This window comes from Lagenorhynchus albirostris, chromosome 9 (genome assembly GCF_949774975.1).
Source record: "Lagenorhynchus albirostris chromosome 9, mLagAlb1.1, whole genome shotgun sequence".
Taxonomy (NCBI): Eukaryota; Metazoa; Chordata; class Mammalia; order Artiodactyla; family Delphinidae; genus Lagenorhynchus; species Lagenorhynchus albirostris.
In genome coordinates, this window is record NC_083103.1 from 105,109,138 (window position 1) to 105,397,495 (window position 288,358).

Consider the following 288,358-nt stretch of genomic DNA (forward strand, 5'->3'; position numbering starts at 1 on the left):
TGGTGGCCAGGATGGTGGGCACCACCAACGTGGTGGTTCTTGGTGGCCTCTCTGGAGGTGACCCTTGGGATGAAAAACCAGCAGTGTTGCCTTGTGAAGCTGTGGCCATCTTGTTAACTCACGATCTCGGACCTTCGGTTTGCTTTCCCTCCTTCCCTGTTTCTCTTCCTTTTCCTCTCATTCTTGTTTCCTAGTGTTTTGCCTGTCACCTCCCCTGTTGAGGGTTATCACTGAGCTTTGCCCCACGATCCATTTCCCAGGAAACCCAGGCCAAGACAAACAACTCACACTTACTGAGTTCTCAGTGAGTCAGACACTGTTCTTAGTGTTGTGTGGGTATCAACTCCTTTCTTCTCCATGTTAGCATGACCAAGTGGGCACTATTTTCATCTCCATTGTGCAGATGAAGAAAGTGAAACAGAGGGTTTCGCTGACTTGCCCGAGGTCCCCCTGCTAGTCAAGCTAAGAACCAAGATTTAGGTCAGACATTCCGGCTCCTGAATTTATTGTCTTGCCTCTTGACGAACGGCCACTGTCAGAGCATCAGCTAAGACGTTCATGTTTCAAATATCACATGAGCTGGTACCTTTAGAAAGTCTCCTCTGATGGATACAGAAGAGGTATTGTTTATTTCTGAAAGGAAACTCCCTTTAACACCCTCTGCATTGAAAGACTTCTGTTTATTGAGTGTCTGTGATCGTTGCAGCCTGGGTTCGGAAAATGAATCTAGCCATAGATTTATTTGTTTATTTTTGTTCTTGTAGTTTGATTTTTGGTTGTCAATGCTGTCCGTTGACAGATACTCCCAGCTAGCAGCGCCTTCCTCTCTCCTCCTCTGTGTTTGCCCCACCGACCAGGTGTTGATAAGCACTGCCTTCCACTGATGCTCTAACTCAAAACCACAGAGAGGAGCTTCTGGTGGGCTGTGTGGCCTCGAGTGAGATGTTGGGGGAAAGGTGAACGGAGGGCCTGCCAGAAACTCGCGGCTTCTTACCGTGTGTCTGTTAACCTTCGCGTCCTGTTCCCACAGGGGTCTGTGGACACATTTGAAGTCCGTGAATAGCCTGAAATGTACGAAAATTTATGAGTAGATCAGCATCTGCATTTTTTTTTTTTCTGGGAAGGAGTAAAGGGAGGATGTACACATTTCATCAGGTTCTCAGAACCATTGCTATTATGGAAAAAAAAAAACCCTAAATTTTAAGCCTGGGTATTACTCCTTTCCGTGCAGCCTCACGTGAATCATTTCACAGTTGGGGTCTCAGTTTCCTCGTGTGGAAATGGAACACTAGTACTTCATAATGTCCACATTTGCTGCAGTGGTCCCAGGAGATAAACACTGTCTGTAGAGGAACCTGATCTCCACGGGACCTGATCAGCATGGGGTGGGTGGTCATTCCTCCCTATGGATCCAAGATTGTAGGGGGTGGAAGGGGTGAGACTCTGACAGTAACCAAGTATGCATGTGTTAGGTTTGGCCCATCTGGAAGTTGACCTTCAGAAAGGACCTGAGTGTGAGTATACGTGGGAGGTGATGCCAGGATGCAGGTGGAGAAGTGCTTGCGTGAACGGGAGGGGACAGATCAGAGGCTGTTTCCGCGAGCAGCTCGGACTCAGTCCCAAAGTGACTGTCCCAACATGCCCCTGAGTTGTCAGCCCCAAGGGCCAAGCGTGCTCCTGAGGCCAGAGGAAGCTCTCGCGCAGAGGCACAGGTGCTGCATGAGTGGCCACCCACGTGGACTATCGTGTAAGGGCCAGGAGCAAGCCTCGTGGGCATTGGAGGGGTGGCCACAGCAAATTGTGGGGTAGAAGACAGTCACTTGCATTATTCGTATTGTATCCCAAGCATAGCTTCCTGCTAGAATCACCTGGAAGACTGAAAAAAAACAATCAGTTTCCAGGACCTGTATTTGGGAAATTTTAATTCACTATGTCTAGGGCAAAGTCCGATAATGGACGTTTTCCAAAGGATCTGTAGATAATTGTAATGATCAGTCAGTTTGGGAGACATGGCACTTAAAAAACCCATTTAATGTAGATATAATTTGCTCCATTTTGAAGGTAAGGAAACTGAGTCCTGATATGCTAAGTATTTTATGCAATATTTCTTGTAGATTATGGTGGAAGCAGAGTTCCAGTCAGCACCCATCTCTTTACCTTGGTGTCACGCTGCCTCTTCCAGAACCTCTTTCTCTTTTAGATGCCGCATCTCTTGAACTTCAAGGGAAAGGGTGGGACACGTGTCTGATGAAGTGGAGAATCCTAGCCTTGCTCCCGCCAAACGCATCTGTGTTACCTACCAACAGAGCAAAGCCTCTGAGTGGTCTCCAGATATGCTCCTTTCTTATCATTTCCTCTGCCCTGGCCAGCTTCCTGACAGGCCATGCCTGGATTATTGAAAGTCCCCCTGCCTCACCTCCCTGCCTTCAGCCACCCCTTCCTCCAGCTCTGTGACCCCTGCCAACACAGCCTTTCTTTCCTGGAAACCTGCAGGGACTCCCCATTCCTTCTCTATCAAATGGGGTCAAACACTCCTGATGGGATGCAGAGCCCTCCACAACCCAGTTCCCATCCTGCATCTCCAGGCTTCATCTTGTGTCTCAAGGATGATTTATCAGTCAGCATCCTGGTAGGAAAACAGAAACCTCTCCAGGTATTTGAATAGGGACAGTTTAAAATAGGGACTTGATTAGCTGGGTTTTGGAGGACTGAAAAAAGCAAAAAGGGGACACTGGGGTATTACAGAGGCTAGAACTACAGGAAGCAGCTACGATCCTAAAGCTGGAAGGTCAAAGGGAAGAGATTGGGATTGTTACAACCTGGAAGCTCCGAGGAGCTCTGTGGAAATGTGGCTCGGACCTTGGAGGAGGGGGAGCTACCCCACAGCTGTTGGAACCTCAGGAGCTCAGAGGGGGTCCTTCAGAGGCGGTCCCCACACCCCTGGGGGCTGAGCAGGGCTTACTCAGCTTCGGCGGTAGCTCAGGAGTTTGGAGAAAGTCCCTCGTGCTCCTGGGTTTACCTCTCTGATGAGGGGGGCTTGTATCTCTGAGGGATATAACAGGTCCAGGAGTCAGAGGGTCCTAGAGATTGGAATGGTTGTTGCTGTCAGGGTGACGAGCCATTGCTACAAGCCCACAGGAAGGGAGGAGTCCCATGCATGCCCCTGCCTTCCGGCCTCACCCCCGTGTCCCCTGTGGGTGCGGCCTAAGAGGGAGCCAGCTGACAGAGGAGAGGGGTAACGGGCAGCTCCCCAGCCCTGGCCCCACGTAGCTGAGTAAGGATGGTGCTTCCGCGCTGAGAGATGGCAGCTTGGGCCGGGATGCTCGTCACCGGATACGCTTGGCCCCTGTGCCTCTCAGTCGGGGCTCATGCTATCCTACCTTGTTGCAATTTTCTTTCCACCCACAGATTGGTCCACATCAACACTCAATGTCTCCTCTCTGTGCAGCCTTCCAGGCTGTTCCCAAGCCAGAAAAAAGCCTTTCCTTACTTGTCTTCCTCCAGCGTTCGTTCTTCTGTAAAGCAAGGATCACGTTGTGTTACCATTGCTTCCTTCAAATCTGTGTCTTCTGCTCAAAGGTGAACTCTTCAAGTGAACGATGTTGCTTTATTACTCTGTCTTCAAGAGTTCAGTGAGTGTGTGTCACATTGCCAAAGGCCAGGTGTATGAATGAAGAAATGGCAGAAGCGGCAAATTCCCGGCTTTCAGAATACAAAGTGCGAACGAGCAGACAGATCTAGGGGAGGTGGGTGGGCCTTGCCCTTTCTCCCTGTCAACAATCTTAACTGTTGCAAAACATGGAAACAAGAAAATAAAACAAGCATTGCTTCTAGGATTGTTTTAGAATTTAGAAATCCCATTGGATTTCTAGCTCCCATGTCCCTTTGGTCCAAAGAAAACAGAATCTGACAGATGTTTGGTTCCATTCAGCATAGCTCACTTCTGTTCCCTTCTCTTTTACCTCTTTTCTCTTATTTCTGCAAGACCTTGATTGTTTCCCCCTAGCAAATAATTCCTGCTGAGGTGTTAATAATTGGTTTGAGGTTCTGGGGTAATTTTTGTTTTAATGTGAATTCCCAAAGACTGACAGTTCTTCTAGAATCTATATTGCTAGTGGCAGAATTTTAGATCTTTACAACAGGCTGTGAGTGAAGGTATTTTTGGAAGCCTTTGTATTCATCCTTGTGTTCCTAAAAACTCATTCAAATTCAGATCCAGCAAGTGCTCATCCAGCATTAGGTTATTCTCAGTATTCTATTAAGCACTTTTGCATTTGATGTATCACCAAATTGGATCTTCACAGCAACTCAGAGGTATTTATACCTAAGGAAACTGGGGATCAGAGAGATCAAATGAGTTGCCTGTGATCACACAGCACATAAGTGACAGGGCTGGAATTTAAATGCAGGTCCGTTTGACTCCATGCTCATGGCCCCTTTTCCATTAAGTCTGCTTATAAGTGGTCTCAGCTCCAAAATAGACCCTAATGCAGAAGGAAAAGCCAGGACCCTGTAGAGCAGGACCTTCTTCCTCCAGAGGGCAAGGATATATGGGTCCATAGTGCTTCAAAACGTCAGCCCCAGGTGATGCATGAATCTCCTTCTCCCAAGGAGAAATTGACTGCAAGGCTGTGGTCCAGTAGCAACATCCCTTTGGATGGCCTTTCTGCTGGGTCACTTGACTTCCCTGACCGTGGGCTTTCTCTGCTGTGGAATTAGAGACTTGTGTGATACGATCTCCAAGGTTCCCTTCAGGTTGAAGAGAGAATAAATACCCCTGTTTTGGAATGCGGGGCTCTTTTACCTTCAAGGTCAAGGCCTCCATTGAGTCTTTAAGGACTCTCAGAAGATGATGAAGAGTCAGAAGTGTTGGGAACCTCAAATCTCTGGTTTAAAAATCAGCTGTTGTGGGGTAGGAGCCCCAACTGCCAGTTTATGACCTGTGGGGGAGATGAATCAGCAGGTCTTGGGCCCCAGCATGAACAAGTGTCCCCAACATAAACTTCAGGGGTCTAGGCCGACCACTCATGACAAATCCATGCCGATTAACCCAGTGCTTGCTTGCGCAGTATTTGGAATGGGTCTTAAGCTGCCTTGGGTAAATGCTAAATAATTCATGACGCTCTGGTCCTGCTATTGTGGCCTCCAACGGCTCTCGACTCTGCCCTTTTCTGCCGCCCCCCGAGCTCCTGTGAATTACAGTTTGGGGAGGAAGACATGTGAGGATGCCAGTCCCCAGGGATCGGAGACACACACAGTCATGGTTTCTATGGTACCCTCGAGACCCCACGCTGCTGAGCCTCTCACATCTCTGATCCCAACATTTAGAGCTGCCTTGTAGTTCACCCGAGGACATGTTCCAGGGAAATCATAGAATATTTCTTAGTGTTATTACATTTTCTCCTGCACCTTTCATCCCAGAGGATACAAAAATGCTTTGCTAACAGAATATCCAGGGAGATTTTACCCATTTCTAAAATCAAGCTGCCCTTTCTTACTTTTTCCTCTCACCACACCCCTTCTATTTGCCTTCCCTCCCTCCATTTCCACCTGAATTTTTATGACCCTTCATTGCCTAACACAGATGTCTTACTCTGGTTGTGTTAATTTCCTATGGTGGCTGAGAAAAATTACTGCAAACGCGGTTGCTTATAACAATACACGTTTCTCCTCTTACGATTCGGAGTCAGATATCCGGAATGCCTTTCACTGGGCCGAAACCAAGGTGTTGGCAGGCGGTGCTTCCCCCGAGGCTCCGGAGGAGACTTTTTCCTGCCTTCTCCCACTCTTAGGCTTGCGTTCCTCACATTCCTGGCTCACGGCCTCTTCCACCATCTTCAAGGGCAGCAGCATAGCATCTCTGGTTGTCTCTCCAGTCCATCTTCTCATTGCTTTCTCTTCTACACTGAAACCTCCCTCTGCCTTTCTCTTATAAGGACACTTCTGAAGACATTTAGGGTCTACTGGCATAACCCAAGATAATCTCGTCATACCTGCAAAGTCACATTTGCCAATAAAGTAACAGGTTCCAGGAATCAGAGTTTCAGTATCTTTGGGGCCATCATCCAGCCTATCGCACCTGGCAATGAAGGCTCTTTTCACCTGACCAATGTCACCATATGATTTCCCACCACTCCCACCATACACCTTAGGCAACTGGACTGCTCAGCTCTGTTCAGAAAGTTTTGCATATTTCTGCTTTGGTGTCTTTACTCATGATTTTCTCTTTCTTTGGACCAGAAATGCTTCCTTTCCCCCATGGTTACCTGCCCTCCCCCTTCACCCGAGCTGGAGCAAATCCCTCTGAAGTGTGTGCCATTCCTCAGCTCGCTTACTTAAGGTTGGGCAGGGTGCTTTCTGGCTTTCCTGCTAGGCTGTGTGCTCCCTGCCTGCGAGGACTCTCCATCCCTCACAAGACCCTCTGCCTGCCTTTCACATGGTGGGGGCCTTGAGTAAATGCCACATAGATTATTCCCACAGGAATAAAAGGACGGGGAAAATTTGCAGGTTGATTCTACAAGCCACAATTTTGTCATGCATCAAATGTTTATTGTTCACTGAAAAATATTTATTAGGTTTTTCTCTGATTCCAGTCCAAATGACAGTGATGAACAGGTATGCCTTAGCAGTTAAGGAACTTAAGACTTTGAGACTTTGGACACTGAACAAACAAGTATGATTCCTGCAAAGTGAAAGAGAGGATCTGGGTGCTGTAGGAGCACCCACCAGGGGCCTATCTGACCTCACCGTGAGAGTCTGTGGAATTCATTCAGCAATTAGAGCTTCTATTAAAAGGACAATTGTAACATTATTATTCATAACAAAGATCCACCTTTCATTTGCATAGTGCCTTTTATGAGGCGTGACCATAATGTAATAGAATGCTTTTTTAGTTTTTAAACAAACATAACAAATTATATTACAGGGAATCTCAGCGTTGGAAAGGATCTTAAAGGCCATGCTGTTCAACTCTCTTTCCGCTGCAGCTGTTCCGTGTGCAACATGCCTGGTGTGTATTTGAACATTCTGTAAGGAGTGTTGTTTTTCAGAAAAGTCACCTTGGATATACGTGTACATTAGAGAGTACAGAAGAAGGCAGGTGCCATATACATCTATCAATATATAAAATTTGTATATGTATCTATATTGTATATATAGATACATATGGGTATGTGTGTATATATGTGTAAATATGTATACACACAGAAGCACACACACATGCATATATATATGCACTTTTTAAGTCTGAACAAAACTCTAAGTTTTTATTTGAAGACTTGCTGTGAAAGGCAATTCACCATGTTTCCTGGCCTTGTATGTGTATAAAGACTTATAAAGACAGTTTCTGGTGAGGGGTTAAGTCTAGGTGGGGGAAGGAGAGAGAAGCTGCTCCAGTTCCGAGGTCTAGAGTTCAGTGAAACCTCAGTGCTGAAGGGAGCATTCGGTTAACAGATTAACCTAATAGCAATATATTAATACATTATGGGTACAAATGATTTGTAGATGCAAAAGAAATTGGCTTATGCTAATGTACACACACATATGTATGTATGTATGTATATATACATGTTTGTAGCAACTGTGCTGCAATTCTGCAATTCTGAGAGAGGACTTCCAAAAATATTTTGGAAAATAGCATTATTGTTGGAACCCGCTGGGATATACCTATACTCTCTCAAAGTGACTAATTTGACCAGGAGCACATACATGCATATAAAAGTCTGGAGGTGTTTTAAAATTATTTCCTCTATAATTATCTCAAAACAGTTTCCAAGGGATAACATCTACACAACAGCTCTTCCCCTTTCCTAAAATGGAGGTCTAGGCTCAAGCAGGAGGTGGCTTAGTGGAAAGACCATGAGCCTCAGGGTCACCAGACAGACATGAGGTCAGATCATGGCTCTCCCACTTAACTGTGTGGCCTTAATTAAGTTACTTGCTATCTCTTGAGTCAGTTTCATCTATAAAGTGAGGCTACTAACACTTTCTTCACTGGACAATTGCCAAGAGTAAATCTGCTTAGCACCTAGTGGAAGCTCAAGTTACAGTCTACCCTTTTATGAAGGGGCTGGGACTGGTCTTATATCCAGTTTTTATGGTAAATAAAATAAGAATGTAAGATGCTTTTCCTAAGGTTCTATAATTTTCTGAATACAAAGGCCAGGTTAATTGTTTCTATGATTCTTTTTTTGTCCAAAAAGGTGTGCATGGGTTTTCCTTTTTTTTTTTTTTTGGAAATAAATACAAACATATGCTTCTGTGCACATGAACCTATACCCTCTTCTGACACTTTGTCTGACTTTTCAGCTACGGGGATTGGCCTCCTCACAGACTCAGGACAGGGTGCCCTGGGACCTTGTTTTTTGAAATCAGAATCTGTATCAGATAGCTTCATGGAGTAGCATATTTTAATACAAGGCTGCATCTTACGGTTTTCGGATGCTCTGATGACACAGGAAAGCTCACTTGAAGTCTAATCTCCTGCTTGACTCCTACCCCTGCAGTAGGTCGTTTGCTTGCAGGACTGTGCCCCGTTTGCCTCCAGCATGCAGTGCACTGAGCCCGCATCACCCTTTGCTCTCATTAAGTGAATCCACCCTAACCCTGGGGGTGAAAGGGTGGCTCGATCATAGGCAGGGAGCCAGGGTCACTGTGTCAGTGACTAGGGATTTATTTTGACGGTTAGATCTTACACAGCTGGGAAGGAACTGGCAAAGCGAAGGTCAGAAAGGGAGTGGGAGGGAGAGAAAATGAGCCAGCAACCAACCGGACCACCTGAGACTATGTCCAGCCTTGGGAACACAGGGGAGGCATTGCTCTCTGCAGCTGTCCCCTTTGTGGGTCCTCAGCAGGTGCTGAGCACGAGTCTGCGGCCGCTCGGCAGGGTCGGTAGATGAGAGGATAGACGATTGGTACGGGTTCACTCCTGCCTTCCATATCCTGTGCAAATTCTTGTTTTGACTGATTCCAACTTGCAAATATACAGACAAGAGATTCTGGGGTCAGTTGTTTCAGTTTCACCAAGTTGACACAGCATCATCCATCAGTCACTTACTGAGGGAGACAAAGAAAAGCAGGTTCATTGCATGTGCACTTGCCTCCTCTCACCTGTACTCACCTCCAAGTCCCCGGCCCTTCTTGTGATAGGAAATTGGTATAAATAATAATTACTTAGTATTATTATTATTTTTATTGTGGTAAAATGTACACACAACTCTCATGGGTGATTCAACATGTTTTGAAAGATATCTATATGTATGTACATATATATATACACATATATATACCTATGTAATCAATGCCCCAGTGAAACCTTGTAAGCTTGGAAACCAGTTCTCGTGAGCTCTCCAAATTTGTTCTTTTTCAGATTGTAAAGGCTATTCTAGCCCTTTGGTTTTTTTATATACATTTTAGAGTAAAACTCTTAATGCCTGTGAAATGTCTGGTTGGAATTTTTATTGGGATTGCATTTACTCAATAGAAAATTTGGGGACAGTTGACACTAATAATATTGACTCTTCAAATCCATGAATGGCATTTATCTCTTTATTAATTTATATTTTCTTTAATCTCAGCAATATTTTATAGTTTTCAATGTGGATCTTCAGCACATCTTTTGTTAATTTTATTCTTAAGGGCTGTATGTCTCGTGATGTTATGGTAAATGGTATTTTAAAATTTCATTATCCAAATGTTGCATACTGGCTATTGTAACCTTGTATCCTGTGACCTTACTTTATTCACTTCTAAATTTTAATAGATTTTTTTTTTGGTAGCTTCCTTAGGATTTTCTACATAAACTCTCATAATACCTATTGTATAAACAGAATTTCTTTCCTTTCAATTTTTATGCTTTTTGTTTACTATTCATGCCTTCTTATCTCTGGCTAGAACCTCTAGTACAATTATGAATAGAGAAACATTCTCACTCTTTTCCTCAAATAAAGGGGAAAGGGTTCAATATTTCACCATTAAGTGTATTGTTAATCATAGGCTTATTTTGTAGATGTCATCAGATTAAGAAGTCCCCTTCTATTCCTACTTTGCTCAGTTTTAACCATGAATGGGAGTTGAGTTTTGTCAAATGATTTTTAAATTTAAATGGTTATCTATTGATATAATATATAACTTTCTCCCTTGCTTTGTTAATATGGTGAATTATATTGATGGGTTTTTTTTAACATCTTTATTGGAATATAATTGCTTTACAATGGTGTGTTAGTTTCTGCTTTATAACAAAGTGAATCAGCTATACGTATACATATATCCCCATATCTCCTCCCTCTTGCGTCTCCCTCCTACCCTCCCCATCCCACCCCTCCAGGTGGTCACAAAGCACCGAGCTGATCTCCCTGTGCTATGGGGTTGCTTCCCACTAGCTATCTATTTTACATTTGGTAGTGTATATAATGTCCATGCCACTCTCTCACTTCGTCCCAGCGTACCTTTCCCTTTCCCTGTGTCCTCAAGTCCATTCTCTATGTCTGCGTCTTTATTCCTGTCCTGCCCCTGGGTACTTCACAACCTTTTTTTTTTTTTTCCTGTAGATTCCATATATATGTGTTAGCATACAGTATTTGTTTTTCTCTTTCTGACTTACTTTATATGACATACTCTAGGTCCATCCACCTCTCTACAAATAACTCAATTTTGTTTCTTTTTATAGCTGACTAATATTCCATTGTATATATGTGCCACATCTTCTTTATCCATTCATCTCTTGATGGACATTTAGATTGTTTCCATGTCCTGGCTATCGTAAACTGAGCTGCAATGAACATTGTGCTACATGAGTCTTTTTGAATTATGGTTTTCTCAGGGTATATGCCCAGTGGTGGGATTGCTGGGTCGTATGGTAGTTCTATTTTTAGTTTTTTAAGGAACCTCCATACTGTTCTTCATAGTGGCTGTATCAGTTTCATTCCCACCAACAGTGCAAGAGGGTTCCCTTTTCTCCACACCCTCTCTAGCATTTATTGTTTGTAGATTTTTTGATGATGGCCATTCTGACTGGTGTGAGGTGATACCTCATTGTGGTTTTGATTTGCTTCTCTAATGATTAGTGATGTTGAGCATCCTTTCATGTGTTTGTTGGCAGTCTGTATATCTTCTTTGGAGAAATGTCTATTTAGGTCTTCTACCCATTTTTGGATTGGGTTGTTTGTTTTTTTGATATTGAGCTGCATGAGCTGCTTGTAAATTTTGGAGATTAATCCTTTGTCAGTTGCTTCATTTGCAAATATTTTCTCCCATTCTGAGGGTTGTCTTTTCGTCTTGTTTATGGTTTCCTTTGCTGTGCAAAAGCTTCTAAGTTTCATTAGGTCCCATTTGTTTTTTTTTTGTTTGTTTTTACTTCCATTTCTCTGGGAGATGGGTCAAAAAGGATCTTGCTATGATTTATGTCATAGAGTGTTCTGCCTATGCTTTCCTCTAAGAATTTTATAGTGTCTGGCTTACATTTAGGTCTTTAATTCATTTTGAGTATATTTTTGTGTATGGTATTAGGGAGTGTTCTAATTTCATTCTTTTCCATGGAGCTGTCCAGTTTTTCCAGCACCATTTATTGAAGAGGCTGTCTTTTCTGCATTGTATATTCTTGCCTCCTTTGTCAAAGAAAAGGTGACCTTATGTGCGTGGGTTTATCTCTGGGCTTTCTATCTTGTTCCATTGATCTGTATTTCTGTTTTTGTGCCAGTACAAAACTGTCCTGATTACTGTAGCTTTGTAGTATAGTCTGAAGTCCAGGAGCCTAATTCCTCCAGCTCCATTTTTCTTTCTCAAGATTGCTTTGGCTATTCGAGGTCTTTTGAGTTTCCATACAAATTGTGAAATTTTTTGTTCTAGTTCTGTGAAAAATGCCATAGGTAGTTTGATAGGGATTGCATTGAATCTGTAGATTGCTTGGGTAGTAGAGTCATTTTCACAGTGTTGATTCTTCCAATCCAAAAACATGGTGTATCTGTCCATCTGTTTGTACCATCTTTAATTTCTTTCATCAGTGTCTTATAGTTTTCAGCATACAGGTCTTTTGTCTCCTTAGGTAGGTTTATTCCTAGGTATTTTATTCTTTTTGTTGCAGTGGTAAGCGGGAGTGTTTCCTTAATTTCTCTTTTAGAGTTTTTCTCATTAGTGTATAGGAATGCCAGAGATTTCTGTGCATTAATTTTGTATCCTGCTACTTTACCAAATTCATTGATTAGCTCTAGTAGTTTTCTGGTAGCATCTTTAGGATTCTCTATGTATAGTATCATCTCATCTGTAAACAGTGACACCTTTACTTCTTTTCCGATTTGGATTCCTTTTCTTTCTTTTTCTTCTCTGATTGCTGTGGCTAAAACTTCCAAAACTATGTTGAATAAGAGTGGTGAGAGTGGGCAACCTTGTCTTGTTCCTGATCGTAGAGGAAATGGTTTCAGTTTTTCACCATTGAGAATGATGATGGCTGTGGGTTTGTCATATATGGCCTTTATTGTATTGAGGTAAGTTCCCTCTATGCCTACTTTCTGGAGGGTTTTAATTATAAATCGGTGTTGAATTTTGTTGAAAGCTTTTTCTGCATCTCTTGAGATGATCATATGGTTTTTCTCCTTCAGTTTGTTAATATGGTGTATCACATTGATTGATTTGTGTATATTGAAGAATCCTTGCATTCCTGGGATACACTTGATCATGGTGTATGATCCTTTTAATGAGCTGTTGGATTCCGTTTGCTAGTATTTTGTTGAGGATTTTTGCATCTATGTTCATCAGTGAGATTGGCCTGTAGTTTTCTTTCTTTGTGACATCTTTGTCTGGTTTTGGTATCAGGGTGATGGTGGCCGCATAGAATGAGTTTGGGAGTGTTCATCCCTCTGGTATATTTTGGAAGAGTTTGAGAAGGATAGGTGTTAGCTCTTCTCTAAATGTTTGATAGAATTCGCCTGTGAAGCCATCTGGTCCTGGGCTTTTGTTTGTTGGAAGATTTTTAATCACAGTTTGAATTTCAGTGCTTGTGATTGGTCTGTTCATATATTCTATTTTTTCCTGGTTCAGTCTCCGAAGTTTGTGCTTTTGTGAGAATTTGTCCATTTCTTCCAGGTTGTCCATTTTATTGGCATAGAATTGCTTGTAGTAATCTCTCATGATCCTTTGTATTTCTGCATTGTGAGTTGTTACTTCTTTTTCATTTCTAATTCTGTTGATTTGAGTCTTCCCCCTTTTTTTCTTGATGAGTCTGGCTAATGATTATCAATTTTGTTTATCTTCTCAAAGAACCAGCTTTTAGTTTTATTGATCTTTGCTATCGTTTCCTTCATTTCTTTTTTATTTATTTCTGATTTGATCTTTATGATTTCTTTCCTTCTGCTAACTATGGGGTTTTTTTGTTCTTCTTTCTCTAATTGCTTTAGGTGTAGGGTTAGGTTGTTTATTTGAGATGTCTCTTGTTTCTTGAGGTAGGATTATATTGCTATAAACTTCCTTCTTAGAACTGCTTTTGCTGCATCCCATAGGTTTTGGGTCGTCGTGTTTTCATTGTCATTTGTTTCTAGGTATTTTTTGATTTCCGCTTTGATTTATTCAGTGATCTCTTGGTTATTTAGTAGTGTATTTGTTAGCCTCTACTATGATTGTGTTACTGTCGATTTCCCCTTTTATGGCTGTTAGCTTTTGCCTTATGTATTGAGGTGCTCCTATGTTGGGTGCATAAATGTTTACAACTGTTATATCTTCTTCTTGGAATGATCCCTTGATCATTATGTAGTGTCCTTCTTTTTCTCTTGTAATAGTCTTTATTTTAAAGGCTACTTTGTCTGATATGAGAACTGCTACTCCAGCTTTCTTTTGATTTCCATTTGCATGGAATATCTTTTTCCATCCCCTCACTTTCAGTCTGTATGTGTCTCTGAGTCTGAAGTGGGTCTCTTATAGACAGCATATATACGGGTCTTGTTTTTGTATCCATTCAGCCAGTCTATGTATTTTGGTTGGAGCATTTAATCCCCTTACATTTAAGGTAATTATCAACATGTATGTTCCTATTAACATTTTCTTAATTGTTTGGGGTTTGTTATTGTAGGTCTTTTCCTTCTCTTGTTTATCCTGCCTAGAGAAGTTGTTTTAGCATTTGTTGTAAATCTGGTTTGGTGGTGCTGAATTCTCTTAGCTTTTGGTTGTTTGTAAATGTTTTAATTTCTCTGTCCAATCTGAATGAGATCCTTGCTGGGTAGAGTAATCTTGGTTGTAGGTTTTTTCCTTTCACCACTTTAAATATGTCCTGCCACTCCCTTCTGGCTTACAGAGTTTCTGCTGAAAGATCAGCTGTTAACCTTATGGGGATTCCCTTGTGTGTTATTTGTTGTTTTTCCCTTGCTGCTTTTAATATGTTTTCTTTGTATTTAATTTTTGACAGTTTGATTAATATGTGTCTTGGCGTATTTCTCCTTGGATTTTTCCTGTATGGGACTCTCTGTGCTTCCTGGACTTGATTAACTATTTCCTTTCCCATATTAGGGAAGTTTTCAACTATAATCTCTTCAAATATTTTCTCAGTCCCTTTCTTTTTCTCTTATTCTTCTGGGAACCCTAGAATTCGAATGTTGGTGAGTTTAATGTTGTCCCAGAGGTCTCTAAGACTGTCCTCAATTCTTTTCATTCTTTTTTCTTTATTCTGCTCTGCAGTAGTTATTTCCACTGTTTTATCTTCCAGGTCACTTATCCATTCTTCTGCCTCAGTTATTCTGCTATTGATTCCTTCTAGAGAATTTTAAATTTCATTTATTGTGTTGTTCATCCTTGTTTGTTTGCTCTCTAGTTCCTCTAGGTCCTTGTTAAACATTTCTTGTATTTTCTCCATTCTATTTCCAAGATTTTGGATCATCTTTTCTATCATTACTCTGAATTCTTTTTCAGGTAGACTGCCTATTTCCTCTTCATTTGTTTGGTCTGGTGGGTTGGTTTTTTTTTTTTTTGCGGTATGCGGGCCTCTTACCGCTCTGGCCTCTCCCGTTGCGGAGCACAGGCTCCGGATGCGCAGGCCCAGTGGCCATGGCCCACGGGCCCAGCCGCTCTGCGGCACGTGGGATCCTCCCGGACCAGGGCACGAACCCACATCCCCTGCATCGGCAGGCGGACTCCCAACCACTGCGCCACCAGGGAAGCCTGGTCTGGTGGGTTTTTAACCTGCTCCTTCATGTGCTGTGTGTTTCTCTGTCTTCTCATTTTGCTTAACTTACTGTGTTTGGGATCTCCTTTTCACAGGATGCGGGTTCATAGTTCCCATTGTTTTTTATGTCTGCCCCTTTGGGTAAGACTGGTTCAGGGGGTTGTGTAGTTTTCCTGGTGGAGAGGACTGGTGCCTGTGTTCTCGTGGATGAGGCTGGATCTTGCCTTTCTGGTGTGCAGGACCGCGTCCGGTGGTGTGTTTTGGGGTGTCTGTGACCTTATTATGATTTTAGGCAGCCTCTCTGCTAATGTGTGGAGTTGTGTTCCTGCCTTGCTAGTTGTTTGGCGTGGTGTGTCCAGCACTGTAGCTTGCTGGTTGTTGAGTGGAGCTGGGTCTTATCCTTGAGATGGAGATCTCTGGGAGAGCTTTCACCGTTTGATATTATGTGGAGTCTGGAGGTCCCTGGTGGACCAATGTCCTGAGCTCAGATCCTCCACCTCAGAGGCACAGGCCTGACACCAGGCCGGAGCACCAAGACCCTGTCTACCACATGGCTAGAAGAAAAGGCAGAAAAAAAGAAAGAAAGAAAGAGAGGGAGGGAGGGAGGGAGGGAGGGAAAGAAAGAAAATAAAATAGTTGTTAAAATAAAAAATATTAAAAATAAAAAAATTCAAATGTAATAAACAGAAAAGAAAGAAAGAAGAGAGCAACAAAACCAAAAAACAAATCCCCCAATGATAACAAGCACTAAAAACTATACTAAAAGAAACAAAAAATGGACAGGCAGAACCCTAGGACAAATGGTAAAAGCAAATCTGTACAGACAAAATTGCACAAAGAAGTATACACATAAACACTCACAAAAAGAGAAAAAGGACAAATATATATATATATATATATATATATATATATATATAAAAGGAAGCTAGCAACCAAATCAACAAACAAATCTACCAGTGATAATAAACTGTAAACACTAAACTAAGGTAAACATAAAACCAGAAACAAATTAGACCCAGAAAGCAATCCCAAGTCTACAGTTGCTTCCACCGTCCACTGCCTCGATTTTGGGATGATTCATTGTCTATTCAGGTATTCCACAGGTGCAGGTACATCAAGTTGATTGTGGAGATTTAATCTTCTGCTCCTGAGGCTGCTGGGAGAGATTTCCCTTCCTCTTCTTTGTTCATAGAGCTCCTGGGGTTTAGCTTTGGATTTGGACCTGCCTCTGTGTGTAGGTCGCCTGAGGGCACCTGTTCCCCACCCAGACACGATGGGGTTAGAGGAGCAGCTGATTCGGGGACTCTGGCTCACTCAGGCTGGGGGGAGGGAAGGGTATGGAATGCAGGGCAAGCCTGCGGCGGCAGAGGCCAATGTGACATTGCACCAGCCTGAGGCGCACCGTGCGTTCCCCTGGGGAAGTTGTCCCTGTACCCTGGGACCCTGGCAGTGGCGGGCTGCACAGGCTTCCGGGAGGGGAGGTGTGGAAAGTGACCTGCGCTGCACACAGGCTTCTTGGTGGCGGCAGCAGCAGGCTTAGTGTCTCATGCCCGTCTCTGGGGTCTGCGCTGATAGCCGCGGCTTGCACCCGTCTCTGGAGCTCGCTTAGGCAGTGCTCTGAATCCCCTCTATTCGCGTACCCGAAACAATGGTCTCTTGCCTCTTAGGCAGGTCCAGACTTTTTCCTGGACTCCCTCCTGGCTAGCTGTGGCGCACTAGCCCCCTTCAGGCTGTGTTCACGCAGCCAACCCCAGTCCTCACCCTGGGATCTGACCTCCGAAGCCCGAGCCTCAGCTCCCAGCCCCCACCTGCCCCGGCGGTTGAGCAGACAAGCCTCTCGGGCTGGTGAGTGCCAGTCGGCACCGATCCTCTGTGCGGGAATCTCTCTGCTTTGCCCTCTGCACCCCTGTTGCTGCGCTCTCCTCCATGGCTCTGAAGCTTCCCTCCCGCCACCCCCGTCTCTGCCAGTGAAGGGGCTTCCTAGTGTTTGGAAACTTTCCCTCCTTCAGAGCTCCCTCCCAGAGGTGCAGGTCCTGTCCCTATTATTTTGTCTGTGTTTTTCCTTTTTTCTTTTGCCCTACCCAGGTACGTGGGGAGTTTCTTGCCTTTTGGGAGGTCTGAGGTCTTCTGCCAGCGTTCAGTAGGTGTTCTGGAGGGAGCTGTTCCATATGTAGATGTATTTCTGATGTATTTGTGGGGAGGAAGGTGATCTCCACATGTTGCTCCTCTGCTATCTTGAAGGTCTCCTCTATTGATTGGTTTTTGAATGTTAAAACTACCTTGCTTTCCAGGTGTAATGGTACATATGACCTGGTATATATGACTCTGTGTGGACATAATTTGAAATCCTTATATATTGGTGGGTTTGATTTGCTAATATTTTGTGAAGGATTTTTGTGTCTTTGTTCAGGGGGGATATTTGATCACAATTTTTCTTACTTAAAGTGTCTTAAGGTTTTGAAATGAGGATTTTGATGACTTCATGAACCAAATGTAACATGGTCCTTCTTTTTTTCATTTTCTGAGGGAGGTTGTGAATGACTTCGTTATTTCTTAAGTATGTCATATAGTTACTGGTAAACCATCTGGACTGTAACTTTTCTTTTTGGTTATGAATTTCACATTAAAAAAGCTAGATATGGGCTACTTTTATTTTCTATATTTTTGTGTCAGTTTTACAAAATTGTGTTTTCAAGGAATTTGTTCAGTTCATCTAAGTTGTTAAATTTATTGGCATAAAGTTGTTATAATGTTCCTTATTATGCTGTTTATAAGTCTGTGGGATCTGCAGTGATAGTCCCCTTTCTATTTCTGAAAATGATAATTAAACTAGTCTTTATTTTTCTTGATCATTCTTGCTCAGATTTTCTCAATTTTATCAATCTTTCAAAGATTATCTTGTGTTCTGTGTTTCTTCTATTTATTTTGGGTTTAACATTCTCTTTTTTTTCTAGCTTCTTATAATGGAAACTTAGATCACTTACTTTAAATATTTATTTTACTTTTAATATAAGCCTTTAAAGTAATAAATTTCTCTCCTAGCGCCATTTTAGAGGCATCACATAAATTTGGACATGTTGTATTTTTATTATCATTCAATTCAAGGTATTTTCTAATATCTCTTATGAGTCGTACTTTGATTCATGGATTGTTTAGAAGCATGCTGCTTAATTTCCAAATATTCAAGTATTTCTACATGTTTTTATTATTTTCTTATTTGATCCTTTGTTGTCGGAGGACATATGTGCAAGATTTCAACCTTCTGAAATGTATTGAAATTTATTTTATGGTCCAATATGTAGTCTATATTGACATATATGTGTACATATGTTATATCATGTACACATGAAATATGTGTATTCCATAGTTTTATGGTTATATTATTCTAAAAATCTTAATTAGATCAAGGCAGTTTTTAGTGTTGTACAAATCTTTGTGTTTCCTTATTGATTTTTTTCTCTAGTTTTTCTAACAATTTCTGATTGAGGGATTTTTAAATCTCTAACTCTATGTATTTTCCTGTTTCTCCCTTTATTTATGTCATTTCCTGCTTCATGTATTTTGATGCTCTGTTTTTACAAGCACTGACAGGTTGTTCTAGCTTCCAGAAGAATTGATCTCTTTTATCACTGTGATATTTCTCTCTTTGTCTCTGGTAATTCCTTGTCAAGATATCTGGTTTTTCTGTTAGCAGTATAGCTATGCAAGCCTCTTTTGGTTACTGTTTATGTGACTTATCTTGTCCCATTCTTTTTCTTTCAATGTATCGGGGATTTTATATTTATAGTAACATCTCTTGTAGATAGCATATGATTGAGTCTTGCTTTTTTGCCCAGTCTGAAAATCTCTTCCCTTAATTGGAGTTGTAATCCACTTGCTTTTTAGTGTAATTAATGAAGATTTTGGATTTAATCTACCATTTTGCTATTTATTTTCCACTTGTTTCATCTTTCTATTTTGTTTATTAGTATCTCCTTTCCTGCCTTCTTTTGAATTCCAGATATTTTAGAATTCAATTTCATTTATTCTGTTGGCTTTTTAGCCATGCCTCTTTGTATTTTTTCAGAGTTGTTCTAGAAATTAACTTCTCAGTGTACTTACAGTTAATATTGCATCTCATCACATGTCGTTAAGAGTACAATTCCATTTACCCTCATCTTTTGTGCTACTGTTTTCACGTATTTTACTTTTAAATGTATTAAAACCAGAAAATAATTGTTTTATTTTTGCTTTAAAAAGTCAGCTGTTTTTTAAAGTAATTAAGAGAAGAAAAAATAATGTTGTTTATATTGGTCTAGTTATTTATCTATTCCTGGGCTCTTCATTCCTTCTTGTATATCAGAAGTTCCATTCTTCAGTGTGGAAGAACTTTTAGTGCAACTGCAGTGAAGGTCTGCTGAACATGAATTCTTTCAGTTTCCAGTTACCTAAATATATGTTTATTTCACCTTCACTTTTATTTTAAAGATTAGTTTTGCTAAATATAAAATTTTAGGTAATTTTGGGATTTTGTTTTGTTTTCTTTTTCCATTAAGCACTTTACAGAATTTGCTCTTTTGTCTTCTAGCTTTCAGTGTTTCTGATGAGAAATCAGGCATCATTTGTATCATTGTTCTACTGTCTGTAATGTATTTTCCACTGGCTTTTTAAAGATTTTCTATTTCTATTTGGATTTCAGTAATTTAAATATGATGTACATACATTTTTGCGTTTGTTTTTAAATTCTTCATGAGTTCACTGGCCTTGGACTTGAACTTCAGAATTCTTGGTTTATATGGGAAGGTTTGGGTTATTATTTCTTTAATATTTTTCTTCTCCATGTTTTTTTCTTCTTCTGGAGATGAACTATGTGTATAACACTTGTGACTGTTTCGCAGAACAAGGATTCTAAATTATTTTATTTAAAAAAGTTTTTTTCTCTCTCTTCTTCAGTTTGGATAATAAATATGGGTCTATCACATAAGCTCACTGACCCTTTCTTCTGAAGTCTCTGTTCTGTACTTAAGCTCATTCAATACATTTCACTTCAGATATTGTAATTTCAGCGTTAGAATCTCCATTTAATCCTTTTAATCTCTCCTTAAACTTTTATATATTTACTTGGTTATAGTTATACTATTTTTGAACATATTTATTAATAGCCACTTTAAAGTCCTTGTCTACAAATTCCAAATCTGGGTCACCTTAGGGTCTGTTTCTATTGACTACTTTTTTCCTTCGATTATAGGTCACATTTTCCTGCTTCCTTGCATATCTAATAATTTCTTATTGTATGCTGGACTCGGTGGGTAATGCATCATAAGGAGACTGGGTTATGTTGTCCTTTTAAAAAGGAAGTTGAATTTTATTCTAGTAAGCAGTTAAGTTACTGGTGGGTCCTTTTGGCCCTGTTAGGATTGTTCTTCTTCTTTATTAAGGTGGACCCAATTCAGATTGTCTTTAGTCCTAGGGTGCGGCTCTTACTTTAGAACCTGGTCCTTACTCTTAAGGGATGCCCTTTCTGAGGTCTCAGCGGAATGCCTAAGGTTCTCAGTGAGATATCTTTACTGTCTCCTAGAATTCTGTGACTTCTGGTATCTCCACTCATCTCCATCTCCCAGAGCACCCATTCTCTGCTAGGCCTTGTGGACACTCACCCCTTCTGAAGTCACCCTTCTGTGTAGCTCCCTTCTCTCCTTTATCCTGTCCTGTAAATTTGAGGAGCGTCGCTCATCCTGAACACTGATCTCTGTTTCCAGAGAGCTCTGCTCGAGCTCCACTTCGCTGTGCCATTTTATGAAAAGTATTCCTGGTCAGAAAGCATATGCAAATGGGAAGTTCACCTTGTATGTTTTCCTTCTCTCTAGGATTATGGTTCTGTGCTTCCTGCTGTCCAATGCCTGTAAAGAGTTTCCTTGTACATTTACTCGGTTTTATAGTTGTGTACAGTGGGAAGCTAAAACTGAAAGTCTCACAGTTGCTTCAGGTCATTTTGGATACTTATATAGTTTTTCTTTCTTTTTCTCCTTTTTTTTCTCCCCATCTCTTTCTTTATCTCCACTCTTCCTTCTTCCCTTCATCTCTTCCTCCCTCTCTCCTTCCTTCCTTGCCTCCCTCCCTCCCTCCCTTCTTTCCTTCCTTTTCTGCCATCAAGACTATAACACCAGCCACTTTCAGAATTTGCCCACTTTTCCCCTGTTCGAAATACATCCAGTACAATACCTCCCCTGAATGTTGGTAACATTCATTATCTTCCTGGATCCCTCTACAGGTGAGGGGTTGGTGACTATTCTGAATGGCAGCTTCTTGGTCAGCAGAGAGTATACAACGGAGCTGGGTAGCAAGTTTCTTTGAAGCCATTTGTTTGAAGAGCTAAAGTTTCTATGTTGCCCACTGACTGCATCACGAGGGACAGATAAAGTGGACTAATGAAATATTGAATGTTGGAAGAGAAGTCACCATCTAGTGTGTTCCTGAACATTTTAATATTTTTAAAACTTTAAAATCTCACTTCTAAAGACAAAGAAGTTAGGGTTGTTACTTTGATTTTCAGCAACTACAAGGGAATCTGATTAAATAATTAGGGTAGAAAATTCCATTCTCTTTTGAATAGCAGTCAGGTGGCCAGTGAACTACAGTAGTTCTCACGGATCCTTTATGTATATATTTTTACCCATTCTCTGCTAGAATTGGGTTATTTATATTTCAACAGCCTCCAGGTTATTCTAAAGTTTTTGGTCATTAGTCTGTTATAGGTGCTGAGTCTCTTGCTCTGCATAGGTCACCAATGGACAAATGCAACAATTGCAGTAGTATTTGCTTATTAGAGAAGAAGATTTTACATTCAGAGGCCTGGGGTGTTACAAACCCAATTCCAAAACTAGATCGTACTTTTGGTTCAGCTACAAAAAATCTCATGAGAAAAAAATATTGAGCACTTCATCTATTTCTCTATTACATTTTATCACATTTCATCTTGTATTATGTTTTAATGTAATAGATCTTACTTACTTATCTGTTTGTTTTTCATCTGTTTTCCACACTAGCATGGTCAGGTCCATTAGAACAGAGTCCTTGTGGGTTTTATCCGTTGCTCTCTTTTCAGAGTCTCGAATAGCTAACAGTGGGTTCTCAGTAAATATATATATATTTTTTGCATGTATATATCTCATCTCTTCTTTCTGGACTACAGATCCTTGAGGATATGTAGTGTCTTACCCATCTCAAACATTTGTTTGCCTGTGGAACAATTAATAATGGCTGAATGATTTGATAAATGAATGAAACCTCTGAAGAGTTCAGTTAATGCCACCAAATATTAAAGTTGAAAGAGGGGTTGAATACTCAGCAGCGAGAAAGAGGCAAGATCCAGAGCTTGGAAGGCAAGGAGGCACGCTTGATTTTTGTGAAGAGCCCTTCCTGCCTATGGGTAGCAGCTACAAACTCTCATTTGGTACTTTCTGTAGAGACACTGACTCCAGACAGAGTGTTGTTGAATTATGGAGGTCAGGGACTGGAGGTAGGATTCTGCAGTCTTTTCCTGGCTGCTTAGCTGTCTGTGCACAGAATGACCTTGGAGAATCATAGCCTCTTCGTGCTGCTTTGTCCCTATGGAGATGAGAGAGCGAAGAGAAGAGCCTTCTTCCCCCTTCCCACATAAGTGTTTGTTTTTAGCCTCATGAATTTGCCAGAGTGCTTAGATACCAAGGTGACAGACGTCGGAGAAAATGTGACAGCAAAGTAACTTGTTAGGAAGACATGTAGAAATGAAGTGCTTTCCTAAAGGGGGGTGGAGCATGGGGTCTGGAATCATTTAGTGAAAAGTTTGGAGATCTTTCTATGAATTTGGTAAGTAGGCAGTTCAGTCCTGATTCAGACAGGAGCTTGGCTAGCGTTAAGGGAATGAGGTAGTTCTAATGAGCAGTGATCTGCGTCACCCCATAGGGGTCTTAGGTCGGGCATGAACGGCAGGAGCTGAAGCCAGAGAGAATTAGAACTGAATGTGCCACTTGTCTCCACTAACACGTTTGGCCTGCTGTGGCGATTGCTATTCCGACACCGAGAAGCTGCCTGTAAAGGTCCCATATATTCCAGGGCCCCACAAATCATGACTCTCTTTTCCAGCTCAAGCCTTCTATGGTTCCATGTTTGTTATAGTCGGAAGTAATACTGTGGACGAGCAGGGAGACATAGCCTTTTATTTACCTGTTTTTTTTTTCTTTGTTACCTGTATGTAGGGGGCGGATGGGGACTGTCACGTAGAGATAATAATGAGGATGGGAAAGGGCTTGGGGAAGAGACTGGGAAGAGTAATACCCGTCTTTATTTTGCTGGCATCTTCATTTGCAGCCACATCACAAGAGAGAAGGCCTGAGAGCCCTCAGAGTTGCCATAACAACTAATAAACTGTAATTGGTCAAAGGAGGGGGTAGAGTCAAGAGTACAAAGAAACAAAAACAAGAAAGAAAGAGAGAGAAAGAGAGAGGAAGGAAGGAAGGAAGGAAGACATCTAAGAAAAGGAAGTAAGCTTTCAGTGTACAATGATGTGGATATAAAAGTGTGTTTTAGAATGTAGCGGTGAAGGACATAGGATAATGAATTAAAATATGGAAGGGGAGATGAAGAAAATGACAACCATGTGTGTAAGGGTATATGTTTAAAACAAATTGAAAAGTGAGAGAAAATTCTAAAAGAGAGTTGATTTGAGATAGCAAACCAGAAGGATATCACACACACACACACACACACACACACACACACACACACACACACACTCTCTCTCTCTCTCTCTCTCTCTCTCTCTCTCTCTCTCTCTCTCCAGGAGAGGAGTTTGAACCATCACGCAAGGCCAGAACGACTTAGGTGATTTTTGTGTCACAATTGCCAAGAGTGCCTTTCCTGATTGAACTGATGCATTGCATGTGGGGTTGCCTTGTGTCCCCATGGGTCAGTGCCTTTTCATTACTTCCTCTCCACCTCACAGACCGCAGTCTATTCCACAGCTACTGCCCTTCCAGCTTCCTGGAGAACGGTGCCCGCGAGAAGTGACAGAGGCGTGATAGCTGGATGGGAGGCAGCGGACATGCCCGACAGCTTCCTTCAAAGCCTGGGCTGCTAAGTCTCAAGAGATCAGTGGATTTATTCATTCAATAGACACTTTTTGAGTCCCAAATCCCAACTATAAGTTGGGTGTGAGGTGCTGGAGAGTGGGACAAATATGGTTTGTGACCACAGTGAAGTTGAAGTTGTGTCTATAACGGAGAGTGAAATTTAGCGAGTTGGGCAGGGAAGGGACCTCATTGTGTCTAAAGTCTATTCATAAGCTCTGTTGGGAATCAGAGGAGCCTCACGGTGGTGGCTACCCTGGAGCAGGAGGAGGGAAGAGAAGCTGAGGAGGGAGAGTAGTGAGCATGTTCCCCGGTAGAAAAATGTTTCAAGTGTTTGCCATTCAGAAGATTAACATTCCCAGCGATCAAAGACCTCTGCTTCTTCCACCTTGGATGTGTAACACATGGATTCCTTTTGCTGCTGATCTGAGCTCACCTTATCCCTCGTGAGCAGGGAGGATCATGGTTCCCTTAGCGGACTTGACAGCCGTGTCTTAGAGAAGAATGAAGCTGATGAAGTGTGGCTGTTTCTGTTTTCAGTTAGAAACATTAGCAAACTCAACTACAAAAGGCCACCTCGCAGAACAAAAAACTCGTAACTGCAAAGTACAATAGAAATCTCCTGGCTGCAAACAGAAGTGTCTTTGGCTGCCAAGACAGAGGGACCTTGCAGAAGATAGAGCATGAAAGGGATTCTGCACAAAACAAAAGTCAGAACACAATGGTATATATTTCAGGCCCATGAAAGGATGTGTGGCAGCAATACTAAAGAGACATGATTTTCCTACAGAATGAGGGCAGGGGGAGAGCAGAAACCCAGTCCGCCAATGCAACTAACGGTGCAGAGAAACAGATTGGGTCCTGTAAAGGGAGAAAGGAAAAAAGGCTTATTTTTTATGAATTAATCTCTAGTTGGTTTTCATAAGTTGTTCAGAAACCAGCAAGCATATGAATAATACATACTGTACACAGCCCCCGAAACACAGAGCTATATCCAGTGGAGATTGTGAAAATGAAGGCGTTTGGAGAAATATAATTGAGTAAAGGGAACAGAGAGAAGGCATCTGAAGGTGCAGTTGTGAGCAGCAACGGGGAGCAGATACCCTGGGGAGGGGGGAATGTCTGTTTCTTACTTCCCCAGTTAGGTTGCAGATTCTTGGAGAGCTGGGAGAACCTTTTCATCTCTTACAAATGTGTTTTTCCCCAGGTTATATAACACAATACTTTGCACATAGCAGATGCTCAAAATATTAAGAGCTAAATTAATTCATTGTTGATGCGGTGATGAATTTGGCTGATTACAAGGCTGGTAATCATTGTATCATTGGGATGGAAACAGAAAGAAGAAATTTATATCCTTGGGACCAACGTTAATACAGGTGAGGCGCTCTTTAGTTGCCTACATGGATAAATAAACCCGGGGACGGTGTGCCTTGGTGATGTTTTATATGGTGGTACGATTTATTGATTGGCCAGTCAGTTCCAGAGCGGCGTACTTACCTTATCTAAAGCCTGCAATAGTGAGCTGAAGTTTGAGGTCTTGATCGGTGCTTCTGCAGAGCAATAGCCCCACAAGAAGCTCTGCGGAAAAAGGATGCCGCGGCCAATTAGGGTTAGGAAGTGCTGCTGTCTATATTCCCCTCATTATCATGTAAAAGGCTCAGAGAAATCGTACAGTAAATTGTCCCGTTGAACCTTGTTTAATCCAATGCTTTCCAGACTAAGTTGACCATGGAAGGTTTTCTTTTTCTTTATTTCCTTCACTTAAAAAAAAAAATACTCATTAGCATCTTTCAGAGCTTGTTTTCCATGAAGTGAACTTTGAGGAATTCTGGTTTGGGTGAGCATTAAGAAACAGGGCATTTACCAAGTGTCTTCCCTGTTCTGTGAATGGAGGTGAGGCTGGAAAGGGTAACCTACACAGGGATCCTTCTCCTAGGGGGCTTGGGATGTAGTAGGGGAGACAAACCATCAACCATGCACACCATGCCTATATAGTTCTTTGACGGGAACCATAGGCTGTGCTCCTTGTAAAGCCGACCGTGGATGTCATCTCATCATCCAGCAGGATCTTCTTACTCCTTCCTTCCCTGAGCCCCCAACATTCCATCCACTGTGCCTCCTTTGCCTGGGTCATGGTCTCCATCCCCAACCCAGCATCCTGGACCCCCAACCAAAGCCACTATGATGTGTGCTGCAGTGACCAGCTGCTATGAGGCATTGCCACTCAGCAGTCTCAAAACAGCTGTTGCAGTCACTCATGGACTTTTCTGATTGGCCCACACCACCGCTGCTCAGAAGAGTGGTACCAAGCATCCTTCACTCTTCAGAGGATGTGAGGGGCTGCTCCAGGTGACTCTGGCTGCTGAAACTCTCTGTAAACAGGTCATGTGGACCCTATTGTGCAGCTGTTTCCATAGCAACACCTCACAGGGCATGAGACCCACACTTCCAAGTCTCTACCAGCAACCTGGGTTCTGTTACACTGACCTTCTGTCATTGTCCTAATGTCACCGCGTTCCTCTCGAGCCCCAGTGACAGAGGGCTGAGCCCAGGGACCCCCTGGAGGACCCCTGTGATGATGAATTTTCAGCCAGTGATGTTATCTGATCCCCATCTTGCACTTTTCCACAGTCCTCAGCCATGTAGTCTTGAGGGACTCTCAGTCCTTCCTCCCGTGTGGAACAAGGCTGACCTTTCCGTGAAGGTGGCAGCTTCTGCTCCTCCCTTGGAGGTGCCTGGTGAGGAAAGGGGGCTGCTGCTTCTACTAAAGTTAGCTATTTGCATTTCTGGCCCAATCCTTCACCATCTGCCCCCTCTGCATCCATATACACCTGCTCTATCTTATCCTTTTGGTCCCATCATAAGACTGTAGCTGAGTTTCAAGGCTAGTCCTAGATTTACCAGCTTTGCCACTAACTAGGGGGACTCCGGGCAGATTAACCTTCTCGAGCCTCCAGTTCTTCATCTGGAAAGTGAGGATGACATCGTTTGCTGTAGATTATCTCATAATTTAACGAACTACTGCAGTACAGAGATCCCAGTGTACGGCAGGCACTTAACTATGACTACTTTCCTCACTTACAATGTTCCTCCCAATCAATGCTGTCCGGTAGAGTGTTCTTTGATGATGGGCATGTTTTATACCTGTGTTGTCCGGTGTGGAAGCTATGGGCTGCATGGGTAGCAGTTGAAATGTTGCCAGCGCAACTGAGGAACTGAAATTTTAATTTTACTTAGTTTTATTAATTTAAATAGCCCCAGAAGGCTAGCAGTTACCATATTGAACGACAGAGCTCTCTATAAATTAACTAACCAGCAGTTTTTAATACCCAGGGTGTCCAGAAGATGAACCAGAATTCAGCCTGGGGATCAGAGACCAAAGCTCTTGGCTATACACCCTCACTATATTTCCCCGAGGGATTCGATACCATTATGAACACAGAGAGCGTCTAGAAATATGGCCAAGATAGGGGCAGCTGCCATGCGTCTCTGCCCTGAGGCCTGGGGGGAATTCACACGCCCATTTGCCTGGACCTGCTCCTCAGAGAAGGAGGCTGGGTCTTGGTGGGATTGCAAATATGCCTGAGTCTGAAGAAGATGTTATACATAGTGGAGAGGCTTTGAAAATCTTGCCACAGAAATGTAGGAGGCCCATCAGATTTCATTCTACTCGATTCCATACAATTATATCCATCACTGGTCCAGAGATGAAATAATGATATTTGCCAAAGAGATTTTAGAACCTTGCCAGTTAACTCACTGCACCATCTAACCTAATGTGAAGTCACTTCTCCCTTAGACCCACGCGAAACGTATAAATGTCAAGGTCTTGGAAACCTTAAAACCATCCGAGATAGAGGGTTAGAGAATTTGGTGGTGGGGAATGTAAATTTGGTGAAGAATTAGAATAACATGCAATATTTATTTTTGTAGTACAATTTACATATCTAAAATCATTTCGCTAAGAAGAAACATAAAATGTATTATGTATAACTTGATTTGCTCATAAAATTATCATTTAGGTAAAATTAGAGATGTGAAGAACTGGAAAAACAAAATGGAAAAAGTAGGAGAGAACAGATTTTTTTACTGATTCATTTTCTTTGTATATTTATTTAACAAAAAGCATCCTCGGTGGGGGGGTGGAAAGTTCCTTCTGATATATATTCCTTTCTTTCCCTCCCTCCCTCCCTCCCTCCCTTCCTTCCTTCCTCCCTCCCTTTTTTTCCCTCTTGGGTCGTCACATCTTCATCTAAAACACTCCTTTTTCAGTTTCAGCCTATTTTCTTGTTACAGTTACAGCGGTGGAAAAGAGTTGCCCATCGTCTCCCTTAAACCATCCTCCCAAGTCACAGTTACTTAGAGACGTCTCAGGTGTCTCCCTGTTACAGTTGAGCATCCCTATTTTTTCCCATCCTTCCCCTCCTCCCACCCTTCTGCTCTCAAGCCCAGAGCCCCAAGGGGAGCAGGTGTTGCCCAGCTGTCTGTTTCCGTGTGGCTTCCGTGTGGATCCATGGGTCTCTCCCATCTGGTCTGTGGGTAGGCTGGTGCTGGCTGGTAGAGGAGGGAGAATGAGAACCCTAATCACAACAACTCCTCTCTCTGAACTGTTCATCATGGGCCAGGTTCTCTCCTAAGCACACTGCATTCTTTACTCCCTTCAATCCTCCCCCAACTCTGAAAGTACAAAGCTGTGGTGATTCCATTTCAGAGATGGAGAAGGCACGGCTTAAGGAAGGTTAGGTAGCTTGCTTGAGGTCATGCAGCTGGTAAGCTAGTGAGCCAACCTGTAAGCCTGGATTCAAACCCAGTTTGTGTGACTCCCACCTATGGCCTATTACCCACTACCCAGCAGTGCCTTAAAACAAGAATCCTATTTACAGAGGCCTTGATGGTTAAAAAAATTTCTACACACACTAGCTTATGTGATTTTCACTGCAACAACTTTCCTGGGGGAGATACAGGGGAAGCTAGAATCCCCATTGTAGAGATATACAGATAGGGTCAGAGAGGTTAGATGCCCTGCCCAAGATCACACAGTAAATGGTGCTGGCATTCAAACAGCATGTTTCCTACCAGAATTTCTCTTCTCTCTGCACAACAGTTGGCCTGAACGGAAGGACATGTCTTTGGAACTAATGTACGCACATACACAGACTTTTCATACCTGATGCCAGTGAATCAAGTGTTGGGTAGAGGGGTTCGAAGGCTGGCATAGCCCAGGGGGTTTCTACCGCTGTCCTGATACTGAGTTTACAACAAGGATTGAGAGACAAAGGAGGGAAGGCTTCTGGCCTTTCATGCTGTTTTTGTTTATTTGTTTCTTCTTTCAAAATTCTTTTTATGAGGCTGCCATAAAAACACTCATTAGGCAGTGTTGATTTTCATTAGTGTTGATTCTCCAAGAGCTTAATCAATCTTCTGTGACCAATGACCTCCTTCCCATGGGAGAAGAAAGCTGTTTAACAAATTAGCTTTACAGATTGTAGGTAAGGCATACAGATGTGAGGTAGCCTGTGTTGCCAAAACAGGACGTGGATTAGTGGTTTAATTTGCACAAAACCAATAGGGTTCACATGTGTCCTTGCTGTTCCCAAAATGCATCACTGGAAAGCAGCCCTCCCCCTCTCCCCTCCCCGCTCCAGCCCTTCTTGCTCTCCTTCCTGGAGCTCACTTTTGCCTTCTGTGAAATCTCTGCTTTGAATGCACCCGGAGGCAACAGCACATGTGTGGTCAGTGGGGAGGAAACGCAAGCCCCAGACGCACAGAGGAAAGCAGGCAGAGGGAAATCGCAGGGTTGCCTGCGTCGACTTGGAGGCTGGAGGCTTCACTAGGGACCGTGATTGTTCAAGGTCGACAGGCAGAATCTTCCCTCTTGAACGGAACCCCCATCTGGGAGTCCCTCGGCTGAACTTCCACTGGTACAGAGACTAGTGCTGTGGGTGAACTAGGTATCGTGTCCTTTCCAGGTGGCCTTTGCAAAGGCAGGTGTCTCCTGGACGGGTGGCCCCAGTCGTCACTGGGAGAAGCCCTGGAGCCTTGGATAGAAGGGGTCATGGGCCTTGGGCTAAAGGCGGGGCAAAGACACCCTTTCCCCACACTGCAGCTCTGCTCACGCTGGGTCTGGTGGTGCTGACCTCCACTCAAGTCTCCAGTTCCTGCCGTCGGTGCTGGTCCAGCTGCTGCTCGTCTGGACAGGAACCTCCTCCGAGGACCCCAGAGGAGCTGGGGTCGGAGCAGCACACACACCAGCTTGTGCTTATGCTTCCAGGGTCCCCGCAGGTGCCCCCTTGTTTTATCTTCCTGGGATTCCTGTGGGGGTTGAGGAGGGCCAGTGTTACTGTACTCCTGTGATGGAGAAGGCATGGCCCAGAGACGAGGCTCCACCCCACAGACCAGGATCTTCCAGGACCTTCTCGCTGTTTTTTTTGATTTTTTTTTGGTATGTGGGATCTTAGTTACCCAACCAAGGATCGAACCCGCGCCCCCTGCATTGGAAGCACAGGGTCTTAACCACTGGACCGCAAGAGAAGTCCCTTTTTTTTTTTTTTTAAAGCAGGACCGTCTCTTCTGAGGGGAGAAGGGAAGCGGGGCAGCTCTTCCTCTTCTGAGTCCAGCTGGTGGGGTGAGAAGTTCCCTTCGTTCCATTGGCAAGCGTCCCTGCCCACCTTCCGGTTTCCCTGTCCGCCCCCTTGGGCTCAGGTGCTGAGCTGGCCGCCCTCCTGGAGCAGGAGAGTGAGAACTCTCTGTGCTTCGTTTATATGTCTCTCAGAATATGACAAACTCTTATTCGGGTTGTCACCTGAGGCCTGCAGGTGCAGGGAGGCCGGGACAGGTTGGGGCGCTAGGGTTGCTCGCAGCCCCCGTCCAGCCCTCTCCCGGCCCGGCCGTGTGCCCAGATGGCCCGGCTTATACAGCAGGGAGACACCTCCCTCAGCCCACCTGCCTCCTGTTCCTGCAGCCTGTAGTGCAGTCACATGTCCAAAATCTGGCCACCGTTGTCAGCCCTGCAGCCACATGCCCAGCCTGACTGAGGATCCTGCAGGACAGGCTACAGGGTCGGGGTGGGGAATTTGCCGTGGATCCCCAGAGAACTAGCTCTGGTGGTGCAGGAAGGAGTTTGTAAGACCGCAGACTTTCCTTCTGCCTGCATCCCTTTCGCTCTTCTTTAAATTGGTCAAATATATGTTGAATACCTACTGCACACGCAGCAGCCCTGTAACAGGGGGGAGGGCCAGGCAGAGATGAGTGAACAAGACTTAACTCCCTGCCCTCAGGGACCTTTCCTGTTCGCAAGTGGAGTGCCCTTTGCCTGCGGGGTTTTTTTTTTTTAAACATCTTTATTGGAATATAATTGTTTTACAATGGTGTGTTAGTTTCTGCTGAATAACAAAGTGAATCAGCTATACATATACGTATATCCCCATATCACCCCCCCCCCCCGCCCCGTCTTGTGTCTCCCTCCCACCCTTCATTGCAGCTCTGTTTACAATAGCCAGGACATGGAAGCAACCTAAATGTCCATTGCCTGTGGTTTTTGTGGAGATGTGATTATTTCCTGACTTCTGTAAGAGTATCCTGAAACAGTGGCCCTTTGGGGCTGAGCCCCCATTGTTTACTCTAGGCAAACCAGCTGTTTAGTTAGCACCCAGCACTGTGCCCTTTGCTTAGTTGGTCCTCAATCAGCCGTTGATAAATGATACATCAATGGACCTTTTGGACACATCTTTTTCCTCCTCTTGGGAGGAGGGTCTCTATTGATTAGTTGCTACAATTTCTTGAGCACCTACTGTGCGTGAGACAGTCTGCTGAATGAATTAGATGCAGCAGTTCTAACCTTCACGACAGTGCTGCAAGGCGTGTGTTTTTATCTCAGTTTATGGATGAGAAAAGGGAAATGCAAAGAAGTGAACTCATCGGTCCAGGATTACATAACCAGGGAAGTGCAATCCAGGCTGCAAAACCACGTTTTCAATCTTCAGAGCCCTGGTCTTCCCCCTGCTCTTTATGACCAGGTGGAACAATCCGACCATTAGGCCAGAGTTTCTACCCATTGGTTGTTACATGGGAAAAGTCAAAAAGAAAAGGTAAAGTCGTAGCCCGAGTGCCCTCTGGCCCGTGACACCTCCATGTTTTGGGGGCGCTTCTGAGGAAGAGTCGGGGCTCCTGGGCCTGGCCAGGCCTCCTGTATTCCTCTGTGGCCCTGGGTAGGACTTCTGCCAAGGCCTCACGTTACCCTCTAGGGGATCACGGGTGCAGGACAGTGTGGAAATAGACGCGCAAGCTCTCTCCTTGAAACTGGGCACAGTCTTCAGTGGAAACTCAGATTCCGACGTTTCCTGGTGATCTTGGAACTCTTCCCCAAGAGCAGTGACTTTCAGCCACAGCCGTCCCTTGGGCTGGAAGTGAGGCAGTGACCTCAAGGTGAAAGTCTCTGTATCCCATTACCAATCCAATTACCCCGGCACTCACAGGTTAGATGGGAACTGCCAGACTGGAACCCAACAATGGATCATTTAGTTCTGTGTCTTGTCTCTGACAGTAGTCAGGCCCGAGAGTTTCACTCAGACACTTCTTATTGTCAGCCTGCAGACGCACCAGCTTGCTCTCCTTTAAATGAAGGAACGGAGCTGGTCGTGGAGATGGTGGGCAGCACAGAAACCCACTGTATGACTGTAGCTCCCACCCAGTCCCAGCCCTGATACCCATATTCGTTAAGTCGTTGAACAAATGTTTATTGAGCAGCTACTGTATGCTGGGCTGTGCTAGGCACTGGGCACACAATGGTGGACAAAGTCTCTGCTCTCACGGGCTGGCATTGGGTTGGGAGAATCTAGGCAATAATGATTAAACAGATGGACATATGTTATGACAATTGTTAGAAGTACTACGGAAGAAACACAGCATGATAAAGAGGATGCACAGTGGTGGGGAGTTGGTTCTCTGGCTTGCGGGTGGCCAGGGAAGGCGTTTCTGATAAGGTAACATTTCAAAGGCTTGAAGGCATTGTAAGGGCATGAAAAGGCTGTCTGAAGGCAGACACGGGAGATAGCTGTCCTTGGCCTTGTATATTGGGGGTTGGGGGAGGTCTTCAGGCTAGAAGCAAAAAGCTAAGCGCAACAGAAATATATTTGGGTGCTTGAGGAATAGGAGAATAGCAAGGTGGCCGGTGTAGCCGGAAGGAAGGAGTGAAGAGAGCAGAGATGCTTTCAGGGAGGTTGTATGGCCCAGATCACAGAAGCTTCAGGGACCACAATGTGGACTTTGGCTTTCATTCCGCGTAACATGGAAGACATTCGTAGGGTTTGAGTAGTAAAGATCACATCGCACCTAAGCATTCATTAAACATATCTGCAGGTAAATATTTGTTGAATGAATACATGAAATCCTTGTTGGGTGATTGAAAGAGCAAATATCACTGAATCACACAAGTAACTACACAGAGATGAAGAGTTCCTAGAATAACATCCTGTGTCCATATTTGCTCAGAAGAGAGGGATGTCTTCCCCCTGAAAAAGCAATTAGCTGTCAGGCTACTTTGCTTTTTGTCCTCCAAACGGAGGGTGGATCTTGGTACTAGGAGCAGAAAAGTAAAAGGATACAGGGCAAGCGATAGAAAGCATGCAATCCCGTATTCTTTGGGGGAAGGCAGTGATTCTCCTGCCTGGACAGGCAAGGACAGCACCCCTCTGAATGAGGCCGTTTTTCTGGAGACGCAGAGTGGGCACTTCTCACAGGGCTTGGTTTGAGGCAAGGTCCCTGCCCAGGTACCTCTCTGCCTTCTGTTTCAGGGCCTGGAATTCCACATCACAGGTCCATCCTCCTCTTGAGCTTTGAAAACAACTTTACTCTTTAGCAGTCTTCTCTGCAACAGGATGGGGGTAAACCCCTTATACTGTCTCCTCTCTTAGTACCAAGTCTCCTGTTCAAACGCCACCTTTTTGAAGATGCCTTTTTTACTCCTCTCCCCGACTCCCTTTCTTGCAGGACTCATAGCTTCTCACTTCCCTTGCTCACGGTTTTGCCGGCGCCCTGGGCCCCATCTCCACTTGTTTTCCTTTCAGACCCGGCTTCCTTGATTCCAGGAACATTGACCTTCATCTCCGCCCTCCGCACCCAGCACGGTGTCTGCACACAGTGCTCACGGCATCTTGCATTCTTTTCCTTCTTTCCTTTTCATCTTTCCTCCCTTCCTTCCCCCCTGTTTTCTTGCTTTTGTTTTTAATTAAGTAGGGTGACAGTCGTTAAGAGAGCACACATGCAGTTCGACAAGTCTTTGGGCATATCCCGTGTGTGCCGGATTTCTACTGAGTCATGAGCCAACCAGGTCATTGGATTTTTTTTTTTTAAAGCTTTTGCTTTTATCATCAAGGCAGCACGAGATCACTATGAAAAGTTAGAAAATATAGGTAAGCCTTCTTACCTATAAAAATCAGCTCTATGCTACCACCCCAAGAAAATACCTGTTAATATTTTAATGGTCATCCTCCTGAACTCTTCTAAAACGCGGGCCTTTGAGAGGCCCCACTTGCTGGGATACATGCAAAAACCAGGGAAGGGGTGGAGGTGGGGTTAAGGGCCCCGTGCTGGGTAGGGACTGAGGTGGTGAGATGACATCGGAGAGGCTGCCGACTGCTTGGCCCTGATCCCACCCTCGGCATTTCTTGCCCTTGTCAGACCGAAGAGCCCAGGCCGACCATCGATCTCGCGGGCTCGAGCTGTCAGAGCCACCAGCAGCGTGACATTCTAATGTCAGACAGTCTGGCGCTTCGGAGTTTGAGCGTCACCTCCTTTCCCAGACTCTCCGGGGCCTTCTTTCCTGCCCTGGGAGGTCCCAGGCATCCTGCTACGCACCTGACAGCCCTCAGTCCTAGAATCCACAGGTATCTGCCTTTACTGAGGACTTCACAGCCTTGACTCAATAACCCACCTGAACGTTACTACTTAATGGACTGAACCTATGAAAAACAAACCCATGCTGATCGATAGAGAAATAATTTTGCAAATTGTGGGCATATGTCTTTAGAGATCTGTGTGCACTGCCATTTGCTAAAATGCTGAAAAGGTAAATCAATTTTCTTTATTAAAACACAACTGCTTCATCTATTGCTAGTTTAGGCAGAGGCCAGGGAGGCAGGGTGTGGGGAGGGAAGGGGAGGAGTCTTTGAACTGCTTTCTTGCCCTTCATTCAGGGGTCACTTGTTAGTCTAAAGGGGTCAAGTGTTGGGGAGGAGAGGAGAGCTTTCAGGTTGGCAAATGCTTTAACGTTAGGAGAAAAAGCAGTCCCGGGCTAGTGTGATGTGTAGGAAAGATCCGCTTGAGACTGTAGAAAAGGGGTGCAAAGGATAAAGAAAAAAACAAGACATCTCTTATCCTCATAATTGCAGAGTGTGTCAGCCAGGATAAGTTAGATTAAAGCCATGGTAACAGACTCAGAACCTCAGTGGCTGGAGATAGCCAGGTTTTATTTCTTGTTTACAAAGCCTCTGTAGAGGCTCTGTTTGCCCTTGGGGACCAGGCTGAGGGAAGAGCCGTCACCTCACACTTGGTGGCTCACCCTGACCGAGATAAAGAGAGGAGCAATGGACCACACGTGGTGGGGACTCTGTCCCTGCTGCTCTCATGTCTTTGGCCGGGAAATGGGGAGGGGAAGTGGCATCCTGTCAGGTGTCCTGATGGAGGAGAGGCAGGGCTCTCGGGGGCAGTTCTGGTGACCACCACACACGGCAACCTGGAGCCTCTCCTTTAGGGCATCTCAATGAAGTGGTCAGCAACAGAGAACGGAAGCTCAGAAGGTAGGGGAACGGTACAGAGTGTGGCTGTGAGATAACGTCTGTGGAAGCATCTTCTCTTGGGCCTGGCACAGGTGACCTTGTTTTTTTCTGCATTTTAACGTGCCCAGCACTGGGCTAAGTTGTTCAAATACACTCTCTCATTCAGTCCTCACGCCAGCTCTCTCATTATCATCATCTTGAAGATCTGGAGGCTCTTTTCCTTCCACAAGAAAGATCATCATGGCTTTTGATCCGTCGTGGATCATCAGGTCCCTCCCAGCTCCCATCACCCATCACATCATGAAAAGTTTAAAGGACCAGACACTGCTGGTGGCCTTGGTAGAGTCACTTGCCTTTTCTGGGCCTTGGTTTCCTTATGAGCTAAAAACTGAGACAGATTGGCCCAAACCAGACTCTAAGATCCTCTCCCAGTCTCTTGTTCCATGGGATTTTAATGGCTTACACAATTTTAGTGGTTTTGCACCTGGGTTAACTGGACAGTGAAGAAATGTGATTTCTGGTATCAGTGTGTACAGAATGTTCCCTTTAAATCACACCTGAGGAAACTACAACCAACTACAAAGCAGTTTTTTAAAAAATTTATTTTATTGAAGTATAGTTGATTTACAATTTGTGTTAATTTCTGCTGTACACCAAAGTGATTCAGCTATACATACATATACATTATTTTTCATATTCTTTTCCATTATGGTTTATCACAGGATATTGACTATTGTTCCCTGTGCTATACAGTAGGACCTTGTTGTTTATCCATTGTATATATAATAGTTTGCATCTGCTAATCCCAAGCTCCCAATCCAACACTCCCCTGTCCCCCTCCCCCTTGGCAACCACAGGTCTGTTCTCTATGTCTGTGAGTCTGTTTCTGTTTCGTAGATAAGTTCATTTATGTCATATTTTAGATTCCACATATAAGTGATACCATATGGTATTTGTCTTTCTCTTTCTGACTTATTTCACTTAGTATGATCATCTCTAGGTCCATCCATGTAGCTGCAAATGGCATTATTTCATCCTTTTTTTATGGCTGAGTAGCATTCCATTGTATATATGTACCACATCTTCTTTATCCATTCCTCTGTTGATGGACATTTAGGTTGCTTCCATGTCTTGGCTCTTGTGAATACTGCTGCTATGAACATTGGGGTGCATGTATCTTTTCAAATTATAGTTTCCTCTGGATATATGCCCAGGAGTGGGATTGCTGGATCATACGGCAACTCTATTTTTAGTTCTTTGAGGAAACTCCATACAGTTCTCCATAATGGCTGTACCAATTTACATTCCCGCCAACAGTGTAGGAGGGCTCCCTTTCAAAGAAGCCAAGTTTTGAATCCACAATGTCATAACATTGTTCAGCCAAAGGCTTTCCAATGTTAACAAACTATTATTAATGTTGAACTGCAAGAAGCATGTTGTGTCTCCCATGCAAGAAAATGTGCTCAGGAGTCATCTGAGGAGGGAGGCTTCGGGAGCAGAGTGTCAGGATGTGTCTTATGCAGCCTCACTGCCAGGGGCTATATGTGGACGTTTACACTCCCCATCCCACGACAGATCTCAGAACCACCCAGAAGTAGGGCCCTGACGACCCCTCTGCTTCTAACCGCTTTGCTTAAAACAGACACTGACTCAAAAATCAAGGGCCCTTGGCCAGACCCGGGGAGGCTGGGGTCGTAGGCAGTGTCCTGTCTGGATTGGGTATGACAGAGGGACGGAGCCGAGAGTGTGGTGGACTGAGGGGCACCAAGCGGTCTGATGCACTGTGGTGGGACGGGGACAGGGAACGTGTGCAACTCCCCCGGGACGAAGCCCCAGCCCTCCTGGGGGTGCCTGAGACAAGTGGGGACACAGGCTCACCATTCTGGGTACTCAGTGTAGAAACTGTTCTCAGCCCTTTGCCAGCTTATTTCCTTTAGTCCTCTTACCATCAACACTTTGCAGAGGAGAAAACTGAGGAACAGAGCATTTAAGGAACTTGTCTAAACACGCACAGGCCCGAGTGATGGAGCCAGACTCTGCAGCGAGGCTGTGACTTCATACGCTCAATGGTTCTCTGCAGTCTCAGTGGGGCTGGGTCATTTAAAAGTCACAGGAGATCTAGACACCAGATAGAAACCACCAGGAAGGGACTGCCCAACCCCCAGGCCCCAGGAGCCCTGTGGCAGCTACGTCTCCAGCTTCTGTGATTGCGGGGCTCACTCCCTGAGGTCCTGGCAGGCAGGAACTGTCTCCATGGTTTCTATTTCCTAGCACTTCACAGCATCCATACACAGGAGGTGCTCACTAACTATTCGCTGAAGGAATAAACATGGTTAGACTGGGCTCTGTACTTTATAAAAGAATTGAAAAATCTGGGGATAGGTCACTGGGTAATTTAAAGATGGTTAGTGGAAACCCAAATATTTGAAGGGTTGGGAAGAAAACGTAATCTGATTTTTTTTTTTTTTTACCCAGAGAAAAGAAGACTGGGAGGTATAAGGATGGTTTCTCCCCTGAGAGGTTTTTATACAGTGTTTTGGACCATTTATCAAAGTTTTTTGAGCACTCACTATGTGTTGGGTGCTGTCCTTTGCCCTGGGACAGCAGTGGCCACAAGACAAAGAGCTGCCCTGCCTAGAACTTGGTCCCTAGCGCTCTTGCCCTGTACAGGGGTGGATGGAGGCTGCACAGACCCGGGATTTTCCTGCCTTCGCCCTAGAAAGTAATGAACAGTGGAAGACTCACAGGTCCTCAAGATTTTTCAACAGAGGAGAATTCTTGCTGTAGGAACTTCGTTCAGACAGAAAAGAAATCATCTCATGTCTGCATCAGAGGGAAATAGCTGATGGAGTCAAGTTAGCTATTCTAAAATTCTGTGCTAATATTTCAGCAATTTTCATGGAATCCCAGGGTTCTGTGGGGCTGCAGGAGCCAGGCGGAGGGGAGGGGGAGCTTAGCAAGGGTTCAAGGCTTCCTGCTGCTCTCTGATTGGAATGGCTGTTTGGTTCTGTGTATTCAGGGGTCACAGGTGAGACCTGCACATCTGACTCTGTTGCTTATTGCCTGTGTGTCGTTGGACACCTTTAAACTCTCTGTTTCTCAGTTTTCTCTTGTAAAAAATAAGAGGATCGTGCTCCTTCAAACAGATAAACACAAATGGCTCCAAAAGTCCCTGTTTAGGATTTGGCCTGGTTTGTTCTTCCCCCTCACAAGCACTTGTGGGAGCCGTGAGGGGAAGGGAACGCCCTCACCCCCCAGGTGCAGGGAGGCTGTAATGAGAAATCAGCTGCTGCATTGACTTCTGAAAACAAAACACTCCCTTATGCCGATGTGCAGAGAACAGCCTCTAGCTGAGCTGAAGGGGGGATGTCGGACTCCCTGGGCAAAGACCTAGAAGCACAAGACACACAGGCGTACAGAAGGGGGGCAGTCGGGGTTTCCTTGCAGACAGTGGATGGAGCAAAGGGGAAGTGAGTAGGGGAGACACTGTCCACACAGACGGCTGCTCAGGGATGGATGAGGGAGCGCACAGATACGGGCCCACCGGCCTCTTTAGTCTCTGTGTCCTGGGCTGATGATTAGACAGAGAAAGGAGATGGAAACCCTAGGCTCCGAGGCTGAGAAGCTGGGCTCAGATCCTAGTTACACCACTTAATGGCCATGATGTCAGGGGCATCTTAACTTCCCTGTTTATAAACTGGGAAGGCCACGTGGGTCTTAGCTGATAGGATCAGTAACGTGTCTATCACAGGCTCAGCACATTTTAGTTGAAATCATTTCAAAGCCCAACAAACCAACCTGTTGTAGAGAAAGTCACTGTGGGAGGGCCGAGTTCCTGCCTTCGGGACTGTCCTCTCTCGGAGGACGACAAAGGACAGATGTGCAAACCCGGCGCGCAGAGAAGGTCGTGCAGGTGTGTGGGGAAGGCGGGCAGAAGACATCCTGGAAGAGCTGGCGTGGGTGAGGGAACTTTCTTGGATGTGCAGAAGAGGCATGTGTGAGTGATTAAGGTGAGGCGGCAGAAAGGAGAGGCCCAAGTTAGTGGAGTCCAGTGCCTGGTACAGGCCTCACTGATCACTGTCTGTCCACCTGTCAGCCACGGCAGGAGGGTGGCTGGATCTAGAGGATGGGGCCAAGTTCTGCAGGGCTTTCTGGAGATGGAGAAGTGGTGGAGGGTTCTGGGGGAGCTGGTGGTTCCAGCTGACAAGGTGATGGAGTTGTGACTAAAAAAATAGAGAGGAAGATGGAAACCCACCATCAATCCACTTTCTCAGGCAGTGGAGACAGATAAACTCTTCCTCGATGTCAGAGATTACTTTTCCCCCCTTCACCTCTTCAGGTTCATTGAAGGTGACACCAGGTTACCGTTTTTCTTCCCGCCTGGCCCCCTTGACCCTGGACTTCCTGAGTGTTCCTACAGGGGCTTCCTCTAGCTCATTTTTGCATCCATGTTCAGGGATGTGGGGTGTTATGGTGAAGAACAGCTTGTGCTGGTTAGAATATGAAGATGCCAAAGCGGGGTGGTCTCTCCAGGGCCCCGCTCAGCCCTTAACCCTGATGCACTCACCCCAAAATGCCACCCCGATGTCCACACAAATCACTAGTCTATCTTTCTTATCCCCTCCCTTGTACTTTCCTTCTTTTCATTTTCTCTGTAAGTACTGATATTTCAACTTCTACTGTAGCAAAGAGTTTACATTTTTAATATTTCCTTTATGTGTCATGTGAATGTGAGTTTTTATCTGCAATGTAGTGATGAGTAACCTAGGAGTCAGAGCATTTAGTGAGGATTAGAGTCAGGCTGCAAGTAACACCAAACCTCAAATAATAGCCTTTATACAAAAAACATTTAAAATGAAGTTTGGGAGTAGGCAGCCCAGGGGTGGTATTGTTAGGGATCCAGGCTTCTCCATTCCTGCGTGTGGACCTTTTCCAAATGGGTCCATGATGGCAGCTAGAAATAGCGCCAGCCATTGTGCATATATTCCAGGCAGCAGAGAAAGGACAAAATCTCACACACCTGCCCCTTTGGTCTCATTAGCTAGAACTTGGTCACCTGGCTACACTTAGCTTCCAGGGGACTAGACAATATTGTCTTTATTCCAAGTGGCCATGTATAAACTAAAAGCAGGAGTTTTATTATTTAGTGATGAAGTAGATAACAGATATTGTGGGGTGGGTGGCTATCAGCGTCATGCACATGTGATGCCCATGTGTCTTGCCCAGGGTCCTAGACCAGCAAGGGAAAGTACTTAAACCTTGGTCTTTGATTTAAGGTCCAGTGCTCTTTTCAGTACATGGGGGTAGCCCAAGGGGGACCCAGCAGGCCCTGGCAGGACCCTAACCAAAAGGTGAGCTATACTTTCTGCTCTGAAGTATTGTCCGGTCTTTGAGATATCTAACTTATGAAATATACAATAAATGTTAAATAGTGTGTATCAAGAGGATATGTATGCATTTACATACTGTAACTGCAACCAGAGAACAAGAGAAAGGACCGTTTCCCCATGGGCTGGGGCTGCCAACCATGGTTCCAGGTCTGAGCTTTGGAGGCCTGCTTTGAGGACTGGCTTGTTCTGTATGTAGAGGGAACACGGGGGCTCTTTGATGGGGAGCTTGTCGGGGAGGTGGCCTTCTTATCTTTGGAGGACAGGGTGCTCCTGATAGAAGAATTGCCGCTCAACTGATGTCTGAGCTAAAATGTAAAATAAAATAAGCCTATCCTTCTGCACACGTATACTCTGAAAACTCTTTACTGCGATAACAATATCGATCCACACCTCCCCGCTATAGTAATAGTAATGGCTAACGTTCACTGAGGGCTTATGTGTTCTGAGTCCTCAATGCTCACTTGTTCTTCTCACAGTCTTCAGGAGTAGGAATTATTTTGCTTTTATTTTATAGTCAAGTAACTGAAGCACAGAGTGTTTTAGTAACTTGCCCAAGTGAGAGCTAATGTTCAGATTTAGGCACTGATTCCGGCATCTTCGTTCTGCACGTGAGGGTCTACGACTTTTCCTGCAGCAGCCCTGTCTTTGGGAGCAGAAGTAAAGCTGAAGACTGAGAAATGTCCTTGCTGTAAGAGAGGGTGTTCCAGGGAACACAGGGTCACGTTTACAGGGCTGAGGGCAAAGCCCATGTCCCGAGAGCCTGATCGTGGGAGCTCCTTTGCTGCTGGGTTGTTTTTTATTATTAAGGGTGAAATTATTGTGCCCAGGCCTTCTGGACATGATAAATCTTCCAGTTCTAAAAACAGAAATGAGAAGGGTGAAGCCCAGAGATTTGGGTAAGTCTTTGGGTTTCCTTGGCCGTAGTCCCCGCACCTGGGTGCTGTCTGCAGTTTCCAGTTTAGTTCTACAAACCTCTGTGGCACTGTGCAGCGTTCAGGCCCTTCCTCATCCTGTCTTCCCGGTTATGAAACTAAAACACAGACCGAGGCTCAGCTCAGGGTGGCAGCAACAACTCCCCCTTCACGGTTCCAGGTATCACTTCCTATCTCTTCGATCAGTAATGGTTGAGGCCTGCAGCTCCCAGTGAAGCCTACACACCCACCTTCATGAACCCCGTGCAGACAGTCTGCACCCATTCACCAAGCATTTGTTAAGCTCCTACTATGTTCCACATGTTGCATTGTGCCTGGAGACACAAAGGTGAATAAGATACTGGCCTCAGCTCCAACAGAGTAGAGATTCTTTTTTTCGGGGGGGGGCGGGGTAGGAGTTTATTAATTAATTAATTTATTTTTGCTGTGTTGGGTCTTCATTTCTGTGTGAGGGCTTTCTCTAGTTGTGGTGAGCGGGGGCCACTCTTCATCGCGGTGCCCGGGCCTCTCACTATCGCGGCCTCTCTTGTTGCGGAGCACAGGCTCCAGACGCGCAGGCTCAGTAGTTGTGGCTCACTGGATTAGTTGCTCCGCAGCACGTGGAATCCTCCCAGACCAGGGCTCGAACCCATGTCCCCTGCATTAGCAGGCAGATTCTCAACCACTGCACCACCAGGGGAGCCCCAGAGTAGAGATTCTTAACTTGAGTCCCAGGAATGGTTTTGGGGGGATCGGTAGACACCCTAAAACTGTGTGCAACATTTTGTGTATCTGCTAAGGTGCTCACATTCTTCCCTAGGGAGGCATTTCATAGTCTTCATCAAATTCTGTAAGTTTATAATCCAGAAGAGAGTGTGAATCATTGACTAGGTAGTCAAGACAGACTTCTAAACAAATATTCAGAACATAGTATCATAGCTCTATGTAGAGACATGAGTGAATTGCCATAGAATTTGGTGGCAGAACAACTCACACTTTCACCTGGGGATGGAGGTGGATCGGGCTCCCTCAGCAGGTGCTGTCCTCTGGGGCTCAGGGAATAAGTGGGCACTGGGTTCGTGGGGAGGCATGGGGAGGGCCCTACATGGTGTGAACTCGGGCCCAGTAGATCTGAACTGTCCTGTGCGAAGAGAATACACATCTGGATTTCGATGTTGGGCATACAGGCTGGGAGGGCTTGTGAAGTGGGGATGGAGGAGGAATGTTGATTTTTGAAAGTCAATGCCTTGGGTTTTCTGCTTGGGTAGGGAGGGTGGCAGCTGGGAGCAGGCAGAGGAGAGAGCCCCTGATATGTCCCTGATCTGAGTAGCAGGAATCTGACCTCTGCAGACAGGCGGCCTGAATCTCGGAGAAGGTCAACTTCCCATCTCAGCTTCCCGTTCCTGCAAACCGGGCTTGATTTTTGATAAATAAATCATGCCATCTTCCCTTCACATCCTGCCCTAAAGAAAAACATTCACGTTACCTCCACTTCACAACTGGCCACTGTGGGCCCCTGACAATCAATTACCCACCGGAGATGAAATTATTGTTTAATGGCTCCTGGAATGGGCTCCCACTCTGACATTCATCACAATCAATAATGCATCAGCAGGGACAAAAGAAATTACCTGCCTCCTGCTAAGTGAAAGAGTCCATTTCTATGCAGCACAGCCCCTTCACGCCTCCTGAGCAGCCCAGCATAGGTGGGTTTCCACATCACAGAGCTGCTCCCTTGGGGAGGTGAGCAAGTATGTTCTTGGGTGGGAGTATGTCCATCGCTACCCACTCGGGCTGGGCAGAGTCGGTCAGGGCTTGTGGGTGGGCCAGAGATGGGATGGCGAGCGAGTGGTGATGGCTCATCAGATTCACAGGGAACCAGTCGCCACTCTCCCTTCCCATCCTTTTCAGTGGACATTGCGTCTCCATGATTTTCTGTAGAGGTGGACAGGAAATAATTTCCTTATAGATATTTTGTAGGCCACTGGGTTTGGCTTCTGGTGAACCCTGGCCCTGCCACTTCCTGCAGGATGACCGTAGATGAATTTTTCACCTCTTAGATCTGAGTTATTTTACCCATATAATGTACTTAATAACACTGACTGTACACACTTGTGAGGATTAAATGGAAGATCATATATAATGTGCCCAACAGGCAATCCTTTCCCTTCCCACTCGTATTTGGGAAAATATTCTGTAGATGGTGTGATTCATCCTGGTGTTGCCAGTGGGTGAAGTTAATTTGTAAACAAGGACAGATTAAGAGAGAAATCATATTTAGATTTCAAGTCCCCAAATCTTAGAGAACTTCCATGTTATTTCATCAGCAAATAGACTGGAGACACCAATTCTATCATTAGATCAGCTCAGAGTCATTTTAACCAAACCAGAGCCCAAGATACAAAGATTTCCCTCTTTCCTTCCCTCCCTCCCTCATTGATCCACCCATTTACTTGTTCACCTATTTTTATTGGGTGCCAACTGTGGACCAGGTGTTATATTAGGCCCTGGGGATACACAGATACAGATTCACTGCGTTTCCCTCTGAACCCTCGCGCAAAGAACTTGCAGTAGAGTGTAGATAAAGAGTCCCAAGTAGTTAACCACAGAGTGTACAGTGGGTACCAAGTCTCCTTGGGTAGGCATAGAAGGCTTCCATGAGGAGGCAACGCCTGAGCTCACTCTCACCAGCGAGGCAGGCGTTTGCTGTTGCACAGGTAGGGGGGACCCGAGGGAGAGGGCGTGTGTCTTACTGCTACTTGGTCATGATTTCCCCCATCAGTTCCTTACTGTTTTTCCCAGTCTCAAGATTTCATGCTGTGCTTATGGGTAGATTAATCCAAGGGGAGCCAAGGGCTTTGTCTGACATCATTGAGAGGTTAGAGATAGAACCAGAACTGGGATTCCCTTGTCCTGATTCTCAGCCCAGGCTCTTTAACCTTTGCTGTGCCTATGAAGAGCCTTGTGTGGAAGGAGCAAGTTCATTCAACACACATCAGCCTTCATCAAGGTCCACAGCCTGCTAAGCCATGGTGAGGAAGAAGGTGACATAAAGATGGAAATGATCTCAGAGTGAGACATGCAGATAACTAATAGCAGTGCCATTTAGCAGGTGTTGAGAAGGGGTAAAGCGAGGTACCAGGGATGCACAGAGGAAGAACAATGCACTTTGCTGGTGAGGAAATGGTGTCCTAGACAAGTTGGCATTCAAGGAGTTTGTAACCACCTAGAGGGGTGGGATAGGGAGGGTGGGAGGGAGACGTAAGAGGGAGGAGATATGGGGATGTATGTATATGTATAGCTGATTCACTTTGTTATAAGGCAGAAACTAACACACCATTGTAAAGCAATTATCCTCCATAAAGATGTTATGGACTGCACATAGCTCAGCTCACTGTTGCCTTGAAGTAGCCAGGAATTCTAAGATCCCGTGATTCAGTGTTGCTCTGTTTGTTAGCCAGCTGCCCACCTTCTTGACATGTGGGCTTCCTGACTGATTAAAACTGGAATCTGCTCCTTCAGCTGCACACTGAGTCCTTCTCTGTGTTTCCTTCTGAGCCCGAGTCCGGATGCTTGGCAATAGTGAAGCAACAAGGCGTGCGTGAGACCAGCACTCTCTGTCTGTGGAGGAGTGTTTTATTTTGATTACAAAATGCAGTTCCTTACAACAGCAGCCCATATTGGTCATTACGTGCTGAGAGCCATCAACTCTGTGCTCTGAAGGGTGCAACTTTATTGTCAAGAGCACTTGATTGCTTGCCTCTGCTTTTATAACCTTGGCTTGCACCTTAGGCTCCATCCTGCAGATTAGTGGAGAACCCAAGAATGAGACCTTGGCAAATCCAAAAACTGGGATGAACTTCCCCCCGCAGATTCCTATTCCCTGCGGAGCTGGGCATTGGGATGACTTACCTAAGCGGCTGCAGACACCTGGGCTGGCGAGTGAGGACTGTGAACCCTGGGGCTTCCCAACGGAGAAGTCAGTGCCTGGAGAGGTGGCCGCATATGCCCAAGCAGAGACTCATGCTGTTCATCGTATTTGATGTTTCCCTGACTTCGTTTTTGATTTATTTTCCCATTGGCTAAACATCCTGAAATTCTACCACTGGGCAGCCATTGCTCTGGGTTCATGAGGTCTCACTCTTATTATTCACTTTCTTTTCTCCTCTTTCTCTGTCCCTCCCTCCCTCCCTTGTTCTTTCTTTTTTTTTTTTTTTTGCAGTATGCGGGCCTCTCACTGTTGTGGCCTCTCCCGCTGCGGAGCACAGGCTCCAGACACGCAGGCTCAGCGGCCATGGCTCACGGGCCCAGCCGCTCCGCGGCATGTGGGATCTTCCCGGCCTGGGGCACGAACCCGTGTCCCCTGCATCGGCAGACGGACTCTCAACCACTGCGCCACCACGGAAGCCCTCTTGCTCTTTCTTAACACAAATGTAGGGGATTATTTTAGTCCAAGTCTTACAAAACTGAAATCACTTAAGGACATTTCTCTGCAACTTGTTTTTCTCTGAACTATATATCACAGAAATCCCCCCAGGTCAATCGATACAGATTGAACAAGACCACAATCTTTTTATTAGTTGAAGAAGATTTTATGGTGTGAGTGTTCTTGGGGTGTTAACCGTTTCCTGTATTGAGTGAGTTTCCACTTGTAGTCACTACGGACTCTGGTGCAGTGATCATCCTGTACGCATACTCTGACACTCTACTTTTGTTTCTAGGGGTAGGAGCTCTTACGTGTGATTTAGGGGGCAAAGTAGGTGTATGTTTTGAATTTTAATAGATCTTGCCAGGTCATTGTAGCCGTTCATGTTCTCGCCAGCCATGTTTGAGAGGGCCTTACCTCCAGGATTCTTACCAGGTGAAAATCTCTTTTAAAATGCAAATTCTTCTGGAAAAGTGTCTAACCAGCAGTAGAAAATAACAATGTCCACAATGTGTATAATTGTTTTGCAGTTTACAGAGTGCGTTTATCACATGTATTATCTCATTCACCCCTACAGAAGTCCTTTTGGGTGGTTTCCGTATAGAAGCAGAAACTTAGACTCAGAAAGCAGAGCGATTTGCCCAAGGCCAGGCTCAGAGAGACGTCAGATCCAGAACCGATGATCGATGACGCATTCCCTTACACCAGCCCCGTCTTTATATTTAAGTGTCAGTTATTTGGTCCCCAGATGCAGTGAACACAGTGCCTGTCAGTGCTCATGGCCGGGCCCTGCTACTAAAGACCTGGCTGGCATTGGGCAAGTTTGCTTCACTTCCTGTGACACCAATTCCTTGTCAGTAACATTGTAGCCAAAATTCCGCCTCTGTACCCTGGTACCAAATTGAATCTTGGAGACAGTTTTGGGTGAAGTAGAAAAGAATAACCTTATTGCCTTGCCAGGCAGAGGGGGCCACAGCTAATGCCCTCAAAACTGTGTGTCCTGCCCTGGAGTGGGTAGTGAGGAGTTTTACAGTAATCATTCAAAGAGGGCGTGATCAGCTGGTGGACATTCTTCTGGCTGGTTGGTGGGGAGGTAAGCGGGAGTCGGCATCATAAACTTTCTGGTTCCAACTGATCTGGGGTCTACGTGCTCGTGGGTGGCAGACAGTTAACTTCTCCCACCTGTTGCGAGTTTCAGTATGTGCAAAACAGCTCAAAGATATTGTGATGTGCATCCCCTGAGGGGGCGCCAGGACCCGCCTCATGGCTGCACTGTGGTTTCTCCTCTGCTCCTCCCTTGTCTCTGCAGCCCCTCCATTCCCTGATTAGCAACTGTTAGAAACTGCCCTTTGGAACTTAGGGAAGATCAAGGCGGCTGAGTGAAGCCTATTTCCTACAAATAAGAAACAACGGACACAGAAAGGCTTTTGTGCCCAGGAGCCCCACAGGGTCCTGCTGGGTTTCAACGTGAGAGGCTGAGCTGGGTGCTCTCCAGTATCCTTCCAGCTCTAACAACAGTGGCTCAGAGGAGGGGGATGATGCTAACAGGGATGTAGAAGCCTAAGGAAAAGGGAATTCTCACGGGGGTGGGGAACACAGTGGGGAAAAGGAGGAAGGGCTTCTTTAAAATCATAGAACACTGTACGAACCACACATTTTGTGTATTGAGGATTGAAGCCATACAGTTCGAATTATGTCCAGCATAACACCCGGCCTGCTGCCCCTGACACTGGTTGTCCGCCACTGGGATGATCGATGGGCAGTGTTGGCAGCAAGAGCGGGTAAGGCCAGGCAGGAACTGGGGAAACTGGGATTCTTCTTTCTGCACCTTGAGGCAAATACCCAAATGATCTTGGAGCATGTGTTCCTGAAGTATTGGGTTGGCTAAAAAGTTCGTATGGAAAAACACAGACGAACTTTTTGGCCAATTCAATACTTACAAATTCTGGAGTTTAAAGACTTATTGTGTGCCAGGCAGACTGTTAGTAGCTTAATGTCCTTTGAGCTATCTTCCCTGGAGGATGGTCGTATTCTGTACGAGGGCTTTTCTGGCAGATTCTTTAGGTCAGATAGGCTTGATGCGCTCAACTTACCACTGAGACGACTTTGGAAGCCTCATGTTGAGGTTGGTCTGCTGCACCCTTGGGTCTTTTTTTATACAATCCGTTGTCAATCCGGTCTTACCTGTCCTATCGATTAATTTTTTTCTGATTATACAAATAATGCATAATCATTATAAAGGTATTAGTAAGCATTAACATGAGTGTAAATAGCCTTCTAGTCCTTAAAAAAGTTTTTAAAAACACAGTGAGGTCCGGCTGTGTGTGTGTGTGTGTGTGTGTGTGTGTGTGTGTGTGTCTATAATTTTGATCCACTCCATGTTAGGACATCAGCATTTTCTCTGCCCCTCACCTGGACGAGTTGTCCACTCCAGCCTCGTCCAGCAGGGCAGGTGGAGAACTGGGAGAGAGTTTTTCACAGATGCACGTTACTCTTCAAAGCAATGGCTTCACCCATTGTAGAAATGAGTTCCTTAGGAACTTAGTCTCTCAGCGATCAAATGAGCTGTTCCTCCCTGCTTGAGGGAAAGCTGGGAAGAGAGCTGAGAGAAGGCAGTGGGGTTTCCTCTCCCTGAGCTGGGGCTGCAGCCTGGGTAGGAGACCCCAAGAATTCCCTCCCCCAACACGTGTTTCCCTTACCAGCTTCAAGAGAAAATAGAGACCGTTGGGTAGAGATGCCTTGACTTGGTGTATTTCCCTATGAAAGACGTCAGGATCTGGGATGACTGGGTTAAAGATACATGTTTTAGCATTTCTGCAGATTTGTTCAGTTTACCTTTAAAACTAACTGTATGTGAAAATACTTTGAAACTGAAAAGTGACATCTAAATAACACTAGGATCATTATTGCTGTTAAATTGAATTTTGTTGTTTGGGGACCCGGTTTTCAGTCTGTATTGAAATATTCAGGCACATGTGAATGTAGATTAGTTTCATCTGTTTTTTCATCCATAAAGTGAGTATGATAATAATGCCTACTTTGTGTTGTTTTTTTTTTTCTTGAGGATTGGATGAAATAATGTGGACAAAAGTGCTTTGTAAACTGTAAAGTACTAATCAGATGTTAATAATAATAATATTTATTATTAAATTAGCCATCCTTCCTACCTTTCCAGTATCTGAAGCATTTTAAGCAAGTCTTCAGTCCATTTCTACTGAGGAATATTGGATATGCCCCGGGGAGAGAAAGCTTGAGGCTGGTCACCTGGTCCACAGTGAGTCCTCGTACTGATGCTGGATGGACAGAGTGGACGTGATGATTCCCCAGCCTGACACTTCATGACTCCATGGCTGTGATTCTTGGGATAAGTGCCTACAGCTTCCTGAGCCAGATAAAACATATAACCCGGAATCTATATGGCATGTGTGTACATAAGGACCAAATAGCATAATGCTTGGCATATCATCGTGGCTTACTAATAATTACTCTTAGTTGAAGGTTACCCTTAGCTCCATGATGAAAGGACAGTTATCACATATTTTGGCTGAGCAAGGAGAGCAGGTTCAGACTGGCCAGTCGGCGGACCTGAGGCTGCTAAAGATCGTTAAAAAACCTCTAAAAAACCCTGATACTAAGTTCTTTTTTTTTTAAACACTAATGGATATTATTACCTTTATCCATCATGATTCAATGGAGCAATTGCTGATTCTGGGAATTATATTAGGAGAATCTGAGCTTTTTAAAAGTTCAAAGTAGCAGGCAAAGCATCATCGGAAACTGCATAGTTTGGGGGAAAACTCAGTCAGGGAACAGGTGTTTGACTCTGGTTTTGTCTTAGCCTCACGTGGGGTGGAGCGGAGTCTCGCCTCTTGACTTGCATGAACCTGGCTCTGAACTTGGAACTCCCCTCACAGCGCGCCCCCTCCTGGTTTGTTATCGTACTGGGTCTGACTCAGAGTTGGGCGGGGTGGGGTTGGGCGGTGGCTGCTGCCCCAGGACTGCAGGGGGCTCCCAGGCGGAGGATTCTGTTAAGTTCAGGGGAGGGGAGTTTCATCCAAGGTCAAGTTTCTCAGGGACAGAATGTGGAGCTCTGCGAATTGAAGCAGCGTTTCTGAGCATCGAGGGCCAGTGAAGCTGGGGTGTAGGGGTGGAGCAGGTCAAACCCGCAAAATGAGGAGAGAGAAAAGGAGGCAGATGGGAATCACGCGGCGCCCGTGTTTAGCTGTAATCTAACATGACTTTCCCCTCTGTCGGCAAAGGGGGCACGTGATGTTAACATTCATTATCGTGTCATATTCGATTGACTGCCAGGATTTATTATACTTTCTGCTGTTACACCCGGAATACTGACGAAACCTATTCTCTCGCCCAAGGAAGGCCTCTGCTTTCTAATCTTCACGGAATAACAGGGAGGTTGAAGGCCATCAATACCAGAGTAATGAATGTCAGAGTGAGGCCAGACCGGCGGCACCTTAATTCCAGAAGCGGCAGGAAAAGGAGGGAAGAGGGGCATAGAGGGACGTGAGCCTGCCTCTGGAACATGAAGCACAGAGCTGGGCTGGCGGCTCACTGTCCGGGGCCAGCCGAGGGGTGGCTCCCCGTGGGTGTGTCGGTGTAGACAACTAGCGCGTGGCTTCGTACAGTCGTCCAGGAAGAGCTGCGGACCACAGTGCAGGGAGCAGAGAAGCCATTCCCACCATCAAGACCATCCAGCATTTTGCCTAAGTTACTTAATTACCCCCAGAACTGTTTACTGAGGATCCCCTAGGGACCAGGCACTGTACTAAGCTTCTAGGGATCCAGGAACAGACAGATGACCTAACAGCTACTGGACAAGGTTGTAAGTTTGGTCATGGAGTGTCACTGGTTCACTCGAATATTTATTAAAGCTATTTGTTTAAGACACTGAGCTAGATGCTAGAAATATGAAGATAAATAAAACAGGATCTGTGTGGTCTGGGACTTCGTGGAGAGTGCTAGGGGAGTCCAGGGCAGGGAGACCTAGCACCTGGGTCTGTGCTAGACCCTGTCTGAGCGGGGAGGAGAGGCACAGCGCTGGCCAGAGGGCAGCTGGTAGCCGGTAGCCAAGCAGATGCGGGGCAGCAAGGGTTCCTGGAGAGGGACCGTTGTGTGAAAAGGCTCAGAGCCAGGAAGGGAGCATCTGGTTGAGGAACTTCCGCAAGCACGGGGTGCGCTGGAGCGCAGGGGGCTGTGAGGGGAGGTGGCAGGGAAGCCACCAGCCCTACCCCGCTAAGTGCCATCAGAGGAGGCTTATGTCCTCGGAGAGGTCACTCTTCCAGGCTGCATTTGCCTCCCAGCAGTGCATTTCCCTGTTTAGGGCTCCTTTTCCCATTTCTCCCTCACCTCCTCTCCATCTCGTCATCTGTCTACCTCACTTCTCCCTTCTCCACCCTATTCCCTCCCCACCTTATCCTAACTTACATCTCCAGCAGCATTTTTGTCTCAGTTAGGTATTAGGTGACAATGGCTGATGAGCCCAAGGGACTTACTTTTCAATGGAGATTCCTAAACTTTGGACAACTTCTCCTTCAGACCCCTGAGGCCTGGGTGGGATGTGTATGGGGGGCTGGGCAGAGGCAGTCAGTTTTCCCTGCACCTCTCAAATGATGCTACCTGTTCCTAAAACTCATCGGCTTAGGGTAGGGGAGGATGGAGAAAGTGATTTCGGGGTGTCCTGAGTTCAGGTAAAGGTGTGATTTCTTTAGTCAGACTGTTAAAGGCCAGGGCTATGTCCAGGCCTGAATCCTGAAGGATGGAACTCAAGCATGGGTTCTGTTTTTTTTATTTGGATAGAGAAAATTCCAGAGAGGTTTTGTTTCTCACATTTATCTTAGCCCTGAAGTACATCACGAGGAGTCTAAAATATCCTTGATTGGGGGGGGGCGGGCAGAGACTCAATGTTTTAAATTCTGAAGGAAGAGCTCTCGTGTGGAAAGCTGGGGTTTTATTTATGTTAGAATGATTCTGACTTGCTGGAGCCCTCGGGTGGGTCAACTGAGGTAACGTTATCTTACCAGTTTTCTGTAAACCAAAGGATACATTTGCATCTTTGTTTACACAGATTAAAATAATCATTTACATACACATTTGCATAATGTAAGAACTCTGTGTACATAAGATTAAATCAATTAGTAGGTCTGATAGGTACTTTGTATCTAAAAGCACCGACAGCATGATCTGGCGGAAAAAGCTCGGGTTCTGAAGCCTCTGAGGCAGAATCAGGTCCAAATCCTTCATCTACCACTTACTGGCCACGTGGCTTCTCTTTGAGTCTCAGTTTCTTCGTGTATAAACATAGGTAAAATGATCTCAACCTCACCTACCTATTGTTTAAGGCCCGGATAATTGAGTCATGGGTACAGCAAGTCCCCAGCGCAGTGCCTGGTACAAGGAGGGTGTGGGATGTAAGTCTGTTCTTTTGACAACTCAGGATTGTGGCCCAAACTGAGAAGCTCCTGAGGAGCAGTCTGGCAGGTGCCTCTCTCTGTTTTCTCTAAAGAAAGAGGGGGTGAGCCACTGGACGGTTTTGAGATGAAAACAAGGATGAGCTGAGCTGGGCGCACGGCCGACTGTCCCAGTGTTTAGGGACCGTCATGTTTCCCGGGTCTCACTGCTCTTCTTAGCCAGCGTGATTCCACGCTCAGAGATGAGTCCGCACGTGTTCGGAACGCCATTCCTCGGCCCCCTGTCCCTCCTTTATGCTCACCCGGAGAAGTCCAGCCCTCTGCTTACTCGTGTGTGGACCGTGATGGGGGCAGGGGCAGGTGGCTGGAGGAGAAGACCCCTCACTACGTCGTGTTAGCTGGAGTCAGTCGCTGAGAAGCTGCCAAGCTGGAGCTTGAGGTGGGTGGGCAGGGCTGACCCCTCTGAAGGATGCAGCTGGGGAGGGAGGGGTCGGCAAGGAAGACTTGCAGAATGTGAGAGGGTCTGCCACCTGTGACAGAGTAAGGAGAGCCCGCGATCGTGCTGCAATTCTGAGAAAGTCTCGGCCAACGCAGTGACGAGCCGTGGGGCAAAGGCAGCCGGTGGAGCCATCCTATCGGGGAGCCCCTCCCTCAGCCACGGGCTGGGCGCTGCCAGGAAGAGCATGGCTTTGGCTCAGATGTCCTGTCCGGTCCTGAAGGCGCTGCCCTGGGGAGCCTGTCGGGTAGCTGCCCTCCTCCAGCCACTGCAGGGTCTCTCTTGAAACGCAGTCTGAGTGACACACCTCCCTGGCTGCTGCACAGACCGCTGCGGATGTTCCTTTAAATGAAGGCCAAAAGCATCAAATGGGTCTTTAGCGCCACCGGCCAGCACTACCACATGGCCTTTGTCAATTCACTCCCCCCGACGGAGCACTTCACATCTTCACTGCTCGCCTCAAAGTTCTGAAGGTCTCCTGCTCTCAGAAAAAGTCTGACCTTTATTTCCCTGAGGGACCGTCAGGGATAACCCAGCACTGCGAGCCTATCACGATTTCTGCGCCTGTACCCACACGCTCTGCCTTCTCGCCCATTAGAGGCTGTGCCCTCCAGTCTACAGCCCACCCCTCCACCTGTGTGCCACGTCCCGTCCACTTGGATGCTAAGGACCCTCAGTCCTCACCTCTTACCCCTCAGCAGAGAGCTGTCCATTTAGCATCTCACCCCCGCACTCCTCTGAGTGACACTCCTGGAGTTGCTTGTCTGTGTCCTTCATTTCCATTTTTCGCTTCCAAATTTTTCGGGATCTCAATCCAATGAAGATTCTGTTCTCTCCACACGCCAGTGAGGTGGTTCTGTCCAGGGTGTCTCACTTTCCATCTGTCTCACTTCTCACCCACATCTTCCGGTTTTCCCTCTCCGCCTTCCTGGAAAGCCGTCTTCACCTGGTTTCAGAGATGCTGTGCTCTTGCTTTCCTCGTCCTCACGGTCACCCCTTAGTGTCCATTCCTCGCTTCTCCTAACCTCTACTGTCTCTTAAACCGGAAAGCTGCAGGACTCAGTTTTCACGCCTCTGTCCGGTCTAAACGTACTCCCTAAGCCATCTCGTCTCCTTCATGGCTTTGAACAACAGCTGTTCACGGGCATCTTCCATCTCCGGCCCTGTCCTCCTTGCTTACCTCCAGACTGGTGTGTCCAACCATCTCCACTTGGATATCAAATAGATATTTGAGAGTCAACAAGTACAAAACAGAATTCTTGGTTCCTGCCCCTCCTCCAGCCCTCCTCCTCTCTTCTTTATCCAGGAATTCAGACCAAAATCCTTGCTGTCATCCTCGAGCCCTCTTTCACACCCCACATCGAAGCTATCAACAAACTATCCATGCTGGACCTTTGAAACACATCCTGGATGCGGTTACTTTTCAGTTACTCCAGCTCCAGCCTCTCCTCCCAGCCCTTAGCGCCTCTCACTGTACAGCTAGGATGACCACCAACTAACCGCCTGCTGCCACTCACTGCCCTGGGCTCTGGTCTCCACATAGCTAGCGGTCAGACCATTCCCCAGCTAACAAGCTTCCCGGGGCTTCTGTCCCACTAAGCCCTCAAGCTTCAAACTGCCCTTAAACCTAGTGGCTTAAAGCAGTGTTATGGACTGAATGTGTCTCCCAAAATTCACATGTTGAAACCCTACCCCCCAATGTAATGCATTAGGAGGCAGGGCCTTTGGGAGGTAATTAGGATTAGATGATGTCATGAGGGTGGAGCCTCATGATGGGATTAGTGCCCTTATAAGAGTCACCAGAGGACTTCACTGGTGGCACAGTGGTTAAGAATCCGCCTGCCAGTGAAGGGGACACAGGATCGATCCCTGGTCCGGGAAGATTCCACGTGCCACGGAGCAACTAATCCCATGTGCCACAACTACTGAGCCTGCGCTCTAGAGCCTGCGAGCCACAGCTACTGAAGCCCATGCGCCTAGAGCCCGTGCTCCACAACAAGAGAAGCCACCGCAGTGAGAAGCTCACACACTGCAATGAAGAGTAGCCCCCGCTGGCCACAACTAGAGAAAGCCCGCGTGCAGCAATGAAGACTCAATGCAGCCAAAAATAAATAAATAAAATAAATAAATTTAAAAAAAAAGAAAGAGTCACCAGAGAGCTTGCTTCCTCTCTCTGCCCTCCACCGTGGGAAGGTCCCAGGGGAAGACGCCAGCCTGCGCTCCAAAAGAGGCTCTCGCCAGAGCCAGGGCATGCGTTCACTCTATCTTGGACTGCCAGCCTCCAGAACCGTGAGAAATACATTTCTGTTGTTTATAAGCCACCCAGTTGAGCGGATAAGACAAGCAGCAACTACTTTTATTATGTCTCACGATTCTGTGGGTCAGGAATCCAGGCAGGCCTGAGTCAGGTCATGCTTCCCTTCTACATGGCGTCAACTGGGGCCACTCAGTAGGATTCAGCTTGTGGCTGGGCTGGTGGAGAGAGTCCAAGAGGACTTTTCTCTCATGCCCGGCACTTGGCAGGAGGGTTGAAAGGCTGAGCTCCACTGGACCCAGTTGGGCCCCGCTTCCTCACCATGTAGCCCAGGGCTTCTCCACAGTATCTCTCCAGCAGCACCTCTACATGGTAGCTAAGGGCTCCCAGAGACCAGAATAGGAGATGGAAATTCTCCTATGCCCAGGTCCAGAGCGGGCCCAGCATCACTCGTCTATGGGGCAGAGCCGTCACTGGCCAGCCCAGATCCATGGGGAGGAGAAGCACACCTCTCCTCTCAATGGGAGTGGGAGCAAAGCATTTATGGCCACTTTGAAACCAGCACACTAGACGTACAGTTATACAGAGCACAATGCCCTACATGATCTGTCTCTGGCTACCATTCCCACTTCATTTTCTCTGCTCATTTTATCACAGTCATTCCAGCGTCCTTTCTGTTCCTGGAATATTTTTCTGATTCAACATTTGCACGTACTGGGATCCCCCAAACATTCATGCCCGTCTCTCGTTCTCCATTCAGGCATCTGCTCAAAGGCTACAACTCAGAGCGACGTTCTCTCGGCTGGCCCAGCCTCTCTCTTCCTGTGACCCACACAGTTACCCTTCATCCCCTGGACCTCTGTTCCTTGTGGTTTGCTTACTCTTTGTTTTTCTCCTGGAATGGGATATTTCCTGTTTGGCTACCACTGAAGCTCCAGCCCCTAGAAGAGTGAAGTACACTTAGAAGGCCCTCAGAAAACGTCTGTTAAGTGTTGGAGAAACCAAGTAACTCCTGTGTCTTCAAGAAGCTTAGCAGTGATGTGGGGAGACCAGGTAGCAACACAGTTGTCCTCCCAAGCGCCTCGTTAGAAATCACTGGACTTGACTTGCATTTATTTCCTATAATTGTGTGTGGGAATCGAAGGAAAGGAAAGTCCCAAATGTAGTGATAGAAGAGAGATTCCCGACCTTCCTTGCAATCACTGAAGCTGGCAGCCTCTGGCGTTTTCTGTTTGGTTCCGGTACATCAGTGTAATCGAAGCCTGTGTGTGATGGGCGGGTGGTCCTGCGTTTGCAGATGCTCTTGTCTTGCAGTGGTGGTGTGTGGGCGGGGGTGGAATGTTCACTCAGAGTGAACACTTCTTCCTGAGACTTCTAGGATGAAAATGAGTGTAAGGCACCGTGGCTTTGCCAGTCGGTTGTTTTCTTCGTCCTTAGATTCCCAGCACAGAGCCGAGTGCCAGGCACATAATAGGCACTCAGTAAATATTAGTAAAAGAATGAATTCTATCGGGGATTATGTAAGTGGCTCCTGTTGGATTCGAATGTGACTTGGTGCTACTGACTAGAACCCTGGCCAACTCTGCGTAGCACTTACAGGGCCGAGGCTGGTGGCAAAAGTGTAACGGGGTGCTGTGGACCAGTCTCCTGGCCTGGCCTACCTGTGCCTCTGTAAGACTCAAGACCGCCGTGGCAGAAAGCGACAGAGACCCACCATGAGCTACCTAAGCAAAGTGGCCTCCACGATGGAGGAACCCTGGGGTATCTTGTGGAATCCATGGAGTCTGAGTACCAAGGCAGGGCTGGGAAGGCCAAGGTGGCAGCTGGGTCTCAGAAGGGAACAGAGCTGGTGCTTGAAATGCTGGCAGGACACTCCTTATCCTGCGCTCAGTTTTTCCTGCTGTGTGTTGGCAACTTTCTTTCACACTGGGTACCAGGTTTCCACTTACGGCAAAAAAAACATGCCCGCCTACGGTTTTGGTGAAAAAACCACCGCCTATGGTTTTGGTGAAAAGAGGGAAGGTCATAGGAGTCGATCATAGACTGAACCTCAGTAAATGAGTAGGAGGGACCTGTTGGTCCAGCTGTTGTAGGTGTTGTACCCTGAGAAAATCAACTGTGGTCAGAAGGTGGAGTCAGGTAAGAACACAATAGGTCACGTGACCTGTAAGACTTGAGGGGATAAGAAGATGGCTCTCAAAGAAGGGCCGAACCCTGCTGAGCGGACAGTCATGTCGCTGCCACATCCACCTCTGGGCGATGCTGATCCATGTATCACCACTCTGAGGGATGGATGTAGCTGTGTTTTTTTCCACGTGGTCACGTCTTCCATCTACAGGTGATTGTGCCTTGGCCCCGAGGGCAACCCGTCCATATGCTCCATAAGTTATGCACTAGCCCGAATGGAGACACTGGGCCTGAGTAGAGTATTTTCTAAGAAATGTGGAGTTGGGAAACGTGGAGATTGAAGGAGTTAGCACAGGAGCAGAAGTCGAAAGGCTGTATTGGGAGATGACGCAGCATAGATTTGGACTCAACAGCCAAAGCCACACGGTGCTCCAAGTTACCAGGGGGAAAAGCCAGTTGTAAGCAAAGGAAGATGCTCAGAGGCATAAGTCTGGAGCTGAGGCACAGGCAGAAACTGATGGCCGTGACAGAGGTGGAAGTGGGGTGGGGAGAGATGTGACCCCCCCCCAGAGAAGGACTCATAGCTGATTCTTAGTGATTGCTGGACTCCTGTTACCATTCTAGTTTCAGTCTCAGGCTACCTGTAAGGTTGGCATAAACTGTTTTATATAAGGGAGCTCGAGAAGGTCTCTGTTCCTTGACCGAGAGAAGTTTGAAGGAAAACTTTGTCCTTATGGTTTCCTGTCCCCCTGTCCTCGGTTGTGTGCTCTGCCCCCCTGCTCAGGCCAGTTCTGGAGGACAGATTGGTAAATTAAAGGACTGGGTATTCATGGTGAAAGTAAGGAAGTGGAAGAGGATTCTCCCAGGTAAAAGATGAGGAAACTGGGGTCATATAGTTAGACATCTGGCTGGAGGTTAGACAGTGGGTGACAGATTCCAAACCAGGTCCAACACCTTTCATTCCATCACAGTGACCTCACCTTCCTTTACTTCCACCAAAGCTGACATGGTCCCAGGACTATCCAGTAGAATAACATTTACAAGAAAAACTCTACGGAGAAAGTGAATTTTACTTTGGCACCGCTAAACAGCATCCTGTGTTACGTTTAAGTTCACCTGTTATGTCTCTCTCTCTCTCTCCCTCTCTCACACACACACAGCCGAAGAAGAGAAAAAAGCACACAGTTCTACATTAAATCATTGCTGTCCTCTGAAAAAATGTTTTTATGAAGATAAATACTTTTCCACTGTGATTGATTGACTAACTGTAATTAATACTACTGGGAATGTGATTTTTTTTTAATTACCTTAACTAAATTTTAACATTTAATTTAACTTGAGCAATCATTGCTTCATTAATACCTGTAGTGGTTTGAATGGTGGTCCCCCCCAAAGGATATGTCCACATTCTAACCCTTAGAACATGTGAGTGTGAACTTACTGGGAAAAAGGTGTTTTGCAATTAATGTAATTAATTTGAGGATTTTGAGATGAGATAGCTGGGAGGAACCTAAATCCGAAGGCAAGTTTCTTTATGGGAGACAGAAAAGGACACACAGACACAGAGAGGAGGAGGTCATGTGAACACAGAGGCAGAACTTGCAGTGATGTGACCACAAGCCAAGGAACACCTGGCACCTCCTGGAAGAGGCTGGGAAGGGTTCTCCCTGAGAGCCCTCTTGGGGAGCTTGGTCCTGTTGCATCTGAATTTTGGACTTCTGAGCTTCAGAGCTGTGAGAGAATAAATTTCTGTTTTTTAAGCCATTTTGTGCTAATTTGTTACTGCAGCCACAGCGTACTAAAACCATATGCTTCCTTTTTCTTTTAAGAAAATTTTTACTTTCTTTTGCTTCTATTTCCTCAAGCTAATTCATAACACTTGCTTTGTGATCTGGTCATGGTTTTATGAGCATTTATTGAGTATTTACTACATTCAGGCACAACATCAAGAGTTTTAGAGGAATATCCTCCTTCTTTCTTTTTTTTGGCCGAGCCACGCAGCATCTTAGTTCCCTGACCAGGGGTCGAACCTGTGCCCCCTGCAGTGGAAGCACAGAGTCCTAACCACTGAATCATCAGGGAATTCCTCAGAATATCCTCTTTTCACTTTACTATAAACATATGAGCTTATAACATTATTCTCCTTTTATGTGCAGGAAACCTTAGTTGGAGAAGTTAAATTATTTATTAATGAAAAAAACTGGAAAATGAAAAGATCAGATTTGAACCCAGGCCATCAGAGTCAAGAGCCCACAGGTTGTACCCTGTAGGGTTCAGTTTTGAATCTAAAGTCCTGCTCTAGCTGCTTTAAGGCTTTAAAGACTAGACATTTCAGAAAATCAAAGTCTGCCTCTTTGGCTGGTCAACTGCCTGGACAAATCTATATGGTGTTATCTCTTACCTGTCCTTGCATCCAGGTGCCTCTCTTGCTAAAAAAGAGCTACCTTCCTCCATGCACCTTTTCTCTGCCACTCAGCTCATTTTCAGCTCACGTCTTTATCTCGTGCCTTCCTTCCAGTCTGAAGTGAGATGAGAGGTAAACAGTTCCAATGTGACACGCCCTGATGTCTCTTTCCAGTGAAATTAAGGTTATCCTATAGGGACCAGTTTTCTAATCTCTCTACAATGTCCCTCCTCTCAACAGACATTCAATTATTATTACTTTTTTGCATATGATCCTAGAAATCATCCTTTAAACTCTTCAGTGAAAGACTACTGATTGTATCAGAGGGTCAGGGCTAAGCTCGTTCTTTCTCTCTGAAACATGTAAACATTAAATCTACTGAACATTTAAAATGGAAATCCATAAAAGAGGGGATATATGTATACGTATAGCTGATTCACTTTGCCGCACAGTATAAACTAACACAATACTGTAGAGCAACTGTACTCCAATACAAATTTTTTTAAAAATGGAATTTGAGTAAAGGGAAACATTTTTCGAGCACACTTACACAGTAGTTTTCATCCTTCAAACTTGGCTGGTTAGGAGGAATCCTTAACTGATTGTTTTCTTGGCATAAGCCAATATTTCTCTGAGTTGATAGGAAACTGAACAGAGCAATGAAATGTTACCAGCCCTTGCCCTTCCCCGGAACTCTACAAGGTTTGTTCATATGCATGTGCTCTCTAGGGGGCCCCTGACTGTCCTTGTCACCAACAGTCCCATTTCTGCCAACGCCCTCACAAGTGATATGAAGGATATTTCAAGACAACCTAACAATCTCCTGAAACACTGAGGAAGCAGGAGAGAAAAGTATGCATCATGGGTACCATTAGCTTTAAATTAAAACACTACTCCCTCTCCCATCACACACACACACACACACACACACACACACAGACACACACACACACACACACGTGTGCGCATACACATATACACACACCCAGCCACCAGAATTTTTTAAAAAAGTACATGCCTAGTCAGGATTATTTATGTAAACGCTTTAAAGAATGGGCCTAAAGATATTTTTCTCCTTAGCAGCCTTTTGAGCAGTTTCTATCTTTTTCATCTGTTTTCATCTAAGCTGTACTTCAATGCCTTTTAACTTTATAGTTTTATGTGTCACCACTGATGCTAGTCGCCAGATAAATACAGCAGGGAGCTGGCGTAGATCTTCTTTATGGGGGATATATATACAAAGTGGCTTTCACATTTGTACACGTGCTCCATATTTTTGGAACCTGAAGCTGTCAGGAGAAATAATAAACCAACTTTGTAAAGTAATATATTCCCAATAGTTCAAGGCGTTGAAGAAATCTTAACAACCCTCTTCATTATGATGTATTGACAGCATTCATTCAGCAGCAAACATTTATTTTGTGGCTCCCAAGTTCTAGGCACTCTGCTAGGCACTGTGGATGCCTCCATGACTAAAATATGGGCCGTGCTTGAGACTTTTAAAGTCTTGAAAGGCAGGCCTGGGTATACGTGAACTGAAACAAAACAATGCGATAATTTAGAGTGTCTTGGGAGCGCAGAGGAGAGAGCAAGCGACATTTTCCAGGAGGTCAGCAGAAGCGTCAGAGCACGACCAAATTCAGTGGCTTCCTGGGACCAAAGAGTTAATGGAGGCATATTCAGTGCAGAAAATAGCATTTACTCTACTTGAAAAAATAGGACAGTAAGTGGGTGACAAATTGCTGCTGTGTTTATTTTTTCCTTAAGAAATGGAAATATTACAGCCACCGTGAACCCTTTTTCCTGCTCGCCGAGGTCTGCCCTGAGCTCATGTGGGAGAAGAAAATAATGAGAAGTAGAGAGGATAACTGCCTTCAAATATTTAAGGTGCTGTCTGGTGGAGAAAGAGTAACACTTACTCAGAGTTACTCCAGAGGGTCATGGCTGGGGCCCCAAGACAACAGTTAGTAGGAGGGAGATTTTAGCTTCCTGTGAAAAAGAGCTGCCTCGTGGAACTTGGTTGCCTAGTGGGGCAGTGAGTTCCCCATCACCAGTAGGATGCAAGCAGAGGTAGAGGATCATGTCTGGAGGAATAAGGAGTCTCAGCTTTCTTCTACTCCAGAGGGTTCTTCACTGGGTACATTCATTTGTGTTGAATTAGGGAGCAGAGGAGGTTTGGGGGAAACAGTGGGGTTTAGGACAAGATCTCTAAGCAGAATAATTCTGCCTGTGATCCAGTCAAACTTCTTCACATCTCTGGAGGGAAAGAGGCCTGGATATTATCATTCCAATTCCTTAGAGGAGGAAGCATCCAAAACTCAGCGAGGATAGCATCTACCTTCCATTAAGGGAGGTGTGGGAGGCTTATTTCATTATGAGATGGTGGGGCTTACAGATGCTCAGAAGAAAGGAAAGCGGACGGGCAACGTGGTGTTTATTTATAAAGACAGATTTTACATACAGTGCCTGCAGAGGATTTAGTGCCGCGCTGCGAGTGAATAAATCCCTCCAGTGTCAGAGACATAAGACGTTGTCAAGCTGCCTCTGAGACAATGTGATCATAAAGTCTTAGAACCGAAATACCTCCAGTCACCTTGGTAAGAAAATAATCCTCTCTCAAGTGATGCTTTGAAATTTAATGGAGTCACTCCCTATCCAGTAAGTGAACTGCAGAGGTGTGCCGTGGCCGACACGTGCCCTGGGAACGGGGCTGCTGAGCAGAGCAAGGATGCTTCTTTCCCTCGCACTCCGAGGCCTCCCCAGGTGGACCCCAATCTGCTTTTATAGTCCCGTTTCCCATAACTGTCCTCCCCGAAGCATATGCCTCATCTAAGTGGTCTCCTCCACCTGCCCAGCAAGGCCATGGTGAAGAGTTCCAGCCAGCGGAACAGCCAGGGCTGGGCAGGGAGCACCCCATCTCTTGAACGTGGGTTTGGATGAGCAGGAGGGATAAAATGAAGGCCAGGCTGCGTTTATTTGGATAGCCAGAGTTGGAGCCGATGGTCATAAATGCATCTGGCTAGGTGACCAGGGGGTAGGAGCCTTGTAGGAATGTCCCATCCCCACAGCCCGCTCCCGGCCATGTCACAGTTGAGTCCATGTGGGTATGGAGAATGGGACAGGGGGACCGTGGTGCAGTCTGAGGTCAGGAAAGGAGTCTCGGAGGCAAGAGATGGGGTATCAGCCAGCCTGGGGTCCACAGCAGTCATGCAACTTACCCCAGAGAGAGGAGTTTCCGTGAAAGAGCCTTGCAACCAAATGCCATTTCAACGTGGGATCGACCTAGAGAGAACTCAGTCTCATTAAGACAGCATTCTGTGCGGAAGTGAAGGGCGCATCTGTTCCTGCCGCGGCTGTGGGCCTGGATCTTGACGCCAATCATCAGGAAGGATCTGACCTCACGGACCTGGCAGTTCTATATAACAATAGCCAGAGAGATTCTTTAACGAGGAGCCTTGTGAAGGTGACAAAAGGATTTAAGTGTGACAGAACTCACAACATGTAATGAGAACTACCTACAGTTCATTTTACACTGCAGTAGAGAGCAAGGGAAGAGCAGAGCTTCAGCTTCTGTTCACTAAGGGATTGATGATAATCCTTACGGTGGTTTAACTCATTTGGTTTTGATATAATCTGGATCCCTCTTGACTATTTCCCATATTGACCTTAACTGACAATATCTATGCTAGTGTAAATATTCCTCGCTAAAGGAGTTTGCCAATGCGCTTGTTCCAAAGGGCAGTTTTTAAGGCCTGAGTCATTATCAGCTGAGTTCTATGGAAAGCTAAACTTCCCCCAGTATGTTCCTCAAATAGCTGGTTGTGCTGACATGTCTCTGAGGTCCTCTAACCTGAGCACCCTTTGGCCGCTACCTGAGATGGATGAGGCTGGGTCGATAGACAAGAACCAGACCAGAAAGAGCCTCTGCCAGACCATGTTGAAGACCTAGCCTTGAGCTTTATACTGTGGGCCGTGGGAGTCATGGAAGGCTATTAAGCAGGGCAGTAGATGACTCTGGAAGCAGAACATTGAGAGTGGATGCAGAGGAATGAAATCCTGGTAACCTATGGGCGTGTTATCTGATGTATTTCTCTTGAGTCTGGACCCATTTTGTAGATGCTCCAATAGGCAGAGCAGGATGCTGGTAGTGAAATGCCAATTGCTCCCACAGTACATGGACATAAGGAAAAGATTTTCAAGTACTTGAATTTGGAAGTTCAGAGTAGAAATGAATGAGGAAAAGATTTTGAGGATAGAGGGGTACTTGGTGATGGGAATGGAATTAACATTATCTTTGGAAGGTTGGATTAGAAGGAACCATTACACAGAGAATCAAATTGTTCTCCATTTGCCTGGGAACTTATGTTTTTGACTTGAATCCCGTGCAATTCTTTGGCCTTCTGAAGCTTGTGAGACTTCACATTTCTAGGAAGAGTCTGTCTGTGGCTGGCCCAGCGGTGGAGCCATGGAGGAAATGACTTGAATACCAAACTTGTTCTCCTGTTGTGTGAAGGCCCGATGACCGTAGGAGAGATAAACATGGTGGTTGGTAGAATGACACTGGAGAGCCCTTCAAGGCCATTAGTCCTTCCTGTCTGTCAGCCTAGGGTGAGGAAGATAGGATGGGTGACTGAAGTTACAAAGTGAAGACAGAAACACATTTCTGTCAAAACTGGAAATCAAACGGAGGCCCTCAGACAAAGGTGATTGGGTGGGGTAGCTAGGAAGGTGGACTCTTTCTTGGATGAACAAGCAGAGTCCCTTAGAAGAAAGAGAGACATTTCATGAGTGTGCCAATGACTATGACACTGACATTGTTACCTCATATAGGTGGTGTCAGTGATAAACCAAACCAACCAGGGTCAAATAGAGTTTGGCAATGATCAGTGGAGATTTACAGACTTCTCAATCCTCTTTTGGCACGAACAGGTCCTTCACAGGTATTTGGAAACTTTGGTATCTTCTTGGTAAATGATCACTAGATTTCTGGCACTGAAATCCAAAGGATGAATTGGATCTAATGAGGCGAAGAGTGGGGAGGTGATAATGAATTAATTCTCAAACATCCCTGTAAAGAAAATGCTGTGTCCAAAAGCCTGAGAGCAAGAAACGTGGTATTGCTTCCAGCATGTCGAGCTTATGACGTGGTCAAGGAATCACAAGAAATAGGTTCATGAAAATCCTTGTAGGTCCTATTAAAGAATTTAGGCAACGAAGGTCTTTAATAAATTTTAAAGTGGAGAATAAAGTGACAGACTTGGAGTCCAGGCAGCCGAGGTGATGGAATGTTTGAGATGGGGGGACCTGTGAAGAGATCCTGGGGTGAAGCCTTTAGAGGTGATGAATATCTGAACTCAAGCCTCAGCTGCAGGCATGGAGGAGATGAGAAGGATCCAGAAAATAGAAAGTACGATTGGTCTGACTTGGGGATTGTATTAGTTAGGGTTCTCCAGAGAAACAGAACCCATAGGATACATATGGAGATAATGAGGAGAAGATTTATGATGGACATTAGGTCACATGATTATGGAGGCCACGAAGTTCTGTGATCTGCTGTCTGCAGGCTGGAGCCCCAGTAAAGCCAGTGGGGTAATTCAGCCTGAGTTTGAAGGCCTGATAATCTAGGGCCAATGGTGTGAACCCTGGTCTGCGTCTGAAAGCCCTGTTCCCCAGTGTCTGAGGGCAGGAGAAGATGGATGTCTCAGCTCAAGTGAATTAGCCCTTCCTCTGCATTTTCTGTTCTATTCAGGCCATCAGCGGGTTGGATGATGCAGCCCACATGGGTGAGGATGATCTTCTTTACTCGGTCTACTGATTCAAATGCTTATCTCTTCCAAAGACACCCTCACAGAAATAGTGTGTACCAGCTTTCTGGGCATCTTTTACTCCAATCAAGTTGACACATAAAATTTACCATCACCGTGATGAACTAATATGAAAAGTTAGAGAGAGGAGATAAAGGTGATGGCCAGTTTTCTAATTTGGATGGTGGGCCCCTCAAATAGTAGATGACAATCAATGACAATCAATCAAATTAGGCAGAGGAGAAGGTTTTGGGGAAAGAGGGTCACCGATTTTTAGATATGCTGAGTATGACGTATTGCGAGACAAGCTAGAAAAAATATCCATCTGCAGCTCTGGTAAGAAGTCCAGACTGGAAACTTGGGTTTAGGAGACATTAACTTATGGGTGGTGATTAAGATAATGAAAGAGGATGTGCTGGCTTGGGGAAAGCCTTAAGCACGTATGGGACAGAACACATTGGGCCTCTGGTAATCAGGTGATCTGGGCCTCGGAGATTCATTCCCTCCCTGTTTTGACAGCACAGCAAGACACCAGTGAGACAGGCCTGAGATAGCTCGGTGGACAGGCTGAACTCCAGAGCCTTTTCCTCTTTCCAGTAACGTCATTTCTTTGAAAAGGAAGTTTCCACTTACACTGTTGACTCAATGTTCTCTGCCCCCTTCTCAACTCTCCCATAAATGTGGAATGTAATACAAACGTGTACAACATGATAGGGTCTCTTAGACCACGGTGTACCCAACCATGTGTAACCTAAACAGAGGACCGAGGCTGCCTGTGCTCTGCTGCTGCTTTCTCATAGGCTTTTCCTCAATAGGTCTTTTTTATGTTTTCAATGCATGGTACTGGTGGTGGTGGTGGTGGTGTGTGTGTCTGTGCCCCCTTTGCATGGCATCTGTCCTTACCTGACTTGGGGGAAGTGGACTTGGGTCAATGAAATGACCTCAAAACCAAGGTTCTGGCTAATACACCCAGGACTCACTGGGAATTAGCTGGAGAGATCAGGAGCATGTAATTTATTCCATTCAGAAGTCAGTATAGGACTTTATGCAAGAGAGTGTGATGGTTTTCAATTTTCTTTTGGAGGATTGGCATGAAATTCCATAATAAAAATAAAACCCAAACCCTTGAAGACTGTCTTTGAAAGGAGAAGGTCATAGTAGGAAGGGTTCCTGGAACTCAGGACTCTGATTTTTCTTCTAGAAACTCCTTTTGTAAGTTTCTTTCTGACATCCATCATCTTAGCCAGTTCAGCATGATGGGGACATTTTCACTCTAAGACCCTTCCCTTCACACCCCTTCCTTACAACCCTGCAGCAAGGCCCAATGCTCTCATTCATTGTTTCAAACATTGATAAACAATAATTCAAATGAGACTTTACTAAAATTAGGGAGATTTTTAAATGACAAATATAGCAAGTTGTTATTGAGTGTTTACTTTATGCAGGGGTATCTGGAGTGCAATAGCTTATTTGCTCTTCACAACAACCCCATGAGGTAAATCCTGTGATTATTCCCATTGTAACGATAATGAAGGAGGCAGAGGGAGACTAAATAACATTTCCAAGAGGACTCAGCTAATTAGTGGTGGAGTCAGGATGTGAAAGGAAGCAGTTTGCCTCCAGGCTCTGGCTCTTAACTACTCTGATGTGTTGTCTCCAAGAAGTAAACAGAAAATAACACACATCTCAGGAATCTTGCCATGGATGGCTTGTCCTCGACTGACGGGTTCAGAGAGTCCTCTTCATAAATAGTCAAGGGCAGGTAGGAAGTAAGTCCTTCCTTTTGCCCTAAACTAGTCCCTTGTTCTAGATATCAGCTCAGCACCCATTGCCCAGGGGTACATACCTCCGTCTCTACCACTAGAAGCCCAGGCCCTAGAGATTGAAGACCAGAGAGGGACATAAAAGGAGTCCTTTCCTCCCTAGAGCCTGCTTTCTATAGTCTGGAGTTCAGCCTGAGGCATCTGCTGTGTCTGGGAGATTGTCAACAGCAATTATTTCCCTTTTTGGTACTGGCCCTCCCTCCACAAAAGAGCAGGTCTCTCAGCTCTGTATTTCCATCAACAGAGCAAACCCCCAGTGCAAATGGGAATTGCCCACTTGTTCCACCATTGTGTAGGTTGCTATCTGGGGTGGTTGGGAATTTCTTGATCCCTCTAGGTAGAACCCCTGTCTCTCTCCCTCTCTCTCTCTCTCTTTCTCTTTGTCTCCCTCCCCCTCTCTGACCCCGACTGTAACCTGCTTCTGATTCAATCATGGTGCCTACTGTATTCTCCTCTGGGCTAGTCTGTAGGCACCTGAGGGACAGTGATTTGCCCTCTGCTTCTGTAGCATCTCTTGTTTTACCAGGTGGGTTCATACAAAATATGTGTTCCATGGATGAATGAGTGAACGCGTCGCCTTAATGCAGTGCAGTCCTGTTTTGAAACATCCGGCCTCCTGCCCTGAGGCCCCTCTCTCAGAAGGTCTCCCGAACGTTTTAATCTGTTGAATATTCTAGAAAACAGATCACACAATTCAGTGGTAACTTAATATATTCCTGTAGACTCTGCTATTGATCAACTTAGTGATCTAGCCACACTGGACTTCATTGTCATTTTATAGTGCTTTGCTAATCTGTCATTTTTATTCTCAGCCTGTTTCCCTACCCCCTGATCTGTAATAATTTTTACCAACTTCCGTGTAGCAGTTTTTATCTCTCGTAATCAACGTTAATTTCATTCTAAGATCACATTCGGAGATGTGTTTGCTTGGTTCAGGTTTGGAGCTCAAGAGGTAGTTTGTGGAATCTGTGTTTTCACAGGAAATTTGTTAAGATAATTATCTGCCAGGCTAGGAGGACAATTTGCATCTCGTGGTTGCGCAGCTCCTATACTACTAGGTTTCTGCTTCAAGGTGACGGGGTCACTCTTGGAGAGAGGTTGCCACAGCCTGGGTGAAGGGAGCGTGTGGGGTAGGAGGGAACGGAATCCAACTGGCAGGTGGCATTGGCCCCGTTGCCTTGGATCTGTGTACAGCTGGTGCCGGGGGGGCTTGGCGTTGGGAGACCGAAACGCCGCTCCAAACTCTCAGAAGCATTTGATACTCTGCGTGGAGTGACAGTTCTAGGATCAAAGCCATCAACAAGAAGGGGCCAATGGGAAAAAAGGTGGGGATGCTGATGAACAGATATCAAAGCCAATATTCAGGAGAATTGCAGGCGTCTCAGAACACAAGTTAGAAATTAATGGCAAACTTTTGCCCCATATTCCAAATACTTTATGAATTCAAGACATCCAGTTTGTCATGAAACCGAAAAGGGTTTTGGTGGAATTATGTTTATTAAGATGAATAATAGGAATGACTTATTCATCATTTAAAAAGTCAGGGTGTTGCTCTACCATTGCAGAAGAGGAGCTCAATAAGAAATCACGTCTGGTCTTCCTGGAATCGGCATTCTGAAAATTCAGAATGAGCCTTTCTTTGCTTGGCTTGTTTTTTTTTTGTCAGGAGAACGTTATCAATTGAGTAATTATGTAGAGGTTCCCATGGGCTAAATGCCGAAACTGGACATGACTCTTTAAAAAGGGAACATAAATAACATCATGGCTTATTCACAAAGGAGTCCCTCTGGTTCATAAATAGATCCAGGAGATGACGGAGCTAGAGGCGAAACTCACCTCCTGAGGATGGGAATGTACGTCCGTCTCTTTTCTCCATGCTCACACATTAGTCTGTTTCTTTCTCCCATTCTCTGTCTGAACAGCTAAATGAAAGCTGCTCTAGCATCCTGCCTCTTTCTCCCTCCTTCCTTTTCCCATTTTCTCCTCCTCCCTCTCTCCCCTCGTCTTCCTCTCTCTCTCTTCTCTCCCGTTCAACATTCTCTCCAAACTTTCCTCTCAGATTCCCCCCAGAGTATATGCTAATTTAAAAAATTACATTATTTTCTTCAGGCTTTTTTTTGGGGGGGTGGGCTCACACACTTCGATGCTCATACCTAGAGCGGGAGGTGCCCACTAGTAGCATCTTTTAACTGCATTTTTGCTGTGAAGGTCCTATTAGGGTGTATTTTGTCTTCTCATTTTCATTTTTTAATTTGATCTTCAGAAGCACCTTGGAAAGAGGTAGGGAAATGTTTTCCCTAGTTTGGTGGATGAGGAAACCCAAACAAGACATGTCCCCTGTGCAGGCGGCCTTGTCTGGAAAGCGGCGACCTCAGAAGCAGAGCCGGGTTTCATTCACGGCCTCTTGCCTTTGTGCCCATCCAGCTCCCGGGGCATCACCGCCCGTGTCTCTTGCTGTCTCCACATCACTCTGGCCATTCTGTGATTTAATCTCCAAACAGAAGCTCAAGTGGCCTTTTAAAATTCACATCTGATCTTGCCGCATCATGGCATAAATGGCTTCACTTTGCTGGTGGGATGAAGCCCTATCTATTTCATGTGCCCACAGGCCTGTAGTTCCACCCCGTGGCTCCACCGTGGCGGTGCCTCCACGGTTCCCACCCCAAGCATGATGCTGTCCTTTCAGCCCCTGGTCTTGCTCTGCTCCCTCCCATCACAGCTGCTCTGTTCCCTTTGAATGGAGTGATCTCTCCTCATTTCCTGACTCCAGGCATTGGCTCAAGTATTGATTCCATGAACAATCTTCCCTGACCACCTGCCCCACAGTGGTACCTGGTCAGGTCCTTCTCTCCCTTCTTCTCAGGTACAGTAGAAATTTCACACTCACGTGTATGAAATGTTGCATATACTTTACAAATATTTGATTCATGGGTATCTCCTCCAATAGCCTTTAGGCTCCATGAGGCCAGAGGCTGTCTTTATTTGCTCACTATTGTATCTTACTGGATGCTCAAAGTATATTTTTGGAACCATGTCAGTGATGATAGAACTGAACTGTGTAGGGGCTAAGGACATATGATTCCCCTACGTGACCTGTCATGGGACGGTGTGACTTTGGGGCCTGGCCAACTTAACCACTTCTTTAGGGACTGGGTCAAACACAATGGCTCAGTATGGAAACTGAAGGCAGTTCAAGAGAACCTTGAAAACTAAGAGGAACCATTAACAAAGGTAGTGGAAGATGGGTCTCCAAGAGTAGTGTGAGATGCTGAGTCATCGATGAAGATTTTCCTGATCAACTCAGGTCCAGATGGACGTTACCTACCCTTTTTCCCCTCCCACCTTTTGCAGTCCTGATCATTACATGCCTGCATCTCCAACGCCACTCAGCTCTCTCAGGGCAGGGTCGTGTTGTATTTCTGTTTGCCCGTCCACCTTCCCACATGGTTTCTAACATGGAGGAATTTAACTAATATTTGCAGAATGAATGAATTGCACTTATTATTAAGCAAAGCCAACCCACACCTCTATATAATCAGGAAGAACCCACTGAGCTAGTGTTCCGTGAAGGGTAACAGTGGGTCTCAAGCCAAGGGAGGGTCCTTTGCAGTGTCTTTGGTTCTCTCTCCCAGGCCTACATCTGCTTCACTGAGGGGTGATAAGAAGTTTCATCTCGTTGTTGTCATGCCAGATTCATTTCCTCTCTTCCACGGGACACTTGGGGTTTGGTGGAAAAGTGGTGACTTTGGTGCCACACGTACCTGATTTTGTCACTCGTCAGGTCTGTGGCCTTCCACAACTCACCTGGGCTTCGGCTATCCCACCTTGGAGAAGAGAGAATAATTTCTTCTTCTCAAGGTTGTCATATGGCTTCTGAGACAGGGACAAATTTCACCAGTGTGTGAGTGTCCGCAGCCCCCCAGCCCCCCAGCCCCGGCCACCAAAGAACACGTCATCTTTGTCCACAGCTGCATGACTCTCCTTTCTCTTCCTCCTAATGAGAATTCAGTCTCTGACAGCAAGTTCTGCGGGGTTTTTTGATGCAGAATCAAGTGAAAGAACAAAGAGAGATGTGATTAGAGACATGGGTGGTAACAAGAAAGGAACAAAAGACCAGGACCTGTGGCTGGAGTTCGGGTGTTTTCGGGGAGAACGTGGGGTGTCAGAGAGGCTCCCCGATTCCAGGGCAGCTGTGGGGCAGTAGAGAGCTGGAGCTGACAGTCGAGGTGTTTTGTTTGTCTGTTTTTAGGCAATATCGCTCCGTCTTACGAACTGGATTCTCTTTACGTCGTTTAAGAGGGTTGAAATTGCAATCCCTTTAAACACTCATATTTATAACTTTCAGACTGTGATCCTTTGAATAAACCACTCTTCCAAGATTGGACCCCATGGAGGCCCGGACCTTAGTGGACATTTTCTTAGATGACACGATACATGCGAGGCCCTCCAAGGACAGCCTGGAACATAGTAGGCACTTAATAAATGACTCCCATTCTCCCCACATCCTCTGGCCGTACTGACACAGTTCTGGGTCAGGTGGACAGGGTAATGAGGCAGATGAAGACAGTTATTGAGGTAGGTCACCCCGAAGCCCCCTTTGCTTCAATTATTTGAGTGTTTCTAGGGGAACTGTGTTTGGGGCTTGAATTATTTAGATAATTGATCTGAGTCTCTGGTACACTCGCCCTTGAGTCAGAAAGCACTGCACGGCTTGTTGCAAAGTTGGCTTCTGGGGTTTACTTCTCTTTCCTAGGCTGTTTATTGAAACAACTGATGTTCTCCAGCCAGCTGCCAATTATGGGTGTGAGCCTGGGTCCGAATGGCTAGACGTGAGTTGACGTAGAGGTCAGCCTCAGGGCCGCAGCGACATGGTGATGCTCCAGCTGCCAGAGCTGGGCCGACCTTTCCAGTTGACGTTGGCAGGTTCAGGGCTCTGTGGAGAAGACGGCTGTTCTGAATGGCAGTTAAGACAAAAAAAGGAAAGAAGAAAAAAATTAAAACACAAATAAATAAAACACAAGTAGAGAAAGAAGATTTTGACATCAAAGGAAATAAATGCTGTGAAAGACGGCGGAGAGAAGTTTCTGATGGTTCAGATCTCATCGGTGGCTGGCCGCCCCCGCCTCTCAACTCTCTTGTCTGTGTTTTGGGAAAAACGGAGGGAAACATTCTCTCTGATTTTTGCCAAGTGAAAGATGCTTCATATGGTAATCAGCCCCTTCTGAGGAGGAGAACAACGTTGGTGGAAGTATAGCTCCAACAGCAATGATTATCCAGTCCCTAATTGTCTCTGGTGTTGGCCCAGACCAAAAAAGATGAAGGAGAGAGGGGCGACCCCCAAAAGAGGCAATTTTAATCGTGTACCACGGGGCGTTCTGGACTTCTCAAACCGAGGGGAGCAGAGCTGGTGCTGGGGAGCTGGACGGATCCTGGATTTTTACCTTGATGCTCACTGAAACTGACTTTGGGTCATTACTTCTGTTTTTAATTTCCAGACCTTGACTCCCCCTGAAGGATGTGGGCATTTGCTTAGGAACTTGTGTTAAATCCTAGTCTGCCTGTCTCCTCCCAGGCCCGGTGAAGGTGGCGTTAAACGGTGGGAGGGGCAGCCCTGGAACGGGAGCCCTGCCGCCCCATCTCGCCGCGGCTCAGGCGGCCTGCCCACGGCCTGCTGCTGTCCCTCTCATGACTGGTTTAGGGTTTTCTCCAGGCTCATGAAGATAAGCCTTTACTCTCCGAGGCGCGTGGAGGGAAGTCCCTTCAAAAGCAAGCCTCGCGCAGGAGCCCTTCAGTGGCCTCTTGCCATCCGCACCTGCCCATTCAGCCCTGTCCATGGAGGGGACACGTCATGGCGAAAGCAACACGTGCTTCCGAGCCATTGACCTGCTCTCTTACCTGCCAGCTGTGCCACCTTGGGAAAGGGGAGACAGTTCCTGTCCATTCAGTGGGACTGTTAAGCGGAATGCATACCTTTGGGGAGGGTAATTAGACCCAGAAATACAGCAAGGGAAAGAGAGAGTGAGGGTGAGTGTGCCTAACGCACTGCCAGGCATACAGTAGGCATCATTACCAGGGAGGAGTGTCCAGCTTCCGCGGACACTGAGAGCCGGCTCCCTCCGGCACACCCATCTGGGTACTGGGGTCACAGGAGGAAAAGCGTGCATCCCATAGGGAACTGCTGGGGAATCTCGGATTATTTTCAGTCTCTTACACATGGAAACCACAGGCTACACTCCTCTTCGGTCAGGCGGTGGCCAGGCCTGGAGATCGGTATGCAGCCCGAGAAGCAGGCAGGCATCTTTGACGTGTTAATGATATTCTCCCACCACAGAGCTGCTTCCTCTGGGCTGGTTTACATCTCTGGTGATTAAGGAAACAAACACACGGGCTTATACTAAACGTTGTACGTGAGGGCTGCTGCTGCAGAGTATTCAGAAAGCCCCATGGGTGAGAGACAGAAGGTCTAAGGGGAAAATCTGACATTATCATTCGTTGAAGGTCTGCAGAAGTTTGAGGCCTGCAGAAGTGGGACCCCATTATAATACTCTATATTGCAACCTTTCTCAAAAAAACATTCCCAGCCTTAATTGAGAAGTGATTAATGTATAAATTGCAAGCATATCTAGCATAACTTAATGGAAGGAGATATTTGGGGGTGGGAAAGGGGGTAGGGTCTTTAAATGTGTCTCATAAATCAGTGCTTCTGAAACTGCATTGTATAGGGATCACTTGGGACTTTTGTTAAAATGCAGATTCTGATGCAGTTGGTCTGGGGTAGGGCCTGAGAGTCTGCGTTTCTAAAGCTCCCGGGTACTGCTGGTCCGCAAACCACACTCTGAGTAACAAGGCACAACATTTCCCTGGAGATCTCTGCCCCCGATGCTGAGCGCGTAGAGGCAGGAGGGGCCTGATTCATTCAACTTCCTTCTTGGACCACGTTTTACATTTCACTGGTTCTGCTTCAGCTTGGAATCCCACTTGATCCATCAGGGGCGTCCTCCCCAGCGTCCTGGAGACACATCTAGAAAGACTAACAAACGCCGAATCTGGGGGCTTCTATCCAGAGCTCAGTGGGTGAGAGATGGCACAGCTCCCCGGGATCTCCCCAGCAAGAATTCCGTGTCCAGGCTGCTGCTCTTCCCATGTTTGGACAATAATGATTAAAGGCCCACACGTTTCCAGCTAAGTGTTGGAGACTGGCTGGCAGACTTGAAAATACCAGCTTTTCCAAAGGTTGATAAGCACCTGGGAAATGTTGTTCATGCTGAGCAGGGCTACGCAAATTACCCGGCATCTGGAACCAATTGCTGGGCAGGTACCTGGGCTGCAGAGGAGCAGGTGAGAAAAGGCTGCCAGCAGACAAAGGAAGAGCCTCCTGACTGCAGGCAGAGGGGACGCAGCTGCAGCCCTGGGACGCTGCGTGGCCTCCGTCTTCAGTGGTGAGAGCAGCATCTCCCTGGTGGAGCTGAGAGGAGCAGAGGAGTCAGTCCTGCCCGCTGGCAACCCAGAGAGGAGGGTTTTGCAGAGAGTGTGGAAAAATGTAGATTCTCATCACTATAGATTAGAGTGCATGGATCATGCTGAGCTCCAAGTACCAGACACAAGTGATAGCACAAGTCGCGATGGCTAAGCTAACATCCTTCAAGGGCTTCTATGCGCCAGGGCTGTCCCCTTGTGCCTACATGCGCTACTCTGTGAATCCTCAGAATGGCTCTTTGAAGTAGGTAGGTTCTTTGTTATTCCCATTTTATTGATGAAAAAACTGAGGCCTAGAGTGGTGAAGGGAGTCGCCCAGGAACATGCCCCTGGTGGGTGGAGCTGAGGAAACTCAGAGTATCCAGTGAACATAACAGATGGTGGAGAAACAGGGGAGGGGCCCCCAACAGTCTCTTCCCCTCAGCACGTCCTCCTGCTGGCAATGCCAATTTCCCTCCCACCCTGCCTTAGGGCTCTCAGGTATCCACTCCCGACCCTCGCCCACCCCTGCCATCCTAGGTCCACATAGGACACGTCCTGCCCTCAGTTCTTCTTCCTTGGCGATGCCCAGGGTCCCCTGATCGCTACTGGAAACCTGCACATCCTACTGTCCTTGCCTCTTTGCTGCGTCCTCTGAAATGACCACGATAACAACTAGCACAGCTAATGGTGCGGGTCCCCTGCTGGGAGCGGGCTGGCTAAGGTTACCCTGACTGTGTGTCCTCGTCCCCTGCAAGGGGGCACTCGCAGAATATGATGCTAGTAGAACTCTAGTCCTGAGTTAAGGATACACATGGCTACTCCCACCCTGGGTCAACGGGTAGAGATGACGCGCGTAACCCAGCAACAGCAAAGATTCCTTCTCTCAGAACTTAGCACTACTAGCCTAGCCTCTTACTTGCCTTTTTTTTTTTAAATCTTGGAATATAATTGCTTCACAAGACCGTGTTAGTTTCTGTTGCACAACAAAGCGAATCAGCCACATGCATACACATGTCCCCATATCCCCTCCCTCTTGAGCCTCCCTCCCACCCTCCGTATCCCACCCTCTCCTGAGGCTCCCCACCTCTTAGAATTTCTCTGCAATATTTTAGCCCTTCCCATTTCTAAGTATTTCCTTTGATTTCTTCTCCTCTGCCTGGAGGGGAACTGCTCCCCGTGTGGTAGGCTAAAAAAATGGCATCGCAAAGATATATTCGCCTCCTAATTCCTGGAGCCTGTGAATATCACCTTATATGGTAAAGAGTGAATCTCACCTTATAGGGCAAAAAATGGAATTAAGTTAAATATTTTGAAAGGAGGATTACTCTGGATTATCAAGTTAGGCCCTAAATCCAATCATAAATGACCTTATAAGACTGTGACAGGGAAAGTTTTGAGACAGATACACAGAGAAGGCAAAAATAGACATCAGTCAGGATTCTCCTGAGAAACATAACTGATAGAAGATGATAGATAGACAGATAGACAGATAGATGATAGACAGACAGATAGATGATAGGTTTATTATGATTATGGAGGCTTAGAAGTCCCATACAATCTGCTCTCCATAAGCTGGAGACCCAGAGGAGCTGGTGGCGTAGTTCCCATCCAAATCTGAAGACCTGAAAACCAGGAGAGTCTCAGGGCAGGAGAAGGTTGATGTCCAGCTCGGTAGTCAGGCAGAGAGAGCCAGTCTCCCCTTCCTCTGCCTTTTTGGCCCGTTTAAGCCGTCAAGGAATTGGAAGATGCCCTCCCACACTGCGGGGAGGGGTGGTCTGCTTTACTCAATCAATCGATTCAACGCAGACACACCCGCTAATAGTGTTTAGGCAAATACCTGGGCACTCTGTGACCCAGTCAAGGTGACACATAAAATTAGCCATCACGACATAGGAGCAATGCAGCCACAAGGTAAGGAAAGCCAAATGCCCCCAGAGGCTGGAAGAGGCAAGGGTCAGGTTTGCCCTCAGCGCCTTGTCAGAGGGAGGGTAGCCCTGCTGACACCTTGATTTTGGTTCCCCAGATTCGTGAGAGAATACACTTGTATTGTTTTAAGCCACCCTCATTGTATAAAATCATTTTTCCCACACGCTGCCTCTCCCCAGAAGCTGCTGCATCTCTCCCACTCTCACTACTGTTTAATCCTCCACAACCCTCCGTCTCTGCACCTCCTGTGCTCCTCCTTGCTGCCTGGCACGGGCTTCCCGGCCCTCAACGTAAGGACAGCAGCGTCCTCTTGGTCGCCAGCCTGCATGCCTTCCTCCTCCTCCGGTCATCTCCGCTTCTGTCCATCCTTTCTGTGAGGCTGCTCCTTCCTTCGGGCTTCCCTTCCTCTGCCTGCCTTCGAAACATGGGTTCCCCTCTGGGTTCCGTCCTTAACCCACCTCTCCTCTCAATCCGACGCCCCACTCCCAAGGTTTGAGCTACAAGGCCCATGGTCATTTGGGAGGGCTCTAACCACGTCCTATTCCAAACCTCGATCACTTCTCCCCTTCTGCTCTCGACTCCCACAAACCAAGCTAGACTTTCCCTCTTCTGGCTTTGTTAAAAAGGAGCAATCACACATGGCCGCTAAACCAAAGTGTATTCAGTTGATCAGAAGAGGCCATTGACACAGCAGGATCTGTATACACAGCTTTAATTGCAACCCTGTTGTCCGCTCTCTGTGCTTTCCAAACATTCTTTGTCCTGCGCTGTGATGGCACGACCAGAGGGGGGACCAGAAATAGCTTCCCTGTAGCTGGGGGTCATGCAGGCCTCCACCCTTTCGCTAGGTAATTCCATCAGTGTTTCAAGCTCATTCACTCGTTCCCGAGAAACAGGAGGATGTCATTGGGCATGAGCCCAGCTCGCTGGCCACTGGCTCGTCGGACCATGCGACCCATTCAGTCCTGCAGTTGCCGTCAAACAAGAAAGGCTCAGCAAGGGGACTTTGAGAGCCATGAGTAAGGGGGTCAGTCAGCCGCTGTCCAGCTCAGCTGCAGAGGTGGCCCAAGACCCTGGGGAGAACAGTGATGTGTGACAGGCTAGGCTGGTGACCTTAAAGGTGGGAGTCAGAATCACTTCCCTGATTATAGTTACTTAGGTGGAGTTATTTTCTGCAGTTAAACGGGCTTCTCTGACCATGAGGGGCTACCAGCTCTGCGTGAGTGACTCCCAAGTCCTTTCCTCTACCCGGGGCCGCTCCCCTAAGCTTGTCTTGCCCTCATCTGCCTGGATGTTGTTACTGACCCGTGGCCCCACATACACCTCATGCTCCAGGTTCCAGACTGAGTTCATTGTCGTTCTCCTCCTGTATTTTAAATTTCGCCCCTAATTTACTTACATTTGTTAATATCCCTATCCCCTAGTGGCTACGCGGGACAGCGGGAATCACTCTGGATTCCTCCGTGCCTTCCCACCCCTTAGCCTCCCTTTCGGTATTTTGCCTCAGCTGGCCTTCTAAATCTTCCTTGACTCTTCCCCCTCTCCTTTATCCTACACCTTTTTTGATTATATGGGCTTGGACAAGCTCTTGGCCTCCCTGTACTCTGTTTTCTCTTCTGTAAAACAGAAGTATCAGTAGTGCCTTCCTAATAGAGTTATTGCAAAAATTAACTACGTAATACTTTGAATTTGAATGATGTCCGGCACATAACAAGCACTTGGTTCAGATCTTCATCATCTTCTCTCTGTAAAACTGTGATACTGACTACTGGGCTTTCTTCCTTATTTTGTCTTGCTCAAAGCTACTCTTTCCAGAACTACCGGCATGATTGGGGGTCTAACCCACAGACCTAAGCACATTACTCGTCTTTTAAAACTCTTCAGTGGTTCCCCATCACCTACAGGAGAAGACAAGAATTTCTTAAGAAGGTAGATGAGCGCCTCCATGTACGGTCTAGCTTTCAGCCCTCGGCATCTTCTGACTCGCATTTCACTTTCTGTCTTTACTAATCTGTGTGCACGTCACCGAGTCACTGAAGGTGGGAGAGCAGGTGCTTCTGACCTTCCTTTTCTCGGAGGTGTCCCACCGCCACTTAAACCCACACCTTTGGCCACATGGCTTCCCCTGGTCAATTTAAGACTTAGTTCACGTGTACCCCTGTACCTTTACAGACGTGGCTAGGTGCCCCTAACTCCAGGCGCCTCCGTACACACCTGGATGATAAAACCCCACAGACTGTACATGCGATTCTGCGTTTACCTCCCTACAGCCTTTTCCTCTTGTATTCACGACACGAGCCTCCACAGCACAGTGAGTGTCCAAAGATACTTGCTGTGCCAGACTGTTTCCTAGGCTGAGGTGTTCTCCAGATGGGTCCGCGGAAGCCCCTGCTTTGCACTTTGAGCTGGGGAAGCGAGAGGAGGGGGCTGCACGGTTCCAAGGCTGTCTGTCTGGCAGGATGCAGCGTGGACGGTGGCTCCTGGAGCTGGGCAGGGGGGCGCCGCAGTGCAATGAGCTAATCGTTAGGAAGCAGTTGCTCTGACACGATTAACACGAAACAGTGAGGCCAGTTAAGGCCACAGGGGCCAGGTGCTGAAATGCAGAAGGCTGGTACCCCTGGCCGACACAGGTCTAGAGGGTGAGACAGCTGTAGGGCGGCCATGGGGCACAGCTGGAAGGGACGAGCACGGTTCCTGAGTGACCCCGACTACAGGTAGATGGTGGGGTTTGCAGGGGTTTTCATCACATTGCCTCGCTTCCTGTCCCGGGAAGGCGTACGATAGCAGTCTCCCAGCCCAGGAAGGCACGTGAACTTGAGCAGAGCAGGGGGGCAATGCTGCTCAGTTGCTAGGTGAGGTGCGGCGGGCTGAGTTCAGTCGTGCCAGGACGGATAATCAGCCAGAACCAGAGAGAGGTGACCCAGGCAGGCTCTGAGGCAACTGGGCACAGCGTGGCAGGGAGAGCGGTCAGGATAGCCTGGGGTAGTGGTGGTGAGGATGCCGGGGCCATCTTTGGGCGCTGTCTCCCCGAGGGAGTGGCAGCTGGAAGCCGTCTGGAGTGACAGGGTCATCAGGCAGCTGGGCCCGGGTGCGGGGTCCTCGGTTGAAGAAGGCGGCTAATTCCGAGGTTCACCAGGTGTTGGGGCACTGCTGACCGGCCACAGTTTCTGGTTCTTAGATGCAGTGTCCGTCCTCTCAGTGACAGGGTGCAGCATCGTTTTAAAAGTAGCTTTCAGGGAAGACGAGACACACTTCCACATGGAACGAGCACGTGGATTGTGAGAGGGGTCCTGATTTCAGAAATATTCAAGTCTTCCACCGAGAGGAACGCGGCTTTCATTAGCTCTGTGATTGGCGCCTCAGGAAGTGGGGCAAGATGGGTCCCACGGTGGGCACGGGAGGCAAAGGCAGGCAGCCCCAGGACGTTCTGCGTGTGCGGGCTCAGGGGTCCTCCAGTTCCCGTGGGGAACAGCGAGGAAGGCAAGCAGCCCCCCCGCCTTCGAGACCTCCTCCATCCTGCTTTGCTCACTTCTGAAGGCTGCCAGGCCCCAGAATGGTGCTGCTCTCTCTCTTCCCTCCAAGCAGGGCTGGGTTGGGATTCTCCTTGTGCTCTGATGCTTCCAAGATCCCCTGGGAGATGCCGTCGTCCTCATCGCCTGTCCAAGGGCTGTGCGTCCTTCTCTGTCAGGGACGGGCATCCCTGTCACCATGGGCTGCTGTATACGATTGGCTTTCATGAGGAGCCCCAGAGCAGCTGTCTGTTCCTCTTTTGGGGTGTTTTTATGCTGGTTCTTCATCTTTTCCTGGGTTCGCTGTCCCAGATGATGGATATTCCATAAGAGCCCTCCTCACCTCCTGTACACTGTCAGGGAAGCAATTTATCACTGCATTTAAAAAAATCCTCATTAAGACAAATTAAGGCAGCCAAGCTGGCAACAGAGGGTTTTTTGAAGAAAATAGCATTCATGAAATATTTATTAAAACAGCCATTGTAATAAATATTTGAAAACCAGTGATGAACTTTAAGTCATATCAGTGTCAAGCATACGTTATATGCCGTCTGTTCCGCTAATTGAGTGTCAGGGTCAGACGCTCCGTCTCCCGGCAGGTCAGCTGGAGCCATGCGTCCACGCGCTCTGGTGGCTTCCCCAAAGTCTCTGCCAAAGAAGCCTCCAGAACCGAGATCGTCTGGAAACAGAGCAGCTCCTGGGATCCATGGGCGTCTAATGGCTCCCTGTCCAGCCGTAGACAGGAGCTTGGAGCGGCAGCGATGTGGCGACATCAGAATGGGCAGGAGGGGACTTACGGGATCCCCCAAGACAGAGGACTGTGTCTGCCAGCATTTACGATATGTTTGGAGATGGGATTAGTAGCCTCACAGAGATATTTAATTCTAGGAAATACTAGAGATCGCATGGAGCCAGCGCTGAAGCCAGCCAGGTGTGATCTTCGCTGCACCAACCACATCTGTTTTTGTTTCCGTTTGGTTTGCTTTCTTTTCTTGTAAATGTGATGCGTCCGTTTGTGATCCCAGCCCGTCTCAGCACCTGTGAATCCCGCCTCTACCCACATGATACCCGGGACCCTCGTGGAGACCAGGGCACGAGCCCTGCCTGTATGCCCCTCTGTGTCTGCGCTCAGCCTCCCCAGCCACTGTCCCCGCCATGTTCTCTTGTCTTGTCCTGCTTGGCTCTTTATTTGTCTTTTTCATTAATGCAAAGAAATTGTGAAGAGGAAAACGCAAACAATCCATGAGCCCCTCACCAGGAACGAACCTTGCCATATGACCCTGCTCTGTGGGCGTTATCCGTGTTGCTATCGGCTCTCTCCATTCTGACCTCTGTCCCATGGGCTCTCCCCGCTGCAGGGACATTGACCCTTCTTGGGTTCCTCGTGCTCTTTGAGCACCTTCCAGCAGTGGGACTGTTCCCTTGCCTGGAATGCTTTTCCCTGCATCTTAGCAATCAGCTTTGTCTCCTTGTTTCTCAGTCCTCTGCTCAAGTGCCACCTCCTAGGGTTACAGCTCTGTGATGGGCTTTCAGAGCTCCCCGTACCTGCTCTCGTAGAGCTCATCACAGCTGTCATTTTATGTTTGTTTGTGGGACTGTTCCACCAATGCCTGTGTTTCCAACAACTGTAAGATCCATGAGCAGAAGGATCTTGTTTTACCCCCCTTGGAACTCTAGCACCTTGTGCAGAAGCTGACACATAGTGGGTGCAAATATTTGTCGAGTGCATCAATTAAGAGGGAATGACTAGGTGGATGACCCACAGCTATCTTCTCTCTAGACACTTTGCATAAACGCCTACATTTTGACATAGTATGAACCACTATACACGATTATTATTTATCTATTTTATTTTATTATTTATTTATTTGTGTGTTATTTATTTAACACACAAAACCAAACAATAGGCATATTCTTGTGTTATTGTTCCCATTAAGAGAGGACTCAGAGGCTCAGAGAGGTTAGATAATTTGTTCAGGGTCACACAGCTAGTGAAGGATAGGTCCCAGGCTCGTTGACTTCTGATTTCATGCTCTTTCCTTTATGCCTTGCAGCTTCCTCTAAAGTTTAGCCCACCTGTGAAATATTCCAGTGCAAAAGCACATATAGTGAATATACGCGTGTAGTGCAAAAGCCACAGTGAATATACGCATATAGCGCAAAAGCCATAGTGAATATATGCACGTAAAGATTTGTTTTCTTGACGCTATCATTTCCTCCAGTCAGCTCCCTTGCTCACTTCTTATGACCACCCCCCCAAGACATCTTGCATCTGGCTTAAGGTATATTCCTTGAATCCTGTCCCTGACAGTTCCAAAGCCTGCAAAGATGCTGTCACAAAGTACCAGCAAATGTAATAATAATAAAGCTGTTCAGACCTGATGAGGGGGCAAAGCCAATTATTATTTTTCAATACAGTATAAGCTGAATGATTTGCCAATGGGGCAAGATAATTATCCCATGAGCTTTCCTGAAAGAACAGAATAAATGCTCATTCTGTAAACTACAATCTCATGCAAAGCAAAGGAGGAAAATAAATCTTAATGTCAGGATAATAACAGATACAGTAAAATCAATATTGATTATTTGGAGGAAAAGGCAGTAAAAATGTTAAGTTCTAAGGCTAAAATTATACTTTAAAAAGCTGGAGTTTAAGCACAGAGTAAGGCTCAGGAATGCATGGAAAGCATTTTCTGAGCACCAGTACAAATGCTTTATTTCTGGTGTCAACATGCTCTGTTTATGGGAAGATGCTGCTGCATGTCTGAGGCCCTCAGAAGCAGAACGCGGGGCGTCATCCCAGCGGCTTCTATTAATTGCGATCTCGAGGGTTCTGTAAATCTCTTACCTTTGTTTTGGGCCCTGTCGTACTTCTCCAGGGCTATGGGGGAACAATGGAGAAACATGTATCCTTCACATTGATATAAATGCAAAGAAAAATCGAAGAGCAGAAACAGCCAGGAAAAAAGTCAACTCAGCTGCTCCTCACGTGACATCAGGCGGACCACCCGCTCGGCTTTCCTCTTCTGGGAAGTGGAGGTCTCTCTGCATCAGGATGAAGAACCGGTTCTCCATGGAGGCGCACAGAGGCGCAGAGAGAGGAAATTGAAGACCAAGTGGAAGGAAAATGCCGGATAAGTTAGTTTATTTTGAAAGGGAAAGTGGCCTGAAGCAGACTAAGCATATCCAGCTCAGCACGAGACAACACCCCCAATTCAGTGACCCTGAGCCGTGTCTCCTGGGATGTGCCGTCTGTGTTTCCAGCACAACAAAACGGGAAGGAGAAAGAAAGGCTCGCAGAGCGGACCGGCAGGGCAAGGATGAAAGGGGGAGGGGGAGGTGGTCCAGCAGTGGGAGAGACACCGCAGACAGCAGCATGCTGGTACCCGCCAGCCCCAGCCCTGCTTTCAGCTGGCCTCATCACCTGTCGCTCAGCCTTCCGGGACACCAGTGCCCTCTTCTCTCAAGCAGGGAAGGAAGGGCAAGGGGATGGCCGAGGCCTCCTCAACCCCATGGCCCTGGAGGCTGTAATGCCCTGGACCACGACCTGCCCGTCACCTGGGCTCTGTGCCTCGGAGATGCTCCCTGTCAACTCAATTTCCATCAAGATGATGTATGCATATGGCAATAAATCAAACAGAATAGAAGGCTGATGGTGCAGATAAGTCCTCCCTGCCCCCTCCCCCCATTCCCAATCCCACTGAGGTCCTTTCAGAGCAGCGACTGTCAGCCTTGACTACATACTCCAATCATCTGGGGGCTGAAAACATCTCAGCGCTCCAGCCTCATCCTACAGGAATGACAGCAGAGCCTGGGGTGGGACCAGACATCATTGTTCTTTGCAGCTTCCCCCAGTGATTGTCATGCGGCCCCGAGGCTGAGACCAGATTCTAATCTAGGGCCTAACGATGACTAGGAAGTACGTCTAAAACTCAATGTCTTGATTTATCAATTTTAATCAATATTCATTTACTTCTTATACGAATGGCAAGAATTTAGATTACGAATGCTCTCCTCATACACACACACACATCTCTCAGTATTTGAAACTTTTCTTGTTGTTTTAAAAATTACCCTTGACAAGCCTGATACATCATTTACATTCGGGTCTGTGGCACAAAGAAGGCTTCTGGTTTTCGTCCACAGGTTTCCTTTAAGAGCTGAAAACTAATCAAGAGCATTTACATTATTGTGACCATGAAGAATATTATTCAATCTCTGGCCAAGGGAAGGGCTGGGATTGCATTTCCTGCTCTCTGGGGGTCCCCTCTAGGAGATTGTTCCTAGATTTGGAGTCAAATAGAGTCTTTGCTCAGACCCTATCATTTGCTTAAAATCGTGCCTCATTTTACACTGCTTCTTATTTAGAACATGAATTTCTTATGCAGTATTTTCTCATGAGGAATTAATGACCTTGTCTAGTACCATTGCCTTTGTCACACCCTCAATTATTTTTCAAACTCTCAGTGACACCTGCCCTCCTGAGTCCCCGTGTTCCCTGCTCACCTCCATCCATCCCTCCATCCCCCCAACTCAGTCTCTATGGGTGATTTTTTGGCTTCACACACAGCTGCTGTCGTGAAACATCCTTTGCTGCTCTCTTAAATGAAGTCCTCTGTTTCTCGGATCACACATTTTTTCTCTTCTGGGGTTATGGAGTACATTCCCAAATAATTTCCCCAAAAAGGGTGGTTTAGAAGTAAAATTTTTTAGTCCTTACATTTTTAAAAGTGACATTATTCTTACAGTTGATTGATTGTCTAGGTGAGCATTAAGTTCTGGATTAAAATTATATTTCCTCTGAATGTTGAAAGCATCACTATACTAGTTTCCTCCATCCAGGTGGCTAATTGGGAATCAGATGAAATGCACGCCTGATTCTCGTAACTTGGTAGGTAACTCTTCTTTGATACTCTGGAAGCTTTTAGAATCTTCTATTTAGAATCTGGTTGGAGTAGTTTTTTGGCTAGTATTTTGTTACTTTGAAGCTTTTAGAGTCTCCTCTTTATCACTGATAATATGTCTAGATGTAGGTCTTTTTGTTTTAATCTAAAACACTCATGTCCTTCGGCTCTGGAAATTCTCATCGATTATTTCATCAATAATTCTTTCCTTCTATTTGTTCTGTTTATTTCTGTCTAGGCCTCACATTAGTTGGACGTTAGATCTTTTGAATTGTTTCCCTTCAGCTCTTAGTTTCCCTCATTTCTTTTCTTTAACTTCTTGCTTTATATCTGGGAGATTTTCTTAAGTTTGTTTTCCATTTATAGCGCTTAAAATGTATCAGTTATATGTTTAATATTTATGAGTTCATTCTTCTGCTCCACTTACTCTTTTTCATAAGGAAGAAAATATCTTCTTGCATCTCTCTGAGATGGTGATGATGATGATGGTGGTAGTGGTGATGGTAATGAAAGTTGTCTTCTGTTTTCAAAATCGCATCTTGTTCTTCCAGGGTTCTTTTTTATTTTTCTGTTTGTTTATCTAAGCCTTTCTCTTTTCTGCTCTGGTTCACATATTACAATAGATCTTTGTTTACCTCTTAATACTTAGGAAAGAATTACTGGGGATTCTGACTGTGGGCTCTGGGCATGGTGGGGCAGAACCACAGAGCACCAACCTGCTTAACTAAAAGCCTTAACTTTCTACAGTCTGTTCAACTTCTTGAGTAAACACTTTTCTCCTTTGTTTTCAGTTTGGCTTTTCATTCCCTCCCTCTGCTGTGCCTGCTCGCTGCCCACCCAGAACCATATTGGCCTCCCTGGGGTGGCTGGACCCCACCTCACGTGAAGCCCCTTGTAGGCAGTGGCCTTTGGTACTTGCTTCATTACTCACCCCTGCTTTCCATCTCCAAGAAGTGCATGTAAATGTCTATTTGTTAGCTACACTCCCATATCCAAGCTCCTCTTCTCATAGCTCATACATGTGATGTTATTCCTTTTTACGTGTCTGTACTTGCATTTCAATTGTTTCTTAGAAGGAACTGGGCACCTGGTCCACTATTTTAACCCTAGCAGAATTCTTGAAGATGTTAAATTATTGCCGGATAAAAGGTCTTCAATTCCAGCTTATAGTTAAGTCTTCTGAATTTCTGTTCTGGATCAGGTAGCTTTCTGAGAAAGAAACATTTTCTGGACTCAATTGTCAGGGATCCTAGCAATATGACCCTGAGCTAGATAAAACCCCGTCAAGGACTAGCACCTGCCCATCACAGAACCACAGCACCAGAACCAGACAGAATCAGACAGAACTGCTCACATTTTCTGGTAATAGCTTCTCATTTTAGGAATCAGAGAAAGCAACTGACCTGCCCAAATCACACAGCCAATGGCGCTCAGTCTTCTAACTCTCCTTCCACTGTTCTTTCCACTGCACGACCCTTAATTTTAATTAAATTGGTGTTGATTAAAATAAAATTCAGATCCTTTGCCCGGTGGTTAAAAGGCTGTCTTTGAATAAGCCCAGCTCCTGAAGCACAAATGAGATCATATCAGAGAAGCACAAATGGGATCGTATCAGAGAACCACAAATTCTAACAGCAACTTTAAAATAAAACTCAAACTTTTTTAGTATGTTTTTGTAGGGACCACATGGTGGACTCAAAATGTAGACACAGCTATTTTCCCCGGTGGCAACATGGTATTTTGGGGACCTACTCCTGCAGAGTCAGGGCCAGCGGTGGTCGCAGCAGAGCAAAGCCCTGTGGTCCAGAGATCCTGGCTGTGGCCAGGTGGGCACAGCACCTGGAAGACGGTCCAAGGAGGCACCTCCATAAGCAGGTGGCTCGTACCATCAACCAGAGCAGAGACCATGGGTCCCAGGAGTCCCAAGTGGTTTTCTCTAAGGGAAAGTGAATTCGTGTTATTTACAAAGCAAATCATCTGAGTCTGCTGGAGACTACATTTTTTTTTTTTTTAATCCGAAAAAAAAGAAAGAAAGGAAAAAGAGGATAATGAAGGCCAGCCCAGGCCTGGCTCACAGGCTCACATAAAAGCAGATGTAAAACAGATTTACAGCGGCATACCGCTGTGCTTTTATGTGAGGCCGAGGTAAGGCGGGCCCCATCCATCTCTGAGGGAACTGAAGTGAGTGAGATTTAAAAGGTGGCCTTTCTTTCTTGCATAATAGGTTGGACTCTTCAGAGTAAAAAGAATCGAAAGGTGTTAAGCATGATATTTATAACGGCAACATTGCACACCTATTTTGGTAATAGGCTTTAAGTACTTAAGACACAGAATCATCTTATATTTCATGTGCTAGGCTGTGTCTCTTCCTCTGTCAGTTCGTCACATAGGAGTTGATGTCAACACAGCCTGCAAGTAAGTGGTTGTTAACCCTGAGAGCTGATGTCCGGGGCCTTCATTAGCTTAGTATTCAAAAGGTCTTAAATTCCCAGGAGGATTCAGAGGGTATGGAATTGGATTGTTTCATGGGATACAGGGGCTGATCTACAACGTGGGAAAACGCTGGGTAATAATGACAAAGTTTACTTAATCTTCCAGAAGTTTAGTCTTTCTGTCATGAAATACTCATAAATCAGATACATCCCAAAAGTCTCCCCCTTCTGTGTTTTTTGTTAACAATGTAGGCAGAGTTGCAAACCTTTGTGATGGTTTTTGCAGGGAGCTTATTGCTTCGGAGGTGAAGTTAGAAAATTTTCAGGACCTTCACCAGGTCTGGTCATCGCCGTCACCAACAAATTTGGACACTTGGGTTTTCTTCCAGGTGCCTGGGAGAGGAGGGGAGAGGCTGTTGAGTGCAGAAAGGGAAACTGAGAAGTTTTTCCTGGCGTGATGCAGCGGGAGGCGAGGCTCCAATATTGCACTAACATCCCAAAAGAAGCCAAGGAGCTTCCCGATTCATTGCTGCAGAAGCTAAAGGCAGGTTATGCTGGATGAGGTGAGAATGAGTTTCAGAGTCAGATAAGGACACCTGAGCTTTGTAGGGAAAGTTGAAATGAGAACAATATCTTTGTCCATATTGAGTGCAGAGCAATTAGGTGAGACAGCAGAGGAGATAGGAGAAGACGTAGGAAGAGAGGAAAAGTTGATTAATTTCCCCACTTCTGGTGTGAAAAGTTCATCAACTGAAAAGCCAAGAGTGCATGAATAACTAGGTAATAATGCATTTCACTGTCATGATGCCTCACTTAATTCATTCCTCCCCCACCTACTCCTCCCGCCTGTCTTAGGTTTATCATATTAACGTACAGTTTTTGGTATCTCTTTGGATCCCTAAGTTTTTTTTACAACCTCCCAGCAAGGGTCAGTGACAAGTTCCCACTGTTAGAAAGAGAATAAAAACATTAACACAGATTTTTTTTTCCTTTTTAATTTTTTTATTAATATTATTTTTTTAACTTTTTATTTTAAGTTGGAGTAGAGTTGATTAACAATGTTGTGATAGTTTCAGGTGTACAGCAGAGTGATTCCGTTATACGTATACATGTATCTATTCTTCAAATTCTTTTCCCATTTAGGTTGTTACATGATATTGAGCAGAGTTCCCTATGCTATACAGTAGGTCCTTGTTGGTTATCCACTCTTTAAAATTTAATTAATTTAATTAATTTATTTTCGGCTGCATTGTGTCTTTGTTGCTGTGCGCGGGCTTTCTCTAGTTGCGGTGTGCGGGCTTCTCATTGCGGTGGCTTCTCTTGTTGCGGAGCATGGGCTCTAGGCATGCGGGCTTCAGTAGTTGTGGCACGTGGGTTCAGTAGTTGTGGCTCGCAGGCTCTAGAGCGCAGGCTCAGTAGTTGTGGCGCATGGGCTTTGTTGCTCCACAGCATGTGGGATCTTCCCGGACCAGGGCTTGAACCCGTGTCCCCTGCGTTGGCAGGCGGATTCTTAACCACTGTGCCATCAGTGAAGCCCTGGTTATCCATTTTTAACACACATTAGTAAAACCAGATCTACCCAATATTCTGTAATAACCTAAAAGGGGAAAGAATTTGAAAAATTATAGATACATGTATATGTATAACTGGATCACTGTGCTGTACACCTGAAACTAACACAGCATTGTAAATCAACTATACTCCAATATAAAATAAAAATTTTTTTAAATAAATAAAACCAGTCTTGCCTGGGTCTGTGCTGTCCCTCTGAGCAGGCAGAATCACCGAAGAGCCCCAGGTAATCTTGAGGGCCTTGATGATCTCTTCACACCCAAAGAGGAAATACAAGTTAATATTTTCTTCCTTTTACTGTAAGAATCTTCAGCGCACCAACCTTTTGGTTTTCGATGAGAACCCACAAATGTATATTAATAAATCTGTGTATGCTTAAAATTTTGCATAAGTTTAATGCCATCTTCCTTCCTTGTCAGTCATGGATCCAATAATAGCAGCAGTGGGCATAAGAACCACGTATGCATTTATATAGGTAAAGAGTCACATCCTCTTTTTCTGGAAGATTTCTGAGTCGACAAGAGAGCTATTAGCCTACCAATTTATGTGTATTTCTCTCCAGGGCAAACTAAGACCAGATGTTCATAACCTTAAACTAAGCATACATTTGGCAATTCAGCAAAAAAAAAACTGGATTTTGTTTGGTGGGGAAAGCTCTGGACATTTTGGCCTAGTCTTGTCCAGTTTCAGTCCTGAATTTCTCGTCGAGTCACCCCCAGGGCTCACCCTCATCAGTTAGTGACTCACGTCACTTGGGTTCTGTGCTGAGTAGATGCTCCCCTCCTTGGGCTGTACATCCCCCACTCCCCCGGAATGCTCCACGGACACCCTCTGCAGTGTAAACGACAACGGGAATTTCATTAGCGCAACAGAATTTAATTATCCGTTTTTAGAATCAAGTGAGGATGTGGGGCTTACGGCTTAGCACTTGCCAGAAGTGCCCGGGGACCATCTTCTCTGAAGATGAGCGTGTGTGGTGTGTTCAGAGGCTGGGTTTTCCTGCTCCTTCTGCAAACCTACAGAGGCTGCTCCATCCCCACCGCCAAGCTCACTTCAAACCCTGCTGAGTACTGAGCCTGAATCCTAGGCAGAGAATCCCAGTCCTTAGATCTCACCAGAGTTTTTGTTTTGATCATGTTTCCATTTATCTTGTTTTTTTTTTGTTGTTTTTTTTTTGTCACGTCCTCTTTTATCCACAGTCCTGTATATGACCGGGTCAGTTTATGCCTTCTTCAATCACTGAGCTCTGTTTCTCTTTGAGTTATTATTATTATTTTACTGTTGGATTAGCTAGTTTGAGGGAGGAAAGAGAATCATTTCAGCTTTGCCCCCGTTTGAACTTGCTTTGTGCCTCCGCACCTCCCACTGAAGTAGTGGGCTGATGTGCCGCGTTTGACACTCAGGAAAAGCTACCTGCCGTCAATGGAGAGCTGCTGTTGGCCCCGCCGGATGGGGCTGCCCCGGAAAGGCCTTTCCTCCCAGCTTCCTGGATGATGTTCGTGGGCTCACAGGGACTGAATAGCACGTAACTTGCAGACACAAGGGCATTTAAACGTGAGGACACTTGTTCCGATGTCCTTGGTTTATGCGTCTCTCCCTAACAGTCTGAGTGTCCTTTGTGCAACCTCTGTGATGTTCCAGGACAAAGGGAAAAGAAAGGGCCTTGAAGTTTGCCAGAATCCCTTTTAAAAATTCTTTCTTTCCCTCTGACAATTGGGATAACTCTTGACTTCAGAGCTCAAAGCCCTAAACTCTCTCCTGAACCCCAGGTTTGTCTGTCTCAGTTCCTAATTGACCTATTCATGGAAAGGTCTTCAGGCCCCTCAAATTGGATGGCTCCCAGCATCTTCATTCTCCCTACCAAATCTGCTCCTTCCCCGGTCGTCATCCTAGTAGATTGTACCACCATTGCTTTAGTTGCCCAGGCAACTACATCTAATTATTTAAGTGAGGATGTCTCCTTGCTTCCTCGTCCTTCATTGCATCTCCCCAAACATAAAATCTGACAGCAAGTCCTATCAACTTTGTCTCAGAAATATGTCCCAAATCCATCTCCTTTCATCCCTCCTGCCACCACTCTAGTCCTGGCTACCGTAAATTTTTGGGGGCCTTCTGTGAGAGCCCCTCATCCTTCTCCTGCTCTCTCATCTACCTACCAAATCATTTATCTACCTAATTTTAAAATAGGGAATAAAAGAACATTTTCTCATGATTTAATAAAGCACAAAAGGGCATACAGTAAAAACCACCCCACAATACTGTACCACGTCTATTCTCTCTCCTCTAACAAATACTAAATACAAACCAAAAAATAATTAACAACTTAGGCCAAACCATATGCAGTTGCTAATGTCTGATAATTTTTGACCTCCAGAAAATATGCTTTCATCTCTTAGTTTCTCAAAATCCCTTTTAGCTATTTTGCAACGTACAGACATGTAAATACAACAAAGTATAATTTGTGACCCACTCCCCTATTTTACACAGAGAGGCAATCTGGTTTGTACCAACTCATTTTTCATTTAAAAATCTCTCTTGGGGATATTTTGTTAACAGTAAGTGGAGTGATTTTATTTTTTTTAAACAACCGCTGAGCAGTTCCATTATATGGGTAGACCCTTATCAATTGTCCTTCTCTGCTATTGATGGGCATTTAGGCTTTTCCCAATATTTTGCCATTTCACAATGCTGCAATGAATAACCTTGTATGTACACTGCTTCATGAACAGTAAATTCTTATCGAGGTTTTTTTCTGTCACTCTTCCCTTCCTCCAATCCATTCTCTAACAACCTGGTTTTAATGTATCTTTTCCACTTACTATAGTTAAATATTCCTACAATACAGTCTTTCTGTATTATATTTATGCTTCTGTCTTATGATTTTTTCAAGCTGTTATATCGGTTGTAACCAATAGTGTACACATTGAATCTCACTTTTTATCTCTTGAAAAAAGAAAAAAAAAATCCACCAAACAATAAACTTGGCTAGACCTTGTTTTGGAAATTTTACAAGATGTCTGTAGCATTTAGATTTTTTTTCTACATTGAAAGTACAAACTGCTTTCTTCCTTCCTTCCCATCAGCTGTTGATCTCTCAACTGTTATAATCTAAAGTATATTAATATCTATGTAAGCCCTGAATGAACTTTATTCAATAAAATTAAACTTTTTGGCTACCGAGGTGATCTTTTTTAAAATGTAATTCAAATTATGCTATCCTTATGTTTAAGATCCTCCAATGACTTCCCATCACATTCAAAATAAAAACCCCAAAGTCAGGGCTTCCCTGGTGGCGCAGTGGTTGAGAGTCCGCCTGCTGTTGCAGGGCACACGGGTTCGTGCCCCGGTCTGGGAAGATCCCACATGCCGCGGAGTGGCTGGGCCCGTGAGCCATGGCCGCTGACCCTGCACGTCCGGGCCTGTGCTCCGCGACGGGAGAGGCCGTGACGGTGAGAGGCCCGCGTACCGCAAAAAAAAAAAAAAAAAAAAAAAGAAAAAAAACCCAAAGTCAGGACGGGCCGATATGGCCCCAAGGGATCCAGCTTCTGCTGATCTCCACCCTCGTCCTGTGCCCACCACCCCCTCTCCCAGGTCACCAAACTCCAGCCTTCTCAGTGTTGCTCAAACATGCCAAGTTTATTCTGCATCGTAGGAACTGCGCACGAATTGCCTACAATACTGTCCCCTGGATGTTCACATAGGTGTCTCCCTGCCACTTAGGTTGTGATGTGCTGGTTGGTGTTCAACATTCAGCTCTCTGGAAAAAAAAGAAGCCATGATTTGTAGCACTGGAAGCATAGAATTTGTAGATTTGTAGCATAGAACACGTGATAGATGTTCTGCTTTGGCCTACTTAAAGCTGCCAATGGAATTTCAAACAACTCACACAACTGTGGAAATACCTGTTCTTCTGAATCGGTAGCCAGCTCCAGCAGAACAGTGCTATAAATATTTCTTTTCCTGAACACCAAATTTAGAGTAGGCTCCGATCGCTATGAAGGGGCTTTCTTTTATATTTCACTTTAACAGTATCACCATTGATCTAATCTTTTCTTCTTCCTTTACTCATTTGACTATTGAATGCGCGCGCGCGCGCACACACACACACACACACACACACACACACACACACACACACACACACACACACACACACACACACACAAAAGAATCTGAGCTCCAGGAAAGTAGGGACTTCCATGTTTCTGTTTCCTGTGCTTAGATTGGTATCTGGAAAATAATAGGTACTCGTAGAATGAACATGTGAATAAATGATTTCAATCACTGATCAATTCCTTAGCGTAATTTTGACTCCAAATCTTTAAACATTGTTCTTCCTGGTTTCCACCTGAATATGTTCCAAACATCTGAAGTGACTCTCGTAGGACCAGTCTCCTTTACATTTTCCTACTGTGTGGTCACTGTTTCTCTGATGGCTTCTGCGGTGGACCTCTTTGTACTCTGCTTCCGCGTGGCTGTCCAGCCTCGCTCTCGAGCAGCCGCTACCCCATCGGCCAGGTCTGCTGGGCACCACTGCCCACGAAGAGCCACGTTGCTTCCCATTTCTGTGTCTTTGCACATACAATATTCACCTACTCCTATTTGAACATTTCCTCCTCTTCCCTTTTCTATTACAGTTCTTCACAGCCCAATTCAAATCCCAGTTCCTTCTTGAAGATTTCTCCTTCTATTCAACGCATACAGATATTTTCCTTCTCTGAACTTGTATCTACAGTAGAGAAAATATCAACCCTTGACCTAAAAAAGAGGGTGCACCTTTTTTGGGGTGTGTTTTTGTTTTTTTGAAGTATAGTTGATTTACAATATTCTGTCAGTTTCAGGGGTGCAGCAGACTGATTCAGTTAGTCATACATATATGTAGATACCTACATTCTTTTTCTTGATTCTTTTCCATTATAGTTTATTACAGGATATTGAATATAGTTCCCTGTGGAGGGTGCACCTTAAACATGGACTGTTTAATCTGGTGACATTAATGAATTGATATTAATTTTCTTAGGGATTATATAGAATGTCTTTATTTTTGGAAGATACTTGTTTGAAGTATTTAAGAATGGGGGGTCATGATGTCTACAATTTACTTACAAATTATTTTTGATTGAGGGGAGAGAGGAAAAGAGGGGATAAAGAGAGAGAGAATGGGGGAAAATGTTAATATTGGTGCACCGAGATGCGGAGTATGTAGTTGTTCATTAGTGTATTATTTTTTCATTATTCCTGTAGGTTTGAAAATATTAGTATGGAATGTTGAAAGGTAAAGATGCATCAGAAACCTCTATTAAGCTTTATGACATACAGTTTTCTGGATCCTACTCCTGAAGATCTATAGGTTCTGATTCAGTAGGTCTGGGTGTTTAGGTCCAGGTATAGGTATTTTTATAAAATTCCACAGTTGATTCTGATGTGCAGTGTCTTAGGTTGGGCTTCCTAGAAGGCTGGTGTGAGCCCACGTGCTTCCCTGGGAATAGCTGTCAGGAGGAGGGGAGTGAGGGAAGCCGAGACAGCTATGGTCAAAGCTAAGAAGGACGTGGCCTCAGCTGGAGACATCAGGTTGATCCCATGGGAAAGCTCTGGAGCACAAGTCACCCTGCAGCTCGGTCCCATTTTAGTTCAAGGGTCTGGCTTTTCGTATCCCCAGCCACTTGGTCACTGCTGAGGTCTGGTCCAGAAGCGGGGCTAGTGGTGGGAGGGAGGTGCCCAGATGAAGATCTGCCCCGGGCACTTACTTCTCTGTAGGAGACGTGGGGTGGGGGACACAGGAGCAGCACGCAGTGAAGGGCACCTGGGCAGGACCTGAGTGTTGAGAAGCATCACTGCCGTCAAAGAGGCGTGGGTTCGAAATATATGGCTCCTTATTTTCTATGTCCTGTCTCCCCAACCTGAGGGCAGAGACCATGTCTTCAGCCGCAGAAGTCTTCTGCAGAAGTTAGCACGGTGTCGGGCACATGATATACAACCAGTAACTTCTTGCTGGCTACTTGACTTGGCCTAGCTCCGCACTCATAACAGCCTCTACCCAAGCCATCGGAGAAGTTCCCTTAGGAGACAGGATTGCGTGCGTGGCGCGGTAAGAAGTTGAATCGCACAGGGATAAGAGATACAGTTTTCAACTTGCACAAGAATCCCATCTCTGGCTGCTGGGTCGTTCTCATCACCTGCTCTCTATGGTGCTCCCTGTTCAGAACAATACAGATTATCTCAGCGGGGGTCTCCTCAGAAACAAACCCCAAGACATAGATTCAAGGACAAGTAGTTTATTTGGGAGGTGATTCCAGGACACACCAGTAGGAAAGTGGGGACTGAGATGGGGGAGGGAAGGCAAGTTACCACCACGGGTTCATCATCAAGTTACCAGCATGGAATATGCACCTTAGTGTTTTCACACCCAAGAGCCTAGGGAGCTAAGATACTTATCTGCCAGTCATATCGATCATTGCTGGGGGGGCTCCTCTTGTGGGATTGGGAGACCTGAACGCTCGGCCCTTCTTGCCAGCGCTTGGTGGCGGCAGAGCCGTGTCCTGCCACGAGCGAAGGCCCTGAGGCAAAGCGATGCACCAACAGGACACTGGGCGGGAGCACACCTGCAGCTCCCAGCCCACCTCATTCTACCTGCACAGTATCCCTTCACGGGAGGCAATGATATCCTCTCTTGTGGACTAGGAAAGGGAGACTTCCAGATCTTGCCTATTTCATACTTGGCAAAGCGGAATCTGAGCTCTGATGCCTTTCCCAACAGTCTGTGCTCTTACTTCTCACTGAAATGGCCTCTTGACACATAGCAACGGAGGTGCCGGTAGCAACTTTGTCGATGGTGCTCACGATGATTACTACTGTGGAACTGATGGATGGATGGTCTAGGGTGGCTGGCAGCTCTCTTCAGGCCAGAGCTCAATGGTGAATAAAAATCCCCTGGGTGTTAGTAATTTGGAAATAGGTTTAGAGGCAGCACACACCCTCCTAAGTAGCAAAGGTCAGCCTGTCTGGAGAGCCATTCCTGCAGGAGCCGGTGGCACTGAGTGATTTCTCCGGAACCACCTAAGCCTCTAGGAACACCCGTCATTTCTCTGTCGGTCACAGCTCTAGCCTGTGTGGGGTTCCAGTGGCTGCTGCCCACCTTCACACGAGTCCAGAGTCCCCCCTTACGTCCTTCTGCATCTCCACCAGCTGTCAGTGCCCGACTGTTCTCTTCCAGAGGCGTCAGCTCAGCTGTGCTGATTGAAGACTCTGAAATCCGTGAGCACAAGGAATAGAACTCATGGGGAGGGGCTGAGGCTGGAAGAGCAGAGCTCCAAGTTGACTCACGAGGATGGACGAGCTGTCACTGTGGCGGGGGTTTCTGTGTTCAAAGTGCGCACGAGTCTCTGATATGTCCTGATTACTTTTCTTGGGTTTCCCCAGGTCTGTAAGACCTGACACTACATTGACCAGTCCTGGGGCACCTTTCACAGGAAGCGTGTGCCCATCACCTGGGCACCATAATGTGTTTGCTCAGTCAGCTGGGTGCACAGCGCTTCGCTGGGCCTAGAGCTGGGGTACCTAGATCTGAGTCAGAGAAAAGAAAGGATTAATGTCTCCATTGCCATGAAACAGTGTCAAAGAATACCACGTGGAAAGCTGCAGACTCAGAGTGCTTCAGAGGAGGCTGGCGGGTTGATCCTAGAAATCCTAGGGGGTGGGCAGAGGCGGGAAGTTGGATTTGATGGTCACTAAATTTCCCTCCCAATTCTAAGGTCCTATGATTCTATATCAAAGGCAAAGGATATTTTTATCTCTACCTGTAAAATAAACTTGAGAACTACTCTGTCTATATATATTTATTTATAAATTGTATATATATTACTGTACTAATGAGTGCAGTATGCAATGCTTTGAGAGTCAGAGGAATGTCCTGCTTCAGGGGCTCAGAGACCTTTCTTCCCAGAGAGTGAAGTTGCTCCTTTCATTATCTTTTTTTTTTTTTTTTTTTTTTTTTTTTGAGCACAACACATTACAGTTTTTTCCTGGCCCAGATTAAAAATTGAGAGGTGGAACCAGAATTTGCCATTTACGAGTTATGCCACACTGGGGAAATTGTTCATCTAGGTGTCAGTTTATTCATCTTTAAACTGGGGATATAAATCAGAATAAAAATGGGTGATGTAAGGAAAAGTGCTTTGTATATATTTCCATACATATGTCAGGAATTATTTTTGGCTCTCTCTCTGAGGGGAAATGGTATGATAAAATTGTGAACAACCAAAGATAAACTGTATTTTGATACTCTGTGCCTCTGTGGATGCTCTCGCTGAGAGAGAGAGAGAGAGAGAAAGAGGGAGAGAGGGAGGGAGAGGGAGAGACAGAGATTTCTCGGTGTGATTTCAGTAAGCAGGCTTCAGAATTGGAGGGGAACAAAATGAAGGGTGAGGAATTTATTATAATTCTGATCTATTGCACCATCTAGAAAAGACATCTATTTGAACTCCTGTTCAAGCAGCAATTACCTGGAAAATAAATGTAATAAGAATCTCCTAAGGTGGCGGTAAAATTAGCATCACTGAATTTTAATTAATAGTCCAGCTTGGAAGGAATATACTTCTCCTTAGATGAAAAGAATGACCTTAACCATGGAGCGAGCTCACCCATATCAGTACTTTCAGTAGGCATTTTTTTCCTCTCTGAGTCTCCTGGAGATTTTTTGCACCCCCGATGTCACCGGGAGCTCATCCCGAAGAAATAAGGTTGATCACCAGCCTGCTCTGTGGGCCTCCGTTTCCTCCGTTGTGAAATGGTGGAAACATGTTTGGATGGGGAAGACTTGGACCCATGACCTCTTGGGTCCCTTTTAGCTTTAACACGTTCTGTATTTTGATTGGGACATTGTTGCTTCCAGGTCTCTCTGTTCTAAACCTTGCGGTAATAACGGCAATGAGGCTTATGGTCATGAGGGCAGGGATTTATTGAGAACCCAGGATGTGCCGGGCCCCAAGTGAGGAGCTCTGCGAGCATTATTAACTGTGGTTTCCTGGCATCCCTTTGCAGTAGCTGTTATCTGCATGCCCATTTTACAGATGAGGAGAAAGATGCTCAGCTAAGCCTTGCCTGAGGCCATCCAGGTGGGCACCAAGTGGCCATGGGTGGTAATGGGGGTGATAAAAATTAAGTGAAGGTTTTTCACTGCAACTGTTGGGAGTCGCAATGCTTTGAGAGTCAGAGGAATGTCCTGCTTCAGGGACTCAGGGACTCAGACTTAGCAGGGCCAAGTCTCTCACGACATCCACAAACACCCAACACATCACAGTTCCCCTGCAGAGTCCCTGCTCTTCCCACTTCCATCAAAGGCAGTGTGATTATTTCCTTACTCTAGTACTCTGGGCGTTTTGAGATCACCTTTGTTGATTTCTCCTTCTTCATTCTTCATATGCAGGAATTCATCAAATTCTGTTCTTTCATAACTTGATTCAGTGATAGTGTGTCAGAGATGGCAAGAGAGTTATAATAATAACTCCTTAATTTACATAGTGCTGTAGCATTTTTCAGAGGGCATCCATGTGCATTATCTTACTTAATCCTCACAATGGCCCCTGAAATAGATGATCTGTATGTTACAGATGAAGAGATGGAAGCTCAGAGGGGACCACATCAGACAGCCAACACAAGGCAGAGTCACGATGGAGCCCAGGCCCAGCGCTTCCTGCAGCCTGGTTCTCCACTGTGTCTCCTATATTTGTCTTCTGTTTTTTATTGCCACAGTTTCTACCAAAGTCTAAGTCCACATCAGCTCAACTCTGCTTTCTGTAACAGCCTTGGGGCTGGTATCCTTGATTTCTGTCAGTCTATTGAAATCCAGGTTTAAATCCTAATTCCTGATTTTAAACCTCCAATAGATCCCTATTACTTGGATCTAAGTCACACTCCCCTAGACTCTCTCAAGGTTCCCATAACCTGTCCTTACTCTACCTTTGCAAGTTCATGTCTCTTATCACTGGGTCTTCCTGCCATCCTCCGTATGTATCAGGCCGTTTGCTGTGTGATTTGTTTACAGAAGTGGTTCCTAGCAGATGTGGTTCATCTTTGCATCCCCAGCACCTGTCACTCTGCCAGGCGCACGGTAAGCTCTCAGCTCCGTGAATACATGGCCATGACCCTTTGCATTCTATTCTCATCACTAAAAGCCTCAATTCTTTTTTTTTTTTTTTTTCCCCGGTACGCGGGCCTCTCACTGTTATGGCCTCTCCCGTTGCGGAGCACAGGCTCCGGACGCACAGGCTCAGCGTCCATGGCTCATGGGCCCAGCCGCTCCACGGCACGTGGGATCCTCCCAGACCGGGGCACGAACCCATGTCCCCTGCATCGGTAGGCGGACTCTCAACCACTGAGCCACCAGGGAAGCCCAAAGCCTCAATTCTTAAAGACCCAACAGCATCACATTGGAATAACCCTAAATTCTGGGTAATACTTGTAGTTTATATCTTTGCTATTTAAAGTCTGGACCAGCAGGTTAAGGACCACCTTGGAGCTTGTAAGAAATGCAGAATCTCAGGGAGCCTCATCCTTAATCAAGGTCTACATTTTAACAAGGTCCTAGGTGACTGGCTATCACCTTAGGCCCTAAGACGCATTGAACCAAAGGTTCTAGTCCTAATGTGATGGCCAACAGAGGCTTTAATTCACAAAAGCCTGATTTGAATCCCAGCTCTACCACTTACTAGTTGCATGGCCTTGAATAAACTTGTAAAATTGTTTGGGCCTCTGTTTCTTTATACATTGACTGAGGATAATAATAACTCGCCAACCATGAGAGAGAGATTCTGTACGCATTATTACTAGCCAGCACAAACACTTACGTCGGGCATATTCTTACCCCATTTTAGAGCTGAGAAAACTGAGGCTGCTTGGTGCTGGCCAAGTAACACAGCGCATTAGCTGGCAGAGTTGCAATTCAGACCTAACCTACTTGATGATAAATGTCATTTTCACCCCACCTCACCATTCTGTTCTCTGCATTGTCAGGTGAGAGCACATATTATTGTGAAGGTTGAATAGGACTCGGTTGTTATGTGCTTTGTGCCCTGCAGAGCTGCATACAAACGTTATGAGTCATCAGTTGTATTACTAGCCCAGATTGTTCTCTAATTGCCTTAAATATTTTATTCTGTTTCCTTGCAGTTAATAGTGTTCTTCCTTATTGCCTGGGTATTTGATGAATTTGAGGTACCACTTCTTGCTGCGAACAAGAAATATCAAATACACACTGAACGTACATGTGGGTGCTTGCATACACTGATGAGTGAAGAGCCAGAGAGGAAATGAAAGGAGGTAGAACATAGGGAAGAAGAAGATAAATTGGCATTTGATTTATCTGGGGGACAGTAAAGTGTGAAAGAAAATTGATTCGAAGTAGGGCTAGGAAAGTAAAAGAGATGAACCTGGAGTGTTTCTGATTATTCAAAGAGGAAGTTGGGATTCTTGAGAATGTCCCAGGTGGCAAAAGCTAGGCAAGAGCTGGTCATTGGGTTTAGATCTGGATTTCTGTAAGCTGAGTGTGGTATTTTCCCAGGAAGTTGGACTTTCTCATGCCATGCTGTTTGACGTTTTTGTATATTAATGTATTATTCACCCATCGGTGTTGCTGTGAGAGTTTTAAAACGGGAAGAATGATCCGGTGGTCAAAATAAGACCTTAGCAACATCTAGAAACTAGAGAGAGTTGGTGTTGTTCCTGGAAGTACTTGCACAGTTGGTGACATCACCGAATGCATCTACCGTCACCCCCGCCCCGTCCTCCTGCCTTGGTGCGCGGAGTGGTCACCACTGTGGTGGGAGCACAGCGCCACCGCGGGACCTGACTTGTGCATCCCTCCGGGGACCCCTCCAGGGAGGCGTTGTTCTCGGTCACAGCAGAGGAACTGAAGCAGCATATCTGGTTTCCAATAGGGTAGGGACATTTAGAACCGGGGAAGAGAGAAGGCATCAACCAGCTCAGGATGCCTGGAACTACTTTAGATTTAAATTTAAACTCAAGGATTGTGTATAGAAAACTGCGAAGAATGAATTTCTTAAGGACTGGAAGCTGAGAGAGTTCTAGCTAGTCTAGAAGCTGAAGTCCTTAGGGAACTAAGGGGAGAATCCAGAGTCTCTTCCTGTGCTGGGTCCAGCTGGACCACGCGGCTGCACTGGGTGCCTATAACGTACAGATTTGCCTTGAGTCAGTATTCTTAGACCCTCACACTGTTCCCAGCTGGGTGAAGAGTAGCCCAATCCCAAGGAAAACGAAGGGAAAGGGCTAAATGTCCAGAGCCCTGTGTAAGGAGCAAAGAAGGCAGTATCACATACTCCGATTTGGGGAATAACTTTGTATTTCATTACACATCCCAGTAAAATAATAATCTGCTTCAGGGCAGGGACCAGGACAACTGAAATGCAATTACAACAATACTGACCTCAGAGTCAAAATGCTTTTGTTTAGACGTTCAGCTTTGCGTTTAATTGCCATCTGCTCTGTAAATTTACTAAATCTTCGTCTATAAAATGGAATAATAATACATTTCATGGTTATTAAAATTAAATATGATGCCTGAGAACATTTTGGTGACTGCTGGTTTATCTGTTTTCATGTTACTCTAATATTTGAAACTTGTTCATATATGGAAACTTTAAAAATCAGTGATAGTGACTTACTGAATGCTCACTGTGTGCTAGGCACTGCATTAAAGATATTATAGTCATACTGTCTAATCCTTGTGATACCTTTTTGCATTAGATACTATTATTGGCCACATTTTACAGATGAGTGAATTAACAAGATGAACTAGCCAGCACAAGGTGATAGACTTGCTGGACGGCAGAGCCAGGACTGGAAGTTCCAGCCATCTCTCTAAAGCCTGGACCACCTTGGCCTTTCAGTTCCAGCATCATGAGGGACAGCTGGCCGGCAAGCCCAGGGATTTGATCTGTAATAAGATGAGGCAGGAGCAGGGCTGTTGGATGAGTCGATCCTTGTTTGCCCTAAAGTCACAGACCAACATCTTTGGAGGAAAATATGTTTTTGGTGTAGGGGTCCAGTTAAAGTTGGATTTCAGATAAACCATGAATGTATATCCCATACGTAATCTGGAACATACTTATACTAAAAATTATTTGTTATATTTTTTATTTGCTAAATCTGGCAACCCTGTTATAGGAAGGCATCAGTCTCAGAATTGATTAGAATCTACCAGGACCTAAACCTATAATTTGGTCTCAGGGCTTGGCTGGGATGTGAGGAGTGTTTCTGGAATTGGGAGGACGAACGTCAGTGCACTGCAGCGGGACAGTCTAGATTGGGCCTCGGGACATCTGCTTCCAGTCCCAGGGACACTTGCCTGGATGGGGTGGCCCTTCCCCCAAGCCCACTGGCTCTACAGTCCCTGCAGGTCTTCCCACAGTTCCTGACAGCAGCCTACCTTTTGTGCCTGGGCTTTGGAGCAGAAGATGTTGGAGTCATTGCAGTGTAAGTGGGTGTTGTTTCCAGGAGCCAAAATTTTGGGCAGAGAAGTGGCTGTGAAGCAGGGGATGTCACAGGACTGTGTGTAGGAGCCAGGGGTGAGGAGGGAATTTACATGTAACATCTGAAAACCAATTCATCCCGAGCCAATTTCAGCTCAGATTAGGGGGAAAATTGCTGTTCAAGTTGGTATTTCCATTGCCAGGTTTACTGAAAAAATGAAATTAAAAAAGCCTCTTTGTTTTATGAATTTGTTGTAGATTACCAACAAAAGGGGGGAAAAGGGGTTTATGCTTTCTAGTTGGTGGCGAACCAGATTTTGACAGCCCTTTTGTAAGAGCAAAAATGCTCATGGATGAGCCAGGATACATCCTGTTCCATGAAGAGCCCACGACTCGGGGTCTCTGGATGGAATCTTTCCTCTGGCATGCGTCGGTGAATTCTGCCCTCCTCCTTGTGAGGCTGCGAGCTGCTTGCCCCCATGTCAAAGCTGGGGAGTTTTGGTAAGGAGAGTGGCTTTCCCAAGGTCACAGGTGGGCAAAGCAGGTTAGAGCTGCTGGGCAGAGCAGGTGAGATTCCCTGAAGCTGGGCCTAGACCCTCTTCCTTCTACAGACGCCCCAGACCTCCTCCCAGGCCTGAGCAGGAAGCCTAGGCTAACGATGCCCCTGGAAACACTTGACCTGTCCCCATCGTTCCCTCAAGTTTACGGCCACCTTAAGGCCTGAAGTCTGCTCCTCTCCCTGGTACCCTGTCACCTCCAGCCCTCCCTCACTGGTGTTCTCACTCCTTCCCGGCTTCTCTCAGTCTGCAGTGTGCAGGGATCATAACTTGTGGGGTCGTGCAAGAAGCCAGCAGCCCTTCCATAATTGCCACTGACATGGAAACACAGGAGCAAATGAGTAGCCATTCATATGTCTCTGCATGACAGAACAGAAACCTCTACTGTGGAATTAAAGCCATAAGTATCCTACAGGGCCCCTACCTGCAAACCAGCTCCCGACATCTGGAACGGCAGCTCGATCGAGCCACTCTGCTGTCACCGCGCTGCTGCCTGCCGGCTGCAGCTCAGCTGTCAGAGCAGAAGGGACAGGATGGGAGGTGTGGGAGGAGGAAGGAGGGGGGTGGCCAATCGGAACCTGGTGACAAAAGACCCCTTCCCCTACAGTGACCACAGCGACAGAGAGGCCCCACCCACCCCTGCATGGAGGCGCTCAGAAAGCCTGCTTGTGACAAAGGCCCTGTGCTTGCAAGAGGCATTACCCGCTTTGTGGCTGGTCTCCCATCTGGTTGACGGGCATGTGACAGCTCAGAGTTCGTGCTCCTGGAGGGAAAAGCACGGGGGGCCGAGAAGAGGGGAGACGCTGCAGGGTGGGGGCCGCCCACGTGGCCATGTCTGGGTCCCCGAGAGGGACAGCGCGTCACCGCCAGGGACGACTGAACCACGCAGAGGACCCAGGAGAAATCCAACCTGTGATCCTTAGAAGTGGGAGCCTAGCGAAGGGGGCTGTCTTGGGGCAGAGGGGAACTATTTCTGGCGGTGGGAGGGATGCTGGTGGAGGGGATGGCGTCCCCTGCTCGAAGCAGCTGGTGAAATGTGGCTGGTCTCCTGGGGCGGGAATTCCCAGGCCCGGAGCTTTTCGCTGCTTTGCCGAATGAGATGGATCCTTAGCTACTCGCAGCCACTTGCATGGAGTTTGCGGGGCCTTGAGCTGAGGGTGGGCTGGAGATGCCTCCCCTTTCCTTCCCTTTATCTCCTTTGCCCTAGGCTCAGCCTTGTGCTCCAGCAGTGGCCCCTGCATGCGGCCCAGCTCTCGGGAGCCTGTCTCAGAAGGATGGCCTGGGTAACTCGCCCCTGGAAGCTCTTTCTTAGGTCCTTTGTGCCTTACTTTTCCTGTTTGTGAAATGGGAAGAGAAGTATTGGCTGGACACCATCTCTGAGTGCTCACCTGAGTGAGTGAGTCAGGGTCTGAGGTTTGAGACCTAAAGTCTTCATCCCCTAGTTTACCCAGATGAGAGCTGCCACAGCTGAAATCCTCCTGTTTCTAGGGAAATTGAGAAGGGTGAAAGTGAGGAAAACAGAAAGGAGTCCTTCCCCACAATAATTTAGGGGTAAAATAGAAAATACAGTTTTTTTCTATATAAACCAATTTTGAGATTTCATGGAATGGTGCTAAAAATAAACAGCAGGTTATCCTATTTTACATCAAGGCAAAATGAGTAGGTGTTACTTCCAGGTGTAATCCTGTTGCTGGTTGTCATGTGGCTTTAGTTCCCAGGAGAACATGGGCTGACCAGCAGGAGAGAAAAATAGGGCTTCTAAGCTGACCTTCTCTCCAGCCAGCAAACCAGGTGTGAGCATTGCTCTCTGCTTACCTGTGACACCTCACTGAGGCCTTGGCATCAGTCAGTCTACATATTTTTTTATCTTAACATTCACACACATTGCTCTAAAATTCCTGGACTTTTCAGGACTTTTAAGACACTGCGGGGTGGGTTGGTAGAAGGGAGGAGTGTGGGCTCAGAGAACAGTTTCCACTCCAAATCCTGTTTCCCCACCCATGAACCATAGGCAGGACCACAGGCAGACTTTGCTCCCCAAGCCTGCCGTCTTACCTGCCAGTGGGAATAGGAATCTCACCCACTAGTATGGTGGGAAGGTGGAGGGGCCACTGCAAGTACTTGGTCAGCACACACCTGGTGATGAATAAATTATTTCCTGTGCTTCCTGGGCCGGCCTCAACAGTAATCATCAGATGTCACTTTTCTGCTAAGGGATAGAGTGAAACAAAACAGCAACATACGCTATTATTTTGAGTTCATTTTTATGAGGGGAGATGGCTGGTTTTAGTCCCACCACCTCCAAGTTGGAACCCAAGATAGAGTGCTGACAAAGCAAAGAGCGTGTGTGTGACCTACACAGCAGCCCGGGAATGGGTGGCTAGTCGTGCAAATGCAAAATCAAAGAACTGAAAAAATCTTCTAGGAGTCATCTGATCTGGGATCCAGTCTTCTGGATGTAAAAAACATATAAACTAGACATTGATGTTTGGCTCATGTAAAAATATTTTGAAGATTCCCATTGAAGAGACTTTACCTGGAGGATTATATAGCATATCTTACCATCTCTGCAAACTAAGGGGCAGAAAAAGCATATATATTTGCCTGTATACGATAGACTATTTCTGGAATGATTCATTAGAAATCAGTAATTGGTCCCGGGAACTCTTTCTTAGGTCTCTTGTGCCTTAGTTTTCCTATCTGCAAAATGGGAAGAAAAATACTGATTGTACACCATCTTCAAATACTAAAAGGATGAGTCAGGGTCTGAGGTTTGACACCTAAAGTCTTCATCCCCTAGTTTACCCAGATGAAATGCTAATGAGAGGAATTTGATGGTGTTGATCAGGAATCCGAGGAAACGATTTCATGGGTTGCCCTCGCTATCTTTAAAATTTTGAACTACGTGAATGTATTGATTAGCTATTCAAAGTAAAAATAAATAAATAAAATTCAAACTTAGAATAGAGATTACACCTAGTGAAAATCAAAGCAATTGCTGTTACTTTCTAAGAAGTTACTTTAGTATTTGTAAAGCACGCTGTGGCAGATGTACTTCAAAGATAAAATGTCGATTTTAGTTAATGCCCAGAGAAAATCACCGTCTTTGTGTCTGTGCCTGGGCTGTCTCATCAAGGATTAGCCCCCAGAAACAGTATTGGTGCCCGTGTGGACTCGGCGTGTGGGTGGCGAGCTGGCCTGGTTAGGGCTCAGCCCGCTGTGAAGCTGAGGCCTTAGGTTTGAGCCCTCACTGGTCCTTTAAGTCCCCTCCGTTCTGGAGACAGAGATTGTGCCCCTCACTGTGATTAGCTGACTGTGGATGTGGCCGCTGGCCTCGCAGTGACAACCCTGGAAAGTCTAGCGATCAAGTTCATTACCGAGTAGAAAGACAGCTGAGGGGGTCGGCGGGTGGGGGGTGAATGTCGCGGTGGCGGTGTCAGAGGTGAGAGGACCGGGGGATACACGGGGCCCGGCACCCAGGCATTGCCTGTGGCAGCAGTGGGCCCACAGAGGACAACCTGGCAGGTCTTATCCTAGGCACCTTCAGTCTTCCTCACATGGTTCCCCACCTGCCACTTCTATTCCTGTCCCGGATGCTTAGACGTTACGGCCGGGATTGGGGCAAGTGCCTAAGTTGGGATGGGGTTGGAGCTGTGGCTAAAACGCCTAAAAAGCTTCACTGGACATTCAAACTAAATACCTGATCATATCTGGGGAGTCTTCAGACCTGGCATCAATTCCTCCTCTGCATTCTTGCTGGAATCAGTACTCCTAATATCTTTTGCATGAGAAAGTTTTGCAAGAGTGGCATGCCGTGTGTGTGTGTGTGTGTGTGTGTGTGTGTGTGTGTGTGTGTGTGTGTGTGTGTGTGTGTGTGTGTGTGGGGGGCATATGGTGGGCGAGATGCAGCATGAACAGCCTTTACTCCCCTTCTTAGTGCTGAAGGTTTTCTAGATCCCCCTGGGGCTGGGAGCAGTGGGAGTGGGCTGGGCTCTAGTCCTTGTCTAACCATGTCTGTCTCTCCTGCAATTTCCCGTATAAGGTTCACAGGCCTCCACAGCGTCAGCCAGGTTGGAATAATAGTTTTAATAACATCCACTTGTAAAAATGGTTTCTGTTTCTAGCCCTGCTCCCACGTTAATTGTCCCGTTCACTAGACAGAACAAGCCCATGAAATGGGCTTATCTCCATTTTCCAGATAGAGATTGGGGCCAGCCTCAAGTGTCTGGTTCAGCAGAGGGAAGGAGACTCACAGAGCTCTCCTGGTCCCTAAATGTAGCTGTTCCTCCCAACACGATGTCCTGGGACGCTTGGTGTTTGTGCTTCAAGGTCTGATTAAAAAGCCAGAAGGGCACACCACTGGCAGGGAGCTTGCTCACAAATTAAATGATATTCTTCCAAGAAAGTTTTCATTAGAGCCTAGATTTAAGCCAAAGTCCAGACTAGTTCTCATTTCACCTGAACTTAGTTTGAATGGCTACCTGTTAGTGTTCACTGGTGCTTACCTAGCAGGAAGTTATTGGTAAATATCATGCATTTACCCATAATTACACAGCCATGCAGATTACTCACTAATTACGCTCAGCACGTGCAAAAGTCACTAGCACAACATATCCCCAGTACGGGGGGCAAAGGAGGCATGCTATTCTGTATTAATTTGGTAATTGCATATTATTTACCATATCAAGGGTTATTTTGACACAGAACAGTAACGGAGAGCTGTGGGCTTCACCTACTGAAGCCATTTGCCAGCGCAGGTCACGGGCAGTGTGACTGCTCCCTCACATCCTCCTCGTGTGAACTAGGGGATGGCCAGCCCACGAGGGACTCTTGGAGGTGTCGGGCCAGCCCTGCGGCCGAACAGCCGACTTGCCGTTACCCACGTGTGTCTGTTCCAAACAAATGAAAAATCCTAGCCCAGCCTCCCCAAAGCCCAGCGTGTTCCTGAGCTGCTGTGTGCTCAGGGAATTAACACTAATTTTAACATTAGCCCTAAGCAAAGCATAATTAGAAAGATAAATCTTCAGCAACTCTCTCCTACCCAGACTCTCCGCCACCACCTCCCATGCACATCCCAGCCCCCTGCCATAATGCAGTATGAAGCCAAATAAATACAAGTGGCTCTGAGATGATCTGTAAGACCACGAAACACATTTGTTCAGCTAGTTGAACGCTGGTTCCGACATCAGGCAGAAGCCAGTGGTGTGACACCTGTGAGGGTGGGACAGCCCTGCCTTCGACCCTTGGGGGAGGGTACTGCTGGGTATGGACCTTCCCCTGCTCGTGCCATCGGCTCGAACACCGTACATCATTTGTTCCTGGAGCAGCTGCTCGCTTATCGTCCCCACAAGAACCTGTAAAGCCAACGGTGAGATATTTCTTGCGTGAAATGACGCTGCCTTGGACTTCAAACGCCCATCTTCATCTCCAGAAGTAACTGTTCATCTTTCATAGCTTTTTATCACTGCAGAAGGACTCTCCTTGTTTCTCCTTGAGAAGCACACGCAGATAAGCAGACGAAGCCCTGGTGACTTAAGGAAGGAGGGACCATGATACCAATCGGATCGGCCTGATCCCCAGAGGCAGGGAACATGGTCTGACATTGTGGTCGGTAGGCTGCTCTCCATCCCTGAGGTCGGGGAGAGCTGAGCCCGTGCAGACATGAGTACAGCTGGACTCTCAATTGTTGAGAGAAAAGAAGGTATAGGATTTAGGGAGAACTTGGTATGTGGATTGGGTACCTTTGAACTTTCTGCTTCACTCTGTTGCAAACGGGCTTGGCTGGTGAGAACAGGCCATCTTGGTTCAGAAGACAAAACTCTGTTTCTCGTTCTTATTTATCTTTCTTCAAAGAGTCACTAAACAGCCAGCACTGTTTGCCTTCACACCTGCCTTCACTCAGGGAACACGTCCTCCTTTGGAAAGTGCTAAGTACCTTGCTGACAGCCTCACCACCAGCCTGCAAAGTGGCTACTAAAGGGAAGAGTGAAGCGGGCAACTCGGGAACAGAGCCTGGCAGCCAGGACCCTGGAGTCGGCCTCTGCCCCCGGTGGGGCATGAAAGACTACGTCCAAAATCACCCCAGGCTCTGGCCATTTCCTCAGGTCCTTTCTGCCGCTCCGGCCCCAGGTCAGCTATTGTGGTTTTCCTGTGGACACCTCGTGAGCTACTGACAGCAGAGCAGGATTCTGTTCTGTTCCTCGCATATTTCCCTCACTTTTTTACCCTACAACTGTCATCTTTGGCTTTCTTTGTAAACTTCTGCTCTTTATGTTAATTACAAGGTGTTAAATATGGGAGGTGGGTGGACAGTGGGGACGGTGGATCGCAGCTCATTCGAGAACTGTGCAGCAAGCCCGCTCCCTGCTGCTGGCGCCCACCGATTTCTAACCTGCCCCAAGGTAAAGTTCTAAACCTGGAGGGTCCGCCCACCCACCTACAAGCATCCTCCGTGGTGCATACCCCCAGCCTTTCCTCCTAGGTCCCCAGTTACCCACACCTCACGATGTGTGGTTAGAAGGCAGGCCTGTGAAGGGGCTGGGGTGGAAGGGGTGCACACACCCCACTTCACCCCTGCTCCCCGGGCTTTGTTCGAGGTGCTTCCAAGGGATTTGCAAATCTACAACATGCGTGTCCTCCGGGCTGTTTCTCACGCTCTTTCCTCCTCTTGGAATTTCCATTTTTTTCCATGTTTTCTCCATCTTTTTTTTTTTGAGATTTTTAAACAATTGAAGTCCAGTTGATGTACACTATTATATGTTACAGGTGTACAGTATGATGATACATGATTTTTAAAGGTTATATTCCATTTATAGTTATTATAAAATATTGGCTATATTCCCCGTGTGGTACCGTATGTCTTGAAGCTTACTTCATACCTAATGGTTTGTACCTCTTACGCCCCTACCCCTATATTGCCGCTCCCCACTGTAACCACTACCGTTGTTCTCTGTATCTGTGAGTTGCTTCTATTTTGTTATATTCACTAGTTTGTTGTATTTTTTAGATTCCACATATAAGTGGTACCTTACAGTATTTGTCTTTGGGAATTTCTGGGGTTTTTTGTGGGGACTTATTCATGGACCAGCTGTGGTTCCCCCTTTGTCACTGTTTCCCCAATGACCTCTAGCTGATTTCATCCCTCTCTCCTCTGATTTCCTATTGGCTGCAGACACAGACAGAACAAGCAGTTGGGCATGGGCGGGGTGTGCTTTTTCTATTAGTTTGCAGGCTTCTTTTTTTTATTGAAGTAGAGTTGGTTTACAGTGTTGTGTTAGTTTCTGGTGTGCAGCAAAGTGATTCAGTTATATATATTCTTTTTCATATTCTTTTCCATTATGATTTATTACAGGATATTGAATATAGTTCCCTGTGCTATACAGTAGGTCCTTGTTGGATATCTATTTTATATTTAGTAGTGTGTATCTGTTAATCCCAAACTCTTAATTTATCCTTTCCCTTGCTTTCCCCTTTGGGAAGCATAAGTTTGTTTTCTATGTCTGTGGGTCTGTTTCTGTTTTGTAAATAAGTTCATTTGTATCATTATTTTAGATTCCACATTTAAGTGATATTATATGATATTTGTCTTTCTCTGACTTACTTCACTTACTATGATAATCTCTAGGTCCATCCATGTTACTGCAAATGGCATTATTTCATTCCTTTTTATGTCTGAGTAGCATTCCATTGTATATAGAGACCACATCTTGCAGGCTTCTGTTTTGAGATCTGGATTCTATCTTATTCATCCTAACATCCTTGGTGCCAAGAGCGATACCAAGACACAGAGCAAGCCCCACGTGAGGCCAGAGGGGGCCTAACTCTCAAGGTGAGCGAGACCCTCCAGTGACGGAGGGTCACCTTGACCTTTCTAAATACTAGGGAATCTATGGGAAAGGGCCTGACATCTCTTAGTACCTACTATGTGCTAAATGCTGGGTAAGCCCGTCACATCTGTTTCTCCGTTTAATTCCCAGGATACATGAAATAGGTATTCCCGCGCCCTTAACAGGTGGGGGAAGGCTAACAGGGGTTGAGGTGCCTCAGGCTAGTAAACGGCAGATTCCTCTGCAATTCGTGTTTCTCTGTCTGGAAAGCATGTGTGTTTTCCCGCCCTGTGCTGCCTCCCCGGCGGGGAGGAGTGGGCGGTGAGGGCAAAGAGGGGTCTCCCTCTCCACCAGGAGCACCGTCTCCTGGGAGCTCGGCTCTCTTCCAGTCCTATGGGGATGTGCTTCTCTTCTTTCCCAGGGTCACAGACCCTGCCTGAGGGAAACCAGGTAACACCCACCTTCTCCACGTGTCATGCTTTCTGATGAAGTGTCGGACTCAACCCGACAATTTCTAACCAAATTTCAGGCTCCGCCATGTGCACCGTTGTCTGTGTTCCAACAGCTTCTGCGATCGTCGCTCAGGGCAAGTCGTTCTGGCTCCTGCCCGGTAGAACCAGAAATTCGCTCTGAATGTGGGCCATGGCTGCCTGAAAACAGTGTAGTTTCCCAAACACGCTCCCTCTGAGCCCGCCGCCCCGCACTTCTCTTGTTAAAATGCCACTCACTGGATCTTTCAGCCATGTAAAGGTTTTCTGTGATCTACTGTCTGCTGCTTTAATTGCTGCTGCTTATTTATTATGATTGTATCTGAATTGCCATGGAGAGCCAGTGCTGAGTCGGCGAAGGTACCCAAAGACGGCGTCACAGCCTTGCTGTCAGCGAGGCGGCAGGTCTGGGTTACAGAGTGGAGGGCTACGAGGATCGGGCGGACGGGACGGGACAGTCCCGCCGACCCGTGGGGCTGGTGTGTAATGGCGAGTCTGCATGGAGCCGCGTCGGAGGAGGGGGTCTCTGTGTAGACTAAGCGCTCCTAGAGACAAGCAGCTGAGCATCTTCCCGAGCCTTGCACAGCCCTTGTAGGACTGATTGAAGTCAAAGATGCTGTAGTTCCCTCATCAGAATAACTCTCGCAGTCCGGTCTCGTGTCTCCTCCCGCAGCTATGATGCTGCTGTCAGGGTCCAGCCAAGAGTCCCCTCACCCAGCGCTCGCCCACCCCAAGGACTGAGTGACATAAAAATGTCCCACGAGGCATCATCACTTCTCACCGGTCAGCCTCACATTCGAAGTGGCCGTCGCCCCACAGGGTTCACATACGCTAAAGCCCATCCCTCTGTGAAAGGGCTCTGCTCAGAGTGTACAAGCCGGGCCACTGAAGGCCATTCATCCACCAGTGACTTACTGAGCCTTTAATCTGGCCAGGCCCGTGCTAGGTACTCCCTCCCCACCACCATCCTTGGTGATGGGGGGTAAGGAGGGGCTGGTAGGAGCTGCAGAGAATGAGAAGATCTGGTTCCCATCTCCCTGGAGCTAGGGCTGGTGGGCGGGTGGAGGTGGGAGGGGATAGATACACAGAACTACCAGCAGTAGCATCACACGGCAGGTGAACTGTGTCACCTGCTCCCCTCTCTGCGCTCCAGCACTACTGCGCTACTGAACAGTTCACGTCAGTGTGCTTAGGTGCAGAACCAAGATGTCCCTGCATTCCATGACCTCAGAGTCCTTGTGTCTGTTAGGAGGAAGGGTGAACAACAGTCAGCTCCTCGAGGAAGTAGTCTCTCCCTTTGTGCATTGCTTCAGTCGGAGAAAGCATCTCTGTTCTTCCCTTGGTACTTTAGGCTTATTGGTGGGAAAAGTATTGTAGGAAAAAAGTAGATCTACCTCCGTGGGATGAAACTGTGGGCAGAGAGGCCAGGGGGAGGAGGGGGGTGGGCAGCCCCAGCAGGAAGGCAGTGGCCTCGGGGGTGATGGGCATTGGGGAACCCCAGGGTAGGATCTGCTCTGAGAAGAAAGTGAGGAAGTGGCCATCTGTGTGCAGAGTGGCTGGGAGCCAGGCGGGCACGGAGAATCTTCAAGGGGATAAATACTAAGAGATTTCCATCCCTTTTGGGATGAGTGCCAGGGAACACAGCCAGCACACGGTTATTGTAATCCCTGGGAGGATTCATCTGCCAGCTACTAAAGCAAAAGCAAGAAGCGCCCTGAAATGGAGACTAGCTGTTTCAGAGCAATTAGCCATTGGTGCCTGCTGTTGTCTTTGGAGAAACTCCAGAAGCCATCGGGGTGAGAGGAAGGCAGGAAGCTGTGGTCGGCTGCGGGGAGATGACTCCATCCTGGGTACCTCTTCCCACCTGACAGCTCCCTGTGGACGCAGCTCAGGGGCTCCTGTTCCCACGGTGGGGCGGGGGGGCGGTCTACCCCTGCCCTCAGGATGGCACCGAATCGTCTGTCACAGCCTCAGTCCACAGGACACTCCCCACAGCCGAGAACACACGGTCCAGGTTAGAACAGGTCAGGTTCTCTGCTCACATCAGCTGCTCTCAGCCTGGGACCCAGGGACCCTTTGAGGAATTTGCCCACACCTGACCCTCAAAGGAAGCAGTAACTGTGCAGGTGACCCTAAGGCAGGAGATGGATGGGTCCCAGCGTGAGCAGCTGGAGTTCGTTCCCTGTGGACAGAAATTCCAAAATACCAATAGCAGGACAATTGAGAGAGGAGGCTGGGCCCTGCCCAGATAAGAAATAAAAGACCACATATTCCTCGTTCTCGGACTCAAGGAGACCTTCCTGACTGCACATGCACAGAAAGGCTCCCTGGAGGTCAAAAAGGGAGGGGGCACCACCCCATAGTAAGTGATGTCAACTACCCATAGGCCTCTTTGCTAGAATCCATCTTGGCTAAAAGATGAGTGCACACATGGGAGGACCTTGAGATAAGCCAAATACAGACTCAGAACCAGGCAAAGCAAGATGACTGGCCAAAGGAAATCTGGAAGAAATGCCCATATAAGTGATTTAGACTGCCACGAGGGAACGACTCTCTCTTGCTGAACCTGCCCCTGTGTCTATCCACACGTGCTGTACTCTTTTCCTCCTAATAAACACTTTACTTGTTTCACTGTTTCCCATCTCTATGTGGAAATTCATTTCTACATAGCTGACAGGCCAGGACCTTGTCACTGGCCACTAGTCCCTGGTGATCTAGTGGCTAGGATTCGGCTCTCTCACTGCCGTGGCCCGACCCCAGCCTCCGGCCAGGAACCAAAATCCTGCTTCAAGCCGCTGCAGGCCGAGGCCACCCGAGATCAACCCCACCTCCCGGTCGTGGATGTGTGTGTGTGTGTTTTATTTTACCTTCCCAGTCTTGTCTGGGGAACAGTGAATCGCCAGAAATTGTTTATAAAAACAGAGACAGGCTAGAGAAGTCCTTACTACTCCCATGCTGTCATTAATGTGCTATAAAAACGTAGCTCCCCACCATGACCGTTTCAAGAAGAACCAGTAAAACGTGGATGTACTGGGGTGAAGGCAGGATGGGGGCACGGGGTGGACGTAAAATCATTAACTCATTGCTCAGTACAGGAAGAGCTGCTGCCTTTTCTCTCTTCACTGCCTCCTGGAAGTATTTTAGACTCTGGTCTTACTGACTCGGGTGCCTGTGGGGCCCTCCTGGCCTCCCGGGGCTCGGAGCTCCTGGGAGCACCTCCAGCTCGTTTGCCGGGTCGGGAACCCTGCATAGTCCTGGGTGTGTCCTGTGTCCACTTCCCTGCCTGTCCCCCCAGGCCTTCCTGTGAGCTGTGGCCACTTTCTGGAAATAAATCCATTGGCGTAGAAAGGGATTAGGGTCATTACAGTTGAATAATTAGCAACAAACTTCCAACTTTATGAAGCAAAAGAAGTGGTACATGTTTCATTCAGCCTGCATCACTGCATTGAACACAGGGAGATCTGACCGCAAGATAAGTGTTCCACCTGCCCGGGTAGATGAACACTGGGGAGGGAAGAGATGGGATGAATGAACACGAGCTACCATTACAAGGTCAAGTATAAATGCAGGTGTCCCAACAGCTCTTTAAGCAGGGATCTCCTTTGTGCAATGAAAAATAACTTTCCACCTCTTTCCTGTGGACCATTCTAGGTCCTGGTCCTTTCCCCACCCCACTGCCAGCCACCGCCCCCAAACTGCTCAGGCACTGCCCATAGGCAGGGCTGGCGCTAGGATGGCCCTTGCTCCAGGCTGAGAAGAGATGCCCTCTTCCCGGTGTTTTGTGATAGGGTTATTGGGTTAGCATCTTACTACCCTGAAGGTGAACTTGGATTGCCTTTTGAGAGATCACGTCTCTGTGGACGTGTGCCGGGAGGTCACAGAGGTAACAGAGAGGACAGACCGTGATCCCAGCAGCAGTCCCAGGAAGCAGTCCCAGGAAGCTCTGTGCTGGATGCTGAAGTGGGGAAGAGAGGAGACAACAGAATGTCACAGAGGGGTGTGGACAGCTAATCCCCAAAGGGCTTCCCCATAGGATGCCCCACTCCAACTACTAAAGAAGAACCAGGTCCCCGAGACTCTCCCCTTCACTGGGAGGCCAGGAGGTACCCAGTGACGCCCGGCAGAGGGAGCCTTCCAGGCCCCAAAACACAGCCCAGCGTGGATGCCGGGTGCTTCTGTGTGCTGTCCGGTCTCTCTGAGGTTGGATGAGAAGAGAGACCTGGGAGAAGGGAGAGGAAAGACTTTGCTTCAGGTCATTGTGACCCTCGAAGGAGGCAGCAACTGTGAGGATGGCCCCGTCTCCCAGTCACGGATGGGTGGCTGTTTTCTGACCTCTCAATCCTGTTTCCCAAGGACTTACATGAAAGAAGTTAGTATTTCCAAAGCACCCCTCATTTGGAAGGCGACCCCAGGGGAAGGCAGTTTGGAATTCAACGTGTTATTTTTCGAGGCCTAACAGAGGTAAGGCCTCTGCCCATGATGGTCGTCTTCTCTGAAACCCGTTGGCCTTAGGACCAGCCTTCCCCCACTGCACCTAGATGCATCCCCGCTGCGCTAGTACTCTTTCCTGCGCACAAGCCTCCCCTCCCTTGCTGGAGCCTAGCCTCCTGGGTGCAGAGGCCTTGCCGTGCCTTGCCTCCCACCCCCGTCCCCGCAGTGTGGCCTAGAGCAGGGCCCTGGCGTGGGGGTCAACGGGCTAGGTAGTATGGAGACAGGGGTGAGTCATTCCTTGGCCCTCCTCTCCCGCCTCCTGTGCTCCCCTTCCCTCACAATCCCTAGCGCTCATGCGAGGCTGAAAGATGATAAAGGGCTACCACAGGCTGTGTGGACTGGAAGGGGAGCAGCCCTCGTCTCTGCTTGAAAGATGGAAGAGCTTCTTGCACACACGTGGCCAGCGGTCTCCCTGCGTCCACGGTACATCAGTTAGCTGGCTGGAGGATGGCTCACCAGGGACACTGACAATTCACCTGCAGGACCTGCTCTGCCGGAGTCATAATCGGAAGACAACTCTGGGCTCAAGTCATACCCAAGACAGTGTGTTACCTCTGCACACTCGCCAGGGGAAGCACAGCCGTCAAAGCCCCCGGGGAACCCTGGGTGAGCGCAGGCTGGGCAGGGGAGGGGGGGGGTCCTAGGACATAGCCCCAGGCCAGAGAGGCTGCGGCTGGGGGCCTGGGGGCAGGGCCCGAGTTCTGGTGGGACCACTGCCACCCACCAGCAGGGCCCCTGCTAATGGGAGGGAGCCTGTGGGCAGGCCCAGCTGAGCCCCAGTTCGGGGACGGGTGCTGACAGCCCGCAGGACCGCAGGCAGAGGGTGAGCGGGACTTGGAGAATTCAGAGAGCCTGGCATTCGACAAAGGGGCTGCAAGGCTGTCAGGGAGCTGGAAGCCAGCACAGGCCGAGCTGCTGGCCTCAGCGGGGAGGTGGGAGCCCCGTGTGCAGCGGCACCATCGGAACATCTTGATATGCTGCTAATTGAGCAGCCAACACAGCAGAACCGTGTGGCCCCGTGCAGCTGAGACCTGAGACTCAAGTTCCCCTGGCTCTCGGGGAGCAGGAGGACCACCTGCCAGGGCTGCGGGGAAGGCTGGCAGTGCCAGGGAGAGCGGGCTGGGCAGGGCTGCCAGCCAGTGCGCCGGGGTCTGGCCCTGGTCCCAAGGAAGGCCTGGCTCCAAGGCTCCGCTTCCCGCAAGGCCCTCCTTCCAGCTGGCAGGACGGGCATCTTCTGAGCCATGATGGTGATTCTAGCCCAGGCCCCATCTGTGTGGCTTACGTGCAGCCTCACACGCTGTCCTTCTTCATCCTGCCACCCCTCACCCCATCTTAGGGGTGACGCAGCTCAGGGTTCAGGGAGGCTAGGTGACTAGGTGACAGCTAACAAGCAGCAAGGCTGGGACGTGACCCCCGTGGTTCTTGGCTTCAGAAATGTTGCTTGACAGCCTCAGTGTAATCCGGGGGAAGAAAGGATCTGTCCTTCTGTGAGTGCTTATTTCACTCAGCCTAACATCCTCCAGAGTCATCCATGCCGTCCCGTATGGCAGTACGTCAGTATGTTTTCTTTTTTAAGGCTGAATAATATTCCAGTGTGTGTGTGTGTGTGTGTGTGTGTGTGTGTGTGTATGATTTTCTTTATTCAGTTAATGGGCACTTAGGTTGTTTCCACATCTTGGCTATTGTGAATAACACTGCAGTGAACATGGGGGTGCAGGTATTTCTTCAAGATCCTGACCTCAATTCTTTTGGATAAATACCCAGAGGTGAGGTTTTTGGATCATATAATAGTTCTACAATTCCACTTATGTGAGTTATCTGAAATAGCCCAACTCAAAAGGAAACCCTCTTACACTGTTGGTGGGAATGTAAATTGGTAGAGCCACTATGGAAAACAGTACAGAGGTTCCTCAAAAAAGCTAAAAATAGAGTTACCATATGATCCTGCAATCCCACTCCTGGGCATATATCTGGAGAAAACCGTAATTCAAAAAGATACATGCACCCCAGTGTTCATAGTAGTACTATTCACAATAGCCAAGACATGGAAACAACCTAAGTGTCTATCGGCAGATGAATGGATAAAGCAGACATGGTACATATATACAATGGAATACTTCTCAGCCATAAAAAAGAATGAAATAATGCCATTTGCAGCAACATGGATGAACCTAGAGATGATCATACTAAGTGAAGTAAGTCAGAAAGAGAAAGAAAAATACCACATGATATCACTTACATGTGAAATCTAAAATATGACAAAAATGAACTTATCTATGGAAAAGAAACAGACTCTCAGGCATAGAGAACAGACTTGTGGTTGCCAGTGGGGACGGGGTGGGGAAGGGATGGATTGGGAGTTTGGGATTACCAGATGCAAACATCACATATAGGATGGATAAACAAAGAGGTCCTACTATGTTCAGTATCCTGTGATAAACTATAATGGAAAAGAAAATGAAAAAGCATGTAGGCATATATGTACACCTGAAACACTTTGCTGTACAGCAGGAATTAACACAACATTGTAAATCAACTATACATCAATAAAATAAATTAAAAATAAAATAAAATAGTCCATCTCCTAGAAGCACAGACTAGAAGGGCAAGGGCGGTGGCCTGGGGCTGGGGGGAGGGGAAAAAGGAGTTGTTCAACAGGTATAACGTTTCAGTTGTGCAGAGTGAGTAAATTCGAGAGATCTGCCTGTAGGTGACATTGTGCCTGGAGGTTAGCAATACTGTATTGTGCACTTAAACATCTGTAAGAAGGGAGGTCTCATGTTAAGTGCTCTTACCACGATAAAATAAAATTTTTTAAAAGGAAGAAAGAAAGAAGGGATCCACGGTGACCCCATCAGTCATAACATTGATGAATTTCTTTAAAACTTTTTGATTCTAAACATAAGTGGGGAGGATTTGGGGCACTGGACTATCTCATACTCATCTGATACTTTGCAGTCTAAACAATGCTTTTACAATAACGTGATATTTGGTCTTCACCACTTCACAAGGTAGATATTTACTCCATTTCTTCAGATGTGGGTAAACAGGTTCAGGTGATGAGGACGCTCCCTTGGTAACGGGGCTGGTACCCACCTTTGGACACTAGCTAAGGCGCCCACTCATCACGTGGTGTCCTCGGCAGCGTCATCCTGGGGGCGGGGCACTGATCTGAGCCCCGCCTTCACTCTGAAATCAAGCCCGGCCGCCCCTCCCACCTCCCGTCCCCACTGCCCAGTTCCGATGTGTCAAATGCTGATGCGTCTGTTCCAAACACGCTTCCATTTTGGGGGTGTCATCCTTCAAATGCATTTGTCATCCTTCAAATGGATTTGTCCCGTCATTTGACTGAACCAGGAGATTAGGCCACTGCGAGGAGGCTTTGATGTAGCGGGAGGAGTGTTTAAGTACGTGTGCCCCTCTCTCCCCGTATCTGGGTGCTTCTCCCTCCTGGCGGCCCCGAGGAGGGGAAGGCTGGGCTCACACAGGTGAGGGAGGGCCCGTGTGCAGCCCCGTGTGTCCCCTGTAGATGAGAAAGCCAGCACAAATGAAGAGAAAGGTCTGAAGTCTCACATTTTTTTTTACCAAAAGTGAAAAATCAATTGGTGACCTTAAAGAAGTTTATGAATTCCTAGCTTAGGAATCAATGCGCATTGATTTCTGTGCCTCTGCATGGCTGTACATGTACACCATCAAATGATGAAAGCTGTGTTTTGTCGGGCTTGGAGCGGGGACAAGCAGGCACCATTTCTAACAGATTGCCAAGAGTGAAAAAGGAAAAAAAAAAAAAAGTCCACTGTGCAGCATCTCAGCCTGGAGCCTGCGGCCTCTGGCTGTGACTGCCGGGTCCCTGCTCCGGCTGAGATCAGGGGGTCAGCAGCAGGGATCCCTGACCCGCCCCCTCACTCCTCTTCCTCATGCCCCTTCAGCTCCACGCCTTCCCACACACACCTGCCTTCCCGGAGGTGGTTTTCTCAGTTTAGATTTACAGGGTGAGGGATTGCTAAGGAGGAGAAAGATGGGGGCAGGACAGACAAGCACAGAAGGTGTCGCATAGGGTGACTTGATAACTTACATTTGAACACCGTATCCCGTTTAAAGAATGCTTTTCCTTACGTTATGCCATCTGATCACCTGACACCCCTGGTTTTTGGTCAGAGTAGCCCTCATTTTACAAACAAGGGAGAGGATACTAAGACAGCTTGTGATATAGATGGTGTGTAACACAGCCGGCACTGACGCGAGGTCCCTGCACCCCGTCTCACGCACTGGGGCGCCTTCTCCAGTGCCCAGCGGACAGGGCAGCTCTGCCGTGTTGGGACCTGTAGGCTAAAGGAGAATAATCTGTATGTAGAGGGAAAACCTACAGACGGGCATGAAACACTGACAGAAGGTAATGCAATTGAATGGGTAGGAGAATAAACACAGATGTTTGGGGGGCACGGAGATGGGAGAATCTGGGCCAGAGAAAGAGGCAAGTGAAGGTGGACTTGGAGTCCTGCTGGGCAGAGGGGGCAAAGCCATGGGCCACCAGCTTCAAGACTGCCGGCCTGAGCTGCCGCCTAGCGGCTGGGATGGCCCCTGGAACTGGACTGTCCCCAGGTGGCCTTGTCCCCCCTCCCACTCTCCTGTGCCTGCTGTGACTTCTAGCTCAGTGTGTGCCATTTGTCATCGTTTGGTCCAGGGGCCCAGAGCCCTCTCCCTTACCCTCCACCACCCATCGGCCACCAGCTCTTACTGATTTTGCTTCTTCCATTTTCTTGAATCCCCTTCTTCTATTCCTCCTGTGTCTCTCTTAGTTCAAGTTCCCATAACTTCTTACATAAAGTGTTGGTGTCCCCTCCGCAGATACGTATATCTATATGATTTTTAAAAACCCATTGTGAGGGAATAAGCCGCTTCTGGTCTTAGCTGTGATTTCTCCCTTTTATCTCTCCTCTCCCTTTCCTCCCTAAATAGACAGGTCACGAGCACTGGCCAGGACCACAGGATCCAGAAGTAACTGGCATGGAGAGATGGCCTGGAGCTGCTGAAGGACTCCCCAAACCTCCCCAAGTCTGTGGGAGGGAGTCTCTCAAAAAGATTGTGGTGGAAGCTTTTTTTAGAACCTGGTCACATAGGGAGCGTGAAAGAGAAATTAAGGTGACTTATAAAAAGATGTATTTCTTATATACACCTAAATTTCTGGACTGTGATTCACGCACACTAGCCCCATGTATTGCCAATAAATTTCAGAGACTTTCAAATTTCAGTTTAAAACAAAGCAATGTTTCACGTCTCTCCCTACAACTCCCCCTGAGGCCTCAATAGCCGCCTGAGTGACCCAGCTGAAATGTGCATCTGATCATTTCATTCCCAAATTGAAAACCCTCGGGGCCTCTGCATGCCCACAGGATCAAGTCTAAAGGTCTCAGTGGGGTCGTCTGTGATCTCCACCCCTCCCCCATCTCTCTGGGTTCCTTCCTCTCTACCTTCTCTCTCCTGTGTTCTAGTGTGGATCTCAGCCCCTCCCACGCTGTTTCAGGCCCCATCACCTTTACTCACACTGTTCCCTCAGATGACATCCTTCTCCCCCAGTTCCTTGTCACCTGGACGATTTCCACTCAACCTTAGAACTTAGAACTTAGAACTTAGAACTCAACCTTAGCCTTGTCTCCTCAGAGATCACTTCTTCCAGAAGCCTCCCCTGGCCCCAGGCTGACCCTGCAGTGCTTTCTCCGAGGACCCCTCTCACACCGCCACACCCATCTTGAGCCCAGCTCTGCGGGAGGGCTTGGTGTGCCTAGGTAAGGTCGAGGTCAAGGTCACAGTTGCTGGAGGGGCAGTGGCAGGTGAGAGAATAGCCTTCAGGAGAAACCTGTCTGCTCCCTCCACTTTCTGTCTTATTTGGGGCCCTTCATGGGTTGACTTCCACAAGGCTTTCAGCTCTGGAAAAAATAAATTCTGGGGGCTTAAATGAGTGTGTGAAATGAAAGGTCAAGGAGTAATAGCCAACCAAAGTGACTTCCGGCACGAACGGTCAGCACTTCGGGAATAAAATTCCCTCTATTTCTTTGGGGCTTCTAGGCCCTTCTGTTCGCTGAAGGCTGGTTAAACATGGCTCGGAGAGGGACAGAGAGAAGAGAGAAGTCCCCCCACCTCTGCGCCCCCAAAGGGGTAATGGGCTCCAGAGAAAGGGGAGGGGGGCGGTCCACAGGCTTCCATCTGTGACCCCGTCCCCTGTTCTCTCCCTTAAGCTCTTCTGCATCGTTGGCACTGGGACAAAGGCATGGGGGCATCTCGAGCTGGAAAATGTTGAGCTGATAATAAGTAGGGATCCTGGTCAGTGCCCGACACCACATTCGCCTGACTTCGAGGGCTAGAGTACAACGAATGGCTGGAGATGGCGGCCGTGCAGCACACAGCACGGAGGAGAGCTGGGATGGAGGGAGGTGGGACCGGCCTTTGAGCCCCAGTCCTGAGTCCTGCAGCAGAACCAGCAAATAATCAGCCCTGGGGACCCCACAGCCAGAAGCCAGGCTTCCTCTGGCACCTGCTAGGATGCTCTTGTTTCCTTTTGTCCGTGTGTGTGTCACTGTGTCTGTGGATCATGTGTGCTGCATACATACGCATACATTCATACGTGCGGGTGAAGAATCGCGAAAAGAGGGGCCGGTTGTTTGGGTCCTTCTCCCTCACAGGTTTGCATTTATTTGGTCTGGAAGGGAGCGTCAGTTGGAGGATGCCTGCTCAGAACGGTGCATAGCCTTCTGCTACCCACTGTGCACACAGAGAGGGACAAGAGACAGGGAGGGTTTCAACCCAACCTGTGAAGCCGGCCGACTCTTTTTTTTTTTTTTTTAACATCTTTATTGGGGTATAATTGCTTTACAGTGGTGTGTTAGTTTCTGCTTTATAACAAAGTGAATCAGTTATACATATACATATGTTCCCATATCTCTTCCCTCTTGCATCTTCCTCCCTCCCTCCCTCCCTATCCCACCCCTCCAGGCGGTCACTTAATCAGAGCAGCCCGTTATAGAGGCTGGTTTGTAAAGGTGAGAAAACCTCCCTTAAAGATCCCTGGAAATGCTTGTGGGGAGACACACCTGCTGTGGGGTCAGTAAACAGTCATCCTTGGGCTTGCGGGGCTGAGGCAGGTAAGGAAGGGGGAGGAGATGATGGGGATTGTCGTCTGAGGCAGGACGAAAAGGTGCAGTTGGAGAAGGGGCGGGCCCAGCAAGATGGCCGGCCTCCTGCTTTATTTCGTGGAAAAGAAAATTCACTCAGAAACATCATAAGGAGGAAAGTAAACAGCCTGGAGTCAGGATGCGCCAGCTCCTCACAAACCAGTCATTTTAATCGCGATGGGGAAGGCAGCTGGGAGGAGGGTTGGGGCTTGATCTCTCCAGTTGGCAGCCAGAGGCCGTCCAGTGGGGTGGATATCTCTGCTTGGAGGTATTGCTTTTCATGTGTATGTCGGCGGGCGGGGATCATAGGAGAATGGGGGAGAGGAGCTACAAGGAACACGTATTGAGAGACAAGAGTTTCTCAACCTCGGCAACCTTGGCATTTGGGGCAGGATAATTCTTGGTTGCGGGAGCTGTCCTGTGCATTGTAGGATGTTAGCGGCATCTCTGGTCCCTACCTACCAGATGCCAGTTGTATCTGCTTCCCCCCACCCAGTTGTGACAACCCAAAATGTTTCCAGATATCACCAAATGTCCTCAGGGGTCAGAATCAGCCCTGGTTGAGAAACCCTGAGTCTGTGCTGGGCACTTCTCCCTCATTCTCTCCTGTAATTCTCACTACACACAGGCTTTTCTCCCTTATTCGAGACAAGAAGCCAGGCTGGAACTAGACACCAGATCTGTCTGATTCCAAGGTCTGGTCTCTGTGTTCCACCAGCTTCCACGGGAGTGGAGTCCATGCCAAGTCCCCTGACTGAGGACAGTCTCTGTTCAGGGAAAACATGCAGAGACCTGATAGGAATGCCCTTCCACGGTCCAATGACCTTGGATGTGACTCTGTGAACATCTGGAAGACCTCCTGTCCCTCTGCTCTCTTCTTAACTTCAGCCACACCAGAGATTCCAAGATGGGAGAGTCCATCCACCCTTCAGCTCAAGTGAAATCTTGGTCTGCAGGGGGGAGAGGAGAGAGCAGAAGAGGAAGCACAGAGAAGGAACAGTATGTGAAGCCAGTTCACATCTCAGTACGAAGAAACCCACCAGGCTCAAATTCACTGGAAAGTAAGTGTCTTTCTCTACCAGCTCCTATTTAAAGTAGAAGTAGGAGACTTCGTAGGAGAAATCAAAGCAACATCCTTTCCTGTTGATATTGGGAACCTAAGAAAAAAATACCGTGTCCATTGGTTAGGTTTCCAGATGAGTTTACTATTTTAGTACGTGTAATAATACTTTTATTATGGTGAAATTAGCACCACTGGTGGTGTGCTTGTGTGGTTCATTATCACTGAAGAAACCACGCGTAAGAATCAAACACTTCTAAATGTTCATCATTGATATTTATGGCTGTTTTTCAATTTAGGGCCTTACCTGTTCTTACCTGAAATTTTTGAACAGTCCCTAAACAGGGTTCCCCAACTCCAGTCTCCACCTTTTCTATTTCGCCAGTGTCTCCTCTATATTTATGTGAGACTGATATTTCCATAGTATAAATCTGCCCATCCCTCTCCTCTTTCAGTGCTGCAAAGGCTCCTTCTCAAACCTCAGGATAAAATTTAAATTACTTGGCATGACTCACAGGATTTTCTGAATATGAGTTAGAATTATTGTTTGCCACTCCTATACCGAGCTTATATTTCAGTCACACGGAACCAGTGGAAATTCTCCAAATGCTCTTGGCTTCTTCGTTTCTTTATAAACTTTTGTAACTGCTGTACACTTTGCCTGGAATATCCTTCCCATTTTTCTCTAGCTGGTTAATTTCTTCTTGTTTTTGAAGACTCAGCTCAGGGGTCTCTTCTTTCTAGAACTCTTCCTTAACGCTCTCCTCCTTTGTCTACTCTGTTTGCCTTCTGCAGTAACCCAAGCAGGCCATGGTGACATCCTAAGTCAGAAAGTTACTTGCTAATTTCTCTGTCTCCTTCACTAGCCTGTGAGTGTCTCAAGGGCAGGGAATATATCTCAGTCATCACTTTACCCTCAGTGCCTAGCACAATGCCTGACGTAGAACAGATGGAAGAAATACTCAATAAATGTTTGTCAGATACTTGGCTGGCTGTACCCATTAGTCATTGATGGTTCAGCCCAATCATTTACCTTCTCCTTTTGGACACCCCAACTTAGATCATATTCAAACCTTAAAATTGATCAGAAACACTGTCATCCAGATCTTAAGAAACTAGTAAGCCATTTTGGGAGGGATCAGTTAGTTTTTATTATTCCTCTGTGAAGTATTGTATTGAGTGACTGAGCTCTCAATGTTCAGTCTCTTCCACCACTTGAACACTTGAAAACCAGAGGGAGTGAGGCTGGAAAACACAGTAGATGTCAGGATTAAAGCAAAGGGAGTGTCTTCTGCCTTTGCTGGATTTGAAGTCCCCCTCTGACACATGCTCACTGTTTATTATTCATGGTGCCTTTTACTTGTTCACAAGGTTTAAGAATCGTTGCTATTGGGTTCGGGGCATCCCTAGTGGTCTCTGTCTTCCCAGTTAATTACTTATCTCTTCACCAATACCAAGATGATCCTTTGCATACAGTAGGTGCTCTATCACTGGATCTACCAACTGACTGACTTAGCAGTTTGTTCTGCCTGAGGGCAGGAAAGAAAAAGAAACCTCCTTAGGATGCTTTATTCCAAGACCCGTCATGGTAAGGATTCAAGCTGTGCTGAGCAGTTTACCTAAACTCTTTATTTATTAATTTATTTAGCCTGCCCACCCACCTTTCTTCACAGCTGCAAATGCCTTTTAACACAACTGTGGATTAGGAAAGGTGTCAGAAATGTGTTAGGAGCAGAAGGTTTGGAGTCTGTTTGGCTGTTAATAACTTGTGAGGAGTGTCAGTGGTGCCCCTGGATTAGCCAGTGCCGGATGGAGCCCAGCTCAGCAGCCCTGCCCGGGACCCTTTCCCCCTTGGGCTCTGCTTTCTCTTGGGAAATCCTGTGCCTCATGTTATCCGAGGGAAGAAGAAAGTTTTCCTCTTCCTTGGCTACGGCAGATTTATTTGTGAGCCAAATGTAGTGCCAACTTGACAGTCCAAAGGGTCAGACTGTGAACGGATTGATGAAAACTTTGTAATAGCACATGCATCTAATCACCGACTATCGGTAATGGGTGGAATTGATTTTTTAAAAGTAACTGGACTTAGTATTTCCTTTCCCCCCTAACTCCAGGAAGAGACAGGAACGATGATGTTTGCAGAGTTTTGTTGGGGAGGATGGTGTGGGCTTGTCCCCAAAGAGGAAGGCCTGGATGGTTCATGAGCACTGCAGAGGTGGGAGTTGTGAGTTCAGAGCTAGAGTTGGAACCCTCCAGAGACGGGTGAGAGGAGAGACCTGTTCCTTGACATGTCCCAGGTGTGAGGCCTGGATTCTACAAGGCAGACTGTAGCGGAGGAACATCTTCAAAGCCCAAGAGATGGATGGCAGATGACAAGGACAAGGGCTGGTGCTGGGCGGTGACCTTCGTAGGTGGCCGTAGCAATAGGAAAAGTCAAGACCGGGACCATCATAAGAGTCCATGGAGGGAAAAAGAGAGGAGGCCCCAAATTACTGAGCCTGGTAGCTGGGAGCTCACAGCAGATCAAGTCTGGTTTTGAGAAATCAAGTGACGTTCCTTGGATGCTGCTAGCATACCAGCTACTATTTTTGGAGAAGCTGGGAACCTCCTAGAAACATGGGAATAAAAATAAACAGATTGTTGATTAGGCTCCATGCTATATGAGCCACTGTACAGAGAGCTGCCTGTTCTGTCTGCCTAAACTGGGCTAACGTAGTTTCTGTCCTCGAAGAACTTGGATTCTGAGAAATTCTGGTAGTCTGTTTTTACAGGAGTTTAGAATTAGTTCATTCTTTAGCATGCCTCCCTAGGAGAGAAGAGAGTAAGGAAGGTAGGTTGGGAGCAAGTAGGTTTTCAAGCCCTTTTACTTTTGACACTGAAGCCACATTCAAGCCTGACTCCCGTTGGATATAAATGTATAACCTAGAATCCATTGCCCGCTGCCTGGAGGCTCTGGTTGGGAGCGCTGGCTCTGGAGTCAAAGGCAGATCTGGGTTGCAGTTTCTGCTCTGTAATTCATGGCCGCACCACCTTGGTGAAGCCCCTGGCCCCATAACCTTAACAGTGTCTCCATCTGGAAAACGCAGTTCTTTTTTTCTTTTGGCCACGCGGCTCGCCTTGAGGGATCTTAGTTCAGGGATCGAACCCACGGCCCCTGCAGTGGAAGCTCAGAGTCCTCACCACTGGACCGCCAGGGAAGTCCCTGGAAAATGTAGTTCTTAATAGTTCCTACCTCATGGCGCTGCTGAGGATTCCAAATGTGATGGAACTTGCATCTTAACAGAGCATATAGGCTATCTACAGAGAAATAAATATCTATTCTGATGTCAAAAAGTGAAACGTGCTGTGAAATTAAAACAGAGCCGGGGTAGGTGGTTATTTTCGGTCCTGGTGGTTGGGAAGGGCCCGCTCCCAGGAGACGGCGAGGTGAGGGTGTGAGCTGATATATATAAAGAACATACTCTCTTTCAGACCCCAAGCTGAATGTTCCAGAACTGCTTGTTACTCTTTTATTGAAACACACAACAACTGATTCAGGACTAAGGCCCCGCTCATGAGAACAGGGGTTAAGGAGACATGGCAACTCTCTTTCTTGTATTGAGTCTGAGTCTGCAAGGCTCTGGCAATGACAAAGCGTACATAATTTGCTACCTTGAAAGATGTCCTAACTATCGAGACAGTACCCTTGAAAGATTGCCAAAGAGATGTAAAGAATGAAATGTAAAAGGAGCAAAAAGGGGGATATATGCAGGGTAGAGAAAAAGAAAGCATATAGGAGTGTGTGTGTGTGTGTGTGTGTGTGTGTGTGTGTGTGTGTGTGTGTGTGTGTGTGTGTGTGTGTGTGTGTGTGTGTGTGTGTGTGTGTGTGTGTATGAGAGAGAGAGAGAGAAAGAGAGGAAAAGCTACCAGAAATGAGAAGAGGTGTAGAAACTAAGAGATGCTTTTTATAATTTTTTAATAAAGGATATATTGTGAGTCAATGGATTTCACTGGGTCTCAGTGGGTTTCTGAGCCCCAAGTTTCTTGCGCTGCATTAGCCGGACTGTATAAAGAATTGGCTCCCAGAAAGGCACGGTCATTTGTTCTCAGTTCTGTGTGCTCCCCAATCCCTCACCGCTTGATGTCAACTTTTGACATTTTCCATCCGGCAATTTATACACTGTCACCTGCCAGCCCTCCCATAGTACTCGTGTTTGTTTGATCTCATACAAACTCCCCTCTCCGATCTGTTGATGCAATAATAAATCTGGGGACCTTTGAAGATAGTGCGCTGTGGGAGATCACAAATGGAGGTCTTTTCTCGACACTTAAGCATCCTGAATGCTGAGTCCCCAGTGCTGATGGGGCTACATTGTGCATCTCCTTTTAGACACATTTAGACAAATCCATCAAGCAGGAGTCCCTAAAAGCCTGTAATTTTCCAGGCAATATGGGAGCTACCACATTGGTAATGGAGGATTCCTATAGAGCAGCGTGATCGTGAGCTAAGCTATCTATTTGAATTAAATTGTTTTAAGCACTTCTGAGCTCCTGGTGTGATAGCAGGAGCCTCACAAGATTTAACTTAAAGACATGGGCCTGACCCTCAAGAAACCTAAAGTCCCAAATAGCATGTTCCTTTGGGATATTACTATTTCTCAAACACTTTTTGGTATCTCATAGCCCTGTGTGAACATCTGCAGGGACTCAGTTGGTTGCTGAATACATTTTAGGCTCTTTAACCTGGAATTCTGTCTTCCCCAGGTGCTTTGCTGCCTGTCTCTCGATTTCCTCCCTTAAAAACCCTCTTCTCTGACCCCCTGCCCCACTCCCAGCCCCTGAGCACTGCCAATCACTGCTGTCCGTGCCCTACCCATTCCTGAGAACTCGCTTCAGATCCTACTTCTTCCATGCATTTCCTCATCCCTCTTCTTTTATTTTTTTTTAGGCTTTCCTTTTTAGAGCAGTTTTAGGTTGACGGCAAAACTGAGCAGAAAATACAGAGTTTTCCCATATGCCCGTCTCCCCACACCCAAGCCTCCCCTGCTATCCACTTCCCCCTACAGAGGTGCCTTGTTGCAGCTGATGGACCTACACTGGCATGTCATCGTCACCCCAAATTCACAGTTTGCACACGAGGATTCACTCTGGTGTCCCTCATTCTGTGGGTTTTGACGAACGTATAATGACAGGCATCCTCATCATAGCATCGTGCAAAGTAGTTCCACTGCCCTAGAAACCCACTGGACTCTGCCTGTTCAGCCTTCCCCCCCAGACCCTGACAACCACTGATTTTTTATTGTCCCCGTAGTTTTGCCTTTTTCAGAAAGTCATGCAGTTGGAATCATACAGTATGCAGGCTTCTTTCCCTCAGTAACAACATGCACTTACGGTTCCCCCATGTCTCCTCGTGGCTTGATCGGTCATTTCTTTTTCGTGTTAATAATATTCCATTGTCTGGATGTGCCATGCCTTGCCGCTCCTTCAGAAATGCTGGTAGTTCTTAATGTCTAGACCTGCTCTGTCTGATGCACGGGCTGCTAGCTACATAACATTTAAATAAAATGGCTGTTTAGATTTAAAATAATTAACATTAAGTAAAATTAAACATTCAGTTTCTCAGTCACATTAGCTACAGAGACTGCTCGGTAGCCCCATGTGGCTGGCGGGTACTGTTTTAGCCCAGATACAGGGCAGCTCTGATCATTCAGAAGGTTCTACTGCATACATAGCCCTGCTCTAGACTATTGATGTGGTCACTAGGCATGTTATTTTTTTTTTAATTTTTAAATTTTTTGCCTGCACCACGCGGCTTGGGGGATCTTAGTTCCCAAACCAGGGATTGAACCCGGTCCCTCAGCAGTGAAAGCCTGGAGTCCTAACCACTGGACAGCCAGGGCATTCCCACTTCCCACTAGGCATGTTAATGTATTGAGGTTCTACGGTAGTTCGATGCCTTGTCTAATTAATGGACGTTAACTAATTTAATCCCATTCACAGCCCTGTGGGTGTGGTGCTATCGCTATTCCCATTTTACACAGGAAAATCTGAAGGTCAGAAAGGTTAAGTGATACATCCAATGTCGCAGTTAGTGGCGGCGGGGCCAGGACTGGAGCCAGGTGTCCCCGACGCCAGGACACTCTCCTCAGATGCTAAGCATCCTGCCGGTCATCTGCTCCGTGACAGCTGCTCCTTCACTTCCGATCCTAAAATCCTGCCTCAGCAGGGGTTGCACATAATCCATCGTTTACAGATGAGAAAACTGAGATTTCAAAATGTGAGTGAGTGTCCGCGGTCCCAGAGGGGAAGTCATCGGCAGGACAGCGGCTGGACGCCCGGCCCCTCCCGGCCAGACCGGCAGCCTTTGTTCCGCCCTGCTTTCCGGGACGCAGGGGCTGTCGCGTACTTCGGCAGCACCGAAGCAGTCAGCACAGACAGAGCCTTTGGCAGACCCAGATCTCTACTTGCCGAGGGACGCGGAGAGGAGAGACCACAGTCTAGCTTCCTCCCCGCCGGGAGCTGTGAGGGGTTTGTGAGACTAGAATGTCTTTCACATGCCTTCCTGGGCTATGGTTTGCCTTCTTCTGAGAAAGACAGGAAGCAGACGTGAGGTGGTGAAGAAGCACACGGCACTGGCCGTCGGGAGCAATGACTCACTCATTCACCAGCGTTCGACACTTATTGGGCACCCACTGCATGCCAGACCCTGAGACAAGATGGGTCCAGATGTGAGCAAGGAAGCTGGGAAGGCGGTGTGCAAATTCAAAGCTGGAGCCAGAGACAGAGGACGCCCTGGGAGCAGCAGGCAAGCAGTGGCGGGATGGGAGGGGCGAGACCGGGCCAGATGCTGTCTTTTGCAGACACAAAACTTGTGGAGGATGAAGTGGCCTCCTTGGAGAATGCCTGGTAAATGCTAAAAGCAAGATCAATTTCTGACTTTTTCTCTATATCGGAGAAGCCTCCTGACCCTGGTGGAGGTGCCTGTAGCTACAGAACCAACTGTGATTTCATATTTACGGCTGGAATTTACAGCTCTGCCCTCCCAACCCCCTAAGGCAGCCAAGGTCCCTTCAAATGGGCATTTGAGCTTGGGCTGATTTTCGGTACTTCCTGGGGAGGAGAAAGAAAAGAAAAGAGTTGGGAGGATGATGGTGGAGGGAGGAAGTGTCCGCCTTCAGGTCTTGGGAGAGACAGTCACTGGTTGGTGACTATTGAGTGGACGTGCACGGCCCCCCCTGGACCACAAGGCCAAGGCAGGTGGGGAGCAGGGCAGTTTTCTAGACTTCTTGTACAATCCCTGTGCAGACTTGCGCCCACCCCCTGGAGCCTCGCCCCAGCAGCTCAGGAACAGCTGGAGGACACGGCAGCTGCTGGCCTTAGCTGAGTGCGTGGCTGGCGCGGCCGCCCCCATCGCTCGGGTCCTGGCCCCACCTGCCCTGGAGACGTGACCACTGCTGCTCCTTGTGCGCCCCTCCCCCCGGGGCCGGACCTGAGCCCCCAGCCCTTTGTCCTGCCCGCCCGCTCCTCTGTGGCCGCCCTGCGCAGCATACCCTCCATCACTTCTGTAGCCCCTGTCCTCCTCCAGTACTTTTTCCTGCTTGCGTGGTGCCGAGTCTGGAGAAAGAATCTCAGATCCCACTGGCTGAGCAGATGGGGTGCTGCTGTCCAGCTCTGCTGTTTGCCTCCCGCCCCTGCCCTCTCCTCAGACACAGGTGACCAGAGCGACCCTTTTAAGCGTCAGTTGCCTCTTGCCATTCCTTGACTCGGGGCTCTAATGGCTGCCATTCATTCTGAGAGCAGAGGCCAGGTTCCCTTCATCAAGGGACAACAAAGCTTTACACGGCCTGACCCGGGCCCCTCACTCCCCCGCCCACTCACTTGGCTCCAGCCACACTGGCCCCCGGCCGCTCCTCACATTTGCCAGCCCACCCTGGACAAGGGCTGCCCGCTTCTCCTGTCCCTGGGGGGCTCTTCCCCTGGACGCCCACGTCGCTCACTTCTCTGCTGCCTTCAGTGTAGACCAGCCAGGCTAGAAAGAGAGCTTTGCAAAAGGATAAGATGAGAGAAACATCCAAGTTCACCTCCCCCACCTCCTTCCCTTCCCTTCTGGCAGTCTCTAGTCTCTTCACTCTGGTTTGCTTTTTCTCCGGAGCATGTGCCAGACATGGCTGAATCCAGGGCTCAGCCACCTCTGAAATCTCTCCCATCTCACAGCTCTTCTTTCCTCTGGTTCAGTTTCACTCCCTTCTCCACAGTGTTGGCAAAATAGCCTCCAGCCTCTCTGGGCTTTAGCCTTCAGTTTGCAAACCCAGTACAAAAAGCAGACTCCATTTCCCATGGTTCCTGAAAGAGGACAAGGACTGATTCTCCCTGGACCAACTTGAGACTTGGCTTATTTTTGAACCACACTGTGTGGCCAGGGGAGGGGACCCTTCTGCTTGGTGAGGCCCGGGTCACATATCTGTCCCTGGAAATGGAGTGGGGGTGGGATAAGCCCTGCCCAAAGCACCGAGCTTGAAACCGATGAGCAATGGTTCCCAAAGGGAGATTCGGGTACAGCTCCCGGGAGAAGGGGAGATGGATCCAGGGCAGATGAGAAGACTCCATATTCACTGGGTTCCCCCCAACCACTTCCCCGTTTGCTTCCCAGCTCTTCCCCCTGGGCCCATCCTGTCTGCACTCTGCAGTCATTTTGAGCTCACAAAATATACTGTATCATCTGTTACTCTCCTGTTAGTAAGTCTTTGGTGCCTAGAGGTTACAGTCCAAGCATCTTAGACCAGCATTAAAAGCCACCGCAGATCGGCCTCACCTCATCTTTCCCATCTTGTCTCCTTGAAAGCTCTCAGCCTGGCCTGGTGGGGCTGCTCGCTGCCGAATCCCCCTCCCAGGCTTTCTCTGCGTGAGCCCCCCCCCCCAAAATATAGCGGTGTCGCCTCCAACCCGACCACTTCCTTCAATACCTGGCCGTGCCTTTCTGAAGCCCTAGAATATTGACCACTTCTGGCCTTTCCTATACATTGTCCTACATTGTTAGCTATCCACTCAAGACCTCTCCCTCCATTCCTCCAAGCCCGTGGTAGGTCACTTGCGGGTAGAGACCATCTTGCATGTTCCCCGTAGCCCCAACTGTGAGAACCCGATAAATCATGGCTGCTTGTTCAGGTGCCACTCTTCCTACATATCAGCCTGATTCCAGAGCGCTTGCCTCTGCCTCCTCCGGCCCCGCAGCTGGATGCTGAGACTGTGGGTTGTGTGTGACATTAAGGACAAGTCAGTGGGTCGCTGAAGGAGTTAGAAACGTGAAGAGTCTTCACACACTCTGTCCCCCCTTCTCTCTTCCTGTCTCCTTCCTCAAAAGGAGGGATTTCCTCACCAGGGGTCAGTGTGATCCCTCAGATTGTTCCTAGTGGTCTCTTGTCCTCTGGAGATGGGTTCCATGCTCTCATATAACTGGTCAATCCCTGCTTTCTTTTCTTCACCCCTCCCCCACTGCTTGCCCCCCTGCTTCCCCCACTTCACACTCTCCCTCGGACACTGCCGTGCTGTTGTGGGCACTGCCCTCCAGCCAGGAGAGCTGGCCGTGTGACCTTGAGCTCTCTGAGTCTCAGTACTCAGATTGTAAGGTAGAGATGCAGGATGTACTTCACAGTTATCACACAGACCAAATGAATAAGGCATGAAAACGCTTTTGATGGCGCTAGATGCATAGCGAGCGCTCAGCTTCTGGTGATGGAGCCCAGTCCGTCTCTCTCAGCTGCTGCCTCTTTGGTCACCGCTGACATGGGACTGCCATCTAGTAGGCTTGCCGCTGACCACTGTGAGGGGCTGGCGGGGATGGGGGCCAAGTCAGGCCCCACGTCCTCCTGGGGCAGGGAGTGTGGATGTCTGCTCTGGCCCTGAGGTGTGAGCATGCCGGCTGTCGTGCCTCTGTGGGTCCATAGCCCAGTCCCCAGGCGTGGATCTGCCAGCATCTCCAGTGGTCTCCCTGCTAATCAGAGGGTGGAACAGAAATCCTAATCTGACCCACACATGGCTCTGAGTCACTTTTCCTACCAACTCCTGCTTCATGCTGTAGGTGGCACACAGGGCAGGGGGCTACGCTGAGTTTGCAGGTTTTCATTTTTATGAAGCTCAGGCCCACCTTCCCTCCACTTTTTAGCAATTTTCCAGATCATCAGGTAGAATGAGTGTGTTGATGGGGACATATCCAGTGCTCCTATGGTACAGAGACTTCAAGTGAACGGGAATAAAATAAACCAAGAGTGGCTCTGTGAGGATAAAGTCCTACCGTGAGAACCAGCTTTAGAGTCAGCCCCCCGTTCTGAATCATAAAGAAGTCGAGAACTTGAGCCCAGAAAGGAAGAAGGAACAGGGAGAAGAAGCAGAACTCAGTAACACGGCACAGCATTTCCAAGAGTGTGTGCACCTGCCCCTCCAGAGCTGACTAGGTGGGCAAACTGCTGGGAGAACGACGCGTGTGACACCACCCACTGGAGCTCTGCGGTGCACATCGACGTAACCTCAGAAGTCGTAAAGGGAAAAAAATGTGTTTGACTTGATGTAGCTGAGTTTTTGCCAGATTAGATGGGTAGAGCTACACTTTTTTTCTGCATAACGACTATGAACACTTCACACAGCTGTTGTTTCTCAGAGTATGTCATCAACCATGCAAAGTTATACACAGCTCCATATTGGACCCTGTGTACATTGTAGGAGTTCATTCACTCATTCAAAAATATTTTTGATCTCCTACTGTGCGCCAGACCCTTAGGCCCAATGATAAGAAAGACAAATCCTCTACCTCATGGAGCTTACCTTTTCCTGGGCAGAGACCGACGAAAAGCACACCAGATGGTGACAAGTAGGGTAAACAAGGGTCCCTGTCTGCAGAGAAGGTGGGAGGGATGGACTAGAATTTCAGGTGTGTGTATGTGGGGGGTAGATAAGTCACCCAGACATCCCAGGAGTGGAAGCGTCAGGGCCTGGCCCCAGATGTGGGATGTGCCACCTGGGTCTGAAGAGCTGCAAGGAAGCCAGTGAGTTTGTGAGGGGCGGGCGTGGGGTTTAAGGGACAGGAGGAAGGAGGTGTCAGAGTGGGTGCTGGAATGATTCTGTCAGAGGCTCAGAGAAGGGGAGGCCTGGGGAAGGGGCAGGAGTGAAGGAAGGGTAGTAGAAAGACCTCATGGCATTCCACACGTGGGGAATGATCATAAGGGAAGGTGGGAGGTGGAGAGCACAGCACATGCTCTGGGCTCGAGGTCACAGGGTGTGGACTCAAGTCCCCCCCCGCCCCACAGATCTCCGTCCCACAGTTACCAGGCAGGAGAGCGGCAGCCCTCCCCAGGATGCTGGCTGGTTATACATGATGCTATGTGGTTATGTGTGGGCCAAGTGCCACAGAAAGGGACGGGATGGTTTCCACAGAAACAGGTACTCGGGCACCTTTGCCAGCAGTGATGTGTGAACCGCTCTATTCCATCACGGTTCAGGTAGAGGCAGGAGGCTGGTCTCTAGGATGCATTGGACATCTTTCTTGCTCTTAATGCCCTCTCCCAATCCCCACGCCTCAATGAGATAAGAAATAGGTACTATTGCCCATCACGTTTTAGAAACAGGGAGACACTGAGAGCAGTTAGGAGTTTTGTTTGAGTTCTTCCTGGAACTCAACACTTGGAAGTGGAGCCAAGATAGGGCTCCACAGTTGTGTCTGTTCTGCTGACCATGACTCATTTCCAGAAGCTAGCCATGCATTCTATAAAAAGTTTTACTTGTGGTAAAATACACATAACATAGAATAACATCTTAACCGTTTTTAAGTGTACAGTTGAGTGTTAAGTGCATTCACATTGTTGTGTAACCCATCCCCAGACGTCCTTTCATCTTACAAAATAGAAACTCTGCCCATTAAACAAGAACTCCCCCGTTACCCCTCCCCCCAGCCCCCGGCAACCACCATTCTACTTTCTGTCTCTGTGACTTTGATGGCTCTGGGGATCTCTGATAAATGGAATCATACAATATTTATCTTTTTGTGACAGGTTTTCTTCACTTAGCATAATGTCCCCAAGGTTTGTCCGTGTTATATGGGCCAGAATTGCTTTCTTCTGTAACACTGGATAATGCTCCATCATAGATATGTATCCATGCTTCCATCAGTGGACACCTGGGTTGCTTCCTTCTTTTGGCTATTGTGAATAACACTGCTTTGAACACAGGTGTATGAATATCTGTTTGAGACCCCATCTTCAATTCTTGTCCAGAAGTAGAATTGCTGAATGGAAAATATGGTGATTGTATTTTCAATTTCTTGAGAAACCGTCACACTGTTTTTCATAGTAACTACACCACTTTACATTCCCACATATAAGGCACAAGAGTTCCAATTCCTCCACATCTTTGCCAACACTTCTATTTTATGTTTTTGTTTCTTTGTTTGGTTTGACTTTCTTTTATTGTAGTCATCCCATTGGGTGTGTATGTCTCATTGTGGTTTCGATGTGCATGTTTTTAATGATTAGTGATGTTGACTACATTTTCATGTGTTTTTTGGCCATCTGTGTATCTTCTCTTCACGTCCTTTGGCCATTTTTAAGAGGGTTGTTTGTTTGCTAGTCAAGAAATTTTAATGATCACTGGGATAAGATAATAAATATAAAGGAATAGGGCAAGCTGGGCTAAGAGTTTATCAGCCCGGACTCCAATATCCCAGCTGGCCAAACCTCTCAACCTCCCCACGGACATGGCGAAACCTCCGATTCAGGGTGGCTGTTGACACTAGTGGTGAGAAATTCTGCCCCCCGAGAAATGACTGGGGAGAATCAGGGCTGGCTTTAGGGCCCTACCTTTCATCCAAACTGAGGTTGAAGAAGAAATTATTTCTGTGTAAACAAAAATTTTTGTCCCTTCCCTTTTCCCTTTTTCAGCCCAATCTGAAGTATTACTATATCCACAGCAACCACAGCAACTAGAACCACCACCATCCCGACCACCACCACTGCTACCAGCATGGATCACGAGCTCACCGTGGACCACATCTGGTGCCCCCAGATGGAATCCGTCGGTGTTCAAATCCCTAGGTGAGAAATCGCCAGCCATTAAGGCATCTGATTGGCTAAACATCCTAAGCATCTGAAAATGAGAAGACAATGTGCGTCTTCTTTTTTTGTTTTGCATCCGTACCAGAAAGTAATGAAGCGGAGGTTGGGAATTTTAAGCAGCAGCTTCAGTCAGGCTGGGTGGTTTACAGAGATTAACTTACCCCCTTGGAGTGCTCAGCAACCAACCAGAAGGCTTTCCCCAACCAAGCAATTTTATAATTAAGTGATAATTGTTTTTTGGAGGTTTCTTTTTCCCCCTGGGTAGCCTAGAGAAAGATAAACAGCTGCAGGAATCAATAAGCATCAAGGTCATAGGCTGAATTATTTACCAGTTCTCTGCTATTTATCTCAAACTTTCCTCTCTACAAGGAAAAAATTGTGTCTACTTCACATGAGATTTAGAACGTACCTAGTTTAGTTTCACAGTTGTTATTACTGTCTTTACCTTTTTATGACTGAGCAAAATTGCTGTTTCGCTAACAAAGTCTAGAGAGTGGGAGCGTGGAAGGGTGTGACGCCAGGGTTCATTCACTGGGCTGGGCCCTAAGCTGTAGGAGTACTGGGGTTGGGGGATGGGCAGCAAAAGATGCAGGCTGTCTGCACCTAGCCCCATACACTGCTTATTTTCATGATTACTACAATGTCTCCCTAACAGCCCTCCTAACCTTCTGGTTCTTGTCCCACCCACTGTGGATGCCGCAATCTTCGGTCAAAATGATCTTTCCTAAACACAAATCTGTCAATTCTCTATGAAGAAGTCTCTAGGATGATCTAAATCCACATAAGGAACCCAGCCGTACATCCCTTATGGGTTTTGCAGCATCGTTCCCCTCTGTACACACCTGGCCTCATGTCCTACTGCTCCCTGACTTCCGCACTAAATTCCTGCCGTACTTCTTTGAGTTCTTCAAACCTACCACGCTCTATCCCCTCAGGATCACCTCAGCTGTTGGTCCTGCTGGAATAATATCCTTCTCTTTCCCAGGGTAAGCCCAACTCATCTACATTCTGTTAGCCCCCCCCTCCCCTTTTAAGTCTGGGTGATTGCCACTTCCTGGGTCCCCCCAGAGCACACGTCCCAACCCCCATGACATGTCTTGGGTCATTTGAGATGAAGGACCATCCTTATATGAGCATGTATAATATCACTAATAATAGTTCAATGTCTAGTCTATAATAGACAGTCAATACCTATTTGTGCAGTTGATGAAGGAATCTCATAAGTTACCTTGGGCCACGGAGAAGGAAATGGGGCTCAGGGAAAGTGTTGCCTGGTAGAATGTTGCTGTGAAATTGTAACTAAGCCTCTCTGCAGAGCACCTTGCTTGCCTTTGGCTGAACCACACACTAACAGAAAATAGCTGTGAAGGTTTAAAGAAAGCACGATACGCTATAAAAATTAATATTAAAACTCAATATATTGAGAGCTGGTTATTTTTTTATAAGATTGTTATTCCTCTAAGCAAACCTGCCCATTTCCATGTATTTTACTATCGAATCAATTCGTATACAACCTTCAATAACCTGTTCTATAAAACAACAAGATACCTGCACCAAAAATACGTACTTTTTGGTGAGTCCTTCACTTTTTCGGACCATTAGCATATTCAATAACAGGTACAGGAATAAAGAGAGATTCAGGGGACCATCTAGGCAAGATAGGTATGCGTGACCTCTACCAATTCCGAGTTGAGTTAGAAGCACCTACACCCCAAATCAAGTTGACTTAATGTTATTTCATGTGCTTTGCAGGCACGTTACCAGTTTTTCTTCTTGGGCTGGTAGGTGACTTTGAGTCACCTCCATATGTTTATAGGGTGCCAAATATTTGGATGGCAGGCTATGTGATAAACATGAACAGAATCTCTGGGTAGATAACTCAGATTTTCTTTATTTGGAGTTTTGAGTGCTTTGTAGACAAATCTAAGACACGTGGTCTCCTATCTGAGGTCCTTCATCTTCCTTGTGGTCTTGGATGTTGACCCTGGCTCCGGGCCAGGGACCAGGCGCTCTGGCTCAGTGTGCTTACAGGGCTGTGAGCAGCTTTGGAAGAGCTCCTTGATCTCTATTAAGGGTGTAGGTACCAATAATGCACTCATTTTCCCACTTTCTTTCTCACTCCTCCATTAATGACCAGAAACTATTAATGAATGACCAGAATCAGTCTGGCTGCTTGGTGAGATTAGAAGACTTTTACTTGTCTTGCAACTGCTTGTAGGAAGCCAGGTGCAGCATCAGGTTATCGTGAACTCACTTTCTCTCTCTGCATCTCTCCTATTAAGTGACGCCACCCTGGGGCTTGTTCCTGATAAAGCAGCTTTGTAGAATGCAAAGTGATGGGTCTCCACACAACCCTGGTTATTATTCTCCATCCAGGGATGGCTTAAGTTAAGTAAGGCAACATGTTGGCAACAGTCAACAGTCAGGAGGCAACAGTCCCTCCTGAGAATCTTGGTTTTAATTCTGAGACAGTGTTTATCTTGAGAAGAGATTTTTCAGAGGTTAGATAGGGCCAGGCCTACATAGGGGCTGAGAGGCTGGATAGGACGCACCACTGGCTATTTGGAAGGATTCAAATAACTCTACAGCAGGAACTCGAACCAGCTTTGCGGAATATTCTGAAACCCAATTCTTCACATTAATCATTCTAATCCTAACATCCAGAGACTGGAGGGGAGCAGTGTCCCCATGAGGACCACTGAAAGGAAAATCCTGAGAACAAATGGAAAGTGCTGGAAATAGGAGCAGCTGAACTGAGAGCCCAGAAAGCCTGCAGCCCAGAAAAAGCTGGTTTAGGATCAGGCAAATGATTAGGTGATTAGGAAATCCTATGCAGTACAGTGAGCAGGCATGCTTATTATTCTTCTTTCACTGATTAGATACCAGCAGAGGTTTGGAAGGGTGAGGGCATATCCCATGCCACACAGGTTGACCCTTGAATCTATATATGTGTATTGTTTTCCCTTACTGAAAAACTGCATTTACTATTTATCCATAGAACCTCTCTACTTTCTTAAAGACTATCAATCAACTGCCCTGTTTTTTAAGAAATACATTGATTCTATCATAGACAACGTTAGCAAGCATTAAAGTAGGGATTGGATACTCTTTTCAAAGTCCCTGTCCCCAGTTAAAAAGTGATAGCACGTTCTAATTGTTTGCTTTAAATCGGGATAACACAGGGCTTGCATAAGAAATTTGAGATACCATGCAAAGTTACCAAATTTTCTTGGGCAAAGAAAATTAAAGAAGTACTATATTAGTTGGGATTTATTCTAAGCTGCTATTACAGAGACCCACTCAGTGCAATGCTTAAATGAGAATTCAAAATCTCAGACTTTTTATTAAAAGTACTTCTCAGCCAGTAGACAGGTGGACAGAAACTTAGGACACACACACACACACACACACACACACACACACACCTTTCCTTTTAAGGCACAACTAGGAAGTGGCAGCCCTCAGTCACATGGCCACACAGCCAAGCAAGGCTGGGAAACCAGCCTTCAGCTGGGTACCGGTGTTCCCAGGTAAGACCCAGGAATTCTGTTACTGAAGGAAGAAGGGTCAAATGATATTGGTGGACAGTTTGCAGGTTCTTCCACAGGTGCACACACAGAAGGTATATAGGACAACATGGAACTAAAGATATTAAACTACTACTTGGACTGAGGTTGTAATTGAAATAAAAAAGAGGAGAAAAAGGAACTTGAGGTAGGTAAATGGCAGTCCTCCCAGACTTAGATAAAGAGGATCAAACATAGATATGTATGTTGCAATTAGAAGAGGAAAGGAGTATGTAGTCCACTTTCAAGTCCTTTAAATTTGGTCCAAACTAGCCTAAATGGGGCTCAACTCTATTCAGTTGTGTTGCTTGATAGTGGCAGTCCCATAAGGCAGTTCTCTTTAATTGGGCTGGATTTGAAAATTTGTAATTCTTTAGCTCTTTATTTTGAAATGTCCCTCTTTATTCCCGGTGATATCACATGTTCTGGAGTCTACATTATCTGAAATTAACAGTCTCTCCAGCTTTCTTATTGTTAATGGTTTGCTTTTTTTTTTTTTTTTTTGCGGTACATGGGCCTCTCACTGTTGTGGCCTCTCCCGTTGCGGAGCACAGGCTCCGGACGCGCAGGCTCAGCGGCCATGGCTCACGGGCCCAGCCGCTCCGCGGCATGTGGGATCTTCCCGGACCGGGGTACGAACCCGTGTCCCCTGCATCGACAGGCGGACTCTCAACCACTGCGCCACCAGGGAAGCCCTGCTTAACATATTTTTTTATACATACCTGTGTCTTCATATTTAAAGAGGTTTCTTGTAGACAAGACATAGTTGGGTCTTGCGCATGTATTCAGTCTGACAATTTCTGCCTTTTATTTGATGCGTTTAGACCATTTATATTTAATGTGATTATTGATATGGTTGGATTTAAGTCTACCATGTTGCTACTGATTTTCCTTTTGTTTCATGTGCTTTTTGATCTTATGTCATCATTTTCTGTGGCTTTTTTGGATTAATTAAGGATTTTCTATGATTCCATTTTATGTCCACTACTGGCTAATTAGTTACATTTTTTGTTTTATTTAATTTAATTTAATTTTTATTTTTTAGTGGTTGTTCTAGGGTTTATAATATGCCCTTAACTTATCATAGACTGTTTTGAAACAATATTACATCATTTCTTATATAATGTAAGATCCTTACAATAGAACACTTACATTCTCCTGTTCATCCTTTGTGCTATTTGGATTGTACATTTTACATATACATATATTATAAAATTCCATAATATGTTACTATTTTTTTTGCTTTGAACATTCATTTATCTTTTGAGAAATTAAAAGATGAGGAAAAAAGGAAATATTAATATTTTAAAATACTTTTTATTTCTTTGTGTAGATCTATAGTTCCATCTGTTACAATTTTTCTTCTGCCCAAATAACTTCTTTCAACATTCCTTGTAGGACTGATATACTGGTAGTAAATTCTTTCAGCTTTTGTTTGCCTGAAATAGGTTTTATTTTGTCTTCAGTTTTAAAGGCTATTTTCACTGAATATTATGAAATTGTACAGAAATAGTAGTTATAATATGAGGGTCTTTTTAATGAGGAATTGTTAATATTCACTAAAATGAGTTGGCCAAAATGTTTGTCTGTACACCACTGGCCAGTTTTATTACATGGCAGGAATGTAATTATTTTGTTGAACAAAATAATTTTTTTTAATTGGGGTATAGATTTTTTTAAATTGGTATATAGTTGCTTTACAATGTTGTGTTAGTTTCTGCTGTACAGTGAAGTGAATCAGCTGTATGTTTACATATATCCCCTCTTTTTTTGATTTCCTTCTCATTTAGGTCACCAAAAAGCACTGAGTAAAGTTCCCTGTGCTATACAGCAGGTTCTCATTAGTTATATGTTTTATACGTATTAGTGTATATATGTCAATCCCAATCTCGCAATTCATCTGACCCCCACCCTCCCCGCTTGGTGTCCATATGTTTGTTCTCTACATCTGTGTCTCTATTTCTGCTTTGCAAACAGTTTCTTCTGTACCATTTTTGTAGATTCCACATATATGCGTTAATATACGATATTTGTTTTTCTCTTTCTGATATATTTCACTCTGTATGACAGTCTCTAGGTCCATCCATGTCTCTACAAATGATCCAATTTAATTCCTTTTTATGGCTGAGTAATATTCCACTGTATGTATGTACCACATCTTCTTTATCCATTCATCTGTCGATGGACATTTAGGTTGTTTCCATGTCCTGGCTATTGTAAATAATGCTGCAGTGAACATTGGGGTGCATGTGTCTTTTTGAATTTTGGTTTTCTCAGGGTATATGCCCAGTAGTGGGATTGCTGGGTCAAATGGTAATTCTATTTTTAGTTTTTTTAAGGGACCGTCATACTGTTCTCCATAGTGGCTGTATCAATTTACATTCCCATCAACAGTGTAAGAGGGTTCCCTGTTCTCCACACCCTCTCCAGCATTTAACAAAATAATTTTTAATAAAAACTTAAAATGATTGTAGTAAGTATGAATTCAACATGTACTCATTTTTCTCTACATTAACAGTGGTTTTTGTTGTTTTAGTTTTTTGGTTTTTTTTTTTAAACAGTGGTTTACAAACATTGATGGTGTATATCCTGGAGGGCTTGAAGCTATGAGGAACAGAGGAGGGATATTCCTGGGTGAGGGTGTGGTGTGTGTGTGTGCAGGAGTTCTAACTGAAGCCCAGTAATCGAAGCTTGAAACATGACTATAGGGATTCCTCTATTGACAAAGACATTGAGCAGCCACTCAAGTTGTAGATGAAAGAATAAATATCTCTGTTCCACTTTGTCTTTCGTCCCTCAACACTGTAAAGCAGATAGGACTGAAAATTATCAGGATGTGAAATTAATACTCATGGACTTAATAGTGAAGGAATGGACAAAACATCAGAAGCGTTTTAGAAAGTATCTTTTTGGACAACCAATCAGGGTACTTTGTTGGTCTGTCTCTAAAAGGAGCCACACACTGGATAAACAGTCATTTTATTTTATTTATTTTTTAATATCTTTATTGGAGTATAATTGCTTTACAATGTTGTGTTAGTTTCTGCTGTACAACAAAGCAAATCAGCTATATGTACACATATATCCCCCATCCCCTACCCCTTGAGCCTCCCTCCCACCCTCCCTATCCCACCCCTCTAGGTGGTCACAAAGCACCGAGCTGATCGCCCTGTGCTATGCGACTGCTTCCCACTAGCTACCTGTTTTACATTTGGTAGTGTATGTATGTCAATGCTACTCTCTCACTTCGTCCCAGCTTCCCCTTCACCCCTGCATTCTCAAGTCCGTTCTCTATGTCTGTGTCTTTATTCCTGCCCTGCCACTAGGTTCATCTGCACCATTTTTTGAAAGATACATATAGCACAATGTTCATTGCAGCACTATTTAACAATAGCCAGGACATGGAAGCAACCTAAATGTCCATCGATAGATGAATGGATAAAGAAAATGTGGCACATGTATACAATGGAATATTACTCAGCCATTAAAAGAAATGAAATTGAGTTATTTGTAATGAGGTGGATGGACCTAGAGTCTGTCATACAGAGTAAGTACGTCAGAAAGAGAAAAATACCGAATGCTAACGCACATATATAGAATCTAAAAAACAGTCATTTTAGAGCTTCCCTGTAAGGCATATTTCAGATGTTTTCCAGATGGGCACACTATTGACAAATAGTTTATCAAGAGTTTTATTAAAAAGTCAAGGCCAGGGTTGTCAAGCAGAGAAGCCGAATAGCACAGGGAGATCAGCAGGGTGCTTTGTGACCACCTAGAGGGGTGGGATAGGGAGGGTGGGAAGCAGATGCAAGAGGGAGGGGATATAGGGATCTATGTATCCGTATGGCTGATTCACTTTGTTATACAGCAGCAACTAACACAACAATGTAAAGCAATTATACTCCAATAAAGATGTTAAAAAAAAAAAAGATGACTTTCTTCTGGCCTCAGCTAATGGTTGCCAATGCGATTGCCAATAGCAGCTTCTTTCGAGGAAAAGAGAGCCTCCTACTCTGGTTGAGTGGGAAGGCATAGGAGTATATATGTGCCAGGTCATATATACTTTTAGGATTACGTTCAGATAAAGTCGTATTCAACTCTCGTATACTCTTGTCTTCAATACCAAGGGTTACCCAATTTCTAGGTAGTCCAAGATATCCCCCCAAAGCATGATAATAATCTTTTTTATCTGATCTGTGCAATATTAGCTACCAATTACATAGGTCCGTCAATAATCCCCAAGGATAACTTGGAAACCATCTCGCCCAGCTGTACACCTTTCTTTGGCTATTCGGGGTCTTTTGTGTTTCCATACAAACAGTGAAATTTTTTGTTCTAGTTCTGTGAAAAATGCCATTGGTATTTTGATAAGGATTGCCTTGAATCTGTTTGCTTTGGGTAGTATAGTCATTTTCACAATGTTGATTCTTCCAATCCAAGAACATGGTATAGCTCTCCATCTGCTTGTATCATCCTTAGTTTCTTTCATCAGTGTCCTGTAGTTTTCTGAATACAGGTCTTTTGTCTGCTTAGGTAGTGTTATTCCTAGGTATTTTATTCCTTTTGTTGCAGTGGTAAATGGGAGTGTTTTCTTAATTTCTCTTTCAGATTTTTCATTATTAGTGTATAGGAATGCAAGAGATATTTGTGCATTAATTTTGTATCCTGCTACTTTACCAAATTCATTGATTAGCTCTAGTAGTTTTCTGGTAGCATCTTTAGGATTCCCTATGTATAGTATCATGTCATCTGCAAACAGTGACAGTTTTATTCTTTTCCAATTTGGATTCCTTTTATTTCTTTTTCTTCTCTGATTGCTGGGACTAAAACTTCCAAAACTATGTTGACTAATAGAGAGCAACCTTGTTTTGTTCCTGATCTTAGTGGAAATGGTTTCAGTTTTTCACCATTGAGAATGATGTTGGCTGTGGGTTTGTCATATATGGCCTTTATTATGTCGAGGTAGCTTCCCTCTATGCCTACTTTCTGGCGAGTTTTTTATCATAAATTGGTGTTGAATTTTGTCAAAAGCTTTTTCTGCATCTATTGAGATGATCATATGGTTTTTATCCTTCAATTTGTCAATATGGTGTATCACATTGATTGATTTGCATATGTTGAAGAATCCTTGCATTCCTGGGATAAACCCCACTGGATCATGGTGTATAACCCTTTTAATGCGCCACTGGATTCTGTTTGCTAGTATTTTGTTGAGGATTTTTGCATCTATGTTCATCAGTGATATTGGCCTGTAGTTTTCTTTTTTTGTGACATCTTTCTCTAGTTTTGGTATCAGGGTGATGGTGGCCTCGTAGAATGTGTTTGGGAGTGTTCCTCTCTCTGCTATATTTTGGAAGAGTTTGAGAAGGATAGGTGTTAGCTCTTCTCTAAATGTTTGATAGAATTCGCCTGTCAATCCATCTGGTCCTGAGCTTTTGTTTGTTGGAAAATTTTTTTTTTTTTTTTTTTTGTGGTACGCGGTCCTCTCACTGTTGTGGCCTCTCCCGTTGCGGGATGCACAGGCTCAGCGGCCATGGCTCACGGGCCTAGTCGCTCCACGGCATGTGGGATCTTCCCGGACTGGGGCACGAACCTGCGTCCCCTGCATTGGCAGGCGGACTCTCAACTACTGCGCCACCAGGGAAGCCCCTGTTTGTTGGAAGATTTTTAATCACAGTTTCAATTTCAGTGCTTGTGATTGGTCTGTTCATATTTTCTATTTCTTCCTGGTTCAGTCTCGGAAGGTTGTACTTTCTAGGAATTTGTCCATTTTTTTCAGGTTGTCCATTTTATTTGTGTAGTTGCTTGTAGTAATCTCTCATGAGCCTTCGTATTTCTGCAGTGTCAGTTGTTACTTCTCCTTTTCCGTTTCTAATTCTGTTTATTTGAGTCTTCTCCCTGTTTTTCTTGATGAGTCTGGCTAATGGCTTATCAATTTTGTTTACCATCTCAAAGAACCAGCTTTTAGTTTTATTGATCTTTGCTATCATTCCCTTCATTTCTTTTTCATTTCTTTCTGATCTGATCTTTATGATTTCTTTCCTTCTGCTAACTTTGGGAGTTTTTTTGTTCTTCTTTCTTGAATTGCTTTAGGTGTAAGGTTAGGTTTTTTATTTGAGATGTTTCTAGTTTCTTGAGGTAGGATTGTATTGCTCTAAACTTCCCTCTTAGAACTGCTTTTGCTGCATCCCATAGGTTTTGGGTCGTCATGTTTTCATTGTCATTTGTTTCTAGGTATTTTTTGATTTCCTCTTTGATTTCTTCAGTGATCTCTTGGTTATTTAGTCACGTATTGTTTACCCTCCATATGTTTGTAATTTTTACAGTTTTCCTGTAATTGATATCTAGTCTCATAGCATTGGGGTCAGAAAAGATACTTGATATGATTTCAATTTTCTTAAATTTACCAAGGCTTGATTACTATGATTGTGCTACCGTCGATTTCGCCTCTTATGGCTGTTAGCATTTGCCTTATGTATTGAGATGATCCTACGTTGGGTGCATAAATATTTACAATTGTTATATGTTCTTCTTGGATTGATCCCTTGATCATTATGTAGTGTCCTTCTTTGTCTCTTCTAATAGTCTTTATTTTAAAGTCTATTTCGTTTGCTATGAGAATTGCCATTCCAGCTCTCTTTTGATTTCCATTTGCATGGAATATCTTTTTCCATCCCCTCACTTTCAGTCTGTCTGTGTCCATAGGTCTGAAGTGGGCTTCTTGTGGACAACATATTTATGGGTCTTATTTTTGTATCCATTCAGCCAGTCTATGTCTTTTGGTTGGAGCATTTAATCCATTTACATTTAAGGTAACTATCAATATGTATGTTCCTATTACCATTTTCTTAACTGTTTTGGGTCTGTTATTGTAGGTCTTTTCCTTCTTTTGTGTTCCTTGCCTAGAGAAGTTCCTTTAGTATTTGTTGTAAAGCTGGTATGGTGGTGCTGAATTCTCTTAGCTTTTGCTTGTCTCTGAAGGTTTTAATTTCTCTGTCAAACCTGAATGAGATCCTTGCTGGGTAGAGTAATCTTGGTTTGTTTTTTTCTTTTCATCACTTTATATATGTCCTGCCACTCCCTCCTGGCTTGCAGAGTTTTGTTGAGAGATCAACTGTTAACCTTATGGGGATTCCTTTGTTTGTTATTTGTTGCTCTTCCCTTGCTGCTTTAAATATTTTTTCTTTGTATTTAATTTTTGATAGTTTGATTAATTTGTGCCTTGCCGTGTTTCTCCTTGGATTTATCCTGTATGGGACTCTCTGCACTTTCTGGACTTGGTTGACTATTTCCTCTTCCATATTAGGAAAGTTTTCAACTGTAATCTCTTCAAATATTTTCTTAGTCCCTTTCTTTTTCTCTTCTTCTTGTGAGAACCCTATAATTTGAATGTTGGTGTGTTTAATGTTGTCCCAGAGGTCTCTGAGATTGTCCTCAATTCTTTTCATTCTTTTTTCTTTATTCTGCTGTGCAGTAGTTATTTCCACTATTTTATCTTCCAGGTCACTTATCCGTTCTTCTGCCTCAGTTATTCTGCTATTGATTCATTCTAGAGAATTTTAAATTTCATATACTGGGTTGTTCATCATTGTTTGTTTGCTCTTTAGTTCTTCTAGGTCCTTGTTAAACGTTTCTTGTATTTTCTCTATTGTGTTTCCAAGATTTGGGATCATCTTTACTATCATTACTCTGAATTCTTTTTCAGGTAGACTGCCATTTTCTGCTTCATTTGTTTGGTCTGGTGGGTTTTTACTTTGCTTCTTCATCTGCTGCATATTTCTCTGGCTTCTCATTTTGCTTAACTTACTGTGTTTGGGGTCTCTTTTTCACAGGCTGCAGGTTCGTAGTTCCTGTTGTTTTTGGTGTCTGTCACCAGTGGGTAAGGTTCGTTCAGTGGCTTGTGTAGGCCTCCTGGTGGAGGGGGCTGGTGCCTGTGTTCTGGTGGATGAGGCTGGATCTTGTCATTCTGGTGGGCAGGACTGTGTCTGGTGGTGTGTTTTGGGGTATCTGTGAGCGTATTATGATTTCAGGCAGCCTCTCTGCTAGTGGGTGGGGTTGTGTTCCTGTCTTGCTTGTTGTTTGGAATGGGGTGTCCAGCACCGGAGCTTGCTGATCGTTGAGTGGATCTTGGTCTTAGCCTTGAGACAGAGATCTCTGGGAGAGCTCTCGCCGATTGGTATTATGTGCGGCTGGGAGGACTCTGGTGGTCCAGTGTCCTGAACTCGGCTCTCCCACCTCAGAGGCTCAGGCCTGACACCTGGCTAGGCACCAAGACCCTGTCAGCCACGTGGCTGCAGCATCAGTCTGCCATTATTTTTGCTTTCTTTCTCTCTCAACAACTGAGCACGATAACATACACCCTCTTTCCCCTGAACCGGGAGCGGCTGAAGGAGAGCTGGTGGGAGCAGGAGTAGCCAAAGTCACAGTGGAGGCCTGAGTCCAGTGGAGTCAAAACAGCACGAACCACCTTTCTCCTGTGCCCTGCACCAACTTTCCTAAAGTCATCTTAATTAGTTTATCCACAGCCACAGGGAGACCACCCCGATTCTGGAATTGGAGAAAAACTACCATAATGTATTGTCATTACCGCTCTTAACATATAGGAGTCTATCAAGAACCTATAGGGTTCAAGTTCATCTGTTCAACGTTAAAGCATGCCTTTATCTAGCCATGCTTTCCAAGAAAACTTGTTTTTCATTTATAATTTTTTTCTTGTCCTAGAAAAAATATGTACTCCTGTTTGAGTTCATCTGAATTCAAATTCTAGAGGAAAATAGTCTTGTGCTACTTTTCCTCTCATTAGAATGCAGAATGTGACAGTGGGTAGGCTGTGGGCTCTCACACCTGGGAGTAGAAGTGGCAGTGAAATGGCTTTGCATTCATCCCGGAAATACATTGAATGACCAGTGCTGCTGCTGGTGATGAAGACTCAGAGATGGTCAAGGTGTACACGGTCCCTGCCTCCATGGAGCTCCAGTCCAGCGATAGAGAAAGGTACTAAAGAGGAGTCACACACATAATTATCTGAGTAGTGTCTGGGGTGGGGGAGCCTAAAGGGCTCAGAACTAATGTTTTGGGGGTGTTTAATTTATTCTGGGAGTTGAAGGCTGAGAAATGAAAGATGAGAAGTTCAGAGGAAAAAGGGCCAGGGTGGGAGTGCGTGTGGTGGTCCAGAAGTGGGGAGGAGCTTGACTGCATTTGAGGAAAGAGAAAAAGCCAGTGTCCAGGGGCCAGAGTGAGGGAGAGGGTGGTTATATGGCAATGAGGTGCTGATTTGGGGCTCAATCGTGCTGGACCATGGAGACCATTCTAAGGACTTGGAACTTCATTCTAAGATCACTGGGAAATCACTGAATCCTTTTAAAACATGATCGTGATTTAAGGCAAAACGTGATTTGCCTTTTCAGAGGAAAATGGGCTGGAAAGAGGTGGGAATGTATGCAGAAAGATGTTGCCGAAGGGTGAAACTGAGCTAAGATTTTAATACTTTACAGATGGTCTTGGCCATTCTCTCATCCTTCTGCATGCTCCAGCCAAATTAAATACTCTTTTGTAACACTTAGGGAATAGAAATCCATTTATTGGGCAAGTGCACAAGGAAGAAAAGAGAAAAAAATGGCACAAATTACCTGCTCCTCCACTGCCATTACGCCAGACTCTCCCTCACCGGGGACGTAACTTGTGGTGCTGGTGGAGCTAGTTTATCATCCTGGAGAGAGCCAGGGGAGTAGATGTGGATGTCAGGGTATTAACTTAATGAATTCGGATACGATACAAACTGCAGTAGCCCTCGTCTGCAGACAAAACTTTCATAATTCCTCTCCTATTTCTGCCTTTTGAACAAATCTAGTTTTTCACTGTATCTCCATCTTGAGTTATCTCAGGAACAGGGGACTTGTCTGTCAGGATGTACCACACTCCCAAGGTCCAGGAAAGGGGCTGGGGGAAACTAGAGTCTAACTCTCATTGGGTCAACATGTCTCTCTTACTTAGACAAGTTTACTGAATTAAAAAACAACAACAACAAAACAATTCAAAAAACCAGTCTTCTATTGGGACAGATTAACCAGTAATAAATTCTTTTTGATTCACGTTGTTTGGAACCAATCCTATGGAATGTTTGCCCTTCAGTACCAATATGGCCTTGGTTTTGTTTGTGCTTTTTGCTTATTTGTTTCAGTGGTGGTGATAATCAGTAGAGGAAAATTCCTGTAGAGAGGCGGAAGCATGCTTTATGATTTTTCTTCCCATCATCCAGGGTTAGCAAACCACAAAAATACTCTTTTATAGCACTTAGGGTAAAAGATATTTTAAAAATATCGTCTACAGGAGACTGTCTCTGTGATAGGATCATCGAGACCAAAATTATCCCTGCTACACTCAAGCTTAGTTTTCATTTCTCATCTCAGAAGATCTCCAGAAGGGCTTAAAGTGATGCTACTTAGGTGTGGTCCATGGACTGGTGCCAGGCCATGAAATGCTTGTCACTGAACTGCGATGAGATGCATATACAAACTGAAAATAAGCATATAGAAATTTTCATAAACATTTCTATAACTTTTTACCTGTTCTGTGGAATCGAATAAAGAATTCAAGCTAGTATTTTATATGTCTTAATTTTTTTTTCATTTTCCTTGTAATTCATTTCTGTTGTATTTTATAAAATCATTTAATCCAGAAAGGATTGGAAAAAGAACCAGAGCCTCAAAACGTGGTCCTCCCTGTACTATTTGATTTTTTGCAACTTCTTATTAATCTATAAAGAGTTTAAATAAAAAACTAAAAACTATGAAAAAATGTTAGAAAAAATAGCTGCTCCCTCCCCACAGATAGAGAAGCACTATAGCACTAGCCTTGGACTGAATCAGCTAGACAAACAGGGGGAAGAGTAACTTTTTAAAAAAATTGTAAGTTCATGGTCAGTAGTTATGGCAGGACTCATGAGGATATAATCTATTGCCCCCTTTTTTATCCATTATCTATAATAGTGCTGTGTAAGGAAATCAAGCAAACACACACAAAGACCAGTGGCATAAAGCAATGAACACTGGGCCAGCTGTGGCCCACGGGGATCTCTCAGTCTCCAGCGGACTAGCCTGGGCTTGTTCCAAGAGGGCACAGGAGAGGTGGCAAGGCCCCTCCAGGCCTGGGCTCAGAACTGACATTCTCACTGTGTTCCATGGGCAAGTTATGAGGCCAGAACGGATTCCAGGGGTGGAGGAATGGATTCCACTCGATAGGATGCTGGATAAAGAAAGGGGAAGAATCGGGGCCATTTTACAATCAACTTACCAGGTCCTGGTCATCGTATGAGCTTCCACATTCTCCAAAGAATCAGGGCGAGGTCAGATTTCAGATGTTAGTGCCTGACTTCCTGGCCCTCAGGGCTGTTGATGAAATACTGCCCCTCTCTGTCAAGTGACCAAAATAGACACCATTAATTGATCACTATACTCTGCTGATGAACTTGGAAGTGAGTTTAGAATCTTTAGAATTGGATTTACAAATTGAAATCTATCACTTAATGCTGCAGTTATGGACAGTCACAAGCAGCTCGGGAGCCACGGCCCCTCGGGGGGCAGCACGTGTGTGCTGCATGGTTAGTGAGAGGTGAATCTACCTTCTTGGCTACTAATCTTGACCCCTCACGGTGACTGTAGTCCAATGATAAGGCCCATGGATATCTGTCTACAACCTGAAAAGCGGAAGAACAGCCAGGCCTTTGTCAAGGCAAGCTGTGTTCTCCCACCTGTGGCAGGTAGCGGCAGGCTGCACGTGGAGGTCCGTGGAGCTTCTCTGGGTTAACCCACAGTGTAGTTTTGTTAGTCTCAGGATTATCAAGGGTAACGGATGTGGTTAGAATACTAGAAGTTCTCAGGAACGGCACAAATGAAGCCTGAACACCTTATGTAACATACTGGGTCTGAATTCAGGGCATGGATGAAATCATATTTTGGATCCTCTCCTATAATCTTGGAAGACTGAAGGAGAAGGCAGAGGGAACTAGGAGCTGCATGAAATGATGAGGATTTCCCCGCTGCGGGAATGCTGTTCCTTGCCCAGTGGGCCGTAGGAGTTGCCATGGCTGAACCCAGCACAGGTGAGCCCTGGAGATGGGCTGGAAGCCTGGGCAGAATTCTTGACAAAGCAGAAGTTCTCCTGAGCTTGGCATTTGTTGAAATCTGTCTCTGTTACAATGATAAAGCTTCCAAAGAACAATTGAAGAGACCTGGGGATGTAAGAGAGGCAGAAACAATCCATCAGCCTTTCTTCAACAGCATCTCTGCATTGGACCTTGTGATAAAAACATCACCTAATTGTATTGAACCTTTACACCAATTCAGGAAGATTGTAGGCCCACTTTACAGGGAGTCAAGGATGGTTAAGTGAGTTGCCCAGGGTTCCGTGGGGGATCAGTTATAGAGTCAATATTTAACTCAGATATGTGACATTAGAGCCTGTCTATCTACTATACCCTATGACCTCTCAGGATTTGAGAGCTTTGAAAAGGCAGGGCTTGGCCTGGTTTGTTCCAGGGATAAGGGTGCGTGAGACTCGATGGTGGAGAAGCAGTGTGGTTTGGATCCAGGGAAGACTGAGGCAGCTGTAGCTAGACCAGGGGCACAACGTGGATCTTACCGCTTCCTGTGGGACACAGAGACCCCAGTGAACTTCCCTGTGTGCTTTGGTTGGCCAAGTAGGACCTAGCCCACCAAGAGGCAGGCCCCAATAGCAGGTGGGCTGGGAAGGGTATGAATCTGGGGGCTTAGATGCATGAGAAACCTTCAGGGGTGAAGAGCCGCTCATCACACTAGTCCGGTAAGAGGGAGTGGGGTTGGGAGGAATAAACGACTGGGGAGGTGTCCACAGGTAAGAGAAGTCCACCTGGGCTGTCAGTCTAGAGTGGTCTGACAGACGTGGGCAGGCCCTGCCATGGAGGGGGACACAGGGACAGGGCCTAGGTCTCAGGGGCTGGGTGAGTCCCCCAAGGATAAGGCAGATAACACAGAGACAAGAGCACTAGAGGGGCCTGACTGCAAGATGCACCCTCTCCTCAGCCCCAGCATCCCCAGTTACCAGACCCAAGACAGAGCACAGAAAGGGGCAGCCTGGGAGCGAGTCGGCTCGAGGATGTTGCGTGAGGATTCTTCAGCTGCCCTGTCAAGGACTGTATTGGTCCCACCCCGCGCTCAGGCCTGAACGGATGGACAGAGGCAGAAGGAGCAGAGTTACTTGCAGCAGAAGGCTTGGGGCAGGGAGACAGGAAATCCAGATGGTTTCATAGTTAGCAAAGGGGAGAGATTTATCAGTTTCTCCTCTGCCCTGTCGTCTCAGGCCCTGCTTCAGACAGACCCAAGACTTCACAAACAAGGCCTGGGGAGCTCTATTTAATTTTTTTCTTTTATTTTGTAGCGTTCTGAACCAGTAAATTGTCACAGTCTCGTATTGGGCTGGTTCCAAAAAACAGTTAAATTGGCTGGAATTACAGGAGAGATTTGAGTTAGACGTGTCAGAGAACTTCCTGATCTGAAGGGCACCGACGGGAGATAGTAGAGTTGTCTCCTCTGCTTTCACGCTTGCTCTGTTTCTCCGCCCTGTCCCTTCTCTCTTTGGAGTATTTCCCCCCTCTTTCCTCTTGCGTTTCACTTATTGATTTTAGCCGGAGCCAGGAGAGAGCTCGTTACCGCGGCCTTGTTCCTGAGGGGGGAATTGACATGGAGATGCTCTATCCTGTGTGCTGGGAGAGGAGGGATGACAACCTCATGTTAAATTTATGTGTTCTCATTTTTGTTGAGGATGACTATTTCTGTGCATTTTATTTCACCCTTTAAACATTTATGTTCCTGTGTTATGATTAATTAAGTGTAGTAAAATGAAGTGTTTGCAAAGGTAAAAATACCCTGACTTCTCTGGAGTCTTTGTACTTCACCTTCTTTTTACTATTGTCAGTTCGTATTTCTCTTTGTTCTTTTCTCCTGTTTGTCACCTTTCTTTATTTTTCCCTTTTGCTCCTCAGGGCCAGTCTTTCGGTCCCCACACCAGCAAAGTGTCTGCTGATGCCGGATGCTTTCATGACAGCAGGGGGGATGTAAATTGATACAGCCGCTATGGAGAACAGTAGGGAGGTTCCTTAAAAAACTAAAAATAGAACTACCATATGACCCAGCAATCCCACTACTGGGCATATACCCTGAGAAAACCATAATTCAAAAAGAGTCGTGTACCACAATGTTCACTGCAGCTCTATTTACAATAGCCAGGACATGGAAGCAACCTAAGTGTCCATCGACAGATGAATGGATAAAGAAGATGTGGCACATAAATACTATGGAATATTACTCAGCCATAAACAGAAACGAAATTGAGTTATTTGTAGTGAGGTGGATGGACCTAGAGTCTGTCATACGGAGTGAAGTAAGTCAGAAAGAGCAAAACAAATACCGTATGCTAACACATAAATATGGAATCAAAAAAAAAAAAAGGTTCTGAAGAACCTAGGGGCAGGACAGGAATAAAGACGCAGACGTAGAGAATGGACTTGACACGGGCAGGGGGAAGGCTAAGCTGGGATGCAGTGAGAGAGTGGCATGGACATATATACACTACCAAATGTAAAATAGCTAGTGGGAAGCAGCTGCATAGCACAGGGGGATCAGCTTGGTGCTCTGTGACCACCTAGAGGGGAGGAATAGGGAGGGTGGGATAGGGAGGGTGGGAGGGAGACGCAAGAGGGAGGAGACGTGGGGATATGTGTACATGTATGGCTGATTCACTTTGTTATGAAGCAGAAACTAACACAACATTGTAAAGCAATTATACTCCAATAAAGATGTTTAAAAAAAAGAATTAAAAAAAAAAAAGAAAACGGGGTTATTCTAACCAGAGAACCAGCCCTCTTTCCTCTCCCTCCCACCCCTGCCTCCTCTTCCCTTCCTTCCTCTTCTCTTTTTTTTCCATCCATCTCCTCCCATTTTCCCATCCCAATGGATCCTTCCCAAAATAAGTTCTATCCAGAAAAGGGCAGTGACCGGTAGAGTCAGCCCACAATGTCACAAGCCGAGGGAATTTCAACAGCATTGGTGAGCGGGCATCTCTTGGGCCTCTGTGCCCAAGGCAGATAGGATGATGAGTTATGGACACCAGAAGAACGTTCTGGGGTCTCCATCTCTAACTTGCAGGTCGATAGTCTTAATGAAGTGACTAGAAGTACAAATAAAAGTTACCTTCAAATTTAATTTGTTTAAACCTTCTGATACTCGATTCTAAATCTATCAGAAGGGCTTTGTCGAGTGTTGGTTTAGAGATGCCTCCATCCAAGGTTGAAATGATTTACTAAAGGCTTTGGGAGCAGACTTAAAGGTGCTGGTGGACAAATATTCATTTGACTAAGTCAGTGGTTCTCAGACATCCAGGTCACTTGGCGGGCTCATTAAAATGCAGGTTCCTGGGCCTCCTCTCAAAAGATCCTGGTTCAGTGTGTCTGGGCAGGGGCCCAAGAAGCTGCATTTTCAACAAGGTCTTTGGTGATTCTAAAGCAGGCCATTCCTGCACTGCACTCTGAGTGCTTAAATGAATCAAGGCTGTCATTATTCTTGAGATGAGGGTGAGGAAAAAATTGTAAGTGATCTGTGAGGTTACTCAGGTATTTGTGCCCTCAGTGCATGTAAAGTTCTGTGTGGGACCCTGAGTGGGAAGCAAGGAAATAGAAGGCCAGGTCCGTATCAGCCGTTCTTCACATGTCTTTTTTTAACTGAAGTATAGTTGATTTACAATGTTGTGCAGATCTCTGCTGTACAGCAAAGTGACTCAGTTTTTTACAAATATACAATATTTTTAAAATATTCTTTTCCATTATGGTTTACCCCAGAAGATTGGATATAGTTCCCTGTGCTATACAGTAGGACCTTGTTGTTTATCCATTCTACATGCAATAGTTGATCTGCTAACCCCAAACTCCCAGTCCATCCCTCTCCTTTCCCTCCTCCCCTTGGCAACCACAAGTCTGATCTCTGTGTCTGCATTCTTCACCTGTCTTTAATTGCTCCTCCAAGGTTTGAACCTTGGTTAATTTATCCACATCACAGTGCGGTCAGGTACGCCCTTTTCTTGCATTCGCTTCCCTAGGTCTTATACTAGGCATTTAGTGTATAAACACACAAACAATCCAGGAAATAAAATAAAAAATATTGTAGTAGTTGTAGTAGCAGTAGTGATATCTGAACGAAGGTCTAGGGCTACATCCAACCAAGGGCGTCCTGCGGTCTGCATGGAAATGATGCTGAACACACCTCATAGCATGGCCTTTCTTCTAAAGTGGGGCAGCCAAGGCACCTGAACATGTTCAGATCAAGGTTTGTGTGCTGCCTCATTGCTTCTGACAGAGCTGGGGTCTCAGGGCCTCGCCCCAGATGCTTGGGTGCAAACCCCAGTGTCCTGGCAAGGCTCCCACTGGGAGGGTCAGCTTCGTGTGCTTTAAACCCCTCAGCCCCTTGTTTACATCCTGCTTCTTACCCTCCTCCCTTAATTATGGTCTCGTAGTCAGGATTGGTGGAACCGTCCTTGCTGCCGTTCTCAGGACAAGATATTTTCCTGCCCTTTGCTTCACTTGCCAACTGTGAACAGCCAGCCTAGGGCAGTGCCAGGGCCCGGGAGACGCCTTGAAAGACTTGCAGGTTCCTGAGAGGCAGGAGACTGCAGACACAAACTCTGTGCTTTGCAGCTGCCATGGCCGGGGTGGGGACATTGAGCCGGCGGCAGTGCAGCTGTGTGTGTGTGTGTGTGTGTGTGTGTGTCTGTCTGTCTGTCTGTCTGTGTGTGCCCGCATGCTCATGTTTATGAGAGAGATCTGAGTGTAGGTAGATGGAGTCGTCCTCTACTTTTTTTTTTTTTTTGCGGTACGCGGGCCTCTCACTGTTGTGGCCTCTCCCGTTGCGGAGCACAGGCTCCGGACGCGCAGGCTCAGCGGCCATGGCTCACGGGCCCAGCCGCTCCGCGGCACGTGGGATCTTCCCGGACCGGGGCACGAACCCATGTCCCCTGCATCGGCAGGCAGACTCTCAACCACTGCGCCACCAGGAAAGCCTCCGTCCTCTACTTTAAGAAGAGTGATTTCTTAAAGGGTTTCTTCAAATTAGCCTTTTAAAATTATATAAAGAGAGTATCAAAAGATTATCTGTGTAAAAATCGACTTTGGAATTTTACATATTTTAAATTGGTTTGCCATCAATATTCTGTGTGGTATAATTCAGTTTGGCTTCATTTCTTTGGGGAGGATACAAATCGCTCTCATCCTTGCCCTTGTGAAAGCTATCGATGGGATGCTCACATGAACTTAATGTACTATTTTGTTTGTTTCACAGGATTATGATTCCTGAAAAGTCCATCCACGTGCTCCCGGTTAAGAAACACTGGCTGGGGTGGATAAGAAACACCCTTGTATTTCTTGAGTATAAGCTGGGGTCAACACCCAGAAAAGGTAGGTATCAAAAAGGTGTAAACCCAGTGTGGATAACAGAACTAACCTGAGCATCTTAAACCGAAAGGGACTCAGAAACTGGCTGTTGTTTTACCTCGTATTTTAGGGGTTTCATTCTGGTCTGACTGGGATCAAATTGCTCATGAGAAAAAAAGGAAGAATGACAGTTATTAAGAATACATACACATTTTTTTAAACATCTTTATTGGAGTATAATTGCTTTACATTGTTGTGTTAGTTGCTGCTGTATAACAAAGTGAATCAGCTATACATATGCATATATCCCCATATACCCTCCCACTTGCGTCTCCCTCCCACCCTCCCTATCCCACCCCTCTAGGTGGTCACAAAGCACCAAGCTGATATCCCTGTGCTATGCGGCTGCTTCCCACTAGCTATCTATTTTACATTTGGTAGTGTATATATGTCCATGCCACTCTCTCACTTCGTCCCAGCTTCCCCTTCCCCGTCCCCGTGTCAAGTCCACTCTCTACGTCTACGTCCTTATTCCTGTCCTGCCCCTAGGTTCTTCAGAACCATTTCTTTTTTTGTTTTAGATTGCATATATATGTGTTAGCATACGGTATTTGTTTTTCTCTTTCTGACTTACTTCACTCTGTATGACAGACTCTAGGTCCATCCACCTCACTACAAATAACTCAATTTTGTTTCTTTTTATAGCTGACTAATATTCCATTGTATATATGTGCCACATCTTCTTTATCCATTCATCTGTTGATGGACACTTAGGTTGCTTCCATGTCCTGGCTCTTGTAAATAGTGCTGCAGTGAACATTGTGGTCCACGACTCTTTTTGAATTATGGTTTTCTCAGGGTATATGCCCAGTAGTGGGATTGCTGGGTCGTATGGTAGTTCTATTTTTAGTTTTTTAAGGAACCTCCTTACTGTTCTCCATAGTGGCTGTATTAATTTACACTCCCACCAACAGTGCAAGAGGGTCCCCCTTTTACCACACCCTCTCCAGCATTTATTGTTTGTAGATTTTTTGGTGATGGCCATTCTGACTGGTGTGAGGTGATACCTCATTGTAGTTTCGATTTGCATTTTTCTAATGATTAGTGATGTTGAGCATCCTTTCATGTGTTTGTTGGCTGTCTGTATGTCTTCTTTGGAGAAATGTCTATTTAGGTCTTCTGCCCATTTTTGGATTGGGTTGTTTGCTTTTTTGATATTGAGCTGCATGAGCTGCTTGTATATTTTGGAGATTAATCCTTTGTCAGTTGCTTTGTTTGCAAATATTTTCTCCCATACCGAGGGTTGTCTTTCATCTTGTTTATGGTTTCCTTTGCTGTGCAAAAACTTTTAAGTTTCATTAGGTCCCATTTGTTTATTTTTGTTTTTATTTCCACTACTCTAGGAGGTGGGTCAAAAAGGATCTTGCTGTGATTTATGTCATAGAGTGTTCTGCCTACGTTTTCCTCTAAGAATTTTATAGTGTCTGGTCTCACATTTAGGTCTTTAATCCATTTTGAGTTTATTTTTGTGTGTGGTGTTAGGGAGTGTTCTAATTTCATTCTTTTACACGTAGCTGTCCAGTTTTCCCAGAACCACTTATTGAACAGGCTGTCTTCTCTCTGTTGCAAATTCATGCCTCCTTTATCAAAGATAAGGTGACCATATGTGCGTGGGTTTATCTCTGGGCTTTCTGTCCTGTTCCATTGATCTATATTTCTGTTTTTGTGCCAGTACCATACTGTCTTGATTACTGTAGCTTTGTAGTGTAGTCTGAAGATGGGGAGCCTGATTCCTCCAGCCCTATTTTTCTTTCTCAAGATTGCTTTGCTATTCGGGGTCTTCTGTGTTTCCATACAAATTGTGAAAATTTTTGTTCTAGTTCTGTGAAAAATGCCAGTGGTAGTTTGATAGGGATTGCATTGAATCTGTAGATTGCTTTGGGTAGTAGATTCATTTTCACAATGTTGATTCTTCCAATGCAAGAACATGGTATATCTCTCCATCTGTTTCTATCATGTTTAATTTCTTTCATCAGTGTCTTATAGTTTTTGGCATAGAGGTCTTTTATCTTCTCTGGTAGGTTTATTCCTAGGTATTTTATTCTTTGTGTTGCAATGGTAAATGGGAGTGTTTCCTTAATTTCTGTTTCAGATTTTTCATCATTAGTGTATAGGAATGCCAGAGATTTCTGTGCATTAATTTTGTATCCTGCTACTTTACCAAATTCATTGATTAGCTCCAGTAGTTTTCTGGTAGCATCTTTAGGATTCTCTATGTATAGTATCATCTCATCTGCAAGCAGTGAAAGTTTTACTTCTTTTCTGATTTGGATTCCTTTTATTTCTTTTTCATCTCTGATTGCTGGGGCTAAAACTTCCAAAACTATGTTGAATCATAGTGGCAACAGTGGGCAACTTTGTTTTGTTCCTGATCTTAGTGGAGATGGTTTCAGTTTTTCACCATTGAGAAGGATGTTTGCTGTGGGTTTGTATATGGCCTTTATTATGTTGAGGTAAGTTCCCTCTATGCCTACTTTCTGCAGGGTTTTTATCATAAATGGGTGTTGAATTTTGTCAAAAGCTTTTTCTGCATCTATTGAGGTGATCATATGGTTCTTCTCCTTCAATTTTAAAATACGGTTTATCACATTGATTGATTTGTGTATATTGAAGAATCCTTGCATTCCTGGGATAAACCCCACTTGATCCTGGTGTATGATCCTTTTAATGTACTGCTGGATTCTGTTTGCTAGTATTTTGTTGAGGATTTTTGCATCTATGTTCATCAGTGATATTGGCCTGTAATTTTCTTTCTTTGTGACATCCTTGTCTGGTTTTGGTATCAAGGTGATGGTGGCCTTGTAGAATGAGTTTGGGAGTGTTCCTCCCTCTGCTATATTTTGGAAGAGTTTGAGAAGGATGGGTATTAGCTCTTCTCTAAATGTTTGATTGAATTCGTCTGTGAATCCGTCTGGTCCTGGGCTTTAGTTTGTTGGAAGATTTTTAATCACAGTTTCAATTTCAGTGCTTGTGATTGGTCTGTTCATATTTTCTATTTCTTCCTGGTTCAGTTTCAGAAGGTTGTGCTTTTCTAAGAATTTGTCCGTTTCTTCCAGGTTGTCCATTTTATAGGCATATAGTTTCTTGTAGTAATCTCCCATGATCCTTTGTGTTTCTGCAGTGTCAGTTGTTACTTCTCCTTTTTCATTTCTAATTCTATTGATTTGAGTCTTCTCCCTTTTTTTCTTGATGAGTCTGGCTAATGGTTTATCAATTTTGTTTATCTTCTCAGAGAACCAGCTTTTAGTTTTATTCATCTTAGCTATTGTTTCCTTCATTTCTTTTTCATTTATTTCTGATCTGATCTTTACGATTTCTTTCCTTCTGCTAACTTTGGGATTTTTTTGTTTTTCTTTGTCTAACTGCTTTAGGTGTAAGGTTAGGTTGTTTATTTGAGATGTTTCCTGTTTCTTAAGGTAGGATTGTATTGCTCTAAACTTCCCTCTTAGAACTGCTTTTGCTGCATCCCATAGGTTTTGGGTCATCGTGTTTTCATTGTCATTTGTTTCTAGGTATTTTTTGATTTCCTCTTTGATTTCTTCAGTGATCTCTTGGTTATTTAGTAATGTATTGTTTAGCCTCCACGTGTTTGTATTTTTTACGTTTCTTTCCTGTAATTGATATCTAGTCTCATAGTGTGTGGTTGGAAAAGATACTTGATACAATTTCAATTTTCTTAAATTTACCAAGGCTTGATTTGTGACCCAAGATAGGATCTATCCTGGAGAATGTTCCATGAGCACCTGAGAACACAGTGTATTCTGTTGTTTTTGGATGGAGTGTCCTATAAATATCAATGAAGTCCATCTTGTTTAATGTGTCATTTAAAGCTGTGTTTCCTTATGTATTTTCATTTTGGTTGATCTGTCCATTGGTGAAAGTGCGGTGTTAAAGTCCCCTACTATGATTATGTTACTGTCAATTTCCTTTGTTATGGCTGCTAGCATTTGCCTTATGTATTGAAATGCTCCTATGTTGGGTCCATAAATATTTACAATTGTTATATCTTCTTCTTGGATTCATCCCTTGATCATTATGTTGTGTCCTTCTTTGTCTCTTGTAATAGTCTTTGTTTTAAAGTCTATTTTGTCTGATATGAGAATTTCTACGCCAGCTCTCCTTTGATTTCCAGTTGCATGGAATATCTTTTTCCATCCCCTCACTTTCAGTTTATATGTGTCCCTAGGTCTGATGTGGGTCTCTTGTAGACAACATATATATGAGTCTTGTTTTTTTATCCATTCAGCCAGTCTATGTCTTTTGGTTGGAACATTTAATCCATTTACATTTAAGGTAATTATCGATATGTATATTCCTTTACCATTTTCTTAACTGTTTTGGGTTTGTTATTGTAGATCTTTTCCTTCTCTTGTGTTTCCTGCCTAGAAAAGTTCCTTTAGCATTTGTTGTAAAGCTGGTTTGGTGATGCTGAGTTCTCTTAGCTTTTGCTTGTCTGTAGAGTTTTTAATTTCTCTGTCAAATCTTAATGAGATCCTTACTGGGTAGAGTAATCTTGGTTGTAGGTTTTTTCCTTTCATCACTTTAAATATGTCCTGCCACTCCCTTCTGGCTTGCAGTGTTTCTTCTGAAAGGTCAGCTGTTAACCTTATGGGGATTCCCTTGTATGTTATTTGTTGCTTTTCCCTTGCTGCTTTCAATATTTTTTCTTTGTATTTAATTTTTATAGTTTAATTAATATGTACCTTGCCGTGTTTCTCCTTGGATTTCTCCTGTATGGGAGTCTGTGCTTCCTGGACTTGATTGACCATTTCCTTTTCCATATTAGGAAATTTTTCAACTATAATCTCTTCAAATATTTTCTCAGTCCCTTTCTTTTTCTCTTCTTCTTGTGGGGCCCCTATAATTTGAATGTTGGCGTGTTTAATGTCCCAGTGGTCTCTGAGACTGTCCTCAATTCTTTTCATTCTTTTTTCTTTATTCTGCTCTGCAGTAGGTATTTTCACTATTTTATCTTCCAGGTCACTTATCCGTTCTTCTGCCTCAGTTATTCTGCTATTGATTCCCTTTAGAGACTTTTACATTTCATTTATTGTGTTCTTCATCATTGTTTGTTTGCTCTTTAGTTCTTCTAGATCCTTGTTAAATGTTTCTTGTATTTTTTCCATTCTATTTCCAAGATTTTGTGTCATCCTTACTATCAGTATTCTGAATTCTTTTTCAGGTAGACTGCCTATTTCCGCTTCATTTGTTTGGTCTGGTGGGTTTTACCTTGCTCCTTCATCTGGTACGTATTTCTCTGTCTTCTCATTTTGCTTAACTTACTGTTTTGGGGTCTCCTTTTCACAAGGTGTAGGTTCGTGGTTCCTGTTGTTTTTGGTGTCTGCTCCCAGTGGGTCAGGTTGGTTCAGTGTGTTGTGTAGGCTTCCTGGTGGAGGGGGCTGGTGCCTGTGTTCTGGTGGATGATGCTGGATCTTGTCATTCTGGTGGGCAGGACTGTGTCTGGTGGTGTGTTTTGGGGTGTCTGTGAACTTATTATGATTTTAGGCAGCCTCTCTGCTGATGGGTGGGGTTGTGTTCCTGTCTTCATAGTTGTTTGGCATGGGGTGTCCAGCACTGGAGCTTGCTGGTTGTTGAGTGGAGCTGCGTTTAGCATTGAGACGGAGATCTCTGGGAGAGCTCTCGCCAATTGATATTACATGGTGTCAGGAGGTCTCTGTTCGTCCAATGTCCTGAACTTGGCTCTCCCACCTCAGAGTCTCAGGACTGATAGCTGGTTGGAGCACCAAGAGCCTGTCAGTCACACAGCCAGGTACATGGTTAGTTTCTTGCTTTTTGGGAGGTCTGAGGTCTTCTGCCAGCGTTCAGTAGGTGTTCTGTAGGAGTTGTTCCACATGTTGATGTATTTCTGATGTATTTGTGGGGAGGAAGGGTGATCTCCACATCTTACTCCTCTGCCATGTTGAAGGTCCTCTTGGGTTCCTAATAGTTGTATTTTTTTTCACAATGATACTGTGATGTGATTATTTTTATCCCCATTTTGCAATGAGGAACTAAAGGCTCAGAGAAGTTGAATTACTGACCCTAGATCCCCCAGCTAGTGACAGAGATACCAGCCTTGATCAGCTGGGTTTTCCACCCTCTGGCCTCTGCTGTTACCTGGACCACCCTTCTTCTTGGTGCTGCCCAGGAATCACAGAGCTGAACACACAGGTCTTCACCAGGTCCTCGTGAAAACCAACCCTCTTATCCCCTCGTATAAATGAAGGAAGGGATGCTTAGAGAAACAAGTGGAATTTCCCAGGCCAGAGCGTGCCCACCTTTGTGTGCATGTTTTATGTTCCCACGTGGGTTTTTCCTCCTCCCACCACCCACTTCAACACCCACCACCGCCTCCAAACCCATCCTGCCCCCTGTCTGAGCAGCATCTTCAACAGAACAAGCCGGCCCTCTGCACAGCCCCAGGCTGCACCTCTCTCCGGCGTCTCCTTGGACCGGCCTTGCCGAGGCCTCCCTGACTCAGGTGGTGTCCAAGGAGGTAACACTGTCCTCACCTCTTATCATACAACGAAAACTCTTGGGGAAAAATAAATTAAGTCCAGACCAAAAAAAATATATAAATGAATAAAGCAATCCTTTCCTCCAAGTTAATTAATTTGAGCACTATTTTCAGGAAAAGCATTTCTTAAATTCCTATCGCTGAAGGCAATTTTCCTGCCACAATCACTCAGTGTTCCTGACAGAAAGAAGCATAATCACTCCTTGAGAGAAGGTGACTGGCAGAAGAAGGCTGAGGGGAAAGCAGATTTCTACAGCCACTGAAGGCGCCACAGAGGCCTTGGAGGACCCACTCCCCAACCCCAGGGAAGCTCTGGTGCCTGATAAACATGGGTCTCTCTGCAGGGAATAGTGACTCCTGTGGGTGCATACGTGTGCACACATGACAGTATGTGTGTGATGTGCGCGCGTGTGTGTACGTGTATGCGAGCACACGTGTGCACGTGTGTGCATGTCTGTGTCTATGCATGTGTGTGTGTATGTGTGCTGTGGATGGAGGGGGTAGCAGGAGTTTTGCATCCACAGAGACCCTGGGCGTGGGGGCCAGCCCGTGTGTACAGGCAGGGCCGCCTTCCACAGCCCTGGAGGCCAGCTGTCTCAGCGTATCTCTGTTCCTACTTCTGTGTCTTGGCATCCTTTCAAGCCCAGATCCAGCCAGGCTCTCTCCAGGGCATGGAGTTGACCATTACTGCTGGGGAAACTGATGGAGCTTTTTCTGCTCTTGGAAATAGGGGCACAATATAGGGTCAGGGCCCTGGTTCCCTTAACCAGGAAGGGTGATAACAGCTTCCATTCATCAAGCAGCCAGGCGTTGGGCAGAGCACTTTCTGCACGGGCACACATTTCTTCTTAGTACCCTTCCCACACCCCTGACAAGTTGCCATTTGGATCACTGGTTTACGGGGGAGGAAACTGAGCCTCAGGGGCAATATGAGTCCCCCGCTTCACACAATACAGCCGGGCTTTGAGCTCCAGTCAGCTCAACTGTCAGGGCTCCGCGCTGAACCACTGCACTGTCCTGCAGCCCGTTACCAAGTCCTGGGCTCCCCTCTGGCTGGGCCTCCTGCCAAAGGAACCATGGACCTGGGACAAGCTCGACCAGGAAGAATGTCAGAACAGAACTAGGGCTGCTTCTCTCTGGAACGGAAAATCTCTCCATGGACTTCGCTAGCTGGAGGACAGAACCCACTTCTGCTCTGAGGGATAAGGGTGATTCCGAGGAGGGGTAGCCCTGAGAGAGGCAGAGACGTGGCCTGAGCTGCTTGCACACAAAGGGCCTGGGGCAGGGCGGCGGCCTCAGGGCCCAGCGGGTCAGCGCTTCCCCTGGCACCTTTGCTCCTTACAGCTGTGGCTCGCTGACATCATCCCGGAGCCGGTAATCACGCAGGAGTAACTTGAGGATACGATATGATTTCCTCCTCCAAGTGGCAGGTAGCAAACCTGCATTTCCTGCTGCAGGTCTGCACCTGTGAGCATCAGGGTCTGAGCAGGCGTGGCCTGGATCCCACCTGCATCTGATGCTGCCAGTTCTGTGACACTAGGCACAATGTATTTTTCTCACCCGGAGATGAGTGTCACCCAAACAATTCATAGCTCATTAGAGGAGGCTGTGTCCTGCTAAACAAGGCCCCTGGGAGTTGAGGACATTTCTCACAAGCATTTTAAGTAAACCTGTGGAGTCTGAAGCCAGGACGGAGAACGTCTTTTCCTCAGGCCTGTTTGTGCTCCCTTTGGACCAGCATACCCTGCATCTGAGCTGACAGCTCTTTCTTCTCTCCTAAATCACAAGGGCTGGAAGCACCACTGCAGGGCACTGGCATGTCCCCTGAGAAAGCATCAGGCTTTCTCAGGGGACATGAGGAATATGGGATGTGCTCGCCTTGCACACGACTTTGGGACTTTATCTGTGTCCCTCAGCCCTTGTCTGTCAGACCAGACCAGATTTAAGGGTTCTCATGCTTTTAGTCTTTTTCTCCTCTGCCTTACATTTATTCATTCATTGACGTTTTAGCTCCTCTCCAGGTCTGATGTGTTTCCCTTCTATCAGTTCATACACAGATGTTTGTCTAATTTGGTGACTCTCTACCTGGTTATAGGTTAGAATCACTTAGGGGAAATTTTTAAAATCCTGGCACCTAGAGACCGGATGGGGGGAAGACGGGCTATTGATCAAGGGGACAGAATTTTAGGACCTAATGTACAGCATGGGGACTTCCATGTATACTTGGAATTTGCTAAAAGAATAAAGAATAGATCTCAAGTGCTCTCATCACACACAAGAAAGGTAACATGCGAGGTGAAGGATGTGTTAATTAACTTGAGTGTGAGGATCATTTCACAATATATGCACGTATCACAGCACACACTGTATGCTTTAAAAATATATACAATTTTTATTTGTCCACAAAAAGGAAAAGCAAAAAATGAGCAGGGAAGGTCTGTGCAGGGAATGGGAAAGGAGGGCGCGAAGGTTGGCACATCAGAGTGTGGGGTACTTGGGGCAGGACAGTCCTTCACGGGAGGCTGTAGAGGGGGTTTAGAGCCAGATGGGGTACAGGGCACATGACGGGGGTGGGGATGGGAGGCAGGAAGGGACTTTAGCAAGTTGAAGGGAAACACGGTTTCTTTTAATGCAAGGTTAGCCAACTATGGCCCATGAGCCGAATCCAACCTTCTGTCTGTTTGGTACAGCCCAGCTAAATGTCTGGAAAAAACAACAACTGTGACACAAGAAAATTGTATAAAACTGAAATTTCAGTATCCATCGGTAAAGGTTCCTTGTAACAAACGTACAAAAAACAAGATACTGGCACCCATGTCCCATCTCAGATCAACTAAAAAGGGTTAGGCGTGGGGAGGAGGGGTCTTGGGTTTCCGTTGTTCTTTCAAAGCTTCTCAGGTGGCTAAGTAACCCAAGCTGAGAATTAGTAATCCAGTTCTCACTCTATGTTGGTAAGAATCCCCGCCTTGCGAGGTGGATGCCGCAACTCGAAATGCGATGGTGTCTGTAATTCTTTGTGAACTAGACAGAAACATGCACGCAGATGTTTCCTGCTGCCCTGGGCTCTTAGACAGAAGCTCTCGGTTGGATTCCAGGCGTTGGTGCACCGTGAACACAGCTCTCACCTGCAGTCCTAACCCCCCACCTGCCCGCTCTTTGCAGCCTCCTTTCCTCCCCAGCTCACCCCAGGCAGCCCGCGTTGACCTGCACCTGCCTCGGGGTGTCTCTAGGCCTGGCTGATGTCACAGGTAGCTTCCAGCCAGAGATCCATCCCTGTAGCCGGACAGAGTCCTCAAATTCATGTCACTTGTAAACCGATCTGACTGCTGTCGGTCGGGAGATGAAATGGTCCCTGACAGGCACTAAGGTGATCCTCTGAGCTGTACCTTGTCCACCCAGGGCACTGCTTCCTGGAAATGGGCCCCTTGGCCAGGTCCACCGAGCAATTACCGCTGCACAGAGAACCCCTGCCTTGCAGCTGTGTTCATCAAGTCAGACAGAGCCTGTGTCAAATCCATTGTCACACGGTGTTACCCCATCCCCAATTCCATATGTGAAACAAATTACCACACATTAGGGCATGTTCAACACCATAATGGAGCATTTGTCTGTACTATTGTTTGCATAGAGGGGGCAGGAAGAATCATTATCAAGTGATTGGAAATAGATTTTATATCTGCACCAAGGGAGGAGGGGCTGGAGCTAAGGTAACTGGATTTAGAGCCTTGGAGGGAACCCCATGGAGTCCCTGTGCCCTGCCCCCAGGGCTGGAGGGCTCAGAGAGGATGCTGCGCGAGGCTCCTCCAGTCAATGAAGAAAATATTTATTCACACCTGGAGGGTAAGAATAACTTCCTTTGCATCTTTTAGGTTCTATTAGGTTCTTTGACTCCAGAGAGCTGGCTTTTGTCCATCGTAACCCACACACGGCGTAGCCCTCCCACCAAGAAGATAGAGAAGCAAGCTTGAAAGCCTAGGCTTGAAATAAGACCACCTTGATAGGAATCCCCATCCAGCCGCTTCATTGCTGTGGGGTTGTGGACAAGGCAATCACCTCTAAACCTCAGTTTCTTTACCTGTAAAATGGGGGTAATAAAAGCACCAGCCCAGTTCTCCCTCTCTGTTGGAGGAATTAAAAGAGACAATGCGTATAAAACATTTAGTCCTGTACCCGGTACTATTTTATTTCCTAAACCTTAGTGTCTTAGTCAGTTTGGGCTGCTGAAACAAAATGTCACAGACCGAGTGGCTTATAAACGATAGAAATGATTTCTCTCAGTCTGGAGGCTGGGGCGTCCAAGAGAAAAGTGCCAGCAGGCCCTCTGTCTGATTCAGAGATGCTGTGTCCTCACATGTGGAAGGGGCGAGGGAGGTCCCTGGGGTCTCTTTTACAAGGGCACTAATCCCTCATCACCCCCCCATAGGCCCCGCCTCCAAAGAACATCACATCGGGATTAGGTTTCAACATTTCGGGGTGATACATTCGGTCTTTAACACAGCACTGAGTACTGTTTTAAATTAAAAGTTTTCTTCTCCCGCCTCCTCTAATCACAGAGGCTCTTGTCCTTCAGTCACGCTCAACACCTTCTCAGAATATCATCTTCTGAAGTCATTTTTCTTCTTTCTCCCCTCCTGCACACCTGCTGGGGAAGGAGCTGGCCTTGCTTACCGCTGAAAACCTCCGCAGCTCCGAAGTCCTAAATGTGGCTGGTGAATTCAAATACACACATGCACATCCACATACGCCACCCTTGCATGCACAAAGGCAAAGAAAACCGATGAAGGTTAATTTTTTTGGCCCTTCTCATAATGACTCATCCATAACGATTTCTACTGGTTGCATTTTCTTCTGTGACAGAAACAATTTACTGCGTTCCTGCAAAGCCCATTTTCTCAGCATGATCTAGTTGTGTGGTGGTTTGGGAAGTCATTTACCGGTATTTTGCTTCAAAATAGCTTACAAAGACAAAGGGGTTCTGTTGACACCAAGGTGCATTCCTTATGGGCTGGAAAACTTAGGATAAAACCATTTAAAAAGTAAAAACATGGTATTATCGTCACTTTGAACTTCGGCTGTAAATCACACACCCCTAGGTGAGACAGGCCTCTCCTCCCCTTCATTCCCATGTCTTGCTCTGAGTACCAGCTGGACACTAGCTTGCTCTGTGTGTTTGCATGGGCAGATTCACGTTACATCTTGCTGGAAGCTCGGTTTCCTGTTTGATCCTGAGTCCCATCCTCAGAACCCCAATGCACGCTTTTCTTCCGTGTTCTGCCTGCCTTTCACACCTGTAGAGGCAGGTAACCCATGCCAGACCCGTAACTCAGGAGTCCCACAGAGACCTCACCTTCAAGGATGCCGTCCTTGGTCCCCACTCTTTTCTCCCCTGGAGATTCCTCTGTCTGGGAGTGTCGATGCGGGCTCTCCCAGGGCTTCTCCGTTCAAGTTGCAGAGCTGAGAACTTTCGGGCTGTGACCCCGGCCAGTCCCTGACTTCGGGCCGAAGCCATGAACTTTGTCTCCATCCTTCAGCTCCCCAGGGAGGGAGATTCCTCAGCCTCGCCCAATAAGCCGCTGCAGGCTGAGCTCCTTCTCCAAATTAGACAGGATTTAGGCTTCGTCTTGGTCGTAGAGCTGGAATACATTTGTTACTGGTTTTGCCCAAGGTTTTCTACTCCCTTTAAAATTAATAGTGGTTTTAGGATTTTATAATGGTCAAGGTTTATGATCGTCAGTCTAATCCTATAAGCCTAAATCCTAAGCCAGCATGAGCTATGCTCAGGACGGCCCCAGCAGCTGCACAGATCTTTCATTTCCTGAGCAGTTGACATGAGGAGGGGAGAGAGAAGCAGCCACCATTAGCTCCAAATTGCATTCTCGCCAACTGAGGGGACCCTGTGGGAATTTACTGCTAAAGGAGAGGACTTCATGGACCTTTACATTCGTCAAAGATGAATTTGTTTATGTTGCATTTATAATTTTCAGCAAATATTGGGTTACTATACTACACTTCTGGGCATTTTATAGTTTACTCTCTAATTATTTGCTCATTAGCAAACGTCTATTGAAGACCTGCTATGTGCTAGGCCTTGTGACAGACTCCAAAAATATTTTTTTTTAGATGTTGGGGGTAGGAGTTTACTAATTATTTATTTTTGCTGTGTTGGGTCTTCGTTTCTCTGCGAGGGCTTTCTCTAGTTGTGGCAAGCGGGGTCCACTCTTCATCGCAGTGCGCGGGCCTCTCACTATCGCCACGTCTCTTGTTGCGGAGCACAGGCTCCAGACGCGCAGGCTCAGTAGTTGTGGCTCGCGGGCCTAGTTGCTCCGCAGCATGTGGGATCCTCCCAGACCAGGGCTCGAACCCGTGTCCCCTGCATTAGCAGGCAGATTCTCAAGCACTGCGTCACCAGGGAAGCCCCCCAAAATATTTTTTAAGTGGTGTCTGCTTTGGAGACATCCTCCCAGTTTAGAGGAGGATGTCCACATTCTCAAAAACATCCTTTTCTTTCTATAGCTGTAATTTTCCACTCCTTTAGCTGGCTAGTTAGAGCTCGAAAGTGATGAGGATTCCCAAGAAATGCTGCTGACTTGATATGGGTAACGTTCCCATCCATGTCTGCCTCCTGACATCTTGACTCTTCCTTTCTCCTTTCTGTTCCTTCAGCAGAGGAAGATGTATGTTCATTTCTAAACAAAAATACCCATGACTCATGAAAGTATCCGAGAAAAGGTCACATTTCAAAGAAGTAGCCCAGAATCCAGCCTGTCTCGTTTTTTCTGTCCTGATTTCTGTTGAGTCCTGAGCATGTGCTAATTTGTACTGCATTGTCATCGTGACAACCGGGATCCCGGGACAGAGAGCTAATTCTCTGTTTCTCAAGTCTCCAGAGTTAGGCAAGCAGGTAAGAAGTCCAGTGGGTCTGCAGATGGAATACTTAAGGCTGGAATTGTGCCGTCTCTACTCCACCTTCATGGCTGGTACCAATGTCCTGGAGTAACCTGGGAGGGGCATCACCAAGGACTGCAACCGTGACCACACAGTTATCACTGGGCCTCTCCTGGGCCACTTGGCCAGATTCAGGGCATTGTTTTCCTCACCCTTCCCTCCTGGGAGGTGCTGAGCACGGCTAAGTGACCCTGGCGTCCTGAGGAGGAGGCCGACAGTTGTCTTGACCTGCCAGGGAGTCCTGGAGACACAGGTGTCTGGTTAGTAGTAGAACCAGCTACTTGACAAGGATCTTTTAATTTCTTAGAGGGAGGCTTCAGATGGCAGGCGGTTGGAACCAGGGAGGAAAAAAGTGGGCAAACAATGTTGCTTTTTGCTAGTGCCATTGCCTTCGGAAACAACTCTCACCCCCATCTCTTTGGCCCATTGGGGGCTGGGCTGATTGACCACCACCAATAGGAAAAGACTTCATCACAGAGCCTCCTCCCCCAACTAACAGAGACCAACGCATTTTATTTAACTGGCATCATCCCATGGCACTGGGGCATCTAGAATTTGTCTCTGTGGCCTTCTTTATGCTCCAGGCAGGACTCCTGAGGCCAACCCCAAAGGGCAGCTTTGGCTGTTGGGCAGGTGACTCCATTAATTTGGGATGAACTGAGTGTCAGCAAATTGGAAATCAAGGGCAGCCCAGGAAACTGTCAGTTTGAAGCAGTCTGCTGTGTGTGTCCAAACGATCCTTAGGAGCTGGATTTTGGAAGCTTGTTTACATTGGTTTATGTAATAGCTACAATACCCCAGGTAGATTAAGTAATTTCTTCATTTAGAACATCCAAACCTCTATGACTTTGGAGAGATTTCCTCCACCTTGTCAAGGGCAAACACTTGCTTTATTCCTTTCCCCGATTCTTAAAGACAGCAGACTGCTTCCTCCCACACGGCGACTACAGGAGCAGAGGTGAGCGGAAATTACCACAGATGTTTTATGATGTTCAAGCCCTTGCAGTCTTACTCCACAGACTGGCTAATAGCTTCTCTCCTGTGTTTTCTCATTCTGTCTCCTGTAATTTTTCCTCCCATTTTCTTTCCAAGTCAGGATCTTTGCCCTTTGCATGAAGCATAATACTACTTAGCATTTATGCGAAGCTCTGCGGCTCCCCCATTGCACAGATGGGAAAACTGAGGTCCCAGTGGACCGGCTCACAACCCAAAGCTAGGTAATCCTTCTCCCACATCAGAGCCTCTGGCTTCAAGTGAAGGCTCCCTTCACACTTGGCGCCCAGGAGTAGTCGAGAGAGAAAGGGAGAAAGGTCAGAAGTTGCCTTCTCTATTAAATCCAACCCGTTCCCATTTTCAGTGATTTTCTCAGTGATCTGAACTGTGGAGAATTCCAGACCTGTCCAACAGAAAGTGCTCACCCTGCACTTTTGGGGCTCCTCATGGCTTATAAGTCCATCCCCGCCTATCACCCACGTCATCAATGGAAACCAGAAATACTCAATCAGGACTCAAGACTAATTCCTATCCAAAACCTCTTGTGTGGCTTCCTCTGAGTGCACCCACCTTCTCGTGTGGTCTCCTAGGCTCGATTTGATTGGCTTATTTATGGGGCAGAATCAATAACTCCACTGTAGTCAAGCTACGGTATGTTTACTGCTTCACCATTTCTACAAGGTTCATCTTCCTTTTGGGGATTGAATTGGTCGGACATGATGGGTTCCTTTTAAAGCCACATTGGTGATTACCCGACACATAATCATTTTTCTCCCCATTTATTCTTTCTTGATTTATCTTGGGGATATTTATCATGGGCAAGTTAGGTGTTGTTACTAATCTCTCACTTTCTGAGTCCTGATCTTTCTGCCTTTCTAAAAACGTACATTGTGTTGGTCTTTCTCTAGTCTTTGGAAAACTTACAAGTCTTTCATGAGTTCTCAAAAATGGGATTTGCTGAAACTAAAATTCCATCCGTCATTTTTTTAATGACAGTATCCGCTAGATTATAAGACTTCGAATGGCAGGGGCAATATTTTATTCAATTTTTTTATTCCCCATGGTGCCCTGGAAGATTAACAGGTACTTAAAACCTGTGTGAAGTGCACCCAGCCCTCTGGGAAATGCTGTGGAATATATTATCTTGCCCAAACTTCTAGGAATTATCAGTTTAGGTGGGCGAGCAAGTCTTAACAACCATGAAAATTTTAGAAAATAGTAAATGACAATATGATCAAGGGCCAGAACTGACCATAAAGGCCATGTGTGTAGTGCTCCGGCAAGTAGGATAATTAAGAGTGGGATCTTACAGCTACACGCCTGGCAGTGGGCTTTGAGTACAGCGAGAGACAGTTGGGGGCTTCCATTAGAGGTTTGGAGTCAGACAGATTTGGATTCAAACCCAAGCCTTCTGCCATTGAGTGGCTGTGTGATTTGGATGAGTTACTTGATTTCTGCAAGCCTTGGTTTACTCATCTGTAGTACAGGAATAATAATATTTCCAACAATGCAGAGGAAAGAGAGTTCCATCCCTTTGGTTCACTACTGTACCCTCATCAGCTAGAAAAGTACCTAAAAGATCAAAACATATTTGCTGAAACAATCGACCTCACTCGGTTTTTATTAGTTTAGGTAATACACATACATTAAATTTTGGTAATACATGTATATTAAATTTTAACACGGTATTCGGCTTAATAAAATCTTTTATTTTCGTTATTATCATTTCACCCGGGCTTAGGAGTCTGACCTTCTGGTTATGGAGGATTTGAGTTCTATTTTTCCTGTAGCAATGAGGCAGCAACATTTTTAAAAGAGTCTCAAGTCTGTAGAAAGCTGTGCACACATTCTGACCTGGTCCATGCATCTCCTCGCCACTTTACCATGTTAATTCATCGTTTGTTGACGCCAGTCTTTCTGGATGATTTTCTTTGGTGTTTTCCTCAGATTATGTGACTTTTGCTGCATCTCTTTTTCTGCAGCCTCCATCTCTTCTTTTTTTTTTAAATTTTATTGAAACATAGTTGATTTACAGTGTTGTATTAGTTTCGGGTTATAGTAAAGTGATTCAGTTACACACACACGTGCATATATATATATATATATATATATATATATTCTTTTAAAGATTCTTTTCCATTATAGTTATTAAAAGGTATGGAGTATAGTTCCCTGTGGTATACAGTAGGTCCTTGTTGGTTACCTATTTTATAAATAGTAGTGTGTATATTTTAATCCCAAACTCCTAATTTATCCCTACCCCTCTTTCCCCTTTGGCAATCATATTTCTTTTCTATGTCTATGAGTCTATTTCTGTTTTGTAAATAAGTTAATTTGTTTCATTTTTTTAGATTCCACATATAAGCAATATCATAGGATATTTGTCTCTGTCTGGCTTCACTTAGTATGATGATCTCTAGGTCCACCCATGTTGCTGCAAATGGTATTATTTCATTCTTTTTTATGGCTGAGTAATATTTCATTGTGTGTGTGTGTCTGTGTGTATATATATATATATATACACACAGACACACACACACACACACACACATATTTATATACCACATCTTCTTTATCCATTCTTCTGTTGATGGACATTTAGGTTGCTTCCACGTCTTGGCTATTGTAAATAGTGCTGCAGTGAACATTGGGGTGCATGTATCTTTTCAAATTATGGTTTTCTCCAGATATATGCCCAGGAGTGGGATTGCTGGGTCATATGGCAGCTCTATTTTTAGTTTTTTAAGGAACCTCCATACTGTTCTCCACAGTGGCTGTATCAGTTTACATTCCCGCCAACAGTGCAAGAGGGTTCCCTTTTCTCCACACCCTCTCCAGCATTTATTATTTGTAGACTTTTTGATGAGGCCTTTCTGACTGGTGTGAGGTGTTACTTCATTGTGGTTTTGATTGCATTTCTCTAATAATCAGCGATGTTGAGCATCTTTTCACGTGCCCGTTGGCAGTCCTCCAACTCATCTTGATAGCTGTAGGTAATTTTCTTATGAATGACCAATGCCCAGTGTGAGTCCATGAGATACAGTCTGAAGTCCTACTAGCTCCTGGACAACTAGCTTACAGTTCTTGGGGAAGGTCTTCAGACCTTCTGGGAAATTGAAATTACTCCCTGTCAGATGCGAAGCGTTTTCCCAGCTACCTGAATTTTTTGAAATTCAGAACAGGACCAATTTACATTAGAGACACTATTTTTATAAAAACAGTACAGACTAGGGGTCCGGACTCTGACATTTGCTGGCTGTACAATTTTGGAGAAATTAACCTCTTTGATTTTGCATTTCTTCTTCAATAAATTATAGTTAAAAATACCTACCAAATCAGGTGGTGGGCAGTGTTAAGAAAAATGTTGGGTGTAAAGCACTTTATATGCTGCCTGGCATATAAGTTGCTTTTATTTTTCTGTTTCTTGTCTCCAGAAACCAAGTCCAGCCATTCATAAGTTCTCCAAAATGGGATCCATTGATCCAGAGGTCATTTTTCATACATACAGAGAGTGATGCTCAAAGAACCAACTTCTTGCAACTAAGTCTGGGTGTGGCCTGTGCTTTCAGACCCTCCGGAGTGCTGAGGGCTGCAGGGGATTCTCAGCATAACTAGAGTCCAAACTAACTCTGGCACCTGAGACCACAGCAAGCAGTACAAGGTGTCGGGTCATGAGAGGGACGGGAAGGAGTGCAGAAGCCCAGTGTGGCAGTGGTTCAGAGCTGGGGAGTTAGGAAGGTCTTCACTGAAGATGCCCTGGAATCCTGCCTGGCCCTTGAAGAGCAAATCTGGCGGGCAGGGGAGACTGAGTGAGGTTTTTACTGTCAGAATATTGTAAAAAAAAAAAAAAAAAAAAAGCTTTTCCTGAACTAGACTTACCAGATGTTTTAGGGGTGTTGTAAATATGAGGTTATATACACTACCTGGCAGTCAGGAGACCCCACCAGCCCAGCAAGAGGCCATGGTGAGAGCAGATGAAGATCGAGGGAGACACAGGTCCCAGCTCCATGCCTCTAGTACAGAGGGCAGGGCTCTCAATGGCTCTGCAGGTGGACCTGGCCAGCAGGGGTATTACGACAGGTGCCGGGGGGCTGAGGACATGAGTGCATATTTAGGGCCAGTGCATTTCACAAATCTCTGGGCACCATTCACGGAAAATTCAGTAGGAAAGGTCCCGCCTAAAGTCCACACAAGGCGGCATCCCCGAGGGTGGTCCATCCTGTACAGTGGTTCTTGCCCAGTCTACATATGCCCTGGGAAGATGCTATCTGTAGTGAAGAAAGCCCACAAACTCCACTCAGTCAGACGAGATGGGTGCTCAGATAATGTTCACGAGGTGAAGGACCAGGCTATTATCCTTAGATTTTGCTACTACCACAACCTTTTATATGTCACGCGTGGCAACACTGCAAAGTGCATCGCGCATTGACTGTAACTTGGAATTCCTTCCATTCAAAGTGGGTTTTTATACGCACATGTGTCTTCATGCTGTGTGGGTTGAGATCATTTTAAAAAGCAGTAAAGTGTCCTGCAATTATCTTCACTGACTTGCTCATCTTTAAAATGTCTTCCCTCTCTTTCTTTCTTCCCTTCCTTCCCCTTCTTTTCCTTTCCCCTTGCCTATTTCTCTTTCTTCCTTCTTCCTTCTGTTGGCAAAGTGAGCTGTACAACATGCTTTCAAGGAACTCTGGCTGTGAGCATGAGAACTACCTTGGGGCAGCTGACGTCACATCTGGACCACATCTGGTCCCTCTGGTCTACTTCTCCTCCCCCTGCCTATATTTTATTTCTAATGCTACCTTCGAGTCTTGGCTTGTTTTTTCTCCATGGATTTTGTATTTGTCCTTTTTTGGAGTCTTTCAAAAATTTTTTGACTGTGAGATACCATATGAAATATCCTTTACATGCTTATCCCAGCACACATGGACAAATATACGCACACATACATATAAAACAAATAAAATCGTTGCTAAACAATATTTAACCTCATGGGGGATGCACTCTGACATTCTGTACTCTATTCTGTTCTCCTCTATTTCATCCCATCCATCCAATTCCACTTAAAAATAATTCACTGGATTCATTTCATAACGCATTAATGGATAATTGGGAGTTTGGAAAAACTCTTTTTTAAATGATCATTGACTTCTGAATTAGTTCTGTCTCTGAGTGGTCTTTGGTTTCTACCTGATTCCTGAATATTTTTGATTGGATTGTCTCCTTGAAATCCCAGCCAAAAATGATGAGACCAATAATATGTAGTAAAGAGCATGTAAACAAGTTTGAAATGATTTTGTGGAAGCAGCCACATGAAATTAGTTTAAAACTGGAGATCTCACATTTTATTCAGTTTTTAAATTTTTTTTCTATTCTGTTCTAATCTCCACCTGCATTTGGATGAAAATCCTGGCCCGTGCCTTTTTTGCTCTCTATTAAACAAGTGTGCACACTGGCCAATCAGTGTGGACAATGGCAACGGGTGATCCTTGTGAGTGTCCCGAGACCCTCAGCTCAGTATCCGATTGGCTCTTGAGTGACCAATCTGTTGTTTAAGTCACAAATGCAATCTGAGTTAGGAAATTAGAAGATGCCATCTAGCAGAGAAAGACAAATCTTATATGCTATCGCTTATACGTGGGATCTAAAAAAAAAGGATGGAAATGAACTTATATACAAAACGGACCCACAGACATAGAATACAAACTTATGGTTACCGAAGGGGAAGGGGGGGATACATTAGGAGTTTGAGATTAATAGATACACACTATTATATATAAAATAGATAACCAACAAGGACCTACTGTAAAGCCCAGGGAACTATACTCAATATTTTGTAATAACCTATAAGGGAAACGAATATGAAAAAGAAAAAAAAATATATATGTATATACATATATATAAAACTGAATCACTTTGCTGTACACCTGAAGCTAACACAACATTGTAAATCATTTATACTTCAATTAAAAAAAAAAGTTAGCCTTGAGAAGCAAGGCACAAGCCTTGAGAAGCAAGGCACAGGAGCCATGGCAGTAGCCTGGCTCCTCTCCCACCTCGGTGTGCAGATGCCTCTGAAGGGGGTGGGCAGGGGCTGGAGATGGAGGAGTGCTCATGGGAACAGGGCCCTGCTTCCCGTGAGGGGATTGGGACCTGCCAGCTGAATAAAAAGGTACGTGTCCACATCGGGAGGATGGTGTGAGAGGTCCCAGCTGGTGGGAACTGTCATGGACCCTCGTGTCCTGTTCCCTCCTCCCTGGCAGGAGCCCTCTTGGACAGGATTCAGACTGGCCCTGGCCCACCTTTCCTTCTCTGGCCTGGCCTGTGTCTGGCCATGGGACGCTGGGAGTGCTGATCTCGAGGTAGCCACCATCTGATTCATCCTTTTCCTGTGAGTCAGGCAGAGGTCCACTGTCCCGTACACCGATTACCACAATCCTAGCCAGCTCTCTTGGGAAAAGAAAGAAGCCTCCTCCTTCCCCCCAGGGCTTGTGTCTGGAAGCGTGGTGACAGCCCTTCCAAAAAAAACACACAAAAACTCATCAAATCTTCCCTTGACCCTTTTATGTCTTGAAAGCAGGTGAAATGCTCAGAGCTGTGCAGTGAGCTTTCATTAATTTCCTTTGGTAATCTACATTCCTCTGACCACTAACTTTGAAATCTCCTACCTACTGCATCTTGGCACCTCTGCTAAAACTTAATTTTTTTTTCCTGTCACTTTATGAAAAATATTTAGAACGACAGGAGGTTATAAAGAAAAGGCAAACTGTTTTGCATTATAACCCTTTGTGTTATTGTAAACCAGGTCAAATCAATCAACCTCAAATAAAATATTCTGTTGCATTATTTAATTATGCCTTGCTTTGCAGTAGATCTGATTTTTCAAAATCAATGTAAACTTACTCTCTGAATAATCTTTTCATATTTAGGATTTGCTACTGAAATAATAGCAAAACAAAATCTGTAATCCACTCTTTTCTGTGTTCACAAATGGAATCTTAAAACAGGTATTCCAAGAAAAGAAAACATGGTATCCTTTTTCTCAGTGACCACAATAGTACTTGGAGGGTTAAGTTCAAGGTATAGATCCCCACCCCTCTACCATCCCCCATCCCACCACACTATGAAGTAATGGGAGGAAGAGGGAAGCCCAGTTAAGCCATGAATTGAGTCAGGAAAATAAGGGATCACCATGGTGCAGGGGCTCGGGCTGGAGAGAACAGGGCCGAGGTGGGCACCATCCATAGGGATGCAAAGAGGACCCGACTTTTGTGTTCCAGGCTCCTGTCGTCCACTTGCCCACTTTAGCCTGGCCTTCGGGTAACTCAGTGTGTCCCGGTCTCTTTGCATACTGCTAGCTCCTTTCTTCTCCTGGGTCTTACGGCCAGTAATGGGAAGATAATTGTCATTTAGTTTTGATCCAACCTTCCAGGTGGCAATATTTTCCTATTTTTCCTTCTTTTGATGACGATTGAAATATGTTTACAATTCAACAGCTACTCTTTAATAATGAGAGTTTGGTTTGGAGGATGGGGTTTTCCAGGTGGAGGTCACACAGAAACACTTTGTGGATCGTAAAGGAACACGTAGAATAAGTACAACTGAGGAGAAAATATTGCTATTTAAAAAAATAAATGACTTCAGTTATGACTTGTGCATTATAAGGGACAGCAGTTTTTATCTCAGAGAAGATGGCTCTTTTGTTTAAGAAAGCCAATTAATAAGCCTTTGGGTTAGGCTCCAAAGCCTAGTCTGCAGTGGCGGATTGAGACAAAAGAGAATTAAATCTCTCTGCATCATAGAGCAGAAGCCGTGACCCACGTGATCTAATTCCAGAGCTGGGTCACAATGAAAGCAGCACAGTCGGAGCTGGAGTCCCGTGTTCACATCTCTTGAGTCTGTCTTTGCCAGGGTCTAAGGACAGAGCCCGTGGTTCTAGTGCCTCTAGGGGCCCTTCTTCCAAAAACCATTCAATCTCCTCCATCCGGCAACCCTCTTCACTGCTTTCCTTCTGCCCTCCCTCCTGCAGGATTTGCCACTCATGGCAAATAGCAGTAGCCCCTGGAGGGTCCAGTCTGTTCTCATTGGAACTGTGGCTCTGAGGCTACTATTCTCTCCTAGGCTACTGTCTCACCCAGTAGAGGAAGGAGCAGAAGCCTGGGGAGGAACTCTCGCTTGCCTTATCCCAGATGGGGGTGATGGGAAAGATGACAAACTCTCACATGTCAGTAATTTTTGTTCCTTCCTGAAAGTTACTGGAAATTACCTGCAAAGGGAAAGCATTTAGCCACCCTGGGAACTTAGGGAGTAAGACAGCGGTAGGGTGCCTTGGGGATGGAGTATGATCTATATGGCTCCCAGGAGGTACCCAGAAATGGGGGCCGGAAGGAGAGTTCTTGTGCTGGGAGGAATTGATGGTTTTTAGGAACAATGGTATCTGGCATTGAATTTGATATGGTTTCTCTTATAGCCTAAAATTTCCTGCTCTTGTCTTAAAATCTTCAGTAAAAGCCTGTTAAATTCAACCACCGGTGTTTCTCTGGGGAATGAGAGGAGGAACCACGGCCCAAGGTTGAGATGGAGCAAAAAGCAGCTCGAGGGTGGAGGGAAGGAGCCAGGGCGAGAGAGGAGACCGGAGACTGGACTTCCAGACAAAAGAAGGGGAGGTTCTGAGGGGGACCCAGGTGCTGTGAGACAGTGATGCCTACGGGTCATCCGCGAAGCAGATCGTTCACCTCCAGGAACTAAGAGTTGTCTCAGCTCCTGGGCATGTCCAGCCCTAATGTGATTACACTCACCTCACCCTGGTCCTCCCAAGGGTGTCCCCGTCGCATCGCTGCAGTCAGCAGCAAAGATAGCATCCTCTGATGACCTGCAGAGAACTGCCTAAGACAGCATTTCTTCTCTGCGGGAGTAGACGCATGTTCTCTCCCTCTCTCTCTCTCCCTCCCTCTCTCCCCCTTTCTCCCCTTCTTTTGACTGATTCATTTGACGCTCCCAAGGCAATCTTTTGCTCGCAGATTTTCTTTTAACCTCCAATTTATTCCCTTCATTTTTAACTGTTGCTTAGTTGCTTCCAGAAATTTACTTCTTTCACTCTCTCCAGTCTCCTTTGTTTTTCTTCCTGCCCCTCCCTGTCTCGCTCTTTCTTTCAATGTGTGAGAGGAAAATAAAACTGACTCTAATTATGGAGGATGAGCATAAGTAGTGCTAGGGATACACCTGCAGCAAAAGAAAGGCACCCCATAAGTTTCCAAGTGAAATGACACATCTTGAAGAGCCAGCGCCATCAACCTCAACAGCCCTTGAGGTAACCCCAAAGCCTCCTTCACCGAGCACCGCACGGGCTCTATCTACCTCCTTATCTTTCTCCAATTAATCTTACTTTCCTCAAGAATGAACGTTCATGTCAAAAAAAACGACATTTCATCTTATTGTTCTACTGTTTGGTTTAATTACCGGTATCGCACAGTGATTGTTTTCTACAAAGTTTTCTTGCAACTATAGCATAGTGGAAGCACATTACGGGTTAGAGAGGCCTTTGTGGGCTAGGCCAGAGCACTATTTATAACATCGTTTCTATGGGAAAGCCTATGCCAGGTCCCAAGCAACTCACTTAAAAGTGAACTTCTTGATTAGAGCTTGGATCAGAGCCTGCACCTGGGGAGGTGCTTGGTCACGCATCTGCGGGATAGGTTTGTGATGGCTGCATCCATGCGTGTTTCCATCAGCACACAGCTCTCCTACCTGTTCTCATAACACATGGCTGTTGGTCATGCTCTGGGCAACTGACTGGCTAAAATGCAGAATCACTTGCAAAAAGGCAGGGGGATCCCTACTTTACGTAAGGGCCTCCCGTTCACGTATATAGTTCTGGGACTTTGCTTCTGGGCATGAGAGGTGGTTTCCAGGAAAACTTTGTTTATTCATAGGGAACATAATCCTCTGGAGGGCTCAGAAGTCCTTTTCTGCCGGACCCTGGGAGCAGCGTTTTATGGTGGGAAATGCACAAGTACTCTTTCCCTGGCTTATCTTGAGTTAGTCAACTTAGCTTTTCAAACCCCTTCACAACAGTTATTTGGGGAAGACATGTGTAATAAGCATCACACACACGCACGCACACACACGCACCCACACACACACCCCTCCCCATTCATTTTCCAATCCCTTGTGATTCTTTGGCTGTACTAGGGTTGGCCAACGGAGGCTGTTTTCTGAACCTAACAGCAGTTTGCTTTATGGATTGGGAACTTTAATCTTCGGAGCATTTACCTCCAGTGATGATCAACTGGGGAAAAAGAAATTGCCAGGGCAATGCTGTCCCAGGCCCCAGCTCCCAGAACGAGTCCCCTGCGGAGAGCCATTTACACTTAGGATGAAATGTGATCACCTCATGCTTACTGTGGTGTTTGGGGTGATTTGAATTGCAATGTAGTGTATCCAATCCACAGAGTAGAGAAAACTGAACCAGTATCATTAAAGCTCTGAGTGTTGAAATAAGTGGCCTGGGCCTGGCTTTCCTGGCAATAAAAAATTCAGCTGGTCGCAGCAGAATAAAAGAAGCCCTACTAAATACTGCCTGCGCCAGCTTCTCTGGTAGACCGTCTAGGGTGCATGTGTGTATGTGTGTACGTGAGTATGTATTCACACACACATATTTTTTCCTCTGGTCACTACTTTTTCTCTCTTAGATACATGACTTGTCAGAGGAACCAGATTGTTCCTCTGAGGGGCAGGAATATCTGCAAAGCCTCTAAATTCTTTTCCAGCTCCCTCTGAAAGATAAGGGGCTGAGGTGCCCTGGGGCTGTTGCAGGAGGGTTGTGTCCACACAGCATTAGCACTTCCTGATATACAGGCACCTTTGAAGCTGCTGGCAGCACCGCCCTTAATAACATTCTTCTTTACAAAGTGCTTGTTGTTAAATATTTATGAGGCCTTGCAAGATGGGCCCCTACCACTGCCTGGGAATACATAAATTCCAGGTTGCTCTGCAGAAGGGGGACCTGCGGGTCTTTCCACCCCCTTCTGTGATGCTGCACAGCTCTGGGCTGATGACATCACTGCCTCAGTGGAAGGATGCTGCGGAGGTGTGGGTTCCAGAGCCAGAGCGCGACGGGGGTGGGAGGGGACGGGATAGGACTTTTCCCGGCCAAGCAGGCTTTGCTCCTACCATCACAACATTTTGAATATTAATAGGAGCCAAAAATACGCTCATAAAAAATGAACAAAACTAAAATAAAAGCAAAGGCGATAGACTGGGGTGGGAGGGACGTTTGCAGTAAAGATGACGAATGAAAGGCCAGTGGCTCTTTTCGTCAGCCCCTCGCGTCTCAGGTAGACAGGTGTTCAGCAGGAGAGCACAGCCACTGGTTTCCTGAGCTCGACTGTGTCTACACAGCACCTGAGGATCCGGCCACCTGAAGCTCCCAGCGCAGAAGGGCTGGAGCGGGGCCAGGGCGTCTGCAGCTCTCTGCAGCCCCCAGGTGAAACCGAGCTGTTTCTGGTCCTCCTGGGGAGGCGGGGCCCTCGCCGTGCAGTCCAACAGAACTTTCTGTGTTGACTGACAGGGTCCATATCTGTGATGTCCAGTCCAACCCAGTGGCCACCAGCACATGCGGCTACTGAACCCTCGAAATGTGGCCAGTTGGCTGGGGAACTGACATGTTAGTTTTATTCCATTTTAATTCACTTAAACGTAAATAGTCTCATGGGACTTTTGGAGGAGGAAGGAGGAGGTTTCTGCCAGTTGTCTTGGTGGCCAGCTTTTATCAGTGAAAGGTGATGTCTGGAACTTGTCTGCCGCCCAAGGTGAGGACGCGGCGGAGCCCAGGGCACCCGGCACGCTGAGCCAGGCTGGGCTTCAGCCTTGCTCCCGGCTTCCGGGTGGCGCCTTCTTGGCCCGACTGCCAACCTGCCTCTCTCCTGCCCACCCTGCCCTTGGCACAGATTAGACCCTGTGCCGTGTAACCCGGGTGAGGCCGGGGTCCCACCCGGGTCACACGTCCTTGCTAGTATCACACAGCGTGGTGCTGGGCACCCTTTTGCGGTCACCACTCCACAGAGCCTGTGTGTCCCATCAGCCCCTGCGGCCCACGGACACCCCTCCTCTCTGACTGTGGTTTGGGCTGTTGACAGGCTTCTCGTGAACAGGTGAGGCCGCGGGACGTGGAGAGAGCGGGCACCAACTTCAGGCAAACACAGGTTCAAAACCTGACTTGCTTCTTCCCACCTGTGTGGTCTTGGGCAATTGCAACTTCCCTGAGCCTCAATTTCCTCACCTAGAAAGTAGAGCTATGATTGTACCTACCCTTCAATAATGCTTTGAGGAGTAGAGATAATATTTACGGAATGTGCTCAGTAAATACCTGCTGCTGCTAATAATTAATAATAATAAATTCTATGCTTGATTTCTTCAGCTGGCCCACTGGCTCCATCTCCACTTATTCCTATTATTATTCTCTTCTTTCAATGAGCCCACCGTTGATGTCCCCAAATCTTTAAAAAACCAAATAAATGAAGACAGGGTATAAATTCCTGAGAGGGATTGCCAGATTTACTTTATTAAGTAGAGCACATGTGAGAGAAAACACCAGTAGAGAAAAAAATCTCGGAATTGTTTTTAGGCCTGCTAATCATTGAATAAATGAAAAGAAAATCACTGCTCAAGCTACTAAAGCGTCTGTAAGAGCAGTATAACTCTGTGCTGGTGGTACTGTAAATTGGGGTAATAATTCTGGAAAGTAATCTGGCAAAACTCATTCATTCAGGGAACATGTACTGAGTGCCGACCAAATTTCAGATATTTTGTTAGGCTCTGGGGATACAGAACTGAGTAAGAGCAGATCTTTATCCATAAAAGTTTATAGAATGAGCACTATGGAACACGTGTCCTCGCCAAAAATGCAGCCTGCTTCTTGACTCAGTAACCCCAAAGAAGTCATTTTTTAAAATACCTTCTTACAGTGATGTGCTTTGCTATGCCATCTATTATAGTGAAAAACTAGCTATTCTCCCAGATAACCAACAACTAAGAAATGTTTAAAATTATAATAAATTATCCACAGTAAAATGTAACACTGACATTCAAATTACATGAGAACTATGGAGACGTTCAAGATAATGTCAGATGAAAAGAACACAGAATAGCATGCACAAAATACTTTGACTATGAAAAATGATAGATGAACAAAGTAAGAATCAGATATCAGTACATGTTAGAAATGGGGTTTTATGGGGTTTTTTTGTTTTGTTTTGTGGTACGCGGGCCTCTCACTGTTGTGGCCTCTCCCGCTGCGGAGCACAGGCTCCGGACACGCAGGCTCAGCGGCCATGGCTCACGGGCCCAGCCGCGCCACGGCACGTGGGATCTTTCCGGACTGGGGCACGAACCTGTGTCCCCTGCATCGGCAGGCGGACTCTCAACCACTGCGCCACCAGGGAAACCCGGGTTTTATGTTTTGACTGGAGCTTTACATTGTGGCAGTCATTAGAGCTGCTGATGCACACGGCCTCCCACTAATCCTACGTCACTGCCTTCCTGCTTCCCGGATCGTGGTTTCAAGGGAGGATGGCAAGTCCCTGACCCCTGAAGTTAAGCAGAATCATGAAACTTGCTTGAATAAACGACATGGGAGTAGAAGAGCCACACAGTACAGCTTGGTGAGAGCTTTAAAAGCCAGTCCTCTTAAGCTGGACAACTCACATCCCCTTCCCTGCCCTGGCAACCAACTACAGTCCCCATGTCAGATGCTGCATCCGCCTGCATCCTGGAGGGAAGAGGTAGGCAGCAGAGTCCTAAACCAGAAATGCATATTTACCACGAGTGAAGGTAAATCTTTGTTATTTTTAGCCCTGCAGATTTCTTAACCAATATCCTGATCAATACAGATATCTGTATTGTTTACTAATTTTTAAATTGTATCGATCACGTATTAATTCTAAAATGATAACAATATGGCCCCGCAGAGCTGTGCCACAGATCACAAGATGTCATGTTTTGACCTTGGAACTCACCATTCAGGGGGCCTCTCCTCCATAAACATTAATGAGTTTGGACATCACTTTCCGTGTTCTAATTCGGCAGTTCTAAGACGTTGTGGTCTCAAAATCCCTTTATACACTTTAAAATAATTGAAGTCCTCAAAGAATATTATGTGTGGGTTATCGTGATAAATGTTTGCCGTATGAGAAAGAAAAACTGAAAAGAGAGAGATTATTAACGTAAAACAATAACCCCTTTATAGAAATGTATTCATGAAAAATAACCATAGTTGCCAAAATTGAAAAAAATTAGTAAGAAAATGTCATTATTTTACATTGAGCAAATCTCTTTAATGTCTGGCTTCAGTTGGATTCTCAGATCTGCTTTTGCATTCAATCTGTTGGAATAGGTTGTGTTGGTTGAAGCAGATGAGGAAAATCTGGCCTCACACAGATGTACAGTAGAAAAAAGAAGTATCCTAATAGGCTTTTCCAGTAACTTTGGATATTCTTTGTTACTACACCAAAACTTGACAGGTGGTCGTAGTTTTTTAAAGGTCAACTGCAGTGTGAACTCTGAAACTGTGTCAGTGAATGTCTCGAAGTCTGTTCTGTAAAAATTCACGGGTCCCTCCTGCACTCCTGATGGCTCTTTTGCCCGTGTGTGATTGTATAACGTCAAGCATTGGCCATTTGGAAAATTCTGGTTTGTTGAGTTATTCAGATCATCCCAAAGCTGACACATTTCGTAATACAATATCAAAAGTCACATTTATTAGCATAACTACTGATCGTATCAGAGAAGTATTCTTGAGTATTGGGAAGCTGTCAAGCTCATGGCGGCAGAGACACATTTTTTAAAAATTCTGATTTTTGCTCAGAAGCTCATATTTTATCACTGGCAACAAATACTGTCAGTTGTTTTCCTTTAGGTGACAGCTCACTTTGCTCATTTTAAAGAAAATGTCTGCCAGATGCCTGAGTCTGAATAACCATGGCTTGTCTAGAATTTGCTCTTTCAAGCAAAAACTGGGTTGCAACAGCAAAAAAAGTAGCTAGTTGAACCCATAACTCAATCACCTTGAAATCATCATCCTTCTTGGTTTTGCGGCACATGTGCATTATGGGTACATTGGTTTCTCAACAGAATATTAAAAGGGTCTGTATTTAAGGGTTGAGATTTAATAAAATGAATACTTTTTACTGTTTCATTAAAGCGTGTTCCTAAGTGAACTGGCTTTTAACTTTTCTCTCTGTGGGCATATGGTGGTGAAGAGTAATATACTGGCCACTAAGACATTTTGGTGCCACTACTCGATCCCTGCTGAGGAGCCAGCATTTTTACCCACCATTGCGTCTGTATCACCAATGCAGGCATCAATGGAGCGGAAAAGCCGAACAGCATTCTTAGTATAACGTGAAAATGATTTTGACCCTCACGGACTCCCGAGAACATGTTGAGGAGGCCTGGAAGCCTGCCATCATGCCATATGCTGCATGGGGTGCTGCAGTGGAACGCCTGTCTCCTTCCCCATCCTACCCTTGGTACTTTTATCTATTGCGCTCCAGTTTCCTTGTCTGCAAAATAATAGTATTCGTTCACTCATGCATGTGTTTATTCGTTTAACAGATATTTATAAACTGTTACGTGCACTACCTGTGTGAGGCACTGGGGAATCCAGCCAAGAAAAGGTGGACAAAGTTTTTGAACTCATTTCATAGTCTAGATGGGACCGAACAGTACCTATGCATGTCTCTGTGTGTGTGTGTGTGTGTGTGTGTGTGTGTGTGTGCATTTATTTAGATAAAAATGATATATAAACACTTAACAAATCATACATGAGTGAAACCAGTACAGACTGTGGTATGTGCTAGAAATTACATTAACCAAAGCGCTCTGATGGGAAATGTCTGTGGGGCGGGGTGTGGGGAGGACCACAGTGGACCCAGGATGGGCAAGGAAACCTCTGTTCTAAGAAAGAGACATTTGACCTGAGACATAAAGATGAGCTGGTACCAGCAGGCACCTTTCCAACCCTAATTTCCTGTGATCTTGATAGAGCCCCACGGGGAACCTCAGATGTTTCTTTGGGATATAAAAGGGGTGGTTCAAGAGGACTTGGAAAGGGGTAGATAAGATTAATATCAGTCAACATTTATTAAGCACATATTACCTCCTTAAAGCAGGTTTTAAGGGCCTTACTTGTAATAACTCCAGTAACACAGTAACTCCATGAAATAGAATTCTATGATTTCCACTTTGTGGAAGATAAAATCAAGGTCTGGAGGTCACACAGGTAGGCAGTACTAGAGGCAGGATTCAAACCCAGGGAGTCTGAATCTCGAGGTATTAGCCGCTCCCTGCAGTACATAGGAAAGACTGTACCATTTCATAAAACATACAGAAACCCCCCCCAGATGGGTATCTGTTATCACTAGTATTGCTATAAATGCATTTTAAAAATACATGTGTCTAATGGACACCAAGGGGGGAAAGGGGAGGTGGGATGAATTGGGAGATTGGGATTGACATATATACACTAATATGTATAAAATAGATAACTAATTAGAACTTGTTGTATAGCACAGGGAACTCCACTGTACAGTAGAAACTAGCACAACATTGTATAACAACTCTACCCCAATTAAAAAAAATACGTGTCTAAATAATACAAACTGGGTTGATTTTAAAATATTTCAGAAATTATAGGACATGTTATCTATAGACATGACTAAAATTGGAATAGTGGTAAGAGGAATGAAATGTGAGCTATATAGAAGGGGTCGGGGAAGGAAAAGTACCGGGGATTGACTGTCTGCTTCTGGCCTCGTTCTGAGCCTGAAGGGGAAGGTTAAGTGTCTGAGCTTGTGTAAGGAGCCGGCTCTGTACAGCTGCTCACACCTGAGGGGCTACTCTAAGAGCAAAGCAGGGAGAACGCTCTCATGATGCATGTCTAGGGGGCAAACCTCAGGACCGCTCTTTTTGATCAATTTGCTCCAGCTGCCTCTGCGCTCTGAAAGACACGTCCACTGGCCTGTTCCTGAAGTCCTTTCTTACATCTTACAAAAGCCTTCTTTCCTCACACATGCACACACTAACCTTGGCCTAAGGAGGGTTGGTGCCCCAGGTCTGGCTGTATTTCCTGTGAGAGGCAACACTGTTTTAAGAGCTGGTATTTAAATACTCTGCTGGAATGTTTTGTAACTGAGCACCGGGGCGACCTGCAGAGACCGAGGTTTTATTAGCGGTGGCTTCTCGACTTGCTGTTACAGTCATGCAATCACAGGACACAGGTGTGCTTGGTCTTGACTTTCCCTTTCAAGAAACTTCTTTTTCATGGGCTTCCCTGGTGGCACAGTGGTTGAGAGTCCGCCTGCCGATGCAGGGAACACGGGTTCGTGCCCCGGTCCGGGAGGATCCCACATGCCGCGGAGCGGCTGGGCCCGTGAGCCATGGCCGCTGAGCCTGCACGTCCAGAGCCTGTGCTCCGCGACGGGAGAGGCCACAGCAGTAAGAGGCCCGCGTACCGCAAAAAAAAAAAAAAAAAAAAAAAAGAAACTTCTTTTTCTTGAGTAGCGTCCTTTAAGTTTGTTCTATTTTCTCAGGATGGATTTCAAATCTGGTCTTTTTTGTTTGCTTTTTTAACCAGCAGATAAGGTTCTGGAGAAACCAAACTAGAAGACCATCTGAATAAGAGTGTCTAGGAAATCGGTAGTTTTCATAATTTGATAGATGATGAAGTGGATGTATCAGTTTGAAAAGGAAGGTTAAGTTGGAGTCAGCACTGTGGAGGTTTTTGAGCGATAGTCCCGGTTCATTTTGACAAACCAACTTACGTATCCTGTCAGCAGAGACAATGTGGACTCTAAAATTCTGATTTGTTGTAGATTCATGTCTCCTTTTTAGAGGGTGCGTTGGGCAGATACAACCTGAATCTGGATGTTGTAGTTCTGTTCTGCATGGAACACCATCTCAGCCTCATGAAGGGGACGGGATTAATCATTCCATCAACCAGGGTTCAGAGAGCACCTACTATGTACAGGATGCAGGAATCATGCTGGGCACCGGACAGACAGCGAACAAGGAGGATGCTGGCATTGCCCCACAGAGCTGGCTACCTCGCTGCTGCTGTGAGTGACATGTTATTACAGAATTTAGTCCTGCTGACATACAGATGCAATGAAGCCTATGCTGTTAACAAAGATATGAAAAGTCTTTATGATAAAAGGCCTAAAGATCTGCCATTATTATTATTACAGCTGACAGTGGGTAATGGTGGTAACAAGACCCACATGTATATTAAGGTTTCCTTGTACCAAAAGGAGGATGGGTTTCTCCTAAGAATCTATTAGATAAAAATTTTAGGTATGAATTCTTTCTTCTTCTCCTTACCCCCAAACACTCAGTTTTCTTGTGCCATGACCTTGCATGCCAAAATTTGGACAACAGTTCCCTATAAGCATTGTCCTTGGGGGAGGGTGGGCAAGTATTAAAACAAAGAAGTCCATTGTCTAATTAAATATATAATTTAATATGCAGCAGAAACAAAAGTCTTGGAAATGAAAACTTTCAATTTGTAAGTGTTGGGCTTTTGGAGAGAAACAAAGTCTCAGGGCATAAAACGTATTCTACACCAACAATTGGACGGAATATATCACATGATGGTATGAAAGTTACATTTCACATGACCAGAAGAGATGACCAGAACCCTTTCCAGAGAGATGCAGAAGTGGGCATGGAGAAAAGGTCACCGTTATGGGCCCCCCTGCCTACCAGCCCTCTCCACACCATCCCAGAGCTAGTGGTGGGCGGATGGCACGTGATGGACGAATAGGCAGATAAGTTCAACGTGAAGAGAAAAGGGGAGGCTGACACATTCCTTCCTCGGTCCTCAGCTATGGAGGGTCCAGGTAAAGGAGGCCCCCAGAAAAATTAGCCTGGGGCCATTTCACAGAATCCTGGCACTCCATGTGGTCCCAGGGAGCAGACGGGAGGTCCTGAGTCCCCAGGGAGGCACCGAAGGATGAGCAAGCGCAGAGAGAATTGAAATGGCCTGTGCTTGGGGCAAAGATGACTCAGAAAGTCTGCCCCTGCCTGTCCCAGGACACGCTGGGATAGTGGGTGTCAGCAGAAGACACCAGGGGAAGTGACGAGGTCCGGAAGAGGCAGGCTGGTCCCATCCCAGAGGGAACTGGCAAAGACAGAGGATGGAGATAGACCAGTAACAATGCCCTCAACAGCCCTGGATGACGCCCAGCCTGCCAGCCTCCTTCTTCCCCTCACCCCGGTCAAGGTCAGTCAGGGAGTGGGGGGCCACAGAACAGAGCAGTTAGCCAAAATACGTTGTTTTAAACTAGAAGAAACAGACCAGCTTGAAGGGTCCAGGTTAAGTTTTCCACAACAGAGTACAAATGAAGGCTTAGGAAAGCTCAGTAATGGAGAAACCTTGACATTCCATCTCAGTACATGTGAATTTGTGACACAGCAAGGTTGTGACAGTCAACATAATGGTTGATTCCCTCGTGGTTTGCACTTTGTTAGAGCTGCATCTGAGTGTTGGCTTAGATGAGAGCTCTAAGGTGATGTGTTGACAGCAGGAGCTACAATCACTTAATCTGTAGGTGAACAAGGGACAGGGTTTCTAAAGAGTTACCATAGGAAAGAGACGATATATACATCATGTATATATTCAATCCCTGATGTGATTTCTCTCTGCAGTGGGGGAAACAAATCACATCCCTGACCAGACAAAATCTAAGCATTTTGTGGGTGAGTTGAAATTTTTAGTGAGTGCAAAGTTGCTTTGGATGACCTGCCAAGTTGATGCCTAGCATGAGTATGCCCTTAATGTGCCCAGATCAATATAAATATGGATATCCCAGTGTGAATTAGGCAGGAGAAGTGGGACAACCTGACAGCCCCTTGCTGAGACACAGCAGCGCCCATCCCCTGGAAGGGCCTGAATAGCTGAGTGCAGCCCTGATGGACTACAGGAAAGAACAGCAGCCTGGAAATGCAGGTGCTTTGGAGATGTTCGCTTGACAGACTGAAGCCTGTTTGTCATCTGGGCTGTCACCTCTCAGAGCTTTAAATAGGAACCTCTATAGGATGTTACATAACCTGCTGGCTCACAACAGCCCCAGTGGAACAGAGCCCAGGGCAGCACGGAGGAGAAGCTGGCTGTGAGATGAAAGACGAGGACCTGCTCTCCTTCCCCTTAATGGATTCCATGCCTCCTGCATCGGCATGCTTGAACACACAGCAAGGGGAAGGAGACACATGCTCTTTAAGGGCTATGTCCATCAAGAGAAGAAAATTAGTCATGGCAAAGTTGGGAACAGAGTGGGAGTGAAAGGAGCTGTGGGGGCTGGGCACTTGGGACAGTGCCCTGGGCGATGTAGGGACCTCACCCCCTTTCTGTCCTCCATCTACTTGATTGATGCTGCCCCTCCCCAACACCACTGGCCAACTGAAGGCTGAGAGTTGAACTCCATTTCCCCCTTCTGGGAAGGGATGTAGCTTCAGTTGCACAAGACTATAATATGAGTTGAAATGTTCACAGGTTGGAAATCATGTAATGGTATGAGCTTTGGAGATGTCCTGTGGGCACAGTGTTGCTGGTTTGATTTGGACACTCTTCCAAAAGGACGCAGCCCTTTACTGATCCTTCCAGCAGGGAGAGGTTAAGTCAAGCAGAGCCAGTCAGGGAATAATCAGTACAGAAATACCTTGTTACATGCAATTGGTGTAATCCTGAGAATTTACATGTAAAGTTTGGTGATGAGTTTTATTTTAGAGACCCTGGAGGAGCTGGCTATTTTAAAGAATTCTGATGTAAGAGTAAAGAATTCTATTGTGATGGGATGACTTACTCCCTATTCCCTAATTTATCTGTTCTGTAAATTTGAATTTTGCATATTAAGTTTTTCTTACCTCACTTACATTACCCACGTGCTGCTGAGTCATCAGAGGGCATGAAGCAGAGAGTGAGATTTTGGATGCAAGTTTTCACATAATCATGATTATTTCACTAAAATAATGCTAAGGTAGGTTGATAGGTTAAGGGGCTTGTTGATAGGTTAAGGGGCTGTACTCAAGGGTGTGGAATTTTCATACATTCTTTGTGGCCACCTTGTGTTATGTAGGGGTGACCACATTATCAGGCATGACAGGTTATGTATGGTGCACATAATCTGTAGCTGCAAATTCCCATGAAATGATTGTTCAGACTGTCATACTTTTGCAGTGTGGTGGCAGCTCTACCAATAGAGGAGCAGGTATGGCTGACAATATCTGTATAGTCCACTATTTACAAAGTGCCAGCAATCATTTCCCTTGTTTAATCTCCTCCCACACTGATGGGTTTGCCCACACAACTTGTGTTGGCCAATGAAATACTAGCAAATGTAACTTAAGCAAAGGCTTGAAAATTGCTTGTGTTTTGTGGCTTGCTCTCTCTTGCTCCTCTGGTAAATGCTGTGACTACTACCATGAGAAGGAGCCCAGGCTAGTCTTTTTGACGACAAGAGATATGCACATGAGTCATATTTATTGCCCCATAGACATCCTCAACCAGCAAGTAAGGAAAGCCATCCTGGACCATATAGCCCTAGCTGAGTCACCAGCTGACCACAATGATCAACCAAACCATCCCAGACAAGAACTGCCTAAGCAACCCATTGGAACTCCTAAAAAATGTTTGTTATTCAAAGCCACAGTTTTGGGGTTATTTGTTATGCAGCAAAAACTAACGGGTACATGAGGTAGCACAGTGAGTTACAAGTGTGTTTGTATAAAGGGGGAGTGGCATTGTCTGGATGACTTATGCACTGACAACTGTAACATATCAATCAATTGATTATATAATGGGAAATTTGGAAACTAAAGAATTGATTAAGAGAAGTTCACATAGGATGATGGCTGAATTATACAGAGATATATTAAATAATTAACCTAGCTACGTATGTCAATAATTGAAATACTTGTGACACAGGTGTGACATTATCTCACGAGGGAATTAGCACATTCTTGTAGCTTTAGATAGCTCCTGGCAAAGTCTCAGAGTTGGTCCCATTCTTCACAGGCTTCCCTTGGGCTCCACATTTGTCCCTGCAGTCTGGTCCTCATCTTATGTGATAACAATGTCTCTAGAGTGTGTTGGCTACCAGTGAGCCTCAATATTGCTCTGTATTTATTTAGATCCAATTTATGTCGTTTTAAGGATTTTCCCTTAAAAGCTGCAGCTGTTAGTGTTATGTCGTTAATTTTAAAAAATTTTGCTATTCCTATATTTTTGTATGTGCACATCTGCACGTGGCATGGTACTTGCTTCAGTCTTGTTTGGAAAAGTAATTCTACTTCAGTCTTGTACTTTCTATTTGATGTATATCATTGATCCATGCTGGTTGTGGCTTCCCTGAGCTTCACCAGCAACTGAGCTGTGCTCATGTGCGTGACTTTTGGGGGCCATTTGCACCCACTTCTCAATGATGGAGTCTTCCTGTCTTAGCTTGGCTGCTATAACAAAATACCATAGACTCGGTGGCTTAAACAATACTTGTTTCTCATCATTCTGGAGATGAGAAGTCCAAGATCAAGGCGCCGGCTGACCCAGTGTCTGGTGAGAGTTCTCTTCCCAGTTTGCAGAGGGTTGTCTTCTCCTGGTGTCCTTACAGTTTGGAGGGAGCAAGTTCTAGTCTCTTTCTCTCCATATAAGGGCACTAATCCCATCCCGAGGGCTGTACCCTCATAACCTCATCTAAACCTAATGACCTCCCAAAGGCCCTGCTTCCTAATGCCATCCCACTGGGGGTTAGGGTTTCAACATATGAATTTCAGGAGGACACAAACATACTCCCTTTAGTCATTTGTTCCCCTAAGCTTAGCAGTTAGACGTCCTGGAACCTTGAAGGTCTCTGCTCTGCTTGCATGGCTATTGGGCCATCCCCCTGCCTGGCCCTATGTTGATCTGACTGTGCTGGCTGACTTAGCCACAGTGACAGTACCCACTGCTGCCCGGCTTGACCCCTTCAGGGACAGCACACGCCATACACCGGAGGGACCACCTCTATCTTCTCCACTGCCTCTCAGACTCAGCGATTTCTCTCATCATTGCTGACCCTAGGGTCAATAAATCTTGCATCTCCTCGTAGCTCACTGGGCTGGCTGTGTTTCTTATCCTTTTTGTTTTGAATGAAAAGGCCAGAGAGGGTCCCAATAAGCCTTTTGTGATGGAATTTCACGTGTCAACTTGACAGGGCCACAGGGAACCCAGACATTTAGTCAAATATTATCTGGGTGTATCTGTGAGGGTGTTTTTGGATGAGATGAACATTTGAATCTTCAGGCTGAGTGAAGCAGACTCCCCTCCCCCACGTGGGTGGGCTTCATCCAGCTGAATACAACGGAAGAGCTGAGCCCCCTGTGGGCAGGAAGGAGCTCCGCCCACATGCTGTGGGGCTGGGATGGCAGTGGTTTCCTGCCTTCAGACTGGAGCTCACCCTCGGCTCTCCTGGGGCTCACATCTGCTGACTACAGATCTTGGGATTTCTCAGCCTCCAGCACTGCATGAGCCAATTCCTTATCATAAATCTCTTTCTGTACAAGACACACACACACACACACACACACACACACACACACACACACACACACACCACCACTGGCTCTGTTTCTCTGGAGAACCCTAAGTCACTTATCTCTGAAAGCTATTTGTCTCAGGAGAAAACAACAGACCCTTTCCTCATTTTTTTTCTTTACAAAATGCCACCCTTCTCTAATAGCTATAGAATAAAGTGTAAATGGTCATGCTTAATATACATGATCCCAGGCATGCATTTAAATCAGTACTGTTCTAGAACAAGCTGTCAAGTAACATTCTCAAAATCTTTAATCTTTTTCTGACCCAAGATAAGCAAATTTTAATGACTTGAGAAGACAGTAACCTGGAAATGGGTCTTCTTATGACCTATTGATGGAAAAAGAAAATCACACGACTGATTTGGGATAAAGGTGGGAAGCAGATAAAGTAGAGAGGTGCACAGGGTGCGGTGAGAGAAGAGGGGAAACATAATTTGACCCCTCACTCTGGGTTGTGCTCTAGGGGAAATAAAATGAATTCAGGGTAATCTGTGAAAACGTGGTGATGCCACTGAGTTAGGCTTCCAGTGATTTAAAAATAGAAATTCAGCTTGAGATGGGGGTGGTCTTGACAGGTCATAGACAGGATGGGCTGTGCTTCTCAGGTGCCAAGGGTGGGAGAGAAACAGCTCCAGGTTCTCTGGGGCTGAGGTGAGAGAGAAATAACAGGGGTCCCGCGCAGCTGTCCAAGGGGGGTGTTGAAGGGAAACTAGGTCAAGCTGACTTGAATTAACTGACTTGAAGCCGTGTCCCAGAGATTCCTCATATGTATCCAATACTACCCCAAGATTCTCTGCCGCTCTAGTGCAATAGTTGTGTCCCTCTATTTACTGACTGATGCGCCAGAAAGGACAGAGTGGGGAGTGGCACCCCGGAGTCAAGCGGGGGACGGTCACCCCCATGGCGTGAGGGGAGAGCATGGTACTTGGAGGACTGGCGGGTTTCCCAAGACCCCATGAGCACATTTCAGCAGCTGTGTCCTCATGGCTGCTGGCATCACCCCAGATCAGACGTACCCAGAGGTCCAGGTCGCTCCCGGGTCTGTAAAGGGAAGGGGATTCACAAAGACAGGTGCTCCTCTGAACACAGGATTTCCTGATCTCGGGGGTACAGTGAGAGGAATGAGGCTTTCTTAGAAATTGCACTCTCCGTGCTGGACTTTCCTTTTTCTTCTTGTGCTCACATATCCCAGTCTCTCAACTGTTTCATGTTTGGGTTCAATATGGAAACACTGGGGAACCCCCCTACCAGTGGAGGCCAGACTGGGAGCTGCCTGCAGCTAGGAGCTTGTTTCAAGCCTTCTCATGTTTCCACCTCCAGCAGCATCTCTGTGTGGCTGAGAAAGCATTTCAAGGGCTGTGCTGGTGTCATCAGCAGGGGAAACCACGTGGGGAGGCAAGGGCTTTGCCGGGGCGTCTCCTGGCTGTGCTCTGGGAAACACGGGCAAAGAAGCATCTGAGCCAGGAGGCAGGCAGGGCGATCAGTGACAGACACGGTGCCCTGGGCTGGTCTCATGCCGACATGCCCGTCATACCTCTACACCCGCAAAGGGTTAGCCTTGCCTTGGTTAGCGGGCCCACCGAGGCAGTTCCTCTTTTGCAGTCTGGCGTGTAAGTGTACACAACAAAAGACAAATATTCTAACAGTAGAATGAGAAAGGGAGCGAAAAATCTAGATTTCCCAGCGCTCTGCAAGCAGGGAGCTCTTCAGCCTCCCCGTGCGCCTTTACCCAGCACGTTCGAGCAGGTAACAGTTCTGATGCTCTGACCTGTTTGTCCCCCAACTCAGAGAATCACAGTGTGCTTGAGACACAAGGACTTCTCAGATCATATAAACCAATGTTCACTCCTGGTTTGAGTTTCTTCAAGCAATCATGTCTTGTAACCTGTCAATACATGTATGTCAGGTTTGCCTGTGTGTGTCTGTGCATATAATGTTTACATTTGAAAAAGGCGGGGATGAAAGAATCAAATAGGTGGTTTACAGCAAGGTAATTCAGAGGTTTTAAGATGTTGGTGTATACTGCAGTATTTCTAAAGCATGTGAAGCCAAAACCTCCAATAAGAAAGATACACGCACGTAAACACACACACTCATACACAACTTAAGCAAGGGTTTTATGAAACAGTATTTACCCTTACTATGTGTGATGCCCTCTGATATCTTTTATTCTAATTTCTTTTTAAAAAAATGTGCATTGAAACCTACTTAATTTCATGACAAATTTATTGGTCATGACCTGCAATTTGAAAAACTGGCAGAGTACAATTTTCTATGAGGGAGACATATTATTTGATATTTCCCCCATTTATTTGACCGTTGCATCCTTTCTGGTGGAGAGAATGTCCTACGGGACCGGTGTTCCATGGAACATGCTTTTTGGAAATGCTGACCTAGTCCAGGCCCTTCTTTTCATAGCTCAGAGCATGAGAACCAGAAAGAGGACAGGACATCCCCAAAGTCACACAGCAAATTAGTTAGTGGCAGAGCTGGAGCCCAATATCCAGGTGACCTGATGCCTAGATTGGCTTGCTTTTTCTATACCCGTACCCCGAGGAAGATGATGATTATGGCTATTGCCTTAAGAGATAGACTAGTTAACAATCAATCAACACCTGCCAACTAGAGGGTAATGAAGGAAGAAGCACAAAGGTGATTAAGACAATATTTCTTCACTTGAGAGACAGACACATACAGGTACCTGAGATATAAGCCAGACCATGATGGATGCTTGAATAAAACCACGATCAGACAACATGGGGGAATGGGGGAGGGGGAACAGAACCAAATGAACATGGATGGGAGAGCTGAGAAGACTTTTGAGAGCAGAATTTTAATAATGCCTGGAGGGGTGGCCAGGACTTTCATACACACAAAAGGGAACAGATAAATTAGAGGTAATTAAGGGCACTTCGGGGGAAGAGACAGCATGAGCAAAGGTAGGGGAGGTACTTGAGTGTAGGGTATTGGGGAAGAATGCCACTAGAGAAAATGCCTGGTGGAAGGAAAGCTAGAACAACAGGGGATGGACATTGTTCATGTAGGACCGCAGTGCCTGGCTTTATCGTTGGTATTATTTGGTAGGCAATATGGGGTCAATGGGATATTTTTGAGCACTATTTCCAGTAAGATTTTTCTGGCATTCTGGAAGCTAGAATGTCAAGGAATATATAGAAGAGAGAAGATTCAGGTATGAAGTTGCTGCAATAGTTTAAGTACAGGGTAATAACGACCCAAACCAACTCAGAGAAAGTGGGGTTGAAAAGGAGAGTGGGTGCAAGAGATATATTTAAGTTAGAGTTATGGGGATTTGGCAAGTAATTAGGTGAAGAAGAGGAGAATAGTGAGCTGAAAGGTCTCAGCACTTGGGTGAGTAGAAGGACGATGATAATATTATCCAGTGTACAGCACCTTGGAAATGAAGTTTTAAGGGGAAGATGGTGATGTCTTTGGAGGAGATGGGGTTGATGAATTTCAAGCCAAAAGATACTATCCATAACGTTAGAAAAAAGCCAGTGCTCACGAGGATCATTTGCAGGTTGGAGATTGCCCCTGGTTAACCCTGTCACACCATGGGTTCAGAGCTACTTAGTAATGAACTCTTTCTGGAACTAAACTTGATTAGTTACAAGAGGAGTGTTTTCTGACTACTTTTCCCTTGAAATATTTTTGCCCTGAGGTCTTTGTGCAACGGGGCTCTTTTCTTCAGTAGCCAGAGATACCAGAGACTTCCTCTAGGAATGGAAGGCATTTGGGTATTTCTGCAGTATTTACAGTATTAAGGTTGAGCGTAAATGGGCGAATAACAATAATAGTCATCATGAAATGTGAGGGCGATGAACATGAAACATGTGAAATTTGGTAAAGAAATCAGCCAGACTAAGGTGGAAAAGTCATGACAGGTAGTCAAAAGTAAGTTTTCAAGATAGAGAGTGGTGAGATGCTGGAGGAATCTTAAAGTTAAGAAGAAAAAATGTAGATATGGTAAAGCTGAAAATAGAAAACCATTACCTTCTTGGGGAAATTACATACTGCAAAGATGTCTTTAACGAGGTTTGTCTAGCATAAAAATTCTTGGTGAATCAAAATTGGGGAGTTACTCAAGTCAGGGAGACCTCTAAGGTCACTGCAGTAAACTAAAGGAGTTGAAGAGGATCGTATCTAGTATGAGGAATCTAAAATTGTTCTTTCCAGGATTATCAATAACCTCTATTTAAAAAACATATGATATTCATTTGCTGTCTTTGGTATATTTAATCCTTTAACATCTTAGACATTGTCAATCACCATCTTCTCTCTGAAACTCATCTTTTAAGAAATTTGTTAACTCAAGTATAATATGTATGAAGAAAAATGCACAAACCAAAAGTGCACACATAAATTAGTTTTCATAAAGTCAAAACTCCCATGGAACCAACATCCAGAGAAAAGAATAGGACATTAAGCAACACCACAGGACTCCCCTTCTGTCCCTTCCGATTTACTTGCCTGAGCTCCAGAGCTAACCTCTATCCTGACTTCTACCACATCAGTTAGTTTTGCCTATCCAGTTAATCTACATAAATGGAATCATATCCCTTTTATTCTTTTGTATCTGACTTCTAGTGCTTTATAGTACGTCTGTAGGATGCATCCATATTTTTATACAGCAAAAGTTTGTTCATGCTCATTGCTGAGTAGCATTCTATTCCATAAATATATCATGATCTAAATATTGTAATGTTACTAGATAGTTGAGTTATTTCCAGTTTGTTTCTACTATGAATAGTACTTGCTATGAAAACTCTCGTACATGTATTTTGGTGCATATATATATACATTTCTATTGGGTATTCACCTAAAAGTGGAATTTCTAGGTCATATATTCACCTTCAGGAAATACTGCGCAACAGTTTTCCAAAGTGGTTATATCAGTTACACACCCACGAGTACTGTATGTCAGTTCTACTTGCTTTATCTCATGAACAATACTTGGTGTTATTGGTCTTTTCAACGTAAGCCATGTGGTGATATTTTAGTGCTTTAAAATTCATGTTTCCCTGATGACTACTTAACTTGAATGCTTTCTTATGTGATGATTGCCACTTAGATATCATATTTTGTAAAATGTCTGTTCAAACATTTTGCCCATTTTTAACTGAGATTTTGTCTTTTTTTTTAACATCTTTATTGGGGTATAATTGCTTTACAATGGTGTGTTAGTTTCTGCTTTATAACAAAGTGAATCAGTTATACATATACATATGTTCCCATATCTCTTCCCTCTTGCGTCTCCCTCCCTCCCACCCTCCCTATCCCACCCCTGCAGGTGGTCACAAAGCACCGAACGGATATCCCTGTGCTATGCGGCTGCTTCCCACTAGCTATCTACCTTACATTTGGTAGTGTATACATGTCCATGCCTCTCTCGCGCTTTGTCACAGCTCACCCTTCCCCCTCCCCATATCCTCAAGTCCGTTCTCCAGTATGTCTGTGTCTTTATTCGTGTCTTACCCCTAGGTTCTTCATGACATTTTTTTCCCTTAAATTCCATATATATGTGTTAGCATACGGTATTTGTCTTTCTCTTTCTGACTTACTTCACTCTGTATGACAGACTCTAGGTCTATCCACCTCATTACAAATAACTCAATTCCGTTTCTTTTTATGGCTGAGTAATATTCCATTGTATATATGTGCCACATCTTCTTTATCCATTTATCCAATGATGGACACTTAGGTTGTTTCCATCTCCGGGCTATTGTAAATAGAGCTGCAATGAACATTTTGGTACATGACTCTTTTTGAATTATGGTTTTCTCAGGGTATATGCCCAGTAGTGGGATTGCGGGGTCATATGGTACTTCTATTTGTAGTTTTTTAAGGAACCTCCATACTGTTCTCCATAGTGGCTGTACCAATTCACATTCCCACCAGCAGAGCAGGAGTGTTCCCTTTTCTCCACACCCTCTCCAGCATTTATTGTTTCTGGATTTTTTGATGATGGCCATTCTGACTGGTGTGAGGTGATACCTCATTGTAGTTTTGATTTGCATTTCTCTAATGATTAATGATGTTGAGCATTCTTTCATGTGTTTGTTGGCAGTCTGTATATCTTCTTTGGAGAAATGTCTATTTAGGTCTTCTGCCCATTTTTGGATTGGGTTGTGTGTTTTTTTGTTATTGCGCTGCATGAGCTGCTTATAACTTTTGGAAATTAATCCTTTGTCAGTTGCTTCATTTGCAAATATTTTCTCCCATTCTGAGGGTTGTCTTTTGGTCTTGTTTATGGATTCCTTTGCTGTGCAAAAGCTTTGAAGTTTCATTAGGTCCCATTTGTTTATTTTTGTTTTTATTTCCATTTCTCTAGGAGGTGGGTCAAAAAGGATCTTGCTGTGATTTATGTCATAGAGTGTTCTGCCTGTGTTTTCCTCTAAGAGTTCGATAGTTTCTGACCTTACATTTAGGTCTTTAATCCATTTTGAGCTTATGTTTGTGTATGGTGTTAGGGAGTGATCTAATCTCATACTTTTACATGTACCTGTCCAGTTTTCCCAGCACCATTTATTGAAGAGGCTTTCCTTTCTCCACTGTACATTCCTGCCTCCTTTATCAAAGATAAGTTGACCATATGTGCGTGGGTTTATCTCTGGGCTTTCTATCCTGTTCCATTGATCTATCTTTCTGTTTATGTGCCAGTACCATACTGCCTTGATTACTGTAGCTTTGTAGTATAGTCTGAAGTCAGGGAGCCTGATTCCTCCAGCTCTGTTTTGCGTTCTTAAGATTGCTTTGGCTATTTGGGGTCTTTTGTGTTTCCATACAAATTGTGAAATTTTTTGTTCTAGTTCTGTGAAAAATGCCAGTGGTAGTTCGATAGGGATTGCATTGAATCTGTAGATTGCTTTGGGTAGTAGAGTCATTTTCACAATGTTGATTCTTCCAATGCAAGAACATGGTATATCTCTCCATCTATTTGTATTATCTTTAATTTCTCTTATCAGTGTCTTATAATTTTCTGCATACAGGTCTTTTGTCTCCTTAGGTAGGTTTTTTCCTAGATATTTTATTCTTTTTGTTGCAATGGTAACTGTGAGTGTTTTCTTGATTTCACTTTCAGATTTTTCATCCTTAGTGTATAGGAATGCCAGAGATTTCTGTGCATTAATTTTGTATCCTGCAACTTTACCAAATTCATTGATTAGCTCTAGTAGTTTTCTGGTAGCATCTTTAGGATTCTCTATGTATAGTATCATGTCATCTGCAAACAGTGACAGGTTTACTTCTTTTCCGATTTGGATTCCTTTTATTTCCTTTTCTTCTCTGATTGCTGTGGCTAAAACTTCCAAAACTATATTGAATAAGAGTGGTGAGAGTGGGCAACTTTGTCTTGTTCCTGATCTTAGTGGAAATGCTTTCAGTTTTTCACCATTGAGGATGACGTTGGCTGTGGGTTTGTCATATATGGCCTTTATTATGTTGAGGAAAGTTCCCTCTATGCCTACTTGCTGCAGGGTTTTTATCATAAATGGGTGTTGAATTTTGTCAAAAGCTTTCTCTGCATCTATTGAGATGATCAAATGGTTTTTCTCCTTCAATTTGTTAATATGGTTTATCACATTGATTGATTTGCATATATTGAAGAATCCTTGCACTCCTGGAATAAACCCCTCTTGATCATGGTGTATGATCCTTTTAATGTGCTGTTGGATTCTGTTTGCTAGTATTTTGTTGAGGATTTTTGCATCTATGTTCATCAGTGATATTGGCCTGTAGTTTTCTTTCTTTGTGACATCCTTGTCTGGTTTTGGTATCAAGGTGATGGTGGCCTCGTAGAATGAATTTGGGAGTGTTCCTCCCTCTGCTATATTTTGGAAGAGTTTGAGAAGGATAGGTGTTAGCTCTTCTCTAATTGTTTGATAGAATTCGCCTGTGAAGCCATCTGGTCCTGGGCTTTTGTTTGTTGGAAGATTTTTAATCACAGTTTCAATTTCAGTGCTTGTGATTGGTCTGTTCATATTTTCTATTTCTTCCTGATTCAGTTTTGGCAGGTTGTGCATTTCTAAGAATTTGTCCATTTCTTCCAGCTTGTCCATTTTATTAGCATAGAGTTGCTTGTAGTAATCTCTCATGATCTTTTGTATTTCTGCAGTGTCAGTTGTTACTTCTCCTTTTTCATTTCTAATTCTATTGATTTGAGTCTTCTCCCTTTTTTTCTTGATGAGTCTGGCTAATGGTTTATCAATTTTGTTTAACTTCTCAAAGAACCAGCTTTTAGTTTTATTGATCTTTGCTATCGTTTCCTTCATTTCTTTTTCATTTATTTCTGATATGATCTTTATGATTTCTTTCCTTCTGCTAACTTTGGGGTTTTTTTGTTCTTCTTTTTCTAACTGCTTTAGGTGCAAGGTTAGGTTGTTTATTCGAGATGTTTCCTGTTTCTTAAGGTGGGCTTGTTTTGCTATAAACTTCCCTCTTAGAACTGCTATTGCTGCATCCCATAGGTTTTCGGTCATTGTGTCTCCATTGTCATTTGTTTCTAGGTATTTTTTGATTTCCTCTTTGATTTCTTCAGTGATCACTTCATTATTAAGTAGTGTATTGTTTAGCCTCCCTGTGTTTGTATTTTTTACAGATCTTTTCCTGTAATTGATATCTAGTCTCATGGCGTTGTGGTCAGAAAAGATACTTGATACAATTTCAATTTTCTTAAATTTACCAAGGCTTGATTTGTGACCCAAGATATGATCTATCATGGAGAATGTTCCATGAACACTTGAGAAAAATGTGTATTCTGTTGTTTTTGGATTGAGTGTCCTATAAATATCAATTAAGTCCATCTTGTTTAGTGTATCATTTAAAGCTTGTGTTTTCTTATTTATTTTCATTTTGGATGATCTGTCCATTGGTGAAAGTGGGGTGTTAAAGTCCCCTACTATGAATGTGTTACTGTCGATTTCCCCTTTTATGGCTGTTAGTATTTGCCTTATGTATTGAGGTGCTCCTGTGTTGGGTGCATAAATATTTACAGTTGTTATATCTTCTTCTTACAGTTGTTATATCTTCTTCTTGGATCGATCCCTTGATCATTATGTAGTGTCCTTCTTTGTCTCTTCTAATAGTCTTTATTTTAAAGTCTATTTTGTCTGATATGAGAATTGCTACTACAGCTTTCTTTTGGTTTCCATTTGCATGGAATATCTTTTTCTACCCCCTTACTTTCAGTCTGTATGTGTCTCTAGGTCTGAAGTGGGTCTCTTGTAGACAGCATATATATGGGTCTTGTTTTTGTATCCATTCAGCCAATCTGTGTCTTTTGGTTGGGGCATTTAGTCCATTTACATTTAAGGTAGTTATCGATATGTATGTCCCTATTCCCATTTTCTAAATTGTTTTGGGTTTGTTATTGTAGGTCTTTTCCTTCTCTTGTGTTTCTTGCCTAGAGAAGTTCCTTTAGCATTTGTTGTAAAGCTGGTTTGGTGGTGCTGAAGTCTCTAGATTTTGCATGTCTGTAAAGGTTTTGATTTCTCCATCAAATTTTTTTTTTTTTTTTTTTTTTTTTTGCCGTACGCGGGCCTCTCACTGTTGCGGCCTCTCCCATTGCGGACCACAGGCTCCGGACACACAGGCTCGGCAGCCATGGCTCATAGGCCTAGCCGCTCCACAGCATGTGGGATCTTCCCAGACCGGGGCACGAACCTGTATCCCCTGCATCGGCAGGCAGACTCTCAACCACTGCGCCACCAGGGAAGCCCTCTCCATCAAATTTGAATGAGATCCTTGCTGGGTAGAGTAGTCTTGGTTCCAGGTTTTTCTCCTTCATCACTTTCAGTATGTCCTGCCACTCCCTTCTGGCTTGCAGAGTTTCTGCTGAGAGATCAGCTGTTAACCTTATGGGGATTCCCTTGTGTGTTATTTGTTGTTTTTCCCTTGCTGCCTTTAATATGCTTTCTTTGTATTTAATTTTTGACAGTTTGATTAATATGTGTCTTGGCATATTTCTCCTTGGATTTATCCTGTATGGGACTCTCTGTGCTTCCTGGACTTGATTAACTATTTCCTTTGCCATATTAGGGAAGTTTTCAACTATAATCTCTTCAAATATTTTCTCAGTCCCTTTCTTTTTCTCTTCTTCTTCTGGAACCCCTATAATTCGAATGTTGGTGTGTTTAATGTTGTCCCAGAGGTCTGTGAGACTGTCCTCAGTTCTTTTCATTCTTTTTTCTTTATTCTGCTCTGCAGTAGTTATTTCCACTATTTTATCTTCCAGGTCACTTATCCGTTCTTCTGCCTCAGTTATTCTGCTATTGATCCCATCTAGAGTATTTTTCATTTCATTTATTGTGTTGTTCATCATTGTTTGTTTCATCTTTAGTTCTTCTAGGTCCTTGTTAAATGTTTCTTGCATTTTGTCTATTCTATTTCCAATATTTTGGATCATCTTTACTATCATTATTCTGAATTCTTTTTCACGTAGACTGCCTATTCCCTATTCATTTTTTAGGTCTGGTGCCTTTTTATCTTGCTCCTTCATCTGCTGTGTGTTTTTCTGTCTTCTCATTTTGCTTATCTTACTGTGTTTGGGGTCTCCTTTTTGCAGGCTGCAGGTTTGTAGTTCCCGTTGTTTTTGATGTCTGTCCCCTGTGGCTAAGGTTGGTTCAGTGGGTTGTGTAGGCTTCTTGGTGGAGGGGACTAGTGCCTGTGTTCTGGTGGATGAGGCTGGATCTTGTCTTTCTGGTGGGCAAGTCCACATCTGGTGGTGTGTTTTGGAGTGTCTGTGGACTTATTATGATTTTAGGCAGCCTCTCTGCTAATGGGTGGGGTTGTGTTCCTGTCTTGCTAGTTGTTTGGTATAGGGTGTCCAGCACTGTAGCTTGCTGGTCGTTGAGTGAAGCTGGGTGCTGGTGTTGAGATGGAGATCTCTGGGAGATTTTCTCCGTTTGATATTATGTGGAGCTGGGAGGTCTTTTGTTGACCAGTGACCTGAAGTTGGCTCTCCCACCTCAGAGGCACAGCACTGACTCCTGGCTGCAGCACCAAGAGCCTGTCATCCACACGGCTCAGAATAAAAGGGAGAAAAAGTAGAGAAAAAGAATTAGTAGAAGTAGAAAGAAAGAAGGAAAGAAAGAAAGGAGGGAAGGAAGGAAAGAAGGAAGGAAGGAAGGAACAAAGAAAGAAAGAAAGAAGAAAAGAAGGAAAGAAGGAAAGAAAGAAACGAGGGATGGAGGGAAGGAGGGACGGAGGGACGGTGGGAGGAAGGAAGGAAGGAAGGAAGGAAAAAAGAAAGAAAGAAAGAAGATAAAGTAAAATAAAATAAAGTAAAATATAATAAAGTTATTAAATTAAAAAATAGTTATTAAGAAAAAAATTTTTTAAAAATGGATGGATAGAACCCTAGGACAAATGGTGGAAGCAAAGCTACACAGCCAAAATCTCACACAGAAGCATACACATACACACTCACAAAAAGAGGAAAAGAGGAAAAAATCATAAATCTTGCTCTCAAAGTCCACCTCCTCAATTTGGGATGACTCATTGTCTATTCAGGTATTCCACAGATGCAGGGTACATCAAGTTGATTGTGGAGATTTAATCCGCTGCTTCTGAGGCTGCTGGGAGAGATTTCCCTTTCTCTTCTTTGTTCTCACAGCTCCCAGGGGCTCAGCTTTGGATTTGGCCCTGCCTCTGTGTGTAGGTCGCTGGAGGGCCTCTGTTTTTTGCTCAGACAGGACGGGGTTAAAGGAGCCGCTGATTCGCGGTTTCTGGCTCACTCAGGCCGGGGGGTGGGGTGGGGGGTAGGGGCACGGAGTGCGGGGCGGGCCTGCGGCGTCAGAGGCGGCGTGACGTTGCGGCAGAGGCCGGCGTGACGTTGCACGAGCCTGAGGTGCGCCGTGCGTCCTCCCGGGGAAGTTGTCCCTGGATCCCGGGACCCTGGCAGTGGCGGGCTGCACAGACTCCCCGGAAGGGGGGTGTGGAGAGTGACCTGTGCTCGCACACAGGCTTCTTGGTGGCGGCAGCAGCAGCCTTAGCGTCTCATGCCCGTCTCTGGCGTCCGCGCTTTTAGCCGCGGCTCGCGCCCGCCTCTGGAGCTCCTTTAAGCAGCGCTCTGAATCCCTTCTCCTCGCGCACCAGGAAACAAAGAGGTAAGAAAAAGTCTCTTGCCTCTTCGGCAGCTCCAGACTTTTCCCCGGACTCCCTCCCGGCTAGCCGTGGTGCACTAACCCCCTGCAGGCTGTGTTCACGCCGCCAACCCTAGTCCTCTCCCTGCGCTCCGACCGAAGCCCGAGCCTCAGCTCGCAGCCCCGCCCGCCCCGGCGGGTGAGCAGACAAGCCTCTGCTGGTGAGTGCAGGTGAGTGCTGGTGAGTGCAGGTGAGTGCAGGCTGGTGAGTGCAGGTCGGCAACGAGCCTCTGTGCGGGAATCTCCCCGCTTTGCCCTCCGCATCCCGTTGCTGTGCTCTCCTCCGGGGCTCCGAAGCTTTCCCCCCTTCGCCACCCGCAGTCTCCGCCCGCGAAGGGGCTGCCTAGTGTGTGGAAACATTTCCTCCTTCAGAGCTCCCTCCCACTGGTGCAGGTCCCGTCCCTATTCTTTTGTCTGTTTTTTCTTTTTTCTTTTGCCCTACCCAGGTACGTGGGAGGGTTTCTTACCTTTTGGGATGTCTGAGGTCTTCTAGCCAGCGTTCATTGGGTGTTCTGTAGGAGTTGTTCCACGTGTAGATGTATTTCTGGTGTATCTGTGGGGAGGAAGGTGATCTCCATGTCTTACTCTTCCACCATCTTCCCCTCTGGCCTGACATACTCGATTTTGTCTTTTTTCTAAAATTATTATTTATATACTCTGGATATGAGTCCAGTCCTCTGTCAATTACATATATTGCAAATATTCCTTTCCATTCTATGACTTAAGTTTTTACTTTCTTAGGTATGAAAACGTAAATTCTGAATTTTAACAAGTTTTTACTTTCTTAGGTATGAAAACATAAATTCTTAATTTTAACAAAGTCCATTTTATCCACCTTTTTCTTTTGGCTAGTATTACTTACGTTCTTTTTAAGAAATCGGCCTAAATCAAGGTAATATAGATAGTGTTCTTTTTATCTTCCAGAAACATTGTTTTTTATTTTTGTTAGAAACTGAAATCCATTTCGTTTTTTCCCACATTGATATTAAATTTATTCAATGTCACTTATTGAAAAGATTATCCTTTCTTCACATCACCACAGTATTACCGTTTTGTAAACCAAACGACTACCTGAGGATTGATTTCTTTCTTTCTTTTCCCTAACACAGCCTATTTATTGGCTTTGTAATGACTGATAGTACATTTCTCTTAATGCAGTTATTCCAGTTTTTGGGTCACCCATCCAGGGTGTATGGGATCTGATTTTATCTCGATTGCACCCCTCCTACCATATGGTTGTGGTTTCTTCTTTGTCTTTGGATATAGAATATGTTTTTTGGTAGGTTCCAGTGTTTTTTGTTGATGGTTGTTCAGCAGTTAGTTGCGATTTTGGTGTTTTCATGAGAGGGGGTTAGCTCATGTCCTTCTACTCCACAATCTGTGAGAATTTCTTTCTGGTTCTCTATAGTTCTTGTATAATACTATGCTTGCTTAATTAGTGTAGTTTTATAGCTTTGTAATGACTCACGATATCTAGTAATTCAAGTGGGCCAACTTTCTTATTTTTCCAGAGAGCCTTGGTTGTTTTTATTCCTATGTATTCTGGTAACTTTAGTATCAGTTGGTCAGTTTCCACCAAAAATTACTGTTGGGATATTGATTAGGATTGTCTGGAATCTATGCATCAGTGAGAAATGATTTAGCATTTTCACAGTATTGAATCATTGAATCACCATCTATACCATGCCTTATTTCTCCATTTATTTAGAATTTCTTTAATTTCTCTTAGGAATGACTTGTAGTTTTCTGTGCATGTGTACCTTTTGGTTAAATTAGTCCTCGGTGTTTGGTGTTATACAAAGTTGTAAATGACAAGTTTTGCAATTTTTGTAATTTAATTGTTTGTTGATAGTATATAGAAATATAACTGATTTTTATATAATTAACTTATGTCCAGTGACCCTGATAAATCTGCATATTAATTCTAGCAGTTGTTCTCCATAGATTATTTTAAGATTTTCTAGGCTTACCAGCATGCCATCTGTAAATAAGGAAGGTTTTATTTTTTTTCTTTCCAATCATGATACCCCTCTTTTTCTTGCCTTATTGCACAGGCTATGAGTTCCAATATAACTTTGAAAAAAGGTAGTGATAATGGTCATCCTTGTCTTGTTTTTGGTCCCAAAGAAAAGTCTTCAAACTTTCATTAAATATTATTGCTGTAACTTTGTTGTTGTTGATAATTGTTATCAAATTAAGGAATCGCCTTTATATTTCTATTTTGGCAACAGTTAAAAAAAATTTATATCATAAATTGTTGTTGGATGTCATCAAGTGTTCTGCATCTAATGAAATGTTAACAGATTTTTTTCATTTAATTTACATATGTGCTGAATTATATTGATCGTTTTGTTTTGATTTTTCAAAACTGATTTTGAAAGAGGTGGTTTTTACTTTTTTTTGTAATGTTTTTGTCATATTTTGGCAACAAAAGTTATGTTGCTCTCATAAAGCTAGTTAGAAATAGAACTAATCTGCTGTGCAATTCCTCTGTTGGATTTATAATTTCAGGGCTTTTTTTTTCCGGTTTAAGAACTTCCGTTTGATATGTTTATGTATGTGGTGCTTTCTGGCACAATTCTCCATCCAGTCATTCATTTTCTTAAACATATGAGTTACAGCTATTTAGAGTTCATTTCTGAACACCCAAGGCAGTATCCCCTGTGACAGTTTTCTACTGTCTCTTTTCCTTTTGGCTTGTATTTTAATGTGTCTGATAATATATGTTTTTAATTCTAGACCTGGAATATAAAGGCTTAGAGAGGCTCTGGATGATGTGATCTTTCTGCAGAGTAGTTCACCTTACTCTCTGGCAGCCAACTAGAGTAGAAATAGACCACATGCATCCAATCAGAGAGTGAGCTAACAAAAGGCAGGGTCCCAGACTGTGAAGCCACCTTCTGAGTCTTTCTCACTCCTAGGGTCTAGCCCTTCAAAGGTTCTGACTGAGACCTGAATGTAATAGATGCCCCCCAGATATTTAGTAAATGAATGAATAAGTGAATGAATGTTGGGAATAGAGGGGAAGAGTAATTGTGATGAACAATGCATGAAAAAAGAAATGTTTCCAAATAGTAAATTAGATTTAAGGACAAAGAGGGAGGGATTATAAATAGCAAAACAGTTTTAGACTGTGTATCACGGTATCACTGATAACAGTCATTGAGAGCAGGCTTGAGGTGTTTGGAATGGAGACACATAGGAAGAGGCGGGGAAGGTTATGAGTTCTGTTTTAAGTTAGATAACATTGGGTGATATAAGACAACCCAAGGGCAGACTTATGGTAGACAGTTACAAACATGGGATACAGGTCGAGAGGTGTAGGCTGAAGGAGGGGAAAGACATCGCAGCTACTTTCCAGCCCACAGGTTACAGCATTTGCAAATTTCATAAGATTATATAGATTTGACAGCTGTTTAGAATGTTATTTATGGATATAGCAAGAGAAATTTGGACCCGCTGAGAACAAGAACTAGAAGTCAAAAGTTCTGCCTTCTGAAAAGTCCAGTTATGAATTAAGTTCTCTCCAAAGTTCAAAGAGATTTTGAATGAACAAGCAGAAGGTATTTGTTTATTTTTCTGAGAGAAAACTTCTCAAGCGGTTATCTTTTCTGCTCATCTTCCTGGATCCTTTGTAATCTCAGGGCTGCTAAGCATGGTTACAGGGAACACATTCCTTTATAAAAGAAATAATTTTAATGGTTCCTTAATACTCCCTATATAGGCTCCTGGCTATTTGTAAGGTCTTTCATTGGTTAATCCATTCCTGATCTGTGAAGTTGTTCTGTTATTTTTCCTCCTGCATATCTACATATTGATAAAATACATAATTCAGTACCAGAGTAGGCAGTTGAGCTGCCAGACTCACCTAGGTAGCCTACTGACCGTTCTCTTTAGAAAGCTACTGAACCACACAAATCTATTTAGTAACCTACATTTTTCTGTTGTGGGTCTGTATATATTCCTTGGGAGAAATATTCCGGACAGTCACAGTGATGGCTCAGGACTGCATGTCTCTCTTTCTGGGCAATGATGGAGCAGGAATCCATGTATTTGTGGCTTCAGGTGAGCCTCCAGCACGAATTGTAGTAATGGTTCCAGGGACCCGTTAGTATCCTAGAGTCTGTAATAGGTGTTTCTAGTTCTCATGAAAATATTGAACAAACATCAAGGAAAGATGTTTTACAGCCTGAAGCTAATGCAGAGGGTCGTTACCATTGTTATTAGAAACAATCCAGATGATTTAGCCAAGACCTTTGACAAGGGTGTACACCTGCCTGCCTGTCTGTGGATAACGGGTGGCTGTTTATTTCCCATGCTGTTAATTAGGTGAAGGATAAGGCTGGGGATGGGAGGGATGTCCACTCCAGAGCATCTAAATTGGGAGAGGGCGAGCTAAGAGATCACAAGGACTCCGTCACAGATGGCACACTCGGTGCCCAGGTCAAGCTGTGGGCACAGGGACAGCAAGAGACTGCCCTCAGGTCGTCTGGCTGCTTTCCCTCCAAACTCGAATTGCATCTTCTCCCAGAATTCTCCTTAACGTGAACACTGCCAACAGTTTGCATCCTTGTTACTATTGTGATACACCCTTGCCATTATTTTGGGCATTTGAGGCTGGTGAAAATCTATGCCTTTCTCCATTCTACCATCACCATTACTGAGTTACTTCTTCCTGATAATACTGGGATTGTGTAACTGCTACCGGAATAACTTGAGCCTCAAGCTGAATCGTGCTTTGGTAAAGTGAGTGAGAAATTCTGGGTCTACTATGCAGTCACTTTTTTAAAATTAAAAAGTAAAATAATACTTATTTAGAAGAGTTTAAAGCGACCAATTTACTTTAATGAACAACTTCAGTAACAAATCAAACAATACCAAAATGTTTGGTAAATGACCAAGAAAAAAACATACACATAGACTCACAAGAGCCATGCGTTGTTTTTCTTAATGAACTTGTAACCCGTTAACCTGTCTCAAGCCTGTTCACAGCCAGGCTTTACATAAAGCCACCTACACACTCTGGAGCAGCGTAGCAAGTTTCCGTTGTCTTCTCCACCTCTTACATGTCTCACTCACAGTTGGGATGTTGAGTCTCCGTCCTTGTCTCGTTTTCTTACTGCCTGGACAGTTTCTCCATTCTTACAACACTATAGCTCATTCTTTTTTTTTTTTTTTTTTTTCGGTACGCGGGCCTCTCACTGCTGTGGCCTCTCCCGTTGCGGAGCACAGGCTCCGGACGCGCAGGCTCAGCAGCCACGGCTCACGGGCCCAGCCGCTCCGCGGCATGTGGGATCCTCCCAGACCGGGGCACGAACCCGTGTCCCCTGCATCGGCAGGTGGACTCTCAACCACTGCGCCACATAGCTCATTCTTGAGCCTGTCTTCTCATTGCTTGGTGGTTGGACGATTATAAATACCAACAATAACCAACAAGTTCACTAATACTTTTTGAATTCTCTTTATTATATGTCAGATCCATTTCCTAATGCTTTAAATGCATTATCTAATTTAGCATGCCTAGGAAGTCAGTTCCTAGTTTGGGGATGGATGGAGTCTCGTGGAGATAAGATAACTGGCTGTCCCCACAGTGAGAGAGAGCACCATTGGGGTTGCACATACCTCATCCTTTCTCTGAATATCCTGAGACCATAGTAAACCCTCAAACTTTGATGTGTCGGCAAATCACCAGTGAATTTTGTTACAATGCAGATTCTGATTCTGGGAACTGGGATGGGGCTAGGATTCTGCATTTTTAACATGCTGAATTTTTAACATGCTCCCTGGGGAGGTGCTGCAGCTGGTCCTGGATCAACACTGAGTGATAAGGCCCAGATGGAATTCCTTCTTCCTTGAGGAAGGGGTGGGGGTCGGATACTTGGAGGGTATCCTCACATCATCTAAGATCTGAAAGTGTCTCTTCATCTCCATCCCATTGCATTTTCCAAGTCCCAGAGGGAAATAAATTCAGTCTTTCTTTTTCTCTGTTTCCATTTCAACGGACTATCCCTGTGGACATCCACAGGGAAAGCTTTCTCTGTTGCAGGGGGTCTAGTGCAGGCCATTGCCCCTCTGTTTTTCAGCAAACACCCTTGGATGATGAGTTGCTATTGGATAGGAGCAAAACTTTTGATCTTCTTAGAAAGTCACTCCATTGTTTGCTTCAAAAATGCCCCGAGGCTGCCAGTTCCCCCAGTTGAGGCTTTAAACTTATGATGGCCATTTATCTATTTTCAAGCCTTTTAAATTCCTTCTCATTCGTGTGATTTGGGACAGGGGAGAGGGCAGCACCTGAATGGCCACTACTCGCCATTCATTATCCAATAGATCTCTATTAAGCCAAAGAATTTTTTCCCAATTGTTTCTTTCCTTGTAGGGATAAAGACCTCCTTTCACCCATTATGCCTCTGATCATTTTGCTGCCCTTTTCTGAAACTTCACTTTGTTGGGTCTGCTTCTTTGAGGCAAAGATGATCAAAGCAGCTCTAAGCACGCCAGCAATTTTTACAATAAATAGCATTTTCTGGGTTATTTTTCATTCCCATTTTCATGCAGCTCACTCACCTTGCTTGTTCTTTAAACTGTCCCTGTGCATTTTCTATGGCTTTATATCAAACAGAAAAGTCACTTCAGATTACATCAGAGTACTTGCCCCTACCGTGAATTCGCTTTAACTTAATGTTGAGGTTGGAGAAATTCAGTAAATTGTGTTCTCCACAATGGTTTCCTTTTCCTTTTTTTTTCTTCTTCCTGGACTTTATTGGAAGCATAGTGGTCTGCCCTGGCCAGAAGTAAATCTGAAAAGAATTGAGAATTTAAGAGTTTTTCAAGCCTTTATCCAATCATAGCCATTCCAGTCAGCAAGATAGTGTTCCCATAGCCTGTGTTCTTCTCACTTTCTGGGTCTTCCCAGTGGATAATTAATCACCTACTAATGGCATCTATTTCTGCTTTTCCAACTCCAACTCACTCTTACTACTATGACTACTTGCTACCATTCCTATTAAAGGCTAAAATTTCCTGAACACGTACTATGTGCCAGGCACATTTTAAGAACATCACACATGTTAACTCTATACCACTCAGTAGGTGGGTTCAATTATTATTCCACTTTACAGATGAGGAAATCAAGGCCCAGAGAGGCCCATGGTCAGACCAGGATCACACAGCTAGTAAGTGGAGGAGGTGGGATGGAACTCAGGCACTCTGGCTCTGGAGACCCAAATTTTTACCACCAATCTCCTTACTATGTAATAGTCAGTGCATTCAGTGCTTTATATACGTGAATTAAATTTCAGTAATAGTATGCCTTATTTGAGGAACTCCACATTTCATTTAAAACTAAATATATCTCAGTCCTTCAGAAAGAAGTATTGATTAAAATAAAGGAGTAAGCAAAGTCCAGAGACTCCATCTACAAATCATAAGGTCAATGCCATGCTTGTCACAGTTGATACTTATGGGTTTACCTCTTGCAGGCTCCATATAGACACTGAGTACCTTGAGGGCAGGAGGTGAGTTTTATTCATCTAGGAATCAGCCTGCAGTGGTCCCTAAGGAAGTTCTATGCACTCTTCTCTCTATGGCTGTGGAACTGATGCAAGGCTGCGTGGTATCTGGGGGTGAGTCTGGGGGGCTGGGTGTGAGCACCCTGGCTGGGCTCCTTCCCTCATTGCTTGGCTCTGGAAGGTTGCTCCACATAAATGCTATTTTCTCTGACTTTTCTCTTCTCTCTGTACTCTGAGCAATCTTCCCTTTGCTTGTGCCGGCCACATTTTGCAGCTTCTTCTGGCTAAACGTTTTTGTCCTTAGAGGGGAAAAAGCTGAATTCTGGCTTCCATGTCACTGTTGACTGTACAGAGCTGGAGGGCAGAGCTCACTCTTCCTCCAAATTCCTTTTATGCCTATAATTCAACACACTGTCACCATCAGGATTAGACAACTCCCATTTGGTCAACCCAAGAAATCAATTCCATTGACTTTGTTCCTTGTGACCTAGTACACCGGCCTAAGAGAGGTTCTCCCAGACTGCTTGATATCCTGAAGCTCTTATAGGTGACAAGGACCATTGTCCCCATCCCACATTATATACCCACCTTACATCCCTGGTGGGTGTGGGATTAGTCAAGACATCTGAGTTTTCCCGGTCATACCTTCCATGTCCCTCAATATTCAGAGAGGTTGATACTTACCTTGTAAGGTCCTCAGTTGATGAGATTTCACAGGTAAAATGCCAAACACAACACAAGAACACAGTAATCATTTTAACAAGTGCTGCATGCCCCTTCCTGTTGTTCCTCTAATTCCCTCTCCTGTCTCTATTTCATCTTCACACTAAACTCTGAGCGGAGAGAGTAGACTTTGCTGTATTTGTGTAAAGAAAGTGAAACTGAGGCCAAAAAAGACTTGCCTACAGTAACAGTTCAAGTCACAGGCCCAACACCTCACTCAGTAACAATCGACCAGGGCAGCTTTTATTCTCAGTATATTCACTCTCTGTGGTGGGGAATTTGGGTTCTAGGAATCCAAATGCAAATACAAAATCATACCAGCAAGCGTTTAAAATAAAATGGTAACAATAACGATGACACTAGCATTCACGTAGTGAATTTGTTTACTGGCTGTGTTGTACACAGCATGTTTATAGGTCTCTTTCCAAACGCACTTCAGCTGAGTACCATTTCAGTGGTGTAATAGAAGGTAGCATCAGTAGGAACTCTCAGTTACAAGTGACAGAGGTTTATTTTATACTTTGTTATAACAAAGACATGGTGGTAGGCAGTGGCTCATGTTGGTTCAGCAGCTCAGTGATGTTAGGGCTCAATTCAGCCTGTATGTAATTCTATTCATCTCCTCAATGTCATAAGATGGCTGCAGCAGCACCAAGAATCAAGTCCTACATTCCAGTTAGGAAGCATGGAGCAGCGCAGGGCATTTCTCTTACCAGGGCGGAAAACCCTTCCCTTTTACATCTCTTTGACTAACATGGAGTTAATGTCCACCTCTGGATTAGAGGCTGAGCTCACATGTCCTAAAATCAAAGGATCCCCTAAACAAATGTGGGGTGAGGTTCTGCCTGTTAGCAAGGAGAACTGGCTTTTAGGAAGGCAGTTAGCAGTGCTTGACATAAAAGAACATTGGCCTACAAGGAAAATGAGCAAGAGGTCCGTTCTTTTTCTCCCACTGGCTAACTGATGTGCATTGTAAAATCCTCATGTCTCTGCTCACCTGCAAACTAAAGACAATAATAGAATACTTCGCAAAGGGATGCAGTGAGGAAATATACGTATGCAGAAATGTTCTGAAGATTTAAAAGTACTGTGAAAAGCAAATTATTATACTTAGAACAGTTTTTTTCATTTGGGGGAATATTAGAGGGGCATAAAACTATCTTTTCCTGATGGAAGTCACAGCCAAGTAGGAAACCCAAGCTGCTCATGTATGAAATTTGAAATAATCTAAGGTTTAACTCTAAACTCAACACAACAATAGCAGAGTTATTACCAGTAGTGTAAAGAGACAATACAAAGTGATGGTTAAGACTTAAGGATTTGTAAGTTACATATACTTGAGCTGAAGTCCCTATTCCAGCACACCTTAGCTGTGTGATCTTGGGCAATTCACTTATCTTTTGAGTCCCACTTTCCTTATTTTTAAAACAGAAAAAAGTTCCTTCCCCACAATGCTTTTAAGGTTTTAAATCACATGAAAATATACACAAAATAGTTAGTACAGCGTCTGGCAAAGGAGATGAACTCAGAAAATGTTAATTAATGAATAGTAATATGTGATTTACTAGACATTTCTCTTCCCTCCAACCATTCCCCCATCCGTTATGGAACCAGGTGCCCCTGTCTCCCTGGGAGATCACTGTCTTTTACCATATTGAACAGGTCCTGAATGATCTCAATCCTCACGCAGGGTCCCTGAAGCTCCAGATTAACCTTTTTCCCAGGATGATTATTGACAATTTACCCTTAGTCTTTGCTTCCTGCCTCTTAACTGATTTTGGATTTGCAATGAGACTGTGCTTCTAGCCCTGAGTTTGCAAATGAACTCATTCCCTTCTTTGCCTGAATCTTGGCCTCTTGTTACATTGAGTGAAAATGACCCAAACTGAATTTTTCCCTGGCCTGGAAGAGAGCAGGGAATGAGAGATGGGAAAATGTCAAGTGATCAGTCAGAAATAGGGAGACCCCCTTAAACAAGGTCTCCTCTGTCTCTGATCCTATTTCACTCCCATGAATACAGTTCAGAATTTTGGGAGAAAAGGAAGAAGATGACCAACTGTCATGGGTTTGGGGCATGATTCTTTCCATCTTAAAAAAAAGTATTTAACACGTGAACACTATTATTTGGAGACTTAGTTTGGGGCTGTTTCACTTGTCAGAAATGTAATCAGGAATTGAACTGCTACAGTAGCACACTGCAATTTAAATTAGAATTGCAGGAGGGCTAGACCACAGGGAACAGGATTTTAACCCTTGATGGTTATAGGGAAGGCTGTGTAGACCCCTTCTCTGCTGTAAAACAGGACAGGATTTTAGGTGATGTCAGTTGCTGTCTGTCTCAGCCATCTCTCAGCTGTTGCCACGCATTCATCCTAACGTTAGTGCATTCTTCCGTCCTCCCCTCCTATGCCACACCAGGCTAGAGAAGGCAGGACACCGCAAGCTCAGACCTGTGGGCTGGTAGGGTCTGCAGAAACCTTTGAATGATCGATGGACTCAGGACAGGCCTGCAGCCCTCAGGCGCCCACCAAGTTGCGGCTTCCTACACACGGTTCACTCTGGAGACCTGGACGTACCGGTGTCCCTCTGGGAGCTGCTGCTTAACTGGGTTTTGTGCCTGCTTTTTCTTACAAACCCCCTTCAGCAATGGCTGAAAATGGACCACAGTTCCCCAGCACCGAGTCGGGTCCTGCTGCAGGTTGATGGTCCCCTGTGCCCGGAAAGCCCAGAAGCCCAGGGGCCAGCCACTGCCCTGAGCACTAGTGGGACCTTGCACAGGTCGGCCAACCTCCAGTGGCCAGTCCCCAAATCGCATCAGCTTCCTGTTCTCAGCTTCCCCTCTGCCACCCTCCTCCCCAGGGCCCCCCAGAACTGAAGACTGGATGTGCTTTGGAGCCAGTCCACCTGAACTGTAAACATGACATTCTTCTGCATGAACTTTCAGATACCACCCAGTTCCACTTTCAAGCTGGGCTACCAAACCCCAGGGGTATCAGCAGTGGCCTCTTGCAAGGTATTGGAACAAATATATCCGGTTCAAATCCTGACTCTGTCACGTACTGTGTGTCCTTGGGTAAGTCACCACCTTCTCTGAGCACCCACCTCCTCATCTGGGGATGGAAATAACGAAACCTCACCGTGCAGTCACTCAAGTAACACGCTCAGAACCGCACCTGGCGCTGAGTAAGTGACAATACAAAGTACCTGTGATATTATGATAGATGATTCAGGAAGGTAAACCTTTGTTATCCTGTGCCTTCAAGTGGCAGTACTTGACTGCAATTTTTTTAAAAAAAAAAGTTTTAAACATTAAAACAAACATGAACTCACTGTGAAGCAGAGTACAACATCCACATAAATTTTTAAGATAAAACAGGTGCCTTCCAAAAACTTCCATGCTTGTTGTGTACTGTTTCAGGCTCCCCCTCTGACAGCCCGGGGGGAGAAGCTCTTTCCTCTGCTGTTCGAGGTATTTCAAAGACCTGAGCAATAAACAATAAAGCTTAAGTCAGAAAGAGAAGAATGCAGGAAATTTGTGGGGAGCAGGTCCCTGTGTGAGCTATGGATAATGATTAAGGAGATTCAGATGGTTCTGGGCTGTTGTCACAATAGACATTTACCGCTATATCCTTCATCAGCCCCTTCCAGCCCTTCCTATCCAGCAAACACTCCCATCATGGCTGTAGAGGAACCGCCCAAGATGTAATCTGGAGAGAAGCTCGGTTAGGAAACTTTGCGAGCAGAGATGTTTCTTAAGTTCTTTGCACCTCAGTTTCCTTATCTGGAAAATGGGTGGGTAATTCTTATCTCACAGAGCTGTAGTGGAAGTAGATACATGTCGCTAAATTTTCTAGCACATTTCCTGGCCCTTCCCAGCATCCCTACTCCTGCTGCCTCGGCCCTGACCGCCTCCACCCCTGACCTGTGCACAGCGATGGCCTCCTCACTGGTCCCCCACCACACCCCGTGCCCCTGCCTCCACTCACCCCAGGGCAGCCAGAACGGTCTCTGAAGAACTGAGCTGCCCCTAGAACAGCTCCTGGGTGGACGGAGCGGAGCAGGTGGACGAGTCAGTTGTAGCTGAGCTCCCGTTGCACACAGGACGCCCTTTGGTGGACTCCCTTCCCACCGCTGCACAGGTCTGGCTGTGGCAGGGATCCACGGCAGTGACCAACAACCCTCCATCTGCCCACGGTCTGCAGAGAAGCCCAGCCTTGCCTGCACCGTCTTCTAGCTGCACACGACTTAGAGAATCACTCTAAACCAAAGAATGAGATTTGTGTACAGGCATGAGGCCAAAAAAAAATTAAAAGTAATAAAAAATAAAAGAATTTCTCCCTAAGCAGGAAGCCACACAGCCCATAATTGGGGTAGGTATCTAAGGTGCCAGGACTCTGCTGCCCAGTGACACTGCAAACCAGCTTTTTCATCATAAGGGAATGAGCTGCCAATGATTTTCATAGCTTGATTAACACTCTTCAAACTGATTTCCATTGGGTGCAGAAGTGAAGCCTGGGGAAGATGGATGTTTCCTATTACTTGATGTAATGACTGTGAGGCAGGCTAATGAAATCTTTACAGCCCGAGTTTATAGGAAAAACCCAACAAACACAGATCAATACCTAAGTTACAGTTGGAATGCATTGATAAATGGGCGACAGGCTGTGGGCCTGGCCTCCGCGTAGGAAAGGACTGCGGGGAAGAGGGCTTGGGGCTTGTTGAGACGGAGCTGGAGATAAAAAAGATGAAGGAGAAGGGTCCATCGGCTGGACTGATGGCGCCTGAGGGTGCTGGGAAGAGGCTATGATCTGAGCGTCTGGATGTCAAGGGAAAGAAGCACCAGATGCCCAGGAGGTGAGAGTGAGGGAGAGAGGAGGGCGTCTACCCAGCTGGCTTTGCGGTGAAGTCATCGGGTCCAGAAGTGAGTGATGGTGGATGCTCGTGGCCAATGGCGACCCGCCTTTGGGTCATGATGAGAACGGGCAGACTGTCCCTTCCGCTAATTAAAACCTCACCCCCACTGTTTCCGTTCCTAGCACTCATTAAGATTTCCTTGCCATGCTGCAGACATCCTTTTGTTTCCTGAGTCCTGGGATCAGACCCCCGGCCAGGAAGGCCAGCGCGTGTGCTCCGCTACAGCCTCTGTTCTGCTGCCACTCAGAAGCCACCCTGGGGCAAGGTGACACCAACTGCTGGCCAGGGCCAGCCAAGAAAGTCTCAGCTTCTGACACACTGCCCATTCATTTTCTCAGACAGCATTCCTGGGCACAGCTTGTGGCTCAGGGAAGGAATGCAGGCTGGAAAAATTCATAGCTTTGGCAGAAAACCCTTCACCTCCTCCACGTTCTTAGCCTCTGCTTACGTTTGCTGCAGTGGAGGCTGCGGTGGCCGCCCTCTCCCCAAGCCGCTCGCTGACTCCCCCGCCCCCTCTCGACTGTGTTCATTGTCTGTGTGGCCCAGGAGAGGGATTTTTGTGTGTCTTCTCCTTGCTGTGTCCCCAGCTCTGAGCATCCCTGTGTTAGCAGCCCACCGCGGACAGGTGTGTTGGGTGCACAGGCCTGTGACAACAGACGGGGAGTCCGCAGTGAGAGACAGATAGGAGCCTGCCCAGCAGGAGGCTGCTGCCAGTGACCAGCCGGGCCTCCAAGGATCTGGGCTGCGGTCCTAAAGCCCACGGCCTTTCCCCGTCACTCGGCTGCATCCCGGAGAAGATTCCAGGCCTCACAACTAGCGGAGCTGGCCCACAGCCTCCAGGCACGGGACACGTGGCCAGAGACTCACGCGGCACATGCCAGCACGTTCACGGCCGCCACCTCCCTGGGCGGTAATGAGAACCACCTGCTGCAAGACAAAGGCAGGAAGAGCAGAGCAGCCCGGCCGTGGGCTGGAAATAGCTGCAGGGCACATCAGCAGGCTGGCTGGGCACAGGCGGGAGGCCAGGGGCCGGGCGCACCCTCTGTAGCCGGGGCCCGGGCACAGAGCCCAGGAGACGGCGCTTCCTCAGGACCTCCGGCCTTGGCCTGACAAAGGGAAACGTGAGCTAGCACGTGTGAGCTTTGAACGCGTGTCACACACTGTGCTCCACGCCTCTCTACGCTACACTTGATTTGCTACTTAAAATAACTCTGCGCGACGGATCTCACTCCCGTCCTGCAAATGAGGAAACTGAGGCTCAAGCAGGCCACCCTCTGGGCAGTGGGGCAGGTGGCTCAGGAAAGGAGCGCAGCCCCCGGGCTGGACTGCGCGGAGCTGGGGCCCCGAGGCACCAAGGGAGGTGGCTGCTGCCGCCCTGCAGATGCTGCGCTTCTTCCTGGGAGCGTCCTGTCTCCCCACCCCGACTCCACCATGACCCGCGGCTCAACCTTTGAGGTCAGGGAAACCATCACATCTCTGACACCCTCCCCAGCCTCCCCCGTTAGACCCTGTAACTGCAGAACCTGACCTAATGCCTAGCATGCTGGCGCCTGGCTGGTCGGGGCTCAAATATTCAGTGGCACACAAATCAGTGACTAAATAAAAGGTCTAGAGCAGCACCGCCCAATAGAACCCTCGGCAGGGACAGAGGGGTACTTTAGTCCGTGCCACCCAGGGCAGCAGCCTCTGGTCACAGGTGGCCCCGGCTGCCGTGTTGGACATGGCGTCTAGAGATGCGGCTCTCTCTGCTTCCACCGCTGCTGCCACCTGCCGGCGCGTTTAGTCATGACGATGTCGAGGACGGAGACCCAGCTGATTCCACTCTTGGGTGGATCCAGCTTCTCAGAACATGACGAGCTCATCTTGAAATATCTTTGGGGAACTTCCTCCATGGCCTTTAGCTGTCGGTCCCAGCTAGCCGCCAGGATCATAATTTTTAAAAAGCGTGAAGATTCGGCTCTCCACGGGCCCCAAAGCCCTCTCTGACAGTAAGGCAGGCTTGTTCAGCAGTTCAGAGGACCATTTTGGGTCCATTTTGCGTCTCAGTTCATTGCCAGGGGAAGCCGACCACAGAGGCAAAACCCGGGTGTTAGCAGGCTGGGGGGCTTTTGGGTGGAGATTGTGGTGCAGAGCGGGTAGCAGCCAGACCAAAGGCATCTGCGGGGGAGCAGTTTAGCACCTCCCAGGGTTCAAACACCAGGGCACGCCAACAGCCACCCCAGGACCTGGTGCAGCGGGAACAGATGGCCACTTGTTTAGAATGATCTGTTCTTCCTTCCAGAGCACGTGGGACCTACCTGAGAGTTGAACAAGGATCAGGGATGACAGGTGGCAGGAGTTTTGGTCTCAGACTGTAGACGGAGCCGTGAGCCCAGCTCTGAAGGGAACATAATCTAGCTTCCTGCTCTCCAGTGTGGTTTTGGGGAGAAAGCCAGGTGGATCAACGGCCCCTGGGTGATTGGAGGCCCCCGGGTTTAAATGGCAGAATCACCATGTTTCCCAGTTAGGCCGAGCTTCCAGGGGAGGCGCCAGCTTGGGGCACCTCCTGGCTCAGTCCCCACTGACCTGAGACCTCGCTCTTGGAGAAGTCTTTCAAAGATGCTGTCTGGGAAATGAAGAAGATGTGATTGTGGCCCTCACCCAACCCTGGGGCGGGGGGGGGGGCCTGGGTTCTAGGTGTTAGTGGTTTACGGGAATGTTGAGCGTAGCAGGGAGAGACGGGGGAGGCCGACAGTCCTCCAAGTTGTGCTGGGACACGAGACACAGTGGATGTCATATGCCTGCTGCACCCCAGCCCCGTGTGTCTCTGCCATGCATCCCCCCACCCTGGGCCAGACACACTTCCCACCCAGGAGCGCTTCTTCTTCTTCCTTCTTTCTTTCTGTCCTGTCCCAGGCCCCCTTTCCTCCTGAGCTGCAAAGGCACTTTCCCTCCCAGCGCCGGGGGGTGCAGGATTCTATAATCCGAGCGCTGACCCCGGAAGGGAGGCCCGTGGTGGCTGAGCTAATCCAAGCCAGCTGCCTTCCGCCCAGAATTCTCAGGATGCTCCGAGGAGTGGCTCAGGATGGAGCAGATCATTCGGCCCAAAGAAATGGGTTTGTGTGGTATTTGTTGAGGCAGCTCTGTACACGGGAAAAGCCTTTTTTCCTGGCTGTCGGGATCTCTCTAGACCAGCCTCTGTTGCAGCCTGAGGGCACAGCCTTAGCGTATAGGGCCTCAGTTTCCTAATCGGTCGAATAAGGGCATTGGACCAGGTCCCATGCTTGTCAGGTTATGTCCCTCAGAGGCCGTCGCAGGGATGGAGGGGCTGGGACCCTGGAACCCACACCTCGGCTTCCTCTAGATTACCTACGCTCTTCTCTTTTTTGTTGGTTTACATTCCTGTGTAAGATTTGGTTTGGGGGCTAAAAATACTTTGAAATTGCTTGACTAGATGGTCTCCTAGGTGCCCTTTCCGCTCCATAATTTTAAGGTAGCACCTGCTAATTGGCTCCGATCGTAAACCCAGGTCAGGGACCAACAGCCTGTGGTAAGAAGTCCTGAGACTCTGTTTCAACTCATTTTAGCAATTTGCTCACTTCTTTACATTTGACACTCGGGGTTACGTCTGTAGCTGTTTTTGTGTGTCTGAGCAGTTTTGTTTTGAAGCGAAATCTCTGCACTCTGGGAGGTTGTACAGGGGGAGTCTGCCTCCCGTCTCATTTTCCCTCTGCGGTGGCTACAGGCCTGTGGTCAGGTCTGTGAGGGAGGCCAAGGTCGTGTCTTTGCCCATCTCTTCTGGAGACTCGTGATGCCTCTGCCCCAGGAGGGGTCACCGCAGGAGGGGTGAGAGTGGTTTCATTCACAGGTCGCGGGAGAAGATGTACCTTACTACCCGTAGGCCAAATGTAATGACACACGAAGCACTCAGTAGTCCCCAAAGGTCACCCATAGGATGGTCCAGCGGCTTTGTCGTGAATACCCATTCTAAGTGCCAAGGCTTCAATTCACCTCTTCCTGCTACCCTGCTCTTTGGGTTTGTGTGCTAGGAATCATTCTGTGAAACCTGCTTTTGGGAAGAGAGCTGAAGAACTCCTTTACCCTCCAGGGTGCTTTGTTATTTTCCTTTTAAATCAACTTTATTAAGGCGTAAATGACATACAGTAAAACAAGCCCGGTTTAAGAGCACAGTTCAACAATTCCGAGAACCGTGTTCCCGTGTGACTACCACTCCAATGAAAACAGAGAACATTTCTACCACCCAGCCCTCTCTGTGTACTGTGGGTGCCATAACGGCATGGTGGGTAAGAGAGGGCAGGGGGTGATGGGGACCCTTTGTGTCTTGACTGGGTTTGAGTTACATGGACTACATTTGTCAACATCCATGCAACTGGACGCTTAAGATGTGCCCGATTTATAATCAAAGAAAGTGAAGCTTAGAAAGATTAAATCCATTTCTCAGTGCCACACCCTAGGGCTGACCCTCGATCGGACCCAAGGACCAGCGGATTTCTCTCCCGTGCTCTTAACTACCCTGCTGTTCTTCCTCCCTTCATTACCATATTCAGAGATGGAGGTGATGCAAACTGGAGACTAGCAGTCTGGCCCAACCTTCTCATTGCAAATAAAGAAGGAAACAGACCCTGGGAGATGAGGTGCTTTAGGGAGCCAATCAGTGGTGAAGTCCAGACCAGTGCCCACACTCAGCACGCTCTGAGTTCAGGGATGGTGCCACGCATGGTCATGCCAGTGATTTCATACCAAATAAGACTTCTCAGATTTCGCAGGGCCTCCGCACACAAGAAGAACTCTTAATGTCCTATTTTATGACAATGACACTTCCTGTGAACATGGAGTGCCCTACAGTCACACTTCTCAGACGGAACCAGAAGGCACAGTGAATCCTGCGAGGATCTTGCTAAAGTACAGATTCTGATTTAGAAAGGCTCGGGAATCCCAAAACATCTTTGAAGCATTCAAAAACAAAATTAAGTAAATTCAATGTAGACACTCCCATAATTTTCCTCTCTCCCTACAGAAGACACACAGGCACACACATCATAGTCATAGATCACTGTGAGCTTCTGATACCAACCTCAATTTGATCACCAAAAACCTTGACTGTAAGACAAATTCTTGGACATGGATTGGTCACACCCACAAAGCACAACTGAACATTTCATTGGCTTACATTTTCCAGCTGGAGTTAGATATCACAGGAATGAGTATTTTGATTGACTTTGCATCTGGGTCAGTTATAATTGCAGGTCCCAGGGACGGCTCTGCTGCACTAAGAGGTTTTCATCTCACGTTGTCAGAACCACGTTTGGCTAGTGATTAATTGATAGATCCCAATCCAAGTCCAATTGCTCTTCCTTTCTGTCTAGAAGGATTTGGGATTTACTGATTTCCGTCCAAGCTCATCTGGGGAGAACAAGCCTGCTACAGCAGAGAGGATGCCACTTGGGGTCCTGCATTGTGTGCTTTTGTTTCTTCTGCCAACTCCAACCAAGGCTTTATCTGCAGTACTTTCGGCAGCTGGCAGGCGTGATTCCTGCCTCAGACGAATCTGATTCCCCATCCCACTGCATGTCCTTTGATGGCATATTCATTTAGGCACATTACAGTCACACAGATGCAGGCTGACCCAGTTAGCTCTACACGCGTTGTGAATCCAGTTAATTGTGTATCAACTAATTGCATAATTCATTTATTAATGGACTGAATTAAAATCCAAGTGCTGCAGCTCGTCTTCAGAGCATCAGGGTTGGTGAGAAGCAAGGCTCTGGAAGAATTTCACTTTTCAGAGCCATGATTCTGCTCTCCCCCAAACTTAATCATAGGCTCTCTTTTTTTTTTTTTCTAACTTTGAATAAAGAGCCATTTCATGAAATTAGTATGAGATTTTTTTTAAAAGCTACTTTATTAAAATTATTGATAATCCTCAATATCTTGTTGCATAATATTGGGGAACAAATACAGACAGATCACACTGGTGCCACCCAAAAGAATGGTTTTGAGAATACATACTCCCAATTTAGAAGGAATTCAGGTTTTTCCTCTGTCCCTCCAGGTACCCCCTCCTGGAATGACCGTCCATTGCTGAATGGTCAGGGCTACATGAGGTCTCTGATCACTGGGAGAGATGCACTCTTACCACCTGTGGGCCCCAGAGCCCTGGCCTTGGGTGATGGTTTCTACAGGAGGTTGCCTCTTGCCAGCTGCCAGCAGCAGAAAACAAAGGTGCAGGGTGACTTCTTCCTAACAGCCTGCCATAAGCAACCACCCTACTGTTCCCAAAGTCCTCTCAGTGCTGGTTCGGGGAGCAAATCACCACACTTCTTTCTGTGGCTTTCCCACAAGTGTAGGAATAGCCCTCTCATTCTATGTCTTAGGTTGGGCTTCTCCAGCATTTGAGTGCAAATTCTTTTTTTTTTTTTTTTTTGCGGTACGCGGGCCTCTCACTGTTGTGGCCTCTCCCGCTGCGGAGCACAGGCTCCGGACGCACAGGCCCAGCGGCCATGGCTCACGGGCCCAGCCGCTCCGCGGCATGTGGGATCTTCCCGGACCGGGGCACAAACCCGTGTCCCCTGCATCGGCAGGCGGACTCTCAACCACTGCGCCACCAGGGAAGCCCCAGCCCTTGTTTTTTACTCTTCCCCACATCCCAGAGTCCTAATTTTCTGCCTCAGGATTAAGTCTCTTCCCAGACAGACTCTCACTGTGTCACGTAACTTCTTTTCAGGGAAGGCACATCCATACCCACAGGAGTATATTCTGTCCCTGTTTCCTGAGAAAACAGTTACAACGTTATCTGTCTGTAGGATGTTTCTCAGTATGGGGGTTGGCTAAATCCAATACAGTATTACCTTGTTAACAATAAAATAGTAACACCTTCCTTTCATATTCTTTTTATAATTTGCAATGCACTTGTATTTCTGAGTTGATTCTACCCAAAACTCCTAAGAGGGAGGCATCATTAGAGATCAGCAAGAAGAAAACCGAATCTCTAACAGGGTAATTTGGACCCTGGGGCAGCATGAAATAGCTAAGAACTCAGTTGACCTGGGTCCCAGTGTCGGGTCCTTCGTTTACCAGCCGTGGGCCCAAACACGACTACCTGAACCCCCCGAGGCTGCTTCGTATTCCTCAAATACGAAGTGAAATTTGGAATAGTGAATCCATTGGGTTGTCTCGAGGCTTAAATGGGATAATGAAGTCAGGATGAGTCGTTGGTACTTAGCATGAACTGACTCAGTTGAAGTCCCCCAGCACATCCACGGCCTGAGCCGGGCTCCTCTGGCTGTGAGGCTTGTCCTTTGTCCCACCATCCAGGTTCCTTGTTAAATCCTGAGAAATGAGCCCAAATCAGGCATTTTGAGGTTGGGTTTGTGCTGAACTTCCTTTTCAACTCCTATAGAACCTGTAGGCCACCTTGGTGTAAGAAGTGGGAGGAAGGGGCTTCCCAGGCCCGCGAATAGAGAGAAAGTGATTGAAAAATAAGAATAAAAGCATAAATCGACCCAAATAGCTGCAGCTCCCACGGGTTTAAGAGAATGAATGTCATGTACCCGGCACAAAACTATCTTAACCAGAATGAATTTGCCTTTTTATGCTGAGAAGAGGCTGAAAAGAAGCTTACAGGGTCTTGGTGTCACTGGCATCATCTTTATGTTTTTCAATGAATAACAGATAAGGGATTCGTCTTATTACAGGAGAAAGGGCCAAATGTGTTTGCTTTCAAGTACCAAATAAAATGAAATGCATATTCTCAATGTGGAACTTCATTTTGATTACCCGTCTGGAGGAGGAGAACAGAAAAAAAGCCTCCCAGACCCACCCAAACTCTCCCCCCCTGCTTTTTTTATTTGTTACTGAAGCAAAATGAGGCCAATTGTTGGAAATTTCTGTGCAGCCCTGAATGCCTCAATGGTGACTCTCACTGAAATTAATGCATTTAATTTACCTCTTTAGTATATCAGAGACGCTATTCAGAAGCCAGTTGGGAGTCCCTGGGCCTAGAAGCTGCGCCATGATGAGATGCACTCCGGCTGTCTCGACACGGGCTTGTCTGCAGGGCTTTTGTGCAAAGGAAGAAGTGGGGTGGGCCTTCTCTGTCCAGACCCCCGCCCCTTCCTCCATAGGTGGCTGTAGACTAAAATAACGGGAAAGGTTGAAATACAAGGCAAGACAAACACAAAAGACCTGTAGTTACCATCCTTCCACGTGTTCTGTACTGTCTTCTGTCACGGTGGCCTCACCAGTAAAGGAATCACTTCCATTCAAGGAAGAGTTTCCCACTGGGGGGATGAATTAAGGGGGCTGAATAGTGTTCTTTGTGGTTCAGCAGTTCTTGGCTTTTTGACGTTAAGTATCCGCTTTGGCATCGCTCAGGATGGAGAGTAGCAAAGCTGCTTCTCCTTCCTCATTTATTCTCATGTATCCAATGCCGGGCACTGTGCTAGGTCTGGGAGTGCAGTCGGTACAAGAGACACATGATCCAGGTCCTCCCGGAGCTTCTAGCCTGTTAGGGGAGGTCAGTTGTATACAGACAATCACACAGATCTACTTAATTACAGTTTTGATAAATGTCACAAGAGGAATACACAGGAGACCCAATCCAGACTGGAGAATTTCAAGAATGTTATTCCATAGGAGGCGTAGGAAACATTAGATTTTGAAGCATGAGGAAGGGCGTGTAAGGGCTGAGGCAAGAGTAGAACCCAGGTTCCCGGGCTTCTAACCTATAACTCATTCCCTGGCCCGTATCTGATCATGTTTGTGACATCTCTAGAATTGAGGCTGTCTTATGGCAAACACCTCATGAATCTCCAGGGGCAGGAACTCTGCCTCTTTGCTCGTTTTTCTTCCCAGCATTCAGTGTGATGCTTTTCCCCAAGAGCCCGGTAGGATGAGAGATACTCTCCTATTTATTTTCAACATTTCCTGGGTGCCTGTCCTCAGTGTAGAGTTGTAAATTACTCTACACTATCTCCTCGAAGGATAGGGGGATATTTAGCGGCTTCTCACTCCACTCCTCCAATCCCACCAGGAGTATCTTCAGCAGGAAATCACTCCAAAGGATTTACCTTCAGAAATGGAAAAATAAAGCTTTCGTCCAAGACTTCCTAGGCAACTTTACGTACGGTTAAAGTAGGAGTAAAGTACCTGCCATCATGCCTCAGAGACATTGCAGGCTCCATTCCAGATCACTGCAATAAAGCAATTATTGCAATAAAGCACGTTACACAAGTTTTTTTTTTTCCAGTGCATGTCAACGTTATGTTTACATTCTGTAAAGTGTACAATAGCTTTATGTCTAAGAAATGTACATACCTTAATTTAAAAATACTTTATTTAAAAAAATGCTAACCATTATCTGAGCCTTCAGTGGGTCATAATCTTTTTGCTGGTGGAGGGTTTTGCCTCAGTGTGGATGGCTGCTGACTGATCAGGCTGGTGGCCGCTGAAGGCTGCGGTGGCAATGTCTTAAAATAAGACAATGATGTTTGCCACCTCAGCTGACTCTTTCTTTCACAAATGATTTCTCTGTAGCATGTAATGCTGTTTGATAGCATTTTATCCACAGTAGAACTTCTTTCAAAATGGAAGTCAGGGTTTCCCTGGTGGCACAGTGGTTGAGAGTCCGCCTGCCGATGCAGGGGACACGGGTTTGTGCCCCGGTCCGGGAAGATCCCACGTGCCGCGGAGCAGCTGGGCCCGTGAGCCATGGCCACTGAGCCTGCGTGTCCAGAGCCTGTGCTCCGCAATGGGAGAGGCCACAGCAGTGAGAGGCCTGCATACTGCAAAAAAAAAAAAAAAGGAAGTCAGTCCCCTCAAAATCCTGATGATGCTTCATCAGCTAAGTTTATGTAATATTTTAAATACCCTGTTGTCATTTCCACAATCTTCACCTCATCTTCACTAGGAGTAGATTTCATCTCAAGAAACCACTTTCTTTGCTCATCCATAAGAAGCAAGTCCTCATCCTTGAAAGTTTTATCATGACATTGCAGCAATTCAGTCACATTTTCAGGCTCCACTTCTATTTCTAGTTCTCTTGCTATTTCTACCACATGTGCAGTTACTTTCCTCCACTGAGGTCTTGAATCCCTTGAAGTCATCCATGAGGGTTGGAATCCACTTCTTCCAAACTCCTGTTAATATTGATATTTTGACCTCTTCCCAAGAATCACAAGTGTTCTTAATGACATCTCAAATGGTGAATACTTTTCAGAAGATTTTCAATCTACTTTTCCCAGATCCAGCAGAGGAATCGCTATCCGTAGCAGCTATACCCTTACATTATGTATATCTTAAATGATGAGATTTGTAAGTGGAAGTGACTCCTTGATCCATGGGCTTCAGAAAGTATATAGTGTAAGCAGCATGGAAACAACATTAATCTCATTGTCCGTCTTTGTCAGAGCTCTTGGGTGACCAGGTACATTGTCAACGAGCAGTAATATTTTGAAAAGAACCTTTCTTTCTGAGAAGTAGCTCTCAACAGTGGGCTTAAAATATTCAGTAAACCATGTGTAAACAGATGTGCTGTCATCTGCGCTTTGTTGTGCCATTTATAGAGCACAAGCAGAGCAGATTCAGCATAATTCTTAAGGACCCTAGGATTTTCAGGATGGTAAATGAGCCTTGGCTCAACTTAAAGTCACCAGCTGCATTGGCCCCTGACAGGAGAGTCAGTCTGTCCTTTGATGCTTTGAAGCTAGGTATTGACTTCTCCTCTCTAGCTATGAAAGTCCTAGATGGACTCTTCTTCCAATATAAGGCTGTTTCATCTACAGTGAAAATCTGTTGTTTAGTGTAGCCTCCTTTGTTAATGATCTTAACTAGATCTTCTGGGTAACTTGCTGCAGCTTCTACATCAGCACTTGCTGCTTCACCTTGCACTTTGTGTTGTAGAGATCGCTTCTTTCCTTAAATCTCATGAACCGACCTTTGCTAACTTCAGACAGTTCTTCTGCAGCTTCCTCACCTCTCTCAGCTTTCATAGAATTGAAGAGAGGTAGGGCCTTGCTCTGGGTTAGGATTTGGCCTAACGGAAAGGGTCTGGCTTAAGGGTCTTCTAGCCAGACCCCTAAAACTTTCTCCATTTCAGCAATAAAGCTGTTCGACTCTCTTATCATTCGTGTGTTCACTGGAGTAGCACTTTTAATTTCCTTCGAGAACTTTTCCTTTGCCTTCCCGACTTGGCTAACTGCTTGGTGCAAGAGACCCAGCTTTCAGCCCATCTCAGCTTTTAACATGCCTTCCTCACCAAGCTTAAACATTTCTAGCTTTTGATTTAAAGAGAGACATGTGACTCTTCCTTTCGCTTGAACATTCATTCATTATAGATTAATTGACCCAATTTCAATATTGTTGTATCTCAGGGAATAGGGAGGCCTGAGGAGAAGGAGAGAGATGGGGGAATGGCCAGTAAGTGGAGTAGTCAGACACACACATTTGTGGATTAAGTTTGCCATCTTATTTGGGTGCAGTTTGTGGTACCCCCAAACAATACAATAGTAACATCAAAGATCACTGATCGCAGATCACCGTAACAAATATAATCAAAGTGAAAACATTTGAAATATTGTGAGAATTATCAAAATGTGACACAGAGACACGAAGTGAGCAAATGTTGGAAAAATGTTGCAATACACTTGCTCAACGCAGGGTTGCCACAAACCTTCAATTTGTAAAAATTGCAATTTCCTTGAAGCACAGTAAAATGAGGTATGCCTGTATGTGGTTCCCTATGCATGGATAGATTTTCCCTTGATACTCAGAAAAATCCTGTAAGATGCTGCCTCTGAAGATGAAATTCAACAGGAACACAAGATGTTATCCCTTCAGAAGGTAAACAAATCTTCTAGACCAGAGCAAGGTCTCCAATGTAATTTCCCACCTGCATTGTGGCATGGTGAGGACTCCTACAACAGACAAGAGCAAACACCACCTTTGAAATTCAAATCATGGATAATATATGTAGAATTTGGAACTAGTGTTTACAAAAGAATGTGAATGCATGTTTCAAAACCAGCTTCAAGTGCAAATGGAGACTTTCTACGTGACATCGGGAGCTTATGGCTTCTTTGGGGGCCTCGGTAGTTCCATTTTCCAGCATGGGACCCCTGCTGTTGTGATAGTTTTTTCCTGATTACGATAAAGATGGATGAGGTACTTGGAAAATGCCAGAGATGGGTATGATCTGAAACGGTGTCATTACTGCTTTGCAACGCCTGCATGTCAGAGAGAACCGACTGAGGGTGGGACACAAAGCCCTGCCCTCCCTCCCCCCGCATCCCCCCACCCCCGCCGCCGCGAGTCCTTTAATGGCCTGACTGCGGGGTCTGGAGGAAGCATTGGCCCCGCCCACAACCCCACTGGGCGGGTTGTCAATCAGGAATGGTCCCAGCTCTCTCCCCTCCGCGCCCCGCCCTGTGCCATCCCTGTTTCCCCACCGCGGGGGACCCTGAGCTCCAAAGAGTAGACACATCACGCAGCATGATGTGTGAGCCTCGGAGGGCGCCATCATTCACCCTGAAACGCTGTCGCGGAGCCAAGTTCTCCTGTGACATTAAAAACCTCACTTCAGTGAGGAAAACAAACAGATAAAGAACACCAACTAATGACTTTGGAAGGCCAGAGAGCAGCTGAAGTATTGTTTTTTTAAACGCAATAGATTTTAAACGGCATTTCCGACGATGACTAAGTTACCCAGTTACAGCGCTCTTCGCATTCCGAACACCTGTCCCGGTGATTCTCAATCCCCGGAGTGACTTTCATTTTTAACGATATTTATTACCACGAGTGGTACCACATTAGATGAAGTCCGCTGAAGCCAGACGCCACGTGCGTTGATGACACCCAAGGCGGTGCGTCCAGGAAGAGGTTTTCATCTTCCTTCAGAGGCTGCAGCTGTGCTGGGCTGCCGTGACTGCCAGTCCCCAGCGGGCCAGGAGGTAAGCTCAGAACCACGCTGCAGGATAAGGTCACCCGAGGGTCTCCCATGACTGTCGTCTCAAAGGGACTCTGAGCCTTTCACAAAGTGCCTTCTGGAGACACTTCTAAGAGGAGCTCCGCTTGGCGTCCAAAGGCCAGTGCTTCAGGTTTGGGAGAGGGCGGCTCTGTCATTGCCACACAGCAATGCCTTCTGCTCCTGAGAAACTGCTAGAGAAACTTCAGGAAGGCAAAGGGACGAGGGCTCAGACATGGCTTTGGTGCGTCCCTTTTTGCTCTTCAGACAAGACCTGAAATCAGCAAAGGGTAGATGGACGGTCCCTGCCTTGTCTCCAGCACAGGGTGTGTCACCTGCCCTTGCGAGTGATCTAACCTCAGAGAGAAACTCAGCCACATTCAACCGCTAAGGAGCATGTTATCAAAGAACATTCTTTTAGCCACTTATTAACATTTATGGGAGGCTGCTGTGTATTTCATACGTGGCCTCTGATATGCCAATTTGAAGACTGAGACCCTGCATTTAAGAGGGCTTTGATCCTAGTTACTAGGGGAGGTGGCCATGTACACTAATAGTTTAGTTGAGGATGGTAATAATAGTTAGCAGTCTAAGGACCTGGCAGTGTCAGCTGTTCAGTCCTCACCACAACCTCCACTCCACACACTGAGACACAGAGAAATAACTCATCCAAGGTCACATGACAGTAAGAGGTAGATCTGGGGTTGGAACCCAAGAAGTTGGTGCCCAGAGTCACACACCGAAGCACCATGCTCGACAGCTTCCCACAAAGATGGGCAGGGAGGATGAAATTACTACCATTTTTGGCTTGTTTACGCTGCAGGCTAACCGATGTTACAAGCATTTAACACGTGTTACATAACTTAATGCTTAGAACTACCCAGCCAGGTAGTCAGGTCTTTGGGTTGTAAGAAACATTTAAATGGGACTTAAGTGCTTCCCTCGTGGTCCAGTGGGTAAGATTCTGAACTCCCAATTCAGGGGGCCCAGGTTTGATCCCAGGTCGGGGAACTGGATCCCACATGCAACAAGTAAGAAGTCCGCGTGCCGCAACTAAGAAGACCGCATGCCTCAACTAAAGATCCCGAATGCCTCAAGACCCGGTGCAGCCCAAATAAATAATAAATAAATAAATATTGAAAAAAAGAAATAGACTTAAGTAAAAAGACACGCTTAATACAAGTCGCTAATAGAATCAAACAATCAGGGCAGATCCCAGGATCACAATGGCCAGAACTAGGCACATGAGCATCGTCAGGACTCTCTCTCATTCCCTCTCCTTCTCTCTCCTCCCCTTCCTCTTCCCCTCCCCTTCCCTCTCTGCCTCCCTCTCCCCCTTTCCTTCCTCCCTCCCGTCCTCTCTTCTTTTCCTCCCTCTCTCCTTCTCCCTCTCCCCCCTCTCTCTCATCTCTGGTCTACTCTTCATGTTAGCTCCACTCTGACCTACTATACACCAGCTTTTATGACACAGTGAAGGCAAAGAAGTCTGCAAGCCCCTGACTTACACCCTCACATCTTTACCTTCAGAGTAAAACGTTCCTCTCCCCCACCCCCAGCTCTTAGAAATTTCTTAGTGAGGACATTGGCTTGTCTTGTATTGAGTGCCTACTCTTAGACCGAACACTATGCCTGATTAGCAAAGAAAGGTCATAAAAAATGCTATTTCTATTCAGACCACACCTTAGGCTGGGGGGTGTGGGAAACAAGTGTTTTTTCAGAAGAAGGGGTGAGAAGGGTGACATGACCATTGACAGAATCATTAGAAACTTAAGAGCCAGCCCGATGTATGTTTATTAAGTGTAGATGTATTGATACCCTATTTGCAGATGAGAAACTGGGACTGAGAGGGGTTAAGTAACTTGCTCAAAGCATCATCTCTTGCTCCTGAGGGATTTGAACAGGATGGACGGGGACTGCGTAATCAGGCTCTGTGTGGGGCGGCTTAGCTTCTAAACCATCTGGCACATCATTAGGGATTGAACCACGTACGAGTCCTCAAGGGAGAGCTGGTCTGCGCCCTGCTAACAGGAGGTCTCCATGGAGTGGAAGTTTTTTGCCTGGGTCAGAACAACAGGAGTGACGATTGAGTCCCTTCACAGAGATGCGGGGCACTGGGCTCTCTGTGCCCACGGAAGTTGCTTCGTGGTTGGAGTTTGCGCCTGGGGCTGAACGGTCATGTCCCCTCAGAATGCAGCTTGTGTTCTTGAGGCGAAGCCATCGTCACCTCACTGCGACATAAGGGCTATTCACATTTTTGTCTGTACCTGGATCTCACAGTCTCAGCCTACAGTTTCTTTCACTTCCCAGGTCCTCCAAAGTTTGGAAATGAGGAAAGCCAGGTTGCCGGGTTGAACCATGCCCTGCAGAGTTCACGAGGAAGCCGTGTATCTGCAATTCAGGCTCAAGCCTGCTTTAACTTGGAACTTCCCAGAAGGCTGGGTTAGTGGTTCCCATCCCTGAATTCCATGGCCATCTCCACCTCCATCACTCTTCCTAAGCCCTGCTTGAGTTACTTCCTCTAAGAAACTTTGTTTTAATCTCGAAGGACTGTCTCTCTCCTTTACGAGAATTCCGACAGTCTCTATGAACCACTGCTACTGCTTTGCAGTGCGTTTCCTCCTGTCCTCTTTTCCTTAGTCAGGACCTTCACCTGCCCGCCCTGTCCTCAACCCCCTGGTCCATGCATGCTTCCTGGTTCCTGTTCCCTCTGGTAGGGAGCCAATTCATCCCCCTACTGTCGGACACTGTCTTCTAGCTCTTTCTGCCAAGTAGGCTAGAATCCTAAGAATGTGCCCAGTTTGTCTTGTGAATTTAACTCCAGTGACAAAATCACTAGGGCCTCTCGGAAGGCAGCTAGCTCCCAGAATCCACCATTTCTCACCTGGCAGCTCCACCCTCGGGAAAAAGAACCAGCCACTTATCGGTAAGTTTCTGGCTCTGGACCCTCCTTTGTCACCTCAACTTCATCATCACTACAGGGGCTTTGTTAAACGACCCCACAGAACCTGTCCTGTTTCACAGTCTTTTCGGAATAAAGAGAGGGGTTGTCCTTTAATCACAAAAGAACGAACCAGAAAAAAAAAAATGGCACAGATCCTTAAGAATACTAATTATGAAGCGTATTCCTGGGCCCTGTCTCCTCTAGAGCCTAAGCTGAGTACACCCTAAGTTCCCTGTGGTTCAGTCTCAGACTTCTGTTGTTTTCAGAGAACAAGGGCAGTGTCTGCAAAGTGAGGGGAAGTTTCTAAAACCTTCGTTCGATCCCTCGAAGGGGGTGGTGTCTCTTCATGAGCCTCTCTGACTCTTCTTCCTGTCTCTTTGTCTTTACCCTGGGTTTTTCTTAGTCCTCAGCTAGTCCCTTCTGAACTATTCATTTTGGGGGGGTTTCTCCCATTACCCAGATTTTTGCAACAAAGCAAAGCAGAACGTAGATGCAGCAAGAAGAGTGCTCCTCTCTAAGCCGCGTGCCTGTATATGAGCGTGCATGTGTGTGTGCGTGTGTCCACCAGTACTGTCCTGACTGCCGTCCGGCTACAGAGGAGGCCTGGGTCCTTTCTGCCGGGTCAGCAGCTGAGCGGCCACAGGGCTTTGGCCCAGGGACCTTCTGGTGCTGGTCTGACTCACAGGCAGACCTTTGCTGCTTTTGCTCCCTGGAGGGGGGCAGGGAGGACTGGCTTGAGTCTCAGTTGTTTCAATTCACTTAGCAGCTACTTCATTAAAGTTTCCCTCCGTAAGAGAAAGATATTCCCCTTGTAGTTTATAATATTTTTTTGAGAGTTGCCTCTCCGTAGATCCCCAAGTTAGCCAGAGAAGAATAAAGGTAATTAATGAATGCCCCTGCCCTCAAAGAATGTGGACATTAGGGAAGAGGTCTGTCTCTCTGTCTCTCCCTCCCTTTTCCTCTTTTCCTCCCCTTCCCTCTCCCCCCCCCTCAGTTTCTCTCACAAGTACATAAACATACACACTCATACACTATAGAAACACTTAAAAACCTACATGTAAGCAGCTATAAAAATAGAATTCCAACGACTGCACACTTCTAAAGTGTACGGGGAGATTCTTTGACACTTCTTGGACGAGGTGGTCAGCAAAAACATATTCTCAAAAGATATATTTTATAGGTGCTTATTTTCTCAACTTGAATAATGTGTTGCTTTAATCACTACAGAATGTGAAATTATCAGAATCAAATATATGAGTTTCTTCTCAGAATTGTGACCCAGACAGTCTCCCTGGATTCATTCCCTTCTCAGTTCTTCACTGAGCCCTGACTTTGTGCCAAGCACAAAGCCTGGGGGTCCTGCATGCAGAGATGGCTGAGACTGGACCCCGCCCTCAGGAGCCCAGAGGTCGCGTGGGCAGTGCCCCTCCAGGCACGTGGTGATCCCACAGTCCAGGTGCACGCAGCAAACTAGGACAGGGGAAGGATACAGCACCTTGGGTAAAGGAGCCATTAAAGAGAATTCCTGAAGGAAGTGATGCCTCAGATGTGTCTCCAAGGGCCCGTAGTCGTAGCCAGGTGAAGACCTGGTGGGAAGGTCATTGCAGCAGAGGCCACGGAGCAGCAGGGCCCAGAGGTGAGATCTGGCTGGAGCAGCCAGGAGCGCTCTTGAGTTGGGGCGAGGACAGCCTCACAGTGTCCGATGCTCCTGCGGCCTGACCTCCAAAGGAGGGCAGGTTGGGGGATGACAGTGGACAGACACAGAGGCCAGATGACGATGGTCCTGTGAGCCAAGAGGGGGATCTTGGATTTTCCCTGCAGGGTGCGAGTGGGGGACAGGAGTGAGTGGTAATTTGAGTCTGGGAGGAATGTCGTCAGACATTGATTTTGCATAGCTCGCCGTGTGCCGTGGTTGGATTTGGGAACAGTTAGCAGACAGGGGATCAGTTTGTGGTCTGCTGCACTAATCCAGATCAGAACCAAGGGTGGATGAATTAGAATGAAAGAAAAGGATTCTAGAAACCCCTAGGAGGTAAAATTAGTAGGATTGGTAAGTGAATTTTAATCACAAATCATCTTGGCGAATGTCAGCTCTGTTCTTCCACTGGATCAATCCAGAGAGCCATGGAGTGGAGTCATCCCTGAGTCCAGGTCTCTCCAATTCTCAGCATCTCTGGTCAGCCTCCCCGCTCCACTGTGACCGTGGCCCTAGCCACCAGCACACGTCATCAGGAGACTATCGTCCATCCCGCCCAGCCTTCAGTGTATTCTCTGGACGGCAGACAGGGCCGGTTAAAACCTGTTGCTCAGAATCCTCCAGAGCTTCTCATTTCACCCAGCAGAAGTCAAAATCCTTAAAAAGCCCTAAAGCCCCACATGGCCTTCGTCCCCCTCCAGCCTCTGCTCCCTTTCTCCTGCCCGGGTCCCTGCGCTTGCTGTTCCCTGATGAGTGCATGGCTCCCCTCGTCACTTCCCGTAGGTCTTTATTGACATGTCACCGTGGCAAGGCCTTCCCAAGGCCCCGGGTAAAGTTGCAATGGTCGCCCCTAGCCCCGCATGTTCTCCCTCCCCACTTCATGCGTCTCCTTGCCCCCCCGCACTGTCCAACATCTAAGGAATTGTCATCTCTACACCAGCATTGCCTGAGGGTTCCCAGCTGTATCCCTATTGCCTGGAATAGCGGGTATTCAGTGGCCCCTTCTTGTTGAATAAGTGAATAAGCAAAGGCACTGATTACACGGAGAGAGAGGTGGCTGGTGTTCCTGGTGAGGGTGGGTAGGTAACCAAGAGCGCAGGATAGCAGGGCAGGAGGCAGGTGACCCTGACGTCTGCGTGTGATACACACGTTAGACACTGTCCAGTTCAAGCCCCAGAATTCCCATAGATGATCCCAGAGTACAATGTGTTTATATAAGAGTAAGAGTGAACTGACTGTTACGACAGACTGAGAAACAAGACCACAGATGCCCTGCTGCGAGCCAGAGTCGGGACCCAGTGCAGCCCAGGGAACGCATGAGCGGGTTCAAAGCAAACCCCAAAGACATGGAAGCATGTACAGGGATGGGGAAGACTGTCCAAGTGTGAGGGGCACTGGGGACAGAGAAGAAGGTAGTGAATTGTTCCTTTATCTTTGTGAAACAAAGTGTGCTCAGTCCAGCCACCCCGTTGATTTCCCGTTGCGAAAGAGCTGACGGTGTCCAGGGCAGCCTGAGTGCCGGGCCTTGGAGCCCAGGCCCACACTTGCCGGACGACCACGTCCTTGTGCCCCAACGTGCTGGGGACTCCACTCACCACAAGGACAAACTTTTGGGTTTTCTTTCGGCTCCTGGTAGGTACTTATCTGTGTGCAAACACCCACACAGACGCATGAGAGTCAGAGAGTGCTCTGTGTTGCTGAATGGGAGTTTAGACTGTACGCCCAGCATGACTTCCAGCCGGCACGCCTGGAAAAGGCCCAGACGCTGGGGTCCGCAGCTCAGCCCCCTCTCACCAGGGTCCCTGGGGAGCATTTGGAGCCTGGATGTTCCCACTCCCGGCGAGGTCTCTTCACCCGCATCTCCCCTTCTGCACCCTGCTCCATGCAGCGCACATGGGGCAGAGCCCCCCCTCTTGAATCCTTTCCAGTCCTTCCCATAGCTGAGCCTACAGTGCGTGTGTGTGTGTGTGTGAGTGAGTGTGAGTAGCGATGTGTGTTGTCTGTGCAATGTGCCCATGTACGCAGTAACGTCTGCGTGTCTCTGCATGTGGGTACAGCCGCATTGTCAGATGTTGCATGGCTGACACAGGAAAGCTGTCTAGCACGATGATTCAGAGCATGGGGGGCAGAGTCTTCAGATCTGTGTCAAAGCCTCGCTCTGCCATTTGCTGACTTTTGATCTGAAGGAAGTACACAATGTCTGGAAGCTTTCCTTCTCGTCTCGAAAATGGGGAGAATAATATCTGCTCTTCAGGGTTTTGAAAAGAATTCATTAGACAGAGTGGGATAGTGTAGGGTTAAAAAGTGGGATAGTTAGTGTTTATTGTTAAAAGTTTAATAAAATGACAACGGACCCTTGATACAGAGTAAAAGGCACATAGAAAATTGGAGAAGAAAGAAATATATGGAAAGAGAAGTGTGAGTAGGTTTGTGGCATGTTTGCAGGCCTGGGGAGAGGAGGTCTCTGCGTGAGGCCGCCGGGCTGGCCTGGCCCACCCTTACCAGGGTCCGGCGCTGCCAGTGGAGACCCCCGAGCAGACTCCCCCGACAGGCCCACATTGAGTGGAGCCGTGTCCCAGCCAGCTCAGCAGGACTGCTCTTATTCTGCATTAAGAGCATCTCCTCTTCCCCATCCTTGGACGACTCTCCGAACAGGAGGCCAAGGAGAAGGCCAGGCAGGAACAGGCGTGGGGACCAGGTGGCCTCTGCCCACTTCCAGAACGCGCCTGCCTGGGAGATGGGGCCTCCTTTCCTAGTAGCCTCTGTGGAAAGTAAACACAGGATCTGGCTCTCAGGGGCTCTTAAGCCAACCTCCCTGGAAACCAGCTTCACTCAAAAACGTTTAATTAACACGCTCCCACCTTCCTAAAAATAGGAAAGAAAAATCGACAAACACTAAATGGTTACAATCCTCGGATCAAAGTGGTTTTAAGTAGGTTGTACTCAGCTTCAGCCCCTCTCTCATCTCTAATCTCAAGCCAAAGATGTGAACTAATTCTTCAGGAAGGGGCTGACGTGTCCCAAATGCGTCACATGGACACCTGCACGCTTGCCCATGGCGGCCGTGGTCTCTTCCGTTTTATATGCAGCTTAATAGCTGGATTCATAGCAAAGGAGGAGCATTTCAACATCTCCCAAACCCTTGCTCCTTTATCCCTGGTGATGGCGTTGTTTGCTAAGCTTAGCAATTTGGGGTGAGGACGGAGTGTGGATCTGGTGAGCAAATACTTCCAGCAACACAGGCCTCAGGGCCTTTGCACTGGTCCCTCAGCCTGGAAAGCTCGTACCCCGTATCTTCTTAGCTCCCTCGGCTCCTCTGTCTTGATTCAAGCATTGATTTCTCAGGGAGGCTTTCCCTGGTCCAGAATTTGAACACTCCCCACACAGAGATTATCTTCCCCCCCTTCCTGCTTCACTGTGTTCCTGGGCGCGGACCACTTTCTAAACTGAAGACACTTGACTGATGTAAGTTGTTCATCTGTGTCCCTCTCAAGGAGGCAGGGAACAGGGATCTTTTTCTCTTTGGGGCTCTGATGTATTCCAGGGTCTGGAATAGCGCCTGGCATTTAGAAGGGGCTCACTCAATATTTGTTGGAGGAGAGGCAGTGGTTAAAAGGCTGGATTTTACAAGAATCGCTGAAACTCAAATCCCAGTTCCGCCACTGACCAGCTCCTGACCTTGGGTACCGCTTCACCTGGCTTCTCTGTGCCTTGGTCTCTTCATCTGTAAAATCGGGTGATGGTAACAGTACCTACTTGCAGAGTTGTTATGACTGTTAAGGGGTGCTGATATATAAGATACTTAAACAGAGCTTGATACGTGATGTGGGATTTACAAGTGTCCTTTTTGACTATTGCTGGTAACAAGGACACCCCACAGTTATTAAGTACTTCTGCGCGCCGACAGTCCGATTGAGCGGGCTAATATATGTAAAGTACTTGGAATAGTGCTTGGCACGTTTACGTCGATAATAAATATTAGCTATCATTTTATCTCGTTTCATACACAGACCACACGGTGAGGCAGATACAATTACTACGCTGATTAAGCTCGGGGAGGTTACTTACCTCTCCCCAAGCCAGCCTGCAGGAAAGTGCAAATCCAGAGCCACCCCCAACATGAGGCATCCTTACGGGGGGACTGACTGGCCTCAGTCACATCTCCAAGGCACAGGTGTCATTGTTTGCTCACTGGCTGGTCTCTTCTTGACTAGTTGTTACTTTTAATAACTGTAAGGGGAACCCTGAGACTCTTTGGATCACCACGCCCCCAAAGTTCAAAGTCTACGCAAGTCTATTCTCTCCTTCATAAGGACGGGTTACAGGTAATTTGTCATCTGGGGACTGTTGCATGAAATTGTTTAAATTGGCTCAGTACGGACACTAAGTCCAGAGCGCGAAGCTTCCGAACCGACCTGGTTTGGGAACTGAGGCTGTGGCTTTCCCCTGAGGGCTTTCAGTGTATGGGCCGCTCTAGAAAACCCAGCTTTCTCATGATCCTTCCTGCAGGGATGCTGCCTGGTAGAGCACTCGGACGTCCCTCTCGGCCAGCCTGATGGGCGGGCAGTGGCCCAGCACGGCCAGGGCCAGGGATGGGGGGACAGGCAGAAGCAAACCTGACACCGTCTTAAGATCTCAGAGTCGAGGGGAATTTTCAGAACTGAGGGCAGGAGTGGGAGACAGTCAGCGGGTGAGCTGGACAGTGACAGTTTTGAGTGGCAGCAACGCCTGCAGGGACAGCCCCAAACAGCACTCCTTGGGAGGATTCGGCTTCTCTTTGGTTCCTGGCCTGAAATCCTCTCTTGCCTCAGCAGGTAGGTCATCACCGCTGAGAGGCATTTGTTTCTGCAGCTAAGGAGACAGTGCCCTGGATCTGCAGCCTCAGGGTCCAGAGCTTGTCCCGGGAAGATGGTGCGGCGTAGGATGCAGGAGAGCCTTTCTGCCCGGGGGCGGGCTACGGATACAGCCCTAGGCTGTGCCTGCATCAGACTCGGCGAAAGAGCAGCTCTACAAATGGGCAATTGGAGAAGTCACCCAGGTGGGACCAGGGAAGGGGGATGGAATAGCACAGGGAGGGAAAGAAAGCATGCAGCCTGACGGGCTCTATTAATAGGAGGAAAGAGAACAGGACACAGGCAGCCGAAATAGCAGGTGCAGGGATGAGAGAGATGGAGATGAAGAGGGGATGACCAGAGAAAAAAGAGAGGAACCGGGGTGGGCGGGGGCCAGGCGAGGTGCCTCATGGAGCTGATACGTAAAGAAGATGTTCTTCCTCTTTGGGAGGCCTGCGTGTTGGCCCAGACGGCATCCAGGAGCTCATTTACTGCCGAATGTCAGGGGCAAGGCTCACAGCATGCCAGCAAGGGCAACCTGGGCGAGGGGTTGCAGGTGGCATGAGCGTCTTTAGGAATCACCTGAAGACCCTTCCTGCCCTTACATGAGCCTCATAGCCTACTTCTCCCTCCTTCCTTTTATTTTTTGCTAAAATGTCCAAATTTGATGTCACTTTGGGGAGTAAAGCACACGTTGGTCTCTGTAGGGGAGCTCCTTGAATAGCCTATATTACCAAAGAAAGCTGGCGAATCTGGTTGCCCTCTTCCAAGGGCACCAGAACCTTGCTGAGCTGTCCCGTGGGAGGACACGTGCAGAGTGAAGCTTCCAGCACAAGAGGGGCAGGCTGGCCTTCCTAGTGGGACCCCTGGAGAAACGAGGCCAAGTGAGAGAGTGTGGGTGTGCTGGGTGGAGGGACAGCCAGGGTGGGTGGTGGCGAGGCCCAGCAATACGAGAACACATGGCTGGGCCTCAGAAAGCATCGTGGCGGCCCCGAGTCACGCCCCGGAGCAGAGCTGTCTCCTGCCCTTTCCTTCCTTTGCTGTTACCCCTCATGGAGCAGGAAGCTGCTTTTCTCACAGGACATTTCTCTGCCATCTCTTCCTTCCTCTCTGCTCAGGATGGAATCTCGGAACTCCCAAATATCTTTTTTTTTTTTAATTTTTTTTATGAAGAAGCAAGTAGTCGTTCTGACAAGTTTCTTGGAACACCATAATAAAATATTGGAGAAAAGTAGAACAGCCCCACACAGGTTTGCTCAGTGCCTCTTGCTTCAAAAACTACTCCTCCAAAGCTGTGTATTATGAAACTAAAACATAAACACGTCTCTTATCCAATAGACACCTGCGTGTCTGTGACATTGCGTGTCACCGGTGTTCCTTGTTTCTGCTTCGCTCTTTTGGCTTCCTCCTCTTATACTGGAGCAGGAAAGGAGGAGGGGGGAGCAGTTGGAAGAAGAAGGGGCAGAGAGGCAGAGGGATGCAGATGGGTGTTGTCGAAATTTGGCCTCTGTTCACCGGTGCTGAACAGAAACGTGTAGAGAGAGTTTTGGGTGAAGGAGAAAAGAATGGCTTTCTAGCTTTGCCAGGCAAAGGGGGCCACAGCGGGCTCATGCCCTCAAAGCTGCGTGTCCCGCCCTGGAGGGGGTCCTGAGGAGTCTTACAGTGTTCGAGGAGCAGGGCGTGGTCAGCTCGTGGACATTCTTCTGATTGGTCGGTGGTGAGGTAATTGGGAGTTAGCATCATCAACCTTCCGGTTCCAACCGGTCTGGGGTCTCCGTGCTTGTGGACAGCAGACAGTTAACTTCTCCCACCCGGTCGGGGTTTCAGTATCTGCAAAACAGCTCAAAGGACATGACTCAGAATATTATCTATGATTCTTGAGGAAGAACTAAAGGCCCTTGACTTTGTTTAATAGATAAACTATTATTCTTTTGTCTTGCTTGACTGTTTTCTTTTCTTTCTGCATTTTCTCACTTAACTGATTAAATTTATTCTTTGACTGAAGTTTTCCTACAGACAAAAGGCAGGCAGAGGGCATGGCTGGGCGTCTATTCTGGGGAAGCCTCATAGGGTCCTGCTCGGTTCCATGGGGGTGAAGGAAGAGAAAGAGGAAGATGAGACACAGGGCATCCGGCTGAGTTCAGGGTTCTGGGAAACACGTTTAGTAAATCAATTGAAAATCAGACTCCTCGTCAATATTTTTTAAATGTTTTTCTTTTGAACAGAGAGGAGAGATGTTGTGGTGGTGTTTGGTTTTATTCATTAGAGAGAGATCACTTTCTGTTTTTGGCAAGTAAGATTCTGCTTTGAGAGTGGAGAGGGTGGTGCAGTGGGAGGGTTTGGTACTCTCCGCTCAGAGTAGAAAGAGAAGCCCAGAATTAGCACGCGTGGACTGTCAGATTCTGTTTAAGGCCTTTTCTTGCATCCAGAGAGATTACACCTAAGCCACTTAACGCTAAGTCGCAAGGGCTCCAGTTGGTCCCACTTCTATTAAAAATCCCGCCTAACAGGAGAGCATCGTATTTTTTTTTTAAGAGGAAATAGAGAAAAGCTGATGATGGTACTACTCTAACTCTAAATGATACTAGTTCTTCTAATCACTCAGTGATGCAGTATGTTTGCCATCTAATTTCATCCAAAACACCCTAAACTGAAAATAAAGTGCTGTTTAATAGGCATGCAAAGATGTCATTTCATTTTGCTGAATGTTCTAGTAGCAACTACTAATTATTTCAATGTATTTTTTTCCTGTAATTATTTGAAACAGACTATTCAGAGTTCCCCATTAACTTCAAAAATATTTCGGTGTCCTACAGAAATTCAATAGTATAAATTTAAATAGCTTTTTCCCTCCTTTCTTCAATTTGCTGAGAATACAGCTGCATGAGATTGAGGGAGGGAACACTTCTTGTGCAAACAGAAAGCAGCCGAAGAAGAAAGAAAAATCCCATCCCTAAACCCTCTCCTTCTCCTTGGAGGCCCCTTTCCTGCTGCATCCAGTTTCCTTCTGGTTCTCATGGGCAGGGGATAGAACTAATCCACCAGATGCTATTTGTAACTTCCTCTGGCCAGAGAGAGGCTGGCAGGATGGGGATGGCAGATACAGGTGCCGAGCTGGCTGAGGAATTGTGTCACCGTTTGCAAGGCCACCTCCTCCCAGAACCAAGCCCCGATTCCCATGTATACAATTTGAGAGGATGAAGAAGGACCAGCCAGACCGTGACCCCGTGGCAGCCACCGAGGGGCTGCCCTGCGGGGTGCAGACATCCTGGCAGTGGTTCCCATGGCCCTCTGAAAAGGAAGCCCGCACCACGTGTCTTTCTCTCCCAAGGAACTCTCAACCCACCGGCCATAGCATGGCCAGCACTGCAGTGAGGACATGGCGGGTAAGAGCGAGCTGTACACCTCCGAGGGTCACCTCCGAGGGACAGCAGAACGGAGAACCTTGATCCTGTCCAGCTTCTTTATTTGACCCTCCTGCGGCATCAACATTGTGAAGGAAGTTTCCCTGGAGCGAGATGAATAAACTATATATAACAGCAGGTACACTCAGCCACGCATATTGGGGTTTCTGTTCTGCAAGGAGCGTATTCATTGCACACAAGTCCACGGACCTTCCCTAAAAGCCACGGTGCTCAGAGCCAACGTTATGTGGCGATAACGCCCTTTCCCATGCATCCCCCCACGTGGGAATAAGTGACGGGTGCCAGCCTGCGTGCTGGGCCGGCTCTGAGGGGTGAGCGGTGTGGGGCAGGGCTGAAGCTGGCCGCTGCGGGATGGGCCTCAGCCCACCCGCTTCCTGGCTTGGCTTCTTCCCTTCCTCGTGCTGTTCCTCCAGCCTGAAAGGTCCTTTAAGGATCTGTTAAAGATCACTTGCACATGACAGAAATGAAAAACACAACATATTTCTAGAATCATGCTGCCTGATCTCTAGCTGTGTGGCAGAGATCAAGAAATGGGGGGAGAAGTTATAAAAAAAAATCAACTTTTCTTTCCTATCATTGAAGAGTTCCTACTTCCATGTGTACATATTCTGTCTTCCATTTCATCTTTTCAAGAATATCTTAACAGTGTAAAGCAACTGTACTCCAATAAAAAAAAAATAAGAATACCTAAATGCAGCTCTCAGCTAGGCACAAGTTAATCACACAATATTTACTTGAGAGATAAAGAGCTGTAGGAGGAGTGATCCATCTAGGAAGAGAAAGTTCTACTGGCCAGTACAGAAAGCCCAGGGGGCATCACCATGGCTCCCAGCCCCGGGAGCAAGGACCCTCCGGGAATATTGCCATCAGGAAGCAAAGCTAGACAGCAGGACCACATTGCTCTCTGCAAGTGTGCTGAGAAGCCATGAAGTGACTTCCCTGAAGCCTTAGGGTGGGTCCTGCCGGAAGCCCAAGTTTGGTGAGTCCCACCTCGGGGGAATTTCCGACTTTAAAACGTCCTGATCTTTTGCTCACGTGTCTCATTTTTACTGGCTGAGGGAGTCGTTAAGTAAAACGTGACATTTATATGTACGTGAATGGTGTTCGGAATCCTCGCCTGCGTTGGTTCTCCCAGCACCTTGCGTGCTCACTTGGTGGATGAGAAAATACGCTTTGAGATGGATGTGGGTTCCCAACCTCACCCAAGCTCTTAAGTGGCTAAGTGGAGGGATGTCCTTGCTGTGACAGCTTCATATCTCCTTTAATTTCTTAATCCATACCTCAACCTAGATGTCCCAAGAGTACATCACAACCTTCATGTTCATTGCCATTTTCTAAAGTTGTTTATCCTCCTTAAATGACCCCTCCCCATTCCCTATAACCATCAGTGGAGCCAAAAACATCAAAGTCAGCCTTGATTCTTCCCTCTCCTGGATGCTCTGGTCACTCAGGTAATTAGTCATCATTTTTACCTGCTAAGTGGATCATAAGCCTTCCCTTCTTCTCATCTTACTAAACATGCATTCCTGTCTGTCAAGGTTTGTCCCCTGAAATCCATCCTCCATACAGAGCAACCTCTGTCCATTCAGAATCCCGCAGCTTGGTTTCCACTTGAAACCCTTCAGTGGTCCCTCACATCCTTCAACATTGTAGTTGGGAGTCTGGGGTCCAGACTACTTACTTGTTTGCCACCTGACCGTCCCTGAAGGAGGGCGAAGTCTGCAGAGCTTTAGGGGCTCCAGGACATCCAGTTTGAAAGTCACTGGATTATAGAATAAAAAGATCTTTCTAGCGCTTCCCTGGTGGCGCAGTGGTTGAGAGTCCGCCTGCCGATGCAGGGGACACGGGTTCGTGTCCCGGTCCGGGAAGATCCCACATGCCATGGAGCGGCTGGGCCCGTGAGCCATGGCCGCTGAGCCTGCGCATCCGGAGCCTGTGCTCCACAACGGGAGAGGCCGCAACAGTGAGAGGCCTGTGTACCGCAAAAAAAAAAAAAAAGATCTTTCCATGCAGTGAAAGCTCTCCAAGCCCTGGCCTTAGCCCACCTCTCCAGTCTCATTCCTTGTCATTTACTGTCTTCCAGTTTATATAACACAGGAAGGAACACTGAGAAGATGATAAATATTATTTTCTGTATTTGTTTTACAGATGAGACCACCAAGTCCTGGTGTGCCTAAGTAACACGCTCAAGGAGATGGTGTGAACCCCTGAGGCAGGTGGACCAGAGCCCACACTGCTCTTCACGACTAGCCACCTGTGCCCCTCATCAGACACCTCCTGGGAAGGCCGTGCCTGAGTGGAGTCCAGGTTGTTTTCTGTGCCCATAGAGGAGGCAGAATATTTGCTCCTGGCCTTCAGAGAATCCAAACAGAAACACTTACGTATCCTTAAATGCACTCACAAAAAAGGGCAACTAGTTCAGCTCTGAGAAGGACAGATTCCGATCTATAAAATATTGACCCCATAAGGTGGCAAGGATAAATACAATAATGTATATGGAAGACCTCTGTGCTCTTGAAAGCAGAGAGCAGAAGCACAAAGACTTGCAGGAGCTGGGCAGGGACCATAAATGATTTTTCTATCCAAGGGGAATGGCGGTGCACAGGGAATCCCCGCCACATTTCAAAAAGCAGCAGCTGCTCAGTTCTAACAGGCTGTTACTGCCCGAGATTTGGAAGGAAGCTCTCAGTACCGCCAACACTTCTGATTTTTAAGACGAAATCTTGTTTCAAAATGTTGTCCCACCCAATTGTTTGTTGTCATGTATGGATCAAACAAAACAGCAGGAAACTGGGAGAGGGCTTTGGCCTGGAATCTGCCAGTTTGCAGCCTCTGCCTTAGAAAGGGCTTCGGGAAGGCCGGCTTTGTAGTTAGAGAAGCAGAATCTCACAAAGCAAACCACCTAAGGGCCGAGGAATTTGGAGTTGGCAGAAGCGTCCTCCCTGGGAGGGTGCGGTTGTAGCGGGCTCAGGAGAAGGAGACCGAGGACTGTCTGAAGACAGGGAAACAAACATCAGAGTGAGCGTCACCAGGCAGGCAGAAAATTAGAAGTGTCGGAATCGATCTGCTCTTCAGAGCCAGAGGACTCAATCAAGGTGGAAAACAGTAAAGAGCAAACTAAAATCAGCGAGCTCCAAATGGTTTGTTTGGGGCACTGGCTCGAAGAAGGAGTCGCATAAGATGGTGCCGTCTTCCGCGGCCCTTTCGTTTTCTCACTTCCCCAAAAGCCGAGGAAGACAAAACAAAACACTCTCCCTTCACATCGAACTTTGTGAAGGATTCTCTCATCCTCTCGCTAAGAACCTTTTATGACTTTCCCAGCTATATTCAAGGAGATAAAAGGCAAACTCAAAAATTTCAGCAGATAACCAGAACCTATGAAACACATTTCAGAAGGATAAAATAGAAATCGAAACATAAAAAAAAAAAGCCTGCGGTAAACCGTCTGTCCTCCAAACCTGTTTTACCCAGTCTTCCTCATCCTCTGATGGCAATTCTGTCTTTCTAATTGTTCAGGCCCGTTGGAATCAGTGCTGACCGCCCACTCTGTCAACGCTCCACACTTGATCCATCAGGAAATCCGATCGGCTCCACCTTCAAAATATACCTGAAATCCAAGCACTTCCTTCAGCTCTGCTACTAATACCTTCACTGAGTCAGCGGGGTCTCACCTGGCTCATCGCAGGGGCCTCCTGGTTGTTCTCCAGCTTCTACCTAGGCCCCTACATCAGTAAGAATAGGCTACCTGTGGAGCAGAAATAATTATCAATCTCTCAGTCACTTAACCAACAAAGTTACGCGAACACTCACTCTCACGGTTGAAATAGGTTAGTTGGTGGAGGGACTCTGTTCACCTCTTGCCCACCCGGACAGATGAGCAGCCACCCTTGCCATCACGTGGTGCTGGCAGAACTGCCCAGAGGCCCTGGAAGGATCCACCGGAAGAGAAATGTGTGACATCTGGTTACACCTCACTGGCCAAGCCAGTCACAGGAGGGTACAATCCAGCCGTGTCCCAGGAGAAGCAGACATACTCTGTGGATACACGAAGGACCAGCACACACCCCTAGGATCTGTTCTCAGCCCAGCAGACTGAGCCATCTTTTTAAGACCTAAGCTGGAAAGTGTCACCTTCCTGCCCTCCATTTCCTTGAGTCAAACAAAGCCAGAGCTCCTGTGATGACGGCAAGGTGCCACATGACCCCATGCCCCATTATGTCTGTGGTCCCATGTGTCCTACTTTCTGTTCCTTTGCTCACTCCATTCCTGAGCCTTTGAGCTTCCTCCTTCCTGTTCCTCAGACAAGCCAGGTGCAGTCCCATCTTTGGGCTCCTGCAGTGTCTATTCCCTCTGCCTAGATGTATATGTGCATGGCTAGTTCCTTCAAGTTTCCATCTGACCCCCTTAAATTTTTTGTTCTCAAATGTCTTCTTACTTAAAATTGCATCCGTACATCCCTATGTTTGACCAGGGGAACCATAGCTGCTTAGCTGCATTATCTTGAGAAATTTGCTTAATCTCTCAAAGTTTCAATATCCTCCCTTGTAAGATTAGATCGATGGTATGTGACTTGCTGGGTTATTATGAAAATTGAATGAGAAAATATACACGTGACGTTACACTCTTAGTTGTCACCAGCATAAGGCTGGTTCCTTTCGCCCATCCCCAGTTGTAAATAGCACAACAGCCATTTAATGGTCTTTTGTAATTTCGTACTTTGGGGGGTTAGAAGGGACCTTAAAGTTTATCTGGTCTCATGTTTCCAAATTATCTCCAGATCCTTGTCGATGCAAACCAAAGCATAACAAAGCAAAAATAGAACAAAACCAAAACACAACCCCCCTCCCAATTCTGTGGCCAAATAAGTAAGGGAGGAAAGTTTCTCCTATTTATGCTCAATTTTTGGAGATTCAGAACTCACGTTAGCATATTGAAAACTCTGAGAACCCTTGCGGTAAAGAAACCTGTTCAACTTTGTTTGAACCAACATTCTCCAAACTTAATTGACCACAGAACCCTGCATTTTCCCCTTCACATTAATGCTTGTTAACATCCTGTAGAACTAATGTTCTGTTGAACACAACTTGGGAAGTGCTGAGCTAGTCTAAATATCACAGTTACTTGAGAACTAAGCTGTAGACCAGAGAGGTTAAGTGCTCAGCCCACTGTGGCACAGAGGCAGGGTGAGACTGGACCCTGACCTGGACACAATCCAGGGCCAGGTTCCTCATTTCACACTCATTTCTTTTTTTTTTTTTTTTTTTTTTTTTTTTTTAATTTTGGCTGTGTTGGGTCTTCATTTCTGTGCGAGGGCTTTCTCTAGTTGCGGCGAGCGGGGGCCACTCTTCATCGCCGTGCGCGGACCTCTCACTATTGCGGGCTCTCTTGTCGGAGCACAGGCTCCAGACACGCAGGCTCAGTAGTTGTGGCTCACGGGCTTAGTTGCTCCGCGGCATGTGGGATCTTCCCATACCAGGGCTCGAACCCATGTCCCCTGCATTGGCAGGCAGATTCTCAACCACTGCGCCACCAGGGAAGCCCCACACTCATTTCTTGATAAATAAAGTCATCAAAAGTGAAAATGGAAAGACACTTCCTCCTATTTACTGACATTGTCAGACTCACTCTCGTGCCCTGGGTCAGAGATCAGGGCTTTCACTGTCCATTTTCATCCCCTCACCTTGTTCTTGCAGCAAGAACTTTTGTTTACCCCTGAGGTCCTCCTTCCACTTTGGATTTCAGGGTGCAAAAAAAAAACCTTTGAGAGCAATGTCCAGGCAGAACTGTTAGTTATTATTTATCTGTGCCCGGGTGTCTTAGTAGACTGTATGTCTAAATGAGGGGGAAAAATGCTCTATAAATAAAGCAACAATCACCCCATGGCTCTGTCACGTGGGAGAGCTCACAGACCAAAATCTGCGACAGATGAGCTGTCATTGCCTAGACCCCCTCCCCACCCTTAAAGCCTACCTACCACATGCTCATGCCTTCTTTATCCTTTTCTCCTCTCCTGGGCAACGGGATGTGACAGGTGGACATTTTCTGAGTAGAAACGTTTTCAAACGAGGTGGACGGGCTGGGTCCATGGGCTGAACATATACTGTTGGGAAACTTAGCTCCTGGCTGAGTGTTAACGATGCTTTCTTCCCCAGCGTGCCCTGGTTTGTTTAAGAACAGTCTGTGAGCGCTTCCTCTGGAGCCGTGTCTGTATCTCTGTTGTCGTTCATGTCGATGAAGATTATGTATCTCAGTATGTACTGTATTCTCAGACATTGTGACACCAGTTGCAAAATGATGTCTCTGATTGTCACTGGGTTGTATGTATCACATACTTTCTTCTCTGATCTTTATGAGATCTTGGTTCTGATTGGCTTGTTTATGCCTCACAATCACACCTGGAGATGTACAGGGATGATACGACGCCTCCTTTTCCTTTTCATAGGTAAGTTGAGGCACAGATCAGAGAAGTGTCTTGCCCAAGATCAAATGATCAGATGTCTAGACATTTGAAGAACCTGGACTTGAATTCATCCTTTGACTAAATCCTGGACTGTCTTCACACTCATGATTCCTGACCTTGGAAAGGTTGTCTTAAATACTCCTTCCTTGTACCTGCATGGGCTCCTCGGTGACTTGGAAACTGCACATGGTGGAGGCCAAGGTCAGGGCTGACAGATGTGTAAGTGCCCAGGATCCTAGCCTTCCAGTGAGACGCACGCTGCCATCACCACCATCATGGCTGAGCAGACAGACTTCCCAATCTATCCCCGGCCCTGGGCTAACTGAGTAAGAGAAAGATGTGATCTAACCACAGTACCAGTCCATTTTGTGTGTAATACATTTGTAGGCATTAGTTAACAAGGGATGTGTACAAGTAGTAAAATATATAATATCTCCCAAAATAAGAACAGCTTTAATGTCTTAGCTTTACTGATTATAAAAGCATCATTTACTGCAAACAATATGGAAAGTACAGAAACCTATGGAAGAGAACGTGAACATCAATTATTTCCCATTCCCCAAAGGAACCCGAGGCAAACATCTTGGCTGGACTCTCTCCAGGTACAGGTCTCGCTCACCTGCCCACGAGCCTGTGCAGGAGGTGACATCTCTGCTTTCCGACATGGCTGCTTTAGTACCAGCTATAAACACAAACAAATTTAGTCAATTCTAGAGGGTGCCAATGGAAGAAAAGAAAATCTGGTTTGCTGCGGCTGGAACATATCAGTTGTTAAACTTTATAAGATCATAGACCTCTCTGAGATTTTGATGAAAGCCATGGATACTTCTCAGAGAAAAAAAAATCTATCCACATACACAGGATACTTTGCATATAACATTAAGGAATTCAGGAGTTCTACCTGTAATTCCCCTGAAGCCCTTCAAGTCAGAAAGACTCCTGCTGTAAATGAAGAAAGAAGTATTCATAACTCTTATCACAATCTGTATATCTGTTTACTTATGTAATATTTCTCTCTCCCACTAGATTATGAGTTTTACAATAGCAGAGACGGTTTATTTTATTCAAAGATGTACAGGCGGTGCCTGGTAGCTAAGATGTCTCAGTTATTTGTGAAATGAAGTAACAAATGAACGAATGAATGTGTGTGTACGGGTGTTCCTTTCCACCAGCAGCGACTTATGCATGATATAAATAGGAGGACTGGTTAGGGGAAAAATAGGGGGAAGTTTTCATCTGCTTTTTTTATACAGATATAAAAAAAGATGGTAGGGTAGGGTGCCATTCTGTGAAGAGATAGTATTAGTTGTTTGGGGGGTAGGGAGGGCAGCAGTAGCCTGGGTCCTTGGAAACCCTGCCTCATGGTGTCATCACAGGAGGATCTTTTCATCTACTTGGTAGATATTGTCTGACCCAGGTGCATGATGGGAAGGTATAACCCAGCACTGCTCACCATTTTTCCTTCTTCCTGTTTATGTTCTTCCAAATGCCTACTTTTCCCTGAATTCAACACCAGTCTGCTCAGGATCCAGCCTCTGTCTCCCTCATACTCATATGTCTGGAAGCTCATATCAGATTGTTCACAAATAATGAATTCCTTATTGGCTACATTTCCATGGAAGACAACGCTCTTTACTCCAAATCATTGGTCCTGCCGGTGACTAGGTTTGCCTCTGCAATGCCCCTTGGGCTGCATTCCACTTCCTAGATTCCTAGATTCCTTCTTGGAAGTTCAGGCTTGAATGTGTCATGCAGCTGTGCTTCAGAGAGAGAAAGAGGGGTTAAGTGATGTACGGAGCAGGGCGTCATCTCCTGGCCTCTGCTGCTTGTCATTACCTTGTTCGGTGTACTCAGCACTAATCGCGCAGTCAACACAAATATGCCTGGTGAGCTGAGCAGTGCAAAGCAATAGACTGGACGGGAAGGTTAGATCACAGCCACTCGAAGGGGGCGAGAGGCACAGGCGGGCTGGGTGGGGAAGAGCCCGGACGCGTGGAGTGGCCCTGAGTTGGCCTGCGGGGAAGCAAGCGGAGCTCTTCAAGGCAGGACCCCAGGGACCGCTCAGCTCTTGCTTCTTTCTCTCTTGACGTCACCGGCCTTTGAGACTTTCTGGCTTCTAACCCCAACTGTTAGAATGAGAATACCTGGCACCTAGTAAATAATCAGTAAACACTTGCTGATTTAAACAGAGGGAATGATTTGATGAAATTATTCAAACATTTATTGAATGTCTCTCTTCCAGAGATGGGGCTAGTGCTCAAGATGCCATTGTCTGTTCTAGTCCAGAAGAAGGAAATTCACACACAATAATAATAAATGTATAATATGTCGAAAGAGCTGGAGTAGACTTAAGTGACTGTTCTGCGAAAAGTGCAAAGAAAGAAGTGACTCTCTTAGCCTGCAACGTCAGGAGAACATCTAAAAAGCGACATGTGAGTCTGTATTTACTTGATCACTAATATTGAGCTCCTACAACATGCCAGGGGTTGTGAAAAGCACTGAGAAGAAAATGGTGCAAAATCATTTTGGACTTAAAGGAGCTCATGTTTTACTGGGGAAACAGACCAATGAAAAGGCATTTGAGGGGGAGCGCTTGTGTTTGGTTTACTGTTGTTTACAATGATGCGTTTGCTCCTCTGTGGGAGGATTATTACATGTGATCACTCCTCCCCCGCGTCCTGATGATAGGCTTGGCCGTGCAGGGGCTCTGGCCAGTTGAATGTGAGTGTATGTTGCCTACACCATGTCTGGTCAGGGACTTTACATCCTATGGATGCTCCATTCAGTCTCTTATGTTCCTATGTCACCTGCCATGAGAAGAGTATGTCTCAAAAGGGGGCTGTCCCCCAAGCAGGGCCTGAAAGAGAGGCTGCCCTGAGCAGACCTGAGCCTGACCCACAGCCTGAAGCAGAGACTCAGCAGCCAGGTCTTACCTGTAGACATGCAACACGAGTAACAAAGACGTCTCTCTGGTTTTGCTCTAAGCTAATGAGACTTGGGGCTGCTTGTTACACAGTGTCACTTAGAGCAATCTAACTAATACAGTGGTAATAGGGGTAAAGCAGAGACCATAGTAAGGAAACATGAGGGAAGTTCAAATGCCAGCCTAGAGCAATGGTCAGCAAAGACTGCCTGGGAGAAGAGGGGCATCTAAGCTGAGTCCTGAGCAGAGAAACGTTGGAAGAAGAAGGATGATCCAGAAAGTGGAGATGCTCAGGTAAAGGCCCAAATCAGGGAGGCTGGAGATATAACTGATGGAAGAAAGCCTCTGAGGAGGAAGGAGGAGGGAAATGCAGTCCAGAACCTTGAGGACTGACAGCAGAGGCAGCACAGGTGGAGGTAGGTACAAAGATGCTTGTGTAGGCAAAGGACAGGAGCTTGAGACAATTTCAGGTTGATGTTCCTTTGGAGTCTCTGCTCAGGTATTACCTTATCAGTGAAGATCCTCTTTACCATCTTTTAAAAATGTCCATTTGTTCCTCCCCTGCCCCCTTTTTATTTTTCTCTGTGACAACTTCACTATTGGACACACTGTGCAGTAGAGAACTTGCTCATTTGTTTGCTGTCATTCACTTCCCACTGGAATGTAAGCTCCGCAAGGTTTTGTCTCTTATATTCACTGCTGTATTCCTAGAACCCAGAAGTATCCCTTGCTCACGGAGGGACTCAGTAAATACTTGTTAGATGAATGGATGGTTGGATGATGACTTCTAGTTTTTCAAGTGAAACAGGAGGCAAGGTCGTCTGCCGAGGGCGTTTGGGGAAGCATAGAAGGAGCGCCAGGCAATGTTAAGAGCCCAGTGGAAGCTGGAGACCTGAGATAATTTGTGAGTTGTGATTTTCTCCAAAGGTTCTTCATAGATCCCATGAAGGAGGGGAGGCGGATCCAGGGTTGAAGGTTTTTCAAGGTCAGCATAATGGAAAGAAAAAGATCAAGGACATTTTGGGAACTTGGCGGCAGGAGGTGCTTTTGCTGGAAGTGTTAGATCCTGGGGTCTTGCCTGGATGGAGAAAAGGAATGAAGACAGGAGGGGACAGATGGACAGGGGAGGAGGAGGAAACAGCCCTTATGATAATGAAATGGAGAATTCCAGGCCTAGTGAGTTGCTCATCCTGATGAATGGGGCTATGGGGGAGAGCCCTGTGTGAAATGAGCCAAGTAAGACAGGAGATGTGGAAGGGTCCTATGTACCATATTAGGGGGATTGTCATGGAAAGGGCTCCAGGTTCACTTTGGACTCTGGAATTTACTAGTGCATGACTCCATGTGAATTATTCTCTCTAGGTATCCGTTTTCTCATTTTTAAACTAGAGATAATAATAACATCTTTCTCATGGAACATTTATGAGGATCGAATGAAATAAGATATGCAAATGCAGCTAGTATATTTAAGAGAATAAATCAGATAACATATGATACTGCATATTGCCTGCATAGAACAAGTGTCCCATAAATGTTTGTATTCTATTTTGCTGTTTATTTGCTTATTCGGTTTTCTTTTTAGGCTAGAGGTTCACCCCTAGAATGTAGGTATGAGCAGGGTATGGGAGAAATGAGAGCTATTTGATTCATCTGGGGAATGTTTTTAATACTAGACATGATTTCAGTATTCCCTCCAACTTCATCCTCAACCTTCAAAGAATCGCTGCAGGAGGTAGTGGGGTCCCTTTAAAAGTTTTTCTGTAGGTGAATAACGGGTCCTGATCTGCAAACACAGCTCTGGCGTTAGTGTAAAAAAATAGGTGGTGGGGGCTTCCCTGGTGGCACAGTGGTTGAGAGTCCGCCTGCCGATGCAGGGGACACGGGTTCGTGCCCCGGTCCAGGAGGATCCCACATGCCGCAGAGCGGCTGGGCCCATGAGCCATGGCCACTGAGCCTGCGCGTCCGGCGCCTGTGCTCTGCAACGGGAGAGGCCACAACAGTGAGAGGCCCGCGTACCGCAAAAAAAAAAAAAAAAAAAAAAAAGGTGGTGGAAGAGACCAGAGGGCATTACAGAGAGTAATGTTGAGGGGTAATGTAGGGGTCATGTTGAGGTCAAGATGCTTCTTTTGGCAAGAGACTGGGAAAAAGAGAGGTCCATTTGACCTCTGATTAACTTTTTGGGTGTCTAAGGAATTAGGTATTAGGAAAAATGACTTGGATTCTCTATAGTTTATGTTTGAAAGACTGGTCAAGATTCAAATCCTGAATCTTCCATTATTGGGTGTATAACCTGGACTACTTACATCATCTTTCAGCTCTTTTTTTCTCATATGTAAAATAGAGAAAATAAAACTCACCGCAGAGGACTACTCTGGTGATAAAGTGAGATTATGCATCTGAGGGTCTGTCATGGAGGTCCCATCAGGCACTAAGTAAGTGCTCACTAAATGGCAGTAGTGGTGCTTGTTGATTTTGGTGTTATTGGTTTCCGTGGATCTCTGGGGTGGGGAAATCTCTGAGTTTTACAACAGGTAAATAATCATGAGCTCTGTAGATAGAAAATAATGTTTGGTTAATGTATTATTTAGGGTAGATGATAATCTCCATAATAAAGTGATTCTGAATTACAATGTTTTAAACAAAAGAGAATTTTATTCCTCCCTCACCTGACAGCACAGAGTCTGTGGAGTGGCTCTCCATTCCCAACAAGTGGGTCTACCTCCAAGTCCAGGCAGCTGCTCTGTTCTCTCATCTCTAAAACTCAGGGAAGACCTATCACTAGGAGAAGAAAACGAACAATGAGCCACAAAGAAAGGACGGGGTGACTCTGGGCAAGGGAACTTGAGTGGGAAAAATGTCAGCGACTCATCCATTTTAAGCATCTCTATGACTTGGAAAATTCTTAGCAATGCATGGTTCACCCCTCATCTGCTAAAGCTGAATCAGATGTAACCTGGTCCAAGCGGCTAAGTTACAGAGAGTCCTAGAGCCAAAGACCCAGGAGGGTGATTACCACAGAAGCCCTGTAGGTGGAGAATCAGGTGACCTTCAGGTAGGACCTTCGTCCTGGTTTGCCTGGGACAGCCTTGGTTTTAGCAGAAAAAGTCCCACATCTCAGGAAACCACTCAGTCCCAGGGAAACCAGGATACTTGGTCAACATTTCTTCAGGTTTTATTTAGAATTTTTTTTTCCATTGTTGCTTCAGTTACTGCCAAGGAAGAAGATCGTTCTTTCTCCCATCCCTATAATAGCAACATGCCCAGACACCCCCCCACACACACACACATACACCCTAGAACTTCTCCATTGGGTTGACGTGCTATGGTCAAGCTCTTATGGAAATATCAGGATCAGGGAAAAATATAATTCATTCATTTATTGAGCACTTATTACACACTCACAGTACACCAAGTACTATGTTAAGCACATAATATACAAGGACAAATGAGACATGAATTGCGATTCCCAAATGTTCACAGTTGACCTGGGGGGAGATATCAGTAAACTGATGATTACAATGGAGTGTGGAAAGTGCTGTGACGGAAAGAAGCTCAGGATACGTAGGAATAGAGGGGAAGGTGTCCAGCCAAGCCTGAGGAAAGTGGGGCAGGTCTCTTGGACATAGTGAGTTCCTGCTTGGAAGACAGATCCTAAGTTTTCAGGCAAAGAAAGCGTGGGGAGGAAAGTGGGGCTGAGTGTGGGGAGAGAGTGAGGGTAGGATGAAGGGGGGAGAGAGCTCTGCGAAGCAAAGGGAGCATCTGAGTAGCTGGTACATGGCCTTGGAGTTGAGACTTAAGAAGTAAGTTGGCTGAGTGATACCTCTTCCCTTCAAAAGCCCATTCCTTTATCACTTCTTCCCACACTGGGGTGAGCTGGTCGTTAGAACTGTGCACGGGTCCTAATGAATCTCTGGAAAGTGAGATGGCTTCTCCTGAAAACTTCAACTTTAACGACACTCACCGTTCTGAGAGCAGGTGGATTAAGTCCATCAGAAGAGGATCACACACGAGTCCAGAAATGTCCCTGGAGTCCTGACTCCCATTCCTCTGCTCGCCCAGCCAAGAAGCATGCAGAGAAATACTAGAAAGCAAGTGTGAGCTCTCCAAATGCAGGTGAAGCACCTATGAATTCATCCTCATGCTCCAGAGCTGTCTCCTGCTGGCCGCACGTCTCTAACGAGGCTGTGTTAAGCTGCTCTAGGGTCCGAGGAAGGTACAAAGTTAGAGGTTCTTCCCATTGCTTCCATGAAGAATATTTAAAATGTTGACTAAAATAAGTCATTAAATCGCAGGTTGCCATGATTGAGTCCAGTCAAAATCCTACTCAGTATTTACACTAACATTTGTCAGAACTTTAAGTTGCATGAGCTTCTTCTCCTGAAACCAGATCCTGTCCTGCTCAAGGTCTAACCTCACAAGTCTCTTCTGTCTCAGATAAGTTATTAGCGATGTCAACAGGTACTTGTGAGAGAAACACCTGGGATGCATTTCTTGGCCCTGACTTGAAGAAGAATATGGACTGAACTGTGTCCCCTCAAAATTCATAGTGGAAGCCCCAATGTGACTGTATCTGAAGATAGACTGTATCTTAATTAAATATCTAATTAAGGTTGAATCAAGTCATAAGGGTGGGGCTCTCATCCAACAAGACTGGTGTCTTTATAAGAAGAGGAAGAGACATCAGATCTCCCTCCACCCCGAAACTCCAGGCTGTGCACACCCAGAGGGAAAGCCACGTGAGACAAAGCAAGAAAGCAGCCGTCTGCAGGCCAGGAGGGAGCTCTCATTAGAAACTGAGTGCTGCACCTTGACCTTCGACTTCCAGCCTCCAGAACCATGAGGAGACACACTTCTGGTGTTCAAGCCGCCTGGTCCATGGCATTTTGTTGTGGAAACCCCAGCAAACTCATCTGTCCCCTTCGGAAGATGTCTTTGGTCCTCCTCAGATGAATCTCTTCTACCAGCTGCCACAACCCCAGCCTCTTCACTGGATAAGGAATAAAAAGGGAAGGACCTGTTCCTGAACCTCAACCGCCCAGAGGACAATGCTCTTGCTGGGAGAATGGGAGCGACCCGGTCCTGCACAGACCTCTGCCTCCTTAGTTCCTCTCTACCCTGAATAAGATGAGGGAACCCTAGGAAGAAAAATGAAAATTGACAATAGCAGTAGAACTCTGAACCTCCACATCTTAGCAGGGTTGCAGGGGTGTTTCGGAGACTAGTCCAGGTTACAGTGTATCTTTGCTGGAAATATTGCTCCTTTTCTGGTCTGGGGGCAAATGGGCACCTCTGCCTCCGAGATCTCCCCAGGGATCCTTTTTCTCTAGAGAAACGAATGCCAGTCCACCTACACGGGACAGCTCTTATTTCTCAGCCAGCAGGAAGCATCGCCAGTGAAGAATGTTCCCTAATTATCCGCACACCTCCCAGCAGAGCACGGGTGTGTGAGCCGGGACGAGTGATGACGATGCATCTGGAAGGCTCACGGAGAGAAGACGGAGGCGCTCCCTCGCTGGCACTTATGAAGAATTCATGGATATTCCTGCTGCAGCCCCTTCATCTAGCCAGAACCCTTGCATAAGACGCATGCATAATTGAAAGGCCCAAACCGTCGGCTTCTCCATGAGAGCAGAGGCCGGCATCCCGCAGGCAGGTGGGTGCACACACACACGGAGGTGCAGCGTGGGCCCTCTGACAGCTGCTGCTGTGGCCTCGGCGTTACTTTATGTTTAGTGCCTTATAGTTAGTGACAGCCTATCCAGCATGGGGTATTTCTTATCTAAGGAGATGGGTGCTGGACAGTCCCTATGGGATGGACAGTGTTGGGAGGGTCTCTCCATCTCACGGGTGGTTGATCTAGAATCTAGGTAACTGTTTTCTAACTGCAGGCCATGCCACATTATGGGTCACAAAATCAATTTATTGGGTCATGGTCAGCATTTTTAAAAAAGAATGCAATAGAATAGAATAAAACTTTTTGGCATACACACATACACACTCACACACACAATGTGTCCTGATGTAAAATGTGGATCACAATAAAAATTTTGAAAGGAAAGTCATTGGGGTCTGTGAACTTTAAGTCCCTTTTAAACCTGAAATTCCATAATTATATCAATCTTCTACTTTGTGCTGAGTGCTGAGCAAGGCATTGTGGGATTCGAATAGGTTGAAGATGGTCCCTGAACTAGGGCCCTGGTCCAGGGAGGGAAGCCAATAAATAGTATACTTCCAAAGTATACTTCGGCCAGGCACTCTGCTAGGCTCTTTCTTATGTCTTATTTCTTTTAATCTCAGCAAAAATCCTGTGAGATGTGTATTTTTCTTTTCATTTTCTGGGTGAGGAGATGGGCTCAGAAAGATGTATGTCACATAGTGATCACGGAATGCAAGACTTCACATGAAATAATGGGGGAAAGATTACATTCCCAAGTGTTTGCTTCGGGCAATAACGGTCCTAGGGAACCCATGAGAGAAGGGATCAGTGGGAATTGTCCCTGCAGGCTGACTGGTTCTCGGTGGTAGCCTTTGTGGACAAGGCCCTTCTAAGTTTGGGGAACAGAATAAAGAAAGAAGCAGAATAAAGTTGAGATCAATTCAAAAAACAGGAACTGCATTCCAGGCTCTGTGTTAGGCCCTGGAACACGGCAACAAGCACCAAACATCCCTGCCCCCAAGGAGCTTAAACACAGCAACAAGCACCAAACATCCGTGCCCCCAAGGAGCTTAAACTGGAGAGCAGGCTCTTGCAGAAAGAAGCATTTGGGGGATGCTGCCTGTTTTTATATCTGACAGAGTATTTAGGAGACTCAAGCAATTCCCTGTTACCTGGAACTTACAGTTGTAAATGGGTGGCCCATGTAAAAAGCGTTCTTGTTTTCCCAGGCTACCAGGTTTCCCTGATTAGAATAAGAACAATTTACCGAATAGCACAGGAGGTCTGGAAGAGCCTGGTGCTTTTCCAGAGCAGCCAGGAATACAATCAGGGAGTTTCTCAGGCAGGGAATGCTGTCAATAAAACCCAAAGTTTTAGCCAACCAGCCAGGGTGGGGGCTTGGGTGAGGTTCCCAGGATGCTTCACGTGCAGAGCTGGTGCCAGGCATTGCTCCAAAGACCCAGTCGTCCTCTGGGTGTCTCATCTTTGCCTCTCAGTCACATGCCTCATATTATTCTGACTCGCCATGCCAGGGCTAAAATATCTCCCTGGTGTTTCACTGGTACCCACCAACCGCTTCTCTCCAACATTTTCTCATCTCTGTTTCACATCTTCTAACAGAGCCAGCCACTGTGTCCTGGATTCCGTTCTTTGTCCTGTGTTCCTTCACCAGCTTTTCTGTTTTTGCAAAAGCCAGCAAAATGTCTCTTTGTCCGTCTCCTCTCTTTTTCCAACTCATGTCATTCCCAATTCACACCTCAGAGAGTGGCTGTGAGGCAACTTTTACACACAGCGCATGCCAGCTCCCTCAAACACCTGTCATCTCTCAAACTAAGCTCCTTTAGGAGGTTTTCCCGGACTGTAGATCAGAAAGGCACCATCTCACCTTACAGAAACATCTTTATATAAAACTGCTTCTCAAAATGAATTCAGTGCAGCAGACACACAAAATCCTTAAGAATGGCAGTCTACCTTTACAGTGTGGCCTTAGGACAGGTGTTTCCAGTGGGGGAATACCTTGTCTTTCTACTGTCTTACGTGGTGCTTACAAGCTGGGAGGGTTCAGACAGCAGAGGCAAGACTGGCGTAGACCAGTCCATTCACACACAGCTAGTGAATTTATTGTGTGCAGTGCCGTGTTGTGGACACACGTACTGGGGAGACAGAAGATGAAAGGAGAAACTCTGTTCTTCAGTAGTTTGCAGTTGAGTTGGAAGAGGGGGATGCAGATGTATTTGTAAGAATTCCTGACAGAGGACAGAATCCTAAGGCAAAGTGACACGTGTGGTTCCCAAGTGCTCCGGGCAGGTGCCTTGCTTGCTTGCTTGTTTGTTTCTCTTTCCTCTCAAGCTCAGCAGGCCCACAGTCTTCCTGGGAACCACCAGACAGCTTCTGGGTTCTTGGCTTCCCCTCCCCGACGCGTGTCCCCGCCTCTCAGCCTCCCCGCCTTCCCCCGCAGTCAGGAGAGGGCTCCCTGAGGATGGATAAGAGTGGTGGTTTCATCTTCCACACACTATGTTCAGGGCTGGGAAAGGCATGCTGATGAGTCAGGAGCTTGGAGCAACTGCTGAGGGCATTAAATAATACAAAACTCAGTGTCTGGTTTTCAAAATAACCCAAATAAAAGCAAAATATTTTCTGCCTAATTTTGTCCATGAGAGTTTCTTGGCTCTTTTATTACTTTTATGATACAAATATTTCATGACCATCGTTTCAAAAGAATAAACGAGGGACTTTCCTGGTGGCATGGTGGTTAAGAATCCACCTGCCAATGCAGCAGACACGGGTTCGAGCCCTGGTCCGGGAAGATCCCTCATGCCGCGGAGCAACAAAGCCCGTGCGCCACAACTACTGAGCCTGCGCTCTAAAGCCAGTGAGCCACAACTACTGAGCCCGCGTGCCACAACTACTGAAGCCCGCGCGCCTAGAGCCTGTGCTCCGCAACAAGAGAAGCCACCGCAATGAGAAGCCCGCGCACCGCAATGAAGTATAGCCCCTGCTCGCTGCAACTAGAGAAAGCCCGCGTACAGCAACGAAGACCCAACACAACCAAAAATAAGTAAGTAAATAAATAAATCTTTAAAATAAAAGAATATGACAATGTACTAAGTACAATATGAAAGCTACTCTTCACCCCTCCTTCACCCCACCCCCGAGGCGAGCACTGTCTGCGCACTGACTCACCTCCATTCCCCTCTCAAGATAGAAGACACGGACACTTATATTTGATCGATGACTGGAATACTATACTCATTGCTCTTTGGTTCTTTTCATGTAATAATAGCGTTCAGAGACACCTAAGTACGTTAGCGATACCCCATGTGTAAACAACTGTATAGCACTCTGTGAAAGGGAAGAACAAAAATGAACCTTAAAATATTCCTTACGACGGCAATCTATGTGGTACTTGTTTCTATTATTAGACAAAACTGCAGTCAGCGCACTTGTAGCCGGCTCCTTGTGCCCCTGCATGTTTCTCCAGAAAAGAGAACCTCAAGGTAGAATTGTTGACCAAAAGGAAAAACACGTTTAAAATGTTGATTGATGTTTCACGTATGGCCCAATGGTGTGTGAAATGCTCTTCTCTTCCACCCACAGCAACCCTTGACATTATCAGTATTTTAAAACTATTGGCAATCTATTGCAGGGCGTGGAGTGGGGAACCTCGTTATTGTTTAAATTTGAATATCTCTGTTTACTAGTTGGCTTGAAACTCTTCTCATATGTTTGTTTGTTTTCTTAGTGTTTCCTTTCTGTGTATTGTTTACTTGCCTGTTTTTATACTGTGGCGTTGATGGGTATGGAGATGTGCTGCATCCCTCGCATATACTCAACTTCCTAGGGACTCCAACCCCTGGCAGGCTGCCTGTCTTATCATGATGATTGGCAGGAGTGCCTTAGGTATTCCGGATGCCAAATGAAAGCTGCAAATGCAATGGGTTCCAAACCCATCAGCCAGAAGTGAAACTCTCCTCATTTCTCTCTCGCTGAATTTGATGTCCACCCTTTCCACTAGATGGCAGAAGCTGAATCTCAGACCCAACCGTCATGGCTCTTTTCCTCAGCTTGGGGTCAGGTTTCTGGGGTATGGGTACCAAGATGTCGTTGGCAGGAGGCATCTGGTCTTCAGTCACATTTTGTCCACCCTGCCTCCCCTGAGAAAAGCTTTATATCCTCTGGTTCTTGATCTTTAAGTTAAAGCTGAGTCATTCTCTGTTCCCGTTCAAGGTGACTTGAGCTGATGCTTCAGTGCTGGTATTTGGTGCATAGGGATAATTCGGCTGTTTTTGCGCGTGTTACACATGAGAGAAAACGCTGAGTACCTGTCAAACCCATCCTTCCAGACACACCACACAGGCATTTTTTGAGCCATTGCTCTCCCACCACACAGGGCTGGGTTAAGGAGAGGGCACGTTGGGGTCTTGTGTATCCCCCGGGCCTCACTTAAGAAAAAGAGATGTAAGACTCCTTGTTTCTGAGTTTTCTGTCACTTGTACCTCCACCATATACACACACACAGCCCCTACGACAACAGCTCAGCCTGTGGCAGGATTTCTTTCTCAAGATAACGAGTTTCTCAATTCTCTTTGTTTCCTTTTCAACTCCTTTTCTTCGCGAGGCCACTAAAAAATCTTGATTGAGAATGGAGACAGTCAAATCTGCAGATTGAGATGGTTACAGACGCCTTTTTCCAAATGTTATTCTATGCCATGTCCTAGGCTTTTGAAATTTGAAAACTGAGAAGGGACCCTTTTGTTTTCTGCATTATTCTGTGTCATGTGTCCTCTGAGGCAGGGAACATAGAACGCCCTTGCTGCTGCCGAGGTGAGGAGGGGGCAGCTGGGTGAGGGGACAGGGGGCCCACGTAACAGGAAGGTAGAGAAAAATCAGTTATTATATCAAAATATTATTCCACTGCACCAGTATTTCTTTTACTTGTCTTTTAGCTTTGTTTATGGAGTCTTTTGTCATGCAGACATTTGTAATTTTTGTACAGAAAAACCTGTCAATCTTTTCCTTTATAAATTCTAGGTTTTGTATCTTACTGAGGAAAGCCTTCCAGTACACAATTTAAAAACACATTCTCTGATATTTTCCTCAAATACTTAAAGAATTTTGTTCTTTATATTAAACTCTTCATCCCGTCTTGAATTAATTTTTTTGTAAGTTCAAGAAAAAAATTTGTCTCTGTCTGTGTTGTCTATTTGTCTTTCTCTTTTCCTTTTAGATAGACCATTATCATTTTCCCAGCACCATTTATTTAATAGTGAATTCCTTCCCCACTGCTTTAAAACAATCTTTATTATAAACTAATTGCCCGTAGGTGCACAAATCTTATTCTAAACTGTATTCTAGAGTATTCCAGACACAGAATAAGGAAGAGATGGCAGTTGTAATGCTTCTTCCTCAATTGGCTTCCTTTCCTGTGTGTATTTCACGAAGATGAATGTGATTCTAACGTCTAAAGAGAATGTTTGCAAGCAACAAGTTTCTAAATTTAAACAAGTGGCTTCATTTTTGATCCACCTCTAAAAAAAGAGTGAAACCTTCCAATTCTGGAGGAAAAAAATGCTTATGCTAGACTCCTAAGGGAGTTTAAAAGATCATCTGACTGTATGTAATTTTATATCTGATGGAACTCCACTGTGTTCTTTGGCTGGTAGATGCATTTTTAAATTTATTGGCTGATTATTTTTCTATTCAGGGTTTCTGCCTACTGAGTCAATGTTGGCAGTTCCATATTCCTAAGAAACCATTTATTTCATCTAGATATTCAGCACTATTGGCTTAGAGCTGTACCTCACGTTCTTACAATATTTAAAATTTAATTCATGTCTTCTTTCTTATTTCCAATAGTGCTTGTATAAAATATTTCCTTCGATGACACTAGCCTGGGTTTTATCTATTTTATTGGTCTTTTCAAATGACCAGATTTTATTTTTATTGATCAGGTTTTTTGCTATTATTGTTGTTTCTTTTATGTCGTTCTCTTTTATGGTTATTTGTTTCCTTCACTGACTCTGTGATTCATTTTCAAATTTTCCCTTGTAGCCAACATTGGCCATTTGCTATACCTCTGGCCAATGAACACTACTAGGATTTAAGGAAAACATTTGTTTTCCTTTAAAATGGGGTGGACGAAAGCTAACACACTCTTTTCCTTCCTGCTTGGATATGAATGACATGTCTGGAGAAGCAACAGATATCTTGAGTGATAAGGCAAAGGCTAACAAAATTGTAAAACCCTTGGCTGGATACTATTTAAGCACTGGCTTAATTCCAGTAACCACACATTTCTGGACTTGCTTTTTTTTTTTAACATCTTTATTGGAGTATAATTGCTTTACAGTGGTGTGTTAGTTTCTGCTGTATAACAACGTGAATCAGCTATACAAATACATATATCCCCATGTCTCCTCCCTCTTGCGTCTCCCTCCCACCCTCCCTGTGCCAACCGTCTAGGTGGTCATAAAGCACCGAGCTGATCTCCCTGTGCTATGCGGTTGCTTCCCACTAGCTATCTATTTTACTTTTGGTAGTGTATATATGTCCATGCCACTCTCTCACTTTGTCCCAGCTTACCCTTCCCCCTCCCTGTGTCCTCAAGTCCATTCTCGATGTCTGCATCTTTATTCCTGTCCTGCCCCTAGGTTCTTCAGAGCCTTTTTTTTTTTTTTTTTTAGATTCCATATATACGTGTTAGCATACGGTATTTGTTTTTCTCTTTCTGACTTACTTCACTCTGTATGACAGACTCTAGGTCCATCCACTTTACTATAAATAACTCAATTTCATTTCTTTTTATGGCTGAGTAATATTCCATTGTATATATGTGTCACATCTTCTTTATCCATTCATCTGTTGATGGACACTTAGATTGCCGTCCTGGCTATGTAAATAGAGCTGCAATGAACATTTTGGTACATGACTCTTTTTGAATTATGGTTTTCTCAGGGTGTATGCCCAGTAGTGGGATTGCTGGGCCACATGGTAGTTCTATTTATCGTTTTTTGAGGAACTTCCATACTGTTCTCCATAGTGGCTGTGTCAATTTACATTCCCACCAACAGTGCAAGAAGGTTCCCTTTTCTCCACACCCTCTGCAGCATTTATTGTTTGTAGATTTTTTGATGATGGCCATTCTGACTGGTGTGAGGTGATACCTCACTGTAGTTTTGATGTGCATTTCTCTAATGATTAGTGACATTGAGCATTCTTTCATGTGTTTGTTGGCAGTCTGTATATCTTCTTTGGAGAAATGTCTATTTAGGTCTTCTGCCCATTTTTGGATTGGGTTTTTATTTTATTTTTTTTGATATTGAGCTGCATGAACTGCTTGTATATTTTTGAGATTAATCCTTTGTCAGTTGCTTCATTTGCAAATATTTTCTCCCATTCTGAGAGTTGTCTTTTCGTCTTGTTTATGGTTTCCTTTGCTGTGCAAAACTTTGAAGTTTCATTAGGTCCCATTTGTTTATTTATTTTTTTATTTCCATTTCTCTAGGAGGTGGGTCAAAAAGGATCTTGCTGTGATTTATGTCATAGAGTGTTCTGCTTATGTTTTCCTCTAAGAGTTTTATAGTGTCTGGCCTTATATTTAGGTCTTTAATCTGTTTTGAGTTTTTTGTGTGTATGGTGTTAGGGAGTGTTCTAATTTCATTCTTTTACATGTAGCTGTCCAGTTTTCCCACCACCACTTATTGAAGAGGCTGCCTTTTCTTCACTGTGTATTCTTGCCTCCGTTATCAAAGATAAGGTGACCATATGTGCGTGGGTTTATCTCTGGGTTGTCTCTCCTATTCCATTGATCTATATTTCTTTTTTTGTTCCAGTACCATACTGTCTTGATTACTGTAGCTTTGTAGTATAGTCCGAAGTCAGGTAACCTGATTCCTTCAGCTCTGTTTTTCTTTCTCATGATTGCTTTGGCTATTTAGGGTCTTTTGTGTTTCTATACAAATTGTGAAATTTTTTGTTCTAGTTCTGTGAAAAATGCCATTGGTAGTTTGATAAGGATTGCCTTGAATCTGTAGATTGCTTTGGGTAGTATAGTCATTTTCACAATGTTGATTCTTCCAATCCAAGAACATGGTATGTCTCTCCATCTTTTTGTATCATCTTTAATTTCTCTCATCAGTGTCTTATAGTTTACTGCATACAGCTTTGTTGCCTCCTTAGGTAGGTTTATTCCTAGGTATTTTATTCTTTTTGTTGCAATGGTAAATGGAAGTGTTTCCTTAATTTCTGTTTCACATTTTTCATCATTAGTGTATAGGAATGCCAGAGATTTCTGTGCATTAATTTTGTATCCTGCTACTTTACCAAATTCATTGATTAGCTCTAGTAGTTTTCTGGTAGCATCTTTAGGATTCTCTCTACATAGTATCATGTCATCTGCAAACAATGACAGTTTTACTTCTTCTTTTCTGATTTGGATTCCTTTTATTTCTTTTTCTTTTATGATTGCTGGGGCTAAAACTTCCACAACTATGTTGAATAACAGTGGTGAGAGTGGGCAGCTTTGTTTTGTTCCTGATCTTAGTGGGAATGGTTTCTGTTTTTCACCATTGAGCAAGATGTTGGCTGTGGGTTTGTCATATATGGCCTTTAATATGTTAAGGTAAGTTCCCTCTATGCCTACTTTCTGGATGCTTTTTTTCATAGTGGGTGTTGAATTTTGGCTAAAGATTTTTCTGCATCTATTGAGATGATCATATGGTTTTTCTCCTTCAATTTGTTAATATGGTTTATCACATTGATTGATTTGCATATACTGAAGAATCCTTGCATCCCTGGGATAAATCCCACTTGATCATGGTGTATGATACTTTTAATGTGCTGTTAGATTCTGTTTGCTAGTATTTTGTTGAGGATTTCTGCATCTATGTTCATCAGTGATATTGGCCTGTAGTTTTCTTTCTTTGTGGCATCTTTGTCTGGTTTTGGTATCAGGGTGATGGTGGCCTCGTAGAATGAGTTTGGGAGTGTCCCTCCCTCTGCTATATTTTGGAAGAATTTGAGAAGTCAATCTCTTAATATGTATGTTCCTTTTACCATTTTCTTAATTGGATTTCTTATTGTAATTCTTTTCCTTCTCTTGTGTTAGCATTTGTTGTAGAGCTGGTTTGGTGGTGCTGAATTCTCTTAGCTTATGCTTCTTTGTAAAGATTTGAATTTATCCATCAAATCTGAACGAGATCCTTGCTGGGTAGAGTAATCTTGCTTTTGGGTTTTTCCGTTTCGTCACTCTAAATATGTCCTGCCACTCCCTTCTGGCTTGCAGAGTTTCTGCTGAAAGATAAGCTGTTAACCTTATGGGGATTCCCTTGTATGTTAATTGTTGCTTTTCCCTTGCTGCTTTTAATATTTTTTCTTTGTATTATTTTTTGATAGTTTGATTAATATGTGTCTTGTCATGTTTCTCCTTGGATTTATCCTGTATGGGACTTCCTGTACTTCCTGGACTTGATTGACTGTTTCCTTACCCATATTAGGAAGTTTTCAACTATAATTTCTTCAAATATTTTCTCAGTCCCTTTTTTTTTTCTCTGCAGTAGTTATTTCCACTATTTTATCTTCCAGGTCACTTATCCATTGTTCTGCCTCAGTTATTCTGCTATTGATTCCTTCTAGAGAATTTTTAATTTCATTTATTGTGTTGTTCATAATTGTTTGTTTGCTCTTTAGTTCTTCTAGGTCCTTGTTAAACGTTTCTTGTATTTTCTCCATTCTATTTCCAAGGTTTTGGATATCTTCACTATCATTTCTCTGAATTCTTTTTCAGGTAGACTGCCTATTTCCTCTTCATTTGTTTGGTCTGGTGGGTTTTTACCTTGCTCCTTCATCTGCTGTGTGTTTCTGTCTTCTCATTTTGCTTATCTTACTGTGTTTGGGGTCTCCTTTTCCCAGGCTGCAGGTTCGTAGTTCCCGTTGTTTTTGGTGTCTGCTCCCAGTGGGTAAGTTTGGTTCGGTGGGTTGTGTAGGTTTCCTGGTGGAGGGGAGTGGTGCCTGTGTTCTGGTGGATGAGGCTAGATCTTGTCTTTATGGTGGGCAGGACCACATCTGGTGGTGTGTTTTGGGGTATCTGTGAATGTATTATGTTTTTTGGCAGCCTCTTTGCTAATGGGTGGGGTTGTGTTCCTATCTTGCTAGTTGTTTGGCATAGGGTGTCCAGCACTGTAGCTTGCTGGTCATTGAATGGAGCTGGGTCTTAGCGTTGAGATGGAGATCTCTGAGAGAGCGTTCTGCATTTGATATTACGTGGGGCCAGGAGGTCCCTGCTGGACCAATGTCCTGAACTTGGCTCTCCCCCCTCAGAGACTCAGGCCTGACACCTGGCCAGAGCACTAAGACCCTGTCAGATACTTGTCTCAGAATAAAAGGGAGAAAAAAATAAAATAAACTTATATTTTAGAAAAAATGTTAAAAAGTAATGAGAGAAAGAAAGAAGAGAGCAACCAAACCAAAAAACAAATCCACCAATGATAATAACAAGCATTAAAAACTATACTAAAGAAAAAAAAAAGGACAGTCAGAACCGTAGGACAAATGGAAAAAGCAAAGCTATACAGACAAAATCACATAAAGAAGCATACACATACACACTCACTATAAGAGAAAAAGAAAAACAATATATATATATATTAAAAAAAAGGAAGAGAGCAACCAAATCAATAGGCAAATCTACCAATGATAATAAGCTCTGAATACTAAGCTAAGATAAACATAAAACCAGAACCAAGTTAGATGCAGAAAGCAAACCGCAAGTCTACAGTTCCTCCCAAAGTCCACCTCCTCAATTTGGGATGATTCGTTCGTTGTCTATTCAGGTATTCCACAGGTGCAGGTACATCAAGTTGATTGTGGAGCTTTAATCAGCTGCTCCTGAGGCTGCGTGGAGAGATTTCCCTTTCTCTGCGTGGAGAGATTTCCCTTTCTCTTCTTTGTTCGCACAGCTCCCGGGTTTCAGCTTTAGATTTGGCCCCGCCTCTGCGTGTAGGTCACCTGAGGGTGTCTTTTGGGAGGTCTGAGGTCTTCTGCGGGTGTTCACTAGGTGTTGTGTAGGAGTTGCTCCACGTGTAGATGTATTGTTGATGTATTTGTGGGGAGGAAGGTGACCCCCGCGTCTTACTCCTCCACCCTCTTGAAGGCGCTGCCTGGACTTTGAAGTGAAGAAAAACAATACCTGGTTCTCTTTTTTTTAAGGCACTGCTTGTTTGGTTTTTTCTGTTTGTTATTTGTAAAGTTTTCCTAACGGACATGTATAGCTACCGAATTTACTTCTAATGCTTCTTATTGTCTAAGAATGTCACTGAAGACTATAGATTTCCTAGGCCACATTCCATGCGATTTACTATATAATGTTCTCATTCTTTTATAAATATTTTGTAATTTTTATTTGAATTTTTGCTTAAACCAGGATTTCTCTTTTCAAGTAATTTCCCTGATTTCTCTCTTAAGTCTTAATTTTAATGTATTCTGTTCTGAGAACATGGCTCATAGCATTCTGACCATTAAATGTATTGAGATTTTTTTTTTTTTGGCCTGAACATAGCTGGTTTGTGAAAATTCTGTTGTGTTTGAAAAGGAGGAGCATTTTCCATTTTTTGAATTCAATTTTTTTCTCTCTCTTTCTGTGTTGATCATCTACCTATCTATCTACATAACTATATCTGTCTAATTCATTTATTTTCAGATTGTTGATTGTGTTATGAAAATTTTCTGAGAACATTTTTTGCTTATTTGCACTCTCATTTTTTGAGAATTGTATTAATATTTTTTATTTTAATAGTAGAATTGTCCATTTCTCCTTGCATATACAAACGTTGTTATTTTGTAACCATTCTGTTCATATCACTGAAGCTCATGGCTGTTATTTCTTCTTGGTGGGTTGTACTATTGCTCCTATACATACCACTGTTTCTTGTGGTTAGTCTTTCTACCTTGATTTCTGTTCTTTGATATTAATATCTTTGTACCTGTTTTTGTTATTATTTTCCTGGCATATTACTAAAACTTCTGTCTTGCTTTATTTTATTTGTATTTCTCCTAAGTAGCCTAAAACCAAAAATTTCCCCCAAATCTGTGAATCTCTGTGTTTTGATAAAGTTAATATACTCATACTTATTGGTAGTATAATCTTAGTACTTTTTCTAATTATCTACCTCTATATTTTCTATTTATCATTCTTTGCAGTTGCTTCTTTAGCCCTCTCAGATTTTTTGCCACGTTTTTCTACTTGTCTGTGTTTTTTTTCTTTTCCTTTTCATTCTTTTATTTCTTCTCTCAAATAGTTTAGATGTTATATATTATCTTTCAATTTTTCTGCAGCTCATCCATACATCTTTAACATGGAATTAAATGTATTTTTCTAAAATTACCTAGAGTTAATAATTAGGCTTTTTCCTTTTCTTAAGGATACAGAATTTTAGCATTTTAAAAAATTTTCCTTATTTCCTGTTCCACTGCTCTCCAAGCATCAAAACACTCGATCTCTTCCATGTTAAGAGCAGCTGATACTTGAGTTTCAGATAAGTATTATTTTTTTTCACAAAACAGTAACATCACTAATTTTTAGATTTAGTTGTAATATTACTGGTTTCTTTCTGTTATTACATGTACCTGTATTACTTTGGGACTTAAAATACACTTCTTTATCTTCTTGATTATTTTTCGTACTAATCATCCTGTTCAATTAACCTGTCCTGATGCTGACCAGTGCCTAGTGCAGATAGAGCATCTAGCATTGTGCCTTCTGTGAGGTATCTCTTGACTCCTGCTTCTGCTTGTTATCTCACTGCCGCTGCCTTAGTTTGGGCCATCTCACTTTTGCCTAAACTCTTCCTTTGACCTCCCAGGTGATGGCTCTGCCCCCCTATGAGTTAGCATAAGCTAAAAAAGTCCGCTTTTTTGCTGGAAGGCTCTGAGATTCTAGAGTTCTTTTTTTATGCCAGTTAGTGCCATTTATCTTGATCTATTCAGTATCTTTTACGTTTATAACCGTTGGTCAGTCTCCCTCTTAAACTGTAAGCAACTGTAGGAAAAAACCCAAATTTGCTAATAGTTTTATCTATAGTACTTGTACAGTGTCCAGCTCACAGTAGGTGCTAAGTCAGCCCTGGGCCATCCATCAGATGAACTAATGTTTCCCTGGATGCAGTATACCTGTATCTGGACAAGACACAGAGCCTATCACAATGCCTGCAAAGCTGGGGCCCAATAAGCCTCTTCAACTTGACTGAGAAATGGAATACAGCTCTATATTACATTTGAAGGAAGTAAAGACATTCGGCACGTTTGCAATCTGACCAGTGTTCTTCTAACATGAGGACGACATTTGGAATCAGTAACTGTGGTGTGAGGCTGGGGTCAGACCTCATGGGTTTCCCTTCTGGATGGATGATACCGTGTCACCCTGATCATTTTGCTGCTCGCTTTTCCATCTCTAAGATGTGGAAGAAAAATAAAGGTGAGCGAACATACCATCCCCACCAATGTAGACATTAGCATTCCGATTGTCTTTTCAGGACTTGCACTTTGACACATGATTTGGATTGAACTATGACTGTGCATGAAGTAGACACATGCTTGGATGTGAGTGTGGGATCGGGTGTAGTGGTACTTTCAGCTTTAATAAGACTCTCACCTCCTTGCCCCATGTAGGTGCCTTCCTTGTGCAGTGACATTTCCACAAACATTTCATTTCTAATAACATCAAATACAAACATACTCGTTAAAGCCACGTTACCTGTGTGGCTGCATGATGGTATTTCCGGATTGCTGAAGGAGGTGTGGGCCGTGTCTGTGTGTGCACATTCCCATCAACGGTGGGTGACGGGACCCTGAGCATGGAGGGCCCCGGAATCTCCCTCTCTCCTAGGAACACCCCCGCTTTTGGAAGGGATGGATTCAGGGAGTCACTTCTTCTCCCATATGTTAGTAGCTAATTTTAAGTATTTCAGTATTTTGCCAACATATTACACCCCCAGAAAGCTTCCCCAGACTCACTGCCAGGGGAATAGAACTGAAGCCTGACTCATCTATCAAGTCAAGAATCTACTCAATTAAAAAAAATAAGTAAAGAAATCAAAGTTAGAGCCAATACTAATCAGAGTTTTAATGTAAAAATCAATCTTTTGTTTACTTAAAAAAAAACAATTATATTTGTCTACCTGATTGAGCCATAATTATCTTCTAGTAGGAGAGGTCATATATATTCAGCCACCAACTTAGTGCTGGTGGCTTTACGTACGTGCTGTGTTTAATCCTCTGTGGTTTCTTTTGCTCCCCCAGCTCACTAGTAGGGCATCTGTAACTCACACAGCTGAAGTGTGCTCTAAGCAACCCAGCTCTTCCTAACCTCAATGACCACACAGCTATTCTGCCTCTAGGCCTCAACTTTATCCCGATACTTTCTTCTCTCATAAGATGCTGTTTTTGTTAATGTTTTTATTATTGGTATTACATGATCTGTGTGTGTGTGTTTTCTTTTTTGCTCTGTGTTACATAATTATGACCAATGTCTGGACCAGTAGAAGGTGGAGAAGGAGTTAGGGAGGTTGGTTCCAGCACCCCCTCCACTGCCCAAGGGGAGCTTCTCTCTCTGCATCTTCTCTCTCTTCAGGACGTACGGGTCCTGCCTTTCGTCCCATCACTTCTCTAAGAGTGCTTCCAAATCGACCATGCTATCATCACCTCTACCCCAGTCTCCCATCCAAAGACAAACATGACAATAACAAAGATTGCAGATATTTTAAGAAAGGGTTATGAGATAGAAAATGCAAATGTACTTTGAAAATAGAAATTCAATGTAAAGCTGTACAAGAGTTAGTGTTATGGATCTGCCCATAAACAACAGAATGATTCCTTCGTAAGCTGCCTCAGATTCATGTATTTTATTTCCCTACCATTTAGCCTTTGTATCATCCTAACCGAAAGCTTATGGAGAATGGTGGGGATGGTCTGCACACAGCGGACGGTGAGTCAGTACTCTTAGCCAGACAAAGGGCAGAGCGCATAGGCTCAGTGACTCAGGAGTGATTCAGGAGGCTGTCTCTGTCTTTCTTCTTCTAGGCATAAATCAAAGACTCCAGCTTTCTAGGCTGCCAGTTCAACACCTTTTATAGGCACTTAATTCACTCAGAAATTAAAAATATATACATACTCCTTAGAGAAAGTACCATCATTCTTCAGCTTGACACATGATTTGATTTTAAGCCTTATATGTCTCCTCTACATCCTACTGTGGGTTAGAACCATTCCAATGTCTATGATGAACGGCTATGGCTGCCTGGGCTGGCCACCTCCCACTTAGACTCCACCGATACCCTCCTCAAAGAATCATTGCCTCCCCCTTCCCTGCAGAAGCCATCTGTGTAGTTACAGGGACTGCACAGGGACAAGCCAGGTGTTAAGAGTATCACGTCGTGTCTTCTTACCACTAGACCTCCTGTCTCCTGCCTTGCAAAGCAGTGCTCAGGAGCACCAGGAAGGCCCATTCTGGCATCCCTGTCAGCACACCCAGCCCCTGCGGTCACCACCCTCGTTCCCTCCTCCCCTCTCCCCACACTCCTGATTCCACACACACTCTTTTGTTCTCACCATCACCTCTTCTTTCACAGCCTGTTCTTTGCAACAAAGCTGAAACCCCTTCCCCCTGAATTCATCCACCCCTTCCAGGTATGGTTACACTCTTAAGGATTCAGGACTTTCAGTTACAAAGAATACAATTTGGGGAAGTGAGCACATGGGGCTGTTTACTTGGACAGAGGCGGTTTCACATTCTGGAGTAAAAGGAATGACAATGGGGACTTCCCTGGTGGCGCCGTGGTTAAAAATCCACCTGCCAATGCAGGAGACATGGGTTCGAGCCCTGGTCCCGGAAGATCCCACATGCCATGGAGCAACTAAGCACATGCGCCACAACTACTGAGCCTGCACTCTAGAGCCCGCGAGCCACAACTACTGAGCCCATGTGCCACAACTACTGAAGCCCGTGCTCCTAGAGCCCGTGCTCCGCAACAAGAGAAGCCACTGCAATGAGAAGCCTGCGCACCGCAACGAAGAGTAGCCCCTGCTCGTTGCAACTGGACAAAGCCCGCGTGCAGCAACGAAGACCCAACGCGGCCAAAAATAAATAGATAAATACATTTATTAAAAGAAAGAAAGAAAAAAAAAAGAAATGACAGTGGACATGGAGCTAAAAGACCTCACTCTGCTCCCGGTTCACCTTCAACTCGTATGAACCTGAGGATGTTACTGCCCTTCTCCAGACACCACTTCTCCGTGTGAAGTGACAGTCGGGGACTCCCATGGAAACGTTCCTGGACGCTGTGTATTTCACAGTCTTCCCAAAATCTGGCTGGTAGAATTCAATAGGCTTCTAGGAGATCATGAAGCCAAACGATTCAGAAATATATAAACCTTTCCTTAGACCAGACTCCTCCTCCCTGTGAAGTCTTCCAGTTAGATATTTACATAGAGGGAAGCGGCCAAAAGCCGCAGAGTGACAACTTATTGTCAAATGGGCGGAGTCATCAACCCCCATGTAGGGAAGTGGGCTGTTCCGGGTACCCCAGGGACCCTTCTACCTCCAGGTTCAAGCCTGGCGCCCACCCTCATACCACGATCCGTGCAGCCTCCTGGGGCACAGGCTGCCGGGACCCACGTGAGTGCCGGAGTCACGCGCGTGACCTGCAGGAGTAGGAGCCACTGGCCCACAGTCCGCCCAGCTAGACGAGGAGGAGCAGTGGGTGGGCAGCTGTCCAAGCCCCCAAAGGCCGGGGAGGGCGGGGTCTCCTCTGAGGGAGGGCCTTGATTCACGGTACGTTCCGCCAGAGTCACCTCCAGAAATACCCGTTCCCATTGCTTTCACTGTCTCAGAATCCCCGGCGACTCTGCTTCTCAAATTCAGTTCACACCTCTCAGACACCAAGACCTCCCAGGTAAGGCCCAGGTGACACGCCTTCTCGGTGCTCTGGGACACACAGCTTCCAACCCACCAGCTTGGGTCACCTTGATTTCCCTGGAGCCCCACGTCCACCTCCAACCCTTGGCCCAGTGGTCCCCCTTGGCATGGATGAACTGCCCCATCTCGTATTCAGAGTGGACCAGGGCTGATGCCTTTCTCATGCCTCTCACTGACCACCCTGATTGTTTCACTTTGGGTATCCGTTTCACTGGCATTGTAGACCAAGGTGAGGCGAAGAGCAGGGTTTGGGTGTTGGGAAGCCCTGGCCGGTGGCTCCCTGTGTGACCGCGGACACGGTACTCGGTCCCTGTACGTGCCGACGAAGGGTAAGAGCGTTCAGCCTCCAGGGCTGCTGTTAGGGTTAAGTGAGAAGACACATGAAGATGCCAGCACGGCATCTGGCATACAGAGATGCTCACTAAACAGGGGTTTACTCCCTCCACCCCAACCCTTAGGAAGATGGATTTGGTCCATCTTGACTCCGTCTGTGACCTTATTTTAATTCCAGTTTGGTCCATCTTGACTCCGTCTGTGACCTTATTTTAATTCCAATTTGATAATAACACTAATCTTGTAAGTAAGGGACCATAGACACCTCCATCTCTTCCTAGGGCTTCAGGCAATATCTAGGTATTTGCCAGCTCTCAGGGGAAGTAGTGTGGGGAGGAGAGGGGGAGCAAAGGGAGTTTGTGTTCATCTGTCCCCACGTGGACCCTTCAGTCCAGATGCTTTCAGTTGCAAGTGACAGAAACTCAATCTGAAATAACTGAAGCAAATAAGGGTGTGTGTCTGCCTTCAGGCTTGACTTGTCCTACTTTCAGTGATGCTTTCTCTTCTTGGTTCTCCTCCTAGTTTTGGTTGACTTTTTTCCTTGCAGACTTTCTCCATCTGTTAGGAAATTTACCCTCCGGAGCAGCGTCTGTTTCCAAACAGCGCCTAGAAAACTCTCAGGGAAGAAACTGATTGGTCAGCCCTGGGCCACTTGCCCACGTTCGCACCGAGAGGGTAGCAGCCCAGTGAAGCCACATGGAGTTGATTCCTGGGGGCGAGCAGGACAGTGTGCCAACAGCCCCCACCTCCCACGGAGCCCGGAGAAAACTGCTGGCAACAAGCATCTGGGGGCAGTGACTCTCTGTCAAGTTCATGCTGAATATTACCCAGCACTATGATTGGTTTTTTCAAGCAAGCTCATTATAAAGACATTGGAGCCAATGTGTGTGTTAGACGTCGTATCAGGGCTTTCAGAGTCTTCATTTTGGTTAATTCACATCGACTCTGTGAAGTAGATATTATTATTTCCACTTTAAGTACAAGATGGGCGGAGATGAGCTGAGATGAGAAAATTGAGGATCGCAGAATTGAAGCTGATAAATGGAATTAGACTCAAATCCAGGTCTTCTGATTTTAAATGTTAAATTTTTCTGTTATATTACTGTGCCGTATGGCTTCTTTTTGAGATGATGATGATAACTCGTAGAAACCCAGGCGAGATGACTTGTGCCTATAATTCCAGCTAGAAAACACGGACCGTGTTCCGCTTGTAGGAACGTGGATTTAAGTCTCTGTGTCCTTAATCGCTGTGCTGCTAAGGGTTCGACTTTCATTGTAATATCAGCTTAGGCAAATTATCAATAAATCAGGGAATCGGCTTTAAGTAGAATTCTCAAAATAGACGCCACAGAATTCCAGCATTATTGGTACCCTGGCCACATCACATGTGTCCACATCACAAGTGACCGTATAACACGGGAGCCACATTCAAGATGGCTTTCCAGGGAGACCCCTTGAAAATGTGGGGACCGCCTTCCTCCTCCAGCATGGCTTTCTCCCTCCAGAAGGGACACAGCAAGTCAGAGCTGGGCCCCCTGCTCCACCCCAGGTGTGGGAGGGCAGGCAGACCCCCCTGCCCCGGAGGCGGGCTCACCACCACCCAGCCTCGGCCAGGCGGCCACAGCGGGCAGAGGCAGAGTGGAGCAGTGGCATTTGTTAAGTCCTGAACATTATTTCAGGGCTGCGCTTTAGGTTGAAGCCCCCGTGGTCCTTTCCATAACAGCTGTGAGGAATAAAACCCGCTGCCCACCGCCTACCCCCAGCACACACACTCCTCCTCCTTGTGGGCCTCCATCTCCAGCCTTGGACCAGGCCCACCACGTGTGCGTGGCTGTCACCCTCCTCGCAGGCAGGAGGGCTGTGCTCAGGTTCAGCTGGCCTTTGGACCGCGGGGCAGTCAGGCCCACTGTGACCTTCCAGGGTTTGCCGTCTGGGCTTGCCGTCCGGTTCAGCGAGGCACCAGGTGTGCATGGGCCAGTTCACAGAGAATCAATCCCCATTTGCCCTTCAGCTCAGAAGCTGAAGTGCAGAAGCTTCAGCTCCCGGATGATGAACGGTTCACAAAATGCCATCCTGGCTGCCTCTCCTCAGAAATTAAAGACCTCATCTGTTTCCCCTTCCTTATTCCTTATTTCTTATTCTTCTTCCTCATTTCTAATCTGCAAACAGAAAAATCACTTCTGCGGTAAATTTTTCTTAACTTCAAGGAGTGTGGATGGTGAGAAAATACCATTCTGCCTAGGACAGGAGGCCCCTTTCCTGACGTTAATTTTGTCCTAGGACCATTCATCCTCCTCTGACCCTTGAACTGGGAAGTAAATGGTGCATATCGTGCATCTGGCTAATCCAAGAGGCAAATCTCATCCTGCAGACACCTGATGAGAAGTACTTGAGCCTCCGAGCTCAGTGGAAGGAGCCCTGATTGTTGAGTGAGGAGCTGTGATTTCCAAGGGTGCCCTCCAATGAGAGCTCCCCCCAAGTCAGGGCCTCCAGAGTCACAGAATCCCTGCACGGCCCAGGCCACCCCATATGGAAGGGCCCGGACACCTGCTGTTTGGGGCAATTGCAGCAGAAAAGATTCCCAGCCCTGAGGCCCGAAAGACTGAGATTAAAATGGAAAAAGGAAAGGAAAAATGCAGACTGCTGCGATGTGATCCACCCATTAGGTAAGGGACGGGCCTGGTTGAGCACACCCCTGGGTGGACCCGCTTTCTCCTCTGTATATCAATGATCTTTTGACTATCCAACAGGCCTGTGTGGGTGCCCCTGTGTCCAACCCACAACAGAGGAGAGGAAAAGATGTCTTCTCCACTGTGTGCTCCTGTGAAACCTGTAGGCCGCTGGACAATTTTACTCCATGGTAAATTCCAGCATTGAAAGAGATACAGCTCTCCAGATAGCTTAGCACTGAGCAGTACTCAGAGTCCAAATTAGACTTTTGGTTTGACAGTCCCTAAGGAGAGATTTCACCTTGGTGAACGCAGGAAGTGCGATTCCGGAATGAAACTCCCCAGGAGTTTGGTTCACAAGTGCTGAGAGCTCCTCCCTAGGATACGTAGCAGACCACTTCAGTCTCCATTTGACCAAAACGGTAAAACAAATGAAAACTAGCTGATGGTTACGCTGTATGGTGGTGGTGGGCATGAGTTGTAGCTAGTATCCCCATTTCAGACGTGGAGTTGAGATGACTCAGCCAGGGTCCCGAGGTCCCAGGGATCGGAACCAGCTGGATGCAGCCCAGCCTGTGCGCGCGGTCAACAAGCCGTGCCGACCATGATGAGTGTCTGTTGAGTGTGCCCGCGTGTGTCAGGCATGGTTCCATTATCTGTGCATAGAGGGTAACTAAGATGGATCAGAATTTGTGCCAGGGTTCATTTTTTTAAATCTTTTAAAAATTTTATTGTAACATAGCAGGGCAAGGTCAGGGCTCTCAAACAGCTTTCAAGAGCCCCAAAGTTAGGTGGTGTATTTCCATCCTCCATTTTTGATTTATGGTATCGCCTGACTGTGCATCCTTCCCTCTGCTTTAGATCTGGTCTCTACCTCACTTTCAAGGTATAGCATGACTCTCACCATCTCCAGAGGACTTTTTAAAACTATCGTAGAAAATGCCCATCTACCACTTCCTTGCATTCAGATAAAATTACTAATTATCTGCACCAACCATTTGCAACTCAGTTATTACTAAAAGTAATACATGGGTTTTCTATATGCTCTCTATGGATGTATGTGTTGTTTCATATAATTTTTAATAACATAGGCTATTAACATAGGCTATTAATAGCAAAGGGATGTATAAAGAAGATGTGTATATATGATGGAATATTACTCAGCCGTAAAAAGGAATGAAATTGGGTCATTTGTAGAGATGTGGATGGACCTAGAGTCTGTCATACAGAGTGAGTAAGTCAGAAAGAGAAAAATAAATATTGTATATTAATGCATATATGTGGAATCTGAAATATTGGTATAGACGATCTCATTTACAAAGCAGAAATAGAGACAGAGACATAGAGAACAAACGTATGGGTACCAAGGGGGAAAGGGTGTGTGTGGGATGAATTGGAGGATTAGGATTGACATATATACACTATTGATACTATGTATAAATAGATAACTAATGAGAACCTACTGTATAGCACAGGGAACTATACTCAATGCTCTGTGATGACCTAAATGGGAGGGAAATCCAAAAAAGAGGGGATATATGTATACGTATAGCTGATTCACTTTGCTGTACAGCAGAAACTAACACAACATTGTAAAGCAAATATACTCCAATAAAAATTAAAAAACAAAACAAAAACAATAGCAAAGGGGTTATACATAAGACTGTCTGATATCTATTTGAGTCCCTTATGGTAGTTAGCATAGGATAGTATTTTAGAGGTTGGTCTGAGAGACAAATGCTCAGGTTCACATCACATCCTGGCTCCATTGCTGACCGGTTGTGGACAAGTTTTCCTTGAGCCTCAATGTCCTCATCTGTAAAATGGGGATGATAAGTGTACCACTTCATAGGTTGTGAGAATTTAAAGAGAAAAATGCATGCAAAACACTGGCTCTCATGCCTGGCACATAGCAAATGCTCAATAAATATCAACTAGAATGATTAGTTTATTACTGTGGGCATGCCTGTGGATGCTTAAAAGAAATTGGTGAACGTACAGATTTGTTGCAGGTCCGGGTGAGGACACTTGTAAACGTTGGTCTCTGTCTCTTCAGGTAGGGATGAAAGGCTTACCGGTGACCCGCTGTCTTCCTCGTCGCTCTGGAGAGCAGTGAAGTGGCAGTAGAGGAATCCACCGTGCCTTCTGTCTTCTGTGCTGGGCGGTTATTACTGTGGCCAAAGCCACTCCGGAGCATCCCACTGCACGTGTCGCTCTGTGGAGCACTGCGCAAGGAGACCAGTCTAGAGATAAAACGCTTGTCCCTTGGGAGATCAGAACATCAAGGGCATTTTGGTGGACGTGTGAATTAGAACGCAGTGGCAGAAAAAAAAAAAGTTAATACAGAAAGCCTTTAAAATAAAAAGAGACTTGAGACGCAGCCCTTTAACTGTACAGACGAAAGGACACGGTTCACAGAAATAAAACGACGTGCTCACGGTCCCTCGGTTTGTGTGGAGCTGCAACTGGGATCCAGGTCCCCAGACCCCACTGCTCCTTCCACTTAAGTCGCTGGGCTGCACACCTGCAGGGGGCGCCTCTCTCCTTCATGCACAACACAAGGTGAGTGACGCCTCTGAGGCTTGTGCAAAATGGCACTGCTGCTTCCAGTTCACCTGTGCACCCAGCAAGTACTTCTGTTCTATGCAGTTCAAGGATATGTACATTCAAATTATTATGGGGGTTACAAGAAGTATAATAATTACTGTGGAAATCTGGAAGAAATACTTCAAAAATGTGTGTGTTGAGGCATCATGATGGTAGGCATGTGTCAGAATCAGCTAAGGAAGGTGCCGTGAACAGGCTAAGTTTTCCAGAATTTTTGTTTGCATCACATAACTTGCTTCCCATAAGAGAAAACCACAAATTAGATCATCAGTTTTCAGGACCTTAGAGTTAGCAGATCTCTCAAAAAGTCATCACATCCATTAGATTATTTCTGTCAGAGTTATATTCTTACCCACCATCAAGGAGATGCATGTCTGCAACTCTCTGAGGACATTTTGCAACCACACACAAAATCTGTACTCAGAAAGTCCTTCAGTGTGTCTAACCTAAGTCTATCTTGCTGCAGTTTAAATAAACCACAAGCACTTACATTGTTTATCTTAGTGAAAGTGGATTGACTGAGGCATGTAGAATAAACTCACCCCTTGTTCCCTTTTGGAGAATCTTCTCCATATTCGGACTGCAGTTCTTCTCAAATCTCAGAAGCCCCATCTCTTTTCATGGTATCATACACACATGGATGACCTCAGGAAATAAACTTAGTGAATGAAATATAGGAGTAATACAAATATTCTGAAACAGAAGTGACAGGAGAAGAAAATAGAAAGTTATTTATTATTTTCGAAGCAACAAAGTAGGAGGTTGATTGGAAAAGGTGAAAGATGAGAGAGAGAGAGGGAAAAAATTTGTCATTGAATGATATTTTCATTGGAGAGGAAAATAAGTACCAACAAATGAAATCTGACTCATTTTTGCAAGTTTCACCAAGCTTGAAAATGTCCCTTTAAAATTTCCCGTAAGCGGTTGCTGGCTGCGGGATTTTTCCAGTGTAAAGGGAATCTGAGTTCAGGAGGCCAGGGAACGCCAGAAGGAAAGGGATTTTTTGATGCTTGGAGTTCTGAGACTGTCAGTTTAAAAAATGAAAGTAATATAGAAGGGGCAAAGTGGCATTTATCATACCATCTCTCCAGGCTCCTGTCTCTTTAATCAGCTAGCCTGATTTGCCCAGTAAATGATTCCTGAGTGAGTGTGTGTGTGTGTGTGTGTGTGTGCGCGCGCGCGCGCGCGCGTCCGCGCGCACCCGCGCGCGTGTGTTGTAGCTCTGTCAATCCTTGGATTAGAACCAATGATTGCAGCTTGTAGGAGGGCTGTCCAGGGCCAGATTGTACGAGGTGTCTCAGTGCCAGAGTATGAGGAGAGATAATTACTGAGAAGTCACACTCTCTCCCATCCTTGGCTTTCTTGTGGTGTCCTTCAGCAAAACAGTGGATTTAAATCTCCTTCCACCAGCTCCAGAGCAACGCAATCTGTCAGGAAAGAAAGAAAGAAAGAAAAACCCCGAACCTGACAAAAAAGAAGAAAAAGAAGAAAAAAAAATCATGAAAACCATCCAGGCAAAAATGCACAATTCTATCTCGTGGACAATCTTCACAGCGCTGGCTGCTCTGTTTCTCTTTCAAGGTAAGAGCTTGCTATTGATTCGCCTACAGTCGACCCAGGAATTGTACAGCGTGCTGTTGGTGATTCGCAGACTCTCTTGAGTCGGCTCTGCTGTGCGGTTGGTTTGCGGGTGGGGGAGAGAGCGTCCGAGCAGCACGGCTGGGACTCCATCCTCCCTCCCAGGCTGTGAGGATATTGATTTGATGTTGGCTGCTGCCGGAACGGTGGGTGGGTGTGTGGCGCGGGGGGGCGGGGGGGGAATGTACGTGCAGAAGTAAAATGTGTCTGGGGCTCCCGTGCGGTACGTGGCTGTGTGCTGGTCCCCTGGACCTCCGTACATTCTTGCACACACACGATAGATGGAGACACATGGAATCACGGATTCGGAGGGCGACGGGGCTGCTAACGCATTGCTTATGGTACTGGGAAGAAATTACGAGAGGAAACTTTAAATATCTATCGGCCAGTAAACTTGCAAAGCTTCTGCAAGGAGCACACAGAAAACGCAGGCTAGGCATAATCAGGTACCTGTGCATCGTGGTCAGAGAGCCAGCTAGAAGGGCTGGATCGGTCCGCAGCAGCGGTGGGCAGCGGGGTAGTTTCCCATGTGTTTTGGAGTGTGTTTGTGGAGGGGGGCAGCGGGGCGTGGTAACAAGCAGATAAGAGGCTGTAGGAGCCAGCGGGGCTCTGAAATTCCGGAAAGCTCTCCTAAGTTGAACGGAAAGAGGCATGAAGAGTCGAATACTAATGTTTGGTTTCTTTCTCTTCTGGGAAGCGGAGCTGAGGGGCTGCAGTTGGGGCCAGGCTTGCTGGGGGTGAGTGCGCGCTGTGACGTGGCCCTGCGCTGCTGGGGTGGCTTG